At 39.9% G+C, this 288358-nt stretch overlaps 3 protein-coding genes and 1 non-coding gene across 13 annotated transcripts; 1 reads left to right on the top strand and 3 right to left on the bottom strand.

The window, feature by feature from the left end:
• The first annotated feature begins 46404 nt into the window (after positions 1 to 46404).
• BRAF (B-Raf proto-oncogene, serine/threonine kinase) lies at positions 46405 to 246967 on the top strand. 9 transcript variants are annotated; one of them, XM_073009407.1, is made up of 20 exons: positions 46405 to 46743; positions 123208 to 123309; positions 138814 to 139077; positions 164322 to 164425; positions 165270 to 165372; positions 172094 to 172242; positions 173183 to 173302; positions 179546 to 179705; positions 186632 to 186668; positions 190736 to 190872; positions 191543 to 191660; positions 194998 to 195082; positions 195985 to 196161; positions 213172 to 213218; positions 214009 to 214127; positions 217846 to 217977; positions 226310 to 226444; positions 231549 to 231702; positions 232055 to 232112; positions 239436 to 246967. In XM_073009407.1, exons 1-20 carry the CDS (start codon positions 46618 to 46620, stop codon positions 239491 to 239493), a joined length of 2385 nt encoding a protein of 794 aa, XP_072865508.1. In that variant the 5' UTR covers positions 46405 to 46617; the 3' UTR covers positions 239494 to 246967. The 9 variants fall into 9 exon arrangements, with proteins under 9 accessions (XP_072865508.1, XP_037847105.1, XP_072865509.1 ...); XM_037991177.2 differs by lacking the exon at positions 232055 to 232112 and adding an exon at positions 188087 to 188206 and having other exon boundaries at positions 239436 to 239564; XM_073009410.1 differs by lacking the exon at positions 46405 to 46743 and adding an exon at positions 79754 to 80486.
• Positions 88743 to 88849, bottom strand: LOC119621623 (U6 spliceosomal RNA). Its single transcript, XR_005238171.1, has one exon. It is a non-coding gene; the product is annotated as a U6 spliceosomal RNA (small nuclear RNA).
• Positions 246968 to 252847: 5880 nt separating the features above from the next.
• Positions 252848 to 262275, bottom strand: NDUFB2 (NADH:ubiquinone oxidoreductase subunit B2). Its single transcript, XM_007983169.3, has 4 exons — positions 262115 to 262275; positions 256080 to 256224; positions 254441 to 254543; positions 252848 to 252925 (listed from the first exon to the last, which is right to left on the bottom strand). The coding sequence occupies exons 1-3, from the start codon at positions 262210 to 262212 to the stop codon at positions 254469 to 254471; spliced, it is 318 nt and encodes a 105-aa protein (XP_007981360.1). The 5' UTR covers positions 262213 to 262275; the 3' UTR covers positions 252848 to 252925; positions 254441 to 254468.
• Positions 262276 to 265001: 2726 nt separating this feature from the next.
• ADCK2 (aarF domain containing kinase 2) lies at positions 265002 to 287634 on the bottom strand. 2 transcript variants are annotated; one of them, XM_007983159.3, is made up of 8 exons: positions 286307 to 287632; positions 285810 to 285956; positions 281295 to 281423; positions 279358 to 279453; positions 273560 to 273811; positions 271210 to 271338; positions 270117 to 270170; positions 265002 to 265452 (listed from the first exon to the last, which is right to left on the bottom strand). In XM_007983159.3, exons 1-8 carry the CDS (start codon positions 287237 to 287239, stop codon positions 265312 to 265314), a joined length of 1881 nt encoding a protein of 626 aa, XP_007981350.1. In that variant the 5' UTR covers positions 287240 to 287632; the 3' UTR covers positions 265002 to 265311. The 2 variants fall into 2 exon arrangements, with proteins under 2 accessions (XP_007981350.1, XP_007981354.1); XM_007983163.3 differs by lacking the exon at positions 273560 to 273811 and having other exon boundaries at positions 286307 to 287634.
• Between the last annotated feature and the right edge of the window lie 724 nt (positions 287635 to 288358).

The following is a 288358-nucleotide window of genomic DNA, read 5'->3' as shown; positions in this document are numbered from 1 at the left end:
TGGGAGGCTGAGGCATGAGAATCGCTTGAACCCAGGAGGCAGAGGTTGCAGTGAGTCAAGATCCGGCCACTGCACTCCAGCCTGGGAGACAGAGTAAGACTCCATCTCAAAAAAAAAAAAAAAGAAAAATCTTTCTATATTCATCATGTATTACTTTTCTAATTAGAATAAAAGAGAAATTAAAATAAGGACTGAAAGGAAAAAAGCCAAAGAACAAAATATGTATTAATGAAACTACTGTGATTTCCCCATCTTTCTGAAAAAATAAATTCAAGACCCTACAAAGCCACCCTCTAGGTAGTCCTCGTTACCCTGATGTTTACAGAGAGGTGTTGGTTTATTGCAATATTAATGTGGTAAATTGAGACATGCCCTAGTTCCTGCCACATGACTTTATAGGGTGCTGAGTTCTCTGCAATAACATGCATAATAATCTTTTTAGCAATCCCTGCAATTAGGGGGTTGCCAAACTGGAAATGTTACTTTATTTGAGACAGGTACACACACATATGCACGCACGCACAATACTGGAGACACAGAAACAACTACCCCCTTGAAGAAAAACAATATAATTAGATCTCCTTTAGATGAAAAGATATTCTTCAACAACCTAAATATAAAAAGATTTCATACTTATTTTTCCTTCTAAAAATACAGATCACCAATTTCTACCACATATTAGTGAGAGGTCAGGGAGATGACATCACATCTCAGTGATATCATAGGTGCTTTGGATCTTAGGACGAAAAATTAAATTGGTGACTTGTAACAAGACACAGAGACCCACTCAAGCTTTGAAGGTAAAGAAGCCATGAAGGAAGTTCTCAGGTTGCACCGTGAGAACCAATTTTCTCAAGCAGAACTTAATTACAACTGTACAACTATGAAAACATTTATGGAGAATGCTAACCCTACACCCACTACTGGGCTTCTATTAAGCTGATTTCTTTGAACTGAATTGTTCCCATCCAGTGTGCACATGTGTGTATGTGAGAGAAACAGAGAGAGAGAGAAAGTGACTTGGAATATCTACTGTTTCTGCTCAGTATCAGCAATTTCCCTCCCCTCATCTCATTTATAAAGCAGAATATTTTCTCTTTGCCTGTCAAGAATTCAAACAGAATAATATCTTAGGACCTAGTACTATTTACCTACCCCCGTCTTGTTTATAAAGCAGAATATTTTCCCTTTGCCTGTCAAGAATTCAAACCGAGTAATATCTTAGCACCCAGTACAAGTCCAACTCTTGCTTTAAATATAAGAAAACCACATTTGGCCAGGCGCAGTGACTCACACCTGTAATTCCAGCACTCTGGGAGGCCAAGGCGGGCAGATCATAAGGTCAGGAGTTTGAGACCAGCGTGGTTAACATGGTGAAACCCTGTCTCTACTAAAAATACAACAAAATTAGCCGGGTGTGGTGGCGCACACCTGTAATCCCAGTTACTCAGGAGGATGAGGCAGGAGAATCGCTTGAACTGGGGAGGCGGAGGTTGCAGTGAGCAGAGATCATACCACTGCACTTCAGGCTGGGTGACAGAGTGAGACTTCATCTAGGAAAAAAAAAAAAAAAAGAAAGAAACACACACATTTTCTAAAGTTATACAGCTAATTAGTGATAGTGGTTTTACTGGAACCCAGTTGTATTCCATTGTTCCATTGCCTTAGCTGTGTGGTACACTTCCTTGCTTTTCTCAACGAGAAAACTAAGATATGAATATTTAGATTGTGTCTTCGAACGCAAAGAAAAATAGAAAAGTAAGACAGTGAACTAAATGATTCTGTATGGGGAAAAAATAGCCATTTGTGATGTGAAGGACTCTCGCCCTTCTGGGGAGAACTTGGGGCTGATTCAGAGATGGTCTCTGCACCAAAGATGGTGATCCATGCAAATGAGAAGGTCACACCCACACAGGGACGGGAAAGAAAAGGAGTCATGACCAGGTAGATACCAGCATCAAGGACAATCAGATGATTTGGGAGAATGGATGGGAATGGAGCAGACAGGAGTTAAACATTCTATTTCAGCCTATTACTTGAAAATAGGGTGGTAGGTCTTTGGAAGAACCATGGGAAGTGAATAAGCACCAGTTGACCTTTTCAGCCTAACACACACACACGCACACACACAAACAAACACAAGTACACATCCCCAGGGCACCTCTTAGACTCGCTGCCTATGAACAGTACTGATACACAAACACGTCCTTTAGCCTCTTTCCTTTTGAACATGCAATTGCTTCTACTTTACTCCTCTGAGCAGGATAATTTTTACTTGTCCTCAAACACTTAATTCAAGTCACACTCCTCCTGGACACTGTCTCTGAGCTCCCTCATCCCCCCTTGCTTTCACCCAGGCTAGATTACAGACTTCTCTTCTGTGTTCCTGAAACAACTTGGACATATCTTACTAAAGTGCTTTTCACACTGCATGGCAATTGTCAGTTCATTGGTCCATCAGCCATGAAGGGACCAGAAGCTGTTGGAGAGGCAGGGACCTTGTCTTTCCTCTTTATATCCCAGTACAGAACGCTGGGCTTGTCACATATTATTGAGTAAATGACTCCATTCATTCAACCTGTGACCATGGAGCATCTACTCTTCTAGGCCCTGGGGATACAGCAGCGGCAAGATACAAATGGTCCCTGCCCTTAAGAATCTTCTGTTCTGTTAAGGGACACTGGCCCACTCCAAAAGCTTCCCTGAAAAAATTGTTTAGCCTAATGGATGAATGTCAGATCAGCCTGACATAGAAATAAATAAATGTTTATTCTGCAGCACTGTCCTACTTCAATTGTGAAAATAGACCTGAGGAGTAGCATTTACCGTGACTTGGGTTTTCTTAGATAAACTGAATCTTAAAAGGCGTGCTCACAGAGACAGGGCACAGATAAATTGGTCTGAGGCTGAATATTAATCTTTCACAGCAACGCCTCACAAGACTAGCACTCGATACATACAGCAGAATAAAGACAGTCACTGCCAAACCTTATTTTATTGAATTCTGCTAATTTTGCATTTTTAAATTACTCACTTAGAAACTTGGCTGACCTGTACTTTGACACTGCATATAGAGAATATGGTTTTCAGAGAAATTTAATAATAAAAATGAATCCTTAAATAGCTCTTGCAAGTTTGTCTTTCATATATTTTATTTTATTTGATAATGAGACTGCAACTACTGCCACCTTGGGAATCTTGACCTGTGAGTTTTAGCTCTTCTCAATAGGAGGTACTGAAGAAAATGAAGTTTGATGAACGATTGTCCTCTCTGAACTGAGTGATTGGCCATCACTTGGGAAGGGCACTCAGTTCAGGTGATGATCCCAGTATTGACTTCATCCTCACACCATTCCCAAGGATCCCAGGGGTTTCAGTTTGAAATATTATGGTTTTTTATTGATTTACTTATTTATTTGTATTTATTTATTTTGAGGCCAAGCGTCACTCTGTTGCCCAGGCTGGAGTGCAGTGGTGCGATCTCAGCTCACTGCAACCTCTGCCTCCCTGGTTTAAGCAATGCTCCTGCCTCAGCCCCCTGAGTAGCTGGGATTACAGGTGTGCACCAGCATGCCCGGCTCACTGTTGTGTTTTTAGTAGAGATGGGGTTTCACCGTGTTGCCCAGCCTGGTCTCAAACGCCTGGGCTCAAGCGATCCACCCACCTCGGCCTCCCAAAGTGCTAGGATTACAGATGTGAGCCACAGCACCCAGTCTGTCTTTTTTTTAGAAAAAAGGCAGGCTCATGCCTCTAAGAATAGAGCTAAAGAATCTTAATTGACTAATTCTTTTCTTTCACCATATTCAAATATTTAGAGAAACGTGAAACGTAGCAAAGTGTTTAAATGGAATTTTCAGTTGAGACCCCAGGGCTCTAGATATTAGATACCAAAATGAGTTTTGAGACAAACCATCCTAAAGGAGTCTTAAAGTAGATACTGAAAACTGGTAACGTGGCTTGTAACAAACCTTGACCTATACTGAGAGCATAAAGGAAGCAAACTGTTTTAAAAAGGAGAAGAATTTGTGGTACATGTACCTGTAGAATATAATTCTGTGACTGTCTCTCCGCACACCTCAGGGAAGTGGTGGAGGGTCCTTCTCCCTTTACATCAAGTGAGTGGATTGGTGCCTGACTCCCACCTGGAAAGTCCTGAAGCCAGAGAAGGGCTGGAACTAGATGCAGAAGCAGGATAAAGACAAGGTAGACAAGGGCAGGTGGCCTGTGCTCCTACAGCGTCAGAGCAAAGGATGTGTGAGTGTTTTTAAGGCTCACTGAGCCCTCTCAGTAGAGAGCCAGACTGCCATTTTAAATCCTGCCCCAGGGAACCACAAGAAAGAATGAGGGGACATCAGAAGACAAGAGTCTATGGCGCAAACTACTGAAAAACCAGAGAGAGAATTGATCGACCTGTCCAATCACTACTTTCACCCACATCATAGGAAATGCAGCCAAATGTTCCAGGGACAGCTTCTAGAGAACCATCCGAGAAGAGTCCCAGGAAAGAAAAAGTCAGCTTTAAACCCCTGCCAGACCCTGAGTTGTGAAGCCATTTTCCAAGTATACCAGGAAAATAAGAACTTTCCTGCAGTACCATGCCAAGCCCTATTGGAGCCTGAGGCCACAGGGGAATCTATGCCCCTATATATGCACTTACCAAAATACCCTCCCATATTGTGAACCAAGTGGAAAAGCTAATAAAGGCTCTCCAATCAAAAACCGTGATTGCACATAATGTCCCAGCTTGCCCAGTCTGTTCACATGCCATTGTAAATCTTCATAAACCCACCCATCAAGGGACACCAAGGCCCTATAGCCCGTGAACCTCAGGCTGACCAGAAACACTGTTCCCATTGAGCAATAACTCAAGGTCACAGAACAAACAAAAACAGCCTTTCTTTGTTTACATTTTTGGTATTCGGTTCATCCTGGATGCTTTGCATTTGGACTTAAAGAAAAATATTGCAGGGCCAGGAGCAGTGGCTCATTCCAGTAATACCAGCACTTTGGGAGACCAAGGGGGCTGATCGCTTGAGCCGAGGAATTCGAGACCAGCCTGAGCAACATAGTGAAACCCTACCTCCACCAAAAAAAAAAAAAAAAAAAAAAAAAAAAAAAAAAAAAAAAAATTTAGCTGGGCTTGCTGTTGCATGCCTGTAATCCCAGCTACTCAGGAGGCTGCCCTGGGAGGATTGCTTGAGCCTGAGAGGTTGAGACTACAGTGAGCAGTGATTGTGTCACTGCCCTCCAGCCTGGGTGACAGAGGGAGACCCTGTCTCAAAAAAATACTGCATTAATCTTTATCTTGATTCTGAGACCCCTTAGATTTTGCACAAGGTGAATGCTTTACTGCTGGCCCTACTTTCCTGGTGTTTTCCTTCTTTATTCATCATCTTCAAGCTCACAGAACCCAGGAACTGTGCTTAACAAGGAGGAAAATGGAATCTAAAATAGACAAACTCACAGAAGCAGAAAGTAGAATGGTGGTTGCCTGCAACTGGGGGAGGGGAAATGGGGAGATATTGATCAAGGGGTACAAAGTTTCACTTATGCAGGATGAATACACTCTGTAGACCTAATGCACAGCAATGTGACTATAGTTAACACACTATCTTATATACTCGAAATTGGCTAAGAAGGGAGATTTTTAAGTGTTCTCACCGCACACACACACAAATAAAATAGTAACTGTGTGAGATGATATGTATTAATACCCACATGCCGTGGCAGTCAGTTTTATAGGTACCCTGAAACACAGCATGACTCAGATGCCTTTAGGATGGGCAGGCTCTGCACAAGCTAAAGGATATCCACAAGAGAAAGCCAAATCCAAATGCTTCAGGTTAGCTAGTGTTTCTCACCTGCTGAGCATTCTCTGTCTTTTCATCACCTGACCCTCTCCATGAGAGGCAGCTTGGACCCAAAGCACCTTGAGGACCATTCTCTAGATTTTATATGCTTTCTGCTGGGAAGTGTAAGATCAAAGAAGACTCCAGTGTCATATGCCTAAGAGATACAAGCTTGCATATTTTACCATGCTCTTAAAAACACCAGAAACTTGGCTGGGTGCGGTGGCTCATGCCTGTAATCCCAGCACTTTGGGAGGCCGATGTGGGCAGATCACTTGAAGTCAAGAGTTTGAGACCAGCCTAGCCAACATGGTGAAACCCCATCTCTACTAAAAATACAAAAATTTGCTGGGCATGGTGGTACTCACTTGTAATCCCAGCTACTTGGGAGGCTGAGACAGGAGAATCACTTGAACCCAGGAAGTAGAGGTTGCAGTGAGCTGAGATCACACCACTGCACTCCAACCTGGGTGACAGAGTAAGATTCTGTTTCAAAAAAAAAAAAAAAAAAAGATGGGGGGAGCTTGGAGGACAGCCATAGTAACTTCATTGGTTTGATGGGCAATAAGACACTCTAGTTAAGTACTGTATAAACAGAAAAGTGCTATAGAATGTTGACAATGATCATCCTCGTTGTGCTGTCCTTGCTGTTGTTCTGTTTCTGCAGGCCAAGCATCAAGGCTGCCAAGGGCGTTCATGTTGGTTACTCTCTCCACACCATGGTGTGCCTTTAATATTGTAGTATTTGTGAATGGTGGCCCCCGGAATTGGGCAACCAAAGATAGTCTCACTGCCAACATTTTATTTCAAGGACAACCAATAAACCTTAAAAGTTTCTAGTGTGTTGTGTTTTTTGTTTGTTTGTTTGTTTTTTTGAGACAGAGTCTTGCTCTGTTACCCAGGCTGGAGTATAGTGGCGTGATCTCGGCTCACTGCAACCTCTGCCTCCCAGGTTCAAGTGATTCTCCTGCCTCAGCCTCCTGAGTAGCTGGAATTACAGGCGCCCACCACCACGCCAAGCTAATTTTTGTATTTTTAGTAGAGATGGGGTTTCACCATGTTGGTCAGGCTGGTCTCGAACTCCTGACCTCAAGTGATCTGCCCACATCGGCCTCCCAAAGTGCTGGGATTACAGGCATGAGCCGCTGCGCCCAGCCACGTTTCCGGTGTTTTTGAGAACATGTTAAAATATGCAAGCTTGTATCTCTTAGGCATATGACACTGGAGTCTTCTTTGATCTTACACTTCCCAGCAGAAAGCATATAAAATCTAGAGAATGGTCCTCAAGGTGCTTTGGGTCCAAGCTGCCTCTCATGGAGAGGGTCAGGTGATGAAAAGACAGAGAATGCTCAGCAGGTGAGAAACACTAGTTAACCTGAAGCATTTGGATTTGGCTTTCTCTTGTGGATATCCTTTAGCTTGTGCAGAGCCTGCCCATCCTAAAGGCATCTGAGTCATGCTGTGTTTCAGGGTACCTATAAAACTGACTGCCACGGCATGTGGGTATGGCCTGCTTAAAGGTAATTGCCAACCCAGACGATTATTGATAGGATCTGGAATGTTCACATTATCCTCATCGGACCTTCTCTTCTCCACCAAATATAATTGTCCAGAAATGAAAGACAGTGCCTAAGAAAGAACTTCAGTGCAATTTCTTCCAGGCCAGCATCATGGGAGGGACCTTGTTTTACAGGGAAACAATTGATCTTCCTCAGATAATCATGGTAAGCCCAAATATGAAAAAAAATGTTCAAATAGTCATTACTAAAACTATAAAAACTTCTGTAAGGTACGGTAAGAAATCTTAAAATATAGAAAATGTGAGGTACACCATGATTATAAATGGATAAAAATATATGTGTACTTGGTTAAGGTTTAAAAGGAACGCCAAGCTAAAAAACTTGTACCTGGTCAAGTGTGGTGGCACCTGCCTATAGTCCCAACTACTCAGGAGGTTGAGGTAGGAAGAACACTTGAGCCCAGGAGTTTGAGGCCAGCCTGGACAACATAGTGAGACCCCATCTCAATCAATCAATCAACAGAATTAAAATAATTGTATTAGGCTGCTAATGGGTATGGAGTTCCTTTTGTGGTGATGAAAATATTCTAAAATTAGATCATGCTGATAATGGTACAACTCTGTGAATATACTAGAAAATTGATTCATACATTTTAAATCGGAAAATTTTATGGTACGTGGATCGTTTCTCAATAAAGTACTTGCACATAAAAAAAATTTTGTCAGGGTAGTAGGATTGTGGATCTTCACCCACCACCTCCCTACTTCCACAGCTTCATCCTCCAAAAAAAAAAAATAAATAAATAAGTGGCTTTTTGAGCCTCGGGTTCAAAAGGATGAGTGGAACATGGGAAGATGCTGGAGTCACACCAACAGGAATAACAAGTGACTAAGAGCAAGTCACTCTCTTTTCTCCAGGTTTGCATTCTACTTCTAGGATTCCCCATTGGCAGAGCCTGACATGGGAGCCAGATGGCGCAGGACAAACGTGGTTCGCAAAGACCTAACCCTAGCATAAGAGGGCAGACAAAAGAAGGGTGGATTTTGAACTAAAAGACAATAACTTCTTTTTCGAGATGGAGTCTCACTCGCTCTGTCAGCCAGGCTGGAGTGCAGTGGCATGATCTTGGCTCACTGCAACCTCCACCTCCCCAGTTCAAGTGATTTTCCTGCCTCAGCCTCCCAAGTAAGTGGCATTACAGGCATGTGCCACCACACCCCGCTAAGTTTTGTATTTTTAGTAGAGACGGGGTTTCACCATGTTTGTCAGGAATACTTTTGAACTCCTGACCTTAAGTAATCTGCCTAACTCAGCCTCCCAAAGTGCTGGGATTACAGGCGTGATCAACCACACCTTCCTGGCCTAAAAGACAATAACTTAAAAATCACCACAGATGCCCTTAAGCAAAAAGTAGGGGACCATTGCAAGGAAGTCATGGAATCAATAAATAATGGAAATCCCAGAAATGAATAAACATTTTTTTAAAGTCAATAAATTTGGCTGGGCACAGTGGCTCACATCTGTAATTCCAACACTTTTGGAAGTCAAGCTGGAAAAACCACTTGAGGCCAGGAGTTTAAGACAAGCCTGGGCAAAATAGCAAGCCTGGGTCTCTACAAAAAAAATGTAAAAATTAGCCAAACATGGTGGTGCATGCCTGTAATCCCAGCTGCTTCGGAAGCTGAGGTGGGAGACTTGCTTGAGCCCAAGAGTTAAAGGCTGCAGCGAGCTACTATTGTACCACTACACTCCAGCTTGGGCAACAGAGCAAGATACCATCTCAAAAAAAAAAAAAAAAAAAAAAAAAAAGTCAAAGTATTTATTTATTATTTTATTGCATTTGAGACAGAGTTTCACTCTTGTTGCCCAGGCTGGAGTGCAATGGCACAATCTCAGTTCACTGCATCCTCCACCTCTTAGATTCAAGCAGTTATCCAGCCTTGCCTCCTGAGTAGCTGGAATCACAGGCGTGCGCCACCAGACCCAGCTAATTTTGTATTTTTAGTAGAGATAGGGTCTCTCACCATGTTGGCCAGGCTGGTTACGAACTCCTGACCTCAGATGAGCCACCGGCCTCTACCTCCCAAAATGCTAGGATTACAGTTATGAGCCACTGCACCCGCTAACAGTCAGTAAATTTAAATAATGACTAACCGTAATTTTTAAATAACTAATTTCTTTGAGTTTAAAAGAGATAATGCAAAGCTATTCAAAAATTAAAAGATGGAAGAGGAAGATTATAGTTAGAATACAGAAGATCTATATTGTTTTGAGAGAAGAATAGGAATACTGAATAATTTTAGACATATACGACAAAGGCAAACATATATATATTAAAATAAAATATATTAAACACACGTGTTTAAGTATGTGGTACTGGCATCAAGACAGATACATAGACCAATGCAATAGAAAAGATATTCCAGAAATAAACCCTTACATATATGGTCAAATGATTTTTGATAATGCTGCCAAGACCATTCAATAGGGGAAAAGATGGTCTTTTCGACAAATAATGTTGGGAAAATTGAGTATTCACATGAGAAAGGATAAACGTATACTCTTATCTTATACTAAATATAAAAATTAACTCAAAATTGATCAAAGACCTAAATAGAAGAACTAAAATCATAAAATTCTTAGAAGAAACCATAGGAGAAAAGCTTCTTACTGAATTTGGCAGTGATCTTTTGGGTATGATGCCAAAAGCACAAGCAACATAAGTAAAAATAGATAAATTGGATGACATCAAGGTCTAAAACTCCTGTGCATTAAAGGACACCACCAACAGAGTGAAAAGTCAATTCACTGAATGGGACAAAATATTTGCAAATCATATATCTGGTAAGTGGTTATATCCAAAATATATAAGGAACTCCTACAACTCAACAACGAAAAAACAAACAACCTGATTTAAAAAATAGAAAAAGGCCTTGAGTAGACATTTCTCCAAAGAAGATATACAAATGACTAGTAAATACATGATAAAATGTTCAACATCAGTATCATCAGAGAAATACAAATCAAAGCAATGAGATACCACTTTACAACCATTAGGATGACTACTATCAAAAAAAAAAAAAAAAAAGCAGAAAATAACAAGTGGTTGATGAGGATGCTGAGAAATTGTTATCCTCGTGTACTCTTGGTAGGAATGTAAAATGGTGCAGTCAGTATGGAAAACAGCAAGCTGGTTGCTCAAAAAAATTAAAAAGAGAATTACCATATGATTTAACAATTCCACTGGGTATATACTCAGAAGAGTGGAAAGCAGGGTCTTGAAGAGATATTTGTACACCGATGTTCATGGGAGCATTATTCACAATGACCAAAAGACGAAAGCAACCCACGTGTCATTAACAGATAAATGAATAAACAAAACGTGGTATATACATACAGTAGAATAGTATTTTTTTTTTTTTTGAGATGGAGTCTCACTCTGTCGCCCAGCCTGGAGTGCAGTGGAGCCATCTCAGTTAACTGCAGCCTCTGCCTCCTGGGTTCCAGCAATTCTCCTGCCTCAGCCTCCCAGGTAGCTGGGATTACAAGTACATGCCACCACATATGGCTAATTTTGTATTTTTGGTAGAGATGGGGTTTCTCCATGTTGGTCAGGCTGGTCTTGAACTCTCAACCTCAGGTGATCTGCCCGCCTCAGCCTCTCGAAGTGCTAGGATTACAGGTGTGAGCCACCACCGCACCTGGCCAATAGCTCTATTTAATTGGCTTTAATAATAATAATAATAAGCTCTCGGCCGGGCACGGTGGCTCAGGCCTGTAATCCCAGCACTTTGGGAGGCCAAGGCAGGTAGATCACGAGGTCAGGAGATCGAGACCATCCTGGTTAACACAGTGAAACCTCGTCTCCACTAAAAATACAAAAAATCAGTCAAGTGTGGTGGCGGGCACCTGTAGTCCCAGCTACTCGGGAGGCTGAGGCAGGAGAATGGCATGAACTCGGGAGGCAGAGCTTGCAGTGAGCCGAGATCATGCCACTGCACTCCAGCCTGGTTGACAGCGAGACTCCATCTCAAAAATAATAATAATAATAATAATAATAATAATAATAATAATAAAACTCTTATATAAATTAAATATCCCTAAAACTCCTAGGAAAATAGAAAATGACCCATATACTTTTTAAGCTCATGTGACTTGGGAAAACTTCGGTAAACAAAAATATTGTTGGTTTAGAAAAAAACTTAAAAAACACCAGACATGTTTTCAGAGTAATCAGCATTAAGTGTAATACAGGCACACAACTTCTACCTAGTTTTACTAGTTAAAAAAAAAAAAAAAAAAGGTTGTCTTTATGCTACAAAACTTATCAGCAAGAAAAATAACTTAAAATGATGCTAGTTATTTAATATTGCATAAAATTTTCATAAGCAATCCAAACATAATTGTTAAAAATGAGTGAATTAAATAGTCATATATAAAATTAAAGCTTGTAAATAAACTTTAAGAAATAGTTACAGAAATCTCTTTGGTAACTTACACCTTGCAGTTATAATAAGTTAAATATAATGATGGATAGTCATTGAATATTTAGATCATTTCCAAATAGGATAAAATCCTGAAATATTAATTGCTGAGCATGTTTATTTACTGTTAGCATTGAAAGAATTTGGAACACACCACCCCAAATATTCCACTCTGGCATTTTGACTATTTTGAGTTAAAAGCACTTGAAAAACGGGAGATGCTGGGCCGGGCGCGGTGGCTCAAGCCTGTAATCCCAGCACTTTGGGAGGCCGAGACGGGCGGATCACGAGGTCAGGAGATCGAGATCATCCTGGCTAACACAGTGAAACCCCGTCTCTACTAAAAAATACAAAAAACTAGCCAGGCGAGGTGGCGGGCGCCTGTAGTGCCAGCTACTCGGGAGGCTGAGGCAGGAGAATGGCGGGAACCCGGGAGGCGGAGCTTGCAGTGAGCTGAGATCTGGCCACTGCACTCCAGCCTGGGCAACAGAGCGAGACTCTGTCTCCAAAAAAAAAAAAAAAAGAAAGAAAAATGGGAGACGCAAAAAAACAAAAACAAAACAACAACAAACTCTACATTTCCATCTTTTTCTTAAAAGCTAACATGAAAATTTTTATTTAAAAATATATTTTTGAAAAAATATGTATATTACAAAAATTGACTCAAGAAGATATAGGAAATTATTCTCCATCAACAGACACCATGCACAAAAGTTTTACAAGAGAATGTTACCTAAACGCCAGGGAATCTCTATCTTATACAAACTGTTTCAGAGAATTAAAAAAGCCTGGACCTGGAGAATGCATTGTATCAGATCTGGACTCCCTACCTATCCTCAAACGTCTTGTGGCTTGAGACAAATAATGCTCTGTTTAACAGTCACATTGAAGTTTTTTATTACTTGTGGCTGAAAATATTTCCTACTGATTATGAATTTTGTCAGAAATGACCAGCTGCAAGAAAAAATAAACTAAATTGGGGAATTAGCTAAGAAAAAGTAGGCCAGAGGGTACCAAGAAACAAATCATTTAAGGCTGAAGAGCTGGCGAAATTTGGTGTATGCTGATGAAACATTTGAGCAGATTGTCACCAGCCATAGCTTGGAATATATACCATATGCTTACTAGGGCTTCTGACTGTTAGTGAATAGTAAGAAAATTTCAGAATGTTGACACACGCAGTATTTTTTCTTTTTAAGTTCACATTTGAGTTTCTACTATGTGCTGCTACTACCACATACCAGGCATTGTTCTAGAAACTCCAGATACAGCAGTGAATAAAAGTGACCAAGGCCCCTGCTCTCACGGAGTGCAGTGGCATGATCCCGGCTCACTGCAATCTCCATCTCCCAGGTTCAAGCGATTCTCCTGCCTCAGCCTCCCGAGTAGCTGGGATTACAGGCCCTCACCAGCACACCCTGGTAATTATTTTATTTATTTTATTTTTTAGCAGAGACAGGGTTTTACCATGTTGGCCATGCTGGTCTCAAACTCCTGACCCCAAATTATCTGCCTGCCTTGGCCTTCCAAAGTGCTGAGATTACAGGCGTGAACCACTGTGTACGGCCTCATGAGGTTTCTGTTCTAGTGGGGGAAACAGGTAATAAACAAATACACATATGATGTATAATCTAAACCTAAGAAGTGCTATGGGAAAACAAATTCACAGAGTAAGAGAGATAGGTAGTTCCCAAGATAGGATTGCTATTTTATATGAGGAGTCAGAACTCCGATAATTTGCCAGGTAAACAGATACTTGAAGTATGTGAGAGAGGGAGCCAGGAGGAGACCTGGGTGCACTGGCTAAGCAGGGAAAATAGCAGGAGTGTCCTTGTAGTATTCATGAAAGAACATGGAGACAAACAGAAGGATAGCAAAAAGTGATGCAGAGGGGTGTGTCCTGGGGGAGGGGAATGAGATCTGGAAAGACTGTGGCTTTTCCTCCAAGTGTGCTGGGAAGCTGTATTTATTGCTACGTTCAACAAATGAAGACCTCCAAAAGAGGAGCAAACTGAGACTCAAGCCAGCTGGAATTTGAGCAGAGAGGAAAGGGAAGATGGAGGACCGCACGGTCAAGAGGGGCTCACTCTGCAGACTCTCCAGCTCTGAGATAGGGAGACTCGTGAAACTGAAAAAGCCTAATGCTGAGCACCTCACCCTGAGGTCCCACCAGTGGAGCTTTGCAGCAGCAGACCTGGCAGGATCGATGCCCAGGAGCCCAGAACTTTATCCAATGCCTTCATTTTAAGAATGCTTTGCCCGGCAAAGAGGCAGCGCCAGCTGAAGAAGATAGGATGAAGGATGTTGTCCTCCTGACATTCGTAAGAATGCCTCAAGGCAGTGGCCATTAAATTCTGGGGGTAGGGGATTGGCAGAGCACTAAGGCCAGCCTAAGAGCCAAACATTCTCAGGCCTGAAGTCTGTCTAGAAAATATCTTGGCTTCGGTTACTTGCATGTAAAATTAATTGGAAATAGACCGTCCAAAAATCTACTGAGTTTGAGAGAGAACTGTACTGATTAAAACACAAAAAACACTGAAGCTTGTAATCTGGTCTTAAAAAAAACAAACGAACACCCAAATCTGATAATAGTCTGTGGCTGTTGAGCCCTAAGGAAATCTATGGGCCCTCAATAGTACCAGCAGGTGGAGAAGGGCATTATCTACAATGCAATGAGGGATAATGGGGACAGGGGGAAGACTGGGGCTGCCAGATTGGCTAAGCAAGGAACTTATTTCACAACCAGGGCAGACAGTCCTCACAGATCTTGTCCAGCAGGACTTAGTAATTGCCCAGCAGCATTCGATACTTCATCAAGATTGGTAATTGCTGTAGTTTCCCATTCTCCCCTTTTCTCTGAGCAGGAGTTTTTGTTGCAGTTGTCTTCGTTTTCCTCACCATTGTATATCAGGTGTCCTGGACATTGGCAATTTGTCTTTAAGCCTAGGGGTTGCAGGACTATGGGAAGCCAGGTTCACACCTGATGGAAAGGATGGCACTCCATCCAGAGATCCCAAATGTCGACCTGGACACGCTCCATGGATATGTTTTTGCTCCATAAGAGAAGAAGTATCTGTACAGGAAAACATGAGGTAGCAATTGGAGGTGGTCTGACCCAGGCTCTAGCCTCTTTATCTCTTGACTGCTGAACCATACAGGCTGTAAAGCTATTTCTACTGTTAAAAATTAAACTTTAGACAAATGTAACAGTTTGAACAAAGAACAACTCATGACTCAGGTAGCACTCAAAACTGGAAAACAGAGACAAGCATGTTTATTGCAGGATTGTTTCTAATATAAGAAAAAAGGGAAAGGGAAGACTTCAATATCTATCAAGAAAAAGATTAATAGATAAATGCTGCTATTACTCATTAAATAGTAAATGTTATTATATTCAATTAAAGTAGTAAGTATATTATTATATCATTTATATAAATTTTTAAAACTTGCAAAGTCATTCTATATCCTGTTTATGGATATTTGTATACATGAAGTGCAAGTGTAAAAAATGCATGAGAAGACTAAACACGAAAGTTAGTACAGTAGTTGCCTCTGGAGAAGGAACGGGGTAATGTCATAAGGGTTTCAACTATATCTCTTGTTATTATTTTTTAAACATAAATTTGAAGCAAATAGGTAAATTAGTAATCACTGATATAGGTTGGTCATGGGTGACATGGTGATTTATTATTCTCTCTCTTTTTCTCTGTGTTGGTAAAATTTCATAATTTAAAAAGGAAAAGAAAAGAAAAAGGATTTAAGGCAAATACTAGAGCAGAAGCAAGGTAACCTCAAAAAGAAAAATAAACACAGAAATATTATCTAATGGAGAAAAACGTACTGATTAGAAAAAATGAGAATCATAGGTTTCAGATGCTCCTGCTTCAAATATTTAAGTGCTGCAAGCCACTCTCTGCCTTCCAATTAATTCACCAAGTCTCTTTCTGTGATTTGCTAGATCAGAAGGAAGAATAAAAGTCTTTTGATGCCAAGTTTATTTGAGCCCCAGGATACTTGAGGCATGAACACACCAGGGGAAGTTTTTAGATGGACTTCTTTGCTCAATAAACTTGGTAATTACTAACATTTATTTTGCACTTACTATTTTACAGGTACTGTGTGAAGAACTTTGTATATATTATTTCATTCCATCTTCACAATAACCCCATTTGGTAGGTAGGATTATTATCTTTATTTGACGAATGAGGAAATCAAGGCTAGTCACTGGCTGGTAGGTGGTGAAGCTCTTGATACAAACTGAGCAGTTTCCCTCCAGGGGGCTTCATTCTTTTTTTTTTTTTTTTTTTTTCCTGAGACGGAGTCTCGCTCTGTTGCCCAGGCTGGAGTGCAGTGGCCAGATCTCGGCTCACTGCAAGCTCTGCCTCCTGGGTTTACGCCATTCTCCTGCCTCAGCCTCCTGAGTAGCTGGGACTACAGGTGCCCGCCACCTCGCCCGGCTAGTTTTTTGTATTTTTTAGTAGAGATGGGGTTTCACCGTGTTAGCCAGGATGCTCTCGATCTCCTGACCTCGTGATCCGCCCGTCTCGGCGTCCCAAAGTGCTGGGATTACAGGCTTGAGCCACCGCGCCCGGCCTGGGGGCTTCATTCTTAACCACCTTGCAATGTGCCATGCGCTCAGGTGCCGAGGGGCCAAAACTTCATAGAGTTGCATGCACAAAACAATTTTATTAATTTGTTCAATTTTATGTCACAGAGTCCTGCTTGTTCAGTGGAATAATTACACAAAGATTTTTTTATGTCCCTCCTTCCCTTTTTTCAGTCTTATTATAGACTCAGGGATCTAAGATACTTCTAAAAACATGATGTTTGAAGACAGTGTGAAATTGGAACAGAGCAATGGAACAGAATTAAGAGCCTAGGCCATAACATAACCAGCATTAGTAAGATTTGAAAAGATCAATAAATGTGACTATATATATCTATATATGTTTTTTATTTTTGAGACAGAGTCTCACTCTGTTGCCCAGGCTGGAGTGCAGTGGTATGATCTCAGCTCACTGCAACCTCCACCCCCTGGGTTCAAGCAATTCTCCTGCCTCAGCCTCCCGAGTAGCTGGGATTACAGGCACCCGTCACCACACCTGGTTAATTTTTGTATTTTTAGTAGGCATGAGGTTTCACCATGTTGGCCAAGCTGGTCTTGAACTCCTGACCTCAGGTAATCCACCCACCTCAGCCTCCCAAAGTGCTGGGATTACAGGTGTGAGCCACCTTAACCAACCAATGTCACTATATTTTTTAAAAATAAAATAAAGAAGCAAAACTCTGTTGTTTGGAAGATGACTTTAAGAAAATAAAAAGGTGGCCAGGTGTGGTGGCTCACATCTGTAATCCCAGCACTTTGGGAGACTGAGGTGGGCGGATCACGAGATCAGGAGATTGAGACCATGTTGGCTAACACGGTGTAACCCCGTCGCTACTAAAAAAATACAACAAATTAGCCAGGCATGGTGGCGGGCGCCTGTAGTCCCAGCTACTCCAGAGGCTGAGGCAGGAGAATGGCATGAACCCGGGAGGCGGAGGTTGCAGTGAGCCGAGATCGCGCCACTGCACTCCAGCCTGGGTGACAAAGCGAGACTCCGTCTCTAAATTAATTAATTAATTAATTAAAAAAAAAAAAGAAAAGAAAAAGGCCAGAGTGGGAGAGGATATTTTCAACACATATAACTGACAATGAGCTTGTATCCAAAATAAAAATACTCCTACAAATTAGTAAGAGCCAGACAACACAGAGTAACATGGGCCAGAGAGTTGAACAAGCACTTCACCAAAAAAGGTTATTCCAATGGCTGATGGACATAGGAAAAGGTATTCTCAACCTCATTAGTAATCAGGAAAATTTAAACTATTGTGATAATGATTTAAAATGTAAACAATAGATTTAAGGGGTACATGGCTGGACGCGGTGGCTCACGCCTGTAATCTCAGCACTTTGGGAGGCTGAGGCAGGCAGATCATGAAGTCAAGAGATCAAGCCCATCCTGGTCAACATAGTGAAACTCTGTCTCTACTAAAAACACAAAAATTAGCTGAGCGTGGTGGTGCATGCCTGTAGTCCCAGCTACTTGGGAGGCTGAGGCAAGAGAATCACTTTAACCCAGCGGGGGGAGGTTGCAGTGAGCTGAGATCATGCCACTGCACTCCAGCCTGGTGACAGAGTGAGACTTCGTCTCAAAAAAAAAAAAAAAAAAAAAAAAAAAAAAATGATTGAGGGAGTACCAAGTGCATTAGCACTCGGTACTTGTACGATTAAAAATTTTTAGCCAGGTGCAGTGGCTCATGCCTGTAATCCCAGCACTTTGGGAGGCCAAGGTGGGTGGATCACCTGGGGTCAGGAGTTTGCAGCCAGCCTGGCCAACATGGTGAAACCTCATCTCTACTAAAAACACAAAAAGTTAGCCGGGCATGGTAGCACACCCCTGTAGTCCCAGCTAATCAGGAGGCTGAGGCAGGAGAATGGCTTGAGACCGGGAAGCGGAGGTGGCCATGAGCCAAGATTGCACGCCACTGTCTGCTAGCCTGGGCAATGAAGCAAGACTCTGTCTCAAAAAAAAAAAAAAAAAAAAATACATACACACACACACACACACACACACACATATGTATATATAATCTTAAGAAGTTTATGGAACATCGACTGAAAACTCTCCTACACTGATAATGGCATTGTAAGTCAGTAAAGAAGTTTAGAAAACAGCTTGTGTTATTTAACAAGTTTGAACATACCCAATCTTCTGACCCCAAAGTTAACATTCCTACATATATACGCAAGAGAAAAGATGTTTTCTTTTCTTTTCTTTTTTTTTTTTGAGACAGAGTTTTTTCAAGCGATTCTTCTGCCTCAGCCTCCCAAGTAGCTGGGATTACAGGCATGCACCACCATGCCCGGCTAATTTTGTATTTTTAGTAGAGACAGGGTTTCTCCACGTTGCTCGGGCTGGTCTTGAACTCCTGACCTCAGGTGATCCGCCCACATTGGCCTCCCAAAGTACTGGGATTACAGGCGTGAGCCACCATGTCCAGCTGAGAAATGTTTTCATAGGCACAGAATGTTAATTATAGCACCTAATCGCCAAAAACTGGAAATAATCCCAAAGTCTATTATCAACAGTAGATTTTTTTGTTCAGAATATGTCACTTGTGGTATACCCATGCAATGGACTACTGTGCAGTGATGACAATGAACTGTGGATATATTTTTTTTAAAAAAAGGATAAATTTGACAAACAGTATTGAGCAAAAGCAATATTCAAAAGAATATATACTCTAGTTTATTTACGTAATGTGAAAGACAGATTGGGCCAGGCACTGTGACTCATGCCTGTAATCCCAGCATTTTTGGAGGCTAAGGAAGGAGGATTATTTGAGTCCAGGAGTTCAAGACCAGCCTAAACAACATAGTGAGACTCCATCTCTACAAAATAGTAACACTAATATGATAGACAGATAAATAGACAGATAGAGGATAGATAGATGACAGGCCAGTCCACAGCGTTAGAACAGTGTGAAATTTGAAGGGATGAAGGTGCACACAGGAGGCTTTGGGGGAGCTTCTATTGTTCTGTCAAGGTTTTATTTTTGTCTGAGGAGCTATTAGGCAGCAGAAATACCTGTGCAAGAAGCAACAAGAGCCACATGAGTAGTAGGAGGAAGAACCATGACCTGCAGCAGGGGTGTGGGTGCGAGTCTAAAATTTTACATATATATTTTGTTTATTTTTATTTTATTCATTTATTTTTTTGAGACAGAGTCTCACTCTGTCGCCCAGGCTGGAGTGCAGTGACGCCATCTCGGCTCACTGCCTCAGCCTCCCGAGTAGCTGGGATTACAGGTGCCTGCCACCATACTTGGCTAATTTTTGTGTTTTTAGTAGAGACTGGGTTTCGCCATGTTGGCCAGGGTAGTCTGAACTCCTCCTGACCTTAAGTGATCCACCCATCTCTGCCTCCCAAAGTCCTGGGATTACAGGCATGACCCACGGCGCCCGGCCGAGTCTAAAATTTTAAGTACCATACAATACCATAATACTTAACAATGTATATATAGTAATAGAACAAATAAATGCAATGAGTGAACTTTATTTAAGATAAACTTTTTTCTCTCCCTCAGGTGATAGATGGTAGTGGGAAAAGATAATCCTGGTTGACTTCTGTTTCTCCACTTTCTCCTTCTTTTTGCTCCCTAATCAACTAGACATGGTTTCTGCCCCTCCAAATTCAGGGCAAAATAAAGGAAGGGAAAACTGGGTGTGGTGGCTCTCGCCTGTAATCCCAGCACTTTGGGGGGCCAAGGCAGGTGGATCACGAGATCAGGAGTTCGAGACCAGCCTGGCCAAGATGGTGAAACCCCGTCTCTAATAAAAATACAAAAGTTACTAGGTGCAGTGGTGGGCAGCTGTAATCCAGCTACTTGGGAGGCTGAGGCAGGAGAACTGCTTGAACCCGGAAGGCAGAGGTTGTAGTAAGCACCACTGCACTCCAGGCCTAGGCGACAGAGCAAGATGAAAGAAAGAAAGAAAGAAAGAAAGAAAGAAAGAAAGAAAGAAAGAAAGAAGGAAGGAAGGAAGGAAGGAAGGAAGGAAGGAAGGAAGGAAGGAAGGAAGGAAGGAAGGGAAAGAGAAAGAAAGAAAGAAAGAAAGAAAGAAAGAAAGAAAGAAAGAAAGAAAGAAAGAAAGAAAGAAAGAAAGAAAGAAAAGAAAGAAAGAAAGAAAGAAAATAAAAAGAAAGAAGGAAAGAAAGAAAGAAAAAGAAAGAGAAAGAAAGAAAGAAAGGAAGGAAGGAAGGAAGAGAGGGAGGGAAGAAAGGGAAGGAAGGGAAGGGAAGAAAGGGAAGGGAAGGAAGGGAAGGAAGGAAGGAAGGAAAGAAGGAAGAAAGGAAAAGGGAAAAGTGGTAAAAGACAGGAAAGATTTTATTTAGTTTGTAATTAGCATCTTAATTTATAATACTCTAGTTTGGATTAGTAGCAACTTAATTTTAATAGTCTACAAAAACTTATTTCTGTAAACTGCATTCTCCCCATACTCCTTTGTGCTGTTACTGTCATACCGTATACAGTGCACATGCATCAGTGCAGATTCATAATTCTTGCTTTATGCAAGTGTGTTTAAATCAAATAGGAGAAATAAAGTTATAAACAAAACATGCATTTACATTGTCTTTTATATTTACCTATCCATCGCCAGGTGCAGTGGCTCACACCTGTAATCCCAACACTGAGAGGCCGAGGCAGGTGGATCACTTAAGGTCAGGAGTTTGAAACCAGCCTGGCCAACATGGCAACACCCCATCTCTACTAAAAATACAAAAATTAGCTGAGCCTGGTGGCACATGCCTGTAATCCTAGCTACTTGGGAGGCTGAGGCAGGAGCATTGCTTGAACCTGGAAGACAGAGGATGCAGTGAGCCAAGATCGCGCCACTGCACTCCAGCCTGGGCAACAGAGTGAGACTCTGTCTAAAATAAATAAATAAACAAATAAATAAATCAAAAGATAAATATTTACCTATGCAGTTACCCTTACCAGTACTCCTTATTTTTTCATGTGGATTCAAGTTCCTGTATAATGTCCTTTTAGTTCAGCCTGAAAGATTCCTTTTAGTGTTTCTTATAGGGTAGTTCTGCTGCCAACAAATTTTCTCAGTTGTTGTTTATATAGAAATGTCTTATTTTTTCTTTACCTCTAAAATACATTTTTTTGACATATAGAACTCTTGTGACAGTATCTTCCTTTAGCATTTTGAGTATGTGATCCCAGGGTCTTTAGGTTTTCTGGTAAGAAATCAGATGATATTTTTATTTAGGCTCCCTTGAATGGGATGAGTTACTTCTCTCTTGTTGTTTCAAGATTCTCTCTTTGCCTTTGCTTTTTGAGTTTGATTGTGATGTGTCTAGGTCTGACACTCTTTTAGTTTATCCTACTTGAATTTCATTTAGCTTCCTAAATGCGTAGATTGATGTTTCTCATCAAATTTTGGGAAGTTTTTGGCCATTATTTCTTCAAATATTCTTTCTGCCCTTTCTCTCTCTCTTCTCTTTCTTGGCTTCCCATTATACATATGTTAGTGTATTATACTTCACGGGGTCCTAGAGGTCTTTGGGGGCTCTGTTCATTTTTCTTCATTCTTTTTCCTTTTTCTTTCTTTTCTTCACACTGGGTAATTTTAATTGAGCTATGTTTGTTTATTTATTTAGTTAGTTAGTTTCACTCTGTCTCCCAGGCTGGAGTGCAGTGGTGCAATCATAGCTCACTGCAACCTCGAACTCCTGGGTTCAGGCAATCCTCCCTGCCTTAGCCTCCTCAGTGGCTCAGTCTACAGATACACACCACCACCATGTCGACCAATTTAAAAAACATTTTTCTTTTGAGACAGGTACACACCATCACCATGCCGAGCAATTAAAAAAAAAATTTTTTTTTTTTTTTTCTTTTTTTTGAGACAGGGTTTCACTGTGACCAAGGCTGGAATACACACAGTAGTGTGATCATGGCTCACTGCAGCCTCGATCTCCCAGGCTCAGCAATCCTTTCACCTCATCCTCCCTAGTAGCTGGGACCACAGGCATGTGCCACCAGGCCCTGCTAATTTTCGTATTTTTTTGTAGAGATGGGGTTTTGCCAAGTTTCCCAGACTGGTCTGAAACTCCTGGATTCAAGTGATCTGCCCACCTTAGCCTCCCAACGTGCTGGGATTATAGGGATAAGCCATCATGTCCGACCAATTTTTTTGTAGAGATGGTGTCTCATTATGCTGTCCAGGCTGGTCTTGGACTCCTGGCTCCAAGCAATCCTCCAGCCTCCCAAAGTGCTGGAATTGCAGGCATTAGCCACCTTGCCGAGCCTTAACTGAGCTATCTTTAAAGATCACTGATTCTTCCTTCTGTCTGCACAACAGTACTGTTGAGCTCTTCAAGTGAAATTTTCATTTCAGTTAGTTTACTTTGCAACTCCAGCATTTCTAGTTGTTTCTCTTTTATTATTTCTATCACTTTATTGATATTCTATATTTGGTGAGACATTATTCTCATACTTTCTCTAAGGTCTTTAGTCAGGATTTTTTTTAGTTCTTTGAACATATTTTATTTTATTATTTTTGTTTTTAGATGGAGTCTCAATCTGTGTCCCAGTCTGGAATGTAGTGGCATGATCTCGGCTCACTGCAGCCTCCGCCTCCCAGGTTCAAGTGACTCTCTACCTCAGCCTCCCTAGTAGCTGTGATTACAGGCATGCGCCATGATGCCTGGCTAATTTTTGTACTTTTAGTAAAGACAGAGTTTCATCATGTTGGCCAGGCTGGTCTCGAACTCCTGGCCTCAAGTTATCCACCTGCCTCAGCCTCCCAAAGTGCTGGGATTAAAGGCGTGAGCCACCACGCCTGGCCAAACATATTTTAAATTAGCTGAAAAGTGTTTGTCTAGTAAGTCCAACATATGGGCATCCCCAAGAAGAGTTTCTATTAAATGTTCTTTTTCCTCTGTATGGGCTACACTTTCTTGTTTCTCTGAATGTCTCATAATCTTTTGGTTGTAAAACTGGACATTGAGATAATAAAATGTGTCAACTCTGGAAATGAAATACACCACTCCCTTCCCTGGGCTTGTTTTAATTGTTGTTAATATTGTTTATCTAGTGACTTTTCTGAACTACTTCTATACAATCTGTATGCTTTGTCATGCGTGGCACTGAATTCACTTCTCACTTAATTTAGTTTTTAGTGACTGAATGTAGATTTATTTTTAATGCTTGGAACCATTAAGTCTCCCAGTATTTGCTGAGGGGCTCTGTTTAAGGGTTGGGGCATGACTTCACCACTCAGTGAGGCCGTTCACAACTCTTCGTTTGCCTTCAATTCATGTTTGCACAGAGCCCAAGTTTAGCCCAAGAGTAGAGCCTAAGGATTCTCAAGTCATTCCTGAACATACACACATCCTAGGGCATGTGCATAGCCCTACACATATCTGACTTCCTCCCATGAATCAGAAATGTTCTTAATGGTATCTAGAACGGTGAATCCTTCCCAAAACGTTTTCAATTTACTTTGCCCAGTTTCATCAGAATTATCACTATCTATCGCAGCAATAGCCTTACAAAACGTATTTCTTAAATAATAAGACTTGGAAGTCAAATCACCCCTTGATCTGTGAGCTTCAGAATGGATATTGTATTAGCAGGCATAAAAACAACATTCATCTCCTCCGTAAATCTCCATCAGAGCTCTTGTGTGATGAGGTGCTTTGTAAATGAGCAGTAAGATTTTGAAAGAAATCTGGTTTTGAGCAGTAGGTCTCAACAGTGGGCTTAAAATATTTAGCCAACCATGCTGTAAAAGGATGTGCTGTCATCCAGGCTTTGTTAGAGTAGTCAGAGTAGAGTAGATTTTGTGTCATTCTTAAGGACCCTAGGATTTCTGGAATGATAAATGATCGTTGGCTTCCATTTAAAATCACCAGCTGCATTGGCTTCTATCAAAAGAGTGAGCCTGTCCTTTGAAGCTTTGAAGCCAGGCATTGCCTTCTCCTCTCTAGCTATGAAAGTCCTACATGGCATCTTCTTCCAATAGAAGGCTTTTTAAATCTACATTGAAAAATCTGTTGACTGTAGCCACCTTCATCAATGATCTTAACTAGATCTTTTGGATTACCTGCTGCAGCTTCTCCCTCAGCACTTGCCGCTTCATCTTGAACTTTTATGTTATGCAGATGACTTTTTCCCTTAAATCTTATGAACCTCTGCCAGCCTGCAACTTTTCTTCTTCAGCATCCTCACCTCTGTCAGCCTTCATAGAATCAAAGGGAGTTAGGGCCTTTTCCCAGATTAGGCTTTGGCTTAAGAGAATGTTGTGCCTGATTTGATCTTCTGTCTAGACTACTAAATCTTTCTCCCTATCAACAATAAGGCTGTTTTGCTTTCTAAACATTCGTGTGTTCACTGGAGTCACATTTTTAATTTCTTTCAAGAACTTTTCCTTCATATTCACATTTTGGCGAAGTGTTTGGCACAAGAGGCCTGGCTTTCTGCCTGTCTCAACTTTTAACTTGCCTTCCTCTCTAAGCTTAATCATTTCTAGCTCTTGATTTAAAGTGACATATGCGTGACTCTTCCTTTTACTTAAACACTAAGAGGCCATTGTAGGGTTATTTTACGGTGGGGTTATTAATTGGCCTAATTTCAAAATCTTTATGTCTCAGGAAATAGGAAATCCCAAGAAGAAGGAGACAGACAGGGGAACAGCCAGCTGGTGGAGCGGTCAGAACACACACATTTATCAGTTAAGTTCATCATCTTACATGAGCGCGGTTCATGGCACTCCAAAACAATTATAATGATGATGTCAAAGGTCACTGATCACAGATCACCATGACATACATCGTAATAACACAGAAGTTTGAAATAGTGTGAAAATTGACAAAATGTGACGGGGAGACACAAAGAGAGAACATGCTATTGGAAAAACGGCACCAACAGAGTTGCTCGATGCAGGCTTGCCACAAACCTTTGATGTGAAAACAGCACTGTCTGTGGAGCACACTAAAGAAAAGTGCAATAAAATGAGGTATGCCTGATACAAAACAGATGAAGATAAAATGACGGAAAATAAATATTCTAGCGAAATATTAACCGGAAGTAACCTAAGTGTCACAGCAAACAAAATAGATATTAAGGCAAAAACCAAAAAAACATTGTCAAGGATGGAAGGTTCAGTATGCTTTCTTGTCTTGGCACCCCTGACATTACACTCATTTAGTTTTCTACTGATTTATTCTTTCCTGTTTCTCAGTGCTTTTTATGAATACTTTTTGTTGCTGTGACTTCTAAATGTTAGAGTGTTTCAGTCCTTAGAACTTGACTCCCTTTTCTTAACCATCTTTAGTCTCTCTCTCACTAGTTTCATCCAGATCCAAGACTTTATAAGAAGCTGTCAGACCCTTTTCCATAAATGTTATTTCATTTTACACATCAACCAACAATACATGAGAATTCAAGTTGCAGTTGTTCAAATCCTTGCCAACATTTGGTGGTGCTGTTCTTCTCAAAATTAGCTATTTTGGTGGAAGTATAGTAGTATTTCATTGTGACTTTATATTACATTTTCCTCATGACTAGTTATGATGAAGACTTTCATGTACTTATTAATAACTTTCTTGTAAAGTCTCTGTTCAAATTTTTTGCCTGTTTAAAAAATTGAATCATTTGTCTTTTTATCATCAAGTTGTAGAAATTCTTTATTTCCTAGGTACCAGTCCTGTCAGGAAATGATTTTATGTCTCTCTCTCTCTCTCTCTCTCTATATATATATATATATACACACACACACACACACATATACTATGTTTTGTTTTTCAGACAGGGTCTCACTCTGTTGCTCAGGCTGGAATGCAGTGGTGCAACCTCTGCTCACTGCAACCTCCACTTCCCGGGTTCAAGCAATTCTCCTGCCTCAGCCTCCTGAGTAGCTGGGATTACAGGCAAGCACCACCACGCCCAGCTAATTTTTTGCATTTTTAGCAGAAATGGAGTTTTGCTATGTTGGGTAGGCTGGTCTTGAACTCCTGGTCTCAGGTGATCCACCTGCCTTGGCTTCCCAAAGTGCTGGGTGGGATTACAGGTGTGAGCCACTGCGCCCAGCCCTATGACTGTATTCTTCCAGTGTGTGACCTGCTTATTTATTTTCTTAAGAGTCTTTTGATGAGAAGTTTTAAATTTTTATTAAGTCTAGTTCACCAGTCTATTCTTTTATGGCAAGATAGTTCTGTGTTCTGCAAACCTTGCCTACAAGTCATGAAGATATTCTCCTATATTTTCTTTTATATGTTTTGTAGTTTTCACCTTTACATTGAGGTCTTTAATCAATTTAGAATTAATTTTTGTGTATAGTGTGAGATAGGTCTTAAGGTTCGTTTTTTTCCATAGTAATATTTAATTGTTCTAACATTTTATTTATTTATTTATTCATTCATTCATTTTATTTATTATTTATTTATTTTTTGAGATGGAGTTTCACTCTTGTTGCCCAGGCTGGAGTGCAATATTGCAATCTTGGCTCACTGCAACGTCCGCCTCCTGGATTCAAGCGATTCTCCTGCCTCAGCCTCCCGAGTAGCTGGGATTACAGGCATGCACCACCATGCCCGGCTAATTTTGTATTTTTAGTAGAGACAGGGTTTCTCCATGTTGGTCAGACTGGTCTCGAACTCCTGACCTCCGATGATCCGCCCGCCTCAGCTTCCCAAAGTGCTGGGATTACAGGCATGAGCCACCGCACCCGGCCTGATTTTTACTTTTTATAAAGACAGGGTCCGTTGTTGTCCAGGCTGGTTTCAAATTCCTGGGCTCAAGCGATCCTCCTACCTCAGCCTCCCAAAGTGTTGGGATTATATATGTGAGCCACCTCACCCAGCCCATAATTTGTTGCAAGATTTTCCTTTCTTCATTGTATTGCTTTGGCGTCTTTGTTGAAAATCAAACGATGATATGTGTGATTCTGTTTCTCAGATTTCTCCTCAGTTCGTCACCTTTTTGTTGATCCTTATAGCCGTACCACAAAGCCTTACTTTAAACTTATAGTAAATATTGAATCAAGTAATGTTAGTCCTCCAACTTTGTTTTTCTTTTAAAAAATTCCTTTGGATATTCTAGGTCCTTTTATGCTTCCACACAAATTTTAGAGTGAGGCTTTTAATCAAAGAAAAAAAAGCCTAGTGGGATATGATGGAGATTGCACTGAATCTGTAGATGTATTTGGAGGAAAACTGACATCTTAACAATATCGACTCAGCCAAACCACAAATATGGTATTATCTCTTCATTTAGGTTTTCTTTAATTTATCTCAGCCATGTTTTATAATTTTCAGTATAGAGATTTTACATATATTTTGCTTAATTCTTTTCTAAGTATGTTATATGCTTTTTATTATTATTATAAATGGAGTGCTTTTTTAAATTTTCCTTTCCAATTGTTTGATACAGTATACAAATACACAACTGACCTTTTGTATGACCTTATTATATCCAGGGACCTTGCTAAATTCACTTACTTGTTCTAGCAGTTGCTTTATGGAGGTCATAGAATTTTCTTCACATTCAATCATATTATCAACAAATACAGGGCAGACTCAGCATTTTATATACCATCAATATTTCAATCACCCCTAAATCTCTATTTCTATTGTGGCCTCTTCCCTGGGCTGCTGACTTGTATACATACTAAATTCTTGACATTTTCCCTAGGCATTTTTTTTATTTGAATTTTTAAGATAAAATTTACATAACTTTATCATTTTAACCATTTCAAAGTGTACAACTGAATGAATGGTTTTTAGCATATTCCCAAAGCTAAGCAACCATCACCGCTGTCTAACTCCAGAACATTTTCATCACCCCAGAAAGATATCCTGTCCTCATTAGTGATCATTTTCTATTCCCTCTTCCCCTCAACCTCTGGCAACCACGAATCTACTTTCTGTCTCTACGTATTTGCCAATTCTGCACATTTTATACAAATGGAATCATAAAATATGTAGCCTTTTGTGTCTGACTTCTTTCATTTATTTTTCTAGGTTCATCTAGGTTGTAGTATGTATCAGCACTTCCTTCCTTTTTATGACTGAATAATATTCCATTATATGGATGTATGACATTCATCAGCTGATGGACATTTGGGTTGGTTTTTCTTTTTTGCTCTTATGAATAATACTGCTATGAACATTCAAGTACAGGTTTTTGTGTGAGCACATATTTTCAGTTCTCTTGGGTATATACTTAGGCTTGGAATTGCTGGGTCATATGAAAACTTCATACTTTGCATTTTTAGGAATGGCCAAATTGTTTTCCACAGTGGCTGTACCATTTTACATCACCACCAGCAAGGTATGAGGGCTCCATTTTCTTCACATCCTTGCCAAAACTTGTTATTTTCTGGATTTTATTCTTGTTTTAACTGCAGTCATCCTAGTTGGTATGAGTTAGGATGTCATTGCTGTTTTAATTTGCATTTTTCCAAATGGTTTGTGATGCTGCGCACCTTTTCATGTGTTTACTGGTCATTTGTTTATCTTCTCTAGAGAAATATCTGTTCAAATCCTTTGCTCATTTTAAGATTGTGTTGTTTGGGGTTTTTTCCTTTCTTTCTTTCTTTCTTTCTGTCTTTCTTTCTTTCTTTCTTTCTTTCTTTCTTTTCTTTCTTTCTTTCTTTTTTTTTTTTTTGGGACAGAGTCTCACTCTATCACCCAGGCTAGAGTACAACAGTGGTGTGAACATAACTGTAACCTTGAATTCCTGGGCTCATGTCGTCCTCCTGACACAGCCTTCAGAGTAGCTAGGACCACAGGTGTGTGCCACCATGCCTAGCTATTTTAAAAATATATATATTTTTTGTAGTGCTGAGATCTTGCTATGTTGCCCAGGTTGGTCTTGAACTCCTGGCCTCAAGTGATGCTCCTGCCTCAGCCTCCTGAGTCATTGAGATTACAGGTATGAGCCACCATACCTGACCCTGATTACCTATTTTTTCTTTAGTTGCTTGTATTTTTGGTGTCGTATTTAAGAAACTATTGCCTAATCTAAGGTCATAAAGATTTACACCTTTGTTTCCTTCTAAGATTTATAGTTTTACATTTACCTTTAGGTCTTTGATACATTTTGAGTTACTTTTGAATATGGTGTGAAGTAGGGGGTCCAAATTCATTCTTTTGCATGTGAATATACAGTTGTCCCAGGACCATTTGTTGAAAATACTATTCTTTTCCTATTGAATAATCTTGACACCTTTGTCCAAAGTTAATTGATCAGAGATGTATGGGTTTTCCCCAGGCTTTTAATAGGTCAAGCGTCCAAAGAAGAACTTCTGTTTTGCCCCTCTGTAATAAATATATACAGCTCATCTTCATTAGATGGTACACAAATCATAAAGCTCACACACATATTAGCATAAGCAAGAAAGTAACATGGGGGTGAGGCGCAGTGGCTCTTGCCTGTAATCCCAGCACTTTGGGAAGCCGAGGCAGGTGGATCACGAGGTCAAGAGTTTGAGACCATCCTGGCCAACATGGTGAAATTCCGTCTCTACTAAAAATACAAAAATTAGCCGGGTGTGGTGGTGTGTGCCTGTAATCCCAGCTACTCAGGAGGCTGAGGCAGGAGAATTGCTTGAACCCGGGAGGCAGAGGTTGCAGTGAGCCGAGATCGCACCACTGCACTCCAGCATGGGTGACAGAGCAAGACTCCATCTAAAAAAAACAAAAAAAAAAGAAAAAAAAAAAAAAGTAAGACGGAAGAAAAACAAACTGTGAAGAAAATACACCAGATAATTGGTTGGAAGGTGAGACAAGCAAGAAAGGTCTGGTTCATATGGGGTCTTTTAGTCCAGGGTATGCAGTATGGGTTTTATTCTAAACGCAGTAGGAAGCCATTGGATAGGGTTGTTGTTTTTTAAAAACATTATTGGCCGGGCGCGGTGGCTCACGCCTGTAATCCCAGCACTTTGGGAGGCCGAGACGGGGGGATCACGAGGTCAGGAGATAGAGACCATCCTGGCTCACACGGTGAAACCCCGTCTCTACTAAAAAATACAAAAAACTAGCCAGGCGAGGTGGCGGGCGCCTGTAGTCCCAGCTACTCGGGAGGTTGAGGCAGGAGAATGGCATAAACTCAGGAGGCGGAGCTTGCAGTGATCTGAGATCTGGCCACTGCACTCCAGCCTGGGCGACAGAGCGAGACTCCGTCTCAAAAAAAAAAACCAAAAACATTATTTATTTATTTATTTATTTATTTATTATGTATTTTTTTGTAGAGATGGACTCTTGCTCTGTGGCTCAGGCTGGTCTCAAACTCCTGGCCTCAAGTGATCTTCCTATCTCAGCCTCCCACAAAGTGCTGGGATTACAGGTGTGAGCCACCACACCCAGTCCATTGGATAATTTTGAGTGGGAAAGTAAGATAAAAAGATTGATATTTTTAGAAAACCATCTGGCTGCCAGGTGAATTCTGGAGCATAAAGTGACAAGGGTGAAAGCAAGGAGACCATTAAGATGTTATCGTAGTATCTAGGTAAGAGACGATGGTCCTTTAGATAATGTGGCAGTAGTGACAGGAGGGAGAAGTAGAAAGATTCAGGATATGTTTTAGGGGTAAAGATTTGGAGTGGTGGTGGCTTATGCCTATAATCCCAGCACTTTGGGAGGCCAAGGTGGGGGGATTGCTTGAGGTCAGGTGTTCCAGATCAGCCTGGCCAAAATGGCGAAACCCCATCTCTACTAAAAATACAAAAATTACCTGGGTGTGGTGACGTGCTCCTGTAATCCCAAAATCCCAACTACTCAGGAGGCTGAGGCATGAAAATCTCTTGAACCCGGGAGGCGGAGGTCGCAGTGAGCCAAGAGATTGCACCACTGCACTCCAGCCTGGGCAACAAGTGAGACTATATCAAAAAAAAAAAAAAAAAAAAAAGATTTGGAGGTAGACATAATGGATGGGGTGCTGTGGAGAGTGAGAAAGAGGACTCAAGAGTGCTTTTTAAGTTTATGGCTTGAATACCTGGGTAGGTGACTGCTCAGTTGCTTCACTTTGTTTGCCTGAATGTGTAAAACTAGAGGAGAGGAACCAGTCTGGGGGGTTGGGCAATCTGGGAATTCATGTAGAGGACAGGCCTGGACCCTGAACTCTGCAAGAGCAGTCAACACAGGGAAATTAAGTTGCATGTGCGCAGATGGGTCTTGTATGTTGATAAACATCCTATGTGACTCTCACACTGAGAAGATAAATAAAAGGTGACTTCAAGGATGTGATAACAAATTCTGAGAATGACAGGAGAGGAGGAGGTGGGGGAGGAGGGGAGAGGAAGGGACTGAGGGGGAAGGAGGATGTGTTGAAGGTAGAGGGGGTGGTATTGGTATGTGGATATGTGTAGAAAGGATTATGTACTTTTCTCAATTCTGCATTAGGGTTACTAGAAAAGCCCGCTGCTGCATTGTATCATCAAGCTAGTCTTTAGGAACAAATTATATTATATTTTGTGTTTCTTTGTGGGGTTTTTCTTTGTTTGTTTTTTTGAGACAGAGTCTTGCTCTGTCACCCAGGCTGCAGTGAAATAGCTCACTACAACCTCCGCCTCCAGGGTTCAAGTCATTCTCCTGCCTCAGTCTCCCAAGTAGCTGGGACTACAGGTATGTGTCACCACACCCGGCTAATTTTTGTATTTTTAGTAGAGTCGAGGTTTCACCATGTTGGCCAGGCTGGTTTTGAACTCCTGACCTCAAGTGATCCAACCACCTTGGCCTCCCAAAGTGCTGGGATTACAGGCATGAGCCACCACAGCCGGCCTTGTTTTGTTTTATGAGACAGGGTCTCACTCTGTCACCCAGGCTGGAGTGCAGTGGCATGATCTAGGTTCACTGCAGCCTTGACCTCCCTAGCTCAGGTAATCCTCCCACCTCAGCCTCCTATGCAGCTGGGACCACAGAAGTATGCCACAATGCCTAGCTAATTTTTTGTATTTTTGTAAAGATGGGGTTTCACCATGTTTCCCAGGCTGGTCTTGAACTCCTAAGCTCAAGTGATCTCCCTACTTTTGCCTCCCAAAGTGCTGGGATTACAGGTGCCACCGTGTCCAGCCAAATTATATATTTGGAATGTGAATGGACACTAAACTAGAACCACTAATTCACTGAAACTCATACTTGAGAAATGCTATAGGTATTATTATTATTATTATTATTATTATTGAGACAGGTTTTTGCTGCTGTGTTCCCCAGGTTAGGGTGCAGTGGTGTGATCATAGCTCACTGCAACCTCAATCTCCTGAGTAGCTGGGACTAGAGCACATCATCACCCTCAGCTGATTTATTATTATTATTATTATTATTATTATTATTATTCGTAGAAGAGGGGAGGTCTCGCTTTGTTGCCTAGGCTGGTCTTGAACACCTGGGCTCAAGGCATTCTCCCACCTTGGCCTCCCAAACTGCTGGGATTACAGGCATGAGACACCACGCCCAGATATGTAGGTATTCTGATCAATAATATAAATAAATTTGGGGCAAGATATGTAATAATACTTGTTTACAGTATTGTTCAGAAGATTAAGATTATGATTTCTTTTACTGCCTGGCAGATAGTAACCTCCTAATAAGTGATAACTATTATTGTTAAATGTAAAAAATAAAAGATCAGAATCAGCAGAAATTGGTGGTAATGATAGCAGTATGTTAAACGGTGTATTTAATTAATGTGGGGTTCTTTTATTATAGATCCTCTCTATGAAATTCATGGTTTCTATATTTTAAAAATAGTTTTGTTTTTAATGTATGTATGTGTGATTGTTTTTCTTGAGATTTTACCTCTCTTTTGTAAGGTTGCAACAACAAAGAATGCCAGATTTCTTAAATTCTAGCAGCTTGTAGTGTTGTTTGCAATAAAACCATAAATAGTTAATGAGGCTGGGCATGGTGGCTCACTCCTGTAATCCCAGCACTTTGGGAGGCCAAGTCAGGTGGATTACCTTAAGTCAGGAGTTTGAGACTAGCCTGGCCAACATGGTGAAACCCCATCTCTACTAAAAATATCAAAATTAGCCAGGCACAGTGGTGGGCTGTAATCCCAGTACTTGGGAGGCTGAGGCATGAGAATCACTTAAACCTGGGAGGCGGAGGTTGCAGTGAGCTAAGATTGCACCACTGCACCCAGCCTGGGCAACAGAGGGAGACTCTATCTCACAAAAAAAAAACAAACAAAAAAGTTAATGAAATGGAATGATTTTAATGATACTTAAATTTCAGTATATCAAACATGATTGTTTTATAAATGATCACACATAATAATTTTTAATACTTTTAAATTAACAAAGAGACTACATATATACACAGAGAGAGAGGCTGCGCACATGCGTGCACACACACACACACCCCCTAAGCATTGCCTATGTGTGAATATGTGTGAATTACTCCTGGTTTCCATTTTCTCCATATTCTTGCTACTTTTTGGTCAACAATGTTTTCAAACTTATTAGAAACTTTATGGGTTTATTATTTAATTTAATTTAGAACAAAGGTGTTAGTAAATGCAATCTACTTATCTGCTGATGGTAAAGATTAATTTTAGAACATCCTTTGACTACAAAATAAGAACTGAACACTGTTCCACACAATACTCTTAGACAAGATAGTTTGATAACTGAGGAAACATTTTCTTTCTCAGTACAGGTTTGACTCCATTTCTCCCCCACAGTAGTGTGCTCTTGGTGCATCGTCTAGGCTTATGTGAACATGTCTGTTTGCTAAAGGCATGGCATTTATTTGAAAGTTCTTATTTTGAGTTCATAATTGACAATGAAGACTGAATTAAACATAACATATTTATTTCTTGTCTTTCACCCCATTATTTTCTGCCTGGCATATAATTGCTTTCCTTGCATATTCTGTGGCTTTTTAAAGATGTTTCTTTGATATTTCTTATGATGTCCTTCTTCATCATCAGAGACAATTCAGACATATATGATGCCTTGTAGCTTCAATTGTCCACTCTTAATAACATAAAACACATGTTCTTTGAAAATACAAATAATATTTTTAAACTCTTACAGGTCTAACTATGGAGAAATAAAGAGAATAAACATATATAGGATTAGGAATGAGAAAAGAGACATACCAGAGATAAAGTGATTAAAAGAATTATAAGGGATACCACATATACATATATACTTTTGTGTCAATAAATTTGAAAACAGGAGGATGAAGAGATGATTTCCTATATAAACAAAACTCACCCAAGAAAGACACTAAACCTAAATAGAACGATAACGGTTAATGAAATTGAAAAAGTGTTAAACTCTGACATTGCAAAAATCACCAGAGACAGATGGGTTCCCAGCTGAGTTTTATCTATTCTTTAAAGAGCATAAAATCTCAATGTGATTTATACTATTCCAGGCTGTTCAAAAAAAGATAAAAAGCCCATCAATTTATTTTAAGAAGTCAGCAAACTGTAAATCTAAACCCAATAAAGACAATACAAACAAAACCAAACCAAACCAAACAGGAAACTGTAGCTCAGCCTCATTCATGTGTACAGATGCACATTTCTAAGTTTATGGATACATATGCATGATTCCACACAATTACACTGAATTCAGAAATGTAATCAAGATTTTTTAAAGGTGGTTGACTAACAGAAAACCTGTCAATATAATCCAATATATCAACAGATTTAAGAAGAAAACTATATGATCATGTCAAGTTACATGATATCTATGATCATGAAAATATAATTGATATAACTCAATAGGCATTCCTAACAAAAAATTCTACATAAATTAGATATAGAAGAAAATTATTAATATAATAGACTACCAAAACCCAACAGGAAATGTCCTAAATAGTAAAATACCAAAAATTGTTTAATTAAAATCAATAACTAGTTGATTTTAATAACTACAACAGCATGCTATACTAGCAGTGTTATTACTTAACACTGTCTTGAACAGTCTAGTACCTTCAGTAAGAGAGGAAAAACAGTATAAATATTAGTGGCACGAGCCAAGATCACGCCACTTCACTCCAGCCTGGGCAACAGAGCAAGACTCTGTATCAAAAAAGGAGAAAGGAAGGAAGGAAGGAAGGAAGGAAGGAAGGAAGGAAGGAAGGAAGGAAGGAAGGAAGGAAGGAAGGAAGGAAGGGAGGGAGGGAGGGAGGGAGGGAGGGAGGGAGGGAGGGAGGAGAAAGAGAAGAAAGAAAAGAAAGAAAAGAAAGAAAAGAAAGAAAAGAAGGAAGGAAGGTTGGCCGGGCGCGGTGGTTCACGCCTGTAATCCCAGCACTTTGGGAGGCTGAGGCAGGTGGATCACGAGGTCAGGAGATCGAGACCATCCTGGCTGACATGGTGAAACCCCTGTCTCTACTAAAACTACAAAAAAATTAGCCGGGCGTGGTGGCTGGCGCCTATAGTCCCAGTTACTTGGGAGGCTGAGGCAGGAGAATGGCGTGAACCCAGGAGGCACAGCTTGCAATGAGCCACTGCAAAATGAGATTGAGCCACTGCACTCCAGCCTGGGTGACAGAGCGAGACTCTGTCTCAAAAAAAAAAAAAAAGAAAGGAAGAAAGGGGAAAAAAGAAAAGAAGGAAGGAAGGAAGGAAAGAAAGAAAGAAGGAAAGAAAGAAAGGAAAGAAAGAAAGAAGAAATAAAGAGAGGGAAAGCATTCACGTGCTTGGATGAGAAGACTACTATTAAAACATGGGAGAGGAACTGAGGAGATATAGATCAGAAGATACAAAGCAGTGGATATGCAGGATGAACAAGTTTCAAGATTTAATGTACATGAAGACTAAAGTTAATAAAATTGGTCAGGCACAGTGGCTCATGCCTGTAGTCCCAGCACGTTGAGGGGCCGAGGTGGGTGGATCATTTGAGGTCGGGAGTTCAAGACCAGCCTGGACAACATGGTAAAATCCCACCTCTACTAAAAATACCAAAAAAAAAAAAAAAAAAAAAAAAAAATTAGCCAGGTGTGGTGGCAGGCACCTGTAATCCCAATTACTCAGGAGGCTAAGGCAGGAGAATTGCTAGAACCTGGGAGGTGGAGGTTACAGTGAGCCGAGATTGTGCCACTGCACAACAGCCTGGGCGACAGAGTAAGACACCAACTCAAAAAAACAAAAACAAAAAACAAATAAAGTTAATAAAATTGTATTAGGGATGTTTGTTTAAAACAACAAAGTAGACTTTAGCTGCTCTTGTCACCGAGAAAGAAACTATGTGACATTATAGATGTTAATCTGCTTCACTTTAGTAACCATTTTACTGTCCATTTGTACCCTATAACATCATGTTTAAACCTGAAATAGGTTATTAACAATAACATCTATTTGTAAAGACATCTATTTGTAAAAACTAGATAAGTCAATTTTCCCAAAATGATGTATAAATGTAGTTAAATTGTAATTAGTACTCAAATAGGCAGTGAGTGATCTGGATTAAATATCTTTAAGAGTTACACGGACAGGCTGGGCACAGTGGCTCATGCCTGTAATCCTAGCACTTTGGGAGGCCGAAGCGGGTGGATCACTTGAGATCAGGATTCAAAAGCAGCCTGGCCAACATGGTAAAAACCCGCATCTACTAAAAATACAAAAAAGGTAGCCGGGTGTGGTGGCAGACACCTGTAATCCCAGCTACTCAGGAGACTGAGGCAGGAGAATTGCTTGAACCTGGGAGGTGGAGGTTCAATTTTTTGAAGGAGGAGCTAATTTTTTGTATTTTTAGCAGAGATGGGGTTTCACCGTGTTGGCCAGGCTGGTCTCAAACTCCTGACCTACACTGACCCTCCCATCTTGGCCTCCCAAAATGCTGGGATTACAGACTTGAGCCACCACACCCAGCCTACATTCATGAAGAGAAATTCTTACATGAACAGTACCATCTATAAAACCACACTAATTCTGAATAATGTAACAGAGATACATACATATATATATATATATATGCATCTCTGAATAATTAGAATATTTGCCTCCCAAGCCATTAGGTTACTTTAATGTATAAAATATATAAACTGTGATTAGCATATATACTAGCAATCTAAATAATATATATCTATAAAATATTAAATTAATATTTGGCCTAAATCATCTAATAATGAGCTATTAAAATAAAAGTGTAAGGAAATGATGAAGGCAGATGTTGAAACCAGAACTTCAAACCCAGGAGTAACTGAGATAGCCAGAGAAGTATCAAAGTAATAAATAAAAGGGAAACATTCATATTTTCCTTCAGTAGAGGACACCTGATGTTGAAAGATGTGAAAGTGAAGACATATACATTTACCAATCTGCTGTTGAAAAACTTCTGAAGTAGCTGAACTCAATTACTAAAAATGAGTACATGGATTCACTGAAATATTTATATTATATCTGCAATAGAGAATAAAGGATAGAATTAGTATTTGTCTTTAAATAATAAAGTCAAAAGGTGGTAACTAACTGAGATTTTTAAAAATTACAGGTTGAGTAGCTGATGAAGCAGAAAGCAGGAATCGTAGAGCTCAGTTTGGGACTTGCCAGTTTGGCAGTGTTTGTGATATATTCAGGTGCAGACAACTAGTAGGTAGTTGGATACAACAGATTGAGGCCGGGGGAAACGTTATTGTAAATAAAACCCATGGAATGGGTAACAGGGTAGAAGGAGTTCTGCAATGGACCAAATGTTTGTGTTCCCCCCAACAAGTTCATACGCTAACATCATAATCCCCAATATTAGGAGGCAAGAGCTTTGGAGGGTCATGAGGATGAAGCCCTCAGGAATGGGACTAGTGACCTTATAAAAAGGGGCCCCAGAGAGCTCTCACGTCCTCTTTTTGCCATGTGAGAACACAATAAGAAGACGGCAGAGTGTAACACAGAAGAGGGCCCTCACCAGAACCTGGCCATGCTGGCACCATGATCTCAGACTTCTATCCTCAAGAACTGTGAGAAATAATTTTTGTCGTTTTGAAGCCACCCAGCCTGTAGTACTTTGCTATAGTGGCCTGAACTGACTGAGACAAGTTCTATAAGAAAAGAAATAGGCAAAGAATGGAGCCCTGTGTTACACCAAAAGTTAAACTGCAGATGGTCAAAACTGATCCCATTACGGAAACCAAGAAAGAACTGGCCTTCAAGAAAAGAAGCAGGAGTATGTAGCATCATGACATCTAAAGCAACAGATGTTTTCAAGAAAAAGGAAACAGTCAAAAACATCAAATGCAAAAAGAGGAGCAACACTTCATATTGTGAGGCAGGAAAGGAGGTAAGAATGAACAAAAATGCATACAAGTTTATAGTTGTAATTTGAAGCTACACAGTTCATATCTTAGAGCCTATATTTTCTCTGTGCAGTGGGAAGCAAGATCTCATAAAAACATATCTATACCTAAGGATCAAACACAAGAGCAAAGCACAGATTTGAAAATTGGCATCAGAGATATTAAACACACAAAAACAGGCCAGGCGCGGTGGCTCACGCCTATAATCCTAGCACTTTGGGAGGTCGAGGAGGGCGGATCACGAGGTCAAGAGTTCGAGACTAGCCTGACCAACATGGTGAAACCCTGTCTCCACTAAAAATACAAAAATCAGCTGGGCATGGTGGTATGTACCTGTAATCCCAGTTACTCAGGAGGCTGAGGCAGGAGAATCGCTTGAACCCGGGAGGCAGAGGTTGCAGTGAGCCAAGATCACGCCACTGCACTCCAGCCTTGGCGACAGAGGGAGACTCCATCTCAAAAAACAAACAAAAAAAACAACACACACACACACACACACACACACACACACACACACAGAGAAATTCTGGTATCTATAAAAGTGGGGGTACTATTAGATATGTACTCTTTAACAGTGTACTGTATTTAAAGCTATCCTACAGTAATGATAAATGTTAAAACAAACAAAAAAAATCAAAGACTGTCATTGTTCAGATTATATAAACAGCCTAGCACAGTGGCTGGCACACGGTAGTTATGCAATAAATATTTGTTGAATAACTGAAGAAATTAAAAAATGGAACTAGGGGACACCATAAAAATATTTTAAGAAACCAGGAAAGGTTTTGCTGTAAATGTTTACAACAAAAAATGTGTATTCCAAATAAACACTTAGAATAATATACCTATATTTAATATATGAGAAAATTCCTACTCGATAGGTAGAGATACATTACAAGGTCTTACTAAAACTTGATCTAAACCCATAAAAAAATGTTGTCTTGGCTGGGCGTGGTGGCTCACACCTGTAATCCCAGCACTTTGGGAGGCTGAGGCAGGCGGATCACCTGATGTCGGGAGTTCAAGACCAGCCCGACCAACATGGAGAAACCCCATCTCTACTAAAAATACGAAATTAGCCTGGCGTAGTGGTGCATACCTGTAATACCAGCTACTTGGGAGGCTGAGGCAGGAGAATTGCTTGAACCTGGGAGGCAGAGGTTGCAGTGAGCTGAGATAGCGCCATTGCACTCCAGCCTGGGCAATAAGAGCGAAACTCCATCTCAAAAAAAAAAAAAAAGGTTGTCCCGCAGACTCTTATTGTCTATGAATCATGATGCAAAATGGTTTAATTCCAAAGTATCAGAAAACAAAAAGCATCTACAAAATAATTTATCAGGAATAGAGTTTAGGCAGATAATGCAAGAAGAAGGTAACAATACAATAGTAACAGTAATAGATACCTAACATGTTGTTAATTGTCTGCAAGAAACATTCCTTTAGAAACTCATTACAACATTTTATTACCTTAAATGTATATTATTTTTATGTTACAAAAGAAAAATTTCTTTCAGTTTTTTTTTGAGAAAATTTCAAATGTACAGAAAACTTTAAAAATAGTATTACAGGGCCAGATGTAGTGGCTTGTGCCTATAATCCTAGCACTTCAGGAGGCTGAGGCAGGAGGATTGCTTGAGGCCAGGAGTTTGAGACGAGCTAGGGCAACACAGTGAAACCTTGTCTCTACAAAACGTTTTCAAAATTTAAAAAAGAATAGCATTACAATTACTATATCCTTCGTCTAGATTAATCAATTGTTTTTCTTCCCCAATTGTTAATATTTATCACATTTTCTTTATTTCTCTCTTTTTCTGAACTACTTAAAAATTGAAGACATGATATTTCATCCCTAAACACTACTTCCTCATAAAATAAGGAAAGAACATTAATTAAATTAATTACCATTAACTCAAAATTATAACTTGGTATACAGCCCATATTTAAATTTTCCCAATTGCCCCAAAAATATCCTTGTAGTTTATTTTCTTATTCAGGATTCAGTTGTTTCATGCATTGTATCTGGTTCTTACATCTCCTTAATCTCTTTTAATCTAGAATAATCCCCCCTGCTTGACTTTTTTGTTCCTCATAATATTGAATTTTTGAAGAGTTAAAGTGATTTGTCTTGTCCCACAATCTGGATTTGACTATTTCTTTATGATTATATTCAGGTTAAGCACCTTTTTGGCCCAAATACCCACACTACATAGGTGACACTTTGCACAAGCACTTACATAATGTTGAATTGTATCCCTGTTTGTGATGCTAAATTTGTTAGCTTGAGGTGACTGCCACATCTCTCCATTTTAAAGGTAGTATCTCCCTTTGCAATTGATAAGATCTGTGTGATGGTACTATGAAGTCATGAGACTGTCCTAGACCTCAAAAATCCTTCACCCAGTAATACTTTTAGCAACTCTTGATGGTTCTGACCTGGAGTAGTTTTTATATTGGTGGTCGCAAAATAGTGACTTTTCTAAATCTGTCATTCATTTTCTCTATAGTAACTAGAATTCGTCCTTAAAAGAAACTTCACTTCCTACCTTTCTTTCAACACTTTTCTTTCACACACTCTTTCTCTCTTTCATTATTATGGACTTACGGATTTAAAAAAATTAAATATATTGCAACTCATTCCTGTCATTATTATTTCTTATCTTTCTATTGTTCTATTTTGTACCAATGGGGGTCTTGTAGTTGGCTCCTTTTGACACGACCTAGTAGTCTTTAATAAAGTCATTGATCTCAAGCATACCAAGGCTTGTCATATGCAAGCTCAATTTATGAAGTTCCTGCCCTAGATCTGGAATCAGCCATTTCTCAAAGGAGCCCTGTTACTTTTAGTGGAGAACAGCATTTCAAAATCAAGATGCAGGTACCAGGTATACTTATTGTTACTCCTAAGCACCCCTTTCAGTGGGCAGAGCTAAAAATACATGAATACACACACACACACACACACACACACACACACACTCCTATGTTCATATTGCTACCTCAAATTCAAATACAACACCAAAGGGTTCTTCTTCAATTTCCCTTGTTCTATATTTGTTTCTCACTTTTTCCACAGTAAAAACCCTGATTCCCAACTTTAACATACGTACTTATTCGGTTCTATCACACAATAAGCACAACATTGTTTCAGAATTACAAACCAATGTTGCTATCAATAATAAACCTTCTAAATAAAGTTAAAAGTTTACTTGTAGTTTGTTTTGTCCAAATTTGGTTGCAAGAAACCAAATTTGCAAGGACCAAATTTGGAACAGTATTCAATGTATGGGTCTATGTTTTAAGAAGAACATTGAAAAGAGTACACAGCAAGAAGAGAAAATGCTTGGAAGAGAAAATGCTGAAGGAAACAGTTTCCCTCAAATACTTAAAAGAAGTTACATAGAATAAGAAATAGGCTCATCCTGTGTTCCTCTAGAAGGCAAAACTCAGACCAGAATAGAGATGTCATAAAGAGGAGGATTTCAATTCAACTTCAGAAACTGTTAGAGTTGAATGTACTGTATTAGTAAGGTCCCCATCACTAAAGTATTTAGACAGAGTCTGGAATTCCACACAGGGGTTTCTGAGCCTTTCTCAGTGGGAGAGTTGTGCTGAATCAACTCTAGAATTCTATTTTCTGTTCACACCTAAGCAGCTTCTGGAAGCAGACCTCCATTAAACAATATAGGAAGTGTTGTTATTCATAATAATGACCTTGATTCATAAAGAAATATTGAACTATGATCAGTTATACATCATTGAATCTGGTTGGCACTGCAGAAGCTTCCTAGAGGCTGCTTGCTTGTTTTCCAGTAGTTGATCATATCAGTGTGGGATCAGAGCTGGCTGGGCAGGCCTGGCTGGCTGGTGGGACTCTCCAGCATCTATTATAATAGAATGCAGGATTCGAGATAGAAATGCTGGTAGGAAATAAACTTGCGTCCGGGGAAGAAAGGGTCAGACCTGGCAGTAAAGCTCTGAACAGTGTCTCAGTCATCAGCTGAAGCAATGCTCTGAGCTGTGCCTCTCACCTAGATTTGTTTTCCAACTTCCTGTGAATACATGAATGCCTTAGGGCGAAAGGGGATTTTGAATAAAACCTAAAAGAGCTGTGTTGATTTAAATGTCTCTAAGACTTTAGAATGCAAGATAATGTTGCTTTGATGCCTATATGGCACACTACAACACAAAAGGGAAAGTTTTGGCTCAGAACACGCACTGGTTTAGCTTATTATGGGCTATGGGCTGCAGGAACACTGTTTTGTGCAGAGGGTTTCAACACATCAACACTGCCTATGACAGCACTGGGGGTTTGGGGGAGGTGCTCAGAAGACAGGCTGTGTCCAATGGCAAAGGACTTGTATCTATTTTTGCATGCAGTGGAGGCCTCAGAAGCCGAAAAAAGAAGGTAAGGGCTTGTTCATTAGCATACTATATTAGTCCATTTTCATGCTGCTGATAAAGACATACCCCAGACTGGGCAATTTACAAAAGAAAGAGGTTTAATTGGACTTACAGTTCCACATGGCTGTGGCTGGGGAAGCTGCACAATCATTGCAGAAGGCAAGGAGGAGCAAGTCAACGTATTACATGGATGGTAGCAGGCAAAGAGAGAGTTTGTGCATGGAAACTCCCATTTTTAAAACCATCAGATCTTGTGAGACTCATTCACTATCATGAGAACAGCGCAGGGAAGACCTACTCCCTTAATTCAATCAGCTCCCACCGGGTCCCTCCCACAACACATGGGAATTCAAGATGAGATTTGGGTGGGGACACAACCAAATACTGAGATGTATCTTGGTGATTACTAGTAATAAAGAGGAGAGAAAGTTGACTGGTGTAGAACCCTTTGGAAGAAGGTGTGTATGTGGCTACAGAGTAGCCAGTTTATTATTCTAAACACGACCTGTGGTGGTTGTAAATTATTTGACACTTCATTGAGAAGTGGGCTCTATATCCCTTCTCCTTGAATTTCAGCCCGACTTAGTGACTCACTCATAATATACAAGGATGGAGCAGAAGTCATGCTGTGTGGCTTTGGAGGCTAGATCATAAAATGCAATTCAGCTTTAACCTTGTTTACTGAAACACTAGCATCTGAAGCCCTGAACTGCTTCGTAAGAAGTCTGACTACTCTGAGGCAGCCATGCTAGGAGGAAACTCAGGCCGCATGAAGAGTAGGTTTAGGTATTCTGGCTGACTGCCCTACCTGAGGTCCCAGCTTCAACCACCAGCCATGTCAGAAAATATGCTCCCAAAGGATTTCAGTCTTCCACCATTGAGACACTCCCAGGCATTGAGTCTTCCCAGATGAAGCCCCAGACATCATGGAGCAGAGATAAGCCATCTTTGCTGTGCCTTGTCTGAATTCTGACTGAGAGGGTAATTTTATATTTTTCAGAGGGCAAAAGTATAATGTTTGATCCTCACAATGATACAGTTAGGCAGGTTGGACTAGCATTATTATAACCCTCATTTTATAGATTAAAAAACAAAATAACAGGGATTTAAGCTTACCTGTTTTGCGACTATATAGCTAAGGTGTGGAGTGCTGACACTAAAATCCTGATCTTTGGACTCCAAAGCTTATGCTTTCTCTCTTGTTTCCCACTTGGACACTGTAGGACTTTAGAATGGCCTAAGGAAGTAAAATAGGATATATCCAGAATTTTAAGACAAGGTCAGAAAATGTCAAATGAGTAGAACGCTAAGAAGAATCAATATTAAATGGATGAGACCAGTCATCCTATGGAGAAATAATCATGGAAAATCTGAACTACAGATTGATGCTGACAAGACTAGAATTCAAAATGGAACCAATGTGAGGAAAAAAAAACCCTTAAGACTTTTAATGTTATAAGGAAGTGTTATAATGATATAACATTTTTAGCAGTTAATTTTTTAAAAATGAAATAGGACAGTTAGAGAATTAAAAAAAACTCTTGCCAGTTGTGTTTCTGGTGAAAGGGTGATGAAAGGGAAAAGGTGTCATGACTGGCTATTTCAGTCTGCTTCTAAGTATGTCCTTATAGTAAAGGGTGCTTCAGATTAGTTTAGCTTGATTACATCATCCCTTATGATCATTTACTCTACATTTGCCAAGCCACTTTTTGATTTAAATTTATTTCCTCATGGAAACTTTCCTACTTGGAGGAGAATGTACAATGAAGTTAACAAAGCATATCATGTTCGTGTTTTTTTTTTTTTTTTTTGGAGAGAGTCTGGCTCTGTTGCCCATGCTGGAGTTCAGTGGTGCAATCTCGGCTCATTGCAACCTCCGCCTCCCAGGTTCAAGTGATTCTCCTGCCTCAGGCTCCTAAGTAGCTGGGATTACAAGTGTGGACCATCACAACAGGCTAATTTTTTGTACTTTTAATAGAGATGAGGTTTCACCATGTTGGCCAGGCTGGTCTCAAACTCCTGGCCTCAGGTGATCCACCCACGTTGGTCTCCCAAAGTGTTGGGATTACAGGCGTGAGCCACTGCGCCCAGCCTACAATGTTCATCTTATAGGTTATATTTTTTCAATGCAGAAGAATGTTAGTATTCCGATTCATCAAGCAGCCTCACACACCATCCTTCACCTGAGAGTAAGCATCAGCTCCCAGGCTTATTATGGTGACCCTAATCAATATGAAGACACCCTGTTTCAGAAGTCAGTAGGACACCTTTCTATTTCTTGAATCATCCAAAATACAGTAAGGAGGTCGTTCGTGACTTCCCCCATGATGGGAAGTACTAAAAGGCAGAATCCACCTAGCTTTTCATGACTTCATGTTTAGGTTACTTTGGTGATTCACTCCAGGCCACTGGGAGCCCACAGTAATTGTTTCTCGTTCCCGTTTCTCTCTTCCTTAAACATTTCTTTTCCAATTACTTATTTTTATTAGATACATGCATTTTTAATAATGAATTTAATTTCATTCTGTAATTGGGCTTCTCAAAGATAACTGACCTCTTCTTTCCCAATTGTTTTCATGCGTATTTTGCAGAGAATGCTTGGAATATTCCGTTCACGAAAGGCACAAAGTACATAAAATATTTTGAGTGATTCTTTTCAAAATAAAAATTAGTTTTGATGCTTCAGTTGTCTAGAATGCTATGTGCCTTGCACAGGCCCTATGGCATGGAAAGTGCTCAATTGATATTTGTTAAATGAATGAATCTGGAAAACGAAAAATACACGAAACATTTTATTCCTCAACAATGAAGAAAAAGCTTTTAGACTTCCATTTAGACTCATTTTAACTAGCTGAATTCTTCAATGAAAAGAAAACAAGCCTCGCACTGCTAATTTAGCTGTTCCTAAATATATTTCCATCAAATTCTGCTTGGCTGTTTCAACCTTGGGGTTGAGGTCCTTATTTTTATGACACAGAGACGTTCATTGCAGTGGAAATAGCAAATAGTATTGGCTTCCCCGCCTTTCTCCCTCTAGGATTTCAACTTCTCCTCGAACACCAGCCCTGCTCTTCTAGTAAATCCCACATTACAGAACAGGCTGAGGATGGACGAGACGAAAGGAAAGTAGGAAATCGGAGCCATGGAAACGGCGGAGCGGAGGCAAAGTGTGAGAGCGCGGGTGGTTAGAGGGTAAGGAACCCTCCTCTGACGACGGCGCGAGGGCGCTCCACAGATTACGTCACGCACCGGGGTGACGTCACGACAGTGACACGCGGGTGACGCCGTTGCCGCGGCGACTTCTCGTCGTCTCCGCCCCCTTCCCCCGCTCCCCCCCCCACACCCCCGCCTTGCGTCCTTCCCCCAATCCCCTCAGGCTCGGCTGCGCCCGGGGCCGCGGGCCGGTACCTGAGGTGGCCCAGGCGCCCTCCGCCTGCGGCGCTGCCCGGGCCGCTCCTCCCCGCGCCCCCCGTGCCTCCGCCTCCGCCTCCCCCAGCTCTCCGCCTCCCTTCCCCCTCCCCGCCCGGCAGCGGCCGCTCGGGCCCCGGCTTTCGGTTATAAGATGGCGGCGCTGAGCGGTGGCGGTGGTGGCGGCGCGGAGCTGGGCCAGGCTCTGTTCAACGGGGACATGGAGCCCGAGGCCGGCGCCGCGGCCTCTTCGGCTGCGGACCCTGCCATTCCGGAGGAGGTGAGTGCCGGCGCCACCCTGCCGCCCTCCCGACTCCGGGCTCGGCGGCTGGCTGGTGTTTATTTTGGAAAGAGGCAGCGGTGGGGGCTTGGTGCCCTCAGCCACCTTCTCGGGCCGGCTCCGCTAGCTGGGAGGTGGGCATCGCCCCCGCGTCCCTCTCCGTCATGCAGCGCCTTCCTACGTAAACACACACAATGGCCCGGGGGGTTTCCCTGGCCCCCACCCCAGATGTGGGGATTGGGGCAGCGGTAGTTGAGCAGGAGGTTATCAATAGGGGGCGAAACTCAGGGTTGGTCCGAGAAGGTCACGACTGGCTGAAGTATCGAGCTCTGCATCTCTTCGATGTTTTCATTATTTGGGGGGTGGGGGCGGCGGCGGCGGCGGCCTCGAGGTGGAGGATATAGGTTAGTAGCTGGGGCTGGGACCACAACCCGAGTTACTGTCGCGTGCAATTCTTACATGGTCGTGAGGGTGATGGGGCTCATCATTTCCTCTCTCTCCTCTCCCGGACTGCCCTCCTTCTCAGGCCGCTGCCCTTTTTCACGTTTCTATTTGGGGGGTTTCTCTTCACCTGTTTTACCCAGCAAATGATTTTGATTTAGTCTTTACTTTTTCAATCCTGAATCGCAGTTTCCTATGCCTTTTCTGGTGTCTGGTCCTCTATTCCTAATGTTTGTCGTGCTCTGTCGCTGACTGGTAACCCCCATTCTATTCCCATCTACCGCCGGCTCATTTTCCAGTTGTCGGACCTGCCTGTCTTCTAACCCCACTCCCACTTAAGAGCATTTTTGCACTTCTCTTACCCTGGTCCTCTTGAGGCTCTATACTTCGTCTCACCACTCCCTAACGTTGTTGTCTGTTGTTATCTTCACAAATCCTCCTGGACACTTTGGAGCTACTTATTTTCTGAGCCCAGAAGCTGTCAAGATTCCATCAGGTTTCACTTGGCTCTTTTCGCCCTTGCACTACTGGCACTTTTTGGCTAGTCTTCCATTGTGCATTCACACCTCTTTATTCCTACCCGTTTTTATAGTTCTGATTGATTTCTTAGTGTTGTCCTCCTTTTTGTCCTATTTTTTTTTTCCTTTTACTTTTTCCTCTCCAGTCCTTGCTTCTCTTAGCCTGTTTTTTCATTAGCCTCTTAGCACTGTGTCAAATTATTTACGTTTTGTTTTTTATTACATAAAATTTATTACAAATATTTGGTATTTTATTACATAAAATAATGCACTTTATTATGCTTTACGAATAAGCTATGGTATAGTAATTGTGTTTGCAGTTATTGATTAGGCAATGTGACTTACTCTGTTGACTTTGCTCAAAGTTCTCTTTTCTACCTACTGTTGACGTCTGATTTCTCAATTCTCATAACGTCCCATTCTTCTCTCTGCAATTCTTTTTTTTTTTTTTTTTTTTGCATCGTTCTCTTTGAAAATTCATCCAATATGCTTACTTTATTCAGCATCAGCTTGTTTATGATGTTTGTTTTCTACTCTTTTATATCATCTTTATCTACACGCCTAAAATGTGCTCTGTATCATCATTTGATCTGTTCTAAAATTTCTCATTTTTAAGTTTCTTAAAATCATTCCACTTTTCAGTTTTTATTTTTGCTTAGATCGGTTTCCTCTCATATCTGTTCCTTTCCCTCAGCTTCTTCGTTTCTAAGGAGAAAGCTTTTCTCTACTTCAATTTCCTAGTTTATTCTGTTTCCCTCGTCTCCAGTTACCATTCATTTTGCCTTGTTTCCTGTCTTTTGGTACTTAACTTTCTGAAGCTTCCTCTTTTCTTCTCCACACCTCCACGTTCCTTCTTATTTATAAACATCTTTGTTTCCGTTGACATGGAAATTTATTTTTAGGATACATTGTTTTTAATGGATAAATACTAGGGGTCACATCTGCTGTCTGTTTTCTTCAGGAATCGGATATGCCTTTGTCTTAACCAGGCACAGGTGCCTCTGGGCTTTATTTTACTCTGTAATAGATGTGTAGTTTTGTTGAATTGTATATTGTTTGAAGACTACTACAGAGTGGAACATTGAGTAAAGTAATGGGTAGGGGTTATGAAATTGTAATTCTCTGATTATAAAATTGTTTATATTGGGAACTTTGTTGCAGAGTTATTGGAACAGTTTGCAATTCTGTAAAGAAGGCTTTTGTGAAGTAAAATCTCTACCCTTCTATTTTATTTGAAAGGGCCAGATTGTTTGGAACGGTACCCTCTGAAGAGTCTGATTTAATAAGTGAGAGCGAAGGCAATGGATTTCTGTATTTGGCACGTCTTGAGCAGTTCCCATGTACCAACCTTGAGAACCTCTAGGCTAGCTGAATTTAAGTATAAATTGCCAGTAATTGGAAAGCACATTTACATCTTCTGAAACTATAAGGATACTCTAATTTTATTTGGTTGAAAGAAAATTGTTTCCCACTGTCCCCTCTACCCAGGTTTTAATGTTTAATGGTGAAAGTAGTTTTTCTTCTACATTTTCTTCTGAACTGATAATAAATGTATTTGGCTGGGAGGGTGACATATGATTAAAAAATGTATGTCTTGAATGTAGATATCAGTATTACAGATGATAAAATAAATTCCTCCAAGAAATAATTTTAAATTTGAAGTTGATATTCGGTGGAAACTGAAATGTGCTGTGGTCTTTTATTTGAAGTCTCTCTTATATACACTTAAAGGCATCTCTTACTGTAAATTACATGGAAAGAATGAAAAGGTTTGCTTGTGTGTAATGACACATTTTATTCTGAAGATTTATTTTACCTAACAGTAAAATGTAGGTTGTTTTTTTTTTTTTTAAATAAAAGTTTCCCAGGGGAAAATTTCAGCTAAATAAAAGGTCTAATTTCAAAGGGAAAGCAAGTTCATTGTCAAAAATTAGAAAAATATAAGTACAAAAAGTAAAAAATCATCAGTAATTTTGCCACTAAGATATTATTACTATAGACATTTTGGTGTATTCCATCTGTTCTTTTTTTAATGCTTGTATAACACTATGTAGTTTTGTATTTTTAAAAAACTTAAAGCAAAACTTTCTGTGTATTATTAGATACACTGTGATTTATTTAACCCATCTTCGTTTTGGGGTTTTAGGTTGTTTTTAATTTTTTACTGCTATCAAACATCTTGAACATAGGATGTAGATTTTAGTCTTTAAAATATGTTGGGGAATGAACAAATTTCATGTCCTGTATTTGTAGTATTAATACTTTGTAGGTGCTCAAAATGGAATATTCTGGTAAATGACAGGTGCTTATTAAATATTTATCAAATGAATGTACTTATACTTTTGGCATTAAACATTTACATCTGACCATTTATATTTACCTGATGTTTTTTTCTATGACCATGTGGTATGATATAGTATATGGTATAAAATACCCATATGGTGTAATAAATACTTTTTTTTAAGTGTGATACCAGAGTAATATTTGTTAACTATTTTTCTTGTGCTGTTTCTGTAGAAGGGAGCTTCTTACAATTGCATTACAGTTATTATTTTATTACGTTCTGTTTTCAAGATCTCTGATCATCAATCTTAAACTGTTTAATTATCATAATGTATTGACTAGGGAATATTCTGGGATGGAATCTCCTTTATAATGAGGTCCACTGCATTAAAAATACATCTTTGTGAACCACACCAGGTTGGATTGCATCATAACCCTGAAAAGTGATATTCTCATTAATGTAGGTGTTGTGCAGTTTTGGCTATTGCTGTTAAGACTTATCCAGATACATTCACAGGTGCCCTTTTGGCAAAAATCATAAAATAGTTGTTTGTCTTTCGTATTTCTAGTGTTCCCTTTCTGTATTCTTTTCTCTCTCATTATTTACTGAACTGCCTTCTTTAGGCATCCACTCCTTTTTCTGTTTAGAATATTATCTGTCAGTCATTTTGTATGTTGGCCATTAAAGGAATCAATTGTCAGTAAACAGCTAAGAAAGGAATGTTGGACTGGGTGCTTGAATCCTTGAATGTAGTAAATGTGAGTGAGTGCAAACTTGATTTAATTGTACATATATTTGGGTAATAGGCCAGAAAAATTACATTAGGTTAACAGGCTAGAACAGTCTGACTTTTCTTGTTTTTCTATCCCTTACTTTCTTGATTAGGATGAATGGAAGGTGGATCTGGATATAGCACCTGGAAACCTATGTTCCATGAGTGATGGGGAAGAGAGGGAGGGAATAGGTTCCTTTGTTTTTTGGCATTTTCTAAGACCTGATGCCCACCTTGTCAGAGAATGCGATTACTACTTTTGTGTTCTTCCTTTTCCCCCCTTCTCCCAACTATGAAATTGTTTTCTCTTTCAGAACTGCAGAAGTACGTTTTGTTTCTTTGACACTTTGATATTGTTAATTTAGCTGAATACCTAGTGAACATTCTGTGTCATACTCCCCTTGTTTTATGAAATCCAGTATGGTCTAATCTTTACATTTCTGCCTCATATTGTCCTTAAGATAAGCCTTTTTTTGTCAGTAGCTCTTACTAGATTTTGTCTTCATCAGAAGTTAAATTGTTTTAAGTCCTTTACTCATTCTTTTTGTCTATTTTAATGTACTTTGGTTATTCTGTAAAGTCAGATGTGGCAGTAGGGCTGAGTGTGGTGGCTCACACCTGTAGTCCCAGCTACTTGGGAAGCTGAGATGGGAGGACCACTTGAGCCCCGAAGTTCGAGGCTGCAGTGAGCCATGATCGTGCCACTGCACTCTAGCCTGGCAACAGAGTGAGACGCTGCCTCAACAACAACAACAACAACAACACCAAAAAAAGCTTGATTGTAGAACTTCTGAATTCAAAATAGGTGGGCCTATTTGGGAACTTTTCTGTTTTTAAGGTGTTAAGTAGTGCTTTTTAAAATCATAGGGTTATAGATAACTTAATGTTAGTATAAGAAGAAAAATATAGCCTCATTTGTTCCATTTCTTTCTTAAATTTTTTGTTTTTATTGCCATGTTTTTATTTTTCAATTTCAATTTTTCTGACCTAAATCACTAACATGCTTAATTAGCATGGTAATCAGAAGAAACTCTTTAATACAGTCTCTACCCGAACATTAAGCAATTTTTTTTCCCCCTCTACCCTCTGAGATTACTTTTGTGTCCATGTTTTCTCTTGGGCCTAAAAAACAAACAAACAAACAAAAAAACTATTATTCTTATTCGTTCCCGTATCAAGACTATACATATAGAGGGAATCTGATGCCCAGTACTACTTTTTCTGGGCCTTGGTGATATAGAATATAAAAATTGATACAGAATATAAAAATTGCTTTGAACTCAATTAACTTTATATCTTCTGGAAGCTCTGTAACATCAAATAAAACATCGTTTTCATTCTTGTAATGTAGCTGCAGTTTCTGACAGCACTTTTGGGACAAATGTACTATGGGACGGTGGTTTTCAAATTACGCCAGAGCTCTATGAGAAATTTTCAAAAGCAGTCTATCGCTGTAAAGAATAATTTTTTTTTTTTTTTTGAGACGGTGTCTCGCTCTGTCACCCAGGCTGCAGTGCAGTGGCGCTATCTCGGCTCACTGCAAAGCTCTGCCTCCCGGGTTCACGCCATTCTCCTGCCTAGCTTAGAGTACAGGCGCCTGCCACCACGCCCGGCTAATTTTTTGTATTTTTAGTAGAGATGGGGTTTCACCGTGTTAGCCAGGATGGTCTTGATCTCCTGACCTCGTGATCTGCCTGCCTCCGCCTCCCAAAGTGCTGGGATTACAGGCATGAGCCGCTGCGCCCAGCGAGAATAAAAATTTTAAATTGCACTAATACATATGTGAAACTGTTGTTGTCTGTTTTGTACTTTCTACATCTTCATCTATAATAGTACCTGGCACATAGGTACTAAAATATTTGGTGAAAGAATTAGTGAATAAAGCCTTACTAGACATGAGGTGATCTGATTTTCTATAATGTTCTATTCTTTTTTTGTGCCAGCCATAAAATCAGCTTATTAAATTGACAACCAAATTGGCTGCAACAGGCAGTTTGAAAAACACTGTTTTGGGGTTTCAAGGACCTTCTTCAGAGGTTACCCCAGGGCTCTGTTTAGTGCCTCTATACCAGGGGTCCCCAACCCCTGGGCCACAGCCAGTCCGTGACCTGTTAGGAACCTGACTACACAGCAGGAGGTAAGTGGCAGGCAAGTGAGCATTACACCTCCTGTCAGATCAGCAGCAGGAGCGTGAACCCTATCAAACTGTGCATGTGAGGGATCTAGGTTGTGTGCTCCTTATGAGAATCTAGTTGTGTGCTCCTTATGAGAATCTAATGCCTGATGATCTGAGATGGAACAGTGTCATCCTGAAACCCCCTGTGCCCCCGTCCATGGAAAAATTGTCTTCCATGAAACTGGTCACTGGTCCCAAAAAGGTTGGGGAGTGCTGCTCTATACCATAACTATTGAAGTTCTTCATTTATCTGCTTTACATGTTAGTTTCCTTGAAAAAAGAGTTTTATGGCTGTAAAAATTTTAGAGCTACTATGTATGGAAGAGAGGTTTGTGCTGGCATAAATCTTCTCGGGTATCATCTGTGTAGAAAATTTCAACAACTTGTATCTAAGGCAGAGGTCAGCAATCTTAAGGGCCACATGGCAAATATTTTAGACATTGTGGGACATACAGTCCCTCTCACAATTCTTCAACAATGCTGTTGTAGCTCAGAAGTAGCTAATAGACAATATTTAAACAAATGAGTTTGAGTGGGTTCCAGTAGTCATTTTCAGGACACTGAAATTTGAATTTTATATCATTTTCTTGTGTCATGAAAATCTTCTTTTGATTTTTTTTCAACCACTTAAACATGTAGAAATTATTCTCAGCTTGTGAACTATACAAAAGCAGATAGTTGGCCAGTTCATGGGCTGAACTGTTCTGACTCCTGGTCTAAGGAAGACTACATATATTATATTTGAAGTTCTGAAAGTAAGTTGTAGGTTAGAGGTCTACAGAAAGTTCATAATTGCTACACAAAATTTATTTATTTGAGAGAGAGAGAGTGGTGGAGTTTCATTGTATTGCCCAGGCTGGACTTGAACTCTGGGCTCAAGCAATCTTCCATACTCAGCCTCCCAAGTAGCTAGGACTACAGACATGCACCAAGCCCAGCTCCTAGTTCCTCTTTGCACTCAATTTCATCTTCTACCCTCAGCCCCTGGCAAACACTGGTCTGATCTCTAGTTGTGCCCTTTCCAGAAAGTCTTATACATGGAGTCATATAAAAGTCAAATCAGTGGTTCGGGGCACGGTGCTCAAGCCTGTAATCTCAGCACTTTGGGCCGAGGAGGGCAGATCACCTGGGGTCAGGAGTTCGAGACTGGCCTGGCCAACATGGTGAAACCCCCTCTCTACTAAAAATATAAAAATTAGCTGAGCATGGTGGTGGGCACCTGCAATCCCAGCTACTCGGGAGGCTGAGGCAGGAGAATCACTTGAACCCATGAGAGGGAGGTTATAGTGAGCTGAGATCGCGCCATTGCACTCCAGCAATTGTGAAGCAGTGGGTAAGGTTCATTCATTATTTTACATATGGATGTCCAATTGTTTCACATTTATCAGAAAGACTAACCTTTTTCTTTTGAATTATCTTGGCACTTTTATTGAAATCAATTGCTTATGCTTGTGAGTTTTGGATTCTACTGTTTTATTGATCTGTATGTGTTTTCTTAGGCTAATACCCTACTACCTTAATTACCATAGCTTTATAGTTAAATTTAAAATTAGGTAGGTCCAGTTGAGAAGATTTTTAGAACTTTGACTTTTTAATTTCTTGCATTATCATACTTTTGGAAGGAGAAGACCCATAATTTTAATCAGATTTTCAAAGGTGTCTTCTACCCCAAAATACTTAAGACTTCAGTATATAGTTAATATATCTGTATCTTGAATTATGTGATGGTGAGGTTCATGAAAAGTGGCAGGTAAAAGTTGCAACCAAAATTAATTTCCTTATAAGAAATAAAGGAGATATTCTAGTAGGTTGCACAGAAAAGTCAATCACATCCTTTTTACCGTGTTGCAAAATTATGAGATGTAATCAAAATGTGTATAGGGGAAAGTGAATATGTTAAGATGTTTATTCACCAAAAAAAGTCACCGGAAGTGTCAATTAGGCCGTGAAAGATACTAGTTTACAATGTGTTATTCTCCATCTTCTTTAGAAGAGTTCTTTCATTTGAAACCTATGTCATGTTCTGTGATGTTTCAGAATTAGTATCTTTATTAATCTTGGAGGCATCATTAAATCATTATGCTTCTGCTAAGGAAAGGCATATGGAATAGTTGGTCATATTTCTACCTTTTTCAGTGGGGCCCATAGGGCCCCTTTACTTTGTTTTAAATTGCACTGATAATAGTTTTTTACTGGTTAGCCCAGGGAATGTCCGTACAGTGTAAAATGATGTTTCTCATCATGATTTTCATTTAATAATTTATAAACAAAGTATCAGGAAACACATGTTTCTAGAGGAGAAGTGTGGAATACCTGACCAGTAGAGGGTCAGGTGACAATTGGGAAGGTAGAAACTGACCAAGCTTTTGATCATGATGCAAGGAGTATCATTCCAGTTTGATTGGGTCACCCTGCAGAGTTTTTTTTTTTTTTTTTTGAGACAGAGTCTCGCTCTGTCGCCCAGGCTGAAGTGCAGTGGCCGGATCTCAGCTCACTGCAAGCTCCGCCTCCCAGGTTTACGCCATTCTCCTGCCTCAGCCTCCCGAGTAGCTGGGACTACAGGCACCCGACACCTAGCCCGGCTAGTTTTTTTGTATTTTTTAGTAGAGACGGGGTTTCACCGTGTTAGCCAGGATGGTCTCAATCTCCTGACCTCGTGATCCCCGTCTCGGCCTCCCAAAGTGCTGGGATTACAGGCTTGAGCCACCGCGCCCGGCCCGAGTTTTTTAAAAAAAATCCTTGGGTTTTTTTTTTTTTTCTTTGGAAGAGATGCTGTGTTGCTCAGGCTGGTCTTGAACTCCTGGGCTCAAGCGATCCTTCAGGCCCAGCTTCCCAAAGGGCTGGGATTACAGGCATGAGTCACCGCACCCAGCCTCACCTTGCCGATTTTGAAACTGCACTTCCAGGGAGAGTAATACAATATCTTGGCAGACTATTTTTAACTATTGTTCCAAAATTAATGTGTTTTTAAAAAGTAAAAAAGTGCGGATATCTTTAAAAGATACTTTAAGTAGGCCGGGTATGGTGGCTCACGCCTGTAATCCCACACTTTGGGAGGCCAGTACGGGCGGATCACCTGAGGTCGGGAGTTCAAGACCAATCTGACCAACATGGAGAAACCCCCATCTCTACTAAAAATGCAAAAAATTAGCCGGGCATGGTGGCGCATGTCTGTAATCCCAGCTACGTGGGAGGCTTGAGGCAGGAGAATCGCTTGAACCTGGTAGGTAGAGGTTACAGTGAGCTGAGATCGCGCCATTGCACTCCACCCTGGGCAGCAAGAGCAAGCGAAACCCCGTCTCAAAAAACAAAAAACAAAAAAACCTTTAATTATATTTAAATTGGGGAATACTTTTGTTTTATGTGTTTTCTTGCACTAAATATATAACCTTTAAGTTAATAACACCAGAAAATTTTTACTTTATAGTTTTAGAACTGCTTAATTAAAATAAAATGTTAGGATACTTTGAATTAGTCACTTACTTTCAAGTATTTTAAACAGTTTAATGTACTGCTTGGTGGTGTTTCTCAATTGACTTGATATTTTTAAACTGTATTTTGTACCTTGTACTATTTATTTTGCAAAATAAATTTCTGTTTGGGCTTATAGATGTGCTTTTAATATTAAAGGGGATTATTAGTGTCAGCTGTAAAATTTTAATTAAGTCTTAAGTAGGTATTTTTTTTTTTTCTTTTGAGATGGAGTCTTGCTCTGTCGTCCATGCTGGAGTGCAGTGGCGTGATCTCGGCTCACTGCAACCTCCGCCCCACCCTGGGTTCAAGCGATTCTCCTGCCTCAGCCTCCCAAGTAGCTGGCACTACAGGCACATGCTACCATGTCCGGCTAATTTTTTGTATTTTTGGTAGAGACGGGATTTCACCGTGTTAGCCAGGATGGTCTCGATCTCCTGACCTTGTGATTTGTCCACCTCAGCCTCCCAAAGTGCTGGGATTACAGGTGTGAGCCACCGTGCCTGGCTGATTATTTTTATAGAGCTCTTGTTAGCCTAATTTCTGGTAATGTTTTATGAAGGTGACTTAATTCCCATCATGAAAATTTCCCATCTTTTCTGTGACTAGCAAGCAGTTATTGCCTTCATAACTTTTTTTTTTACTGTAAAAAGATAAAGTGCTATTGATAATTACTCCTAAATAACTCAGAACATTTTTTGTTTTACACACATTAATATATACTTCCATGGGAATAGTGTCAGAGAACATCAAATAGGGAAGAGATTATGATTCAGAGTAGTCTTTCTATTCCTATTCTAGAGCCACAGAAAATGTTCATCTTCCTTTAGTTTTTACAAGATTGCCTCTAACATGGATTCTATTCCACTGATATTCTTCCTGCACATGCCTTCTCATGCTAACAGTAAGTCACATATCGCAAGTAAGTTTCATTATACTTGAGAACTCAGTTGAATGCTTGCCTTTCACTGGCATCTCTTGATCCTCCTCCCCCTCCTTGTGGTGTGCACTGAACTTCTGGTAGGCCACATGTGTTAAGTAGGTCATAAGAGTGGTATGAAAATAAAGTGAAATAATGAAAATGTAAAAGCCTTCACAAAATTATAGTGTTTTCTGTTGATTTTTAAGACAAAAGATAAATACTATATATGTAAAAATTTCCTTTTTGAAGTCTTTGTTCTTTTTTTTAGAATGTACAATAATATGCTTAGCACAGGGCTGTAGTTAACATTTTTGGCAGTTCTTAATGTCGGACTGATGATTGTCCTAGAACTGTTTCAGTGTTAACTACATTCTATTAATGTTACTTTAAAACATAATTAAAGAAACATGGAGTGGCAACATATTGATTCATGTATTCAGTAAGCAATTCATGGGAAAGAGGTAAACTTTCTTTTTTTTTTTTTTTTTTCTTTTGAGACAGAGTCTCGCTCTGTCGCCCAGGCTGGAGTGTGGTGGCCGGATCTCAGCTCACTGCAAGCTCCGCCTCCCGGGTTTATGCCATTCTCCTGCCTCAGCCTCCCGAGTAGCTGGGACTACAGGCTCTTGCCACCTCGCCCGGCTAGTTTTTTTGTATTTTTTTAGTGGAGACAGGGTTTCACCGTGTTAGCCAGGATGGTCTCGATCTCCTGACCTCGTGATCCGCCCACCTTGGCCTCCCAAAGTGCTGGGATTACAGGCTTCAGCCACCGCGCCCGGCTGTAAACTTTCTTAATAACAGTAGGAAGACCTTTCCATTTATATGAAAACTGGTAATTATGACTTGTGTTTTGGTATTTTAAAGCTGTGGTTGGCTGTGCACAGTGGCTCATGCCTGTAATCCCAGCACTTTGGGAGGCTGAGGCGGGTGGATCATGAGGTCAGGAGATAGAGATCATCCTGGCCAACATGGTGAAAACCCCGTCTCTACTAAAAATACAAAAAATTAGCTGGTCGTGGTGGCGCATGCCTGTAGTCCCAGCTACTCTGGAGGCTGAGGCAGGAGAATCGCTTGAACCAAGGAGTCGGAGGTTGCAGTGAACCAAGATCGCGCCACTGCACTCCATCCTGGTGACAGAGCGAGACTGTCTCAAAAAAAAAAAAAAAAAAGAAAGCTGTAATTAACATTTGTTTTGTCATTCATCCAAAACTACATTGGTGACTTTTGTATTGAGTCATTTCATAGGACAACAGGTATTCATGTATTCAGTAAATATTTGACTGCCTACTATATGCCAGGTAGTGATCTAGGTGCTTGGTAGTACACTTGAAAACAAAACAAAGGTGTCTACCCTTACGTAGCTACTGTCCAGTGGAGGTGTGTGTGTGTGTATATTGGGGGATGGGACTGAGAAAGACGTACAGAAAGGAAATTATATAGTATGTTCAAAGGTAATAAGTACTATGGAGCAATGAAAGTTAAACAGGTTAGGGCTGGGATGGGGGTAGGTAGCAATTTAAATAGAGAGGTCAGGGTAGGCCTCACCTGAGAAGGGGGCATTTGAACAAAAACTTGAGAAAGGAGGAGGAGGTATTTCAGATAAACCAATTAGTTCAAAGGTTCTGTGTCAGGAATGTGCCTTGCCTATTTAAGAAATAGCAGGAGGCCAAAGTTGCTGGGGCAAGGTAGAAACTAGGAGATCAGGGAAGGATCTCTTTCGGTTATCTAGGCCGTATTGGTGAGAGCAGAAATAATGAGAAGTAGTCAGATTTTGGATGTTTTGAAAGTAGATTCGTCTGGGCGCAGTGGCTCACGCCTGTAATCCCAGCACTTTGGGAGCCAAGGTGGGCAGATTACCCAAGGTGAGGAGTACGAGACCAACCTGGCCAACATGGTGAAACCTTGTCTCTACTAAAAATACAAAAATTAGCCAGGTGTGGTGGCAGGCACCTGTAATTCCAGCTACTCAGGAGGCTGAGGCAGTAGAATCACTTGAACCTGGGAGGCAGAGGTTGCAGTGAGCCGAGATTGTGCCACTGTACTCCAGCATGGACGACAGAGCAAGACTCCTCAAAAAAAAAAAAAAAAAAAAGAGAAAGTAGATTCAACAGGATTTGTTGATAGAGTGGATGTGAGATATGCAAGAAAATGGTGTGAAGGGGGATGGGAAGGGTGCATATCAGGAATTAAGTTTTGGGCATTCTAAGTTTGAGATATCTATTAGCTGTTTAAGATATTGAGTAAGTAGTTGGATGGATGAGTCAGTAGTTTGGGAGTGAGGCCTTGTGGCAGAGACTCTTCACAGTAATACATGTCTCATTTTCTTTAGATACACATCTAGACACCATTTTCCCTTGCGTTAGGTGTGGTCATGTGATTGAGTGGAATGCGAGCTCATGGAATATGGGCACAAGTGATGTGTGCTAGTACTAGGTCTGGCCCGTGCAAACATCATCCTGTTTTCTCCTTCTGTCAGGCTGGCATCTGGAACTGAGATGATTACTGAAGTATGCTGGAAGCCATGTGTCCAAAAACTCAGCCTAGATTCCTGAATGATCGTGTACATAAGGACCACCCTGTTAACCTGTTCAGCTACCTAGTACTGTTAGATAACTAAGAAATACACTTTGTCATGTTTGAATCCTTTTACCTTTTGCGTGTTATAACCATTAGCCAGCCTTAAATTTGGGCATTTAGATGGTACTTAAAGCTGTGAAGCTAATGTGTGCTCATCAAGGGAATGAATGTGGATAGGAAAAAGAAAAGATCCAAAGTTGGATAAAAGAGGAAGAACCTGAGAGGGAGCAACCAGTGAGGGAAGAAATAAAATGAAGAAAGTTTATTAATAGAGGGTGGTCAGTTGTATAAAATGCTACTGCTAGGTCAAGTAAGGTGAAAACTAAGAATTTATCGTTGGAGTTAACAAAGTGGAGGTCCTGGGATTTAGATAAGAGTGGAGCATTGAGGTGAAATGTTGAAGGAGATGTTTTGATTGAAGTGATTTTAAGAGAGAAGAGGAGGGGAAGTAAGGATGGTGAGGAATTATCCTGTAAAGAGGAACAGAGAAATGGGGTCAGAGCTAGTGAGGAGAGTGGGGTCAATAAATTTTTAATGATAAGAAAAATAAGGGCATATGATGATAGGAATAAGCCATTAGAGAGTAAAACATTTCAGGAGGGAGAGATAAGAATTGCTGAAGCACTGTCTTAGAAGAGGCAAGAGGGAAAGGGATTTAGTGTATAAATAGGAAGGATTGGCTTTCTGTAGGAGCGTCTATACTTTATGATAATAGGCCATAAAGCAGAGTATGTGGATACAAATGCTGCTAGGAAGGTTGATGTGATTGGTGGAGTCTGTACTCCACCAAAGCAACTCTTCCGGTTGCTTTGGGTTTTTTCAGTGAGGTAAGACTTGAGGTTATCAGTCGAGAATGAGGACTGGGGATATGTGAAAGTAGCTCCGCAGAAGTATGGGCGCATAAATGAACTGGAAACAAATAGTAAAATTAATGGGCAATTTTTTTTCTTTTAAGAGACCGGGGTCTCACTCTGCTACCCAGGCTGGAGTGCAGTGGAGTGCAGTGGCACAGTCATAGCTCACTGCAGCCTCCAACTCCTGGACTCAAGTGATTTTCTCACCTCAGCTTCCCGAGTAGCCAGGACTACAGGCTAATGGCAATATTAAGTTATTTTATGAGTTGTCTAGACAGCATTATGGGTCTCCTAACTTTCTGGTACTGATCTTCAGATCAGAGTTAAATGTAACTTGCCCAGGCAGTTTAAACGCTCAATGTGAGTCATTTTCATTTGGACTCAAACATGGAATCATTGGGAAATAGAATATTAATTATTACTCCTTCATGAAGTACCTGCCACTATCCTGCCATGAATGTAAGCTAAATTTGGAGCGGTCTGGTAACTACTTTTCTTTTAAAAACATTTTCTTTTTAAAGATACTAAGTATCGAATACTTACTGGTTTTTCTATGTAGAATAACATAATCTCAACATTACTTTCTTTCACTCTCCAAATTTGAATTGTCTTTGTTCATGTTTTTCCTACCACCTGAAATACAGATTTCCTCCCCCTTCCCACCCTCCAAACCTTCCAGACTTAGCTGACCTACTGTTTATTGTAGGAAGTTTTTCTTAACCTCTTTCCAAGCCCTAGTTGATGCCTCTGCTTTGTGCTTTTGTAGAAGCCCAGGGTTTACCTTGTTTTGCTCACTGTATTGTATTGTGGTTTTTTTTGTTGATAGGTATTTGTTTTTCCTCTAGACCTGGACTGTTCAGTCATACTTTCTGTGATGATGGAAATGTTCAGTATCGTCTTAAAATGTGGCTACTGTGCACTTAAAATTTGCATAGTAGGACTGAGGAACTAAATTTTATTTCATTTTAATTAATTTAAAATTAACTAGTCTCATGGCTAGTGACTGCTTTGATCAGTGCAGTTCCAGACCCCTTCAAAGTCAAAAGTGTGTGGGATTCATACTTATTTTATCATTGCTTAACAATAGTACAGTCTACTATTTAAATGACCAAATTCTTTTTCAGTACTCTTGGCCTGCATAGTTATAACTCACCTGGAATATGGCAGTTTTCTTCTCTAAATTTCTGTCTTTAACCATAGCTTTTCAGTTTGTTTTCAAGATTATGTTGATTTACACAGCACTGAGTTCTTCAGTGCTTCCTGAAGAACTTCCTGTGAAGTTAGCATTTTGGTTGGATGTGGTGGCTGGTGTCTGTAATCCCAGCAATTTGGGAGGCTGAGGCTGGAGAATTGCTTGAAGCCAGAAGTTTGAGATCAGCCTGGGCAACATAGCGAGCCCCTGTCTCTACAAAAAATTAGCTGAGTGTGGTGGCATCCACATGTAGTCCCAGCTACTTGGGAGGCTGAGGGTGGGAGGATTGCTTGGGCACAGTTCACGGCTGCAGTGAGCTATGATCGCACCACTGCACTCCTGCCCGAGTGACAGAATGAGACCCTCTCAATGAAAAAAAGGTTATTTTTTTTCCCCTTTAGGACTGAAAAATTGGGTGTTGCAAGATTACCTCAAGGACTGATCTGAGAACTGGGCATGGTAAGGAAGAAACTCAAGTGGTCAGGCTCTGGTTTGTGGGGGTAGGTGGGCAATTTCTGTTTCAGCCAAAGCAGTTCTACTTCATAAATTAATATATTGGAATTGTGCTTGGGATCTCATTTGGAGGGGAAAAAAGCCTTATAAACAATAACACTCTTAATTGAAGAGACAAATCATGCATATGGCAGCACATGATTAAGCACCAAATTGGATGACAGATCAAGAAGATGTGGGAGGTTGTTATGGGCTAGTGAGGTCTTGATGGAAGTTAAGGTTTAGTTTAGGTAGGTAGAAGGAAGACAAAAGGATGTAATAGGCAGTGGGAATAGAATTTGCAAAGAATTGGAGTTGGAAATACATATGTTAGTTTTGATTAAGAAACAGAATGAGCTGTTTATAGTTGAGCCAATTGTATGAAATAAAATTTGGTGAAATTAGATGGGACTAGCTTGTAGAAAATGATAGACTGACAAAAAAATGCACTTTATATTGTATGCAATGGGATGAAATCCTTGGAGGTATTTTGGTTGTTACAAAGATGGAGGAAGAGGACACTATTAGCATTTGATGAGAAAGGATCAGGGAAGTCAGCCATGCCACAATGTTCAGGACAGTTTGCATGTTTAAGAATTGTTCCACGTCACCACATGACCTAGAATGACTTGCTGGACTTTGATGATGTAGGTTTAAAAAAAAAAAAGTGATCATATTGATCTGAGCATAGACGGTAACTCCATTTTATGTATGAGGCACTTTGTTGTTGTTGTTGTTGTTGTTGTTGTTGTTGTTGTTTTGAGATGGAGTTTCGCTCTTGTTGCCCAGGCTGGAGTGCAGTGGCACTCGGTTCACTGTAACTGAGGCACCTTTAATATACACTAAGATTTTCAGGAATTCAGTTACCACAATATTGGAGGAATGTTGAAGTTTTTGTTCAGAACTTTATTGGGGTACTCCACTGCTTTAGAAAATCACATAATTGATGGCAGTGTCACTTGTGCAGTATTGGTGACCCAAATACTCTTCAGTCTGCAGTTGTAACTGCCACAGTCACAGTGCTTGTTACATATATGTATAAACAACCCTCAATATGTTATTTATTATAGTAATTGCCTGAATATTATAAAATTGCACTAAGGTAGATTATCTCTGAATTATATTTATTTATTTATTTATTTATTTTTTGTTTATGAGACAGAGTTTTGCTCTTGTTGCCCAGGGTGAAGTACAATGGCACAATCTTGGCTCACCAAAACCTCCGCCTCCCAGGTTCAAGCGATTCTCCTGCCTCAACCTCCCAAGCAGCTGGGATTACAGGCATGCACCACCGTGCCAGCTAATTTTGTATTTTTAGTAGAGACGGGGGTTTTACATGTTGGTCAGGCTTGTCTCGAACTCCCGACCTTAGGTGATCTGCCCGCCTTGGCCTCCCAAAGTGCTGGGATTACAGGCGTAAACCACTGTGCCCAGCCTCTGAATTACATTTAAGGATAGTATGGAGAATGTACAAAATAGTTGTTGTAAAAAGGAGAAATTGATTTCTGTTTTCAGTATTGGAGAACTGGGTTATTCAGATGAATCCTTTTGATGAAAACAACTAAAATTCTTGGAAACAGTATTAAAAAAAAGAAAGAAAGAAAACTTAGAGCAATTACAGAGCTGAAAAGATAGTGGGGAGCTGCCAGGCCAAATTGTAGGAATAAACAATAATCCAAATAAATAAGTGGGTTAAGTAGCTTTTGCCCTAAGGGCAGTTGCGAATCTGTATAAGTTGGGCTTTGGTTTTGGTGGACCATTGGGGTGAAGAGGACAGAAATCAAGGCCTAGAGTTCATCTGAAGTGACAGTCAAAAAGAATAACCTCAGTTTTAGATGGGATTCCAATGACTCTATCGTTAGGTTAAGGATGAAACAACTAAACTATCTACACGCTCCCATATCCAGGTGATTGTAGGAAAGGTTGAATGGAGCAGGAAGAGGAAAAGGAAGTTAAGAAAAATAAACCTTTCAAGTTGTGACCACAGTTTTTGTCTTCACAGTGATTTACCTTACAGGTTTGCTGTGTCTGGGTGGTCCAGGGACCCTCCATGATAAATGACCCTCCAGCCATTTATCATGGTTACTGATTTCAGACTAGTATTACTTCCATGGCCTGGCAGATGGAAAGGCAAATCATCTGTGGAGAAAGGCCCTTCATTCCAGGAAATTGCTACCAGTAATTTTTCAAGGACAGTGAACAGTACATTGTCGCAAGTAATCAAACATAGTAAAAATAAAAAAATTAGCAAGCAAAATTACCTGAGATATATATAATATGTAATATATGTGTAGAATTCAGGAATGTAATTAAAATTTGTGTAGGTTTCTTTATGTACATATACCTAAAAGTAAGTTTTTAAAGTGGAAAAATAATAACCAAGCGTGCATCCAGTTGGCACTGTGAATAAAAAGAGAGCGGAAATAGATCTATAAAATCTTCAAATGTTGCAAATATCAGATGGATTTAAAACAATCACTGTTAAATTTAAAGAATTGGAGACAAACTTGAAGAATAAAAGACTCTTATAAAGTGACTTAGGGCCGGGTGCGGTGGCTCACGCCTGTAATCCCAGCACTTTGGGTGGCCAAGGCAGGTGGATTACCTGAGGTCAGGAGTTCAAGACCAGCCTGGCTAACATGGTGAAACCTCGTCTCTACTAAAAATATAAACATTAACGATGTGTGGTGACACATGCCTGTAATCCCAGCTGCTCAGGAGGCTGAGGCAGGAGAATCACTTGAACCTGGGAGGCGGAGGTTGCAGTGAGCCGAGATGGCACCATTGCACTCCAGCCTGGGCTACAAGAGTGAAACTCTGTCTCAAAAAAAAGAGAAGTGACTTTGGTTCATGCCTGTAATCTCAGTACTTTGGGAGACTGAGGTAGGAGGGTCCCTTGAGGCCAGGAATTTGGGACCAGCTTGAGCCCAGGAGTTTGAGGCTGCAGTGACCTATGATTGTGCCACACTGCACTCCAGCCTAGGCAACAGTATGAGAAACTGTCTCAAAAAAAAGGAAAAAAAAGGTCGGGCACAGTGGCTTACGCCTGTAATCCCAGCACTTTGGGAGGCCAAGGCAGATGGATCACGAGGTCAGGAGATCAAGACCATCCTGGCTAACACGGGGACACCCCATCTCTACTAAAAGTACAAAAAATTAGCCGGGCGTGGAGGCAGGCACCTGTAGTCCCAGCTACTCGGGAGACTGAGGCAGGAGAATGGCATGAACCTGGGAGGCGGAGCTTGTAATGAGCTGAGATCGTGCCACTGCACTCCAGCCTGGGTGACAGTGCAAGACTCTGTCTCAAGAAAAAAAAGGGGGGGTAAAAAATCCAACTTAATAGATTTTCTAAAAACCAAATAGAAATTCCAGAAGTGAACACTTTACCAAATATACCTAAGAGAAAGGTTTAACAGGTTATACCTAGCTGAAGAAAGAGTTCATTACCTGGAAGACAAGGCAGAAGAAACTGTTTAGAATGTGGCACAGAATAAAAAAGACAGAAAATATTGACGAAAGGTAAAGAGACATGGAAGACAGAGTGAGATCTAATTTCTTTAATCAGAGCTCTGGAAAGAGAGGAGAAAGACAATGGTACAGAAGTAATATTTCAAAAGACATTTCTGGCTGAAAATTTTGTAGATCCAGTGAGAAACCAGTTGATTGATTTAAGAAGCTTAATGAATTTCTAGCAATATAAATAGAAATCTACACCCAGACAAATCATAAGAAAACTGCATAAACCCAGATACAAGGAGAAAAGTCTTAAAAAAGATGTTTTTCAAAGAAGCAACTATGGACTGATGGTTGACTTGTCAACAGAAAATCATATATATTCTCAAAATAACTCCCAATCTAGAATTCTATAATTAGCAAAAAATTATCCCTCAAGAATGAGGGTAAAATACTTAGTTGAACAAACCATCAGCTCTTTCTAAAGGAAATTACAAAGTATACATTAATACTTAAGGTGAAAGATTCCAGATAAAAGTCTGAGGTATAAAATGGAATGAAGAGCAAAGAGAGTGGCAAATATGTGGATGTACTGAAAGAAACATTGGCTGTATAAAGTACTAGTAAGACCTTAATTAAAATACGTGACAAGAAGCTGGGCATGGTACTTTGAGAGGCTGAGGTGGGCAGATTGCTTGAGCCCAGGAGTTTGAGACCAGCCTGGGCAACATAGTGAAATCCCATCTCTACAAATAATACAAAAATTAGCTGGGTTTGGTGGTGCATGCCCATAGCCCCTGCTGCTCAGGTGACTGAGGTGAGAAGATCGCTTGAGCCCAGGAGGTTGAGGCTGCAGTGATCCTTGGTCATGCCACTGCACACCAGCCTGGGCGACAGAGTGAGACCCTGTCTCAAAATAATAAAATACGTGAGACAAGTGAAGGCAGTGTTCTAAGACCTTTGTATTGTCAGAGAGAAAGGTAGAAAGTATTAATTGACTTGCCCTTGGCAAATTATATGTTTTAATTTCTAGTTTATCGTCTAAAAATGTAGAAACCAGACTTTTACCTTCTAAACCAACAGAAGAGAACAAATGATTAATAAAATTAATCCCGAAGAAGTGAAGAAAAGAAAGAACCAGTAGGACAAATAGCACAAAGTAAGATGGGTAGATTTAAATTTAAACATATCACCGGCAACATTAAATACAAAATGGATTAAATTATTCGGTTAAAAGACAAAGATCGTTACATTGCATTTCCAAAAAAATTCAATTATATGGTGTTTATAAGAAATACATCTGAAACCTAAGAATAAAGATCAAACGTAATTATTGCAATAAGAAATGCCATGCATATTCTAAGAGACAGTATGGTACAGTTAATATCAAAAGTGGACAGTAAGGCAGAAAACATTGGCAGAAGTGTCACTTCAAATGATAAAACGACCGATTCACTGTGAAGATTTAATAGCCTTAGTAATACAGTATAACCTGAAATATAGCCTCAGAATATTTATAGCAAAAGTTAACGAAACTACAAGAAATAGACAAATTCACAGTCTTGTGAATGGGGTGTTTTTAAATAGCTCTCTAACTGATATAAGAAGCAGACAGGTTAGTTAGGATATAGAATACTTGTATAACGCAATGAACAAGTTTAACCCAGTGGGTGTGTAGAACCCATTCTGCCCAGCAGTGTGGCAGGCTACACATTGTTTTCAAGCATGTAGGACTTTGCGGGGGGGAAATTGACTGAGTAAGATGTTGTAAAACGAGTTTCAACAAGGCATTTTTTTCTGTCCATAATGCATTTTCATTAAAGATCTCTATCAGGGTAATTTTTAAAGCTTCATATGTTAGAAATTGAGCAACTGTTAATACTTTGAAATAATCTGGTCGGGCGCAGTGGCTCACACGTGTAATCCCAGCACTTTGGGAGGCCGAGGTGGGCGAATCACGAGGTCTGGAGTTTAAGACCAGCCTGGCCAACATGGTGAAACCCTGTCTCTACTGAAAATACAAAAAGTAGCTGGGCGTGGTGGTGCATGCCTGTAGTCCCAGCTACTTGGGAGGCTGAGACAGAAGAATCACTTGAACCCAGGAGGCAGAGGTTGCAGTGAGCCGAGATCATGCCATTGCACTCCAGTCCGAGAGAGCAAGACACCATCTAAAACATAGTAATCCATGCATTAAAGAAGAAATCACAATGGAAGTTGGAAAATACCTTGAACTGGATGATTAAAAATTTTTGATTGATCAAATTCCACAACTTAATATATCTTAGACCATTGAAAGTGAGAGAATCAAATGTTACGTCTTTAGATATGAAGGTTCTTGACACCCCTCCCCCACCCCCCCAAAAAAGAAGTACCTACCACCTATGAAAGATTCTTGATTGAAAAAAAAAAATAACTGAATAACTGAGTTGGAGTTTCATTAAACTTCTAGATCTACTGGGAAATTCACAATCATTTGTTCACTCAATGAGTCATAATTGTTTTGCTGTGGATGGTCTTGCCTCAATGTTGATGGCTGCTGGTTCATCCCTGGTGGTTACTGAAGGATAGGATGGCAATGCCAATTTCTTAAGACAACAGTGAGGTTTGTGGCATCAATTGACTTCTTTGCACAAAAGATTTCTCTGTACCAGGTGATGCTGTCTGGTAGCATTTGAACCACAGTAGAACTACTTTTAAAATTGAAGTCAGTGCTCTCAAATCTGCCAGTGCTTCATCAGCTAATTCTATGTAATATTCTAAATCCTTTGCTGTCGTTTTAACAGTGCTTGCTCATAGCATCTTCAGCAAGAGTAGAGTTCATGTCAAGAAACCACTTTTTTTACTCATCCATAAGAAGTAACTTCCCATTTGTTCAAATTTCATCATGTTATTATAGCAATTCAGTCACATCTTTAGGTTCCACTACTAATTGTAGTTCTCTTGCTGCTTCTACCATACCTGCAGTTCCTTCCTCCATTGAAGTTTTGAACTCAAAGTCGTCCATGAGGGTTAGAATCAACTTCTTCCAAACTCCTGTTAATGTTGCCAGTTTGACCTCCTCCCATGAATTACAGATGTTCTTAATGGCATCGAGAAAGGTGAATTCTTTGCAGAAGGCTTTCAATTAATGTTACCCAGATCCATCAGAGTAATAACAATACCTATGGCAGCTATAGCCTAATGAAGGCACTTCTTAAATGAAGTGTGGAAAGTCAGAATTACTTCTTGATCCATGGGTTGCAAGATTTATGTGTTAGCAGGTGAGAAAACATTAATCTTCCTGTACCTCTCCATCAGAGCTCTTGGGTGACCAGGTACATTGTCAGTGAGTAGTAATGTGTTAGAAGGAATCTTTTCTTCTGAGCAGTGGGTCTCAACAGTGGGCTTAAAATATTCAGCAAGCTATGCTGTAAAAGAATGTGCTGTCATCCAGGCTTCATTGTTCCACTTACAGAGCACAGACAGTAAATTTTGCAGAATTCCGAAGGGCCCTAGGATTTTTGGAATGATAAATGAGCATTGGCTTCAACTTAAAGTCACCAGCTGCATTAGCCTCTAACAAGAGTCATCCTGTCCTTTGAAGCTTTGAAGCCAAGCATTGACTTAGGGAAATGTTGTGGCTGGTTTGATCTTCTATCCAGATCACTAAAACTTTCTTTATATTAGCAATTAGGTTATTTTGCTTGCTTAAACTATTTTTCTTTTAATTCTTAGAGGGTCTCACTGTGTTGGCTAGGCTGGTCTCAAACTCCTGGCCTCAAGCAATCCTCCCACCTTGGCCACTGAAAGTGCTGGGATTACAAGCATGAGCCGTAGTGCCTGGCCTGTTCTGCTTTCTTATCATTCATGTATTCACTGGGGTAGTACTTGCAGTTTTCTCCAAAAACTCTGCCTTTGCATTTACAATCTGGCTGTTTGGTACAAGAGGCCTACCTTTCAACATGCCTTCTTCACTAAGCTTAATCATTTCTAGCTTTTGATCTCAAGAGAGACATGTGACTCTTGGTTTCACTTGAACACTTAGAAGTCATTGTAGGGTTTTTAATTGGCCTAGTTTCAATATTGTGTCTCAGGGAATAGGAGGCCCAAGAAGGGGTAGGACAATAGCTGGTCAGTGGAGCAGTGAGAACACACACAACATTCATTGAATAAGTTCACTGCCTTATACGGGTGTGATTTGTGGCACCCCAAAACAATTACAATAGTAACATCGCAGGTCATAAAACACCAAAATAGACATCATAATGTTGCAAAAGTTTGAAATACTGTGAGAATTACTGAAATGTGACAGAGACGTGAAGTGAGCATATGCTGTTGGAAAAATGGTGCCAACAGACTTGCTCGATGCTGGGTTGCCACCAACCTTCAGTTTGTAAAAAACAAACAAAAACCATTATCTGCTCAGAGCAGTAAAGCAAAGCACAATAAAATGAAGCATGCCTATACAGTTTATACTTTACAGTCATTGGTTAAATTTACTCATTCCTTTTAAGCATAAAAAATAATTATTTAGCACCTTTGTGCTGAGTTGTATGCTAGGCACTGGGATATAGAAATGAATGATAGTCTGTCTTCAAGGAGCTTACAGTTTAGTGGTAGAAGCAGATAAATAAATAAAGAATTAAGGACCATGTACTGTGATGAAAGTGTGCCCCAGATGCAGAAGAGTCACAGAAAAGGAGCACAATTCAATATGCGTTTAGGGGATGGAAGACAGATTTCCTAGGAAAGGAGATACTTAAACTAAATTTTAAATACTTAAGATGTACAAAATCTTTATAAAGAAGAGTAATGAAACCTTATTTAGAGACAGACCACCTAAATAAATAGTACACACCATGTACTGAGTGTGGATTGAAAGACTGAGTATGTTAAAAATGTTAATATTTCTCAAATTGATAGTGGATTTATTGAAATCCAAATGCACATTCCTGTAGGTTTTTCTATGGAACCTAACAACCTGATTCAGCAATTTCCATGGAAGTTTTAAAGAGGCAAGAATAGCCAAAATATACTTTAAAAACAGTAAGGTAGAAAGACTTCTTTAATTCCTTTTTCTATTTGGCAAATTTTGAATGCTATATGGTAGGCACTGCTCATCTTGGTTATTACCTTGGTGAATGTGAGATCTGGCTCCCACCCAAAGCTCGCATTCAGATCCACTTGTAGTGATATCTAGGGTTTTGAATAGAACGCTTCCTGAAATACAGGTAAGTACTGGGACTACCAACAAACAAACTTACAACACTAATTTTATTATATGATATTTGTATTTAAAATTTTTCTTGATCATATTTTTTCATGCAAACTTTTGTTAATTGCTATTAATTTCTTTTGATATAGGAAGCTTAGAAATAGGCTTTGCTTATAATCTTTAATATTTGTGTCAGTTGGACTATGGCTTTGTTAGAAAGGTAGAGGAGAATCTACTGCTGAGTGCTGTCCATAGAGCAGTTACCTGACTGAGGAGAGAGGGAGGATGACCTTGAGGGTCTGACAGGCATGGGTTTTTAGGCCCAGCCTGTGGAGTGTCTGAGGGACTTATAAAAAGAAAAGGGACCCAGGCGCAGTGGCTCATGCCTGTAATCTCAGCACTTTGGGAGGCCAAGGTGGGTGGGTCACTTGAGGCCAGGAGTTTGAGACCAGCCTGGCCAACATGGTGAAACCCCGTCTCTACTAAAACTACCAAAATTAGTTGGCTGTGGTGGTGCACGCCTGTAATCCCAGGTACTCAGGAGGTTGAGGCCCAAAAATCACTTGAATCCGAGAGGTGAAGGTTGCAGTGAGCCGAGATTGTGCCATTGCCGTCTAGCCTGGGCGACAGAGCGAGACTCAGTCTTAAAAACAAACAAGCAAACAAAAAACAGCAACAAAAAGAGGAGCTGAATAACAAAATGGCAGGTAATACTAAATAATGTAGATGAATTTTATATTCTTACATAGGGGTAGGTGGATGGACACCTACCTGCTCTATGGCAGATTAGTTGAGAAAGGATACACTTGCTGGAACAATGCCTACCATATTAAATAAATGAAGCTACACTTCCCCATCTGTTATGCATAAAAATCAATTTCTTGTAGATTAAAGATTAAATACAAAAGGGGCAACCTTGAAAGCTTTTAGAAAAATAAAGGGCCATTATTTAAGGCAGAGAAGGATTTCTTAAAACTCAAAACACTAGCCATAAAAAATGGACAAATTTGACTACATTGAAAATAGAAACTTCTATTCATTAAGCGCCATTAAGACACTGAAAAGACAAGGCAAGGAATAGAAGATATTTATAACACACACTATTAGTTATCTATTGTTGTGTGATTACCTAAGACTTAGCAGTATGCAATAACATTTATCTCACAGTTCTGTGGGTCAGGAATCTGAGAGTGGCTTAGTTGGATGGTTCTGGCTTAGGGCCTTGAGGCTGTAATCAGTCAATGGCTGCAGTCATTTGAAGGCTTGACTGCTTAGTGCTCCATCATGTGAATGTAGCAGGCCTCAGAAAATCCACTTTCAAATTTATTCACATGGGCCTCTTCATAGGGTCACCTCACAGCCGGTAGCTTTCTAGAAGAGAGTAAGAGAGAACACCCAAGATGGAAACCACAGTATTTCAGTCTTGGAAGTGGCACCCCATCACTTCTGCCATATTCTTTTTGTTAGAAGCAAGGCAGTTAACTCCAGCTCACATTCATGGGGAGTTTGTACAAGGCACAAATACCAGGAGGTGAGGATCATTGGGAGCCATTTTAGAGGCTACCTACTACAACATATAAAGAATGAACTGGTATGAAAAATATGCATAAAGAATTCCTATGGATTACTAAGACAAAGAACACCAAATTGAAAAAAGGGTAAAAAATCCTGAGCTGGCATTTGAATTAAAAAAAAAAAAATTAAATGATTGATAAACATATGAAATGATCCTTAATCTTGTTAACAATTAGGAGAATAGAAATTAAAACTATAGTGAGAGACCATGCCATATAAAGTAGATTGGCAGAAATGAAAACATCTGACAATATTAAGCATTGGTGAGGCTATGGAGCAGTCTGAACTTTCTTCCACTGATGGATGGGAACGTAAATTGGGGGAAAATCCTTTGGAAAGTAATAGGATATCCTGTAACCAGCAGTACCACTCACTCTTAGGCGTTTACCCAGGACTAATGGTTCTTGAGTGTGCATCAGAGTCATCTGGAAGACTTGTTAAACCCAACTGTTGGGGCCACCCTTAGAGTTTCTGATTAAGTAGGAATGGGGTGGAGCCTGATAGTTTGCATTGCATTTTTAACAAGTTACCGCAGGGAGTGGGCTGGAGAATGGGGGAGGGTGGTCGGGATGTTGGTGCTGCTTGTCCAGAAATCATACTTTGAGAGTCAGCCATTGCCTTAGACATAGAGAAATGTGTGAATATGTGAAGTAGGAAGCATGTATATAAGAATGCTCAGAACAGCATTATTCATATTAACCCCAAGATAGAAAAAAAGTTCAAGTATCCTCAGTAGTGCAGTAGATACCATTGTGTGTTTACTTATGAAACAAAAAACTAATTCAAATAGCTGAGAAAAAAAAACCACCCTACAGACAGCTCCTGCATCAATATGTATGAATCTCACAAATATATTAGTCATACCTTAGAACCAAGTCACAAAAGATTACATGCAACATGATTCTATTCATAAACAGTTTAAAAAACAAATGTAGTTAACTGTATTGTTTAGGAACACAAATATAGGTACTAGAATTGTAAGTAGAGATACTAGAATTATAAGAAAAATTAAGGGAATCATGATGACAAGAGTGAGTGATAGTGACTACTTCAGGGAGGATAGAAAGTGGATGTGATAGAGGAAGGACAAAAGGGAGACTTTTAAGATAATTGGCAATGCTGTTTCTTACCTTGGGTTGTGGGGTTTGCTTTACAGTTATGCTTTAATGGAACGATGTTTTGCAAATGCTTCTCTACGTAGTTTTATAATAAAAAAGGGAAAGTTTATCTCATTTTAATTTTCATCTCTGATTACTAGTGAGGTTGAGTATATTTTCGTGTGTTAGCCTTTGGGTTTTTTCTTAAATTGTTTGTAGACATGCCATTTGTAGATTATGCTATTTGTTTTAAACTTATTTTTAGGTGTTCTGTTATGGATAGTCTTCTTTGTCCATCATATGTCAAATACTTCCTTCTAGTCCTTTTTTATTTTTATTTTTATTTTTATTTATTTATTTATTTATTTAAGAGGCAGGCTTCCCACTCTGTTGAGGCCCAGGCTGGAGTGCAGTAGTGTGATCATAGCTCACTGCAGCCTCCTGGGCTCAAGTAGTCTTCCAGCCTTAGCCTCCTAAGTAACTGGGACAAATGCACACCACTGTGCTCAACTAATCTGAAAAAAAAAAAATTTTTTTTGTAGAGATGGAGTCTCACTATGTTGCCCAGGCAGGTCTCGAACTCCTGGCTTCAAGTGATCCTCCTGCCTTAGCCTCCCAAAGTGTGGGATTACAGACTTGAGACACTGTTCCTGCCCTAGCCTTTCCTTACAAAGAAGTTTGTTGTTGTTACTGTTTATGTGGTCAGATTTAGCAGTCTTTTCATTTATTTGTTTATTTATTTATGAAATCTTTCCTGGCCGGGGGCAGTGGCTCACGCCTGTAATCCCAGCACTTTGGGAGGCCAACATGGGCAGATTACGAGGTCAAGAGATTGAGACCATCCTGGCCAACATGGTGAAACCCCGTCTCTACTAAAAATACAAAAAGTAGCTGGACGTGGTGATGTGCGCCTGTAGTCCCAGCTACTCGTTAGACTGAGACAGGAGAATTGCTTGAACCTGAGAAGCGGAGGTTGCAGTGAGCCAAGATAGTGTCACTGCACTCCAGCCTGGCGACAGAGTGAGACTCTGCCTCAAAAAAAAAAAAAAAGAAATCTTTCTTATTCAGAGTTAAAAGCATATTCTCTATATTGTCTTCTCATAAATTTAAAAAATTTTGTTTAGGTATTTAAGCAGTCTAGTATTTGTTACATGAAGATATCTTGGGGGAAATTATTTTCCCAACACCATTTGTACGTATGTACACTGTCTTTTTCTCACTTATTTGTAAAGCAACCTCTCATTTCTACCAGATTCCCATGAACCAATTTCTGGACTATTTCTTAACCTGCTTGTCTATAACTGTTTGTCCACATTACTACTTTATATCTTTGGTTTTGGTAATGCCAGTCTCTTTTGTTTATTTGGTGCAAACATATGCTCATTCACTCTTCCATGTGACCATTAGAAGAATTAGATTGTCAGTGTCCTTGAAGTCTCGGTATTTGGTTAAAAAATAGAATTTGGTTGTCAAATTCTGTAAAAAGTAGTATTGGGATTTTCATTGTGATTGCATTAAGTTTATATGTTACTATAGGGACATGTATATTAGAGATTTATAATCACAATGTTGAGTTTTCCAGTTCATGAACATGGTTTTTATCTTAAATTTGTCTAGGTCTCTTTTTTTTCCTTTTTTTTTTTTTTTTAAGATGGACTCTCGCTCTGTCACCCAAGCTGGAGTGCAGTGGCACAATCTTGGCTTCTTGCAACCTCTGCCTCCCAGGTTCAAGCGGTTCTCCTGTCAGCCTCCCTAGTAGCTGGGGCTATAGGTGCACACCACCATGCCTGGCTTATTTTTGTATTTTTAGTAGAGATGAAGTTTCACCATATTGGTCAGGCTAGTCTCAAACTCCTGACCTCAGGTGATCCACCCGCCTCGGCCTCCCAAAGTGCTGGGATTACAGGAGTGAGCCACCGCACCTGGCCCACGTGTTTGTATTTTTAGTAGAGACAGGATTTCACCATGTTCGCCAGGCTGGTCTCAAACTTCTGACCTCAGGTGATCTGCCTGCCTTAGCCTCCCAACGTGTTGGGATTATAGGCATGAGCCCCCACTCCCAGCTCTGTTTTTTTTTCCTTAAAAAAGGTTTGTAGTTTTCTACATAATGTTTTCATCCTTTTGGATGTAGAGGGTTGGTTTTATTTGTGAGAATCTTTTAGTGCTATTGTGAATGAGATGTTTAGAAACATATATATTTTTTTACTGGATATTCATATACAGAAGAATGAAACTGGAACCCCACCTCTCACCCTATACAAAAATCAACTCAAAATGGATCAAAGACCTACCTGTAAGACCCAAAAGTACAAGATGAAACCACAGTGTGGTATCATCTGGCCCCAGTTAGGATGGCTGCTATAAAACTGTTAGAGGAAAACTTGGGGGAATGCAAATCAAAACCACAATGAGGTATCTTCTCACCCCAGTTAGAATGGCTGTTATATAAAAGACAAAAAATTAAAAATGCTGGTGAAGATACAGAGGAAAGAGAACTCTTGCACGCTCTTTTTCTGGGAATGTAAACTAGTACAGCCACTATGGAGAACAGTATGGAGGTTCCTCAGAAAACTACAAATATTAGAGTCAGTTACCTGTGATCCAGCAATCCCACTACTGGCCATTTACCCAAAGAAAAGGAAGTCAGTACATTGAAGAGACATCTGCATTGCCATGTCTATTGCAGTGCACTATTCACAGTAGCCAAGATGTGGAATCAGCTTAGGTGTTCAGCAACAGAAGAGTGGGTAAAGAAAATGTGGTTATTTATCCAAGGGAATGCTATTTGGCCATAAAAAGGAAAAATCCTGTCATTTGCAGCAACATGATTGAAACTGGAGGACATCATGTTAAGTGAAATAAGCCAGCAAGAGAAAGTTAAACCCTGCATGTTCTCAGTCTTATGTGGAAGCTAAAAAGAGTTGATTTCTTTTTTTTTTTGAAACGGAGTCTCGCTCTGTCGCCCAGGCTGGAGTGCAGTGGCCGGATCTCAGCTCACTGCAAGCTCCGCCTCCCGGGTTTACGCCATTCTCCTGCCTCAGCCTCCCGAGTAGCTGGGACTACAGGTGCCCGCCACCTCGCCTGGCTAGTTTTTTGTATTTTTTAGTAGAGACGGGGTTTCACCGTGTTCGCCAGGATGGTCTCGATCTCCTGACCTCGTGATCCGCCCGTCTCGGCCTCCCAAAGTGCTGGGATTACAGGCTTGAGCCACCGCGCCTGGCCTAAAAGAGTTGATTTCATAGAAGTGAAAAGCAGAACAGAGGATACTCGGGCTGGGAATAGTAGGGGTAGAGTGGAAGCTCTGGGAAGATTTATTTATTGATACAAAATTACAACTAGATAGGAGGAATAAGTTCTAGTGTTCTGTAGTAGCATAGGATAACTATAGTTAATAATACATAGTTTCATATAGCTAGGAGGAGGATATTGAATGTTCCCAACACAAAGAAATGACAAATGTTTGAGATGATGGATATGTTAGTTACTGTGTATTACACATCAGTATGTGTACTCTGTAAATATGTACACTTATCAATTAAAATTTAAATTTTCTTATTGGTGGTGGTATATGGGAAATCTGTTGACTCTTTAGTACATGGATGTTATATCTGATTGTTAACAGAACATTTATTACTTAAGTTTGATTGTCCTGGATTGTTAAGTAACACTCATAAGTACAAATAATGATTGTTTTATCTTTTTATTTTCCTATCTTCATTTGTCTTCCCCCCACCCCTTATTCTAAAGCACTGGCTAGGGCCTCCCATGTAAGATTTGATAATTGTAATGATAACAGACATCTTTATTTCTCTTGTCCTCTGTGTTTATAAGTGAGCTTAGTCTATAGCTCTCTGAGCTGTTCCATAGTTTTGGTATCAAGAGCTGCTTCGTTTTCTAGAGTTTTCTGTGATTTTGGCCAGTTTTTATATCAGACCAAAGAAAGTGTTTCTTGAACGTAAGTTCGTTAGGCTTTAAGTAACCTCTGGGCCCATCTTTTTATTTTCAACTTTTCTGAGTGAGTTTTAGATGTAGGTGTTATATACAACATTTGTTCAGGGCTTTGGTTTGTGAGCCAAGTGTCTCTTTAAATTTTTTTAGATAGATGAGCTTATCTCATTTATATTTTGTTGATAAGGCAGTTCTTCCACATTATTGATTATATTTTTCTTTGGGGGCTTTGTCTCTTATGGATATGTGTGTGTTTCCCATCTGATAGTTTTTGATGGTTCATAAATCTTATTCTCTTACTACCTTCATAGATTTAATATCCATTTCTTGATTTGTGAAAATACTCAGGATTATTTTAACTCCTTGCTAATAAAGATAAGAAAACCAGTGCACTTATACCTCCCTTTCCCCAGCTACCATTAACAAAAATTTTTTTCCATCCCTTCATGTGGGATATAAACCTTGTCAATGAAACAAATGCATTATTTTTTACTTTATCCTTAAGTCTCAGAGTTACATGTTTCAATGGGATTAATATTCACCTGTAATTCTTTAAAACCATGACTTCTTGATTTCTGATTCCGCTCTTTTATTGTTTTCATCAGCTCGATTTTTCTGTCAAGTAGTTCTGTTGTTTCTGAAGAATGGCTTCCTTTTTTCTTCTTCAGCCATTTCTTTCTGTTTCCACTGTGGCCTTCATTTCTGAAGTGGTCTTTTTATTACCTTCCATTTTTTTCTTGAACCCTGCTAGCTGACTTTTCATTTCCTCTTTTTTTTGAGACAGAGTCTGGGTCTGTCACCCAGGCTGGAGTGCAGTGTTGTGATCTTGGCTCACTGCAACCTCTGCCTCCTGGGCTTAAGCCATCCTCCCATCTCGGCCTCTCGGTTAGCTGGGACTACAGGCATGTGCTACCACACCTGGCTAATTTTTTGTATTTTTTTTGTAGAGGCAGGGTTTCATCATGTTGGCCAGACTGGTGTCAAATTCACCTTGGCCTCCCAAAGCGCTGGGATTACGGGAGTGAGCCACTGCCTCCTGCCTCATCTCCCATTTCATCTGTTCTTCAATTTAGTTTTTTCAGTCATTTTTTCCCCCCTAAAATGCATTTGTTAGTGATAGATGGGAATATATCAGACAGTTCTTTTGTTTCCTTGACTGACTTTTGGTGTTTATCTGTCTTTGCCTATTATATTTTTTCTGTCATCCCTGCTCCGTTTTATTGGTGGTGTGGAGGGGTGGGATTGTTAACATTTCTCCTCATAGGCCCTTTGCTGGGTTGTTTCTTTTTATTAGTCATCCTTGTTGTCTTTGAGCAGAGTACTTCTATTTGAGGTTGCTCTTTGCTTAAGAATGCTATGGGGGTCGGGCGTAGTGGCTCACGCCTGTAATCCCAGCACTTTGGGAGGCCAAGGTGGGCAGATCACGAGGTCAGGAGGTCGTGACCATCCTGGCTAACATGGTGAAACCCCGTCTCTACTAAAAATACAAAAAATTAGCTGGGCGCGGTGGTGGACGCCTGTAGTCCCAGCTACTCAGGAGGCTGAGGCAGGAGAACGGCATGAACCCTGGAGGCAGAGCTTGCGGTGAGCCGAGATCGCGCCACTGCCCTCCAGCCTGGGTGACAGAGCAAGAATCCGTCTCAAAAAAAAAAAAAAAAAAGTTATGGGGAACAGCAGGGAGAATAAGCCCAAGCAGGCATAACCTTTTCTCAGACATCTTGTCTCAGAAAGCTTGTTCACCAAATCTGTTGTGTTCTCTACCCTGGGAATACATCACTCCTCCATTTTTAATGTCTTTTTTCCCCTTCCTGCCATTTTGGGCCAAGCCCATCATTCAGTCAGGATGAAGACTCCATCCAGGCAGGAGATGGGTAAGGTTTATAGTGAAGTTGGACATCAGATAAATTCCTGTTTGATGATTTGATTTTTAACTTATTCTGCTCAGCTGCCTTTAGCTTTTAACCTTTTATATCTTATGTTCAATAGTTATTCTCAAAAAGGAACTGGTTCCCAACATAAATTTAAAATTAAAAATTATCAGTTCTCTCCTCTAGCAAAGTGTAACCGCTTTTATTTTATGTCATGTGATCTCATGTATTGTTTTGTTCCCTTGATCATTTGGGGGTGGGGAAGTAAAGACAGGGAGGTCTGTGTTTCACTTTAAAAACAAAATCTAAACCAGAAAAGAACTCGTAAAATGTCGTATTTCACGTCCTCTGTGATCTTGCCCTTTCCTACCTCTCTGCCCCTACCCACGTCTATCAACCATCCTTGCTGTGTACTAAATGCTCTAGCACAGTATTTCCTAAAGTTTATATTGTGGATACTGAATATTCAAAGTGTTCTCCCAAAGATGGTTTCCATAGTTTACAATTTTGGGAAATTTTAAATGTTCCTCCTTGTCTAACCTGTTGAGTTTCTAAGCTCAAATGAGGGGGGATACTGTGTTATCTAAATCTTGTTTGATTTCTGTATTTCACATGTTAAAGGATTCATCTAAAAAGTATCTGAATTGATTTGGCAAGCAGGTGATACCCTGTACTATATTATATAGGTCTCCTTTTGGGATTTCATAGTTGGATATTAGCATAGTAATAGTTGAGAAGAACTGTAGTAAAGAAACTTACCTTCGTTTGTTTGTTTGTTTGTTTATTTCACACAGAGTCTTGCTCTGTCATCTAGGCTGGAGTGCAGTGGAACAATCTCGGCTCACTGCAACCTCCACCTCCTGGGCTCAAGCAATTCTCTTGCCTCAGCCTTCCAAGTAGTTGGGATTACAGGTGCGTGCCATCACACCCGACTAATTGTTTTAAAATATTTTTAGTAGAGATGGGGTTTCACCTTGTTGGACAGGCTGGTCTTGAACTCCTGACCTCAAATGATCCACCTGCCTTGGCCTCCGAAAGTGCTGGGATTACAGCATGAGCCGCTGCACCTGGCCTTAACTTTGTCTAAATTAGAATTGTATAAACTTCCTTGGCTATGGAACATTGCTTGTGTGTGGTATATGCTAATATTCTTTGAAACATTTTAGGGAAATGCTGTTTAATACTAATCAAACCCTTGCGTTTTTCAGGATTTTTCCTGTTGTTTTCTGGCCCTTTGTCCTAGAATGCTCTCTTCCTTCATCTTCTCCCCACCACCCAATTTTTTTTTTCCATTGGTTTCTGAGGTGATTGATAACTTGCCCTGCCGAGAGGCATCTGGAAATATTTTGATTGTCATGACTGGAGGATGCTATTTGGGATTTAATGCCCACAGATCAAGGAACACAATGCACTAAAAGTGCTACACAGCAAAGAATTGCCCCACTCTAAATGCCACTTTTACAGTGGCCCTCCATATCTGCAAGTTCTGCATCCTAGAATTCACACAACTGTGGATCAAAAGTATTAGGAAAACAGTAAAAAGTAATACAAATACAAGATAATACAGTATAACAACTATTTATATAACATTTACATTGTATTCATCATTATAAGTAATCTAGAGATGATTAAAGTATATGGAGAGTAAGTTATATACAAATCCCTCCCTTTTTATATAAGAGACTTCAGTATCCAAGGATCATTGTATTGTAGGGGAGAGTCCTGGAACCGATCCCTTGTGGATATGGAGGGATGGCTGTATACTCCTTTGGAGAAAACTGAACTCATCAACTTTTACTCATCCTTTAGAATTTAGTCCTGGTTATCTTTTCCAGAAGCTTTCTCTGAGTACTTTTGTTTTCCCCTCTACCCTACACCCTCTCATTTTCTATGCGTGGTACTCTCATAATATTTTAGGCACATCTTGATTATTTGAAGTAACCACTTTGTAGTGTAGGAGTCTATAACTGTATACCTCCACTGTACTGCGAGTTCAAATCTTTGAGGACAAAGACATTTTGTATCCTTGGTACATGATATATAATTAGTCTTTTAAAAAAATGCATGTTACATGAATACATTAATAAATTAAGTTGTACTTTTAAATCAGAATTGTGGTATGACTCTTAAAAAACTGTTGCTTAGATTGCATTAATAATCTTGTGCAATTGTGGGAAATAATCTCATTTTACTCCCATAATAGAAAAGTAAAATATGCTTCCTTTTGTTTAGATATGGATGACAGATGTTAAAGTAGTGTTTTATTTGGGTTTTGACCTTGCCTGCACATCAGAAGTACCTGGAGAACTTCAGAAGGTACAGATGGCTGGGGCCCTTCCTCAGAGGTTCTGGTTTTTGAGAGTGAGGCCTTGGCATCTGGATTTTTAAAAGCTTCCAAGGTGATTTTTAATCTGAAGTCAAGATTGAAATGTCATTTAGTGAGACACTGATATGTAGCATTTTGGGAAGTCAGTAAACTTAAGAGTGAGAAGTTACTAAGTCATTGAAGAACAGTGAAAGAAGTAGGGATTTTTAGCTTAGGAAAAAAAATGGAGTATGTGAGTTCTCTGAGGGCTATAGGAATGTGTCAGTCTCGCTCACCACTGTATCCTCAACTCTTGGTATGAACCTGAGCACGTAGTAGAGATTTGGTAAATATTTATTGGCTGACAGAAGAATATCTATCATTAGGTATTTAAAAGATAGTCATTGTAGAACTACAGAGATTATCCCCAAAAAAGTTTTATAGTAATATTGTGCCACTTAATTTTATGATTAAAAATAATGAACTGGATATTTAATTCATTTATTATTTCAGTTTATTATTTACTTTGTGCTAGGCACTGAGGATTCCATTTGATTCTCTGGTCAAATCCATGAAGTTTGTATCATTCAAATAATAGGGATATGTCAAGAAACTGACGCTTGGGGGTTAAGTAATTTGCCTAAGGTTACAAAGCTAAGTGACAAGAGCTGGAATTCTTTTTTTTTTTTTGAGACAGAGTCTCGCTTTGTCGCCCAGGCTGGAGTGCAGTGGCACCGTCTTGGCTCACTGCAAGCTCTGCCTCCTGGGTTCACGCCATTCTCCTGCCTCAGCCTCCGAGTAGCTGGGACTACAGGCATGCACCACCACGCCCGGCTAATTTTTTGTATTTTTAGTAGAGACGGGGTTTCACCGTGTTAGCCAGTATGGTCTCGATCTCCTGACCTCGTGATCCGCCCGTCTCGGCCTCCCAAAGTGCTGGGATTACAGGCTTGAGCCACCGCGCCCGGCCAAGAGCTGGAATTCTTAAAGTCTATACTCTTAACTATTATGCCTGACCATAAATCTTCACCACAACCCTAAGAGTTAGATACTGTAATTCCCATTTTGTAGTGGAAATAGGTTTAGAAAGGTTATGCAGCTTGCCTAAGGGCACATTGCTTGAGTGGAAGATTTGGGACTTGGACTCAGACATTGTGACTCTAGAGTCCATGCTGTTAACTACTATGCTGTTAGAGCCCTCTGCTTCCTATCGTATAACGTCCAACCTTGTATTTTCATGAGATTATTAACCACAGTTGACAGCTCATGTTGCTCTCCTTATACCTTTTGGCAGTCCTCACTGACTTTTGACTGATGGTTTGAATTTGGATTACTGTCTTGAATCTCCTTAGTACCCTGGGCTGTGGTAGTCCTAGAAAATAAAACATTTCTTTACTAGGTTCTTTTTCTTGTTCATTTCTTTTTTCTTTTAGTTAGGATTTTAAATTAGAATTTTCATAAACTTGCTTGTATTAATACACTGGTATCTATTAGCTTCAGTTATTTGAGTCAGTAGTCTCCAGACTTAAAAATTTTGTGCTGTATCATTAAAAAAAAAAATTGACCACATTACCCCGGTACATATCTGTTTTATTTACACTATATGTGTACCACTGAAGAAAATGGTAATACTTTATAAAATATGAACTTGTTAAATGAATTTTTTTAACGCTAAGCTAAAAATTATACTAGTTTAAAATTAAGAAGGATGTTTTGGTCTTTAGCTAGTGTTTCAACTTATAACATACCATTAGGCCAAGCTTCATTATAATAGTGTATACAAATTCATATTTTAAGTAACCTGGACAATTTTTTAAAAATAGCCAGTTTCTTGTCAGAGGTTAAGTAACCTGGATAATTTTTTAAAAGCCAGTTTCTTGTCAGAGATTATTAGATTAGGGTTTCTCAACATTGGTGCTGTTGATGTTTTGCAATGGATATGATTCTTGCTTGTGGGGTTTTGATCTGCAGTTGGGTGAATCCTAGGATACAGAACTTGCAGGTATGGAGGGCCACTGTAAAAGTGGCATTTTGGGTGGGGCAATAATACTATGCATGGTAGGAAGTTTAGCAGCTTCCCTGGCCTCTGCTCACAAGATGCCAGTAGTACCCCCCAGTAGAAACATCAAAAATGCCATGAGACATTTCCAAATGTCTTGAGGGGCAAAATTGCTTCTGGTTAAGAACCACTAGATTAGATCATTGTTTTTGTTTTTGTTTTGTTTTGTTTTGTTTTAAAGACAGAGTTTCGCTCTTATTGCCCAGGCTAGAGTGCAATGGCGCAATCTTGGCTCTCTGCAACCTCCACCTCCCGAGTTCAAGCGATTCTCCTGCCACAGCCCCCTGAGTAGCTGAAATTACAGGTGCCCACCACCACACCCTGCTAATTTTGTACTTTTAGTAGAGACAGGGTTTCTCTATGTTCGTCAAGCTGGTCTCAAACTCCCGACCTCAGGTGATCTGCCCACCTGAGCCTCCCAGAGTGCTGGGATTACAGGTGTGAGCCACCGTGCCCGCTAGATCATTGTTTTTATCCTGTATTATGGATGACTAACAGCTTGTACTAGAGTAGGGTAAGTGTTAACTTTGATTTTTTTCGCCTCTAGCAGCAATAATGTTTTCTTCAGTACGAAGTTTAAGTTCTGTTTGTAGGAATTCTTTTAAGTCACTTATCCATTATACAAGGTTTAGTTTAAACTTGGTAACATAATCCATACATTTACTTAAATCAATATATGGGAGTCATAGTATGTCACAATGAGATAAATGCAAGAGGAGAGCCCCTGTCAAGTGTTCTGCCATATGGAATGCCCAGTCTTCAGCAGACCTCTTGACTACATGTGTCACATCTCTGATACTAACCCTAAGTTAGGGTGCCTATGTAAATATTCAATGCCGAGGCCAGGCACAGTGGCTCATGGCTGTCATCCCAGCACTTTGGGAGGCTGAGGTGGATGGATCACAAGGTCAGGAGATCGAGACCATCCTGGCTAAACACAGTGAAACACCATCTCTACTAAAAATATAAAAAATTAGCCAGGCGTGGTGGCATGCGCCTGTAGTCTCAGCTACTTGGGAGGCTGAGGCAGGAGAATCGCTTGAACCCAGGAGGTTACAGTGAGCCGAGATCATGCCACAGCACCGTAGCCTGGGTGACACAGCGAGACTCTGTCTCAAAAAAAAAAAAAAAAAAAAAAAAAAATTAAACAAGCATGGTGGCATGCATCTGTAGTCCCAGCTACTTGGGAGGCCAAGGTGGGAGGATTGCTTGAGCCCAAAAGTTTGAGCCTGTAATGAGCTGTGATCACACCACTGCACTCCAGCCTGGGTACAGAGTGAAACCTTACATCTCAAAAAATAAATATTAAATGCTGACTTTTTCTAATTTTCTAGATGAACACGTTAACTAAAAATGTAGCCTACCTATATCCCCAACAAAGAATTTTCCTATGGGCCTTCAAGTGTATGTGCATACCTATTTTGTAAATGACTTCTTTGGCCATCACCTTGTAACTTACTGTTCAATTTGTGTCACTGCAGCCATATTACTGAAAAGGGAAAAGTAATTTTAGCTCTCTGAACTGACCTCCACCTAACCAAGTCATCAGGTTAACTGATGTTCTCCATTTCAAAAAATATTTGTGGTCAGATTAGGTGTGAATCATATTTAAAGGAAGACTGTTGGTCCTCTATCAAAGATTAGAGAATGAATGTTCATTTTACAGTTTTAAGTTAAAATGTTTAAGGTCAGTGTTTACCGTTGCTCATGATTCCCTGATTTAACTGACCTTTTCAGTTAATTAGCCACTAGGCATAATTACATTGACTGTAGGGGCTTCTTTTGTGCCACACCAGTGTTGGAATTGTGTTGATTTACTTGTGGAGTTGGAACTACAGATTCTCTCAGCAGCCTGCTTACTTATCTGGTTGTCTCAACTTGTAGCTGAATTATTATACAAAGTTTTCAAACTTTCTGTTTTGAAATGGTCATTTACTCAAAACCGTGGCTTCCTCCTTGCTACCTTACAGGGTTGTTGTGAGAGTATTCCTCAGCAGTAGTTCAGACTCTCATTACTTCTTGCCTATAATTGTAGCATGCTTTTAATGGGATTCCCTGCCTCCAGTACCTCTCTGGCTTGTTGGTTAACATAAACATTATTGCCAGATTAAACATCCTGAAATATAATGTCTAATCAGAACAAAAGCCATTTATAACAATAAAAACTACATTAAAAATTACTTATGTCCTGGGCTTAGATGTGGTCTCTGCAATCAGATGTTCATTAAACAAATTATTTAAAAAAATACATACGTACACACACACACGAATTCTGAATTGTGTTATGTGCCAAAAGAAAAAATACGGGGTGATGTGAGAGCTCAGTGAGGATCAAATATAGATTGGCAGGAGGGTGATGAGGAGAGACTTCTTTGAGAAAGTTAGATTTAAACTATCTGAAGAAGCTGTGCTTAGTTTAGAAAAGTGCTAGGCAGAGAGTGTTCCAGGAAGAAGGAATAGCATGTGTGAAGGCTCTGCTCTGCTTCTGAAATTGTGGAAGCTTATTGAGTATGGCATAGAGTGAATAGTGCCTGATGAGGCCGGAGGTAGGCTGGGATGAGATCTTTTCACATCTTGCACTCTATACTAAGAAGTTGAGGTTTTATTCCGAGTGACTGGGAAGCCATTAAAGGGTTTAAGGAAGGGAAGTGTTGTGAATCAGTTATGTGTTTTACAGATTCTACTCTGACTACAGAATGGATGAGACTAGAATGAGAGTTAGAGCAAAAGAAGTGAGGAAACCAGTTAGAATTCCTTTTTAAGTAGTAGGTCAGAGAGAAAGGATGATAATTTTAACTAGAGTCATGACAGTAAACAAGGTAACACATGAAGTGATTATGTCATAGACTATTACCATTACCCTGTGAAGAAAGTATGAGCAGAATAAGATTTAGAATAAACTTATCTAAGCCCATCTAATAAAGGGTGGTGTGAGGAACTGAAACAATGGGTGTTTAAGGACATTTGGTCCTTGTCTCTAAAATAAAATCCAAACTCTGTTGAAGATTTTTCAGCCTACTCTTATTATCTTTATCCTCTCCCAAACTCTTACTCACCTATGCTATAACCATACCAAACTATTGCAGTGAGTATCATGAACATGCCCTGTACCCTGATGCCACTGATGATTGTTTACTATGACTGGAATACTCTTACTCCCCCACACACTTAACAAAACCCTACTCATTGTTTAGGATCCAGATCAAATATGAATGAAGCCTTCCAAATTTGCCTCCAGATTGATACTGCCCATTTATCTTCTTTTAACCATAGTAGTTCTTATTAATATCACATTATAGTATATTATTCAGTAGATTTCTGCGTAACTGATTATGTGCCATGTACTATGTGTAGACATTATGGACATATCCACATGTAAAAATAGACACAGTTGCCACATTTGTGGAATCTACATTCTAACACAGACCTTGAAAGAAATCTGGGCACAAATATGTAACTAAATGTTAATAAGAGGTATGAAGGGATAGTAAAGGGTGCCTGCAGGTTTCTGAAACCCTAATAAGGCCCTTGAGGTCAAAATTATTTTCATAATCCTACTAAGATACTATTTGCCTTTTCATTTTCGTTCTCGTGAGTATATAGTAGTAATAGGATTTATGATATTGCAACAAATTGAATACAGAAGGTGGGAGAATCCAGATATCTTTTGTTAAGACAGACATTAAAGAAATTGGCAAAAAAAAAAAAAAAAAATTAAAAACAGCCACTTTGGGGCCGGGCACGGTGGCTCACACCTGTAATCCCAGCACTCTGGGAGTCCGAGGTGGACAGATCACTTGAAGTCAGGAGTTCAAGACCAGCCTGGCCAACATGATGAAACCCTGTCTCTACCAAAAATACGGTAGCCAGGTGTGGTGGCACACGCCTGTGATCCCTCCCTGTAATCGGAAGACTCAGAGGCAGGAGAATCGCTAAAACTCAGGAGGTGGAGGTTGGAGTGAGCTGAGATCGTGCCATTGCACTCCAGCCTAGGTGACAAGAGCAAGACTGTGTCTCAAAATAAATAAATAAATAAAAATGAATAGGCCACTTTGCCTTCTCATTGTTTTTTGATGTTTTGGAAAATGTGGTTATTTTTTTCATTAAAAAATAGATCACTTTTGTTAATTAGTTGTCTTGTCATTTTAAAGTGAATTTTAAACATTTCTTGGTTATAATTTTTAATGTGGTAAATACTGATAGCAGTAAACTACATAGATAAAACTTTCTAGGGTCCTCCATAATTTTTAAGAATATAAAAGGGCCAAGTGTGGTGGCTAACACCTGTAATCCCAACACTTTGGGAGGCCAATGCAGGAAGATCCAACATAGCAAGACCCTATCTCTACAAAAAATTTAAAAATTAGCCAGGCATGATGGTGTGTGCCTGTAGTCCTGGTTACTTGGGATGCTGAGGTGAGAGAACCACTTGAGCCCAGCCCAGAGTTTGAGATTGTGGGGAGCCATGGTCATGCACTGCATTCTTGCCTGGGCTACAGAGTGAGACCCTACCTCAAAAAAAAAAAAAAAAAAAATTATGTTTATACACACACACACACACACACATACACACACAAATAGATTGTGAAACCAAAATGAGAATCCCTGTAATGGGGATCTTATTTAAATTGGGGGCTTCTAGAGAAGTGAAAGATATCTTATGTCTCTGTTAAACACTTACATTCTAAAAATTAGGAGTGTGGTTTTCTCCATATTTCCAAAAACTACAATTCTTTTTATATAATGAGTTTGTTGGTTGAATCTGATTTTTTTTAAATTTTAATTTAAAAATTTTTTAATTTTTAAAAATATGGAGTGCTTCATGAATTTACATGTCATCCTTAGGCAAGGGCCATGCTAATCTTCTCTGTATTATTCCAATTTTAGTATATGTGCTGCTGAAGCAAGCACCAGATTTTGTTATCAAAGTCTACTGTAGATGCCCGTTCTTTCTTTAATTTGTGGTTTGGTTGAAACCTTTGTTGGAAATACCGTCTTATTTCTGATTGCTGTAGGAAATAGAACTTGATTCAAATTCCTCTTTGGTATGAAGCTGGGAAGATTACTTATCTTGCTAAACCTTACCATTATTTATGTGTAACATGGAATACATTTTATCTTACTGTGGTGTAATGATTTAATTAACTAATGTATGTGACCTGATTAATAAGTGACCAGAACAGAGACGATCCGTAAAATGGTAATTCTTTTTATATTATATACACAGCACATACATACTCGGGTTAGTTTCAGTTAGTGAGCAGAGAGGTCTGTGGATAAATCAGGATATAACAATCATCATTCAAGGACATATTCACCATTCAGTTTATCAGAAGGCAGAAAGCCAGAATGATCTATTGTATGGTTATTCATCTTTAGAAAAAGGAACAGAAAAGGTGGGCTTAGAATATTTTAAATAAGTAGCTCTATATTACAGTGTAGATGATTTAGGGATGGGGTAGAGTTTTATGTGTCTGGCACTGCAAAAGTGCCTCACATTTACTAAATGAATAATATTAATTAACTAGAGATTCTTGAAAACACATTTTTAGAAGCCTTGAAAAAGATATATACTACAGATTAAAGGCCAAGCCTGAGAAAGCTTACATGGCTAACTGGAAAAAAATATAAAGGTACCATAGAGGAAAAACAAAATTGCCCTGTGGGGAGAACATGTGGTGTCATATGGTGTGACTAAATAGGATCCAGTAAGATAAGTCAAGGTAGAGCATCTTGGGAGTGATTCCATGTTCCAAGGTTGAAAAATATTAACTACATTAAAGATAGTAAGCCAGTGAAAGAATCCTCAAGATCCCAGTGCAGAATGTTTGCCAAGAGATAAGAAGATCAACTGCTGCTTTGGTATTCATAGCAGAAAGCCATAGGAAAATTATCCTTTTGATACTCTTTTTTTGAAGAAGATAGGTCCTTTGGTTTTTTTTTTTTTTTTTTTTTTTTGAGATGGAGTTTTGCTCTTGTTTCCTAGCTGGAGAGCAGTGGCGCAATCTCGGCTTACTGCAGCCTCCACCTCCTGGGTTCAAACAATTCTCCTGCCTCAGCCTCCTGAGTAGCTGGGATTACAGGCATGCACCACCATGCCCGGCTAATTTTGTATTTTTAGTAGAGACAGGGTTTCTCCATGTTGGGCAGGTTGGTCTCGAACTCCTGACCTCAGGTGATCCACCCGCCTCGGACCCCCAAAGTGCTGGGATTACAAGTGTGAGTCACTGTGCCCGGCCAAAGATAGGTCCTTTTTAAAGACAGATACTTAGGGCCAGGTGCTGTGGCTCATGCCTGTAATCCCAGCACTTTGGGAGGCTGAGGCAGGTAGATCACCTAAGGTCTGGAGTTCGAGACCAGCCTAACCAACATGGTGAAACCCAGTCTCTACTAAAAATACAAAAATTAGCTGGGCGTGGTGGCATACGCCTGTAGTCCCAGCTACTCGGGCGACTGAGACAGGGGAATTGCTTGAACCCCTGGGAGGCAGAGGTTGCAGTGAGCTGAGATCACACCTTTGCCCTCCAGCCTGTGCGACAGAGCAAGACTCCATCTCAAAAAAAAAAAGATACTTTGATAAAGAAATAATAGTTATTTCTCATTTTATTTCTCATTTGAGATGATCTCAAAGTTGGCTAAAGCGACTCACAGGTTTGGACCTATAAATTGCTTTCATTTTAAATATTAGGTTGGTGCAAAAGTAATTTTGGTTTTTGCCACCCAATAGAGAGGATTGTAGGCATTTTTTTTCTTTGTATAACAACTGTAAAGCATTGCAGGAATTATATGTAGAATAATAGGCATACTTTGTTTTATTATGTTTCATTTTATTGTACTGTACAGATGTGTTTTTTTGTTTTTAACAAATTGAAGATTGGTGGCAACCCTACATGAAGCAAGTCTGTTAGCACCATTTTTCCAACAGCACATGCTCACTTTGTGTCTCTGTGTCACCTTTTAGTAATTCTTGAAATATTTCAAATTTTATCCGTTTTGGTGTTCTGTGATCTTCCATGATACTATTGTAATTGTTTTGGGGTGCCACAAACCACACCCATGTAAGGCAGTGAACTTAATCAGTAAATGATGTGTGTGTTCTCACTGCTCCACTGACTGGCTGTTTCCCCAACTCTTCTCCAGCCTCCCCATGCCCTGAGACACAACAATGTTGAAGTTAGGCCAATTAATAACCCTACAATGGCCTCTAAGTATTCAAGTAAAACCAAGAGTCACGTGTCTCTTGAAATCAAAAGTTAGAAATGATTAAGCTTAGTGAAGAAGGCGTGTCAAAAAGCTATGCCTTTTGTGCCAAACAGCCAGGTTGTAAATGTAAAGGCAGAGTTTTGCAAGGAAACTACAAGTGCTACTCCAGCAAATACGTGAACGATAAGAAAGCAAAACATGCTCATGCCTGTAATCCCAGCACTTTTTAAGAGGCCAAGGTGGGAGGATCACTTGAAGCTAGGAGTTCGAGACCAGCCTGGCCATCATAAGTGAGACCTCATTTCTGTTAATTTTAAAAAAGCAAGCAAGCAGAACAGCCTAATTGCTGATATGGAGAAAGTTTTAGTGATCTGGATAGAAGATCAAACCAGCCGCAACATTCCCTTGAGTCAATGACTGGCTTTAAAGCTTCAAAGGACAGGCTGACTCTGTTATTAGAGGCTAATGCAGCTAGTGACTTTAAGTTGAAGCCAGTGCTCATTTATCATTCCAAAACTCCTAGGGCCCTTTGGAATTCTGCAAAATTTACTCTGTTTGTGCTCTGTAAATGGAACAGTGAAGCCTGGATGACAGCACATTTTTTTACAGCATGATTTACTGATTATTTTAAGCCCACTATTGAGACCCACTGCTCAGAAGAAAAAAAGATCCCTTCCAACATATTACTACTCATTGACAATGTACCTGGTCACCCAGGTGCACTCTGATGATGTACAAGGAAGATTAATGTTCTCTTTTGTTTTCTATGTGTGTGTGCTTTTTTTGTTTTGAGATAGGGTCTCACTCTGTTGCCCAGGCTGGTGTGCAGTGGTGTGATCATAGCTGTCTGCACCCTTGAACTCCTGAGCTCTAGTAATCCTCCTGCCTCAGCTTCCTGAGTAGGTGGGACCACAGGCACGCACCACAATGCTCAGCTAATTTTTTTTTTTTTTTTTTTTAAGATAGAGACGGAGTCTGACTATGTTTCCCAGGCTAGTTTCACAAACTCCTGGTCTCAAATGATCCTCTTGCCTCAGTAATGTTTTTCCCAACCACTAATATAACATTCATTCTGCAGCCCATGGATCAAGGAATAATTTTGACATTCAATTCTTCTTATTTAAGAAGTATCTTTCATTAGGCTATAGCTGCCATAGATAGTTATTCCTCTGATGGATCTGGGTAACATTAATTGAAAACCTTCTGCAAATTATTCACCTTTCTAGATGCCATTAAGAATGTTTGTGATTCATGAGAGGAGGTCAAAATAGCACCAATAATAGGAGTTTGGAAGACGTTGATTCTGATGCTTGTGGATGACTTTGAGGGGTTCAGAACTTCAGTGGTGGATGGAATTGCAGGTGTGGTAGAAATAGCAAAATAACTAGAATTAGAAGTGGAGCCTAGAGATGTGACCGAATTGCTACAATGTCATGGTAAAACTTGAACAAATGAGAAGTTGCTTCTTACAGATGAGCAAAGAAAATGATTTTTTGAGATGGGATTTACTCCTGCTGAAGATGCTGTGAACACTGATAAAATGACAGCAAAATAAATAGAATTTTACGTAAAATTAGTTGATGAAGCACTAGCACAGTTGAGAGGACTGACTCCAAGTTTGAAAGTAGTTCTGCTGTGGTTCAGATGCTATCAGACCATATTGCCTGGTTCAGATAAATCTTTTATGAAAAGAAGTCAATCGGCACAGCAGACTTCATTGTTGTCTTGTTTTGAGAAATTGCCAGTCGGGCGTGGTGGCTCACGCCTGTAATCCCAGCACTTTGGGAGGCCAAGGCAAGCAGATCACCTGAGGTCAGGAGTTCAACACCAGCCTGACCAACCTGGTGAAACCCCGTCTCTACTAAAAATACAAAAATTAGCCAGACGTGGCAGGCACCTGTAATATCCCAGCTACTCAGGAGGCAGAGGCAGGAGAATTGCTTGAACCCAGGAGGCAGAGATTGCAGTGAGCCAAAATTGCACAACTGCACTTCCAGCCTGGGAGACAGAGCAAGACTCCCATCTTAAAAAAAGAAAAAAAGAAATTACCACAGTCACCCTAACCTTTAGCAACCACTGACTTGATCAGGCAGCAGCCATCGACACTGAGGCAAGACCCTCCACCAACACAAAGATGATGACTCACCCAGGTAATTGTTAGTGGTTTTTAACACTATTTTAAAATGAAGATATGTACTTTCTTTTTTTAGAATAATGCTATTGGACATTACTAGACTACATTATAGTCTACACTTTTTTGTTGTTAATTTAAAAATTGTGGGCCGGATGCAGTGGCTCACATCTGTAATCCCAGCACTTTGGGAGGGTGAGGCAGGCAGATCACAAGGTCAAGAGATCAAGACCATCCTGGCCAACATGGTGAAACCCCATCTCTACTGAGAATACAAAAATTAGCTGGGTGTGGTGGCACATGCCTGTAGTAGCAGCTACTCGTGAGGCTGAGGCGGGAGACTCTCTTGAACCCAGGAGGCGGAGGTTGCGGTGAGCCGAGATTGCGCCACTGCACTCCAGCCTGGCAACAGAGCAAGTCCCTGTCTCCAGAAAAAAAAAAAATTTTTTTTTTGGCCAGATGTGGTATTTCACGCCTGTAATCCTGGCTCTTTGGGAGGCCGAGGCAGGCAGATCACTTGAGGTCAAGAGTTCGAAACTAGCCTGACCAACATGGTGAAACCGCGTCTCTCCTAAAAATACGAAAAAATTAGTTGAACTTGGTGGCGCATGCCTGTAATCCCAACTGCTTGGAATGCTAAGGCAGGAGAATCGCTTGAACCCGGGAGGCAGAGGTTGCAGTGAGCTGAGATCGCACCATTGCACTCCAGCCTGGGCGACAGAGCAAGACTCCATCTCAAAGGGAAGAAAAAATGGATATGTATGGTTTTACGTATTTCTGGGGTACGTGTGATATTTTGATATAGGTATACAGTGCGTGATGCTGAAGTCAAGGTGATTGGGATACCTGTCACCTTAAACATTTATCTTTGTGCTGGGAACATTACCGTTCTTCTTTTCTAGCTATTTTGAAATATACAATAAATTGTTAACTATAATATCCCTACTATATCAAATACTAGAACTTATTCTTTCTGTCCAATTGTATGTTTGTACCCATTAACCAACTTCCCTTTCTTCCCTTCTCCCTCCTTTTCTTCCCAGACTCTGATAACCACTACACTACTGTTTACCTCCATGAGATCCTTTATGTATTTTGGATACAGATCCTAATTAAATCCATGACTTGCAGCTATTTTCTTGCATTCTGTAGGGTTTTTTTTTCACTTTCTTGAGAATATCCATTGCACAAAAGGTTTTAATTTTGTTGAAGTACAATTTGTCATTTTTTTGTTGTTGTTGCTCATACTTTTGGTGTCATATCTAAGAATCCGCTGCTAAATCCAAGGTCATTAAGATTTATCCCTATGTTTTCTTCTAGGAGTTTCATTATTTTAGCTGCTATGTCATGTATTCATTTTGAGGGCTTTTAAAACATGGTGTGAGGTAGAGGTGGACTTTTCTAGCTATAAATTGTCCTCTGAGCATTGCTTTTGCTGTATTCCATCAGTTTTGGTATGTGTGTTTTTTGTTTTCATTTGTCTAAAAGTATTTTCTAATTTCTCTTGTGATTTCTTTTTTGATCTTGTATCTATTCAAGAGGGATATTGTGTATAATTTTTTTGTACAATGTTTCATATTAGTGTAAAGGTGATGCTGGCATCATAAAGTGAGTTGGAAATTATTTACTCCTTTTCTGTTTCATGGAAGACATTTTGTAGAGGTAGTCTTAGATCTTCTTTAAATATTTGATAGAACTTACCACTAGAGATTTATTTTTAGAAAGGTTTTTAACTATGAGTTTAATTTCCTTAATAGTTACAAGATCATTCAGATTATCTGTTTTATCTTGTGAGAGTTTTGTTTTTCTTTTGTTTTTGAGGAATTGGTTCATTTTTTTCTAACATTTTGAATTTATGTAGAGTTTTTCATAGTATTAATCTTTAAATGTCTGTGTGTAGGGGAGTCTGTATTTCATTCTTTTTTTATTACTGATATTGTTAATTTGTGTCTTCCCTTTTTGTCAGTTTTGCTAGAGATTTATACATTGTATTGGTCTATTCAACAAACAAGCTTTTGTTTTCATCATTTTTTTTCTGTTTTCAATCTCATGAATTTCTGCTTTTTATTATTTTTGTGTTGCTTTCTTTGGGTTTATTTTTTGTTCTTCATGTTTCTTAAGATAGATTTGCAACTGTTTTTCTTTGCTGATATAACAGTATCAATTTAAGAGCAGGGCTTAGTGGCCCATGCCTGTAATTCCAGCTATTTGGGAGGCTGAGGTGGTAGCATCATTTGAGCCTAGGAGTTTGAAACTAGACTGTGCAACATACAAGACCCCCCCATCTCTTAAAAAAACTGAAAAAAAAAAATAATGGCATAAGCTTAATGATATTAGTTCACTGTAGCACTACTGTAGTTGCATCCCACAGATTTAGTATGTTGTATTTTCATTCAGTTGAATACTGAACTAGCCTTGTGATCCTGGAATTAATCTTATTGTCATGTTTATTATGCCTTTTATAATTGCTGGATTCAATATGCTAATATTTTGCTAATGATTATGAGGAATGTTAGTATGTAGTTTGGGGCTTCCATTTGACCCAAAGATTATTTAGAAATGTGCTGTTTAATTTTCCAGGGTTTAGAGATTTTCCTATTAGCTTTCTGTTTCTAGTTTAATTCTATTATGGTCAGAGAACAAACATTTGTGTTTTTTTTTAAGCTTGTGAAAGTTTGTCTTATGACTCAGAAGAATATGGTCTGTTTTGGTGAGTGTTCCATGTGCATTTGACAAGAACATGTATTCAACTGTTAAGTAGAATGTTATATAAATATCAATCAGATCAGGTGAGTTGATGATGTTCATTTCTTCTATATTACTAATTTTCTGTCTACTAGTTCTATTAAAGGAGTGCTGAAGTCATCAAATATAATTAAGAATTTGTTTTCCTATTTGTAATGTTCTGTAAGTTTTTATTTCATGTTCTTTGAAGCTCCATTATTAGGTGCATATCCATTAGTTATGCTTTCTATTATGTGAATTATATTTGAAGTGAATTACTCATAGATTACATATAGTTGGGTCATTTTTAAAATTCATTCTAACAATCTTGTCTTTTAATTTGTATCTGTAGACTATTTACATTTAATGTAATTTGGGTATGTTTAGATTTGGGTTTATCAGTTTAGTAATTTGTTTTCTCTTAGCTGCTTCTGTTTTCCATTACTGTGTCTTTCCTGCATTCTTTTAGATTGTTTGAACAATTTTTAGCCATTCTGTTTTAATTTACCTGTTGTGGCTTAAAAATTCTTAACTCTCCATATAGTTTTAGTGATCAATGCAGAGATTACATTATAAAAACTTAACATTTTCACCACCTGCTTTAAAATAAATTCATTTATTTTAAGTGGATTATGGTCCACTTAAAGAAATGTTAAAAATACTTGGGTCTCTTTATCCAGTCTCCTCCTTTTATCTTATTGTTAGCTGTATGTTACATTTCCATTAATTGAAAGCTTCATTGGGCAGTGCTGTTGTTTTTACTTTCAACCATTAAACATATTAAAGGAAACTAAGAGGAGAGGGTTAGTGTATTTTTGTCTGCATGTTTACCATTTTCCTTACTCCTCAACGTACTCTTCCTGGTTACCTCCTGGTATCATTTCCCTTCTGTGTGAGAAATTTCTTTTAGCAATTCTTTTAGAACAGGTCTGCTGGTAGCAAATTCTCTTAGTTCCCATTTATCTGAAAATATCTTTGTTTTATGATCATTCTGAAAGATACTTTAACTGGATATAGAATTTTAGCTTGACAGTTTTCTTCTCTTTCAGCACTTTAAAATGTGTAACTTCCTTCTGGCCTTCATGGTTTCTGCTGAAAAACCTGTTGTTATTTGAAGTGGTGTTGCCCTATATTTTATGGATTGTTTGTCTCTGTTTTCAAGATAATTTCTAGGCTAGGTGCAGTGGCTCACACCTGTAATCCCAGCACTTTGGAAGGCCGAGGCAGGTGGATCACCTGAGGTCGGGAGTTCGAGACCAGCCTGGCCAACATAGTGTAATCCTGTCTGTACTAAAAGTACAAAATTTAGCCAAGCATAGTCACGGGCACCTGTAATCCCAGCTTCTGGGGAGGCTGAGGCAGGAAAATCGCTTGAGCCCGGGAGGCAGAGGTTGCAATGAGCTGAGATAACTTTTGCACTGCAGCCTGGGTGACAGAGTACGATGCTATCTCAAAAAATAATAGTAATTTTTTGTGTTTCATTGTCACCACTTTATGAAGTGTGAGAGTGTGAAATTCTATGTATTTATCCATTTTGGGATTCACTGACCTTTTTGAATCTGTAGTTTTATGTCGTTTGTCAGATTTGGGAAGGCTTTTGATATTATTTCTTCAGATATTTTTAATCATCCTATTATTTGCTTTTATAAGTTCACTGACACAGATGTGAGATCTTTTTGTTACTGTCCCATAGATCCCTGATGTATTACTCTATTCTCGAATTGCTATAAAGAAATGCCTGAGACTAGGTAATTTATAAAGAAAAGAGGTTCAGTTGGCTCATGGTTCTGCAGACTGTACAGGAAACATAGCAGATTCTACTTCTGTGGAGGCCCCAGGAAACTTAAAATCATGGTGAAAGGTGTAAAGGGGAAGCAGGCATATCTCTCATGGCTGGAGCAGAAGCAAGAAATGGGGAGGGTGCCACATACTTTTAAATGACCAGATCTTATAAAAACTCACTATCACAATGACAGCACTAAGGGGGATGGTGTTAAGCCATGAGAAACCACTTCCACGATCCAATTATCTCCCACCAGGCCCCACCTCCAGTATCGGGGATTACATTTGAACATGAGATTTGGGCGGGGACCTAGATTCAAACCATATCACCTTGGTTCTGTTCATTTTATTTTAATCCCCGCAGCTACATCAAGTGGAGACCCTGGTTCTCTCCCCGCTCTTAGAATGTTGGCTCTTTTGAAGATGCTATTGTTGCTGCTGCCACCATGGGGTTACTTGAGGGTTAGGGTGAGAAAAGTGAAGGGAAAAAACTGAGACACTATCTTTGAATGTTATTTCTTTTTTTTTCTTTGAGCTAGAACTGGCGAGCTTCCCCCAGAGCTCTCTGTACCCCAGTGCCCCCTTCTGGGTTGACTGAGAGATACTAGAATTTCTTTTAAAAAAATAAACTTTTTAAACTTTTTTTTCTTTGCCCCTTTTTTTTTTCTTTTTTTTACTTTTTTTTCTTTTAAAAGTGAACCTTTTTTTAGGCCACTCGCAGTGGCTCACGCCTGTAATCCCAGCACTTTGGGAGGCCAAGGTGGGCAGATCACAAGGTCAGGAGATCGAGGCCATCCTGGCTAATATGGTGAAACCCCGTCTTTACTGAAAATACAAAAATTAGCTGGGCATGGTGGCACGTGCCTATAATCCCAGCTACCCAGGAGGCTAAGGCAGGTGAATTGCTTGAACCAGGGAGTTGGAGGTTGCAGTGAGTTGAGATCATGCCACTGCACTGCAGCCTGGCGACAGAGCAAGACTCCGTCTCAAAAAAAAAAAAAAAAAAAGTAAACTCACTGATGGTTTTGTAATGATTGAGATCCTTGTCCTCTATCCCAATCTGTCTACTGCTATTTACTTCCAGCATTCTCGATTAGCTGCTCTGTGTGTTCCCTCCAAGTTTTATAGTTGGACTACATCTTTGAAGTGTGTTCCCACCCCCCATAATGTGTGACTACTAATATTTCTGCCCAATTTGTTTGGGTTTTTTTCCCCTTGTTTTTATTTTTATTCTTGGCTTCCTAGGGGTTGCTCCTGTCTTTCCGTAGCTTAATGTCAAACTAAAGATGTGTCAGAGGTTTTGTTTAAATATTTCAAGGCCAGTAAGGTTTCTGTTCTTTCTTTGTGTGTCTATCTGTGTATCAGGGAGCATATTCAAACTTCAGGCCACCATGTTGCCTCACCTGGCTTTTGTTTTCCTTCAGGCTCCTCTGTGTCTCCTGTGTGCATGAACATGCAGAGGCTCAGTCAGTCAAGGATGTGTGCAGTTGTGGGCCCTGTCCAGACTTTGTAGCACATGCTTGCAGTGTCCATTCAATCAGTGGTGTGTAGAAAGTGCATGAAGCCCCCAACTTGCAGTGGAGGTTATCACTTAAATTCACAGTACTCCAAATCAGTTGACAGCACCTTCACACACACAGTCTGTAGCTGAACACATAGCAACAGAGGGAGAGATTGGCCAGTCATCAGAAGAAGGGCTGGCAGCAGCCTCAAGCAAAAATGCCACAGATGGCTGGGCATGGTGGCTCACACCTCTTATTTCAACACTTTCGGAGTCCAAGGTGGGTGGATCACCTGAGGTCGGGAGTTCGAGACCAGCCTGGCCAACATGGTGAAACCCTGTCTGTACTAAAGATACAAAAATTGCCAGGTATGGTGGCGCATGCCTGTAATCCCAACTACCTGGGAGGCTGAGACAGGAGAATCGCTGGAACCTGGGAGGCGGAGGTTGCAGTTAGCTGAGATCGTACCATTGCACTCCAGCCTGGTCGACAAGAGCAGAACTCCGTCTCAAAAAAAAAAAAAAAAAAAAAAAAAAAGCCACAGACTGTGATGTTCTTACTCAGATTCAGCCTTTCAGCCTTTGGCTGAATTCCAGAGCACTGAAATGGTGGTTTTGACGGTTTTGTTCAGCTTTATAGTTGCTTTTGGGGGAGAGGATTTATCAGCGTACTCATTTCATCATGCCAGAAGTAGTAGTATTGATACGATTTTTTATATATATCTTAGAATTTTGAAGATACTGTTCCCTTATTTTCTAGTATACAACAATCTGATTCTTGTTTTTTATTCCTTAGAATTTTATTAGTACTTTCTTGTTTCCTTTTGAGTTTAATTTACCAAGATTTGTTTAATTTTATATCTCTCCAAGGACCCAGGCTGGAGTGCAGTAGTACAGTCATGGCTCACTGCAGCCTCCACCTCCTGGGCTCAAGTGATTCTCCCTCTTTGGCCTCCTAAATAGCTGGGACTACGACACATGCCACCATACCTGGCTAATTTTTTTTTTTTTTTTTTTGGTAGAGATGAAGTCTCGCTATGTTGCCCAGGTTGGTCTCAAGCTCCTGAGCGCAAGCAGTCCTCCCGCCTCAACCTCCCAAAGTGCTGGGCTTATAGGCCTAAACCACCGTGCCCAGCTCTTATTCTTTCTTTGTTGAAAAAAGGAACTTTGGTTCTGAAGACTCTTATTTGCCTTTTGGCTCAAGGAGAAATTCTTAAATTTTATTTGTTATTTCTTCTTTTTTTTAATTCCCATAAAATTTCTCTTAGATGTATGTAGAATAATTTAATCTGTATTCTGTGATATTAACTTTACTCTCATAATTTTAGCTTTCATTTTACTTCATATTTTTAATTTCTTTTTTACTTTTTGTTAAAGTAGCATTTGGACTTTTGCTTTGTCCATTTTGCTAGTTAACTCCTCTTATAGGTTTATTTCAACAAAGATTTTAAATTTCAAGCTTGTTCTGTGCAATTTATTTATTTTGAGATGGAGTTTCACTCTTGTTGCCCAGGCTGGAGTGCAGTGGTGCGATCTCGTTTCACTGCAGCCTCTGCCTTACAGATTCAAATGATTCTCCTGCTTCAGCCTCCCAAGTAGCTGGGACTACAGGCATGTGCCACCACGACCGGCTAATTTTATACTTTTAGTAGAGATGGGATTCACCATGCTGGTCAGGCTAGTCTCGAACTCCTGACCTCAAGTGATCCACCCTCCGCAGCCTCCCAAAGTGCTAGGATTACAGGCATGAGCCACCGTGCCTGACCTCTGTGCAATTTATTATTTTTGTTTTGTTTAATGAGTGCAGCTCATCCATAATAGGACTAGATACAATATAATTTTCTGTGCTCTTCAGTATATTAGCCAGTAGCTGCATGTGGCTGGGAATATGGCCTATGAGACAGAGAAACTAAATTTTATATTTTATTTAATGTTAGTTTATATAAAATTAAATAGCCATACATGTCTAATGACTACTAGATTGTACAGCACAACTCTGCAATTTAAGAATCCTTATACTTTTTGGCTTCAAAATAATTCTGATGCCTTAGTTTATCTCCTCATTCAATTGCATGTCTGTTTTTTATGCTCTTGGTTTTTTTTTAGGTGTCTAAAGGTTAATAAAGGTTAAAAATTATGAATATTGGAAGTTAGAGTAGGTTTCCTCAATACCTAAGTGAGTTTCTTCTGGAGAAAATTAATATTGAATATAAAAATCCATTAATTTCTAGTTCTACTAAGTGAGCCTAGGCAGTCCTTGCTTTAGAGAATATGAGTACTTCTTCTCAATTTGTGTATGTGTGTAGCCTATGTCCCTGTGGTCGCCAGAATTTACTATAATTCTGTCGCTGGCCATAGTGTCCAGACAGAAATCCCTGTAAACTGATTACCCTTTTCCACCAGGTTTAGACCAGATACAAATATTTGGGGGCAAAGACTGAGTTACTCTTTTATTTTTATTTTTTTGTGCGTGAGACGGAGTCTCGCTCTGTCCCTCAGGCTGGAGTAGTGGCGCGATCTTGGCTCACTGCAAGCTCCGCTTCCAGGGTTCACGCCATTCTCCCGCGTCAGCCTCCCGAGTACCTGGGACTACAGGCGCGTGTCACCGTGACCGCCTATATTTTTTTTTTTTTTTAAGTATTTTTAGTAGAGACGGGATTTCACCATGTTAGCCAGGATGGTCTTGATCTCCTGACCTGTGATCTGCCCACCTCAGCCTCCCAAAGTGTTGGAATTACAGGCATGAGCCACTGCGCCCGGCCAGACTGAGTTACTCTTGAACATGTGATTTGCATGTAAACCAAATTTGTTAAAAGTCTTTTTTTTTTTTTTTTTTTTTTTTTTTTAAGTAAGAAAAGGCAGTGGTTTTGATTTGTGATGTCTCTTGTTAAGAGAAGTAAAAGAAAAAAAATTCTTGAAGAAAAGTGAGCCAGAATTACTGCCTAGGGAGCGATAGTCATATAGGTTCACTATGAAGCTTAGAAATGCTCTTTGTGGTTCTGTTTCCTCTTTTGCTTTAGTGTTCAGGAAACCAAAAACTGACAGTAGACTAGTTGGAAGATAGACTAAGGCTTTTTTTTTTTTCCTGGTTAACCTGTCTTAAGGGCAATATAACTAGAGATTTGGAAGTAAAGAGAGCTACCTGCAAAGACTTGAAGTACTAAGATTACCTAGAACCTGAATGCCCTGTGTTACTCTGCAGGTAGGGCATTTTACTGTTATGAAAAGATAAGAACTATTGTAAATAGTCTAAACTAATAATAATGAGTTAAGTATGGAATTGGCGTTTTTCCTTTAAAGTTTTAGCATTTAATTTTGAAATGTTTTAAAAATATTTTTGAAATCTGTTTCTATTTTTGAATTTCTCTTTTAAAAGTCAATCTAAAATAAGTGTGTATATCTTACATGTAAGGAATTATTAACTTCATTTTTTCATAAAAATAATCAGAGTAAGACTTTCAACAGATGTCAGATTAGCTGAAGTTCTCCATCACTATCATGTTTCCCCTGTGACAGGTTTGTAATTTCTGTTAGGGAATGTCATCTAAGTGCTCTGCACCTTGTATTTTCTCCTGCACTCTCATGACAAGAAAAAAACCTTTGATTATTTCTCTTTTCTCTCTATTCACATGTTCACCACTACCTTCCATGTTCAGATGTGATTTACATGCAATGATGATTACTCTTTCATTCCCTTCCCCCTTGTCCTCTTTTATCCTCTTTCTTTCTTTTCTTTTTTGGTTGACCCTGTTTAAATGGGATCTATCAAATATACCAAGTTTCAGTGAAAGTTACTTCCTTGTGTTAAAAGTCATGACTTTCTCTTTTATTTATATACTTAATAACTTTATTATGTATACTTGAATTTTGTTTTAGTGCAGAATCATTTTGTAATCTTTCTGAAGGTGTTTTAAAGTGGCAGTTAATTCCAACATTTGTAATACCAACAATGCAGATAACTTAGTTGAATGGCAACAGCATGAATAGCCTTGATTAAGTTGTACATGTGCAGACAGCTACTGTGTATATCATCCCTGCCATCTGGACAACAGCGATTTTTTTTTCTTCTTTCTTTCTTTTTTTGTTTGAGACAGAGTCTCACTCTGCTGCCCAGACTGGAGTGCAGTGGCATGATTTTGGCTCACTGCAACCTCTGTCTTCCAGGTATAAGCGATTCTCATGCCTCAGCCTCCTAAGTAGCTGGAATTACAGGTACCCGCCACCATGCCTGACTAAATTTTGTATTTTTAATAGAGATAGGATTTTGCCATGTTGGCCAGGTAGGTCTTGAACTCCTGACCTCAAGTGATCTGCCTGCCTTGGCCTCCCAAAGTGATGGGATTGCAGGCATGAGTCACCGCGCCTGGCCAGAAAACAGTGATTTTTTTAAGATGTCATCAATTGTATGGTAGAATCTGAATTCAAAGATGTTAAGAACAGGATGGGGGGAAGGTGTCTCTTAGAACATATGAAAGACATGTTATTTCTGTCAACTTCCAAACTTTTATCTTCAGCCACATCTTTTACTTGATTCCAGATTTGTATATCCAGCTCCTGTTTTACATTTCCACTCTGATTGTTTAATCCATCTCCCAGGATATTTAAAATATAATTTTTAATTCTGCATCCTGTGCCTTGTCCTCTTAACCTCAGTGATCCTTCTTCATTCTTTTTGATTTTTGGCTCTTACATCCTTTGACTTAGGTTATAAACTGTAGAGTCAAGGATGACTCCCTTTTATGATACCTCAGATCTGTTTACCAGCAAATCCTACTGACTGTACCTTTATAATATATTTAGCATCTGACACATCTTACCATCTCTTCCACTATCAGGCTGATAAAAGCCACCATCGTCTTTCAGTTGGCCATCATTTCCCATCTAGTTTCGTGGCATTTACACTATGGTTCATTTCCAGTATAGCAGCCAGAGTAATACTTTAAAAATATAATTGATCATATTGTTTCCTTTTTTTCAAAAGTAACTTCATTGAGATTGAGTTCACCTACCATACAAATCACTTATATAAAGTGTACAGTGCAGAAGTTTTAGTGTATTCAGTGTGCACAACAACCATCACCAAATTTAATTTTAGAATGTTTTCATTAGCCGTAAAAGAAACCCCACACCCATAGCCATTCTTCACCAATCCTTATATTCCCCCCATTTCTAGGCAATCTAATTTCTGTCTCTGTGGATTTTTCTATTGTGGACCATTTTATATACGTGGAATCATACACTGTGTGGTGTTTTGTGACTGCTTCTTTTACTTAGTGTGTTGTTTCCAAGGTTTGGTCATGTTACAGAATATATCAGCATTTTGTTTCTTTTTATTACCAAATAAAATTCCACTGAATGGATATGCGACATTTAATTTATTCATCAGCTGATGAGTGTTTGGACTGTTTTAACTTTTTGGCTATTGTGAATAATGCTGCTATGAACATAACAGCATTGTTGTGTCTTCTCCTGTTGTGGACTACTGTTTCTCTAACAGAATGTATTAATTTTCTTTTGTATAAAAGCCACTCCAAAGCCTGGTGCTTAAAACAACCACTGCTTGGGTCAGTGAGCATGCTATATTCTGCACTGTGCTAACTTTAGCTGTGCTCATTCGTGTCTGTGACCAGTGGTGGTTTTAGGTAGATGGCTAGTCTAGGACGGTCTTGAGTGTACAACTTGGTTCTAGTAGACTAGTCCAGGCCTGTTCTCATAGAAAGGCACGGGTGAGAGAGTGAGCAAGTTCAATTGTATGAGAGGACAAGACTTGCATACTTGCATTTTAAGACTCTCTTTGGGTCATGTTTGCTAGTACTGCATTGCAGGATGTCACAAGAACAAGGAGAAGCCCAGGGGTCAGAGTGGAAAGGGGATTGCAGTGTTACGGGTAAAAGATGTGCCTACAAAGAAGCCATTAATTGGGGGTCATTAATGTGATGTCTGTTGCACATACCAATTGTGCTTCTACCTTAGTGCTTTTTGCATTTGTTTCCTTTCTGTTTGAACTAGTTTTCTCTTACATGCTTACATGCTAAACTTGTTTCACTTCCTTCCTAACTCTATTCATGTATCATCTTATCAATGAGACCTTCAAGTTTTACCATACTACAAAATGAATAGCCACCCAACCCCATCCTGCTCACAGTCTCTGTTTTTCTCTATAACTTTTTATGACCATCTGACATATTCTTTTTTTTTTTTTAGTGCTTATCTTCCCTCAACTGGAATGTATGCTGTATGAGGTTAGGGACTTGAATTACACTGTCTTCATTGCCTAGAACCCTGGCATTCATTAAATGTTTGTTGAATGAAGAAATGAATCTACATTGATCCACTTTTACCTAAATTTGAATTATCTAAAAGTTCTAACCTGGCTTCATGCCACGGCACGTATGAAGTGTCAGCTTCTCTTGATTAATCGAGTACCTAATGATGGAATATTTCTTCTTATGCAGACATAGGCTATGCAGTATATGAGCAATTCTACCACTTACTTAGCTGTCTGACTTGGGCCAAGTTTTTTTTAACCTCCCTGTTTCCTCATCTGTAAAATAGGGGTAATAATAGTCCCAGCCTCATGGAACCTGGCACAAGGTAGGCACTGTATAAGGTTGGTACAATGTGTATTGCATAATATTTTTTATCACCTACTTGTTATTGGAGTATATGGCACAGGGAAAATGGAATTGAAAGCTGGAACAATCTTGTATTATGGAGAAGTTGCAAAATCTTTGAAAACTCTTTTTTTCAGAAGGGACAAAACACATAAAACAAATGAAATAGGTGATTTTTTTTTTTTTTTTATTGAGTGCTTCATAACATTATATCCTTAAAACACTCTCTTATAAAGTGCTCTCTGAAAAATACTGTTCTTTATTTCAGAGTTTACTAAAAAGTACATAAAACTAGCAAGCATACATCTTAACTCTCTGAGAGTCTTATAAGTACCATCCTAGATGCATGGAGAGAAGATAATTCATTACTTACACTAGGTCATGCCTTAGGTCATTAAGACTTAAGTCTGTCATGGAACCCCAGTTGAGAAAGAACAAAAATATAACATCTTGACTAAGGTGGCTACTGCTTCTCTGATCTTAACTATTATTTCTCTAGCCTCAGGTGAGCCTTCTTGAATGTGATTTCATCAATCTCCTCTAAGCTTACCCAGAATATAGAATTTTTAATATTTTTTATAGCCAGCACTTATAAACTACCTGCTTCATGCTAGGTAGTATACTTAGGTGCTAGGAGTAAAACTGATCAAGGGGGGTAGGTTCCAAATTCACAGAGCTCACAGTCCTAACAGGCTGTCATGCCTCAGTTGTTTATTTGTGGCAATGTTTCCCACAGACTTTTAATTTTGGAATGATAGGATGTGGTGCTCTGGAATGGTGTCCCAGTGTTTTGGAGAACTGAGAGTAACTTGGGAAGGCAGGCTACAGTGAGAGAAAGTTATGACCAGGAGTTGTACCAAAATGCAGGAAACATGATATGTATGTTGTTACAGTACATAAAAATATTTACAGTTAAAAGTCCTGAACCTGTACTGCATCTATTGTTTCACATATTTCCCTTCAATTTAAATCCTGCTCCAAATCCTGAAATTCAGTTCAGTCTGTGTGACAGAAATTTGATCTGTTTCATTGAAAACCCATTTGAATAGTAATTGTGAGCAATTGTTGAATTTGTAAATGTTAAGTAAATTTAGTGGATGACTTTGTGGACAGTTTGACGTTATAGACAGTTATTCATGATACTGTTTTCTCTCCTCTCCCCTGCCATCCCTGAAACTTTAGGGTTTAATCTGCTCTTCATTAGCCAGAAAAGAAATGTTTGATCCTCTTACTCAGTTTTAGATTATTTTAGATGATTTCTAAGTTAAACTCTAAGTTAGAATAGTTTCTGCTTATTGATTTCATGAATATCACTTCTCTATTTCTATTTCTCACCTTCTACCAGGCCAAAGGAATTGTGGAACTATGATTAACAAACTCCTAAATCATCAGCCTTTTCCTTAAACCTTGAAAGGGTTCTGTCTATGTAGACACTTGTCTGGCTCCTGATTACAGTTTTACTATTCTCAAGTGAAACTGTTTCGTCACAACCCACATAATTCAGGGTCGAGATACTATTATGAAATGACTGTAAAAATTACTAGTACCTTTGACTCTCTAATTCTTCTCTGTTTTCATTATATGGGCCTGACAAAATGCCGACTACCTGCCTGCACTTAGGCAGTTGAATGTAGTGTTTTAAATGTATACCAGAATCCTCAACAGGGCATCATCAGTGTCTGGCAGTGCAGCTGCTGCTTCACTTTCCGAATTAAGAATGCATTTGCTGGCTCGGCACAGTGGCTTATGTGTGTAATCCCAGCACTTTGGGAGGCCAAGGCAGGTGGATCCCTTGAGGCCAGGAGTTCAAGACCAGGCTGGCCAACATGGTGAAACCCTGTTTCTACTAAAAATATAAAAATTAGCTGGGTGTGGTAGCACATGCCTGTAATTCCAGCTACTTGGGAGACTGAGGCAGGAGAATCGTTTGAGCCCAGGAAGCAAGAGTCTGCAGTGAGCCAAGATCGCACCACTACACTCTGACCTGGACAACAGAATGAGACTGTCTCGGGAAAAAAAAAAAAATGCATTTCCTCCACTCATTGCAAACCTCTCACAGCTCCCACTCCTATCTGTGGAATTCACTTCAAACTTTTACTGAGAAATTAAATGCAGCTCTTGTCATCTTTTCACCACCAATTCTACAGACTTGTCTGCATTGGTCCTCTTGTTCTTCCTTTCATTTGTTATCAAAGACCACTCCTGACAGTCTGATTTCTCTATTTGTGACTTAGATTTCATCTTTTCTGCATCTCTGTCTTCCGTATCATTTTTCTCCCCTCTATTGAATTCCCTTCAGCCACAAACATGCTCTATTATCTCCTAGCCCCAATACATCTGCAAATGTATGTAAATAGGAATGACCAAGTACGTACAGATACACAGTTCCTACCTTTCCTAATGTCTTCTATCCACTATTATATGTTCCTATTCTTATCTAATAAATTTTCTTCACTTAATATTTTTTCCTTCTACCTCAGAGTCTCTTTCTTTTCAGCCATTTTTGATTTCTCTTGTAAATGTTTATGACACCCAGAGCTGAGCCTTCTTAGCCTATACTCCCTTGTAGGTCTGCCTCCCAGTATGCTAGTGACACCCAAATATATCTTCAACCTCATCTCTCCACCAGGGTTCTACACTTGCATAGCCAGCTGCCTGCTTGATCATTTAGTCAGCCTCTCCTGTTGGTGACATAATACTTGATTTTTCTCCCTCATGGCATCACTGTCCACCCATTGCACACATCAACATTTCAGAATCAGCCTTAATTCTTAGTTTTTTCTCACTCCTCCTCCATGTCTAATCCAGTAGCCCTATCTCCACTGTTTCCCACCTTGCTCTAAGCAATCATCTCTTGCTTAACTATGGTTGCTTAACACAACCATAGTCTCAAGTAGTCTTCCTCCCTGCATTCATTCTTGGTCCACCGTAATCCATTCTCCACTAGAGTGATAATTAGATGTACTATAATATATACTGCTCTAGAGTTACATTGTCTAGAATTAAATCCTGACTCTATCATTTACTAGCTGAGTGGCCTTTAGCAATATATTTAACACTTGTGCCACAATATGCTTATCTATAAAATGGGATGGTATATTTATCTATTCCCTGATTGCTGTAAAGGAATACCTGAGGCTGGGTAATTTATAAAGAAAAGAGGTTTAATTGGCTTACGGTTTCACTGGCTGTACAGGAAGCATGATGCTGACATCTGCTCAGCTTCTGAGGAGGCCTCAGGAAACTTACAGTCATGACAGGAAGGCAAAGCAGGAGCAGGTGCGTCTTACATGGCAGGAGCAAGGGGTAGGGGAAGGTGTTAAACACTTTTAAACAATCAGATCTTTTGAGAACTCACTCATCAAAAGGACAGCATCAAGAGGATGGTGCTAAACCATTCATGAAGAATCCACCCCCATAATCTAGTCACCTCCCACCAGGCCCTACCTCCAACGTTGGGGATTATAGTTTGACATGAGATTGGGTGGGGACACAGATCCAAACCATATCAGAAGTAAATTGTTAGTAATTAAAATATAAATCAGATTATGTCACAGGTACCTGTTTTTGAAACTTTAGATTCTCATTGCTCTTAGAATAAAAATAAAACTCTATTTTCCATGGCTTTCAGGACCCTTCATAACCTGGCATCTTGCCTAATTTTTCTGATATCCATCTTGTTTCTACTCTCCCCTTGCTTACCAGATAGCCACAATCACTATCTTTAACTTTCTAGTTGGAAACATGGCTTTTTGTGGGGTATATTTCCTATTATTTTTTATTGTTTTTGGACCAACTTATTCACGTCAGTTTTGTGTTTGTTTTGTTATATATAAAAATAGTGCCTTAAAAAATCAGTTAATTTTTTTTTTTTTTTACCTGGTGAGTCATTTGTTTTATCTTTATAAATGCTGGGACGAGAGGCCTACTCTTTTTTTCCAATTTTGTGAGGGATTGGTAAAATTCCTAGAAGTTTAATTGATAGGTCAAAAGATAGAAGTGTTTTCAGATGGATGATTCCTATTGAAGTAAATTTTTTGAGAACTTAACATGTCCAAAAAGGTTTTCATTTGCCCTCATGCTTGCCTGGATGTAAAATTCCAGATTCATAGTCATTTTTGCCCAGACAGTGAAGACGTTATTCCACTATCTTTTAAAAAATAACAGTTTTATTGAGGCATAATTCATATATCATACTATGTGCAATTTAGTGGTTTTTAATATATTCACAGAGTTGTATAGCCATCGCCGCAGTCCATTGTAGAATATTATCACTCAAAAACGAAACCCCTGGATTTATTAGCAGTCATTCTCTGTTCCCACCAATTCACCCACTCCCGAACTTGAAGTTAACGAGTAATCTACTTTCCGTCTTCATTGTCTTTTAATGTTGCTGATGAAAACTCTGCTGCCAAATTAATTCTAGTTATACGAAGCTTTTAGAGTTTTGAAATTCTGGAATTTAATTATGTAAACTAGGATTTATGTAGAGTTTTGAAATTCTGGAATTTAATTATGTAAACTAGGATTTATGTAGATATTAGTCTTTTAACTCATCTGACTTAGCCTCACTGAGCCCTTTTACTCAGACCATTGGTGTTTTAACTCCAAATATTTTTAGCATTGTCTTTATTTCTTCTATTTTCTTCATTTAGAACTCTTATTAAATGTGTTTTGAACTTCCCAAGTGTATTCTTTATATCTCTTCAACTTTTTACTTGTATCACCCATTTTTTTCTCTCTCTCTTGTTCTCTCTTTTTTAACCTCTCTACCTTCTGGTACATTTCTTTGTATTACATATCACTACTATGATCTTTATCAATACTACTTCTGTTATTTACCCCTTCTCAAATGTTTTCTTAATAATAATATTTCAGTTTTCTCCTTGCCTGTTTATTCTGTTTGTTCATTGTGATCTTTTTCTTTCCTCCCATTGGATATTCATAGTGTCTCGTGATTCTTGTTTTTGAATAAGGACTAAATTGTTAGAAGAACTTTGCAGTTATATAGGTCTAGGATTCTTTTCTAAATGGGAAATGACTACAAGTGTTGTGTATTCACTGACTGGCTTTCCTCCAGGGTGCAGGGATTTTAAGAGGCAGACTTAAGGCCACCCCAGTTACAAAAGTAAGGACAGCTTTAGTATGTTTATTTCTGGAAGGAGCTAGCTAACTTACTTAGTATCCTCCTCCTTCAGTATCTTCCCTCTTTCCCTCTTTCTTCCCACTTTTCCTTTCTACTTCAAGTATATAGGAAAGTGTAGGGAATAATATAATAACTGTGTACCTATTAACTCAGTTTTGTTGAATTGTCTTATATATGCTTCAGATTTTTAGAAACCAAAAAATTATAGACACAGCTATAGCACCTTACAGGCTTACTTTGATACTTTTCCCTGCCCTTTCTGCCTTTTCAGAAGTAACCATTATCCTGAATTTACTGTTTATCGTGCCTATGCACATTTCAAATACTTTTGCTGTGGGTATATATCCACAAACAATCTAGAACATTGATGGCATGTTTTTGTGAACCCTGAAAGAACCAACCCTTTAATACAGATCCTGAGTGGCTAATAGTCCAAATTCAAAATAGAGCCATGCAGTCATTTGCAGACATGTAGAGATCACATGTGTACTCTGCATTCCTGGAATACCTACACACCCAGTAACTTTAGGACTTTCATAGCTGTCTGTTCCTATTTATGCCACCTGAAACACCAGCTACCAGAAAATACCATTTGGCCTTTTGGACCTAACAGATACACTGTGACCTGCCTCAGCCAATCAGAACTGAACAAGTTTGCACCCCTCATTTGTATAGTGGACCAGAGTGGAAACCTGACTGTGAACTTTCTCTGTAAATGACAACCCCTTTTCTTTGTTCTCTCAGAAGCTGCCTTTATTTTGTACCAAGGTACATCTCCACGGTTTGCAAACTGTTTGCTGGAATAAAGCCTGTTTCCTTTTTTAAAAAGAAAATATTTTTCTGTAGATTGTTGACATTTTAAAGTTGTATGTATCCTGAAACTTGCTTTTTCATCAATACTATGTTTTTGTGATGTATTCATGTGATAAATATAGTGCTAGCTTTTTGTTTTGACTTAATATGTGGTATTTTGTTACACAGACATACCGGTTTGCCATTTTTTCTCTCTTAGGGAATATTTGAGTTGGTTCTAGTTTTTTGCTATTACAAACATTGCTGCAGTGAAAATAGCTTGTACATATGTGAATGTAAGTAGCTACATGATAGGATATGCTTATCCTTAGCTTTACTCTAGATACTGCCAATTTACTCTCTAATATTTATATTATACCCCATGTAGAATATGGTAGTGTTTGTTGCTGCATGTACATGATTACCACTCTTTGTATTATTAGGCCCAATTTTTTTGCAATCTCACTGATTTTTCATATGTATGTATGTATTTTTTTGAGACAAGGTCTTGCTCTGTCACCCAAGTTGGAGTGCAGTAATTCATTCCGGTCTCATTGTAGCCTCAAACTTCTGGGCTCAGGCAATCCTCCCACCTCAGCCTCTCCGCCTCCTGGTAGCTGGGAGTACAGGCATGCAGTACCACATCCAACTAATTTTTAAAAATTTTTTCTAGAGATGCAGTCTTGCTATGTTGCACAGGCTGGTCTTGAACTCCTGGCCTCAAGCAATTCTCCCACTTTGCCCTTCCGAAGTGCTGGGGTTACAGGGATGAGCCATTGTACCAGGCCTGGTCTTTCATTGTATTTCTTTGATTACTAATGAGGTCATTTATTTTATGTGTTTATTAGATATTCTGAATTCCCTATAGTGAACTACCTATTCATAAGTATTTTGCCCATCTTCTTTTGGATTAGTTGACCTTTTCCAAAAGGATGGCCACTTACCCTGGCAATATTTATTATATAGTCCATTCTGTTCCCTACTAAATTATAATGCCAACGTGAACCGTATGCTGTGTAAATAAATACCTGTGCCTCTGTTTCTGAGCCCTCTCTTCTGTCCCTTTGGTCGTTCTGTCTGTATGCTAGTATCATTTCTCTGTAAGTCTTGTTTTCCTGGTAACACCAGTCTTACCCTCCTTATTATTCAGAATAGTCAAAGGCTACTACTATACAGTGCTTCCATAAAAATTTTAGAATCAGGCTGTGCACGGTGGCTCACACCTGTTATCCCAGCACTTTGGGAGGCTGAAGTGGGTGGATCACGAGGTCAAGAGATTGAGACCATCCTGGCCAACATGGTGAAATCCCGTCTGTATTAAAAATACAGAAAATTAGCTGGGCATGGTGGCGTGCACCTGTAGTCCCAGCTTCTTGGGAGGCTGAGGCAGGAGAATCACTTGAACCCAGGAGGCGGAGGTTGCAATAAACCAAGATCGTGTCACTGCACTCCAGCCTGGTGACGAAGCGAGACTCCATCTTAAAAAAAAAAAAAAAATTAGAATCAGTTTTTCAAGTTCCATGGAGGAAAAATTATTTTTGGAATTTTGTTTATTTCACTACACTGAATTTATTTGTGGAAAGTTGACATCATTGTAATATTGAAACTTCCCATAAAGGATATTTGTGTAGGTCTTGGTCAAGTGAAGGGGAACACATCTGCATGCACACATGCATGTCATTTGGTGTAATGTGAAATAAGGTTTAGTGGAGAAAAATAAAGTATTAAGGCACACACAATTCCCTAAGGTCTGTTGTCCCCATAAAGATGTGTGCGTTGACCAGACACAACTAGAACAATGTACTGTGTAAAGGGCTCCTATGTAATAATTGGAGCTTTGAGGTTGATGAAATGGCCTTATGAGGACGGGAAAGCCGTCGGTACTCTGTGGCTGATCAGCCTTTTCTTGCATTAAACAAACTCAGACCTGCTGAGCCAGCTTTTTGATAAGCTACCAAAACAGGGGTGGAAACCTCTAGAGTCAACTGAATCTGTTTCTCTTCTTAGTAGTCTTTTGTGCACCTGCACATTATTTTGTTGTTCCTGTCACAAAAGTCTTGGGAATCTTTTGTTAGATTTTTCTTCTAGATTCTTTATAGTGTTGCTATCATGAGAAGCATCTTTCTTTTTATTGACTCTGGCTAATGTGTTAGAATACCATGTAATTTTATGTCCTTGATTTTATATCCAACAAACCTTGCTAAACTCTTCCCTTAGCTTTTATAGTTAATAGGTATTAGCCCTCATGGTTTGTAGATTCTCTTGGATTTTTCTGTAGATAGCATGTTTCCTACAAGTAAGTTTTTTGTCTCTACATTTCTAATTCTTAGGCCTGTCTCTATATATATTTATATAAACACTTATATAAACACTACCTATACTACCAAGATTCAATGATTGTTAACATTTTACTGTATGTATATCTCCTAAGAAAAAGGAAATCATTTGACCAAAATATCATATCTAGGAAGATTAACAACTCCATCATCTTATATCTGATATGTGTTCAGATTTCCGTGGTTGTCCCAAGAATGTCTCTTACAGCTATCTTCCATCCCTAAACTAAGATCCACTTGTGCATGCACTGAATTATTTGTTGTCTTTTAGTAGTAGTTATCTTTTAGTCTTAAACTGGCCACCTACTGTCTTGTTCTCCCATGAAATGATTTATTAAAGAGTCCAGGACAGTTGTCTTAGAATGTGCCACATTTTGGATTAGTCCAATTGCCAACGCTTTGACTTTCAAAGAGAAGAAAAATGTCTTATAGAATATCCCACAATCTATATTTGATTATTTCATTGTAGTAGTTTTAGCATATTTCTCTATTCCCTGTATTTCTTCTAAACTAAAAGTTAAGTTTAAAGGCTTGATTAGATTCAGTTTAAATGTTTTGCATGTATACTTCATGGGTGATGTCTCATGTTGCATCACATCATGAGGCATATGTTGGTTTGTTCCACTATTAATGGTTCTAAGCCACTTGAAGGTATGTTTTCCCCTTCATCTTTAATATGTGGGAAAATACTTTGGCACTATGTAAGTATCCTGTTCTCAATCAGCTTTCCTCCTAATGATTTTAGCATCCTTTGATCCTTTTCTGAACCAATTATTTTATATTAGCTGGCATTCTTTTGTAAAGAAGCATTTCCCTATATCAAGTGGGAATAACTAATTTTTCCTAAAAAGGCAGGATACATGCATAATTTTTTTCATTTAAAGTTCAGTTTTCTAAGGGTGTAATAGTCATCTACAGTGTGAGCAAATGCTCTCCTACCCTTTTAATTGTTATGGAATTATGAAGTTTTTTTGTTTATTTGTTTGTTTTTGCATACCATCTGTTATGGTCAATTACAGTACTTATTTTTTATTTTTTATTTTTGCTGAAAATCTCCAAATTTGGTCAGTAGGAGTCCCTTCAACCTGGTATCTGGCACAAGATGTTCCTAGATCTCTCTTCTTGAATAATAATAGATAGGTTTTGAAATGCTGTAATGTGGGCCCTTTCCCCCATTCATGTAGTCATTGTTTTGTTACTTTTATGTAAATCTAATATGCTTATTTTGTTAAGACCTAATATGCTTATTAATAAACTTATTAAACCTAAATGCTTATTTAGGTTTGCTTTCATGTGTATTAGTCTCTAGATTCTCCATCTATGTTCATTTTCTATGGCTGCAATAATAAATAACAACAAACTTGGTCACTTACACCACCACAAATGTACTCTCTTACATTTCTGGAGGTCAGAAATCCAGAATGAGTGTTTTACTGGGCAAAAATCAAGGTATCAGCAAGACTTTGCTCTCTCTAGAGGGAATAAGGAAAAATCTGATTTCTTGCCTTTTCCTGCTTCTAGACCTGCACTCCTTGTATTTCTTGGCTCATGGCCACCTCCTCCATCTTCAAGGTCAGCAGTGTAGCATCTTCATATCTTTCTCTGCTGAGTTTTTATATCACCTAACCAACTATAATAAAATTCCCCTTTATTTCCCTCTTATAAGTATGCTTGTAGATTACATTTAGGGCTTACCCAGATTTCCAGAATAATCTCCCTGTTTCACAATACTTAATCATGTCTGCAAAGTTCCTTTTGCACATATGATAACATTTACAAGTTCTTCTGGGTCTTGGTATATGTTTAGTTATCTTGGTGGGGGAGCCACTATTTAGCCCTCTCATGCCGTTCTTTCTTTGATACTACTTCTTGATTCAGTTTCCTTTTTCTAGGTTGTTAGTTATTTTCTTCTTGCATCTTAACATCAGTTCATTGTCTTCTTGCTTCTTTTACTGATGTTGAGAAGTGTGCCACCAATCTAACTGGTCTTTTCTTTCCGGTTGACGTTAAGAACTGAATTTTTTTATTTTCACCTGTTTTGGAAAATTTATGGCCAGCTTCTGTTCAGATATCTCCCCTATTCCCTGTTTACCTCCCAGATTAACTCATTCTGTGCTTCATGTCTTTCATATTTTCCATCCATTTATCTCTGCCTTTTGGCTGATTTTCTGAGTCACCTTCTAGTTCTTTAATTCTCTCTTCAGCAGTAATCTGTTTTACATTACCTGAGGTTTTAATTTGGTGACTGTATGATTCAAAACTCAGGTCTTTATAGTTTCTTCATGCTTCCTTCTTATATGTGTTGTCTTTAAGCTTGCTGTTCTTCCAGAGTTATCTTAGTAGAAATTTACTTTTGTGTTTTGGTCTGCAGTTTATTAGCTTTGATTTCTTTGTCAAACTGATTATATTCATTTTCTATTTTTCAGGAATGTTCTGAATTTTTCCAACTAAATGGTTGATGGTTCTGGCCTCCTTGCTTTCAGTACTGTGATTCTTTCAACCATTTTCTTGAAATTTTGGGACCACTTCTGTCTCTTCCTTCCCTCCCTCTGTTCCTCCCCCTACTCTGTTCCTCCCCCAACCCCACCTTTCATAACAATTATTTGTTTCTTGGAATCTTTTAGGCTGGTCCTGTAGTTTTCCCCTTTGACCTATTAAGTATTATGTTACTGGATTCCTAATTAATTATTATTCTTGCTTTTAATATATATATTTTTATGTATACTGTTGTATATGTTTATATATCATATATATGAATTTAAGAGTTTGATGCCTTTCTTCACAGTTTGGATTATTTTATGTTTTGTTTGTTTGTTTGTTTAGAGATAGTCTTGCTCTGTCACCCAAGCTGGAGTATAGTGGCGTGATCTCAGCTCACTGCAACCTCCGCCTCCCAAGTTCAAGAGATTCTCCTGCCTCAGCCTTCCAAGTAGCTGGGAATACAGGCGCACACCCGCACCCAGCTAATTTTTGTACTTTTAGTAGAGAAAGGATTTTGTCTTGTTGGCCAGGCTGCTCTCGAACTCCTGGCCTCTGCCTCCCAAAGTGCTGGGATTATAGGCATGAGCCACTGCACCCGGCCTGTTTTTTTTGTTTTTTTTTTTGGTTTTTTTTTTTGTTTTTAATGTTATCTTTGTTGAGTTTTAACATCTAGGTTTTGCTAGCTTCTTAATTTAGAAGATATTCATGTATATAAGTATATATATATATAAAATCACCTATTACTAATTGTTATTTTAATTACATTTTCTTTAAGGGATGAGGGGAGCCAATGGCTGTAGGTATTTTTTTGTGCCATAACTCACTCCCCTTTATGTCCTTCCGTAGCAGTTTGTCTGCATTTATATTTTAACATGGGCATCTTCTAGGATTTTTTTTTTTTTTTAATTCTCAGCCTTTTTTTTTGGGAGAAGGAGTTTTGCCATTTGTAAAGTCACTAAAAATGATGAATTATTTACTAAGCTTGCTTGGCTATAATAGCTGTGGCCTACTGAAGAGATTAAAACAGGAGAGGAGATCTTTTAGTAACTTTCTTGAAGTTTTTAGTTTTGTTTTTAATTTTTTCATCTCCCTTTTAGGATTGTGGCAACAGATTTTCCTTTTTTTTCCAAGAAGATGTTTTAACTATGTACCTACTGTTAGCTTTTCAGTATCGTATTCTACTTTTTAATATATCTCTATTCTATAAGAGTCATCAAAGTTCTTTCTGTAACTCCTCTGGAGATTCTGAAAGACTTTTCTCTCCCTCCCAAACTCATTCTTTAAAATTCCAACAAGGGTCACTGTGACTTTTGTTTATTCTTCGGATATAAAATTACTCTTCTTTGGGGAGATAAAAAACCCGACTTCCAGACACTCATGGTCTGGCCTCACTATACCTAACCAATCTTACTTTCTTTTTCTTTTTTTTTCTTTCTTTCTTTTTTTTTTTAGACGGAGTCTTGCTCTTGTCACCCAGGCTGGAGTGCAGTGGCGTGATCTCGGCTCACTGCAACCTCTGCCTCCCGGGTTCCAGTGATTCTCCTGCCTCAGCCTCCTGGGTAGCTGGGATTACAGGTGCACGCCCCCATGCCTGACTAATTTTTGTATTTTTAGTAGAGACGGGGTTTCACCATGTTGGCCATCTGGTCTCGAACTCCTGACCTCAAGTGATCCACCCACCTTGACCTCCCAAAGTGCTGGGATTACAGGTGTGAGCCACCACTGCTGGCCCAATCTTATCATTTTTTTATATCTCAGCAAGAAAATTTTATTCTAATCAACTCATTCTCTTCATTTCTCATCTCTGATTATTTTCCCCCACTTTCTCTCTCCCATCCCTTGGGAGAAATAGTTCTTTATGCTAACTGCATATAAGTTTTTATTGAAAAAAAAAAGGGGGAGTGTGGGTAATATCATCCTGAATTTACTGGACCTAAGAAAGGATCACTGAACTAGGATGACTTGTTTTCTTTCTTACTCTTTTCTGAAACCAGCTTAAATCTTCAGCTTTAATTGAGTACCTATTATGACTAAGACACCAAAATAAGTCATGAGGGGACATAAAAAGAAAATGTTTCTGATCTTAAAGTAGCTAAAGACATGGAAAACATAATCAACTCTGTGTTATCAAATTATGACTTAGAAAACAGTTTTGTCCAGTTGACCAGTGAACACATCATAGAGGGATGCTCTAAGGAAAGATCCATCCTGGGCAATGTGGCAAAACCCCATCTCTACTAAAAATACAAAAATTAGCCAGGTGTGCTGGTGCGCACCTGTAGTCCCAATTACTTGGGAGTCTGGGGTGGAAGGATTGATGCCAGGGAGGCTGAGGCTGCAGTGAACCAAGATTGTGCCACTGCACTCCAGCCTGGGAGACAGAGACGCTGTTTTAAAAATAAATAAAGTATTCATTTGTTTTAAAACAAATATATGTTTGAGTGCTTATTGTATGCTAGGCACTGTTCTAGGCTCTGGGGATAAATCAGAAAAAATAAGACAAAAACCCATACTCTCCTGGACTTTATTCTTTTGGGGAGTGGGGAAGACACACACCACTAACAAAATAAACACATAAAATATATATAGTAAAGTAGTTGCATATTCTATGGAACAAAGAAAATTAACAAAGGGTATAACTGACTCTGTGCCTCTAAGGAATGGGAGGGATAGAGGCTTTCTAAATGAGAAGGTAAGAGAATGCTTCATTGATAAGGTGACACTGGGATAAAGAGATGAATTAACTTGATAAGATAGCAAACCTTATAGAAATCTTAGGGGAAGAGCATTCTAGGCAGAAGGAATAGTAAATTCACAAGTCCTACATTGGGAGTATACATGGCATGTTCAGTGAGGCCAAGTGTGATTGGAGAGGGATGAGTGACGGGAGAACAGTAAGAAATGAAGATAGACAAATAGCAGAGGGCCAGGTCATGGTTTTGGTGATTTTTATTGAGGAAGCCAGTGGAGGGTTTTGAGCAAGAGAATGACATGTGATCTGCAGTTATAGTTCTGTTTTTGAGATGGGGTTCACTCTGTTGCCTAGGTTGGGGTGATGCGATCACGGCTCATTGCAGCCTCAACTTCCCAGGCTCAAGCGATCCTCCCACCTCAGCCTCTGGGACCACAGGCACACACCACCACGTCTGGCTAATTTGTTTTGTTTTGTTTTGTTTTGTTTTGTTTTGTTTTGCTTTGTAGAGACAGGGTCCTACTATGTTGTGATCCTCCTGTCTCAGCCTCCCAAAGTGCTGGGATTGCAGGCATGAGCCACCATGCAGAGCCTGCAGTTATAGTTTTTGAAGAACAGCTACTGTCCCATTCTAGGCATGAAACAGGAGAGGCCATTTCAGAAACTGTTGTAATAAACTAAGAGAGAAATGAAGGTGGCTTAGACCAGGATGGTAGTGGTAGCGAAGGTGACTAATATCTACATATCTTTTGATCTGGAGATGGATTGAGATGGATTGTCAGATGTGAGAAAAGAGTCAAGGATGATGCTGAAGTTTTGGGTTTACTCAAAGAATGGAGCTTATCATTTTTGAGGTAAAGAGACTAGGAAAAACAAGTTTTGTGGGGGTGATGGGGGAGATCAGAAGTTAGTCTTTGAATATGTTAAGTTTGAAATGCTTTTATTAGGTATAATAGTAGACATATTCAGCAGGCAGTTAGGAATCTGGTGTTGAGAGGAAAAGATAGAGTTGGATTTTAAATTTTGGGCATCGTCAGTTCATAGTTGGCATATAAAGATACAAGATTGGATGAGATCACCTAGGGAGTAAGTGTAGCTTGATAAAAGAAGCCATCTAACACTTTTTGGAGATATGAGAAATTAGCAAAGGCATTGTGAAAGAAAATATTGAAATACCTGACTGGAAAAACAATTTGGAACCTCTGTCCTTGCTTCTCAGACTTTAATATGCATATGAATCATTTTGTTAAAGTTCCGTAGATCTGAGATGGAGCTTGAGCTTCGGCTGGGTTTTTTTGTTTTTTTGTTTTTGTTTTTTTTTTGGCAGGTTGTGGGGCGGCGGTAGAAACTGAATCTCACTCTGTTGCCCAGGCTGAAGTGTAGTGGTGCAGTCACGGCTCCCTGCAGCCTCAACCTCCTGGGCTCAGGTAATCCTCCCACATCAGCCTTCTGAGTAGCTGGGACTACAGGCTGGTACCACCATGCCCAGCTAGGGTTTTGCTATGTTGCCCAGGCTGGTTGTGAACTCCTGGGCTCAAGTGATCCGCCTGCCCCGGCCTCCCAAAGTGTTGGGATTACAGATGTGAGCCACTGTGCCAGGCCAGCTTCTGCTGTTCTCACAATCTTTCAGAAGATGCTGCTGCTTCTGGTCTATGGACCACACTTTGAGTAGCAAGACTTTATATGACAAGAGTCATGAAAAACAATTGAAAGACCTTAACATTTGTAGAAGAATAAAGATTAATATCCAGAATAAAGACTATCTATAAATGAATATGGAAAAAAACAACTCAATAGAATAAAAGGGAGTACAGTATAGGAAATTTTCCAAAATCTCAAATGGCCAGTAAGTATAAAAAATGCTCAACTTTGTAAGAAATACAAATTAAAACATGATTGCCTTTTCCCTTTCAGATTGGCAAAAGTTTAGAAGTGTGATTATGCTGGGTGTTGGTGAGATTGTGGGGAAAGGAGTGGACTTATACCCTGCAGATGGGGACTTGACTTGATACATTTCTTCTTTTGGAAGACCATTTGGCATATATATTAAATTTTAAAATAGGTATATCCTTCAATCCTGGAATCCTGTACCTAGATACCAAAAAATAAAACTTGCACCTTTACTCTGAAAAGCAGTTCAGAACTATTTTTTTTTTTTTTTTTTTTTTTTTTTTTTTTTTTTTTTTTTTTTTTGAGGCGGAGTGTAGCTCTGTCGCCCAGGCTGGAGTGCAGTGGCCGGATCTCAGCTCACTGCAAGCTCCGCCTCCCGGGTTCACGCCATTCTCCGGCCTCAGCCTCCCGAGTAGCTGGGACTACAGGCGCCCGCCACCTCGCCCGGCTGGTTTTTTGTATTTTTTAGTAGAGACGGGGTTTCACCGTGTGAACCAGGATGGTCTCGATCTCCTGACCTCGTGATCCGCCCGTCTCGGCCTCCCAAAGTGCTGGGATTACAGGCTTGAGCCACCGCGCCCGGCCCAGAACTATTTTTTGAAGTATTGTTTGATGTTGAGGAAATTGAATAATCTAAATGTCCGTTAGTAAGGAAATTATTAAATAAACCAAGAGATTTGGAACTCTTTTTTTTTTCATTTATTTCCCTGTACATTTAAAAATTGATATCTCACATTTTTTCATTATAACTTTGAATAGTTCAAAAGGCCATAATTTCTACTGTGTATTACTTTGAATAGTTTAAAAGGTCATAATTTCTGCTGTGCATTATATTTATGTTAAATGCATTTTTTGGACAAGCCTTTATGCTGCAGATTTAGATCATTCAACTTAGAAATAGAATCTGCCACATAACCTGATAGCCAGTTCTCACTATCAAACCAGACAAATTGGACTGTTTTTCTTTTTTATCAAGAAAGAAAAAAACCTGATGACTTATTTATCTTAAAACAAATATGCTAATATGTACCTTTTAATAACCACTAAACTTCTGGATTCTAGTCTGGCTGGCTGGATAGATGGGTAAGGCTTGGAGCCTTGCCAGAGATTTGTTTCATTGATAAAATATGGTCCTGCTCTTAATTTTTCCCCCTTTTCTCTCAAGGAATTTCCCCCTTTTAATTGTCTATTTGTTAGGTACTTTGGAATTTTTACATCTCAGAATGATGCATCTCAGTAGTATTTGAGGTGGAAAAGAACTTTGCCTTTTTTTTTATAAAGTGGAAAATAATTATTTTAAAAGAGGAAGTAGGGAAGGAGAACCAGTTCTTAAGCAGATCAATCAGGGAACATACAGATAAAACTTGAGGATCTGCAAATTCTCTTAAAATTGTCTATGCCCACCTAACCCCTGGATACCACTGAAGTTTAGAGACTGTTGAAATAAGCAGTGCAATGCTATGAAATGGATGCTATATAACCATTAGGGGGTAAAATATATGCATATTGATGTGGAGAGACTTCTGAGGCATTATTATTCTGTGAAAAAAGCAAGTGTTAAAAGTATTTTATGTATGGTATTTAATTATATTTGTACATTTCATATACATATGTCTTTATGTTTTTTCCATGAGTAAAGGGAAGACATGGTTTGGTTGCTCACCAAACCATAAACAGAACTTAACCTTTTTGAAAGGGGGCCTGAGAATGTGAGGAAGATGAAGAGAGATTTCGTGGTTTATTCTGAATATTCGTGTATTATTTGAATCTTTTATAGTTGAGAATACGTTGTATTACTAGTGTAGAAAAAAATTTAAAGAAGTTTAATAATAAAAGAAAAACCACTATATTAAATGATCTCGAAGCTCAAAATTTGAGGAACACTGGCAGTTACTGTGATGTAGTTGTCTACGTTAAAATATTTCTAATTCATATCCTAAGTGATTTTTATTTAAATTCTTTTAAAATATTTTTTAGGTGTGGAATATCAAACAAATGATTAAGTTGACACAGGAACATATAGAGGCCCTATTGGACAAATTTGGTGGGGAGCATAATCCACCATCAATATATCTGGAGGTAAGCTTTTGAGTATCATATCTGTAGTAATTTTGAAAAGAAAAAAATGAACTTGTAAAAACATTTGTACTGATAATCTTGATTATTTTGGGGGTGGGATTAGGAATAGATTTGGGAAGAGAGAATTAGCTTTGCCTGTATTATACTTCTTAATCTTGTTTTGTGTCACTTGTTATAATAAACATGTATTTTATAATTTAGAAAACATCAGAACTAAGGGGGAAGTCATATAAATTTCAAGGTATTACTCTGAATTAAATTTTTTTTTTTTTTTTTTTTTTTTGAGACAGAGTCTCGCTCTGTCGCCCAGGCTGGAGTGTAGTGGCACAGTCTCGGCTCACTGCAACCTCCACCTCCCAGCTTCAGGCGATTGTCCTGCCTCAGCTTCCTGAGCAGCTGGGACTACAGGTGCGCACTACCAGGCCCGCCTAATTTTTGTATTTTTAGTAGAGACGGGGTTTTACCATATTGGCCAGGCTGCTGTTGAACTCCTGACTTTGTGATCCACCCACCTCGGCCTCCCAAAGTGCTAGGATTACAGGTGTGAACCACTGTGCCCAGCCAATTTTTTTTTTTTTTTTTTTTTTTTTTTTTTTAAAGAGAAAGCACACAGTTTTGGAGCTCAGCAAACCAGTTACCATATTGGAAAATGGAGCAATTTTGTAAAATATTTTTTCCAGAATGAGTCTCCCCAAAATTGGTTTCTGCTTCCTTATAGGTAAAATTTATAATTTTTAAATAGCTCAACATTGTTTAGGTTTACTGTTTAATAGTGCCTTGAGGTTTGTGTCAAGCCTTGAGCATAATTGTAAATTTATATTCATTAATCCTATGAGTTAGTAGGTGCTGTTGTAATCACAGATGAGCTTTATTAGCATTAGTTTTCTTATGTAGTCAGACTCCACAGCCAACAAGGTGTTACAGAATCTAGGTGGTAAGGCTCTAGAGCCCATACTGCTCACCACTACCCTACACCCCCTTTGTCTATAAAAGCTGGCTCAGCTATCATCACTAGTGATGCAAGGAGATGGAGAACTCTAAATTAGAAATGATCAGGTTGCCATTTGACTCCAAATACCAGAGGTTTTTAAGCACAGATTGAAAGACTTCTAAACTAAATTTCTAACTTAGTTATTTAATTACTTTTTGAAGGGCAAGTTAAGTCTTAAGTATTTTATGAGAAAGTAAGTTTATATTTCTAAAGTAAACTTGGAAGTTGGGAAATAACAGCTAATATGCTGTTTTTTTCTCCTCCTCTTCATATGGCTTATCCCAGATCACACTCCTAGTTAATATCAAAGCTAGGACTAGAATTCTTATTTCTCATTACCAATTAGTGTACTTCCTAATATCCTGTGCTGTCTTCTATACATATATTATTAGGAGGCTGATCAAAGGTGTCATAAGGAAGCAAGTACTCCTAATGAGAATGGCAATTTTTTATTAACCAGAATTAGACAATATAACCAGCAAATTTTCTTCCAACCATTTCTGTGTCTTGGAGACTTTGAACCCATGCTGAGATGTAATTCATTTGCATCAATAACTAGGTCCCACTATATCAGTGAGTCACCGCCCCCTCCTCACATATCTCTTCAGGCTTTTTACTATTTGAAGACTGATCACTAACAACAACAAACCTTAGAGCTTCTTATTCTGTGCCCAGTACTGTGTTAAATGCATTTTATTACTTAATTCATTTTTTATAGTTACTTTGAGCAGGATACTAGGTACTAGATATTTTTGTTATTCCCATTTTACAAGTGAAAAAACAGAGAGAGGTTGAGTAACTTGATTCAGGTGACACTGCTAGTTAGGGGAAGAAGGCAGATGTAAGTCAGAAATCTGTGCTCTCGATCTCTATCTTATTCTACCTTTATCTTGACGTTGTCCCGTCTTCCCCCACCCTCACCTCCCAGACAGCTTTTCTTATTTGGGCTAAATATTTGTATTCCCTTCAGCCATAGCCATTCTTTGTAACATAATTTATGGACCTTTTATTAGATATAGTCTTTTCGGTTGGTTCTTTTAGAATTAGACACACAAAATTGAACTACTTATTAAAATTAAATATGACTAGGACAACATACATCAGAGCATAACTCACAGGTTATATTATTAGCTTGTGGTAAAATAGATTTTTATTCTTGGGGACTTGTGCTATATAGTGTGTGTGTATTATGTGTATGTAGTATGCAAATGTATGCATATATGCGCGTACATACACACACACTGAAGTCGGCAGTATAATATAATGATTACGATGAGCCATGGAGTCATACAGACTCCCATGTTTGAATCCCAACTGTGGCTTAGTTTCTGTACTCAAGATATCCAGCCTTCTTATATCCCACCTCATTAGTAAAGTGGGAATAATATTACACCTTGGGTAATTTAAGGATTAATTGAGTTTATAATTATGAAATAACGTAATTCCTGATACAAATATTAAGAATTCTATAAATAGTTGATTCATCTTGTACTGTTCTAGGCCTTGGGGAATAGCAATTTTCTTTCTTTTTTTCCCCCCCGCCGAGATGGAGTCTCACTGTCTCCCAGGCTGGAGTGCAGTGGCACGATCTCAGCTCACTGCAACCTCCACCTCCTAGGTTCAAGCAATTTTCCTACCTCAGCCTCCCAAATAGCTGGGATTACAGGCATGCACCACCATACCCAGCTAATTTTTGTGTTTTTAATAGAGATGGGATTTCATCATGTTGGCCAGTCTGGTCTCAAACTCCTGACCTCAGGTGATCTGCCCGCCTTGGCCTCTCACAGTGCTGGGATTACAGGCGTGAGCCACCGCGCCTGGCCGGGAATAGCAATTTTTTAAAAAATGGCCAACAATCTCCACCTTTTTAAGCTTGTGTTTTATTGAGGGGAGGGAGATATAGACAATGAACATATAAATGATTTTTAGAACATTGCACTTATCACCATTTTAATTTTTTTATTTTTTGTTGAGATGGAGTCCTTTTGCCCAGGCTGGAGTGCAGTAGCACAATTTCAGCTCACTGAGCCTTCTGTCCTGGGTTCAAGCGATTCTCCTGCCTCAGCCTCCTAAGTAGCTGGGATTACAAGTGTGCGCCATGACTCCTGACTAATTTTTGTATTTTTAGTGGAGACAGGTTTTGGCATGTTGGTCAGACTTGTCTCAAACTCCCGAACTGAAGTCATACACCTGCCTCAGCCTCCCTAAGTGCTAGGATTACAGGCGTGAGCCACTGTGCCTGGCCATCACTATTTCATATACTATGAATGGACTCTCACCAGCCCAAGAGAAAAGACCTGTACATACTGATATTTGAAGGCCCATCAGTGAAGAGCCAGATCTACTCATTACTCACTGAGACTCACCGTTCTGCAGGTTTCTAATCTGCCATTTAAGATTCCTTAACACTTTTTATTTTTTCATTGGGGTAAAATATGCCTAACAAAATTTACCATTTTAACCATTTTTAAGTATATGGTTCTATGGCATTAAGTCCATTCATGTTTTTGTGTAACCTTCACCACCATCCATCTCTAGAAATTTTATCCAAAACTGAAACTCTCTAGCCATTAAACACTAAATCTCTATTTCCTTCTTTCCCTAGTTCCTAACAACCACCATTCTACTTTCTGTCTCTGATCTATGAATTAGACTACTCTGGGAACTTCATATTAATGGAATCATATATTTGTCCTTTTGTGACTGGCTTATTTCATTTAGCTTAATGTCTTTGAGGTTTATCCATGTTGCAACAAGGAAAATGCATATAGCAAATTTTTTTTCCTTTTTAAGGCTGGATAATAATCCATTGTATGTATTTACCACATTTTGATTATCCATTCATCCATCATTGGACACTTGGGTTGCTTCCACGTTTTGGCTATTATCAATAATGCTGTGAACATGGGTGTACGAGTATCTGTTTGAGTTCCTTTTACTTCTTTGGGGTATATACCCAGGAGTAGAATTGCAGGATCACATGTTGATTTTTTGATTATTTTTTCTGGAGTTGCCACACCTTTTTCTGTAGCACCTATCGTATTTTATATTCCTACTGGCATCGCACGGGGTTCTAATTTTTTACATCCTTACCAACACTTACTGTTTTCGGTTAATTAAAAACATAGCCTAGGCCAAGCACGTTGGCTCATACCTGTAATCCCAGCACTTTGGGAGGCCGAGGTGGGTGGATCACAAGGTCAGGAGTTTGAGACCAGCCTGACCAACATGATGAAATCCTGTCTCTACTAAAATATACAAAAATTACAGGTGTGTGTAGTGGTACGTGCCTGTAATCCCAGCAATTCAGGAGGCTGAGGCAGGAGGATCGCTTGAACCCGGGAGAAGAGGTTGCAGTGAGCCAAGATCATGCCACTACACTCCAACCTGGGGGACAGAATGAGACTGCGTCTCAAACAAAACAAAACAAAAAAAAAACATAGCCTAATGTGTGTGAAGTGATACCTTATTATGGTGCTGATTTGCATTTTCCTGATGACTAACAATGTTGAGCCTTTTATTATGTGCTTATTGGCCATTTGTATATCTTTTTTGAGAAATGTCTGATTTAAGTTCTCTGTCCATTTTTTAATTGGATTGTTTGTTTTGTTGTTATTGAGCATAGTTCTTTATATATTCTAAATATCAGTTCTTATTGGATATTTAATTTGCAAACTTTTTCCCATTTTGTGGGTTCACTTTTTGCTCTGCTTATAATTTTTAAGTCCAAATTATCTGTTTTTCTTTTTGTTGCTCGTGCCTTTAATATCATATCCAAGAAATCATCACCAAATCCAGTGTCATGACATTCTTCTCCCAAATACTCTTGCATTTGGGTCTTTGATCCATTTTGAGTTAATTTTTATATATGATGTAAGGTAAGGGTCCAACTTCATTCTTTTGCATATGGATACCCAGTTTTCTCAGCATCATTTGTTGAAAAGACTGAATGGCCTTAGCACCCTTGTCGAAAACCATTTGACTGTATATGCAAGAGTTTATTTTTGTGCTCTCTGTTCCATTGGTCTGTTGTCTGTCTTTATGCTGTCATCTTACTGTTTTGATTATACTACCTTTGTAGTAAGTTTTGAAATCAGGAAATGTGAGTTCTCCAACTTTGTTCTTTTTCAAAATTGTTTTGGCTATTCAGGATCCCTTGAGATTCCATGTGTGTGGTTTTTGTTTTGTTTTGTTTTTTTGAGACGGAGTCTTGCTTTGTCACTTAGGCTGAGTGCAGTGGCATGATATTGGCTCACTGTGACCTCCACCTCCCAGGTTCAAGCAATTCTCCTGCCTCAGCCTACTGAGTAGCTGGGATTACAGGCACCTGCCACCATGCCTAGCTTTTGTATTTTTAGTGGAGATGGGGTTTCACCTTATTGACCAGGCCAGTCTCAAACTCCTGACCTCAAGTGATCCATCTGCCTTCGCTTCCCAAAGTGGTGGGATTACAGGTACAAGCCACTGTGCTCGGCCTCCATGTGAATTTTAAAAAGGATGTTTCTGTTTTTACAAATAGGTCATCAGGATTTTGATAGGGATTGCATTGAATCTGGAGATTGCTTTGGTTGATACTGACATCTTAAGACCTCTTTTTTTTTTTTTTTTTTTTTTTTTTTTTGAGACGGAGTCTCGCTCTGTCACCTAGGCTGGAGTGCAGTGGCCGGATCTCAGCTCACTGCAAGCTCCGCCTCCCAGGTTTACGCCATTCTCCTGCCTCAGCCTCCCAAGTAGCTGGGACTACAGGCGCCCACCACCTCGCCTGGCTAGTTTTTTGTATTTTTTAGTAGAGACGGGGTTTCACCGTGTTCGCCAGGATGATCTCGATCTCCTGACCTCGTGTTCCGCCCGTCTCAGCCTCCCAAAGTACTGGGATTACAAGCTTGAGCCACTGTGCCCGGCCCATCTTAAGACTTCTTAACTCTGAAATATGAATGGACAGTTAAGAATAACCAGATATTTAAAGAAAGCTTTCAACAAGAAAGACAACAGCAGAAATGGTCAACAGAAACTCAGAAATAGTGCAGAAAACAGAAGAAAACTTAAAAATAACTATAATTAACATCAGAGATAAGATCCATTAGTCCAGTCTTGCTTCATAGCAGTACTAAAGAAGCAAAAGTAACAGAGAACAAGAAAGACCTCTTAGAAATTAAAAATACAATAACCAGAAATTTATTTTTATTTTTATTTTTTAAATTTTTAATTCTCAGCCAGGCAAGTTACTTCTGTAGAAGGGTGCACCCTTACAGATGGAGCAATGGTGAGCGCACACTTGGACAAAGGAAGGGAAGGGGTTCTTATCCCTGACGCATGTGGCCCCTGTTGCTGTGTCGTTCCCCTGTTGGCTAGTGTTAGAGCGCACAGGCTAAACTAATTCCGATTAGTAGCCAGAATTTTTTGTTTGTTTGTTTTGACAGAGTCTAGCTCTGTCGCCCAGGCTGGAGTGCAGTGGCATGATCTCAGCTCACTTCAAGCTCAGCCTCCCGGGTTCACACCATTCTCCTGCCTCAGCCTCCCTAGTAGCTGGGACTACAGGCGCCTGCCACCACACCCGGCTAATTTTGTTTTTGTATTTTTAGTAGAGATGGGGTTTCACCATGTTAGCCAGGATGGTCTCGATCCCCTGACCTCGTGATCCGCCCGCCTTGGCCTCCCACAGTGCTGGGATTACAGGTGTGAGCACGGTGGTGCCCGGCCCAGAAATTTTTAAAAATATATGTATATACAGACATATAGGTATGTATATGTGTATATATGAATGTGTTGTGTGTATATAAATAAATGTTGAAAAATAAATATTGGAAGATAAATGTTCTAGAAAGCAGAGTAAAAGCAGAGAGATGGGAAATTTTAGAGGAAACACAAGAAAAATGAAGGAATAAATCCGGTTCCATAAAAATTATAAATGCTTTTAACTGCAAGAAACAGAACCCTTCAAGAATAAGTTTCTGGAACAAATAGGGATTTTCATTTCCTTTCACATAGTAAGAAGCATAGAGGTAAGTTATTGTAAGACTAGTTCTACAGCTCAGTTGTAGGTACTTGGTGGAATCTGTATAGTCCCTTTGGCTTTTCTGTCAAGACCACAGCAGAGTTTTAAGATCTTTCCCTTATACAACTCCTCAAAGCAGAAAGCAGAAAACAGAGAACTTCTCTTATATACTAAGCTCTTGCTAGGAGGAAAATCTTTCTCAAAAATCCTCTATAGCTTCTCCTTTTATCTCATTGACTAGAATGAGGTCACTTATCACCCCTAGATCAGTGACTATGCTTACACTTCCTGAAATAAGAGTCTAATAAGTCAAAAATTTCCAGTGTTCACAATTTTCCCTCAGATTAGTTTGTATGCTGTCAAGTAGAAGTTGTACTATGATTATTTTATTCTATAATGTTTCAACAGAATCCCCCTTTATGTTTCTATAGGAAGATAAATCTTCAATTATTCTTGCTGCTTCTCTTCATTGTAGCAAAACAGAGATATTGGTTACACCACCATCAGAAATCCTCTTGATTTTCTTTTTCCCACTCACTATTTTATTTAAAAGCCATCTTTTCAGTTCTGGATGTTCTGCTGGCAGATAACAGTCAACATTCTGTTGATTCCCTTTATGATAACTACAGTGAAATATGAGATGCAGTACTCTATAAAGAATTTCAAATTTGTCTTCTCAGTCGAGCTTTGGTTCCCTTTTTTCTACCATCATCCAAAGGAAGAAAAATAAGTTTACCCTGAAAAGTTGTTCCCCAGAGTTTCTTCATTTGCTCTCTGTTTCTGTATTCATTTATCCAACAAATTATTGGAATGCCTTCTCTGTGTAAGATGTAATGCTAGATGCTTCTCTAGTAGTAGATTCTTTTTTCTCCTTGATTTATTGGAGCCCAGAGGTGAAGGGATATTGTCTCTGTAATCGCCCTACAGCTGAGTCCTAACTACTTCAGAATTTATGGTTGAATCCTAGAGTCCCCTGTAGACTGATGAAGACAGTAACAGCTCCTGACATTTACTGAGTACTTACTATATATATCAGGTACTAATCATATATTAGTTCATTTAATCTTCAACCTACCCTTTGTGTTACACTTAGGTATTCTCATTTTCATTTTATAAATGAAACAATTCAGGCACAGAGGGGTTTAATAATGTGGCCAAGGTTACACAACTTGTAAATGGTAGCCAAGGTTTGAATCCCAGACATTCTGAATTTACAGCCCATGCATTTAATCACTGTATCATTCTGACAGCCTTTCTGATTTTTAGTCTATGTAGAACCTAGAATAATACAGAGGCATTTTATCAAACCCTGCAGTGAAATGAATACTGGAAGCTGGATGCTTCCTGTGGAATGCAGAACAGTCGATTTATGGGCAGTTTGTAAGATTTCATTGTATCTTGTGAGTAAGAATAATTAGACTAAATTTAATTAACTAAATGATAAAAAATAAATTTTTTATTTCACTGCTTTTTCTCGTTACATTGAAATTAAATAGATCCTTAGATTTTTCCCTTCTATTTTAATTGAGAATAATTCATATACTATATGATTAACTTTTCAAAACTGTGTGATTCAGTGGTTTTTACTATATTCACCATATCTTATTCCAAAACATTTTTATCACTCCCCAGAAGAAACCCTTTATGCATTAGTAGTCATTCCCTGCCTACCCTGAGAACCAGTGATCTACTTTTTGCCTTTATGGATTTGCTGGTTGAAATATTTCATATAAATAGAATTACATTATGTGGCCTTTTGTGACTGGCTGCTTTTACTTAATGTAATGTTTCCAAAGTTTATTTATGTAGTATTATGTCTCAGTACTTCATTTCTTGTTATGGCGGAATATTTCATACACATGTACCACGTTTTGTTTATCCGTTCGTCAACTGATGAACATTTGGACTACTTATATGTTTTGGCTATTATGAATAATGCCACCATGAACTTTCAAGTGCAAGTTTTTATGTAGATACATTTTCAGTTTTCCTGGCTGTATGCCTAGGAGTGGAATTGCTGAGTCTTTTGGTAACTCTGTTTTACACTTTGAGGAACTGCCAGACGGTTTTTCAAAGTTTCTGCACTATTTTATATTCCTAACAGCAATGTATGAGGGTTACAGTTTCTCTCCATCCTCATCAACACTTGTTATTATACATTTGTTTTTTAATTAAAGCCATCTTAGTAGGTGTGAATTGGTATTTCATTTGGTTTTGATTTGCAGTTTCCTAATGACTAATAATATAGAGCATCTTTTCATGTTCTTGTTCGCCATTTGTATATCTTCTTTGGAGAAATGTCTATTCAAATCCTTTGCCCACTTAAAAAAACTGGGTTTGTCTTTTTATTACTGAGTTGTAAGAGTTCTTTAGGCCAGACGTGGTGGCTCACACCTGTAATCCCAGCACTTTGGGAGGCCGAGGCGGGCGGATCGCTTGAGTCCAGGAGTTTGAGACGAGCCTGGGCAACATGGCAAAACCCCGTCTCTACAAAAAATATGAAAATTATCTGGGCATAGTGGTGGATGCCTGTAGCCCCAGCTGCCTGGGAGGCTGAGGTAGGAGGATCACTTGAACCTGGGAGGCAGAGGTTACAGTGAACCGAGATGGCAGAGTCACCCAGGCTGGAATGCAACCTCCGCCTCCCAGGCTCAAGCCATCCTCCCACCTCAGCCTCCCGGGCAACTGGGACTACAGGCGTGCGTCACCATGCCCAGATAGTTTTTGTGTGTTTTGTAGAGATGGGATTTTGCCGTGTTGCCCAGGCTGGTCTCAAACACCTGGACTCAAGCAATCCGCCCACCTCGCCTCCCAAAGTGCTGGGATTACAGGTGTGAGCCACTGCACCTGACTAGGAGTTCTTTATATTTTTTAGATAGTAGATCCATGACTTGCAAATACTTTCTCCCATTCTGTGGTATTTTTTCCCACTCTTTCATTTTTGTCTTTTGAAGTACAAAAGTTTAAATGTGGATGGAATTCCAATTTATCTATTTTCTGTGGTTACTGTGCTTTTGGTGTATCATATATGAGAGATCATTGCCTAATCAAAGGTCAGGATAATTTACTCCTGTGTTTTTTCTTAAGAGTTTTATAATATTGGTTATATAGCCAAAACAGGTTTAGTTGCTTGCTGCCTGCAGAGTCCAATTAATAAGAGCAAAGTCTAGTATAAAGTGACTTTTTTATTCCAATGTTAGCTTAAGGAAAGAAGTACAGGCTTCCTGCCTTAAAGGTACTGCTTCCCTGTTGGAGCAGAAAGTGGGCGCTTTTAAAGAAGGTGCCTACACGGGAGCAGAAATGAGCAGGTGGAAGATCCACATATACCCTTTGGTGCCTTCTCTCTCAGGCAGTCACGTTGGTGGCTTCATGGGCAAAAATACCTCACAGAGGTGGCTGAAAACTCTAGCAGACATACTTTTGGTTGTAGATTAACTGTTACCTCTTGAGGCAACCTCCTGGTGGGTGAGAGTTCCACTCTGGATTGTCTAAGCACATAGTTAGATCAGATCAGCTTGCCCTGTAGGGATTGTCTGGTGAAAAGGAGATAAAAGGTCATAATTGCATTTCTTTTATTCCTTTATGTTTTTCTTTTTTTTCTTTTCTTTTCTTTTCTTTCTTTTTTTTTTTTTTTTGAAACAGAGTCTCATTCTGTCACTCAGATTGGAGTGTAGTGGCATGATCTTGGCTCATTGCAGCCTCTACCTCCTGGGCTCAGGCAATCTTCCCACCTCAGCCTCCTGGGTAGCTGGGACTGTATGTGCATGCCACCATGCCCAGACAAGTTTTTGTATTTTTTGTAGAGATGGAGTTTTACCATGTTGCCCAGGCTAGCCTCAAACTCCTGGGCTCAAGTGATCTGCCTGCCTTGGCTTCCCAAAGTGCTGGGATTACTGGTGTAAGCTACCACCCCTGGTGTATAATTGCATTTCTAAAGAGCTAAGTAGGAAGTGGGGGGGAGGAGGAAAGAAAAAAATAATTTAACTATTTCTTAGAAAAATGGGGGTGCACAATTATGTAATAGGTATATGACCCATTTTGTTTTATTTTTAATTTTTGTGAAGATGGAGTCTATGTTGCCCAGTCAGGTCTTGAACTCCTGGCCTCGAAAAGTGATCCTCCTGCCTTGGATTCCCAAAGTGCTGGGATTACAGGCATGAGCCAACATGCCTGGCCTATTTCGAGTTAGTTTTTGGGTATGTTGTGAGGTAGTAGCCCAACTTCATTCTTCTGCATGTGGATATTCAGTTGTATCGGCACCAGTTGTTGAAAAGACCATTCTTTCTTCATTGAATTGTCTTGCCGACATTGTAAAAAAAAAAATCAATTGACTGTAAATGTTAGATTTTATTTCTTGTTCTACTGAGAAATAATTCACATACTGTATGATTCACTTTTTAAAAGTGTGTAATTCAGTGATTCTTAGTGTATTTACACAATGGGCAACTGTCACCACTATCTGATTCTAAAATATTTTTATCACTCCCAAAAAGAAACCGTTTATGCATTGGAAGTCATTCCCTCCAGCCCCTGACAACCACTGATCTACTTTTTGCCTTTATGGATTTACTAGTTGCACCTTGTTCTGTCCTGTTCTATGTGTGTCCTTATTCCAATATTATTACACTGTCTTGATTACTACAGTTTTATAGTAAATTTTGGAATCAGGAAGTATAAGTCCTCCAACTTCTTTCTTCTTTTATAAGATTATTTTGATAATTTCAAGTCCGTTGTATTTCCATATGAATTTTAAGATCAGCTTGTCAGTTTCTACAAAAAAAAAAAAAAAATTGAGATTTTAATAAGGATTACATTGAATCTGTAGATCAACTTGGGAAGTGTTGTCATTTTATGATATTAAGTCTTCTTAGATTCTTTTTTTTTTTTTTTTTGAGATGGAGTCTTGCTCTTGTTGCCAGGCTGGAGTGCAGTGGTGTGATCTTGACTCACTGCAACCTCTGCCTCCCAGGTTATCAGTTATTACTAATACAAATATTTACTGGATTTTTGCTATGTGATAGTCTCTACAATAATTTGTTTTACTTGTATTATCTCATTTAATCCTCACAAAATTATTTTGAAGTTGAGAAAAATTTGCCATATAAAGAAGAGTATGATAACATATTCTAAAGGAAATAAAGAGAAAGGATACCTCTTCTGGATTTTAGCAAAGAGAGCTTAGAATTAGACTTTTTGAAAAATAAGTAGAGTTTTGATGAGAAGGAATAGGGTTTTTGGAAAATTGTCTCCTGAAGAAGTGGTATCTGGTATCTGCAGCGTCTTGAATAACCAAAAGAATTTTGGTGGTGGTGGTTGTGGTTGAGGTTTGCACATATGTTGGAGTGGCTTGCTCATATTAATAGAGTGAGAAAACAGAGGGAAAGGGAAAAGTAGATGATATGAGAGAAAACTGACGGAATGGTAGACTAAGGCCCTAAACACCCAATGTTAGCCTGAAGTGAGAGTAGAAGAAGAATGGGGAAAGATGTGGAGAATTATGTAGATAAAGAAGTAAACTTTTCGTTTGATGATGTTGATCTTCAGAGTGGATTTGAAGGTAATGTGATTTTCAGAGTGAATTAAAAGTTGAGGGATGAAGTTAAGATCCAGAGAAGAATTCGGAAGGTTAGAATAACTGTTGTGACTATAATATGATGTTAAAAACAAGCATGATTTTCTTGTTTGAAAAACTAGATAGTGTGAAGTAGTGTGAAGGACCAGGCAAATCTAAGTTCCATGAATTGGTCATGGAATCAATTACACTAGTTTTGTTATTTTCTCCACCAGTGTGTGGTAACCTGACAGGAAAAATGGAATAATTGAATGATCAGATTTACCCAAAATTTGTATCTGGCAAACTAGTTGATAAAATAGCAAGAATTAGCCAGAAAATCTAAGACATCACCAATGGCATTGTTGCAATTTTGAGCCACAAAGTATGTGAAGGAAGACAACAGTGGCCAAATCTTAGCAACTGTTTGAGAGATTAATGTTGTTTGAGCAGATTAATATAGTGAGATAGACATTTAAGAAGCTGGGATAAGTATGTGTGCCTCTGGGGTGTGTGAGGTTCTAAATTGAGATCTTTTCATCATTTTTATTTCTTTTGTAAAGACTGTGATGCTTCTTTGGGTCTTGAAGATAGAATGGAAATAAATGCTTTTAGAGGTGAGAGGTTAAGAGAAATCTATGGCAGAGTGTTAAAAGAGTAATTGAAGTTCATACTGAATGTAGCAAGGGTAGTAGATAAAATGAGCCAGAGGCCTTGGTAGATTGCAGCTTTGAGGATGGGGAGAGATGGAATAAGTAGATGTCTTGTACTTAACCAAAGGAAAAGCTATTGATAAATGTGGTGAAGTGATAGTTTATAATCTGTCATGGAGGAATCAGTATACTTTCAAAAATTAAGGCTAACATTTTGGTAAGGAAATATGTTTGGAAAATTGTTCTATTCATTACTTTTCCTAAGGTTTATTTTATATAGTAACTGTACTTGCTCAGGTGACAGTAAATAAGAATATTTTATCCATGCAGGAGGAACCTTTGTGTTCCAGACTGCATTTATGTGATCTTCAAAGAGTAAGAACTGTGTTTGTCTTATTTGTGGTTATAGTCTGAGCCCTAACAGTGCCAAGCACATGTATTAGTATATATTTACTTAATGATTGAAGGCTCAATAAATAGATTGTATTGAGAGAAGTATGCTTAAGTAATTAGGCCTTGGTACTGAAAGCTAAACCAAACTGCAGCTCAGAAAATTTGGAATCTATTTGTTTATAATGCCCTGATCTGCTATGAAACAGTCTAGGTAGGGCAACTAGCAGGCTGTAAACAAAGAAGACCTTTTGATGAAGTTTAAATCTCTTACCTCAACAGCTCTTGTTACTATTCCCTGCCCCCCTTATTTTCTTTGAAATTATGTGGTAAGATGCAGCATAGCAGGGTCCTGTGTCCTTTATTGAAATGAAATTTCTCTTTCATTCTCCTCTACATTTTATAATTCTCTCTTGCTCCCTTATGTTCAGACTTCATAGCATGGCGTTTATACTTTCTACAGTCTAATCCCTTTCACCTTTTCAGCCTTATTGTTTCTCTACCTGTTTTTCATTTAAATTTCTCTTTCTTTTTTTAAGAAAACAAGGATGCTGCTAAAGCTTCATTTAAATTTCACAAACATATATCGATCCTTTGCTATGTCCCAGGTATTATATGACATTGAGCTATACCAATCTAGTTTTTCCTGTGTCTTAAACTTTCTCGCCTGTGTTTCAGAAAAAACAAACTCTTTGTTACAGAATTTTTCCTATATATAGGACTCCCTCCTCCGTACTTTCCTCATCCATCTAAATGCCAACCTTTCAAGGCCGTCCTCCTTCCTCATTATTACCTTGTGTCAAGAATCTTGTTTATTTCTCATGTACAGCAGTTACACAAATAAAAATACAACTATCTCCTACTCCACTGCCCAACGGTAAACTCCTTAAGAGGCGGGAAGGCCATTTTAAAATCTTTCTTCTCCCTTTCATAAATGTTTATAGTATTGCATCTATTTGAGATGATAGGTAGAAATAGTAGAGCATGGTGTGAGTGAGGGGATTACCAATGCCTAAAAGAACTATGGACTTGTATATTCCAATTCGTTCGATGTCATTCTGTCCTTTTAAAATTTGATATCTTGTATGGTTGCTTGACTTTGTAGCCTTTGTCAAATGAAACTTCTAGGAAGATACCTTAATGGATAGTAGCCCCAGAATTTCTTGGCTATAGGGTATAATCCACATTTTCAAATACAATTCTGTTTTTGTTTTTTCACAAGGCTTATGGCTTTGCATACAAGTTCCAATCTCTAAGCAGCATTTGTTGGGGAAAGAAGTCATCGAAGAGCCATACTGAGAAGAATAAACTATTTTAACTGGTAGCTATTTCAGAAAGAATGTGGCAGTTACACATTTTCTAAACTGTATTGAGGAGGTTTTGGTGCTAACAGTGAGATCTGGCTGGTACTGTGTCCTAAATTTTGGGGGTTTTTTGGACAGATCTTCTTTAATACTGAGGTATTATATTATATATACTTTTCAACTTCTTTTTCTGTTGAGAGAGAGAACAAATGGAATTTATATGCCTACAACTTTTCTGGGACAAAATAATTTTTTTAATGGGAGAAACACTTATCCTTGATACAGTGTTTTATGTTAGACGTGGTTTGGAAGGTAAATATAAGTGGACCAGAAAATTGGAAATACTGTGCTTTTTTATTATTCATGGACCGTCTAGATATCCCATATGCATAGGTCACATTTATCAGGTGTAATATAGTGTAGTGTGTAATAACAAAGAATTTATCCATTTAAAGATGAAAGTATTCATTTATAGTATTTCTGGCACTTATTTTGTAATTTGAAACTTAAAACCCTATCAGCTGGTAAAGAGATTATAAGCAAAGGCTAAAATTTTATATTATCTTTTGTTAATGTCAGGGCAAAGTCCAGATTGAATATAAGTCTACTTTATTTTATAGGCCTATGAAGAATACACCAGCAAGCTAGATGCACTCCAACAAAGAGAACAACAGTTATTGGAATCTCTGGGGAACGGAACTGATTTTTCTGTTTCTAGCTCTGCATCAATGGACACCGTTACATCTTCTTCCTCTTCTAGCCTTTCAGTGCTACCTTCATCTCTTTCAGTTTTTCAAAATCCCACAGATGTGTCACGGAGCAACCCCAAGTCACCACAAAAACCTATCGTTAGAGTCTTCCTACCCAACAAACAGAGGACAGTGGTGAGTCAATTTTAATATCACCATTTTGCTGTTTCTTTGTATTTTTCAGACAGATCAGTTGTTGAAAATTAATATATTATTAATACTCAGAGGTCATGCAAATAGAGGCATCCATGTCATGCAGGAATGAAAAAGACATAATTATTTGGTGGCAAAGTCCATATTCCTTAACTGAAATAAATTGTATTGTCTCTGGTGTTGGATTTGACATTTAAACCTGTCTGCCAAACTTGAACCACAGTCGTGTCTAAGCACTAGTTTAAAATAAATCAGAATTTTAAGACTTGAGCTTGTTCGTTATCTAATTTGTGTCAGGTAAGATTCATTCTTCACCCTTGAGAAATCTCCTTTCTGAGTTATATTATCGGATGTTGAACTCTCAGTGTGATTGATATGTTTCCCCTCATCTACTTAACTTTTGGTTGTTGAAAATTAGTATTACCATTGGAACAGCGTACCCTGTAAGTAACATTTAAAGCATTTAAAGAGAATCTGTGGAATTATTGTGGATGGTCTATAATCCTTAAGTGCAACAAATATTGTCAGTAGACTTAATAAGTAACCCATCTGTATACATCACTACTTTTTAAATGTCTGTGGTTACTTTTGACAATTAAAAAAATTTCATTTCCAAATACAACTGAAGTCAACGTTTTTCATTTTTTTCTCTGACATCAGAAATTAAAAGTGCAATTGGTCATTGTTTAATGTTCCAAAAATTCCTTTCTGACTTAAGAAAAAAATGTTATTATAAAGGCATTTTACTCTCAGAAGTTAAGAATTCCTGCATATGAGTTTAGAAAACTAATGGAGTTATAAGTTATCAGCCTGTAAATTTTTATCTTAGGAAATATGGCTTTCTAAAGGCATCGTTTATTGTCAGGGAATAACATGCCTTTTTTCCATGTACAGACAAAAGTTGGTTGTAAAAAATGGACTCTAATTTTTCATTGTACAGAATTACAAATCAATTTATAAAACAAATCCAGTTCTCCTACCCTTTCTCTTCTGTTGGGTAGAATGAAATTAAAATTATTTTTCCCACATTAAGATGGGGAATTACTAAGCATATCTTTCCAGGGATGCCCCATTTAAAGGGGAATGTCAACATATGAATTATCTGTGAATAGATATTCTATCTTTGAAGTAGCCTAACAAAACTGTGGCAAATATCCTATCCCCAGTAGATCTTAAATTAATTCTTCATTGTCTGTATTCATGAGCAGAAAGTAGGAAATGTGTTCTTCAGTCCTAGGCATTTCCCTTCTCTTCATCATGGTATTCTTGTTCCTTCCAGGTTCCACTAAACTTAGTAATTGTGTGAGTTTCTGTATACAGATGTAAAATTGGGGTTGTTGGAGCCCTTTCAAATTTCTCAGCCTAATGATTAAGTTTAACTAGCCTCCGGCCGGGCGCTGTAGCTTATGCCTGTAATCCCAGCATTTTGGGAGGCCGAGGCAGGCGGATCACGAGGTCAGGAGATGAGACTATCCTGGTTAACACATGGTGAAACCCTGTCTCCACTAAAAATACAAAAAAATTAGCCAGACATAGTGGCGGGCTCCTGTGGTCCCAGCTATTTGGGAGGCTGAGGCAGGATAATGCCGTGAACCTGGGAGGCGGAGCTTGCAGTGAGCCGAGATTGCACCACTGCACTCCGTCCTGGGCGACAGAGCGAAACTCTGTCTCAAAAAAAAAAAAAAAAAAAAGTTTAACTAGCCTCCTCGTATTTATGAGGGAGGACAAGAGAAATTTACAAGTATCCCTAAAGCTTATAATTTCCGTTTTAAAAAGAAATGAAAACAACTGAGACTCTTCAAAGATGTAAAATGATCGTAAATGAATAACTATTGGGCAATTGACTAGGCTTACCTTCATTATTCTGGCTAGGCTTAGCTTAAATAAGTAACTTGTTCCTGTCCATCATACTCCCAGTTTAACAATTCATATTCAATACTCAGAAAAACTGTATATCGTGAACTTAAAAGGTCTTATGAATTGTCAATAAATGGGTTTGTGGTAGTAAACTCTTTCAAGAACATTATTTTGCCATTCTCTCTTTTATCTGAATCTGTTAACCCTTTACTTAACTACCTCTTTTCCTCTCCTTTTCTCCCCTCAATTTTTATTAACATTAACAGTTACTGTTTGAGCATTTGCCATGCTGTGTTCCAAGTTCTGTGCTAAGGACTTTACATATATATTCTCAGCCAAGATAATTCACATTCTAAGTAAAATTGTTTGTGGTAGTGAATGACCACTCCTCCATCAAAATACATACGCTTCTGTTTGTCCTGAACACTCAGGAACAAAGGTTAGTAGAACCTACTAGCAGCAAATGAAATCAAGTATGAAGAATGAGATTATATTTTTTAAAGTGGACTTAGATTTGTAGACCAAGATAGCACACTAAACACTTGCCTTTATATCTTTATTCCTCTCCAGAAATTTCATTGAAATGATAGTAAAGATATGTAAAAAGAATAATAGGATAGGATTTTGTCAGAGAACTAGAAATGTTTAAGAATTCCTGGACGATGGAAACTATATGAGTGGTTACATAAATAAGCCAAAATAGAAAACCAAACAAAATACTAGGAGCTAGAGTCTTACATGAAGGGAGCCATTCTTAGCAAAATCCTGATGACGCAGATAGCATAGTCAGCAGATTACAAAGAAGTGGATTTGCCTGTTGGATAGTCATCAGACTAATTAGTCAAAGGTCTTGCTCTGGAAGGAAGACAAAGTCATGTGTCTTCATAAATCAAGCAGGTGATGTAAATACGAATATTTTGAAGGTGTGTATTAGTTGTGAGTCCTGTGGAGAACCAAAACAAACCAGATTCAACTAAAAACACTGAAATTCTGAATTAAAAAAAATTTTTAAAGGTCCTGGCCTGATATTTTGAGACATCTGATAATGGGTTGCTGAGTCCTGAGTCCCCGATATAGCCTTACATTGCACATGTCCATAGAGATGTGAATGTTGCCTCCTGGAATTGTACAACAAGGGGATCCTGTTAGTTCCTCTTCTGTATATATGGAACAAATAATTTATAGCATTTATTCCATGAAAAAAGCTCTAAAAGTCATTTTCTGAACAAAATTTCTGCCTGGAGAGTTCTGTGTCACTGCTGTGTGTGTTTAAATGGTGGAACTGAACATCAGATGTCTCTGAACCTCAGAGAAATCCAGTGGGGTAAAAAGTAAAGGTTAATCTACCCAGGAGTAAAATAATACTCTGCTTCCGTCTGGAATATACCAGACTTCTCACCTCTGTACCCATTAGTAATCTGTTTGGAAAACAAACTGCTTTCTCCTACTACACAACACATTTTTGTGACTAGATGTGTGGGGGTGTTTACCCCACCAAGCAATCTCCAGTTCTCTGTAGGTAATCAGCTGGGTGTCTCTACCCAGTTGTCTACAATTGTTGTTAAGTCGCCTTCAATTTAACTCAGTTCTGACACTATCTACCCAGGGATAGCATAGACCCCACAGGTTAAGAGCTCAGTCCCACAAGACTGTGCCCTCTTGAGATGCTAGTCACAAGTTCCAGGTTGTGACTTATACTTCTCACCAGCTGGCTATAAATCAAGGATTCCCACATCTTCTAATCTTTTACCATTTGCTAGAATAGCTCAAAAAACTTCGAGAAACACTTACGTTTACTGGTTTGCTATAAAGGATGTTACAAGAGGTAAAAAACAAACAGCCAGATGGAAGAAATGCATAGGGAAAGGTATGTGGGAAGGGATGCAGAGCTTCTGTGCTCTCTTTAGGAGCATCACCTTCCACTGCCTCCAAATGTTCGGCACCCTGGAAGCTCTAGGAACCTTGCATTTCAGTGATTTTTATGGAAGGTTCATCATATAGGTGTGATATTTACTAGGCCAATCTCCAGGACCTCCCACCTTCTCAGAGGTTGGTGGATGGGGCTGAAAGTTCCAGACTTCACATCATGGCTTGGCCTTTCTTTTGACCACCTTCCATTCAGGAACCCACCAAAAGTTACCTCATTAGAACAAAAGATACTCCTATCACTTAGGAAATTCCAAGGGATTCAGAGCTCTGTGTCAAGAGCCAAGGTCGAAGACCAAATATGAGAACAAAAGATGCACCTGGCACCCTGATCACTCAGGAAATTACAAGTTTTAGGAGCTCTGTGCCTGGAACTTGGGTTGAAGGCCAAAGGGTTGAAGACCAAAATATATATTATTATAAACCACAATATCAGAGTTTGTCAACGTAACAAACCACTTGCCATTTGTTGGACCTCTACAACTGTGCAGGAGAAAGTCCCCACCAAATCAATCTACTTTTTATTTTATGAATATGACTGGAACACCAACAGCAACAGAGAAAACTCAAGAAATAAAGCAACTAGAAGATGTAAAAATATTATAGCTCAGGATGTACTTCATTCTCGAAGCCAAATCAATTTGATATGGAAATTGAGTCAGAGGACCACAGAGTTTGAAAATTGAAAGTATGATTGTTGACTTTTGTTAAACAGAAAGGCCAAGTATTAGGATAGCTAGAGTTAATAAGTATTTTGGAAAGTAAAGCTAAAGACATACCTTTTAAGATACACAATAAGGGGGCAAATATGAGAGAAAAGAGACGTGAAGAGAGCAAACGTTCCAACTTCTGTTTAATAAACAAAGAAGCAAACAAAAATAGAGGGAAGATGTATTCACAGACATAATACAAGACAATTTTCCTGTGTTGAACAAAAACCAGCCTTCAGATAGATAGGGGCAACTGACTGTCAACAGGAAAACAAAAACAGAAATTGACCTGGATACTTGCTGTATAATTCGAAAGTTGAAAGAGAACATCTTAAGCCCTTTCAGAAAGATAAACTGGCAATCTACAGAAGAATGAAAATTGGATAGTTTTCTCATTGGCAAACTGAGGGCTAGAAGGCAGTGGATCAGGGCCATTAAAGATCTAATGAAAGTTGATAGCCAAGCTAATATTAAAAGTAAGACACTTTGGGTATCTGGGGACTGAAAATTATTTCAGTAGAATATAATAGGTATCTAGAAATAGATCCCAGATTTTCAGAAAATGTTATTTGAAAAAATGCTTCAATCAGTAAGAAGACAGTACATTATTTAATTTTTGGTGCTGGCATATCTAGAAGAAAACAAAATTGGGCCCACATCTTAGACTGCTTACAAAAGTAAATTCTGTCAGAATCAAGAGATTAAATACAAAAAAAAAAAAAAAATGTAAATCTTTCAAGAAAAATCTAGTAGGCTGAGTAGGCTGCATGTAAAATCTAGGAGTTGAGATCACTATCTTAATCAAAACTTAATTAGCTCAAAAGCTGTAAGAGACAGATTGATTAAATACAACTTCAAAATTATGTATGCTCCCCCACAAAAAAAAAAAAAAATCCTTGACAAAGTCAATAGTCTGTATAAATTTGGAAACAGCATTGGTGCCCAGATAACAACAAGTAAATAGTCTTTTGTATATTCAAAGAACACTTCAAAATTGACAAGAAAAAGACAAAACCCGGTAGAAAAATAGGGAAAAGATATAAATAGGCAGTTCATATAAGATTAAATCCAAATGAACAGTAAAGCACATGAGCACTGTTCAGATGCAGTCAGTTGTGAGTGTGCAAATTAAAACTATGAGATCATTTAATCTGTCTGGCGAAATAGAATTTATTATTGGCAGGGATTTAGTGAGAAAACTCCCTTAGTTAAGGATAGAAATGTGAAGTATCACAGTTTATTGGAAGGCACTTTGATAGTATCTGTCAAAATTTACAAGAGCTGTATCTTCCAAGCCAGTACTCCAACTATTGGGAATTTAGCACACAAAAGCACCAATATATAGGGACGTTTATACAAGGATATTTGTTAAATCATTGTAATGAGAAAAAAATATAGAATGTCATCAGTAGAGAAATGATTGTATAAATCATGGTACAGACACACCATGTAGTACAAAGCAGCCTGTAAAAAGACTTGTACTTGAAGGTTTTTCTGAGAGGTATTATAATTGAGAAAAGGAAAGATGTAGGAAACTGTGACATTACTTACTTATTCTTTATGTGTACCACATTGCGGTATTCTAGTAGGTCTAGAAATATCTCTCTCAACTAGCAATGCTGAATAAAATATGTTTGTTTAAGTGTATAGCTGAGCTTAATAGAAAGAAAAACCTTTAGAGGGTGAAAACAAAAGGGAGTTGAAAAAACCAAAGAAGCATGGGGGCTGATCTGTTAAGGTATTGCTGAACTATAGCCTTCAACAAATGTAACCCACAGTCTGTTTTTATATAGCCTGCAAACTAAGAATGGATTTTACAGTTTTAAATGCTTGAAAAAAATTAAAGGAATAATAGTATTTCATAATCTATGAAAATTACATGAAATTCAAATTTTGGACAGGTACAGTGGCTCATGCCTGTAATCCTAGCACGGGAGGCTGAGGGGAGTGGATCACCTGAGGTCAGGAGTTCTAGATCAGCCTAGCCAACATGGCGAAACCCCCGTCTCTACTAAAAATACAAAATTAGCCGGGTATGGTACCTCATGCCTATAACCCAGCTACTTGGGAGGCTGAGGCAGGTGAATCGCTTGAACCTGGGAGGTGGAGGTTGCAGTGGGCCGAGATTGTGCCATTGCACTCCAGCCTGGGCAACAAAAGCGAAACTCCGTCTCAAAAAAAAAAATTAAAATTAAAATTTCAGTGTCCATAGGTAAAATGTTACTGGAACACAACAATGCTAATCTGTTTACATGTTGTCTGTGGCTGGTTTCATGCTTTAGCAGTGGTGTTGAGCAGTTGTACATCACGCTGTAATCTACAAAACCTCTGGTTCTTTACGGAAGAAGTTTGCTGACCTCTGCTATAGTGACCTCAAGGCCAGTTTGTCACTCTGTAATAAAGGACGTGAATATCAGTGTGTGGGGATACAACACTGGGCCTTCAGCCTGTGTCACAAAGGTAATTGGAACCCAGATTCTCACATAAAACTGACCCTTTGAAGGACATTACCTTCAGTGAAAGGATGAAATCTATTCACCAGAATACATAAAGGTAACAATAAACTTGACTGTCTTTGACAGTACTCTAAAGTTTCTCCTGTGACTTCTTAACTATGGACCTATTCTAATCATTGTGTGGGATTCAAATTTATACTACCTACATTGTCTAGGAACCCTCAAGCCATGAAGTGGGCATAACAACTGGTCTTGAGTGGTAATAGCACTCAGGCACTGCACAGAAGCAATGCAAACCGTCCCTTGGCCCATCTAGGTCTCGTAGAATTCACAGAGATAATGCTTTACTGACGATCTGAAGATCTCAAGTTATAAGACATGCAAGGAAACAGTCTACCATCAGTGAGTTAGCAGACTTAAAAACAGCAGGGTTAGACTCCTAAGAAAGAACCAAGTAGAGCTTTTAGGTAGTCTTGATTTAAACCTCATCATCTATGAAGTATTCTTGCTTGGATTAGGACTTTCTCCTGTGCCCCTTCCAATTCACTAAAAGTAACCACTATTTCATTTCTATCTTTGTCAGTTACTTTGAAACTTCAAATTGTGTGATGGAAATCAACATACAGAGAAAGAGAAAAAGCAAATATGAAAAGATAATCTTAGAATCTAAGAAAGAATTTGGATGTTAATTGTACCATTTGTTCAGATTTTTCCGTCTGAAATTTTTTTATAATAAGAGTTGGAAAACTTGACATAGAAAAAAAGAAATGTAGAAAGTTCAAAAGAAACAGTTGTCTCTAGGAAAAAAGAGTGAACATACTGATATTCATTTGAGGATGTAGCAAGATAACACTTTAAGTTAAATTTCAGTGTATCAAGTTCGTTACAGCAAATTACAGAGGAAATGTTTAAATGTTATATAGAAATTCAAATATTTATTTAAAAAACTCAGTGAACAAGGTAAAGCTAGATTAAACCCAACCAAAGAATGAGTTAGTGAACTCTGGAAAGCAAAGAGAGCTATAGAAAATATAAAAGAGAGGTTAAGCGATATGAAAAATGGAATGAGCATTATATGTCTCAAAGGAGTTCCAAAAGGTAAGAATAGAAATAAATGAGTAGAGAAAAATTCAAATAAATTAGGGCTAACATTTACAAGTGACATAAATCTAATGATTTAGGAAGCATGCTCTCTGAGTTGGACAAACAATTTGAATCTGATGTAGCCATAATAAATCCAAAGAATATTTTTTTAAAAGCACTCAGGGAAAAAATTATGTGGAAAATAATTATAATTAGTCTGGGAAATTTTTTTTGTGGCAGCCGTAGAAATTAGAAGACACTAGAATAATATACTCAAAGTACTGAGAGGTACCTGTAAATCTCTCAGCTAAGCTAAGCTATAAATCATAAAGTCCTTTCCAGAGAAAGAGTTTACTTTTCATAGGCTCTGCTTGAAGGAATTGTCCAAGAAGGTTTACTGTATAAAGGAAATTGAACTCAGAAGGAATGAAAAGTAAAAATTAAACCTAAAATTTGCAGAAGAAAACACGACAGAAAACTTTTGTGACCTGGGGTTTGGCAAAGATTTCTTAAATATGACACCAGAAGCACAATCTATAATGAACATATTTATTGGATTAATCAAAATGTAAAACTTCTGCTCTTCAAAAGACAGTGTTAAGAGAATAAAAAGAAAAACCATAGATTGATAATCTTTGCAAGCCATATATCTGATCAAGGACATGTAAAATATATAAAGAACTCTGAAAACTCAATAATAAGAAAACAAATGGCCAGGTGTGGAGACTCACTTCTGTAATACCAGCACTTTGGGAGGCTGAGGCAGGTGGATCACGAGGTCAGGAGTTCAAGACCAGCCTGGCCAAGATAGTGAATCCCCGTCTCTACTAAAAATACAAAAATTAGCTGGGCATGCTGGCAGGTGCCTGTAACCCCAGCTGCTCGGGAGGCTGAGGCAGAAAATTGCTTGAACTCGGGAGGCAGAGGTTGCAGTGAGCCGAGATTGTGCCACTGCACTCCTGCCTGGGCAACAGAGCGAGACTCCGTCTCAAAAAAGAAAAGAAAAGAAAAAACAACCCAATTAAAACTGGACAAAGGATTTGAACAATTTCATCAAAGAGATATATGGATGGTAATAAACACATGAGAAGATGATCAACATTAGTCATTAGGAAAATGCAAATTAAATAGGCACATAATACCCTTACATGCCTGCTAGAATGGCTGAAATTAGAGTGGCCACACCAAGTGTTAGTGGGGATGTTAAAGAACTAGAATTTCCACGCACTGCTGATAGGAATGTTTAATTGGTACAACCACTTTGGAATAAAATTTGGCAGTTTTATTTAATGAAACTTTTTCAAAATCCGAACAGTGTTTTTTTTGTTTGTTTGTTTGTTTTCCAGAAATAGAAAATCCTTCCTAAAATTCATACAGTATCTCAAGGAATCCCATATAGCCAAAACAGTCTCCAAATGAAAGTACAAAGTTGGGGGCATCATGTTTCCTGATCTCAAAACTTACTACAAAGTTACAGTAATCAAAACTAAGTGGTACTGGCATACAGACAGATGAGAGTCCTGAGCTAAATCTTCACATTTATGGTCAAATGATCTTTGACAAGGTTCCCAAGACCACTTCATGAAGTAAGGAGAATCTCTTCAGCAAATGGTGTTGGAAACTGAATATCCACATGCAAAAGAAGGAACTAGGACCCTTCCCTTATACCATGTACAAAAAGAATAACCCAAAATGAATCAAAGACTTGAACATAACAGTTAAAGTCATAAAACTTTTACAAGAAAACATAGGAGAAAAGCATCATAGCTTTGGATTTGTCAATGATTATTGGCCGCAATGCCAAAAGCCCAGGGAACATAAGAAAAAATGGAAAAATTGTACTATTATCAGAATTTAAAACTTGTGATCATCAAATGATATAATCAACAGAGTGAAAAGCCAACCTGGAATGGGAGAAATATTTGCAAATCATGTATCTGATAAGGAGTTAATATCCAAAATATAAAGAACTCCTATAGTAGCATACAACCCTGTTTAAAAATGGGCAGAAGACTTGAACAGACATTTCTTTAATGAAGATATCTGGATGGCCACCAGCATATGAAAAGATGCCCAACATTGCTAATTATTAGGAACACGCAAATCAAAACCACAATGAGATACCACCTGACACCCATTAGGATGTCGGCTATCAGACAAAAGAGAAGATAGCAAGAGTTGGCAAGGGTGTGGAGAAATTGTACCCCTGATGCACTCTTGGTGGAAATGTAAAATGGAGGAACTGCTATGGAAAACATACAGAGGTTCCTCAAAAAACTGAAAATAGAATTACCATATAATCCAGCAATTCTCCTTCTGTGTATATACCCAAAATAATTGAAAGCAGGATCTCAAAGAGATATTCGTACACTCATGTTCATAGCAGCATTATTCACTATAGTAGCCAAAGGCAGAAGCAACCCAGATTTCTGCTGATGGAGGAATGGATGAACAAAATATGGTATGTATATACATTGGAATATTCAGCCTTAAAACAGGACATTCTAACACATACTGCAACATGAGTAGATCTCAAGGACATTATGTTAAGTGAAATGAGCCAGTCATAAAATGACAAGTACTGTATGATTCCACTTACTGAAGTACCTAGAGTGTTCAGACTCATAGAGACACAGAGTAGAATGGTGCTTGCCAGGAGCTGGGGGAAGGGGTGCTGGAGAGTTGTTTAATGGTTATAGAGTTTTAGTTTTGCAGGATGAAAAGAGTTCTGGAGATTGGTTGTACAACATTGTGAATGTGCTTAACACTACTAAATTGTACACTTAAAAATGGTTGAAATGTTAAACTTTATGTTAGGTATATTTTACCATAGTTTTGTGAAATAATAATATGGTAGTTATGTAAAACATTAGGCTGGACATGGTGGCTGACACCTGTAATCCCAGTGCTTTGGGAGGTCAAGGCGAGAGAAGCACTTGAGACCAGGAGTTCCATACCAGCCAGGGCAACATAGTGAGACCCCATGTCTACAAAAATTAGCCAGGTGTGGTGGTGTACATCTGTAGTCCTAGCTACCTGGGAGGCTAAGACAGGAGGATCACTTGTGCCCAGGAGTTAAAAGCTACATTGTGCTATGTGCACCATTGCACTCAGCCTGGGTGAAAGAGCAAGACCCTGTCCACCCCCACAAAAAATCAAACGTACATTTAGTATATCACCCAGCCCTTCTACTCCTCCATATTTACCCAAGAGAAAAGTGAGCATATGTTCATTCAAAGATTTGCATACAAATGTTCTTAGTTGCTTTGTCATAGCCCCAAACTGGAAATAACCCAAATGTCCATAAACAGGTGAATGGTTAAATTGTGGTATGTTTATAAAAGGGAATACTACTCAGTAGAAAGGAATGAACTGCTAATGCACACAACATAGATGAAGCTCAAAATAATTATGCTGAGTGAAAGAAGTCAGACAAAAATTGATTACATGTTTAAAAATTCAATTTACATAAAATTCTAGAAAATGCAAACTCTTCTATAGTGACAACAGATTCTTATTTGCCTGGGCACAGTGTTACGGCAGGATGGAAGGTTTACATAGGAGCACAAGGAACCTTTCAGAAAGTGATGGGTATGTTCATTATCTTGAATGTGATGATGGTTGCATGGGCATATATATAATCTCAAAATATATCAAATTGTGTACTCTAAATCATTGCAGTTTATTATATGTCGGTTGTACCTCGATAAATCTGTTTGTTTTTTTTAGTAGCCTTTAAGAAAGCTGATAGTACTGTGGAAATATTATATGAAATAGACGTTGGGAGAAATAATTATTAAATTTTTTTTTCAACTTTTATTTTAGATTCAGGAGGTACATGCGCAGCTTTGTTATCTGGGTATATTGCAAGATGCTGAGGTTTGATCCCATCATCCAAGTACTGAGCATAGTACCCAGTAGGTTTTCAACCTTTACCCTCCCCCCTCTAGTAGCCTCCAGTTTTTGTTATTGCCGTCTTTATGTCCATGAGTACCCAAACTTTAGCTCCTACTTAGAAATGAGAACATTTGGTATTTGGTTTTCTCTTCCTGTGTTAATTTGCTTAGGATAATGGCTTCCAGCTACATCCAGGTTGCTGCAAAGGACATGATTTCATTCATTTTTATGGCTGCATAGTATTTCATGGTGTATATATACATTTTCTTTATGCAAACCACCATTGATGGGCAACCAGATTGATTCCATACCTTTGGTATTGTGAATAGTGCTATATTAAATATGTGATTTTTTTGTAGAATGATTCACTTTGTTTTGGTTGTATACCCAGCAATGAGATTGCTAGATCGAATGGTAGTTCTATTTTAAGTTCTTTGAGAAATTTCCAAACTGCTTTCCACAGTGCCTAATTTGCATTCGCACCAACAGTGTGTAAACTTTCCCTTTTCTCTGCAGCTTTGCCAGCATCTGTTGTTTTTTGCGAGCACTTTGGGAGGTCGAGGTGGGAGGATCACTTGAGGTCAGGAGTTTGAGACCAGCCTGACCAACATGGCGAAACCTCATCTCTACTAAAAATACAAAAAGAGAAATTAGCCAGGCATGGTGGCATGCACCTGTAATCCCAGTTACTCAGGAGGCTGAGGCAGGAGAATTACTTGAACCTGGGAGACAGAGGCTGCAATGAACTGAGATCCCGCCACTGTACTCCAGCCTGGGTGACAGAGCAAGACTCTGTCTAAAAAAAAAAACAAAAAATTCAGAGGCTGGGTGTAGTGGCTTGCGCCTGTAATCCCAACACTTTGGGTGGCCCAGGCAGAAGGATTCCTTGAGCCCAGGAGTTCAAGACCAGGCTGGGCAATGTAACCAGACCCTGTCTCTACAGAAAACTAGCCAGGTGTGCTAGCATGAGTTTGTAGTCCCAGGTACTTGGGAGGCTGAGGCGGGAGAATCCAGGATTTTGAGGCTTCAGTAAGGTATGATTGTGCTGCTGCACTCCAGCCTGAGCAGCTGAGTGAGTCCCTGTCTTAAAAGGAAAAAAGATTTTCTAGATCCTGGAATATATGCAATAACTAAAAATAATAAACATATATGTCCTTTGAGATTTTTATTTTTAATTTTATTTTTTGAGAATGAGTCTTGCCCTGTTGCCCACAGTGGAGTGCAGTGGTGTAATCACAGCTAACTGCAGTCTTGACTTCCCAGGCTCAGGTGATCCTCCCATCTCAGCCCTCAAGTAGCTGAGACCACAGGCATGTGCCGTGCCTAATGTTTAAATTTTTTTGTAGAGATAGGGCCTTGCTGTGTTGCCCAGGCTGATCTCAAACTCTTGGGCTCAAGCAATCCTCCCTCTGTGGCCTCCCAAAGTGCTGGGATTATAGGCATGAACCACTGCACCTGGCCCTGAGATATATTTGAATAAATTGTAAAAGTCTGTTAATTGTGGTTATCAGAGGGATGGGGATATTCCCTGGGACAAGAAAAAGGGACTGACCTTTTACTTTATACTTGATACCCTTATTTCGCATAATGCTAGGATGTCTGTTTTTTATGATTGTTCAGGATAATTATATATTTATTCATGTATTATTGTTTAGGATGGTTATATCTCATTTAGCTGTTTCTTTCTTGATAGATAATTGGGTAATGTTGCAGTATATATTTAAATACATATATCCTGAAACACCATGGGAATATTTTTACTGGGGAAGATAAATACCTTGAAATAATTATTGGGTCATAGAATATAAACACTGAAAACTTTGCGATAACTTAATATAAGAAAAGATTTTGATTCTCAGCAAGTGTATGAGACTTCCTTTTCCCACAAGATCCTGGCCAACATAGAATGTTAACAGAATTTTTAAAGCATTACCAATCTAATAACACTTAAAGTATATTTGACTTGAGTCCTGTGTATATTGTTTGTCTGTATGAAAGTTGTGTTATATGACAAAAAATTAACCAAGAAATATTAGACTCACCTGATTACCCCCAAAGATGGCTTGTGTTCTAAGCCTGTTTAGGTTTATAAGTCAAAATAAAATTTCTTTAAAAAAATTTTGCTTGATGGTTTATTGAGATATAATTCAAAAGCCATACAATTTACCCATTTAAAGTATAAAATGATTTTTGTATATTCACAAAGTTCTGCGGCCGTGATAATCCATTTAAAAATATTTTTTCACCCCAAAAAGAAACACTAAACCCGTTAGCAGTCACTTCCCATTCCTCTCATCCCTATGTAACCACCCATTTGCTCTCCGTCTCTATAGATTTGCCTATTCTCTGGCATTTCATATAAATGAAATCATACAATATGTGTTTGTGACTGACTTCTTTTCCTTAGCATAATGTTTCCAGACTCTATCCACATTGTACCCTGTGTCAGTCCTTCATGCCTTCTTATGGCTCAATAATATTTCATTGGATGTATATACCACATTTTGTTTACACATTTATCAGCTGATGGACATTTGTGGTGTTTCTACTTGTTAGCTATTATGAACATTGCTGCTGTGAACATTCATGTTCAAGGTTTTGTGTGGACATATGATTTCATTTATGCCTCTAGTAACCTTTTAAGAGACTGGCAGAATGTTTTTCAAAATGGCTACACCATTGCACTTTCCCTTGAGCATGAGGGTCCTGTTTTTTTCACATCGCTGCCAAACTTGTTTATTATTTGGCTTTTTTATTATAGCCATCCTAATGGGTATGAAATGGTGTCTCATTTTGGGTTTTATTTGCATTTCCCTTCTATCCTAGGAACGTGAAGCATCTTTGTGTGTGATTGTTGGCTTTTATATATCTTTGTGGAGAAAGGGTTTGCTTTTATAAATAGTTTTACATACAATTCATAGTTAAATACCAATGACCTGAGACAAGAAAAATTACAAAGATTTTTGAACAATGCTCTAATAATAGAAATCGGACAGAAAAGAGAAAGTAGCCAAGATTATTTCCTCTAGAGATGGGAAGATGTACAAGTTCTCCAAGGATCTATGACACTACAGGAGAAAGAAGTGGAGATAACAAGAATAAAACTGAATGCTCTAGGGACACAAAAGGGAAATATTGAAGATAGGTAAGCTATCTTCAGTATCTTCTTTGTTTCTAACTTTATTCCTAGGTAAGCTATCTTCAGTATAAGATAGACTACGTAAGATAGGTAAGCTGTCTTCAGTATAAGGTAGCCTAGGTAAGCTATCTTCAAAATAAGGTAGACTAAATGAAAGGATTGTAATATCAAGAAGTGTGATAGTAGCAAGTCCCTGGATGTGGCCTTTTATATCACTAAATGAAAACCATACTTATAAGTTGTATATAGTGTTGTAAAGAAAGTTGCCTGTTTTAGGTATTTCAAAATTGGTAACTTTGGTTTAACATTTAGAAAATATTGTTCATAAGGTTTTTTAACTTTTTGTTTAGAAAATTTAAAATACTTGGCCGGTGCCGATGTGTTGGCTCATGCCTATAATCCTAGCACTTTGGGAGGCCAAGGCGGGCGGATCACCTGAGGTCAGGAGTTTGAGACCAGCCTGTCCAACATGGTGAAACCCTGTTTCTACTAAAAATATAAAAATTAGCCAGACGTTGTGGTGCACACCTGTAATCCCGCTACTCGGGAGAGTGAAGCAAGAGAATTGCTTGAACCTGGGAGGCAGAGGTTGCAGTGAGCCAAGATCATGCCACTGCACTCCAGGCTGGGCAACAGAGCAAGACTTCATCTCAAAAAAAAAAAAAAATTAAAATACTTATATGGAAAAGTATAAAGGACAATATATTAAACAGCTGTGTTTAGTTACCTACAATGAACAAATACTATTTTTTTGTTATATTTGCTTCATATTATACATAGAAGTACAAATTTAGGTTCCTCTGCCAGTCCCATTCCTCTGCTGAACACCCCTCATCCCATCTTGTCCCCAAAGGGGCAGTCACTATGATAAATGTGAGGTACCTTCAATCATATTTTTATATTTTATTATATATATGTGTTCCATAAGCCAGTGTTTTTGTTTTTTTAATTTGTAAGGTGATATGATACTATATGTATGTAATGGTCAGCATCTCGTCCTTTTTATTCAAAATTATGATTTCAAGGTGTATGTATTTATATGTTGATACATACAGATCTATTTCATTCAATGCTGTTATCAAGTATTCCAGCTTCTTAATATACCACCGTTTATCTTTTTCTCCATTGATGAACATTTAGGTTATATTTGGATTTTTTTGTTATGACAAACAGTGATGTAATAACATTCTTGTGTTAGTCTCTTTGTACACATATAACAAGATGTCACAAACCTGAAAGTGGAATTCCTGGGACAGGGAGTATCATTTGAAGAGACTGTCCTTTCCCCAGTGTATGTTCTTGGCACCTTTGTCAAAAATGAGTTAACTGTAGAAGTATGGAATTATTTCATTGTTCTTTATTCTGTTTCATTGGTCTGTATGTCTGTTTTTATTCCAGTACCATGCTGTTTTGGTTACTATAGCTTTGTAGTATAATTTGAAGTGAGGTAATGTGATTCTTCCAGTTTTGTTCACTTTGCTTAGAATGGCTTTGGCTATTCTGGGCCTTCGGTAGTTCCATATAAATTTTAGGATTATTTTTCTATTTCTGTGAGGAATGTCTTTGGTATTTTCATAGGGATTGCATTGAATGTGTAGATTGCTTTGGGTAGTATGGACATTTTAGCATATTGATTCTTCCAGTGTCTTTCCATTTTTTCATGTGTTCTCTCCAATTTCTTCCATCAGTGTTTTATAGTTTTCATTGTAGAAATCTTTCACTTCTTTGTTTTTAAGTTTAATCCTAGGTATTTTATTTGTAGCTATTGTAAATGGAGTTACTTTCTTGATTTTTGTTTTGGATTGTTTGCTGTTGGCATGTAGAAATGCTGCTGACTTTTTTATATTATTTTTGTATCCTGCAACTTTACTGAATTTGTCAGTTATAATTTTTTTTTGGTAGTCTTTAGACTTTTTCAAATATAGGATCATATTATCCACAAACAAGGATAATTTGACTTATTCTTTCCAATTTGGATGCTCTTTATTTTTTTCTCTTATCCAGTTCCTCTAGCTAGGACTTTCAGTAGTATGTCGAATAACATTGGTGAAAGTGGGCATCCTTGTCTTGTTCCAGGTCTTAGAAGAAAGACTTTCAGGTTTTTTTCATTAATTATGATGCTAGCTGTGGGTCTGTTGTCTGACTGATGAAAAGTCTGAAACAGTACCTAAAACTACTAAATAAATTTTAACATCTATGGGATGATTTTAGTTCTGTGAGAACAGCTTATCTATTTTGGTTTACTCAGTGAGTAGAATAGTGTCTAATACTGAGTAAATGTACTGTAAGTGTTTTTGAAAGAATGAGTCTTTGGGTTTACCATACCCTGGGGTTTGTAAACAAATGTCTGTTGATTGGCATTAATCCTGATGGCATCCAAGGTAAAGGAATGGCAAAGGGAAAAAATAGGGCAATACTGACTGATGCTTCAAAATCATGCCCTAGTTGTGCTATAATCAAGCAAGAAATGTTTATGGAATGGAAAGATTAAGGAAAAGGTATGTTCTTATTTTAGCCAGTTTAGGAATAAAACTAATACCAGAAACTTTAACTTTCACCAGTACAAATAAATAGTTTCAATGGAATATGTCAAAAGTAAAGGGACATCACTAGAGTAAATGCTAGACCTTCCCTCCCCTTTTATTTTTAGCAACAGCAAAGCAGAACTAAGTTCTACAAGTGATAAAAGAGGGTGATCCATTCAATTTCTGTGTAGACAAGAAGAATAATACTTTTTACATATTGGTACAGTTTGTAAAAACACTTTCACTTACTCTCATTTCATCTTCATAGCAACTTGATGAGGATGAATACTATAGGAAGCAGTATTAGCTCAGGTTGATACTTAAATTACTATGTTTAAATTTCAATAAAACAGCTATGGAATCGAGGACATTCTTGGCTCCTAATAAATTATATTCTTTGCCAACAGTGAAAGTGCTTCTCTGTTGCCTGGTAGGTTTTTTCCCCTTAGAATACTAATAAGGTAATTGATTAACTTTCATTTTTATTTTGATTTGATTGGGACAGCAGTTTCGCAGTAAAAGATGTCACCTTTATAAATCCTGTGGTTTCTGGTTCTTGGCCAGTTAAATTCAGCCTGACCAGGAGGCGTGCTTAATTCTAAAATTGCTTTTACCTTCTGAAGTTTTTGTGGTATAGACATCCTTCTTTTTCTACTTTAATGAAAACATGGTATAAGCAGATCATAGCTATCTTTTTTCTTTAAAACAATATTGTAATTAGGCCAGGTGCAGTGACTCATGCCTGTAATCCCAGCACTTTGGGAGGCTGAGGCACACGGATCACTTGAGGTGAGGAGTTTGAGACCAGCCTGATGAACATAGTAAAAGCCCGTCTTTACTAACAGTACAAAAAAATTAGCTGGGCGTGCTGACACATGCCTGTAATCCCAGCTACTCTGGAAGCTGAGGCATGAGAATCACTTGAACCTGTGAAGCGGAGTTTGCAGTGATCCTAGGTCGCATCATTGCACCAGCCTGTGTGATAGAGGGAGACCCTGTCTCAAACAAAAAAAAAGGCTGGGCACAGTGGCTCACGCCTGTAATCCCAGCACTTTGGGAGGTGGAGGCGGGCGGATCATGAGGTCAGGAGATCGAGACCATCCTGGCTAACATGGTGAAACCCCGTCTCTACTAAAAATACAAAAAAAAAAAAAAAAATTAGTCGGGCGTGGTGGCAGACGCCTATAGTCCCAGTTACTTGGGAGTCTGAGGCAGGAGAATGGCATGAACCTGGGAGGTGGAGCTTGCAGTGAGCCTAGAGATTGCGCCACTGCACTCCAGCCTGGGCAACAGAGCGAGACTCCATCTCAAAAAATATATATATATATATAATTGAATTAATAGTGCCAAAAAAGAACTTGGCGTTAAGTTAAATCATAACATCAGAAAGTTATATATTTAAATTTGTATTCAGAATCTGTATATTGGCATGTGTATTCTGTGCCAGTTTATTTAAGATGTTACTGTATCATGAAATTTACTCAAAGCATGTAATAGTCTGCACTGTAAAACAAATTACCAAATTAATGTACTAGCTCAAAGAATTAAACGTATAACAATTTCGATGACCACCTAAATTTTAGAACTATTTTTTTTAACTTTTTAACTATGGAAAATTTTATATATTTATATATATATATTTATATATATATATATTTTTTTCCCTTTGAGATGGAGTGTCATTCTGTCACCCAGGCTGGAGTGCAGTGGCACAGTCTTGGCTCACTACAACCTCTGCCTCCTGGGTTCAAGTGGTTCTCCTGCCTCAGGCTCCCTAGTAGCCAGGATGATAGGAGCCTGCCACCATGCCTGGCTAATTTTTATATTAATAGAGATGGGGTTTCACCATGTTGGCCAGGCTGGTCTCGAACTCCAGACCTCAGGTGATCTGCCTGCCTTGGCCTCCCAAAATGCTGGGATTACAGGCATGAGCCACCATGTCCGGCCAACTATGGAAAAGTTTAGACATACACAAAAGTAGAATAGTATGTGAATCATCGTGAGCTCATTAACAAAAGATAATTTCAATTCACTTTAAAAATTGACGTGAAAGTTTGGACTCATGAATTTTGTTTTGGTCTAAAGTTTCCTTGGCAAATATTCCATGATTCCATTTACTCTGGCTCCTTTTTAAGGTAGGATGCTTTTTTATTTTTTTAAGAGAAAAATTATTGCTCTGACGAGCTAATCAAAGATACTTAATTTTAGATTTTGGAGGAAAGGCATAAACCTAGTTTATTACAAAAATACCTCTTTTAGTTTTCCTCACCTTAAAAGATGAGACAACGTTCCTCCTTTACACAGGTTATACTTTCATATGGTATTTACGTAAAGAAATCTTGTTTTCACCCCAGCCTAAATATACGTCCAATTTTCTCTGCACCTTTCAGCTAACTCTTTTTTAAGGAGGGGTGTGTGTATGTGTGTGTGTGTGTGTGTGCCCGCGCGCGTGCACGCACACACATATACCTGCGTGTATGAATTTTCATGGTTTTTTTTTTTTTTTTTTTTTTTTTTTTTGAGACGGAGTCTCGCTCTGTCGCCCAGGCTGGAGTGCTGTGGCCGGATCTCAGTTCACTGCAAGCTCCGCCTCCCGGGTTTACGCCATTCTCCTGCCTCAGCCTCCCGAGTAGCTGGGACTACAGGCGCCCGCCACCTCGCCCGGCTAGTTTTTTGTATTTTTTAGTAGAGACGGGGTTTCACCGTGTTAGCCAGGATGGTCTCGATCTCCTGACCTCGTGATCCGCCCGTCTCGGCCTCCCAAAGTGCTGGGATTACAGGCTTGAGCCACCGCGCCCGGCCTTCATGGTTTTAAAAATATAGACATAAATACAAATACATTTATTTCCCCACTCTTCATACATAAGATATACTGTATATATCATTCTGTATTTTGTTTTTAATGTTTATGTAGGCCATTGTGGAAATTTTGTTTCCTTACATAATTTTTTTTTTGTATGTGTAACTAGTTCCATTGTATAGATGTACTATAGTTTATTTAACCAGTGATGTGTTTATGGACATTCAGGTTCTTTCTGGACTTTTAATGTACAATTAGTACTGTAGTGAATAATGTTGCAAATACATTATTCTTATATATTGCAGGCATATCTGTAAGATAGATTCCCAGAAGTACGCTTGACTAGGTCAAAGAGAAATTTGCATTTGTGACTTTGATAGATACAAATTTTGCTTTATGGGTCTTGCTTAATTATGAGATGTCTGTTTACCTATAGCTTCGTACTAGTAGAATATGTTATCAAATTTTTGGATTTTTGCCAATCTGATAAATGAAAAATATCTTCACAAATTTGGATTTGCTTTCCTCTGAGTGAGAGTGAATACATTTTCATATGTATGAAAGCCATTTCTGCTTCTCTTTCTGTGACCTGTTTCTCATATCTTTTTCCCTTTTTCTCTTGGTGGTCTTCATCTCAATTTTTCAGGAGCTCTTTGTGTATCAGGAAGCTAACATACCTGCTAAATGAGTTGCAAATATATTTTTCACCATTTGTACGCTTTTTACTTCACTTTTAATATGTTTGTTTTGCCATCCGAAAGGTTTTTTTTAGTTTTATATAGGTGAATTTAATATTTTTTTCCTTTATGACTTGTAGATTTTGCATCAGAGTTGTAAAAGCCTTTGTCATTTGAAGATTTGAAGGTGCCTTGCTTTCTTCTAGTTCTTTTATGGTTTGTTTCACTCTCCTACCCTTCCTCCTTCCAGCATTTAAATATTTGATCCATTTGTAGTTTATTCTGGTATACAATATGAAGTATGGATGAACCTTTTTCTCTAGATTAGTTCCAGTTGTCCCAGCATCAGTTATTTAAAAGTTCATCTTTACCCCATTTCAGATGTTGCCTTTATCTTATTCACACTTCCTTTATGTGTTAGGGTCTATTTTGGTCTTTCTGTTTTGTTCCGTTGATGTCTTCATCTGTTGCACAGGTACTATCATGAAAGAACAAATAGTGTAAAAATTAAGCCTACAAAAGTGGAATTAAGAAGGACTGATAGATGGCTTGCCTTGGTAATAGAGCAGAAAACCAAATTTTTGCCTGTTGATGAAACATATATACAACTTAGGATCAGCATATGTAGAGAAGCATGAGGGAGCATAGCCATATTTGAAGTGCATTCCTGGAGTGCCTGAGGGAAATTACCAAAGAGGCTGAAGGATAGATAACTCTAAGTCATTGGTGGCCTTTTATGAAACATTATGGAATTTGAATTTTGTCTCATAAATAATGGGAAAATTTTAAGCAGACTAGTGAAATGTAAGAGTATATTTTAGAATGGGTTAAATGCTGAGTTCAGTGAACTCAGCGTGGGCTTCAGATTGCACAAACCCTATGAAATTTTGTTTCAGAGAGCACATTTGAGGCTTTCATTAGATTCTCAGAAGTCTTTCTCCTCCTCCCACCCTCTCTCTCACACACACACACACACGGGTGTGTGCATGCACATACATGCACAAAAGTTAAAAATCCCTTCTTAAAAGTAAATTAAAAACAAAGATAAAAAAGAAAAAGAAAAAAAGAATGTCTTCTTTAGAAAGATTTCTGTGGTAACATAGGATAGGATATATTGGATGGGGTTTAAAACTAAAAATCAGTCACCAGTCAGGAAATTTTGGCATTAGGCAGAAGATGAGTGGCACAGGGAAAAGTGAGCTTTCACTTCAGTTCATTATTTCTGAAAGATTACAACCAGTTCTCATTGTTTATAGTAGTTATGTTCTATAAATTCACTACAAACAATTAGTGAACACTGAACCTTGCTCCTAGGGGAAATACAAGGATTATTATTATTTAAATGAGCCAAAAAAAAAAACAAAAAAAACACCCTCTGTATATTGGCCTCTAGGTTGTTTCTTCCATTACAAAAGGTTGAGACCTATTGGCTTAAAAGTGTGCTTGCAGCAAACTAAATTTTTTATACGTCTAATTGTTTTAAACATAATCCTGATAAGCAGATTTTTAGCCACTGAGAGCCTGCCTACTTTGCAGTTCCCACAAAACTACTTTGCAGTCCCCACAAAACTATTTTGTACTCAACATCTATTAGGTATAGATAAGATCAAATCCCAGGGCTGTAAAGATTCCAAGCTGCCGTTGCCCTTTGGAGCTCTTCGATACATAGACTCCCTCCTGGGTTGTCTAGCATTGTCAGCTAGACATATAAGCTCCCTCTCCTATTCCCCTCTCCCCTGAGAGTCCCCTACCCCTCCTCTTCTGGATGATAGCCACTCCGCCTCAGCTTCTGGCCAGTCCTGTTTGGGTAGTGGCCACTCTGCCTTAGCCTCTGGACAGTATGCTTTAAGGACATCCTCTACATGCAGACCTGTCAGTGTCACCCATTAAAGCTATGCATGCTACTGCCACCTCGTGGTCATATCTTTTTCCTTGATCAGACCCCAAATCCCTCAAATTTAAAATGCAGTTAGGTTCCTACCAGCCTCTAGTCACATTTTCATCAATCAGTCAATACATAACCTTGTTTTGTGTGTGTTTCTGTTTAAAGATATATTGCTGATTCATTAACATTGAACTCATGGCTGACATTACTATAACTCATGCCCGAAGGAAGCTGGCCTAACACATGTACTTAGTCTGCCAGGGACGTTACAGCCTTCTTATGCTTACCAGCCCTAAACAGCACTTGAGCACTATGCTTAGAGATTATTTTAAACAGTAGAATCATCAACAAAAAGCACAAAAGTGAGAAAAAAGTGGCACCAAATAGGCTCTGCCCAGGATACTTGTTTATAGTATGAAAATTGAAACAAGAAGGCGAGAGAGAGCTTCACTGTTCGACCTCAGTTGGAGAGGTGCATGCGTTAGATGACTCAAATATCTCACTGCTCTGTGCATGCCTATGAAAGCACTGCAAGTATTGACTTTAGAGTTATAAATAAATTTTAGCAAGTAGAGAGATTTGCAAGTATGGTCTCCACAAGCAGTGAGGATCAACTGTACCAATCCAGTCTCCTCTTTAATACTTACAATGATAAGCCCACTCCCTCGTGACAAACTTTTACCTTGCTGGATAGGTAAAAGTTTAGGTTTTGTTTGTTTGTGGTAATGTCTCACTCTGTCACCCAGGGTGGAATGCAGTGGTATGATTTGGCTCGCCGCAACTTCCACCTCCTGGGTTCAAGTGATTATCGTGCCTCAGCCACCTGAGTAGCTGGGATTATAGGCACCCGCCACTACACCTCGCTACTTTTTGTGTTTTTTTGTAGAGATAATGTTTCACCATGTTGGCCAAGCTGGTCTCGAACTCCTGACCTCAAATGATCCGCTCACCTCAGCCTCGCAAAGTGTTGGGATTGCAGGTGTCAGCCACCGCACCCAACCTGGATAGTTTTAATGGTTATATTGCACTACCTGCTGCATCCTGTTATTTCTGGTCATAGATCCTAATTAGACTTTCTGGACTCTTCCCCTTTCAATATATTATTTGAATTCAGCTGTCTTATATTTACCTTTACCCCCATTTTTTCCCCTCTAGCATAAATATTCCCAGTTTCTTTGGAAGCTTTTGGTTTGCTAAGAACCTTAATTTAAACGAATGGAACTTATTGTTACAAACTAACACTTCCCCTACTTCTTACACCTCCTCCCAATAAAAACTGTATCCTCTGTACTTACACTGCCTCACTTTAATCTACACCTTCAGTTCCAACTTACTCAGATTTGCCTGTGGGGGATGAGGCAAGGCAAAGGCTAGAGATATGGATAACTTTAAATATACAGAAAGATCGCTTTCTTTTTCCCTTTCCCTTTCCCTCCGCCCCCCCCTTCCCATGTAATCTCTGCTTCTTCATATGTTAGCTTCATTCTGTAACAGATTTTCTCAATGTGTGGAGAGTATGTCCACTGAGGGCTCCAGATTTGTATCTTCTACAAATCTACAAAACTACAGTAGAAACAAGGACTTTTCTCATTCAGTGCCCATGTATCAATTTAGGGAAGAACTCAGCTGCTGTTTGGGTCATATATATAGCCCTGGACCAGTTGCTCTTGCCAGGGGTATGGGAAACTGATTAGCCAGCTTCTGTCATCTGTAGTGACATAAAAGTTGTGACCCTTGATTGATAGCTTTTCTAGTACTCTGTGGATTTCTAGAGAAGGGAATATTCCCAGAGGAAACAGGGGCACCAAACAACAAATATCAAGTATACACATTAAATTTTTTTCTTCCCGCTATGTTTAGGGCCAGTAAGATGTCTCTTAAGGACAGTCAGTGTGATTGAAGGGTTATACAGTTTTCAGTTCTGAACAATATTGGATCAAAATTGATTTTGCTTTTAATATTGACATCTATTATTTCGCAGTGATGGATGTACTGTGTTGGTGGGTATATTGTAGCAGATACTGTTACTTTTTATGTGTTTAAAATATTTCATAATTTTAATGAAAATTAATTTTGCTTTAAGTTGGTGAATAATAACACATATTTGCGTTATAATTTTCCTTTAGTATTAAGTTAGCTGTAGAAATGGTGTTGTGTCTGACCTAGTGACCCATTTGACTTTTTAAAGGTGAACTACTAAATTTTTTTAATGATACGAAAAAATGTAATTTGCTCCCTTTACCTCTTATCAATATATTTATGATACCATAGGTACCTGCAAGGTGTGGAGTTACAGTCCGAGACAGTCTAAAGAAAGCACTGATGATGAGAGGTCTAATCCCAGAATGCTGTGCTGTTTACAGAATTCAGGATGGGTATGGTTTGTATGTGACGTGAAATTTTGTTTAAAAAGAAAATCACCCATTAAATTTTGAAGTTTTCTTAGGATCTTTACCCAAACCTAGGGAATTGAAAGTCTACTTTAAGAAAAAGTATTAAATTAATACTAAGCCTGAAGAAATTTTGTAGGCCATATGAGGAGTTAAATTAAATAATTTTATATGACTGTAGTGTTTGTTACTTTGATCAAATGATTTTATTTGGAATTTGAGATTCTTACAATTTTTGAACCATTCAGAGTGTGATTTATTTGGATAATAGACTCTTACCCCCCTCCTTTGTATTTTTAATACAAATTCATAGTTTCACAAAAGGTATATCAAAATTAACATTTTATATTGACCTACTTTTCTTTCAGAAAGTGTCTAACATTGTTCCAAGACCCTCACATTTTGAATCCTCTTTTTAGAAAAAAAAAAAAAAAAGAAAGAAATCATTTTGGGGGCATGTCGTCCCTGTCTCTTGAGTACTCTTTTTCCGTGAATGGATAAATAAGTCCGTACCTGTGATTTTTTTTTTTTTTTTTTTTTGGACCCCAGGAACAATCCATTTTCTGCTGTTGTAGGTCTTTTCTGGAGCTGACTTGAAGAAAAGAGTACATCTCTTTACCCTGCTGTTTGTCCAAGAGTGATACATTTATTTGGGGTAAACTTAAAATTAATTTATTGCCATTTAAATTTCTAACGATGGAATACTAGGGAGCCAAACCTCCCTCACTGTTACTAGCCCCTCGATAACCAATTTTCATATCTTCAGCATGAGGTATATGAATATTTTTAGGTGTAATAACCAAGAAAGGCTTGTGTCTACATTTTTCAGAGAGAAGAAACCAATTGGCTGGGACACTGATATTTCCTGGCTTACTGGAGAAGAATTGCATGTGGAAGTGTTGGAGAATGTTCCACTTACAACACACAACTTTGTATGTATCTTTACATTTTTTTTTGAAATGTCAGAAATGTTCAAATTTTATTGAATGAATTTTTATTTAAGGAATGTGAAATATGGATGAGTAATTTTGGAATTGACATTTTACCTGAGTTGAAATCAGTTGTTTTCTTTAAAAACTTATATTTAAACAAGAGTTTAATTTTAATCTTTATACTCTTTTTAATTTAAAAAAGTAATATGTATGCATTGTTAAAAGAAAATTTTGAATAGTGCAAAAAGTATGTCAAGTAAAAAAAGTGAAAATACCCTCCTAGAGGCCAACATTTGTTTAGATTAACAGATTATTGTTCTGTCTTCCAGACTTTTTTCTGTGTATATAAACATGTGCTTGTACCTGTAAGCCCAAAGTTTTTTCCTTTCTTTTTTTCTCCCTTTCCTTCATTACTTTCTTTTCTTTTCCCTTTCTTAAATCAAAAATGGAGCCATACTATGTGATATTCTTTGCTTTTTTTTTAATTCAACAGGATGTCATGGACATCTTTTCATGTCAGTATACCTAGCTTTATTTTAGTATGGTTATGTAATAATTCATAAGAATAGGAATTCAGTATATTTAACCATTTCTCTATTGATAGACACTTAAGTTTTTGTATTTTAAAAAATCTGTTACATACAGGGCTAAACAGGGTCTTTCTGCATATATCTTGACACACTTGTACACATCCTTGTGTTTCTGAAGGATAGGTTAATGGAAATAGAATGGCTGGGTATTAAACTCTCCTTGAGGCTTCTTTCTTTGTCTGGTTTTTGCATATGCTAGAACCTAGCATAAGCGTAAGTGTCACCAGCATAAGACCCAGAATGTGGGACTTTTCATCTTAGAGATGAAGATCTACATAGAACTTGAGAACCTAGCCTCTAAAATGGCAGGCAGAAGCCAAAAGTTGCCTGTGAGTCAGGAATACATTTCTTTCTTTTCTCTATGTATGGAATTTTGGCCAGAGTTTTTTCTAGGTGGATAGTTACTGCTACCCTTTAGGCGTCAAGTATTTTCCCATGTGTCTTGGTGATTAATCCAGCTGGGCTCTGAAAGCAGATGATTGATTAGATTATTTCATTTGGGGTTTATGCTTTCAAGCCTCCATTAGTAGTGAATAATCAAATCAGATTTGTGTTTCTGTAAGGCATTTTTTTTGGACAAGTGTAAGCTACACCTAATGTCAATCAAACTTTACTGTGCAGCAAATAATTTTAACATGTTGAATTTTAAGTGGATAAATTTTAAGATTTTTATTTAAGTTCTTAAGAATACAAATACAGTTGAGCATACATTTCATAGTGATTACTACTCTGTTTCTTAATAATTCTTCTTAGCTAGCAATTGGATATGAGGAGATAAAAGAAGACCTAAGTTGCTAAGCATGAGAAAATAGCATTAAAGTGATGCCTCAGGAAGGTCTTTGCCACAGAAGGATAGTGAAAGCAAACTGCAGATTGATTCCAGAGTATGGAAGTTGTCACCACCTAGTTGGATACTTGCCAGTAAATTTTTATTGAGAACTTTCCATTTGCCAATACCATATCTTACCTAGGGATATGACAAATGAATAAGATAGTGTCATTGCCTTAGAGTAGAGAGAAGATTTAATAAATTTTCATAAACATTCATAATTACTATGTTTGTATAAAGTTCTGTAGATGCACAGAGATTCCTAACCTGGCTTTTGAGGAGTCAGGAAGGTTTCTCAGAGACAGAAATATCTAAGCTTAGGCCTGATGGATGAGGAAATAAGTATCAAGTAAAGAGTACCCTAAACAGAGGGAACAGCAAGAAAGCATGTTACCTTTGAAAGTTTTGAAAGAAGTTCAGAATGGATGATACAAGGTTGAAGAATGGGTCGTTAACAGTACTGTGGGTAGAATAAGAGTTGTGGGTAGAATAAGCAGAGTCCAGCTCATGAAAATCCTTGTAAGCCGTATTAAAGATTTGGACTTTTCTGTAAAATAATTAGAAATGTAATAGTTGTAAGCATGGGGAGAAATGTGATTAGATTTGTGTGTTAGAATGATTGCTTTGAGTGCCATATAGAGGCAAGAGTAAAAAAGCTGTGTTCCACTTAGAAAGGAAAAGTGTTCTTGGCTGTCTTAGGTTTTGCTTGGCTATTCAAGGAGTACTGCTTATGCCTCATGGTTTCACAGTCAGTTATAAAAGAATCCCTTCAAGATTTCTCTATATCCCAAGAGTCCTTGGGAACTGGGAAGGGAGGAAACAAGATTTGAAACATATATTATGTATCCAGCCCTTCTCCTTTTTCTACAGACACTCAGTGTCTTCCTTCACACAGCCCCACACCTTACAAATTAATGCATGCAAATTGCCAGGACTGTGCCTCTCACTAATTTGCCATACATATTTATGTATACTCAGATACTAGATTAAGTGTAAGTTATGACCCAAAAGAAAGATGTATCTTCCAGTGCTCATCTTTATTGACAAAGGTATACTTACAGATATAGGCTTATATTGCTTAAAATTTATGATCAAATGCATATCCACATGTTTTCTTTCCTTCAGATGTTTTGATCACCTCCTACTTGGTTTGGTAAATAATGGCCACATAAAAAATTTTAAAGATTTTAAAATTTCTTGTATATTCAAAGACAAATGGAAAAATAACACAACTAGAAATAGGCACTTACTTGTTTTATATCCCCTGGAAAGTGATACATAGGAAAAAAGGTGAAGAAAATAAGAGCCACTTTTAAAACTAAATGTCCTCAAAAAGCCAGAATGTATTATGTATCAGGATGAATTTTTTTTTTTTTTTTTTTTTTTTTTTTTTGGAGACAGTGTCTCCGCTCTGTCGCCCAGGCTGGAGTGCAGTGGCGTGATCTCAGCTCACTGCAAGCTCCGCCTCCCAGATTCACGCCATTCTCCTGCCTCAGCCTCCCGAGTAGCTGGGACTACAGGTGTCTGCCACCACGCCGGGTTAATTTTTTGTATTTTTTTTAGTAGAGACGGGGTTTCCCCGTGTTGGCCAGGATGGTCTCTATCTCCTGACCTCGTGATCCGCCCGTCTCAGCCTCCCAAAGTGCTGGGATTACAGGTGTGAGCCACTGCGCCAGGCCAGGATGTAATTTTCTTGAAATATTTTCAATAACTTTCTTTTCTTAATGGAACAGAATGTGTAAATAAGTGTGTATTGAAAATGGAGTTCTGGCTGGGCACAGTGGCTCATGCCTCTAATCCTTTGAGAGGCTGAGGCAGGCAGATCTCTTGAGCCCAAGAGTTCAAGACCAGCCTGGGTAACATGGCAAAACCTCAACTCTACAAAAAAATACAAAAATTAGGTGAGCGTGGTAGTGTGTGCCAATAACCTTGGCTATGCAGCCTGAAGTGTGAGGATAACTTGAGCCTGGGAGGCAGACTTTGCAGTGAGTCATGATTGTGCTACCATACTCCAGCCTGGGCAAAACAGCAAGACCCTATCAAAAATAAATAAAATAAAATGAAAAATAGAATTTTGATGTTGAAATCTATTTAATATATCATTAAAAAATTACATGTAGCAGAATAGATTAGAAAGTTCTAATTCATGTTGTATATAGTAAGGGTAAGTATTGTATGAATACAGTTATATATGGGATCATAATGTAAAATATATTTCTCACTATTGCTTGTGATTAAAACTCTGAAAAACTGGCCGGGCACAGTGGCTCATACCTGTAATCCCAGCACTTTGGGAGGCTAAGGTGGTCAGCTCACAAAGTCAGGGGTTCAAGACCAGCCTGGTCACCATGATAAAATCCTGTCTCATTTGAAAATCTTGTGAGTTGTAACTGGTTTTATACAAAATATCGAATAGTGGAAGTTGTATAATTATAATCATGTAGTTAAAAGTATTAACCCCCCCAAATGAAAAAACCTCTCTCTACTAAAAATACAAAAATAAGCCGGGTGTGGTGATGTGTGCCTGTAGTCCTAGCTACTTGGGAGGCTGAGGCAGGAGAATCACTTGAATCCAGGAGGTGGAGGTTGTAGTGAGTCGAGATTGTGCCACTGCACTCCAGCCTAGGTGACAGCGAGACTCTGTCTCAAAAAAAAAAATCTTTGAAAAACTGAAATGAATTAAGAATATAGAGGCTGAGTGTGTTGGCTCATGTCTGTAACACTCTGGGAGGACAAGGCGGGTGAATCACTTGAGGTCAGGAGTTCGAGACCAGCCTGGCCAACATGGTGAAACTCCATCTCCACCAAAAAGTACAAAAGTTAGCCAGGCATGGTGGTGCATGCCTGTAGTCCCCAGCTACTTGGGAGGCTGAGGCAGGAGAATCACTTGAAACCAGGAGGCAGAGGTTGCAGTGGGCCGAGATCCTGCCACTGTACTCCAACCTGAGCGACAGCGAGACTCCATCTCAAGAATATATAGCAAAGAATAAATAATGAAATAGAAGTCACCCATGCTCTCGCCACTCTGAAATAACTACTGTTAACATTTTAATATTTATTCTTATGTTTTCTTATTATTATATACACTAAATAAATATATTTTAAGCAATTTCTGGCTTTAGTAGGATAGATTCTCCCTAGCGCAGTTCTGTTATGTGACTGATGTTCTACATCATTGCCTTTGACATGGAATTCTTACATGTTGCCTTCTAAGTTTCACCTAGAGAAGTGTTCACAAATAAGTTTATGTGGCCCAAACATTCTGATCCTCTAAGAAATTGCTCATTTGTTAGAAAAAATAGATTTTATTGTCTTTTAGGTGATTTTTCTGTTCATTATTTTTTTTAGTAAGATTAGGAAGAGCTATTTCGATTTTCATATGATTGCTTACTAGTTTTATCTTTTATAAATAATTGTTTGTACATTTTTATCCAAAGTTAACCGTTATGTTTTTGGACCGTAGATCGGGGGTTCTGATTCTGTCAGCTATTTTGTTTTTGTTTTAGCTATTATGTAGATTATAGTCTCTCCCTCCCACCCCCAATTCCACTCTAGAGGAAATCACTGTTAATTTTTAATGGTTTTTGTTTTAAGCTCTTTGGTGGTTATTTTCATCTAAATAAATACAGTTACACATTGCCTAACGACTGGGATATGTTCTGAGAAATGCATCAATGGTGATTTTGTTATGCACTTACACAAGCCTACATGGTATAGCCTAACTGTGCAACTAGGCAATATGGTAGAGCCTGTTGCTTCTAGGTTAATAACCCGTACAGAATGTTACTGTACTGAATGCTATAGGTAACCTTAACGCAATGGCAAGTTTGTGTATCTAAATATAGAAAAGGTACAGTAAAAATACAGTATAAAAGATAAAAAATGGTGTATCTGTGTAGGATACCTACCATGAACAGAGCTTTTAGGACTGGAAATTGCTCTGGTGAGTGAGTGGTGAGTGAATGTGAAGGCGTAGGACATTACTATCTGTTACTGTAGACTTTATGGTAAACATTGTACGCTTAGGCTACACTACAGTTAAAAAAAATTTTCTTTTTAGTAAGTTTATAAAGTAAAAAATCTACAGTAAACTAAGATTTAATTTTTTTAACTTTTTGACTCTTTTGAAATAACAATTTCAAAATATTTAGAAAACATATAGCTATACAAAAATATTTTCCTTATGTGCTTGTTCTATAAGCTTTCTTCTCTTTTTAAAATTTTTAATTTTTCTTTATTACTTTTTAAACTTTTTTGTTAAAAATGAAGACACAACCTGCACACGGTGGCTTATGTTCGTAATCCGAGCACTTTGGGAGGCCTAGGCAGACGTATCACCTGAGGTCAGGAGTTCGAGACCAGCCTGGCCAACTTGGTGCAACCCTTTCTCTACTTAAAAAAAAAAAAGGGAAAATTAGCCAGGCGTGGTGGCACGTGCCTGTGGTCCCAGCTGCTCGGGAGGCTGAGGCAGGAGAATCACTTGAACCCAAGAGGTGGAGGTTGCAGTGAGCCAAGATTGTGCCACAGCACTCCAGCCTGGGCAACAGAGCCAGACTCTGTCACACACAAAAGAAGAAGTCACAAACATACACATTAGCCTAGATCTACACGGGGTCAGGATCTTCAAGGTGTCACTAGGCAATAGGAATTATTCAACTCCATCATAATCTTGTGGGACTACTGTGGTATAAAGTCCATGATTAACTGAAGTGTCATGTGGCACATATGCCATAATTTTAGCCATAATTTCTTGCTTTATTAACTTTAGATATCATATACTGATTACTGATCCTATAAGGAATTAGCTCATTTTTAGTTCTTCCTCTTCCTCCTCTCCCCCAGTGTTTTTATTAGTAGTAGTTTTTTGGTTCTTCTATGGGATGCCTTTGTAACTTTAATATACACCTTTCTTGTTCCATCAACACCAGTCAGCATTTCTTAACCTCCCTCTTTGTATGATAATTAAAGTATACCCTTCTTCTTTTCACCTCTGTTTCCTCCTCCTTTTCATCTCTACTTTTACTTTTATGTTGTCAAGCTTGAAATCAGTTGCCAGCCTTTTACTCATTTCTCATTTTTTAACTTCTGAGTTTTTAAATTAGATACTGGGATGGGAAATAAATATGTGTAGTCCATCTACTATCTTGAACCCCCTGGTTTTCATTTTGTAATAGTATTTTAGTGTGTGAATTTCATGATATAAATATATTACAATTTTATTTTAAACAAGAAAGTAGATATGTCAGTTTCTAGAAAGTTTTCTTGTGAGTTTTTGAAATCTGTATGATTTTTTACCTTGCAGGTACGAAAAACATTTTTCACCTTAGCATTTTGTGACTTTTGTCGAAAGCTGCTTTTCCAAGGTTTCCGCTGTCAAACATGTGGTTATAAATTTCACCAGCGTTGTAGTACAGAGGTTCCACTGATGTGTGTTAATTATGACCAACTTGAGTAAGTAATCCAAAAATATCTCTTCTACCTACCATTTTACACTTAAATTTTTTTAACGTGAAGCTATGATGTTTAAAGTCTGTGAGGGTTTTTTCTTCCGTACAGTTGTTACAGAGAATTTTTTTTTAAGTGTAGTTAGAGAATAATACATAGAATGACCAGTATTTCTCTCCAAAATTGTAATTCTGGTTCAGCTATACAGTTAATTTATATTTTATATTATTATTTAATTAATCAAGACCCCTAACCCATAGAAACCATTTTTGGATAGTTTCTAGGAGGAGAGGGAGAGTTGTTTCAATTAAATTAAGCATTATGATTTTGTACCACAGATCAGGTGGTCTGATTCTGTTAGCTGTTTTGTAAATTATGTTTATATTCTTCCTCTCTCATTCATCCGCATTCAATTCCCTTCCCCCAATTTATTTAAGATGTAAAATTTTTGTATCCAGTACATATCCCTTTCTAAAATTTCTCTTTGCTGTATGCCAGTTTTTCTAATAGATTAGACTGAGTCTATTATCTCTTTTTGTGTCATTGTTGCTGCTGCTGTTAAAGTCTTATTTTTCTTGATCACCTGAGCAAATAAAACTTAACTCTGTACTTTAAGTAAATTTAATGTCACCTAATTTACAGTAGATACTTCTTCTTCTTTAACCATAAAGCATGACTCTTTAACCATAAAGCATGATTTTCATCTTGTAGTATGTAGAAATTTGCTGAATAGAATGATTAGCTTTTGGTTATAAGCATGCCTTTGAAAGCGCAGTATAATTTTTTTTTTAAAAAAAAGCCTTTAGACAAAAATACAACTAATTGAATTTTAACAGTTGTTTCTGAGAAATGAATTTGATCTCAGGTTTTTTTGTTAACTATGTATTTTGGTCTATGAAGCTTCTGGGTTTTGCACAAGTTAGGTTTGTTTTGTTTTGCCTCACAGTTTGCTGTTTGTCTCCAAGTTCTTTGAACACCACCCAATACCACAGGAAGAGGCCTCCTTAGCAGAGACTGCCCTAACATCTGGATCATCCCCTTCCGCACCCACCTCAGACTCTCTTGGGTATGATTTGACTTCTGCTCTTTAGCGACATGCTACTTGAACCACTTCCTTTTGGATCTCCTGTTTAATTAGAAACCTTTCCAATATTTAAATGGTTAAATTAAGGATTTTTTTCCCCCAAATAACTTATCATACCACTCAGATATTTACATGCATTTGGTACAAATAAATGGGATTAAAGCTGACATAGACTACTTCAGAATCAGTCCTGAAAATATCAATATTGGGTATGATTTGACTTCTGCTCTTCGGTGACATACTTCTTGAACTGCTTTCTTTTGGATCTCTTGGTTAATTAGAAACATTTCCAAAATTTAAATGGTTAAACTAAGGATTTTTTCCCCAAATAATTTATTTTATCACACCAGTCAGATATTTACATGCATTTGGTACAAATAAATGGGATTAAAGTTGACATAGACTATTTCAGAATCAGTCCTGCTAAAACCATGCAACAGATCATTTTGAGTCTACAACTTGAGTTCATCTTTTATTAGGTATAGAAGTATATGACTTCCACTTACGAAGAAGCATTGATATATGAGACAATGGCAAACAATGTAAAAAATAGTATATAATTATAATCTACAATTTATGATGGAGTATATTAAACTATGTGATGAGGACATAAATGTTTTCATGTTTACAGAAGGAAGAATAGTGAGAGGAAAACTTAATGAAGAAGGTGGGATTTGAACTAGACTTTAAACAATTACTACAGTCTGAATGGGCCTAGGGAATAGAAGCATGGTGAGAGGGGAATGGAGAAACAACAGACATAAAGGGAATGAGGATGTTAGGTTTAGGAGCTAGTGAAGAAAGGTTTATCTAACTTAAGAAGTACCATGTGTAAAACCAGATTATGGAGAGTCTTGGAATTGAGGCCAGAATTTAGACTTACAGGTCTTTAAGCAGATTACTAACTTGATGAAAATGGCTTTAAAGAAAAAATCAATTAGCAGTGAAATACAGATGGATTGACAGAAAATTTAGGGTGAGGAAGGCCAACCTAGGATATTGTTGGTAGTGAAGACTGAGAGAGGCAATGAAGACAAGTTCAGGTGCTAGAAGTGTGGAAAAGGGATAGATATTCATAAAGCATAAAAGAAAAAAATTAATAGTATTATTAATCAGTTGTGGAGGATAAAGCTGAGAAGTGACTTTAAAAAGAGTGCAAAGGCAACCGGGCGCAGTGGTTCATGCATGTAATCCCAGCACTTTGGGAGGCTGAGGTGGGCAGATCACGAGGTCAGGAGTTTGAGACCAGCCTGGCCAACATGGTGAAACCCTGTCTCTACTAAAGATACAAAAAAAAAAAAAAAAAAAATTAGCTGGGCATGATGGCACACACCTGTAATCCCAGCCACTCAGGAGGCTGAGGCAGGAGAATCACTTGAACCTGGGAGGTGGAGGTTGCAGTGAGCCGAGATCACACCAGTGCACTCCAGCCTGGGTGACAGGGCGAGAGTCCATCTCAAAAAAAGAAAAATAATGCAAAGGCATCGTATATTTAAGCTTCATAACAGGAAATAAAAAGGAAGACAATAAAGATGAGTTAAGTGGGTATCAGTTTACTTTGCAACATTTCTCGAACTCCTGGCCTCAGGTGATCTTCCTGCCTCAGCCTTCCAAAATGCTAGAATTACAGGTGTGAGACAGTGCACCTAACTAGCTTTGGAACATCTCTGACACAGGTCTGTGCACTCTTTCACATTGAATTTGGCGCAGCGTTATTTAGGCTGCATCTGGAAGCAAATGCTTTTAAAAAAAAAAAAAAAAAAAGGCCGGGCGTGGTGGCTCACGCCTGTAATCCCAGCACTTTGGGAGGCCAAGGCGGGCAGATCACGAGGTCAGGAGATCAAGACCACCCTGGCTAACACGGTGAAACCCCCGTCTGTACTAAAAATACAAAAACAAAAATAGCCGGGCATGGTGGCGGGCTCCTGTAGTCCCAACTGCTCCAGAGGCTGAGGCAGGAGAATATGAATCCAGGAGGCGGAGCTTGCAGCAAGCCGAGATCGCGCCGCTGCATTCCAGCCTCAGCAACAGAGCGACACTCCGTCTCAGAAAAAAGAAAAAGTCCCCATACAGCATTCTGTTCTAGAATATTCTTGAGATGTTAGGATTAGAAATATTTATTGTCAGTTTTAACCCTGCTTCCTCCCACTCTTCACAATGTAATGTTATTTCTTTAGACTTCTACCTAGAGAAATCTTTTCAAAATCAGTTGACATTTTCAGTACAATTTTGTAATTTTTACAAAACCAGCCTTTTTAGTGATCTCATAGGTTAGAAAATTTTGCAAAAGAATTTTGTGTTAAGCAGTGGCTATACTTACCTATTTGGAACACTGGAAAATGCAGCCATTGTGTTCTCTTGTCAGGTTGTAGCAGTTATCTACTCTAGTGGAGTCGTTTTATTCTTGTTGGCTCTATCATTACTTGTGTGCAGCTGTGTGTTTTTTAGATGGTCAAATCAAAATGTTCCTATTGTTTGGTTGGTTTTTAATTAATCTTTTGGTTATAACATTTTCTCCTGACAGATTCTATAGACCATGATGCCTTTCTAATGCCAGGTCCCAGTTCTGTGAACAGTCACAAAACACCATAATGAAATTAGCTTGGCCTCTCTGAAGGTTTATAATGGTAATGATCCAGGACATTTGCCTTGCAGTGAAGGAATGCTATCTTAAAATTAAGAAACCATTTGCCTGTGCCATGAGTTTTTTATTGGTAACTGAACTGAAATAGATTCTGATCTTGAGCAAATGATAAGAAAGATGTTCAAACTTGTCTATGAGTCATTTTTCTGATGTTTTTATGACATAACTCTATATGGTTGTCTCTGTAAAGATAGAAGGCAATCTTGTTCAGTATCAAAACTCTTTTGCAGTTTGTTACTAGTCCTGATAACAATAATAATGGTCATGAAACAAGTGTAATAATGGATGTAATCAAGAAATACTGGAGAAGTGATACATTGCCCAGTTTTGAGTACAAAGTGAGAGATACCTCCTTTTCTACTTTTTAAAAATGCTGTAGAATGTATAAATTTATGAGAGATCAACATTTAAAATGTACATATCACCAAACCAAAGTTTTCAAAACTTTTTAATATTCTAGATTAAGAATGAGATCTAAACTAACTAGTAATTTGCTGAAGGGTATTTGAATTAAAATTCCTGTTATCCTTAATTTGGTACTGCTTTAATTTGGTACTGTCTTTAATTTGGTACTGCAAGATAGGTACAGGTATCATTGGGAGAAAGCCAGTTTGCTGACTGCCAAGATACTTCATAGGGTATAAGTTACCTTGGTTAGTGGAAAGATTTCCCAGTATGGTAATGTAATTTTATTGATTCCCAGAAATGATGAGATTAGGAGTTATACTGGTTTATATTAACCGAAATCAGAAAAAAAATTGAATCAGGATACCAGGTAACATTTATCAGTGAAAAATATACCTGTTATGTAAATTAGACTTCTTGTATTGTGTGCACCAGCACTCACTCTTCTTTTGGAAGAGATTTATGGGAAATCAAATTATAATCAGAAGACTGTTTTCGTTAAGCATAGAATTAGAACATGGCTCAGATATTCAATGACATCGGAGTATGATCAAGTGTTCCCCTGTACTTGCCCTCAAAGCTAGAGAAGTTGACTTAGTGGACCAAGGCACAACTATTAGATACTAACTACCAAATTGAGTTTCTCTGATTTTGTATAATATGCAGATGTCTTCATTTTTTAATATATGCATTATTTAGATGTGATAGTGAAGTCTCTTAGATTAAATCTAGTTTTTGTTTTTCTTCTGGACCAATGTCCTTTGCATAGTTATTTCTGATTTGTTATCTACTACATGTTTGTCATATTCCTAACTTGGTGAGTTTCAGAAGTGACTTACTGCCATCTCTGCCTATACCAGATGAATTATTACAATAGACTGTCGTATACAATTCTAGTTAATTCATACTTTTCCCAATTTTAAGCCCTGGTTTTGTTTTTTTGGGTTTTTTTTTTTTTTTTTTTTTAAGATGGAGTCTCACTTTGTCACCCAGGTGAGTGCAGAGACGTGATCTTGGCTCACTGCATTCTCTGCCTCCCAGGTTCAAGTGATTCTTGTGCCTCAGCCTTCTGAGTAGCTGGGATTACAGGCCCTTAACACCACACCCAGCTAATTTTTATATTTTTGGTAGAGATGGGGTTTCACCATGTTGGCCAGGTTGGTCTTTAACTCCTTATCCACCTGCTTCGCCCTCCAAAAGTGCTGGGATTACAGGCATGAGCGACCGCACCCAGCCTGCCTTGAGACTTTAAATCAGCCTGTAAATAGTTGCCTTGACAGTCAGTGCCCTTTCTAAAATTTTATTGACTAATGTCATTTTTGCATTCCTTTTCCTGATCCTAAAATTTTCTAGCTATGGACATATATTTGGCTGCCTAAAGCAAAAATAAAGACAGCTCTGTCACAAACCAAAAATTTCTCAATAATCAGAAAAAAGAAAAAGGACCTAGGTGGAACATGCTAGTTTTCCTAAAGGCTTTTTCTTACCTATAATTCTCATTGGGCTGATACCAATTTTTTTTTAAAGTACATAGTATTTTATTATTTGCATATCAATTCTAAGTGGATTCATTTCGTTAATATAAACACATGAAGGCAAAACTTCTTTCCCTATCTTTAATAATGTGCTTCAAAGAAGTAAAATTGTGAACTGGTGTGGTTCAGATTCTGACATGTTTTATTCAGAGGCTGACTTTCACTGTTAGGCTTCCTTTGCTCTTCAAACCTTTATCCCCGGGCACAGTGGCTCAAGCCTGTAATCCCAGCACTTTGGGAGGCCGAGATGGGCGGATCACGAGGTCAGGAGATCGAGACTATCCTGGCTAATACGGTGAAACCCCGTCTCTACTAAAAAATACAAAAAAACTAGCCGGGCAAGGTGGCGGGCGCTGTAGTCCCAGCTACTCGGGAGGCTGAGGCAGGAGAATGGCGTAAACCCGGGAGACGGAGCTTGCAGTGAGCTGAGATCCGGCCACTGCACTCCAGCCTGGGTGACAGAGCGAGACTCCGTCTCAAAAAAAACAAACAAACAAACAAAAAAACCTTTATCCATTCCTTTCCTACTATATATTTTTTCCCATTCCTCATGTCTCATGAAAGTGTCTTTTTATTCCCTCAACATTGTCCTTGTAGCTGTGTCTTAGTAACCAATAAATAATGCTATATATAATAATAATTAATTTGCATAAAATAGGGTGGAATGATTACCAATATGTGAAGAGAGCTTATTGGCACTTAGCCATTCATTGGTCCTGGTGGAGTTAAGTGAGATAGCTTACCTCATCTATCAAGTGACACTCATTTCCCCACTCCTAGGATAACCTTTCTGAGGGGCTAGATCCTTCCAAGTGTTTACAATCTAGGCTCAAAACTTTAGTATTCTCTGTGAGTGCCAGGTTCATTTTAGGGTGAGATATCATAGATTATGTTATTTCGCTACCATACCAAAAAAGGTATGTAACATATTTTGGTGGTTTTCCAAGTAGCATACAAGTGTAACATTTTGGTGGTTTTCCAAATAGCAGTTTTAAAAAATATTTGCTTTAATGGTTAATATATGATTCTCTTGTGTCTTTGTTACCAATAATGGGCATGATAAAAAATCCAGAATATGAGAGATATTGGCATTCTGAGGACCATCTTCTGAATTTGGAAAGGATTTTTCAATATTGTTCTGGATTTTCATTCAACTCCCGTAAAGGAACAAGTACATCATTCAGGTCCTGAAATATGCATGTGTATTCTCAAAATATTTATAATTTCTTAATATGTAAAATTTTCATTTTAGTAAATTCAGATGTCAAGACAAAGTTAGAAAAAAATGGCAAGTTATATTCAGTTATTCTCAGAGCATTTTTATATAACTTTAAAGGTTGAACTTCTTCAGTTGATGGCCACAGGTAATTTCTAGCCATTTGTAAATTTCCCTAGTGTTTTCTGGATAAGAATCAGTGTTCTTATCATTGATAGTTCCTGGAGGGCCTGCTTCAGCAAAGCAGCTTTGGCAGTATTGGATTTTTAAATTAATGCTTTCAAAAGTCATTACTGCTAGGTTTTTAATGCTTTAATGGTTTTGAGAATATAAAAACAAGAAAATCCTTTTATCTTCCTTTTTAAATATTATTATCTTTATATAGTTACTCTGAATCTTATCTTCCAATGACTTCATTTTTCCAGGCCCCAAATTCTCACCAGTCCGTCTCCTTCAAAATCCATTCCAATTCCACAGCCCTTCCGACCAGCAGATGAAGATCATCGAAATCAATTTGGGCAACGAGACCGGTCCTCATCAGCTCCCAATGTGCACATAAACACAATAGAACCTGTCAATATTGATGTAAGTATCCAGCGTTGCTAGAACTAAAAAAAATCAAGTATATATCTTTACCTTTCTGCTGTAATTACAACTTAGATCAGAAATAAGTGCGCTTTTTGTGAATCACAAATCAGAAAAGCCTCTGGTTTCTCTCTGGTGGTATTAAATACTTCACTGACACCAAGTTATACAGTCACTCTGATTTTTTTCCCTTATGATACCATCTCTGTAAAAGTCATCTTCAAATGAAAATGGTTTAAATATCAAAGGACTGATAGAAACCCTTGGCAGAATTGATTAAGTTCTTTAAAACTTTTATAAAAATGATTATGATTGTGCTATAAGAGGTGAATATGAAATTGAGAATTTCAGGCCAGGCATGGTGGCTCATGCCTGTAATCCCAAAACTTTGGGAGGCCAAGATGGGAGGAGTGCTTGACCCAGAAGTTAGAGACCGGCCTGGGCAACATAGTGAGACCCCCATCTCTACCAGAAAGAAAACAAATTAGCCATGCGTGGTGAGGTCTCAGCTGTAGTCTCAGCTACTCAGGAGTCTGAGGTGGGAGGATTGCTTGAGCCCAGGAGGTCAAGGCTGCAGTGAGCTATGATTGCACCCCTGCACTCCAGCCTGAGCAACAGAGTGAGACCCTGTCTCAAAATAAAATAATTTCAATTTGTGCTATTGTAAGCTTGGCATTATGACCAACAAAAAATTCTGTTTTTATTTTTAAATTAGCATATAGTTGGAACTATAAATTTTATTAAATGTTAATATAAAAGAAAAACTATTATAAATTTTTATTTTGTTATTTTAGATAAATTTGCAAATCATACTTTCTTCCCACTTTTTACTAAGAAACTTTTCTCTATTTTTATTGGATTCATTTTAAGTGACTTTTTTCTAGTATTAGTTTTCCTTAATTAGTAAGGTTCACCTCTATCTAGCAAGACCTAAAAACAAAGGAAGAAAGGGGAAAAGGAGAATGTGATATAAGAAATCAAACCATATGTCTAGGTTAGGGTTGTTCTCAGTCTGTCCAAAATTGCAACCACCTTCTCTACTTTGAAAACTACCATCCTTTTAGACTATTTGCTTTTTCTCTGATTGTTACCACTGTTCCCTGGTCTGTTGGGCTTCATTTAGAGTGTCATCTTTATATCTTGCCTTTCATCCTCTCTTATAAGCAGTCAAAAGGTGTCACCTTTTAATGTGCATCACAAACTGGTTTTTACTTATTACTGCTGCCATTTCGGCCCATATTTTTTCACTTGAATTGTATGCTACATTAATCTCCTAAATAGATTTTCTGCCATTGATTCTTCTCTATCCATTTCCATTCTTTCTGCAACTGTCAGAATAATTTTTTTACACCTCTAGCATCATCTGTTCTCTTGTTCCAAAACTTTTAGTGACTTAACATTGATTACAAGATAAAGTGCAAACTCTTTAGCATTTTTATCCATGCTCTATCACTGATGATTCCATTAAAACAATTTACTAATAACTGTGGGCTATGCATTGTGTTAGGCATTGGGAATTATTTTTGAATTAGCACATGGTCTTTGCCCTTAAGGAAGTCACAGGCTAATGGGTGAATCAAACATTTAAATAGATAATTACAAAACATATAATAGTAGTTTAGAGAAGGGGGTTATAAACTCCATCTGGTTGGATCTAGGAGTATTGAGCAGAGAAGGAATAATATTTAAGCCAGATTATGATGAATAAGTAGGAGTACAGTGCATAGGGGGATTTGGAAAGTCATTTGTTAAGGAAATGAAAGGCATAGAAGTGCCTTTACATGGAATGTAATTACTAGTTGATATTTAAGTTTAGGGTCCAGGAGAAGGCTTGGGGAATGGTGGAAGGTGAAACTAGGTAGGTAAAATCTACAGGGAAAAAGCTTTGTATATTACTCTAAAATCTAAAGTAGTCCTAGGGAATCTGAAGAATTTTGAGTGTGAGAGGAAGTGATCAGCTCTATATTGTAGAAAAATCTTTGATGGTAGTGTGGAGGATAGATGAAATGGGAAAAACATAGAGGCAGCACTGTCAATAATGTGGCTTTTGCAGTATTTCAGACAGAAATGATATTTAAACTCAAGTAATAGCATTGGTGATGTGAAAGAGTGTGTTGTGGTGAGGGAGACTATGAATTAGTGAATCAGTGTTGAGTCTTAGGAATCATGTTGAAGATGGCTACTATTTATGAATACTTATATATCAGGTACTATGCTAAGTGCTTTACATAGACTTGCTTATTTCATCCACATAAAAACTCATAGGTTGTGTACCATTATTATCTTTATTTTACTGTTAAGATTTACAGAGGTTAAGAAACATACCCAAGATAACGCCGCTGATAAATTATTGAAGTGGGTTCAAACCTGGCCTTTCCCTCTTATACTTAACCACTATACAGTTTTGTAGTAGAGGAGAGGAGCGAAAAATATGAGAAGTAGAGGATAATGCCAGGTTTCTGGCTTATAGATACTTAGCTTATAGACCGAGTTTCTGGTAAATAGCACCATTTGCTAAATATCAGAGAAAAACAAGGTTTGCAGCAAAAATTTTAGCTTTTTGGAGGGATTTATTGACTTTAAGATGCCTATGGGACTTTCAGATTTAGAAATCCGGTAGCAGTTGGATATAACGACCTTGAGTAGAGATACAGATTTAGGAGTAATTAGCATATTTGTGTCAGTTAAAGCCATGGATGTAAATTACTCAAAGAGCATATGTAAATTGAAAAGGGGAGAAAATGTAACCCTGATAAACATTAACATTGTAGGTGCAGGCAGAGACTCTCTGTCTCCTTTATGGGCTGTCTCTTCCTAAGTCTAGCTCCAGATAACTAAGAAAAAGTGTTGCAGAAGCCAAAGGAAGAAAAGCGATTTCAAGAACACTGAAGTAGTTGGTGTCAGTTGCCATTAAGATTCAAATAAGATAAAGACTGAAATGACTTATCAATTTTGGCAATTGAAATGTCATCTTTACTTCATTGAGTTGTTTTAGAGGGCCAGTAAGAGGAGAAGGCAGCAGGTGAGGAAGTAGGATTAAGTGTTAATTTTGAGAAGCTTGGCTGTGAAGGAATGACAAAAGAGGATAGCTTGATTCAGGGTTGAGGGACAATTTTTTGTTTGTTTTTGGTTGGGTTTTTTTGTTTGTTTTTTGTGTTTTGAGTGGAGTCTCGCTCTGTCACCCAGGCTGGAGTGCAGTCGTGTGATCTCTGCTCACTGCAGCTTCCACCTCCCAGGTTCAAGCAATTCTTCTACCTTAGCCTCTCAAGTAGCTGCGATGCCCAGCTAATTTTTGTATTTTTAGTGGGGTTTCGCCATGTTGACCAGACTGGTCCTGAACTCCTGACCTCAAGTGATCCGCCCACCTCAGTCTCCCAAACTGTTGGGATTACAGGCGTGAGCGACTGCGCCCAGCCAGGAGACAATTGTTTTTAATGTAAGAGACGTTAGTATATTTGTAACTGGAGAAGAAGCAGCCAGTGAAGAGAAATTGAAGATAACAAGAGAGAGAATAATTGATGTAATAAAATTCCTTGAACTTGGAAATTATGTCTCTCAGAGACTATGAAGAATTAAAGATGGACCTAGCCAGCTCTGTAATTCTTTACAGACTGTGTGATGTTGGGCAAATTATTTAATCCTGGAGCCAGTAGTGTTTACCTTCTATAGGGGTTTGAATTGCTTATTATGCCTGGTACATAATAATTCAGAAATTATACCTAATATTAATATGCAAATAGTTATAGATATTAGAGCAGAAAAGTTGTTTGATGGCTTTTGTTTTCTCTATTATGATGAAGGGAAGGGATGTAAGTAAGAGAAGGAACTACAAAAGAGTGGGAAAAAAGTTGAAATATCCAGTTTTCAAATGCTAGAAGAACCTTTGAAACCTAGAATGAGTAGAAAAGATTGTCAAGGAGCTTTAAGAACACATTCGGAATTAAAGAATCTAAGTTTATGTTGTTACTAGCAGTAACTTGTAAGAGCGGAGAAAGCAAAATTTGGTTAATCCATAGTTGTGGGGAGTTTCAGAGCTGATGCAACAAAAGAAGAAAAGGATATGGCCTTTGTCTTGTTTCTTCCATCTAAAAGACTCTTTGCTCTTCTACATGCTTCTCTATCTCTGAAACCCTAACTCAGAGTAAATTCCTTGACTGCTTTACCAGTGACCAAGTCCTATAGTTATCATACATAGCACTAAAAATCTTATTGGCCGCGTGCAGTGGCTCACACCTGTAATCCCAGTACTTTGGGAGGCTGAGGCAGGCGGATCGCCTGAGATCAGGAGTTCAAGACCAGCCTGGCCAACATGATGAAACCCCATCTCTACCAAAAATAAAAAATTAGCCGGGCATAGTGGCAGGCACCTGTAATCCTAGCTACTCGGGAGGCTGAGGCAGGAGAATCGCTTGAACCCAGGAGGTGGAGGTTGCAGTGAGCTAAGATCGTGCCATTGCACTCCAGCCTGGGTGACAAGAGCGAGACTTAATCTCAAAAAAAAAATCTTATCACGCATATCACTTAGTTGGCAATCAACTAAGCAACAAACTTTGGCATCTCTTTTATTATATTCTTACACAATTATTATTAAATTATTTGATTTTCACTTACTTCCATCTTATTTCCAATGTGTGCATCTTACTTCTAATGAGATTGTAAGCTCTCAAGAATGGAAAGTTAATGACATCACTAGGATTTTTATATTTTTTGGTAGCCACATAACTCCTATCACCTTGTTTTCAGGTATGTATTTGATTATTCTGTAGAAAATGTTGAAGGCTTTTTATGATACATTAAACATAATAGAAATACATCTTTAAAGAATTTGTTTTAGCCTCTAAACAAAAAGTTGTCTATTTGCAGAGACTATTTAGAGATATTTGGGGCCATTCAATCCCTCATATTTAAGTTAAACTAAATAAACAGACTAATGGAAGTTCTACCTATCAAGGCCCAAATTGCATTACCCGTAGCGACTGTCCCCACTACCAATGTTGTTATAAAGAGCTATATATATATATACGTTTTTGTTTTTTGTTTTTTCTGTGACAGAGTCTCACTCTGTCACCCGGGCTGGAGTGCAGTGGCATAATCTCAGCTCACTGCAACCTTCACCTCCCAGATTCAAGCAATTCTCCTGCTTCCGCCTCCTGAGTATCCTCGATTACAGGCATGTGCCACCATGCCCAGCTAATTTTTGTATTTTTAGTAGAGATGGTGTTTCACCATGTTGTCCAGGCTGGTTTCGAATTCCTAACCTCGTGATCCACCTGCCTTGATCTCTGAAAGTGCAGGTATTACAGGCTTGAGCCACTGCGCCCGGCACATAAAGAGCTATATTTTAATAATAAAGACAAATTTTAGCCACCAAGCGTGGTGACTCATGCCTGTAATCCCAGCACTTTGGGACACTGAGGTGGACGGATCACCTGAGGTCGGGAGTTCAAGACCAGCCTGGCCAACATGGTGAACCTGTCTCTACTAAAAATACAAAAATTAGCCGGACATGGTGGCGCACGCCTGTAGTCCCAGGTACTCAAGAGGCTGAGGCAGGAGGATCACTTGAACCCAGGAGGCAGAGGTTGCAATGAGCCAAGATCACACCACTGCACGTCATCCTGGGCGAGAAAGCAACTCAGTCTCAAAAAAAAGGGCAAATTTTAGCAAAACCTTTCTTTTTTTTTTTTGAGACAGAGTCTCGCTCTGTCACCCAGGCTGGACTGCAGTGGCGCGATCTCAGCTCACTGCAACCTCCGCCTCCCGGGCTCACACCGTTCTCCTGCCTCAGCCTCCCCAGCAGCTGGGACTAGAGGCACCCACCACTACGCCCGGCTAGTTTTTTTGTATTTTTAGCACAGACAGAGTTTCACTGTGTTTGCCAGGATGGTCTTAATCTCCTGACCTCGTGATCCACCCGCCTCGGCCTCCCAAAGAGCAAAACCTTTCTATGAGCCATTTTGTTTCTTCCCTCTTCTAGTGTGCCCTTATCCATCCGTATTTTTATGATTGTAATCTGTGTACTTTTAATTTTGTATTTTTAAATTACACTGTAAACATGTTTCGTGATTCAAGCTTCATAATTATTTTGATAGCTGCATAATACTTCATTAAATTGATACACCAAAATTTTCTTAACCAAAGTGTGTCAAAATGCCTATAATAGAGAAATAATTATTTCTAACTTTTTAATATGATAGATAATGTTGCACTAAACATCTTTGTGCATATCACTTTTTCTTCTGAATTATTTCCTTAAGAAAAGTTCCCAGAAGTGGAATTACAGGATCAAAGACTATGAACATTTTTATCGCTCTTAATATGCGCCAGTATAATTTTTTTTAAGGATTGATGAAGCCATTTTTTAAAAAATTTATTTATTTCCAAAGTTCAGGGGTACACGTGCAGGATGTGCCGGTTTGTTACATAGCTCAACATGTGCCACAGCGGTTTGCACACAGATTATTCCATTACCTAGGTATGAAGCACAGCATCCGTTAGTTATTCTTTCTGATGCTCTCCCTCTTTTTACCACCCACCCTCCGACAGGCCCCAGTGTGTGTTATTTCCCCCATGTGTCCACTTGTTCTCTTGATTCAGCTCCCACTTACAAGTGAGAAAACGCAGTTTTCTGCTCCTGCATTGGATTGTTGAGGATAATGGAAGCCATTGGTTTTGAATGGCCTGAAATGGATTTCAGCATTTGATTAGGACTAATAATTCTTTCTTTATAGGCTTACATTGACAAGTACTTCAAAATTTAGATTTTATTATGTTCGCTAGATAATTCCAGATTGTTTTGTGTAATAGTTATATATTGTTTTAATTAATAAAATAATTCTTTTAATGGTAGTGGAAAAATCAGTGTTATCACTACTTTCTGATTATATGCTTGCTTGGAATAAATATACATTACTGTTTATTTGTAGGACTTGATTAGAGACCAAGGATTTCGTGGTGATGGAGGTAAGTAGTGATTTCAGTTTTTTTGAAAAATTCGAGGAAACTGCAGTTGCTTTGCTGCTTATCTCCTTTATACTTGCCTCTTACATGAAACAGACACAGAGAAAAATGTGTAGAGAAACCCAAAATTTTTTTGTTTTTCTATAGTATTTGTCATTTATCTCTAATAAAATGTTAACTAATTTATAACATGAGTAGAAAAGATGACTGGACATAAAAGGAAGTCTTAAAATGTACTATCTACATTTTTAAAATATCTTCTGAGATCAGACAAGATCGGACACATTCAGGATGGTATGGCCGTAGACTACAGTTTTAAAATATCTTACCAAGGAAAGATCCTTAATTATTATACCCGCTTTATTAATTTCTAACGGTCTTGAAAGCTATTGTTGATAAATTTCCTTTGTGGGTCTTCACTGATACTTAAAGATTGACCTTAGATAAAACTTTACTTTGCTAAATCATTCTGAAGAGGGGGTTTGTCAGACATTATCAGCCACTTCCCTTCAACTTTCTACAAGTATTTTAAATGTACATTTTAATAGAACAGACCCATAATAGCGAAGCCCATTTTTCCTCTTCTTAGTTCATTAAATACACAAATGAGAAACTGAATTGAGATTTCTAACTGAATTTTCATCTAGTATTCACTCTAGCACATAAGACAACATTACTTAAGAAAATACTTTTTGTAAGCATTACCCTATATGTTTTATAAGAGGTGACATTCGAGACTATCTTGAAGTTTTCTTCCAGGTGGTCCTTTACACTTACCTTCCGTGCTGTCTTCTGTCTAGTAAGGAAGACCTGTAATAACTGCATATCTTGCTTAGAGTTGACCTCTTCACTGTGACCTTCTTTATCTTCAAAATATCTAAGCCCAGACTCAACAATATTTTACATTGAGTAAACATTGTTATAAACCTTCTTTTGTTATGTTTCTGTATACCCGTGAAGCAACCAAAATAATAATAAGCCTGCATTCTATACTCTGGACTTGGTATTGATGATAGCACATAGTTACACAAGCATTTTTTTTTTCCTGTTTGTTATTTCATGAACCTGCCAATTAATGTTGCTGCCAGTTTGACTTTCATATGTCTTAATAGCTGTGGCTTTTGATAATTTTGCCTAATACATCCAGCATTTAAATGTTGCCATCATGTTAGCATCACAAAATTAACTTAGTCATAAACACAGCCTGCTTAGTACCTAAAATCAAATGGCATTTCTTGTCCTTTTCATGAGTCACTTTTTAAAAAATCATTGGGATTATATGAAAATGAGCAGATTTTTGGTCCAGAATTATTTTATGAAGCAGGCTTCGATTCATCTTATTTATTCCCCATGACTTCTTTCATTTCTTCTGTGTGTCTGTCTTCCTGTGTTTGCCTGCCCCTCTCTTTCTCTTCTAACAGCCCCTTTGAACCAGCTGATGCGCTGTCTTCGGAAATACCAATCCCGGACTCCCAGTCCCCTCCTACATTCTGTCCCCAGTGAAATAGTGTTTGATTTTGAGCCTGGCCCAGTGTTCAGAGGTAGTTGGGCTCTTCTTTCTTGTTTTCACCCAAAGCAAACTAAATATAAAACTACAGATGCTGTTTGTGCCTCACCCTCACAGCGTGTGTTTGTAAGCGTGAAAGTTTTCAGTACTAAATTTCTGCTTGGGCTGGCGGGAATGCTCTGAATGTGCTTCTCACACATACTCACTGCCACAAGCTTTCTGTATGCTGTCTGTCATAAATTTTTAAAAGCAAGAAAATCCTGACCTGAGATTTCCATCTTGTTTTTTGTTATTTTATTACTTCCTGGTCTTGATAATTTGTTAAACTTAGTGGGTGGGAATAAATAAGGTGGGTGGGGAAGAGCTTACTGGATTCCTTTGATTTTAATGCATTTAAGTGATTATTCTTGATGGTTTATATTTGTTAATAATTTTTGTGGTTTTTAAGAAAATTGAAGTGTCAGTGGAAACTTCTATTATGAGATTTTATTAGGCTTTTGGCCTTTTTTCAGATTCTGTAATACTAGCTGTATTTTTTGGGTTTTTCTTTCCTCCAATATGGGATGTGTATATTTTTGTCAAAGGTAGGGAGCTGTTAAAAAAGAAAAAAAAAAAAGATTTATAACATATTTTAGATATTTCAGTGTACTTCAGAAATTTGAGGATTTATCCTTTTAATTATGTCCTAATAGAAGAAAGTTTACGGTATAATTTCATTCTCCCATTTCATCTTGCTGTTTTATTTAGTGGTTAAACTGATTTGTAAAAACTTAAGTTGGGCTAGGCGCGGTGGCTCACGCCTGTAGTTCCAGCACTTTGGAAGACCAAGGTGGATGGATCACCTGAGGTCAGGAGTTCGAGACCAGCCTGGTCAATATGGTAAAAACCCGTCTCTACAAAAATACCAAAAAAATTAGCCGGGCATGATGGCGGGTGCCTGTAATCCCAGCTACTTGGGAGGCTGAGGCTGGAGAATCACTTGAACCCAGGAGGCGGAGGTTACAGTGAGCCAAGATTGTACCATTGTACTCCAGGCTGGGCGACAGAGTGAGACTCCATCTGAAAAAAAAAAAAAAGAAAGTCAAAGCTGGGACAGATGTCTTGCTATAAATATTTTTAAAGATTTGTATTTACTGACTCTTGCTAGTTAGTATCTGTTACATATTCTGAATGTAGTAATGGTGCTTTAGATATTTGCTCTCTCAGCCCTGCTGTTTCTCAGAAAATCCATAGAATGGGATGGAAGTCATACAGTAGTGAGTAATACAATTAAGTGATACAATAAAACTACTTAGTAGATCATAACTGTGAAGCCTGGTCAAGCAGTTAAGGCTTTATAATGTTGAAAATTATCAATGGGAGGTAGAAAATGGATTGTGCTCTACTTAATAGACATTCTGGACACCATTTTATTTTAGAAAATTGCATATGAGATCATGAAAATTCTACATGGTGATATAATATGATGTAATAATAGTAAATATTTTCTACAGATTTAACATTTAAATGTGGTTATTGGTATCCTTGTTATCTGAAAGATAGTGACTCTTTTTTTCCTTAAGAGTAGCAGTCATTTTTTAAAAAGAATCTATTTTCTTGAGGTCATTTTGTTGTTCTGTATATAGAACTATTACCTGGACATCTGAGTTCTACTCAGCCGTATTCAGGCCCCAGTAAGATTCACTGCCCTGATCCCTTCTGAACCAGGTGCTACTGTACCTTATCTCAGGATGTTTGCCATGAGAAAGGTATGACCCTGCCAACGGAGATCACTTCCAAAGAGTATACTCCTCAGGCTCACTTGACCTATAGAATATTTGTATTTATAGTAACTCAGCGGAGAGGCCATAGCGCTTACTTACAAAGCTCTCACTTACAAAGGCAGAGATTTTTCAGAAAGTCTTGAGAAATATGCCTGGCTTTATTTATATTAACTTTGTTTTGCAGGTAACAAATAATCTTTGTTTAATAATGTAAGCCTCTAGGAACCAATGATACTGACCAATATCTCTTAAATAGTAGAGCATGTAGTTTAGGATTGTATTTGAGTTTAGTGATTAATATGAATAAGTAGATATTTTCAACATTATGGCCATTATTAGAAAATGTTTCCATTTGGGGATTTCCTTTTTTTTTTATATTGATTGGCTGTTGAGGTAGTATTAAATAATTAATTAAAAGTGTATTTGTTATATAGGCATTTACATTGGTTTTGCTTTTTGATTTTTTCCCATCAAAGAAACAGAAACTTGGGAGTATTTTTAGTATTTCTATCTTGTTTTAGAGAGATTGTTTTTCTCCTAGATTTTGTACCAGTAAACAAAGTATGTATCTATCATCAGATATCTTAAAGGTCTTAAATTGGCCAGAAAACTAAAAGAAATTATAGTTGTAATCACCAAATGAGGCCCCTTTTTTTTTGGCCCATCCTTTCCAAAAGGTCTATATTTAAATATGCACTACATTTTAAAATTAAGTCTAAATATCCCCCAACCTTCTACCCCTGATAAATTAACATACTTGCTCCTCCTTAATGTATACATTTTTCTTATCACTAATTTAGGATCAACCACAGGTTTGTCTGCCACCCCCCCTGCCTCATTACCTGGCTCACTCACTAACGTGAAAGCCTTACAGAAATCTCCAGGACCTCAGCGAGAAAGGAAGTCATCTTCATCCTCAGAAGACAGGAATCGAATGGTAAGAGTATATAATATCTTTTTTTCTCTGTCTTTCTTCTTAGAAGTCATAGCCAAATATAATATTATCCTTTAGATGTATTATGTCCATATGTGACACAGAACTCCCATAATTAAATAAATTTCAGAGCTGATAGTTTTTTGCTTAAAGCTTATTTCCACAGCACTGCTTTTTGCTGTCATCTGTAATATAATTTAGTAGAAGGCAGTTTTGGAAAAGTAATAGTGTTCTGCTTCTAAAATAAGGAAAAAGAGAGAAAACTAGTATTAGAAGGCATGAAAAGGCTGGTCCAGAATTCAGATATCTACCAAAGGACATTCTTCACTATTTAAAAAATAACTTTCTTCTGCAAAATGAATCCACCATGGCACATGTATACCTATGTAACAAACCTGCACATTCTGCACATGTATCCCAGAACTTAAAGTAAAATTTAAAAATAAAATAAAAAACTAATACTTTTTAGCCATAGTATTGTTACTAATTGTTGAATAAGTGGATCTTTTACTCTACCAAAGTACTTTTATATGTTGATTTTTTTTTTTTTTTTTGGAAAGACTGAATTAGATATGATACATAAAGAAATTTAGCACCAATTAAAAAAGAGTAAAACATAAGGTTTTCTTTTATTTGTTTGGTTTGACTTGACTTTTGTACTATTTTTATCAAGAAAACACTTGGTAGACGGGACTCGAGTGATGATTGGGAGATTCCTGATGGGCAGATTACAGTGGGACAAAGAATTGGATCTGGGTCATTTGGAACAGTCTACAAGGGAAAGTGGCATGGTAAGTATGTAATGTGGTGACATTGTGACAAGTCATAATAGGATATGTTTAACAACTTTTATTTTGTAAAAACAATCATCAAAGGAAATATTCACTCTTTGCATCAGTAAACTATATTAGTTTCAGGACTCCTCCAGGAGTTTCTAACAAAAATTATGGGAAATAAAAACCGTTCACAGCAATCAGGACTCCTGTCATTATATTATAGTAGTAATTTTTAAAGGAGAATTCCTCCAGGTTAACTAGTCCTCAAAAGGATTTTTTTTTCTTTTAGAGTCTTTCAGCTGATAATTTTATTTGTATTATAAGTCACAAGTAAACATATTAAAAATGTACTTACTGACTGGGCACAGTGGCTTACGCCTGTAATTCCAGCTCTTTGGGAGGCCGAGGCTGGCAGATCACGAGGTCAGGAGATCAAGACCTTACTGGCCATGGTGAAACCCCATCTCTACTAAAAATACAAAAATTAGCTGGGTATGGTAGTGCGTGCCTGTAGTCTCAGCTACTCGGGAGGCTGAGGCAGGAAAATCACTTGAACCCAGGAGGCAGAGGTTGCAGTGAGCTGAGATCGCACCACTGCACTCTAGCCTGACAACTGTGAGACTTCGTCTCAAAAAAAAAAAAAAATTAACAAAGAAATATAAGTGGCCAGTAAACATATACAAAATGTTTGGCCTCACTAGTTATCAAAGAATTGCACATTCAAAAATAGAAATCATTATTTGCCTCTTAGTTGGACAAAATATTTTTAAATTGGATTATATTTAGAGTAGTGGGTGTATTTTTATCAAAGGTTTAATATTAATGAAAAATGAAAATGAACATGTATCCAACTATTAGAGAACTGGATAAATTTGTACCTTCATATATGATTATATAGGAGTTAAAATGGCATAGTAGAGCTATATTTATTGATACAGAAAGGTGTCTTTGGCATATGAAATTTTACAAAGCAGTATGTATAATATACCATATTATGGAGCTCATGGAAATATATAACATAATTTTTTATATGACAGTATTTTAGGCCACACACAGTGGCTCACACCTGTAATCCCAGCATTTTGGGAGGCCAAGGCAGGTGGATCACCTAAGGTCAGGAGTTCGAGACCAGCCTGGCCAACATGGTGAAACCTCGTCTCTACTAAAAATACAAAAAATTAGCCAGGCTTGGTGGCAGATACCTGTAATCTCAGCTACTCAGGAGGCTGAGGCAGGAGAATTGCTTGAACCTGGGAGGTGGAGGTTGCAGTGAGCCAAGATCCCGCCATTGCACTCCAGTCTGGGTCACAGAGCGAGACTCTGTCTAAAAAAAAAAAGACTGTATTTTAGTATATATCGCCTTAAGCCATCTTTTCACAGGTGTTCATATTCACACTACATTCATGTAAAAGCCTAGTAACATATGTCACTTTTGAGTGACATAATTAAAGGAATTTTTTTATACCTTCAAAATGTCTTTAAACATTTTTTTAAGTGCTATGCAGTATTTTATGATATGAACAATAGAATAAGCACTGTATTACTTTGATAATTGAGAAAAATCAATGTTGATTTAACTTATTAAAATATACATACAGGTTGAGTATCTTTATGTATTTATTTTTGTTTGTTTTGTTTTATTTTGTTTTGTTTTGAGACAAGGTCTCACTCTGTTGCCCAGGCTGGAGTGCAGTGGCACAATCTCGGCTCACTACAATGTCTGCCTCCCAGATTCAAGCAATTCTTCTACCTCAGCCTCCTGAGTAGCTAGGATTACAGGCGCGTACCACCACACCTGGCTAATTTTTGTATTTTGAGTAGAGACAAGGTTTTGCCATGTTGGCCAGGCTGTTCTCAAACTCCTGACCTCAAGTGAGCCACCCACTTTGGCCTTCCAAAGTGCTGGGATTACAGGTGTGAACCAGCGCACCCAGTCAGGTTGGGTATCTTTAATCCAAAATCCAGAACCCAAAGTGCTCCAAAATCTAAGACTTTCTGAGCGCTGACATGATGCTCAAAGGAACTGCTTATTGGAGGATTTCAGATGTTTAGCTTAGGGATGCTAAACTGGTAAGTATAATCAAAGTATTCCAAAATCAGAAAAAAATTGAAATTTGAGACACTTCTGGTTCAAGGCATTTCAGATAAGGGATACTCAGCCTGCGTATAAAAGTACCCATAAATTAGCCAGGCATGGTGGCACGTGCCTGTACTCCCAGCTATTGAGGAGGCTGACGTGGGAGAATGGCTTGAGCCCAGGAGTTCAAGGCTGCAGTGAGCCATGATCATACCACTGCACTCCATCCAGCCTGGGTGACAGAGCAAGACTCTGTCTCTAAAAAAGTGAAATAAGCAGAACATTAATTAGCACTCTAGAAACACACCCCCACAACTATGTCCTCTTCCAGCCAATCACCTCTCTCCCAAGGGTAACCACCATTGTGATCACAACAGGAAGTGCATAGTGTGTGCTCTTTTGTGTCGGCCCCTTTCACTCAACATTGTTTATAAGATTCATCTATATTGTTGTGTGTAGTTGGAGGTCATTCATTCTCTTTATAGTATTTCATTGTGTGACTATAACATGATTTCTTTCATCTATTGCAATTGGATCATTTCTAGTTTGGGGCTTTGATTGATGCTGGTGCTGTAAACATTTTTAGTATATGTCTTTTGGTGAACAGAATTGTGAGACCACAGGGTATGCATATGTCCAGTTGTAGCAATGCTGCCAACAGTGTTACAAAGTAGTTGTACCAATTTCAACACCTACTGGCAGTGTTGAGAGTTACAGCTGTTTCACATAAAGTTTTTTTTTAATTTTAGTGACAATGTTAGTCATTTTACTAATTGAAGTATCATAAGTAATCCATAAATTTGAAAAAAATGTTAACTACTCTGATAAACTTTTATAGTTTCCTACTTTTAAGCAAAATTCCATAGGGCCTGTTAATTGTAGTTTCAACATTACTTGTAGTTTCAATTAGTAAATAAATATTAAGCCTAGTAATATTTAATAATATTATAATAGTAGTAAGTATAATTTAATATTGTCAAATAATTTGGAAAATACCATGGATACTTAATTGATTTCACCAAATTTCCATGGAACAAACAAGGTTGGCTATTTTTTGGATTGATGTTTTGAAATACTAGTACAGGAATATCATTGTTAGTTGAGTGTTTAGCCTTAGAAAACAAATGGAGTTTAGATAGCTAAAGTATAATTTATCTGTGATTTAATAATGGTGTGGAGTTAGGGCTATGATAATTAGTGAAAACACCCAAGAATGTTCTATACTTTTAAATTTTAAAAATTGAAATGACACTTGGAATAACAATTGCCTTTTAGGTGATGTGGCAGTGAAAATGTTGAATGTGACAGCACCTACACCTCAGCAGTTACAAGCCTTCAAAAATGAAGTAGGAGTACTCAGGTGAGCTTGTGTGGATTACCATTTTCCAGAGAAAGAAGTTATTTTTATTAGCTCCTGGTTCCCAGTGGTAGCGACTATTAGCTTTACAGATTTACTCAAAATGGATAAATTTGTAGAAACAGAGTATGTCTGAGTACATTCTTGTCTTTAACCACATTCTTTTAAGTAGTATGCAATGTTATATGGTACAGTTGATAGAATACTTAATCCTAGACAGAATTAATGGAAATATAGTATTCTGATAATATAAATAATAGTTCTGCTTATGAAAATAATGCTCTCCAATGTTTAAGCTTATCAGAATACATTTCAAGATGGTATTTAGTCCTGGGCTCTGGAATTTTAGAAACATTGACAAACTAGAATATGTCCAGTGAGGACCACCTAAATAGGGAAGATTCTAGAGGTGTAACGGGGGAAAATAATCAACAGAACTGAGGATATTTAGTTCAGAGAAGGCTGTTATGTTCAAGAGAGTGCACGGTTATTCCAGAGTGCAGGAAAAAAGTTATTCCAGAGAGCAGACCAGGGAAGCAAGCCAGAGGTGAAAGTTGTAGGAAAATGATTTTGTCTCAACACTTGGAAACTTTATAATACCAGAACCACTTAAATAAAAATAAGAGAGTCAGCTACATACTGAGTGATGAACTTCCCATAGTTGAAGGTATTTAAGCAACCTCTGGTTGCCTGTCAGATATGTTTAAAAAGATATTTTTGCATAAAGTAGGAGGTTAGACTTGGCAATTCCCAGTCTCTTCTAAATTTATCCTTTTGTTGCCTTTTAAAAAAAACAGCTTTTTCTGACAACATTTTACCGATAGGTAGACTACTTTGGTTCTCTTTTGTAAGAATTGCTACAGTTTGTCAACATTTAATATTTACTGTCACGTTTCTTTGTACAGGAAAACACGACACGTGAATATCCTACTCTTCATGGGCTATTCCACAAAGCCACAACTGGCTATTGTTACCCAGTGGTGCGAGGGCTCCAGCTTGTATCACCATCTCCATATCATTGAGACCAAATTTGAGATGATCAAACTTATAGATATTGCACGACAGACTGCACAGGGCATGGAGTAAGTTCCATTCTGTTAAATGTCTTATAAATTATTTTTGAAGACCATTGAGGATGCTTTAAAGGTTGTGGCTGCTATTCTTTTGGATTGCATTTTAAATTACTGTCCAGGAACATAATATAGATGCTAACTAATGGCTAGTAAATAATATGATACTAAAAAAATAAATGTCTTTGTCTAGTGCAGCCTTCAGAACATATATCAAGTATTTGATAATAAATACATGACTGCAAACTTAGGCTCAGCACTCAGTGATTGAGCTAAGCAAGAGAGGTTCAGAAGATAGAAACAGCAAAAACCTACTAAAAAGTTGTTAACGGTTGTTGAAATAAACAGAATGGTTGTTAATTAGTTACTTTTTCAGGTCATTTTCTCTGAGTGCCCATATTTTTTTGTTGCAAAATGGTCAGTTAATAAAGTGAAAAATCTGCATTCTGACCCTTTTTGAGGATTTCAAAGTGAGTTCATATCTGTTGAATTTTGCTATGCAATTTAAAAAGTTATTTTATAAAGTTTATCATAAGCTAATATGGGGAACTGACTTTGAAGGATAAATTTTAAATTTTGTATGCAACTCTTAAGTGCAAATGAATACATAAATTAAAAAGTAAAATTAAATTTTGAAAGCGCTTAGATAAAAATTATAAACTCAGTAAAATATGAATTTGAAAGCTCTGTGAAAAGTTTAAAAATAGATGTGATCTTAATTATTTTGTTTTTTACATATTGCTTTCACTTACATAAATTATTATGTCATTTAATCTTTATAATGTTATGAAGTAGATCTTTTTTCTTTTTACAGATAAGGAAATTGAGGCTTTTAAGTGCCTTGTCTAAGGGCACACATTTAATAAGTGGCACCAAAGATGTTTAACTCAGGATTTCTGACTCCCAATCCAGTATTCTTTCCCTATAACCACTAAGCTACTTTTACATTATAAAATTAGAATAAAAGAGTAAAAGGGTATATATGTACTAACACCTACAACTCTGAGTATTACTCCTAGCAAGTGAGTGTAGAGCCAAGACTCAAAACCAGATCTGGCTCTTAGATCTTCCAACTGTACCACCTTCTCTTTCTCAAAACTTGGCAACATATCTATAATTTAGATTGTTTGCAAGCCTATATTCAGCCAAAATACTTATTACAGCAAATTATTACCTTATTCAGTAACACTCCCACTTGCCCCTAGACTTGAAACAATCTCAACCTTTCAGATAAGTTAGAATCTCTGAATCTGTTCGAATCTAAAGGCTTTTAAAGAATTAAAGTCTTGGCCAGGCATGGTGGCTCACACCTGTAATCCCAGCACTATGGAAGGCCGAGGCAGGCAGATCACCTGAGGCTGGGAGTTCAAGACCAGCCTGACCAACATGGAGAAACCCCGTCTCTACTAAAAATACAAAATTAGCCAGGCTTGGTGGCACATGCCCGTAATCCCAGCTACTTGGGAGGCTAAGGCAGGAGAATTACTTGAACCCGGGAGGCGGAGGTTGCGGTCAGCCAAGAGCACACCATTGCACTCCAGCCTGGGCAACAAGAGCGAAATTCCATCTCAAAAAAAAAAAAAATAGAATTTAAAGTCTTGTGAAGAGCAAGCCATGGGCACAAATTGTAAACATTCAGTGAGAAACAAAACTTATGCTCTTCCCACACCACTGGTCTCTTTGCAGTTTCTTCAGCAGGCCAAGCATGTTCCTTCTTTAGGACCTTTATGTTTGTTACATTCTCTTTAGGATACACATGCCACAAATATCCTTATGTCTCTGTTCATACGTCCCCTTTTAATTGAAACCCTTGCTCACCTTATATAACTAACATGTCCCCACATCACTCTGTCACTCTCTATACCCATAGGCTTGATTTTCTTTATAACGCACAGCTCCATCTGACTTGTTTGTTGTCTTTCATCCCCACTAGAATGCAGGCTGTATGAGAGCAGGGGCTTTTTTTTTCTTCTTCTTCATTATTTTATGCCTAATGCCTAGAATGGGACCTGGCATACTCAGTACATAACTGTCAAATGAAAATGATTACACACAACTGCATATTATTGATAGATTTACCTTTCAGAAGAAAGAGATGCCAAATCCTTCTCACATTGCAACTGAGAAATGTGGCTGGGCATATTGGCTCACACCTATAATCCCAGCACTTTAGAAGGCCAAGGTAGGATGATTGCTTGAGCCTAAGAGTTCAAGACCAGCCAGGAAACATAGGGAGACCCTTGTCTGTAAAAAATAAGAAATTTAGCCAGGTGTGGTGGCACTTGCCTGTAGTCCTAGCTACTCAGTAGGCTGAGGTGGGAGGATCACTTGAGCGCAGGAGTGTGAGGATGCAAGGAGTCGTGATTGTGCCACTGCACTCCAACCTGGGCAACAGAGCAAGACCCTGTCCCGAAACAAACAGGCTGGGTGTAGTGGCTCATTCCTGTAAACCCAGCACTTTGGGAGGCCGAGGTGAGTGGATTAAGACAAGAAGTGACAGTAAAGAAGTACATTATCAAATTGGAATAGTGCTGCAGTCTGAAGAACAGTCAGTGAAGAGGTGATATATTTTGAAAATATCACTTTACAGTTTGAGATTATCAGTGTAAATTTTACAGTCATCTACTCCGAAACACTTTGTGTTTTTAAATAGATCTCACAGTTTAACATGATGCAATGAGTGTACGATAGTATGAACATAGATCATTCCATTCAGTTTATCCTAGATTTTAGTAACTGAAAAAGTATTAATTCCAAGTTTTAAGCCCTCCAGCAGAGTATACTTTTTAGTACCGGTTTAAAATTAACGAAGGAAGATATAGTTTCTTTTCCCTTTTAGTTTTGTCTTGTAAGATGATCAGTTGGCAGTGGGGAAATTAAAGCCAACCTGGTTTATACCATAGAATCCTCAATTCTCAGGAATTGGCAATATCACTGTCTCAGGGGATGAAAGGGTTAAAATGAAAGGCCTGTTTGAAAAGCTGTTATTTCTCTAAATCTGTTCTCTTACTCACCAGGTAACTGCTCCATCCCTATCCTAGCAGTAGACTGGAAGTTAGAGGGGAAAGTAAACATCTCTGGACTGGGAGACCCTAATCTATGTCTAGGACGTGGATATCTTTCCCAAAACATGGGGATTTGATGACTATGTGCTTACTAAATGATGAAGGAAGATTTCCCCAGCCCTCTCTTTTTATTTGATTCCAACATGCTAGCAGCCAAACCTTACTCTTCCTGCAGGAGATTCGAGGAGTCTTGGGTGAATTTGACCAGCTCAAGAGGAAAGACCCAAAGAAAGTGACATCAGAGATTCCACCTAGATTACTGTACAGTTCAAAAGTAGCAAACAAATCTGTATGTTCAAAGCCTCCAAGCAGCTTGTAAGTCCCTCACTTAGTCTGCATAAGAGTATCGCTGGATAACTAGATATTGGTGGGGAAGTCTTACGCAAATAAGGAGACTGTAAAACACATAGAGAAAAATAGGCACTGGGAGAAACACATACAATGCAAGATTCTCTCTCCCCCACCTCATCCCACCTCCAAAAAACCTATGGGTTTTCTCAGAGGGAGAGAAGATAACTTTATATCCATTAAACAGAAACAGAGGTTTTCTAAGGAACATTCATATAACAGCAACAAAATGCTAAAATGTTGACATTTACAGTACACTGGAAATTATATCCTTTGCAGTTATTTAAACATAACTTTCAAATGTTAATTTAAAAGGAGTTATGTAGTTTCTCAGAATCTTTTAAGGGGTGTTTAGCAAAAAAAGTTTTAAAACTATTATTTTAAACACTATATGGTTTAATATTAAATTTCTATATTATGCAACATAATTTAGAAGGGACACTTAGGTAAACTTTTTATAAACCAAGTTACATAAAATGTGTATAATTAATTGGAACACATAACCAGATTGCATCAATGAGTCTTGAAGTGGGTATTCCTGTTTTCTTCTCTACTGTCAATGACTAAAGCACACTATTTTCACTACTTTTTTAAAATTTTGAGACAGAGTCTCCCTCCTCTGTCACCCAGGCTGGACAGGCTGGAGTACAGCGACACAATCTCAGCTCACTGCAACCTCTGCCTCAAGTGATCCTCCCACTTCAGTCTCCCTAGTAGCTGGGACTACAAGGGTGCACCATCATACCCGGCTCATGTTTTTGTATTTTTTGTAGAGACGGAGTTTCACCATGTTGCCCAGGCTGGTCTCAAACTCCTGGGCTCAAGAGAGCCACTGCTTCCACCTCCCACAGTGCTGGGACTACAGATGTAAGCCACCAGGCCTAGCCTATTTTCAGTACATTTGATTGAACTTTGTTGTTGTTGTTGTAGAACAGTCTGTTCTAAGGTATCAGGCTGACAGATGTTAGAACAAACAGAATGGTCCTAGGGGTCATGAACTGGTTCTTCAAGTCCTAACTGTTGCTGCTGATTTTGTAACAGATTTTAACGTATCTTTTGACTTCTGGTCTCCCATTTCAGCCTTATGTTTGGTTCTCTGTTTTAATTTCCCCCTGTATATTCCCATGGATCAAATGACACAGATGGAATTCCTTACATACCTCATTTTTCCTCCCTATTTCCAATATTTGTTCATCTAGAATGCCAACCATAGTTTCATCCTGAGGGCTTTGTTTTGGAATTATCCCAGAAGTTACTCCGAGTTAGAAGCCTGCTTGAATAATTAATATTGCTTCTTAGCTCCCTCCAGCTCTCTTTCTTCCTGTCCCCTGGCTCTACCCTGAGCACAGATGATAATTCTCTGTGGCCATCACAGCCACCTTCTTACTGTGTCTCCTTTCAACTCTTCATGTCTATATCCTCTTCCCTGACCAGCATCATCTCACAAAGGACTGACCAAGCCAGATACAGTCTATAGCTAGACAATAAAGCTATAGGGTATTTAAATAGCCTCTTAATAATGTACTTTTGCAAAGCCTTTATTTCAGAATAGCCTGCCCTGTGTTGAAAGTGATCTTTTCTGACTACTCACCAAAATTAATTCTAAAGTCTCTGGATATAAGCAGAATAGGAACAAACAGATTCATTTTATAAAGTGGTAGGGTTGCAGTTAACTCACAATATAAAACCTTTAATAATTAGAAAAGTTAGGCCAGGCGCGGTGTCTCAAGCCTGTAATCCCAGCACTTTCGGAGGCCGAGACGGGCAGATCACAAGGTCAGGAGATCGAGACTATCCTGGCTAACACGGTGAAACCCCGTCTCTACTAAAAAATACAAAAAAAAACCTAGCCGGGCGAGGTGGCGGGCGCCTGTAGTCCCAGCTACTCGGGAGGCTGAGGCAGGAGAATGGTGTGAACCCGGCAGGCGGAGCTTGCAGTGAGCCGAGATCGCACCACTGCATTCCAGCCTGGGCGACAGAGCGAGACTCCGTCTCAAGAAATAATAATAATAATAATAATAATAATAATAATAATAATAAATAATTAGAAAAGTTAGTCTGGGCACCGTGTCTCACACCTGTAATCCCAGCACTTTGTGAAGCCAAGGCAGGAGTATTGCCTGAGTCCAGGAGTTCAAGACCAGCCTGGATAACACGACAAAACCCTGTCTTAACACAAAATACAAAAATTAGCGGGATGTGGTGGTGTGTGCCTGTGTTCTCAGCTACTTGGGAGGCTGAGGTGGGGGGATCACTTGAGCCCAGGAAGTCGAGGCTGCAGTGAGCCATGATCATGCCACTACACTCCACCCTGGATGACAGAGCAAGACCCTGTCTCAAAAATAAATAAGAATACTTAGAAAATTTGAATCATTAGGACTTTCAAATGTGTCACCTTTATTGGATTACAGAATATATGCAAAAAATGGATAGGTAACATTTTTCCTGTGTGGTTCTGTCTTCCATTTGTACCTCAGTGAAAAACTATTTCTGATTCCTAGGTTTACCTGAAAAGGAGCAGAGCTATTCTAATGGTAGATAATTATAAACTCACTCTGAGGAATAAGGGTTGGTAAAGTATGTTTCATCATCATCTTGTTTTTTGTTTTTTTTGAGATGGAGTCTCACTCTGTCACCCAGGCTGCAGTGCAATGGCACAGTCTTGGCTCACTGAAACCTCCACCTCCCAGGTTCAAGCAATTCTCCTGCCTCAGCCTCCCGAGTACAACTGGGATTACAGACGCCCACCAGCATGCCCTGCTCAATTTGTATTTTTAGTAAACGGGGTTTCACCATGTTGGCCAGGCTGGTTCAGGAGTTCAAGTGATCCGCCTGCCTCGACCTCCCAAAGTGCTGGGATTATAGGTGTGAGTCACTGCACCTGGCCTGTTTTATCATCTTTTCACCTGCCAGTCATTGATTCATCCCAAGGACCCAGGTATCTTAAGAATACTGTTACTAAAGAAATTCCAGGAATGGTCAGTACATCATGCCTTTTTTTTTCTTTCTTTTTTTTTTTTTTTTGCAGGCCTTATAATTTCAGTATAATATTCATGGTATAATTTTGAATTTAACTTTATCAGAAAATTAAGTATTAAATCAAAGAGGCACATAGAAAAAGTTGCAGCCTATTGATATATTTACAGAAGCATTATATTCTCAAAATAAGATGATTAAAAATAATTTGGAGATAAATCCTTACCAATTTACTTTGTTTTAAATAATGATGAGCATGCACCTTTTACTCATAAATGAACCCAGTTGAAGACAGAAGGATTAATTAAAGCTGAAAAAATGGTGAACATGTATTAGTGATTGATAATAATTCTAAGTGACCAAAGAATATTTAATTATAGTGAACATAATTTTCTGGTGGGTAAAAATAATAATAGGGTGCTGATAATAATAATAATCAGAAAATGCAAGGTAAAACAAAAAAGTACCACTTTCCACCCACTGGAATTGGCAAAATGCCTGAGTTCTGATAAGATCAAATGTTCATAGGATTAGAGGAATTGCTTCCCGGGACATTTCTGATGCAACCAACCACCTTAAGGGCGTTCTGGAAGTATCTGTTAAAATAGAAAAATGCTTGTTCTAACCCCAAGAAATATTAGCTTTTGTTCCAAGTCACGTATACGGAAAGAGGTGTATTATAGGAAACCATATAATAGTGAAAAATTGGTCTGGATGCAGTGGCTTATGCATCTAATCCCAGCACTTTGGAAGACTAGGGTAATAGGATCACTTGAGACCAGGAGTTTGAGACCAGCCTGGATGACACTATGAGAGTCTGACTCTACATAAAACTTAAAACATTATTTTAAGGGAATTTTTTTAAAACAGAAAAAGTTATTGCAAAATTGGAAACATGTTCATCAGGAGAAGAATTGATAAATAACATATTGGCACTTATGTGCAGTAGAATCATATATAGTAGTAAAAAATGGATTATATAGGTATCAACATAAAGCTTTAAAATATTGATGTTAAGTGAGAAAAGCAAGCTGCAGCATGAGACCACTTAAAAATTTTTAAGCAGAACATTTTTTATATTTGGGCTTTAAAAAGTGGTATATATGTATGTATGTAAAAGTACTGAAATAAGGATTAGAAAGCAAAGATCAAGTAACATAGTGTTTATCTCCAGGAATCAAGTATAAACTTTGAAAAAAGACTGGAGGTGGCCAAGCGCAGTGGCTCACGCCTGTAATTCCAACACCTTGGGAAGCCGAGGCGAGTGGATCACTTGAGGTCAGGAGTTCGAGACCAGCCTGGCCAACATGGTGAAACACCATCTCTACTAAAAATACAAAAAATTAGCTGGGCGTGGTGGCAGGTGCCTGTAATCCCAGTTACTCTGGAGGCTGAGGCAGCAGTATTGCTTGAACCCGGGAGGCGGAGGTTGCAGTGAGCCAAGGTGGCACCACTGCACTCCAGCCTGGGTGACAGAGGAAGATTCTGTCTCAAAAAAAAAAAAGACTGGAAGTGTTTTAGTCCATTTTCTGTTGCTATAACAATACCTGAGGCTGGGTAATTTATTCTTTTCTGCAAAAAGAAACTTATTTCTCATAGTCCTAGAGGCTGGGAAGTCCAAGGGCATTGGTGCTAACATCTGCTGGGCTTCTGGTGAGGGCTTTCCTACTGCATGGTAACATAGTGGAGAAGCAGAAGGGGAAGTGGGCACATGCAAAAGGGGCAGAACACAAGGGAGGACCTCTCTCTATAACAACCCCCTCTCACAGTAACTGTAGAAGTCATTCCTGGCCAGATGTGGTGGCTCATGCCTGTAATACTAGCATATTGGCAGGCTGAGGAGGGAGGATTGCTTGAGCCCAGGAGTTTGAGACCAGCCTGGGCAACATGGTAAGACCTCATCTCTACAAAAAAAAGTTTTTTAATTAGCCAGGCATGGTAGCACACTCCTGTAGCCCCAGATACTCTGGAGGCTGAGGCAGGAGGATCACTTGAGCCCAGAATTTTGAGGCTACAGTGAGCTGTGGTTGAGTCCACTGCACTCCAACCTGGGTGACAGAGTGAGACCCTGACTCAAAGAAGAAAAGAAGTCAGTGACTCCGGCTTTCAGGAGAGCATCCCTCATGACCCAGACCCAAATGCCTCTTGAAGGTCCCACCAACTCTCAACACCATTACACTGGGGCCAAGCCTCCACATGAGTTTGTGGGGACAAAGCATATTCAAACTGTAGCAGGAGACAAATGTATAAAAGTTGTAATGGGTCTGATTATGGTAAGAATATGAGTGACATTATCCTTTGCTACTGCAGTTTTTTAATATTTCAAAATAAAACATGTTACAAGGAAATATGTAATCATTATAGGAAATTCAGAAAATATTAACATAAATGAAAAGCACCAGTAATCCACCATCAAGAGATAACTGCCATTAATATTTTGATGTGTATTGTGTATCCTTTCAGAGTGATGTGTTTTAATACTATACACAATGGTTTCTTGTTGTTTTAAATCATACTGGGTTTGCTTTTTTTGCTCTTAAATATCTCTACTGGTCAATAAATATTCTGATACCAGCTTTGCTACATACTGTTAACTCACTGTCTCCCCCTTTCCTTTATACCAACTGTGTTCTGTGGGGTTTTTTAAAAATATACTCTAATGTATTTAGCAATGATATGCACTTACTATGTGTCAGACATTCTGTGTACTTTATATACATTACCTCATTTACTCCTCAACAACCCTGTGAAATAGCAGCTTTTATTATATCCTTGTTTTACAGATGAAGAAACCTGGTTGTGGAAGGGGCAAGTAACTTGCCCCAGGTACTTCGGCTCCAGAGTGTATTCCTTTAACCATTAAAGCATGTTGCTTCCCCAACTTATTCAGTCCCTTTGAAAACTCAAGTAGACCCTTAATGTTATAGAGCAGTTATACTTTCAGTTTCCTAGTTCATTCACTGTCGTCTTTTAGACACTGGCATACCTCCTCAAAACCTCATATCCTTAAGCCTCTAAAACCTCTTCTTCAAGAAGTCAGCGATGACATTGCTTGCCATCTCTTTCAGAAAGTTGGAAGTAACCGTTATGACATCTACCCACCTGCCTGCATTCATACCGGTTCTTCTGCCTTATCGCTAGTAAAAGGCAATCCCTCCATTTGTACACTAGATTCCATCCCCTTACCCCTAACCCACAGACATCTTTTGAGTAAATCTCCTATCTTGTTCATCATCAGTTTTTCCTTTCCTACTGAATTGTCTCCTATTTTAAAACATATTTTGGCTGGGTGTGGTGGTTCACACCTGTAATCCCAATACTTTGAGAAGCTGAGGCGGGTGGATTGCTGGAGCTCAGGAGTTCAGGATCAGCCTGGGCAACATAGTGGAACCCATCTCTACCAAAAAATACAAAAATTAGCCAGACGTGGTGGTCTGTGCCTGTGGTCCCAGCTACTGTGGAGGCTGACACAGGAGGATCTCTAGAACCTAGGAAGACAAGGCTGCAGAGAGTTAAGATCATGCCACTGCATTCCAGCTTGGGTGACAGAACAAGACTCTGTCTCAAAAATAAATAAATAAAACATCTTTCACCGAGTGCAGTGGTTCACGCCTGTAATCCCAGCACTTTGGGAACCTGAGGTGGGAAGATCACTTGAGCCCAGGAGTTGGAGACCAGCCTGGGTAACAGAGTGAGTCCTTGTCTCAAAAAACTGAAGTAAAATTTAAAAATAGGCCAGGTGTGGTGGCTCACGCTCGTAATCCAAGCACTTTAGGAGACTGAGGCGGGTGGATCACTTGAGCCCAGGAGTTCGAGACCACCCTAGGCAACATGGCAAAACCCTGTCTCTACAAAAAATACAAGAATTATCCAGATGTGGTGGTGTATGTCGGTGGTCCCAGCTACTTGGGAGGCTGAGGTTGCAATGAGCAGAGATTGTACCACTGCACTACAGCCTGGGCGACAGAGTGAAACCCTGTCTCAAAAAAATAATAATAATAATAATAATAAAACATCTTTCTTATGCACATTTGACAGAATGTTGACAGTTGTGGAATCTACGTGGAAGATGTATGGGTATTCTTTCAGTTTTTCTATATGTTTATTATTTTCATTAAAAAAACTTGTGGGGTCCCTCCCTTAATCCTGCTTCCCTCTTCAGTTATTACTTCCTTCCTCCTCTTCCTTCGACAGTAAAACTTCTCAAAAGACTTATTGGTATTCACTCTCTAATTGCTCTCCTTCCTTTTTGTCTTGGACCCCACTTAAGCCAGGCTTTTGCCCCTGCTGCTCCAGGAAACATCTTTTTTTTTTTTTCCCCTCAAGACAGAGTTTCAGTCTGTCGCTCAGGCTGGAGTACAATGGTGTGATCTTGGCTCACTACAACCTCTGCCTCCCGGGTTCAAGTGATTCTCCTGCCTTAGTCTCCCAAGTAGCTGGGATTATATAGGTGCACACCACCACACATAGCTAATTTTTGTATGTTTAGTAGAGACAGGGTTTCACTATGTTGGCCAGGCTGGTCTGGAACTCCTGACCTCAAGTGGTCTGCCCAATCTCGTCATCCCAAAGTGGATCATGGTTGCCTAGCCAGGAAACAGCATCTTAATACGATAGTTACTGATGGCCTCCATGTTGCTAGATGCAGCAGTAAAATTCTCAGTCCACAGTTTATTTGACCTGTCAGAAACATCTGATACAGTTGATCACTCTTCTTCATGAAACAGGTTCTTAATGCCTTGTTTGTGTTCTTAGTTTCTTGCTGCTCAGAATGTGGTCTGAGTAGCATCTGGACCACCTGGAAGCCTTTTAGAAATGCTAAGTTTTAGATACCACCCTAGACCTGAATCAAAGACTGCATTTTAACAAGATCCCCAAATGATTTGTGTCCAATTAAAGTGTGAGAAACACTGCTTTCAAGCATATTCTCCTGATAACCCTTCTACTCACTCTCTACTCCTCAGCTGGTTCCTCCTCTACTTTGGCGTTTCATGGTTTGACAAGTCATTTAAAATACCTATAATCAGGGCCGGGTGCGGTGGCTCACGCCTCTAATCCCAGCAGTTTGGGAGCCAAGGCAGATGGATCACTTGAGGTCAGGAGTTCAAGACCAGCCTGACCAAAATGGTGAAGCCTCATCTCTACTAAAAATACAAAATTAGCCGGGTGTGGTGGTACATGCCTGTAATCCCAGCTACTTGGGAGGCTGAGGCAGGAGAATCACAGAGGTTGCAGTGAGCCAAGATTGTACCATTGCATTCTAGCCTGGGCGACAAGGGCAAAACTCCGTCTTAAATAAATAAAAAAATAAATAATCTATAATCAGAACCAGCAATACAAAGTATTTTCAAGGATGAAGAACAACTGGAACTCTCATACATTGCTGGTAAAGATTTTAAATGATACAGCCATTTTGGGGATCAGGTTGGCAGTTTCTTTTAAAGTTAAATTTACCATTTGTGCAATTCTAATCCTACCTAATTACCCAAAAGAAATGAAACCATCAGTCACCAACAAAGACTTGTATATGAATACAGCATCTTCTTCATATTTGCCACAAACTAGGAACAACACAATGTCCAATAAGTAAATAGATAGGTTGTGATATACCCATACCCTGTAACACTGCATGCAGCCAGTGTGTGAATCTCAGAATTGTTATGCTGAGCAAAAGAAGCCAGATGATTCTGTTTATGTGAAATTTGAGAAAAGGCAAAATTAATCTGTAGTGACAGAAGTCATTATCAATGGTTGCCGAAGCCTAAGGGGATGTTATTAATTGCAAAAATGTATGAAGAAACTTTCTGGGGTGATGGATATTTTTTATGTTGATTGTGACTGGTCATTACACAAGTGTATGTGTGTGTTGAAACTTTTAAAACTGTTCATGTAAAATGGGTGCATCTTGTATGTAAATTGTACCTCAGTAAATTTCAGTTTTTAAAAGTGAAAAATACCTGATGGCTTACACCTGTAATTCCATCACTTTAGGAGGCCAAGGTGGGAGGATGGCTTGAGCCCAGGAGTTCAAGACCAGCCTGGGCAACATAGTGAGACCCATCTATACAAAACAGTTTTTTAATTATCCAGGCATGGTGGTGCCCACCTGTAGTCCCAGCTACACAAGATGCTGAGTTGGGTAGATCTCTTGAGCCCAGGAGGTTGAGGCTGCAGTGAGCTGTGATGATGCCACTGTACTCCTACCTGGGCAGGAGAGCAACACCCTGTCTCAAAAAAAAAAAAGAAGGAAACTAAGAAATCAGGGTAAAAATAGAATTTAGGCCACTACGGAGCACAACTTTAAAATATGTGAACTTTACCTATTGGAGATGTTAATTATTTTTAAATTGATAAATGATTACTGACTACAGAGAAGTAACAGAATGCCGTTCTCATTAATCTTACTTTCCAGGGTTGTAATAAGGGAGCAGAGGGCATCAAAGTATAAGGAAGACTGTAATTTGACACTGTCAGCACTATCACACCTACCAGTCCAGGTGGTCACCTAAGGAGAGACTCACCTTGCTGCCTAAAGTCTGATGAACCTTTGTAAAATTGTGCAGTATTAGGTGAAAGAGGGCTGACATGCAAATCTCTAAGTAGGTCAGTTCTGTGTTTTACCAATAGTTTAAAATACTTGAAAATAGCAGCAAACTTAAGTGAGAGACACTGGTGGCTTTTACAAATAAGCTAAGCTGATAAATTAGCCAAATGGCATAGCAATATTATCAATAGGCCTTTTAATGATAATCTCCTGTGGTTTTCTAAAGGATAAGATCAAGAGATGTAACATGAATGATAGGATTTGACTGGGTTCATACTGGATGGATGACCATACCTGAAGACAGCAAACTAGAACGAGATTCCTATCCTCAGTCCTCTCTTGAATATAATTACATATTTAGAAGTAACTTATGTGAAGAATTATTAGCATGCTGATCTTTAAAAATCTCCCTTTTTTCAGCTCTCACATAAGACTCTTGAAACAAGAAAATAAAAATAACCTGTGTTTTATTAAAGAAAAATGAAGCAGCCAAGAAAAAACTGATTTTTTTAGTGAAAGCTAAAGTTTTAGTCTGAAATTATAGACCATGTCTACAAAATTAAAAATCCTAAGGCCGGGCATGGTGGCTCAAGCCTGTAATCCCAGCACTTTGGGAGGCTGATGCAGGCAGATCACGAGGTCAAGAGATCAAGCCCATCCTAGCCAACATGGTGAAACTCCATCTCTACTAAAAATACAAAAATTAGCTGGGCATGGTGGCGAGCGCCTGTAGTCCCAGCTAAAGTATAAGATAAGGAAAATATTTTATAGGAGCAATTCAAGGATTTGCTTGAATTGCTGGGATTGTAATTGAATATAATTCTTTTTGTGCCCCCCTTTTTTTTAAATTCTATTTATTGTCATAAATTTTGACCCATTCGCAGGAAGCATGTAATTGAATATATTTTAATTGGACTCGGTAGCATGACTTTGGCTGCCACAACAATCACAATAATGTCTGATTTAATGTTATATGCCCACCATGAGGGAGATTAAGACGAGGATCTCACCATAGTTTGTGTTGGTTAGATCCAATCTGAAGTATTGCTTTTAATTTGGGGCACCACGTTATGCTCTGTAAGAATGTGGAAAAGCTGAATCTTGGATAAGAACTTGAAGTAGTGTGAGAAGAAATTTTACCAGATGATTTTGTAGCTCTAAGATTAAGTGGTTCTGTAGCTGGACACTTTTTCTTCAAGGAATGAGACTGTTAAGAGAAACCTATCAAGAGAATGTGTTGTTCCTTTGGTTGATAGCATGTTTGTTCTTTCCTAGTACTTTTGTAAACCTGTAATGCTCTCCTTAACATCTTACCAAGGAAAGAGGGAGGTCCAATCTAATTATCTTAATTAAGGGATTGAATTCTGTGTCATCTATGGCAAAGTAAAGTTGATATATTCTTGTTCCCTTCCTTACCCCACAAACAGTTATGTGAGATTTTTGTTTTCTGTGTGTTTTTTGTTTGTTTGTTTGTTTGTTTGGCATTTTCCATTGAACTGGGTGGTGCTTAGGAAATTATGTTTTAGTGTCTGCCTCTTTAGAATTATCTGGGGTAGTGATTACTGTGAAACATTACCTTATGTAGGGATTGAGTTGTCTCATCCCATTTCTCTAGCTGGAGAATTAGACTCCCTTTTCCTTCCAGCCTTTCATTCTGCAGACCTGGACTTCTACTCTTTGCTGCTTTTGTTACAGAAGGATTACAGAAAGAGAATTAGTCAATGAGATAAAAATTAAGAAAGCAGTTTATAAGTTATAAAGGATTACACAGGTATAAAGTGGTGTTATTTCAGGTTGTATTTTTATGCAACTTGGCCTATAACAGGTTTATTCTCTACAACTTCTATGCTGGTTATATCACTAGTTCCCCAATTACATTTGTATCTTGTTAATTATCCAGTACTTTCATGGTCAGAAAGTTTCTCTCCTCACTCTCCCCAGTTACATTTCTATCTACTTTATTCTTGCTATATTCCTTCGCATTATATTTGTTGAAAGGATTAACACCATCCCATGGAGAACACCTTTATCTTCCCCTCTTTTAACTTCAGCATGCCTCTCTGTTTTCATATAGTTGAAGCCCATTTGTTTTTGTTTTTAAGTCTTGCAGGAAAAAGAACCTCCTTTCAAAGACCAACACCTTTGCTGTATACTAGATCCCAGGTCTCTCTGAGTGCAGGACCTAGCTCTGCCAACCAACACCATCATCGTTTATCCCCCTTTCTTTCTAATGGAGATAAGATCTCACCATCTTAAAGCTTTGATTGAGGCCCATTTATTTCCACCAGTTTTTAACTTTGTATGTCACTGCAGAATTTTGTAAGCAGTGAGACCTGTAACTGACATCACATTTTCTTTCAATGAAAGAGTGACAATGTGATATAGAATACTGAGCCTAAAGTCCTGACGAGATAATTTTTTTTTTTTTTTTTTTTTTGAGAGGGAGTCTCGCTCTGTCGCCCAGGCTGGAGTGCAGTGGCGCGATCTCGGCTCACTGCAAGCTCCGCCTCCCGGGTTCACGCCATTCTCCTGCCTCAGCCTCCTGAGTAGCTGGGACTACAGGCGCCCGCCGCCGCGCCTGGCTAATTTTTTGTATTTTTAGAGATGGGGTTTCACCGTGGTCTCGATCTCCTGACCTAGTGATCCACCCGCCTCGGCCTCCCAAAGTGCTGGGATTACAGGCGTGAGCCACCGCGCCCGGCTGATAATTTTCAATTGTAGTAAATGCTATGAAGAACATAAACTGTGATATGAAATAGTAATTGGAGAAGGGATTACTTTAGATAAATAGTAATTTGAAATGAAAATTTTATCTAGAAAATACTCTTAAAATTTTGATGTTGGAAGAATGAGGAAGTTTAAATGAAGATGAGAAAGCATAAATAATTGTGGTTATTTGCAAATCTTCCATTTTTAACAGTGTTCATTGCATGATTTTGATTATACCATTTGGATTTTAAATTCTCATTTTAAGGTAAAACTGTCTAATGATCGTTGTCAGATTTCAGAAGTGTCATATATCTGTTCTCTCCAGTATTCAATTAAGAAAAATAACCTTGACTAGCGCATTATATGCATCTTGTTGTAGTTGATTCAATAGACATGTATTGAATACTTACCACACATACCAGGCACTGTTCTAGGCACTGGGTATACAAAGAAATAAACAAGACACAGCCCTTCTGAGACAGGAGGATTGATTGAGCCCAGGAGGTGGAGGTTGCAGTGAGCCAAGGTCATGCCACTACACTCCAGCCTGGGTGATACAGCAAGACTTTGTCTCCAAAAGAAAAAACAAAACGACAACAACACTGCCTTTTACTTCAATGAATGTAGCTAAAGCAGTTTTTAGGGGTAACATAGATGATTTTAAAGTTATCATTGACTCTAAAACAGACCCACTATGGCCATTTTAGAGAAAGTTCGCTCCTCACTAGTTTTAAGAAGATTAAGAGTATATGACAACTACCTTTAAAAATAGTTTTAATTACCAAACTGCATGTTCTAGTTCTAGTAGTTTACATTCCAAATAGAAGTGAACATAGGCACATTGAAAAAACACGTGAATGAAGCCATTATTATGATAATTACTGTATAAGGTGAACAGTGAAAGATCACTTTCAGTTGGGTTAGTCATGGGAAAGCTTCACTCAGGAGTTAGAATTTGTATTCAGTTTTAAAGGATGGATATGAATAGGTGGAAAATAGAACGAAAGCTAACTTGGAGGGTTGGGTGTAGGAGGGGAGCACTGAACGCAGTGGTGGAATTAAGTGTCAAGGTATATTTAAGGGACATGGATAAATAGGCTTGACTGGAGTGAAAGGTTTGTATTGGTAACCAGTAAAAGATAAAGCAAAGTCTTCTAATAGAAAACAAGATTTCGACTGTACCATTATAGTGATATGTTTCCATAATCTTAAATTCATTTATAGTCTATTTTGATATTCTGTGAAGGGTTTATCACAATGTACAGTTTTCAATTGTATCATGATTCTAAATAAGTCTTTACACCCCTAAGTATGTTCTATAGATTTTGAGGCCAGAGTCCTTTAGCCCTACTCAGGTTAAAATGATGTTTTGTTTTTCAGTTACTTACACGCCAAGTCAATCATCCACAGAGACCTCAAGAGTAATAGTATCCTTCCTGAAATTTGTCTGCGAAGTTTGAAAGCATCCTGACTTTTTCTTCTGCACTTTGTCTTCACATTATGTAAAAACAGTTTTCATGCTAAGTTCGATATACTGTAAAGAGAATTAACAAAGAATTATGCATGCGTGTATACGAGAGCAGGGTACCACAGCCTGCTTTTGGTTTCTCGACAACTGAACATTACAAGAAAATCTGTCAGAAGTCTTTACAATAGTAGGATTTTTTTATTGCTTGCTTACATTTTATCAGCACTATAAAACTGATAGTTTTATAACTGTTAGTCCCTTTCAGACCTCTGACCTTGTTCAGTGGTAGTTGAGATATAACTGAAGGCTCTAAATTATATAACAATGAGGTGAGAAAAACATAGTATTTCTTCTTCCCTAAGTGCAGACTAAGATACTGTCTGCAGCATCTTCATTCCAACGAAGAGCCTGTACAGCTTGCCCAGGAGTGCCAAGAGAATATCTGGTCCTACATTGCTAAACTCTAATGGGAAAGTTTCAGGTTCTCCCGTAAACTTAGGAAAGCATCTCACCTCATCCTAGCACATTTCAAGCCCCCAAAATCTTAAAAGCAGGTTGTATAGGCTAAATAGAACTAATCATTGTTTTAGACATACTTACTAACTTTAAGAGGAAAGATGAAGTACTGTGTTTTAAAGAATATTATATTATAGAATTATAGAAATTAGATCTCTTACCTAAAATCTTCATAATGCTTGCTCTGATAGGAAAATGAGATCTACTGTTTTCCTTTACTTACTGCACCTCAGATATATTTCTTCATGAAGACCTCACAGTAAAAATAGGTGATTTTGGTCTAGCTACAGTGAAATCTCGATGGAGTGGGTCCCATCAGTTTGAACAGTTGTCTGGATCCATTTTGTGGATGGTAAGAATTGAGGCTATTTTTCCACTGATTAAATTTTTGGCCCTGAGATGCTGCTGAGTTACTAGAGAGTCATTGAAGGTTTCAACTATAGTATTTTCATAGTCCCCAGTATTCACAGAAATCAATGTTCTTATTTTTCATGTAAATAGATTTTTTAACTTTTTTCTTTACCCTTAAAAAGAGTATTTTGAAACCAATTTCAGTGTATCTCAAACAAAAATATATGTCTTATAAACAGTGTTTCATATTTTATTCAAAATTGTTTAAAGTATTTTGTGTTCAAAATGTTCTGTGTATCCTGTTGAAAAAAAACAGGTATGCAATTTAAGGCAGGTGTGATCTACAGCCGTTATTATGGTTTTGCTAAGAAAACTACTCCTTTTAACAGTGAAGCTGTTTCACAATCTTATTTAAGCTTAATTTGGAAAGTTACTTCCTTTAGACTAGAAAGAGTCTCATAATTATGGGGCAGCTGGAAGAGGAAAGACCAAAAAAAAAAAGAGGTAGATTAACAGCCTTGTGCTGTCTTGCATAGCTCTTTCTTTCTCTTTCTTTCTCCCTGTTTTTTGCTTTGTGAAAAAGAAGAAAGAAAAGTTCTAAAAGAAGGGAACTAAAACTTCTGTGCAGTTGCAGCAAGCTGTGGAAAGCTCAGTCATATGAATCATTCCCTAAAACAGCATTCTTAAAAGGGTCCCTCACAGCATTTTAGAGGGCCCACAAGATCTTCCCTTTGTGAGACAAGATTGTCTTTATATCATTCAGCCAAAACAACACATCGCAACAGATTGAGTGCAAAAGCAAATAGGAGAATCCAGCTGGCTTCTGTTAAGTCAGACATTGAAGAGAATCACAGGCCAGGCATGGTGGCTCAAGCCCATAGTTCCAGCTATTTGGGAGGCTGGGGCAGGAGGATCATTTGATCCTAGAAGTTGACTGGCCTGCTCAACATAGTGAGACCCAATCTCTAAACCATAAAAGGAGGATCATTGTACTACTATTCTTACTAAACTTTTTTTTTGTTTTTGATAATAGTTATTTTTCATTTAAAATGAATGATCTGTGTTAACATCTGCTTGTTATTATTTTAGTAGTTAAATGAATTAATAGTTTAATTTCTCCATTAAATTTTAATAATAAATATCCACAGATACAATCCACATAAAGAAAAGTGCTTTAGTGTCCTCAGTAATTTTTAAGAGTGAAAAAGAGTCCTGAGACCAAAAAGTTTGAAAACCACAGCTCTAAGCTGAATACAGGCTTTCCCAAAAGTCTTAGTGTAATTCTAAGCTTTAAATAACTTAATCTGCACTAAGACTCTCGGGCACCCTACTGGAAACAGAAAAGTTGTAAAGGCTTTCAAAGCCGCAAACTGTATGTAGCAGTCTCCAAAAAGGGAAGTCCAAGGCAGGACTCCCAAGTTTGTCCGAATAAACCTAGAGTTAAATTGAGCTATGATTTCTTATGACAGTAAGTAGAATTAGGGCAAGTGGCAAGGTGGAAGAGTATTCTAGTACCCTAACCTCCTCTAAGTCTCTTGATCTGAAATGTTGAGTTGGACTAGTAGATTTCCAGTGCCCCTTCTGTTTCTAAGATTCAGTGATTAGAGTTAGCTAGATTTTTTTCATCATTTAACATGTTTAACTGTTTTAATTTATAATTGTAAGTGATAGAAAAATTAATAACTATAATCTGATGTCAGGCACCTTTATTAAGGCATACACACCTTGTGAAAACGATGGCATTGTATCCTAAAAGGATGAGGGAAAACAGATTTTAAGTACTGAAATTGCAAAACCTAAAACTATAAACAATAGTCACGTGCTTCTAAAGTATGTTAATTTTTAACTATGTGGGAGAGTTAGGCTCAATCAAGTCTCTAGTTTTGTCCTTACTTTTTCAAAAACCTTAGTTAATACAGTTTGTAGATTATTATACATAAAGTTTTATATTTTCTTACAATTAATTTTTTGTTGATACCTGTATTCTTCCATGCTGAGTTTTAAGACAAGAGAATAATAGCCAACAGCACCCTTCATTGTTAAACCAATCCTGGGTTGATACTGCCCTCAGAAATAAGGAACATTCATATCATAGGAGAGAAGAATTTGGTTATAACTAAGGCTGTGTGGTCCTCTGAATTATATACAATGTTCTTCTCAACTTTGTTTTATTTATATCTTAGGAGAGAGAGAAACCTTTGTGAGAGTTTTTACAAATTAAATCACTAAATTGAAGATTCGTCAGGCATTTCTTAAAATAGGTGACATGCAACTTGTCATCAAACTATCTACCACCAACAGTGTGAGATAAAACTAAATTAAAAGAAAAAAGCAGTTCATCTGATTTCTACTTCATCTCTCACAAAAATTGGTTCAGGCTTTGAAAATTATACCTTTGCCATACCAGCCTCTCAGTATTCTGGCTTGCTCATTACATCACAGTTATATGTGGTTTATTTTGTACTGTATTACTAAAAGCAACTATGAACAAAATGTATGACAAAGCGAAGTAGATCAACTTTCTCCTTCACTTCCATCCTCTCGTGCTCTTCAAGACATCCCACAGATCTTCCATCAGTGGTTCTCAACTTTGGTTGGACATTAGAATCATCTGGGGAGCTTTAAAGACTAATTAATGTTTGGGTCCCACCACCAGATTCTGATATGTTCTGTGATTGGACTGGAGTGTAGTCTGGACGTTGAGGGGTTTAAGGCTCCACGGGTCATTCTCATTTGCAGCTGTTGCTGAGTGCCATTATTGCCTCTCCTTGTGAGATGCCTGCCTTACCCAGACCAATAACCAGGAATTTTGTCCCAGGTCTTTCAGCCATTTTTGCAGAGTTAGTACCACTTTTGCTGTCAAATTGACATTGTCATAAACTTTTCATTAATATACTGCCATTTCGATTCCTTCCAAATGAAACAATACAGAAGACAAGGTGAAAGAATAACTCTTTTAAGCTCATATTTAACCAACTGTTTATTGTATTTCATGTAAATAAGAAACCTAATTGTGCAATACAATGACTGAAATGTGTAAAAATGTAGCAAATAGGATTGTTTCATTGCCCAAGAAGCAGCAGCCAAGAAAAGATTCTTTATACCATCTTTTACTAAATCTACCCGCTGTCTTGCTTTTGTTAATAAAGCATCCATGGCATGTTTATACCATATGCTGATTCCATAGTTTGAAAGGGGATTTGAGTTTATCAGTCTTGAAATTCTACCATTATTTTCTAAGGTGTCCTTAGATGAGAAAAGTTGTTTGTACCAATGGGGAAACTTAAATTCTAGGACAGTTACTACAGTAGTTGTGCTGCTCCTAAGCATCTTATAACCACAAGTCTAGTATTTATTTGCTGAATCAGGAATGGGAAGTGGGAACTGATTCTAATAGGGTAAATCATGGGAAGAATTCAAATGGCAGTGATGGTATTTTGTGCAGAAAGAGATTGCCTAAATAATTATTGAATTATAAAATCTTAGTAATGCAATAACAAAATCTCTGCTAATACTGTCTCTTTCTGAGTTTATAGAGCAGAGGTTTTTTTCTTCATCTTAGTTTTATTTCTTTGACTATTAAGAGAATTGATTACATATTAGACAGATGTTTTAACGGTAAAAGCATTACCCTAGGAATTATAATAGCTTGTTTTTCAGTCTTTGGTCAGTTGAAGTGAAGAATTAACTAGAATATTTTTCTTTGTATATTCTAACAGGCACCAGAAGTCATCAGAATGCAAGATAAAAATCCATACAGCTTTCAGTCAGATGTATATGCATTTGGGATTGTTCTGTATGAATTGATGACTGGACAGTTACCTTATTCAAATATCAATAACAGGGACCAGGTAAATATTTACCACCTCTTGGTGTTTATTTTACCATCTGTATACAAGGCTCCAGGTAGTTGTAGAAAATAAGTGTTAACTTCTGGGTAAGCATGAAGGATAGAACTCTTGATTTTTGTTACCAGTTTTAGAAATCGTTTGTATACTTTTGGCAGTAATAACAACACGTAAGTCCTTTCCTTAGAATATCAGTCATAAATGTTACAATGGAATAAAATTCCTGATTTTCTGACTAGAAACTACAGATACAACAATGGATATTTCTTGACCATAGCACAGTTAGAAGAATGAGCTCTGCTACTGTGGCATCTGGGCATTATACTGTTCACTGTATCACAGTTGTGCTGTCAGAACAGGCACTCAGCTATGAGCTTCTTTATATTAAATTCTTTTAGAATTACTAAGGTTTCTTGAAATCTTTAATTTTTAAAACTAGGTAAATGGAAGGAATCACGCTTTGATTTTTCTATAATGAGAATTCTAGTAGGAGGGTAATTTTTTACTTTTTTCCTTCCTCAGCTCCTGTTCCCTGTCCCTTACCTTCCAAAAGGTACTAACATAGCCTCATGGAGCTCTTAGCCTTTTCTATCTCTGCCTCAGTAAGCTCGCTTAGACTTTTAAAATTGGCCAAGAAAAGTGAATTGTCTTTACTAAAATTACCTTGAATAACTACATTTTAAAAGGTTTGTGAATGTGTGTATAGAGAGATTACAACAGTTACCCTGTTAATATATTAAAAACACTAGTTGACCACATAAACTCTAATTAAAGAATATTTATCCTTTATGCTGTGATTTGCCTCAGAACCACCTGGGAATTTTGTTTAAAAATGGGGATACTGGTGCAGATTCTAATTAAATGGGGAGGAGCCAATCACCTGCATTTTTTTCTGTTTCCCAGGTGATTCCAATACAGACCAAAGTTGAGAATCACCAGTCTAAATAATTTTTTTAAAAAGAGCGCAAACTTTTTAGGTATTTCATCATAACTTCCCAACCTAATGAGATGGTAGTTCTTGTATATAAATGTTACTGCTTCATTTAAGTGATTTGGTCTGTTTTGTCAAGAGCTCAACTCTCTCTTTTTGGTGCTAACTCTGAGTAGCTTTCTCACTTCACCTATTGTGATATCGGAGAAATAATCTCTTAAGTTACCATGTACTTTGTGTGTGTACTTATTGAATCACCATATGCCCCTTACACAACAGTGGTCTTGACTGTGTTTGATGGTTTTTAAAAATGGCTACATTTCTACCCAGTTCATTATAAAACTAAATTTTAGTTGATGTTGGCCTTTCTAACTACTTCATAGCTTTAGAATGTTGAGTCTTAGTTTTGAGTGTGAAACAACATGAGTTTGGATCTGATGTTTTAAGCCTGCATGAAACTTAGATTCAGGATGGACTGAAATTTCAGCTAAAGAACATAATTGAAACATTGTTCTTATTGTACTTGTGATAGATCTGTATCACTGAAATGGTTGATTTGACAGTGGCAGTCGGGGTAGCGAAATGGTCTCTAATTTACAAGCTTTATGTCCTCTGCCTTTTATAGTCTTATTAATTCGATCATACAGCATAACATCCTGCACCATGTTCACTTTTCCTGTACATAATATTTTTCTGGAGGAATTATGGATTTTTAGTTTAGTTTCAGTTGATTTATCATATAGACTACAAATTAATAAAAATTTATGAACCTAAGATCTGGATGAAATTCATTTGTCAGTGAATACGTTTATCTTAATACAGTAATAAAATTGTAATATAGAAACAAGTATTATCTCCAAAATACGGATAAAAGCATCCCAGAGTTCTGCACTCATCCACTTCTTGGCATTTTAGGTGCTTTGTCCTCCATGGGAGTATAATAAATGATGTGGCAAGGGCTTACTCTCCATGAGAGGAATGTGTGACCAACAGAAGGGTAAGGCCTTTACTAGTTAATTCTTTCTAATAGTATAGTTAGAACCTTCTGGAGTTTACTAGTCTGAAACCAAGTTAAGTATTTAATGGAGAAGAAGGAGGTAAAAGAATGATGTCCTCTTACAACTACCCCCATTCTGCTTCATTACCCTCTAGTCTACTTTCATCAAATAGTACTTTCTATGAAACGCCACATTTTGAAGAGTTAACTCTGGCCATCCTCAATGAAGTTGCCCTAGGTATTGTTCCATTCATCCTTTGATTTTTCTTTTGCTGTCTGTAATACTTGGATCTCCATGGCTCTCAGATTAGACTTCTGTTTAAGAATCCAGGAATATTCTTTACTATGCAATGTGAATACCATTCCCCTAGACTCTCATGCCCATAGTCTGAGGTGGCAGATTTTGCCTGTAAATTCAGAGCACAGCTGGTAAAGCAGTGTGATGTAATGGCAGGTCTTGGACTCAGGTAGGTAGACTGGTCTACCTACCTCTCTGGGTATCTTTTTTTTCCTTTTTTCTTTTTTCTTTCTTTCTTTTTTTTCTTTTTCCCCCAAGACGGAGTCTCGCTCTGTTGCCCAGGCTGGAATGCAGTGGCCTGATCTCAGCTCACTGCAACCTCTGCCTCCTGGGTTCAGCGATTCTTCTGTCTCATCCTCCCGAGTAGCTGGGATTACAGGCGTGCACCACTATGCCCAACTAATTTTTTTGTATTTTTGGTAGAGACGGAGGTTTCACCATGCTGGTCAGGCTGGTCTCGAACTCCCGACCTGATGATCTGCCCGCGTTGGCCTCCCAGAGTGCTGGGATTACAGGTGTGAGCCACTGCACCTGGCCTTTTTTCTTTTTTCAGTTACCCCCAAAATAAGGGAATTCAGCTAAAGAATTTCTTCCAGCTTCAAAAATCAGATTCTTTTCTAAAATAGGTATCTTAGCTCTTTGCAAAGTAGTATGCCTTTTTACCTTTATTCACCCTAGTACTAAAAGTCTGGGAGATCACTTTGTCATCCCCCAACTCTTCTTTATCATTCCAACATTCTTCTCTCTAATCACCCTGTTCTTCCCTCCTTCAGTGCATTTTCTCTTGTAAGTTGGGATTTAATAATGTGCTCACTTAAGCTAGGTATATTGACTATACCTTTATGGCTTTCTTTTCTTGGAGCAGAAGTGCTGTGTCTTCTTTGAAGAATAGATAGCATATATCCATTATTTCAAGTGTATTCCAGTTATAATTGCTGCATAACAAACCACCCAGAATGTAGTAGCTTAAAATATGAATCTGTAGGTTGGGCTGTTCTCAGTGAGGAAGGTTCTTACCAGTTTCACACCGTATTGACTAGAGTAGATATACTGGGTGTTAAAAGGATCTACTCGAAAGTGGCTCATTCACATATCTGGCAAGTTGGTGCTAGCTAGAAGCCAGAAGCTCAGTTATTCTCCACATGAGCCTTTCCTTGTGGACCTCTTTTTAGGTCTTCGAGGACCTCTTCATTGGTCTTCCTCACAGCATGGTGGCTAGGTTCTAAGCACAAGATCTGAAGAAACAGGAACTAAGTACTAGTCTCTTATCAACAGGCAAATTATTTTAATAGAAAATGTTTTCAATACCAACTATATACAAAGCACTGTGGAATATAGAAAGATTCAAAATGAATAAAAGAAAACACAGGCTCTGGTCTCTCAATGGCATGTGCAGTCCTGTTGAGGCTGTGCTGGGGGTGATACTGAAAATGAGCAGGCATGAGCTCCAGTAATACCATGGAGTGAATGACAGGGTCGAGACACCAGGAGTACTGAGTGTGGATTGAAAGTATGAAGAATCCGTCCCAGAATTTCAAGCCAAAGTATTGGTTTCGTTGTGTATGTGCCACATGAATCTTCTGTCCATGAATAACATCCAGGAAGAACTTTCCCTTTTTTCTTCTTTCTGTTTCTTCATCAGTCAGCCTCTGCACCCCACCCCAGCAGATACTGAAAGTTGCCTGCTTTGTGCTCTGCACTAACTAAATTCTGTGGGATGTATAAAAACATGAGAATTGTCTTTGATTTTTTTTTTCTCACATTCCTCCTGAAAGACTCTTGAAAAACTATGTATCTCCTTGTATATTTTTTAAGTTGGCATCTAAAAGTTTTTATCTTAAGTTTAAATAATTGCAAAGAATATAATTTCCAGTATATTCTATTAACATTTTAAAATAAGACTACTATCTTAGAGAGAGAGATATATACATATATATATATATCCCTCTTTTTGAAATATGTGCATCAGAATCTAAAAACCATACTGATTTTATGCCTATTAAAAAATACTGAAGCTCTTCATTAATTTCTGGAAGTTTTACATGGTTCCTTTTTTCTCTTCAAACTATTTGTATTGTTTCTTACAGAAGTTCATCCTAATGTAACATTTGTATGTTTTAAAGCCTTTTATTGACTACCTAAGTTACATCTCTGCAATAAAAATATGTATATAAGTTTAAATTTAGAATTTTACAAAATTGTGACTTCAAGCTCTGATTAGTAATTTTTTAAATTCTGAATTACGTCTTTGTTGCAAGTAATATATAACTGATGAAAGTAGCATATAAGTTTTGATATATGGAAACATAGAAGGTAAAATTATATTGGAAATATGTATCTTAATGACATGGGGCTTTTCTTTTCCCTTCAATTAATGTATGTATCTGTGGATAAATACAGCTTTTTTGCTAGGACACTAGATACTAAGACTTAGTATTTATTCTTTCCATATTTCATTTTTAAAGAGGTAAATACTGAGAAATTTTATCTAAATTATAAGAAGATGACAAAGGCAGGAGTTTTGTTGTAACCACATGCAGAGTTTAGTGGTCCCCAAGACCAGCTTCAGGTTTGTTAAAAGGACTCACTGAAAACTCACTGAAAGCTCACTGAAAGCTGCTCAAGACTCACTGACAACTGTTAAATTCACAGTTACAGTTTATTACAATGAAAGAATACAGATTAAAATTAACAAGGGAAGAGACCATAGGACAGAATTCAGGAGCGTTCTTGTTGGAGCTTCCTGTCACCCTCTCCCAATGGAGTTGTGGACAGATCTTCCAGTAGCAATGTATGACAACACACATGGATTGTTGCCAACCAGGGAAGCTCAGCTGAGCCTTGGAGTCTAGAGTTTTTATTGGGATTCAGTCACATAGATATGATTAATCACCTGCGGGGCTGACCTTAGTTTCCAGCTCCTGCAGAGGTCAAGCTGATGCCACATGACCCAGAGCCCTCTATAAATCACATTGTTAGCATAGACTATCTGGCATGGCCCATGGCCCCCAAATAAACAGACACTCTTATCAGGCAGGACATTTTAAGGGCTTAGTGATTACCTCCCAGGAGCCAGGAGCAAAGACTAGCTCTCTCTTTGAGCAGGGTTAATTCTTTACCACATACTATATCACTCAATCATTTGAGCTCATTCCTATAATGTACCAAAATTTACTTAGTAACTTGTCATTAAAAAGGTTTTAAAAGCTCAGCTGACATTTCAATTAATATTTTTGAAAGTAAAGAGTTGAAAACCAACAGACTTGTTTCCCATTCGTTGGAGCCCAGTTCGACACCAGTATTTAGAAATGTCTCTTTGTTGCCCCAGAGGTTTTTACACCCTGGGACAATGTATACTATAGTTAGGTTACATATGCGTAAAAGGTGTGCCTTTTGTAAAGTGGTAGAAGGGCAGTTATAACAGGGAAAATGAGAAAGGAAGATAAGTGTTATGCTTCCACTTGAGTGGTTCTCTGGCAAATCACTTTTTTCAAAGGGGATGCCAGTAAGTTGATAGTTGTAGAAATTAATTCCCTTAAAACGACCATGTTGGCTGGGCATGGTGGCTCATGCCAGTAACCGCAACACTCTGGGAGGCTGAGGCAGGTGGATCACATAAGGTCTGGAGTTCAAGACTAGCCTGGCCAACATGGTGAAACCCCATCTCTACTAAAAAAATACAAACATTAGCTGGGCATGGTGATGTGCACCTATAATCCAGCTACTGGGGAGGCTGAGGCAGGAGAATCTCTTGAACCCAGGAGGGAGAGGTTGCAGTGAGCTGCAATCATACCACTGCACTCCAGCCTGGGCAACAGAGCAAGACTCTGTCTCAAATTAAAAAAAAAAAAAAAAAAAACCGCACCGTGTATATACGTTTGGCAAAGCCTTCCTGTAACCCCAGGGATACTTGACCCTAATTTAAAGACTACGGACATATGACATGGCTAATCAACTAGCAAAAAGTTATCACTCACCTTAATGAATAGTTAACTTAAACATTGAAAACCTCCTGTGTCCACAAGGTTATGTTAAATACTGGAGGTAGTGGTGTTATAGATATTTTTTAAGTTTTTTTTTTTTTTTTTTTGAGACAGTCTCGCTCTGTTGCCCAGGCTGGAGTGCAGTGGCACAATCTCGGCTCACTGCAACCTCTGCCTCTTGGGTTCAAGCAGTTCCTGGCCTCAGCCTCCCACATAGCTGGGACTACAGGCACACGCTGCCACGCCCAGCTAATTTTTATATTTTTAGTAGAGACAGGGTTTCATCATCTTGGCCAGGCTGGTCTTGAACTCCTAGACCTCATGATCCACCCTCCTCGGCCTCCCAAAGTGCTGGGATTACAGGCGTGAGCCACCAAGCCTGGCTTCTTTAAGAATTTTTTTAAAACACATATGTATGAGTCACAGTCTCTCTGCCTGAGCACCTATAGTCTCATTGGAGAACTTAGATAAGAAACATACCACAAAAAGATTAATAACCACACAAGGTAGTAAATGATCATCACAGCTAGTAGTGGGAAGGAGGACCATTATTACTTCTAGGTGTATAAAGAAAGGTGTGATAAGCATGGTTACCTTTCAGTTAGGCCTTGCTTCATCTGGATTTCAGGTAGCTGGCGAAGGGGTGAGGGAGGGCATTACAAGCACAGTAGGAGCAGCGGCAATAAAAAAGTTAAAAGTGGCGTCGTGTTGGGATAGTCTTCTCTACAAATCCTGTTACTTACTTAACTATATTATCTCAGGCAAGTTACTTAATTTATTTGAGCTTTGGATTCCTTATCTGTAAAACGGGGTCAACACCACCCTTGTAGAATTCTTTTTTGAGTATTAAATTAGATGATATCTAGAATCCAAGTGTCCCAAAGTTTTTTGGCCTTTCGGGGCTATCTTTTCCATTGATAGCCAGGTAAGAATACCTGAATTGCTGTCCATACTATATGACTATAGGCACTCCAGATCCTTTCTCTCAACTTTGAAGACCCCTATTCGAAGTGCTTTACATTCTCCTGGCTGTTGCTTATCACCTGTTGCTCCAAGGTATTATTCCAGGTTACTCCCAGGATTCTAAGACTGCTGTCTTCCATTAAAATGATGATGTTTTGATGGCGTAGCTTCAGTAGGGGGCATTGTGAAAGAAAACTGTACTCCCCTCAATTCAGTATCTCTTTCCAAGGTTCATCCTTTAACCTCTACTATATAGAGACCACATTGCAATCAAAGCTTTACTAATGCCTGGCAGTTAAACAAGGGTCATTACAACACCAAACAGGAAATAACACAATATATCAAGCTTGACCGTTTCTAAAATTCATCAGCTCTGCCCTGTAGCGGGGATCTCTTACGGGCTTTCAATCCACTTTACGCTCTACTCTCCACCTGTTGCACCTATGCCCTCTAAGACCAAAAGCCCTTCTCTCAGGCTGTCCTCCCTGAGTCCCAAGACTCCTAATATCTATCCCTGCCTGCCCTCAAAAGAGGCAAAATATTAGGAAATTAAGAAATTAGAAAAAATTATAAATCTCCGAATCCAGAGAAGACAAGCCTTTTTATTTCATTAAACAGATTTTAGCTCCTACTGGCTTCCCCTTCTCTCCTCTGGGGGAGGCTCTGGTTTGTATAACCAGGTGGTCCATTAGCATTTCCACAATAAAAGGGCTTAAGATGCAGATGCCAAAAAAACTGCTAAAATGTTAGCCTTTTTGGTTTTCCCTACACATATGTAAAGGACTTACCACAATATCCAACAACAAGATGTGCTGAATAATTTTTTTTCTTTTTTAAAGTAAAAAAGAGACACTGTCAGATCTGTTTTAGATGGTTACCCTGTGATTGGGAAAATAGACTAGATAAGGAGAGACCAAAAGCAGGGGAGCAATTAGAGAACCTTTGCCACAGTCCAGCAATCGTGAAGATTTGAGCTTGCAACTCCTTTTGTGGGTTCCCTACAATCTATGATGTAGCATTGGTTTTTTAAAATTTTTTATTGAGGTGTAGTACATACATCATAAGCTGTAAATGTACAGCTTATTGTGTTTTCAGTGAATATGAAGTATATTTTTCAGCGTATCTACAAGGTTGAATTATTTCCCTTTTTTTTCTCTCTCCAGATAATTTTTATGGTGGGACGAGGATACCTATCTCCAGATCTCAGTAAGGTACGGAGTAACTGTCCAAAAGCCATGAAGAGATTAATGGCAGAGTGCCTCAAAAAGAAAAGAGATGAAAGACCACTCTTTCCCCAAGTAAGAAAAAGCTTCATGCTATCCAAAAGAACAGACTAACGTTCATAGACAGATTTCTGAGCACTTTTTTGGGCACACAGTCTGTATTTCGTGAGTTTGGATTCTATGTGCAGACTCCAGACAAGTAAACATATTAAGATGGTTTCATGAGGGTTGAGCAGTGGTACACCTAAAAATTTCAGGTCCCAATACAAAATATTCAGAAAGACACTGCATTTGTCCATCAGTTCTCAGACTTCTCGGTCTTTGAATTCTTTTACATGTTTAAAAATTATCGAAGACTGCCCCCGCCCCCGCAAAGAGCTTTTGTTTATGTAAGTTTTAATTACCTTATTACAAATTAAAACTATGTTTTTAAAAATTTATGAATTAAACATAATAAACCAATATCTTAAAAAATATTTAGGAAAAAACAGTTCTATTATCTAAGAGAAAAAAATTAGTGAGGAGTTGCATTGTTTTACTTTTTTTGCAAATCCCTTTGCAAAAAGAAGACAGCTGGATTCTCAGCTTTTGCACTCACATTGCAATATCTCACATCATGTCATCCATAAAAACTCTACTTAACACTTGTAAAACAATGGCAGTAAAAAAGGCAAATGATATCTTACTGTTATTACAAAAATAGTTTTGACCTCATGGATCCGCTGGTGGTCCACAGACCACATTTTGTGAACCACTGCTTTATTTCTTCTTGGTGGTAAACAGATTCAAGCTTTCCTTTAATACTAGGTCTTTTTGAGGGGCATTTCTGCCTGGTGCAGAAAAAAGAAAAGGCAATAAGACAGTTGTCAGCTCAGCCTGCCTTCACCTAATTCTTGATAACTCATTGCTTTTTTTTGTTGTCTTTTTTTCCATGTTGGATAAAGCCTTAAGTTAATAAGTCTTAGAAAGAACTGTAACTAAGGCCAGGCCTGGTGACTCATGCCTGTAATCCCAACATTTTGGGAGGCCAAGGCAGGCAGATCACTTGAGGTCAGGAGTTCGAGACCAGCCTGACCAACATGGCAAAACCCCGTCTCTACTAAAAATACAAAAATTAGCTGGGGATGGTGGCAGGAGCCTGTAATCCCAGCCACTCAGGAGGCTGAGGCATGAGAGTCACCTGAACCCAGGAGGTGGAGATTGCAGTGAGCTAAGGTGACACCACTGCACTCCAGCCAGGGTAACAGAATGAGACTGTCTCAAAAAAAAAAAATCTAAATACCTCAACTAGCTTACAGAGTTTAGCTGTAGTAGATATTGTAATATAAATGCAATGTTTTCTGATACTTAGGGAGCTCCTGATAACACTGGATAAATATGCCTTCATGAATCAGTACAGTTTCAAGTGGGAAGTGCTGTTTCCCATAGTAACCCTGCTACCCTAATTACTGGAGTGTTCATTTATGAACTCTTAGGCCTTCAAATGCACAATCCTAGCTGGGTAACTCAAACAGAAGTCACTGTTACTGGAATGAGATTCACTCATCCTTTATTTTTAAATCTAAAAAACATTCTTCTCTAAAGAATGAAAGAAGGTAAAATTGACAGTTTTTAACAAGTCTCTCAGGGTGTTGCCTAAGAAAAGAAAGGGAAAGCTAAGTGGTTCAGTGGGTAGATATAAGTTTCATTTTTCAGGGTTCAAAGTTACTGTTCCTTTGAGGAAGAGTTTTTATTTTTTTATTTGTTTCTCTAAGTCAGGAAACCTCTGAGTTGAGACTGTCCTGGTGAGAGACCAGTGCTGCTGACCAGCTTCAGCATGACCATCTCCCGTGTTCCCTTTTCACATCATGGTGCTCGGGTTTCTTACTTAGCATGGTTGATTGACATTAATAATGCAAAGTACATCCTTAGGCCTACTTTTAAAATGATATTAAAAGGGGCAAAATGCTTAGCTCATACTTCTAAATATAACATTTCATTAATTACATGGTTTCAAAAACTGAAGTACATATGTGAACTTTCCAGATTATTGGAGGCTGTCCCTTTTAAGTGTTATTTTAAAATTTTTGTTACAGGATATCTTTTCACACCATATTGTTATGTGCCACATAAATTTTAGATGGCTAAAGATCTATATATTTTTAAAAATATAAAATATGAAATCATTTTTATAGTTTTGAGGTAGGAAAGCCTTCCTTAATAGACAAAATTCAGAAGGAAAAAATTAGCAGATGTGAGTACATTAAAAATGTTTAAATTTCTATATAGAAAAATAACATTGAAAGATAGAATAATTGTAGCATATATAACAAAAAGTAAATGTTTATAATATACAAAGGATTCCTTCAAATCAGTAAGTAAAAAACAATAGAAAATGGGCAAAGGGAATATGAACAGGTGATTCACATAATAAATACAAATGGTGAATGAATTTAGGGAAAGGTGTAAAGATGTCCATGGCAGTCAGTAAAATGCAAAGACACACAACAGTGAAATATATTTTAATTTTGCCTCTCAGGTTGGTAATATCCAGCACTGGGAACAATGTTGGGAAGTGAGGAGAAGAGCATTCTTTCTAAAATTTTAAAGGTTTGGTGGGAGGCATCATTTTGGAAGAACTTGGTAGAATCCATAAATTCAAAGTACTTCTAAAAATCTGTGCTATGTAACCTATTTCATAAGTATTGAGATCTATATAAGAATGTTTACTGTAATAAGAAAAAGACACTAAGATTAAGTTAGTTTTGTATTGATGACATAGATATTGGTGAGAGAAAAAGAAAACCAAGACAGAAAACAAAATGTAGTATGATACTCTTTTTTTTTTTTTTTTTTTTTTTAAATAGGCAGAGCCTGTTCTGTTGCCCAGGCTGGAGTGCAGTAATACGATCATAGCCCACTGCAGCCTCAAACTCCTGGGCTCAAGCGATCCTCTCACCTCAGCCTCCTAAGTAGGTGGGACTGCAAGTGCCCATCACCACACCCAGCTAATTTCTTGTGGTGGTGGTGGTGGTGGTGGTGGTTGTAGAGATAGACTCTGACTATGTCGCCCAGGCTGGTCTTGAACTCCTGGGCTCAAGCGATCCTCTGGCCTCAGCCTCCCAAAGTGCTGGCATTACAGGCATGAGCCCCAGTGCCCAGGCTGATAACCACTTTAAAAGGTTGTACAGAGGCCAGGCGCGGTGGCTCACACCTGTAATCCCAGCACTTTGGGAGGCCAAAGCAGGCGGATCACTTGAGGTTGGGAGTTCGAGACCAGCCTGACCAACATGGAGAAACCCTGACTCTATTAAGAATACAAAATTAGCCAGGCATGGTGGCACATGCCTGTGATTCCAGCTACTCGGGAGGCTGGGGTAGGAAAATCGTTTGAACCCAGAAGGTGGAGGTTTTGGTGAGCCGATATTGTGCCATTGCACTCCAGCCTGGGCAACGAGAGTGAAATTCTGTCTCAAAAAAAAAAAAATGTTGTACAGGTGGGCTCTGTTTTCATAGATGTATTTTTATACATAAAAAAGGTACTGAAGAGGCCAGGCGCAGTGACTCACACCTGTAATCCCAGCACTTTGGGAGGCCAAGGTGGGTGGATCACTTGAGGTCAGGAGTTCAAGACCAGCCTGGGCAACATAGTGAAACCTGTCTCTACTAAAAATAAAAATTAGCCGGGCTTGGTGGCACATGCCTGTGATCCCAGCTACTCGGGAGGCTGAGACAGGAGAATCACTTAAACCTGGGAGGCAGAGGTTGTGGTGAGCTGAGATTGTGCCACTGCACTCCAGCCTGGACAATAGAGTGAGACTCAGTCTCAAAAAAAAAACAAAAAAAAACGATACAGAGGAAAGTGTAGACTCCAACAGTAGTTATCCCTGGAGAGCAGGATTTGAGAGCCTTATACTCTTTATACATTTCTTTAGTATTTTAATTCTTATTTGCATGTTATACTTGGAATTTAAAATTTTTTGCAACTGCTTCTTTTTCTTATATTAATCATCATAAAGATTATTTTTTTAAAAATAAAAGTTTAACTTTTAAAAACAATTTTCAGCCAGGTGTGATGGCTGGTGTCTGTAATCCCAGCCCTTTGGGAGGCTGAGGCAGGCAGATCACCTGAGATCAGGAGTTTGAGACCAGCCTGGCCAACTTGGTGAAACCCTGTCTCTACCAGAAATACAAAAATGTAGCTGGGCATAGTGGTGGGCACCTGTAATCCCAGCTACTCGGGAGGCGGAGGCAGGAGAATCGCTTGAACCCAGGAGGCGGAGGTTGCAGTGAGCCGAGACTGTGCCACTGCACTGTAGCCTGGGCAACAAGAGCGAGACTCCCTCTCAAAAAAAAAGAAAAAAAAATTGATATCTCAGGACAATAACAAAAGTAATAATAATAGCTGCTAAAGTTTTACTGAGTGCTTATTATAGGCCAGACATTATGCCAAGCCCTTTAAACACATATTTTGTGATTATGAACATGCATTATCATGCTGTATGCCTTCAAGGATTATAACCTGTTTCTTTGTATCTTAAAATTGTGAATTTCTGCATTTTATGTATTGGGGTCTATTTGTCAAGTTCTCCTCTCTTTGCTCTTGGGTTGTCACCTGTCATTTCTCATGTGCTACTAGCACTCTGGGTCCATGGGGTTCTGCTTTTCATTAGGTGTATGTAAAACATTTCCCATTGCTAGGTTCCTTTAAAGGGCAAGTAGCTGTGATAGTTCTGTTAGGAGACAGTCATATAGTGCTTTACTTATTTATACTCCATCTTCTTCCCAACAGAGACTTGTGGTCTATAACAAAAAGGTGTAAAATTGGTTTTAAATTTCTATTATTTACTGTTTCAAGACTAACAAATGATCTAAAATATAAATAAAAGCTGACTAAGAATTATTCTCCCCATTTAATTTACAGAGATAGTTTCTTCTTAAGAAAAAATACCAGTTCTTTACAAATATTTTCCCAAGCATTTATGACAATACTGAAAACAATGTAAGATTTCAGGTGCTTTCTTGTAAAGTGTGATGGGACTCTTAAAGATTTATACCACACAGATTTTCATTCTTCTTTCTGTTTTTTCTTTTTCTTTTTTTCTTTCTTTTTTTTTTTCTTTTTTCTTTTTTTTTTTTTTCTTTTCTTTTCTTTTTTTTTTTTCTTTTTTTTTCTTTTTTTTTTTTTTTTTTTTTGTAGATTCTCGCCTCTATTGAGCTGCTGGCCCGCTCATTGCCAAAAATTCACCGCAGTGCATCAGAACCCTCCTTGAATCGGGCTGGTTTCCAAACAGAGGATTTTAGTCTATATGCTTGTGCTTCTCCAAAAACACCCATCCAGGCAGGGGGATATGGTGCGTTTCCTGTCCACTGAAATAAATGAATGAGAGAGTTCAGGAGAGTAGCAACAAAAGGAAAATAAATGAACATATGTTTGCTTATATGTTAAATTGAATAAAACATTCTTTTTTTTTTTAAGGTGAACCAAAGAACACTTGTGTGGTTAAAGACTAGATATAATTTTTCCCCAAACTAAAATTTATACTTAACATTGGATTTTTAACATCCAAGGGTTAAAATATATAGACATTGCTAAAAATTGGCAGAGCCTCTTCTAGAGGCTTTACTTTCTGTTCTGGGTTTGTTTCGTTCACTTGGTTATTTTAAGTATTAAACTTCAGTTTCTCATACAACTTTTGTTACCAGCTATCACATGTCCACTAGGGACTCCAGAAGAAGACCGTACCAGTGCCTGTGTTTGCAGGTGAGAAGTTGGCAGTCGGTTAGCCTAGGTTAGATAAGGCAAACTGAGCAGATCTAATTTAGGAAGTCAGTAGAATTTAATAATTATTATTATTAATACTTTTTCTATAACTGTTTCTTTTTATAACAATTTGGAAAATGTGGATGTCCTTTATTTCCTTGAAGCAATAAACTAAGTTTCTTTTTATAAATTTTGAGTGCAGGTGACCAAAAATATTGCTAAGGAGTGGCATGTTTGACATGAGTAAAATGTCTTAACTTTGGATTTTTAGCAGGAAAATGTTATAAATTGGAGTTTCTTTTAAATAGCTTTTTTAAAAAATACATTAAGGATGTCTTGCTCACGTAGAAGTCAAATTTCATTGCAAATGCATTGCTCCCTTCATACCCAATCCCTCCCCTACAAAAAATCTTCACAGAATTCTGTGAGAACTTTTAGGTGTGTTTTTCTTTGAGATACCTCTGGTTGCCAAACACCAGGTAATAGATTTTTTTAAGTTGTTATTAGATTATTCTTACCTCTCATGATGCGTATTTTAGCAATCACTTTATCATTGTGTCTCATGTTCTGTCCTCCTTATATTCTTTGCCCAGCAAGATTCTACTTATGATGAATGAATGCTCTTCTCCTTTTTGCATTCCATGGTATGAAGTATTTGTTAGGGTTCTTTAATACTTATAGATTGTTGTGTAGAAAATGACTGTAATGTGGTGGTCAGTGTATTCTTACTGTGATTCAGAGGGAATCCTTTGTAGAAAGCAACAGCACGTGGTCCTGTCAAAGATCTGGCCATCTCTACTTACTGTCAGCCTCTTAACTATATCTTCACTTACTCAATTTGGTTTTGTCATGATTTTTAAATGTAGCCAATAGTTCAAGGTCCTTCCAGTGAACAGACATCTGTATGAATGCCTCCTTGAGGTCAATAAAGAAGTAAATTGAGAAGACTTTAAATTAATGATAATTTAGTTTTTAAGTGCCCATAAATAAATTTTTGAAACATTTTCTTTGTTTGAATAGTTAGATGTCATCCAGGAAACCACTCAATAATAATTATAGCAAACCTTTAGCCCCTCATTTGGGTAGTTTAAGATAAGTAATGCCATTATGATTTCAGAATTGATTCATGACTTTAGTTAAGAAAATGAAAAGAAACGTTTCTCATATTTAAAAAAAAATGATACTAAGGAATAAAGAAATGTAACTATTGGAAAATATCTAAGTATCTGATTTTTAAGTCCTCCAGTGGCACTAAAAATATGATTATTAGTAATTGTAAAATAGGGTTTTATTCATTCACAAATAGAAGACTACAAGCATGTAACTAACCAAGTTTTTATAAAATTGACTTTATGGAATGCTCCAAAGGTTTGGCCATTTTGAGGCACAAGGTCAAGGGATCTCTTTATTGATAGAGCTCCTTCTAGAATTTCCCAGCATACCTGCCTCACTGTTCTTCCTTTCATTCTTCACTCTCTTTTTCTTCTCGGTGCCATCCTGCCTAGGCTCCCATCGTCTGCATCTGACGCCTTTCCTTTCTTTCTTTACTAGTCTCCTTTGCAATGGGGCATGGCTAAGCTCTGTAGAACCACTCAGAAACTCATTGTTCCATTCTGTAGCCAGTAAAACATGCCTCCAAAGTAACACAGAGTAATTCTACTCTGTCTTTTAAATTAGGTCCACCAGAAATGTTAGTGAAAGGACATTAAAAATGTGACAGGTGACATGTTTAGCTAATACGGATATGGAGAAATAGGAAACAGTGGAATTAAATGTTTCCCTTTCAGGTTTAATTGTATTTGTTCTTGGGTTTTGTTTTATACTGAGTTTTAAATATATTCTCCAAATAAAAACATTATTTTTTCTAACCATATGTAGAGTTAATCTCTTTGACTAAGTAGTTGAAACAAAAGAACATTTGTTCTTTTGTGACTGCTTTTTTCCTAAAACCTGAGCCCTCATATTTTTTTTTAATTAAAGTTGATTTCCTTCTTCAGTAAGGAAACCTTTTTATAAAATTTGTTTTACCTTTTACAAGTTTTACTAATCAGTAATAGGGAAAAAGATTTGTCTTCTTGATTTTAAGTAGTTTCAGGATCACAGGATGTAATCAAATGCTTCCTGTGTAATCAAATGCTTCCTGTGAATAAATAAATTTATTTATTTTCAGGCATTATACTAGCCATTTAATCTTTTTTATTTATTTTCTTCCTGCCTCTTGGTTGGCATATATTAGCCATTTAGATACTAAACTCTAATAGTTAAGCCAATAGTTAAAATTGTCCTCTCTAAAACATTGGCTATTTAATATACCAGCTTAAATGACCTTTCTCGCAAGTGAGTCACTCTTAGTTTAAGAACATTATGTGCCTTTTTAAAAAATACTATGAAATGGTGCTTCATGACAGAAACATTTTATCAGTTATAGTCTTATTTGATTGAAAATTTTTGAGCATTTCTGTAGAACTTTTTACTTTACTAAATATTTCATCTCTCCTGTGACTGTTTTTTCAAAGAATTTAAAAGACCCAATGTGTCTATGCCAGAATGTTTCCCATCCTTTTGAAACTGCCTGGGCCAGGCGTGGTGGCTCATGCTGCAATCCCAGCACTTTTGGAGGCCAAGGTGGGCAGATCGCATGAGCCCAGGAGTTTGAAACAGCCTGGACAACATGGCAAAACTCCATCTCTACAAAAAAATTTAAAAATTAGCCAAGCATAGTGGTGCACGACTGTAGCCCCAGCCACTTGGGAGGCTGACGTAGGAGGATCGCTTGAACCTGGGAGGCGGAGGCTGCTGTGAGCCTTCATCATGCCACTGCACTCCAGCCTGGGCAACAAAGCAAAACCCTGTCTCAAAAAAAGAAAAGAAAAAAAGAAACTGCTTGAAAGTCATGACAAAGAGTGTCAGGAGGGGATTTACTCTGGCTGCAGTTGACTTTCTCCTTAAATGTCAAGTAGTGATTAATTTGGGTAAGAAGTAACCTGTTACATTTTTTATAACATACTTTAAGGAATTTATCAAATTCTGTGTATAATGCCCATTAAAATGTACTCCATTCTGGAATAAAGGGTAATGAGTAATATTTTTAAACTAGTTAATAAAGTCTTTAGCTTTCACATAAACCATGACATTTGAGGTGTCTGAAATCACAGGGTCTTTTTTTATTTTTTCAGTCTTCCCAGTTGTTCTCTGCTGTATTCCTAAATAAAGTTAAATTGAAAATGCATGGCTGGTTGTGGTGGCTCACACCTGTAATCCCAGCACTTTGGGAGGCTGAGGCAGGTAGATCACTTGAGGCCAGTTCGAGACCAGCCTGGCCAACATGGTGAAACCCCGTCTCTACTAAAAATACAAAAAGCTGGGCGTGGTGGTGTGCACCTGTAATCTAGCTGCTTGGGAGGCTAAAGCACAAGAATTGCTTGAACCCAGGAGGCGGAGGTTGCAGTGAGCCAAGACTACACCACTGCACTCCAGCCTGGGTAATAGAGCAAGACTCTCTCAAAAAAAGAAATTGAAAATGCAGCTTAAGTTATCCTCAGCCTGAAAGAAGGGGAAAGAAAATGCTTCAGTTTGGCCCCAAATTGATTTTTTTTATTTATTAATATACCAAGATATTTTTTAAGACACAGAGTATCGAAGTATTTCACTTCAAATAACTTTACACAACCAGACTTGGCTCTTCAAATAAAATCGGGTAGGAAGTAGAATAGTAGAGATTTCCAGATCGGCAAGAAGGAATCATTAAGAAGAGATACTTTTTCTGAAAGCAGATTCATCACCTGTTACTGCCATGTTTTCCTTAAATTCTCCATGATTTTAGGGACATTTTAAGAGTCTTATTTTATTGATTCCTAAACTATGGATTCTTTTCTTTTTTTCCCCTCAATCCCAAGTGTGACTATAAAAAGGACTGCATTCTGTTGGAAGCAGTAGACTTTCGATAGAGTGATAGTGTTTACTTTGTTCTTTGTGCGGTTGTTTGGTTTTAATTTTTTTTTGGAGACAGAGTCTCACTCTGTCATTCAGTCTGGAGTGTAGTGGTGCAGTACCACCACGCCCTGGTAATTTTTGTTTTTGTTTTTGAGACAGAGTCTCATTCTGTTGCCCAGACTGGAGTGCAGTGGTGTGATCTCAGCTAACTGCAGCCTCTGCCTCCCGGGTTCAAGTGATTCTCCTGCCTCAGCCTCCTGAGTAGCTGGAATTGCAGGTATGTGGCACCACACCTGACTATTTTTTTTTTTTTTTTTTTTCCCCAGTAGAAACAGAGTTTCACCATGTTGGCCAGGCTGGTCTTGAACTCCTGACCTCAGGTGATCCACCTTGGCCTCCCAAAGTGCTGAGATTACAGGCATGAGCCACCTTGCCGGCCTAGTTTTTATTTTTAAGACTAATATTTAAGTTTGTGGAGTATGACACTTCAACAAAATGAAATTTCTAATTATTATAATGAATAGGAAACATTATCTGAAGTTGTGTGTGTGTGTGTGTGTGTGTGTTTTGTTTTGTTTTGTTTTCGAGACAGGGTTTTGTTACTCAGGCTGGAGTGCAGTGGTACAATCCTGGCTCACTGCAGCCTCAACCTGCTGGTCTCAAGTGATCCTCCCACTTCAGCCTCCTAGGTAGCTGGGACTACATGCATTTGCCACCACATCCAACTAATTTTTTTTTAATTTTATTTATTTATTTATTTATTTATTTATTTATTTATTTATTTATTTATTTATTTTTTGTAGAGACAGAGTCTCACTGTGTTGCCCTACCTGGTCTCAAAGTCCTGGGCTCAAGCAGTCCTCCTGCCTCGGCCTCCTGAAGTGCTGGGATTACAGGCGTGAACCACCATGCCCAACCTTAGCTGAAGATTTTTTTAAGTATTTTTTAATGTGGTATATTAAGATTTGGCTTAGATATTATCATTTTCTGATTTTTTTTTATTTAGTAGATTAATTCTAGGCATTTTTATAAAGATTTCTTTTCTGTAAATCTTATGTTTACATTGACCTTGATGAGATTTGGATTCGGCTAGATACATGATTACTCATAAGAATGTTGCAAGTCACTTTAAAGGAACATTAAAACACTAAAAATAGCAGCCTTAAAATTATAAGTACTCAAACTGTAAGCAACAATAGTAAGAATGTTTGTATATTTCTGGAGTGTGTTACCATAATAGCCTCCTATGATTATACTCCAAATGTTTTACTCTAAGGTCTTCGTAATTTAATTTAGCCTTTAAAAAAAAAAAAAAATCAGTGCCAGATTCCCCAAACCTTTTAACTTTAAATATGAGGCAATAATTATTTTACCCCTTCTTGATCTTTGGACTCACAATACCTTAGTTAATTGCTTGTTAAAAGGAATCCATGCATAGAAAGAGGTAGTATGACTATCTACAGTTCATTAGTAGTGGTATTCAGATTGGGAAACTAAGTGTTAATTGTTGAAAGTTGTTTAGGGACTGCTGGGTCTTGGAGTCAGCACCTGGGTTTGCATTCCATCTCTGTAATTTTTTGCATATGATCTCAGGCAAGTTACTTGACCACTCTAAACCCTGGCTTCCTCGTCTATATAATATAGATAATAGCATCTGCCTCACAGTGTTATTATGAGGATTGGATGCAGATGTGTAAGTTTTCAGTGAGGCATCAGGCACTCAGTCAGTCACTAGTACCATCAGCTTACAAAGCTGAGGATTCAGTCATCCAGTCATTAGCAATCTGTTGTTTGTTGGGATGTGCCAACGTTATCTAGCAACCAGTTGGAATCTGATAGCAATCAGAAATTAGACAGGTTATTCCTGGATTACTTAAACGGTATGTTCGTATAAGTGATTGCTTGGATCCTCACCAGAAGCTGCTATTGAAAAATAGTGGTATGGCTGGCCAGGCGCGGTGGCTCACACTTGTAATCCCAGCCCTGTGGGAGGCCGAGGCAGGCGGATCACGAGGTCGGGAGATCAAGACCATCCTGGCTAACACGGTGAAACCCCGTCTCTACTAAAAATACAAAAAAATTAGCCGGGCGTGGTGGCGGGCACCTGTAGTCCCAGCTGCTGGGGAAGCTGAGGCAGGAGAATGGCGTGAACCCGGGAGGAGGAGCTTGCAGTGAGCCGAGATCGCGCCACTGCACTCCAGCCTGGGAGAGAGAGAGAGACTCCGTCTAAAAAAAAAAAAAAGAAAAGAAAAATAGTGGTATGGCTGACTGAATTTTGATAATTGTCAGTTATTAACTCATCCCCAGAAATTATCTATAGTATGTATAACAGGAACTGGCCTTTAGTTACAAGTAGAAACTGTGGACAAAATGGTCAATGAAAAATAATGGCAGCCGGGTGCAGTAACTCACACCTGTAATCCCAACACTTAGGGAGGCCAAGGCAGGCAGATTACCTGGAGTTTGAGACCCAGTCAGGAGTTTGAGACCCAGCCTGGCCAACATGGTGAAACCCCATCTCTACTAAAAATACAAAAATTAGCCAGGCCTGGTGGCGGGTACCTATAATCCCAGCTACTTGGGAGGCTGAGGCAGGAGAATCACTTGAACCCAGGAGGCAAAGGTTGCAGTGAGCCGAGATCGCACCATTGCACTCCAGCCTGGGCAACAAAAGCAAAACTCCATCTCAAAAAAAAAAAAAGAAGAAGAAGAAAGAAAAGAAAAATAATGGCATGAAGCCCCCAAATTCATTAAGCTATAGGAGCATGATATCACAAGGGTACTTTGTGGTTTAAAGAATCCCTTATGCTGATAATTATGTTTGGTGACATGTGCCTGTATTTAATTTTTTGTTAGTTTGAAGGTGAAATTAAATAGAAAATGGGAGGTCTGGATTTTCTCTCTCTGTCAAACGTTTGATGTGAACAAATCATTTGACCTCTTAATTGTATCTTTCGCAAAATGAGGATAACTACTGCCTCTCTTTTCCTAATAGTGGCATTATAATAATATGATAGGTGAAAATGAGTTGATAATTCAGGGGTGGAAGTATTCTACAAATTAACATTACTACTTTACATTCAGTTTCTGAGAAATTTTGTTCATTGGAACTGTTTTCAGCTTGATCAGAACCATGATACATAAAACCCAACTGGGAAACTCTCTGCAGACTTGCTGTTTAATTGATATAGCTGAACCTGTTCCGCATACTATATATGTTGTGTTCTTCCATGGGTTTCAGCCATTTTAGCTTTTAAATTGGCAGTGCTGTTGCTAGACTTGAAATATATAACTAGTCACTTTTCAATGAAGCTCAAATGAGGCTTTTTCTGTGTCTCTAGGTTATTTGAGATGACTTTTTTAAAATTAGCTCTTGTCCTCCCTCTACAGGAGAATTTGCAGCCTTCAAGTAGCCACCATCATGGCAGCATCTGCTCTTATTTCTTAAGTCTTGTGTTCGTACAATTTGTTAACATCAAAACACAGTTCTGTTCCTCAAATCTTTTTTTAAAGATACAAAATTTCCAATGCATAAGCTGATGTGGAACGGAATGGAATTTCCCATCCAACAAAAGAGGAAAGAATGTTTTAGGAACCAGAATTCTCTGCTGCCAATGTTTCTTCAACAAAAATACCACGAGCATACAAGTCTGCCCAGTCCCGGGAAGAAAGAGGAGAGACCCTGAATTCTGACCTTTTGATGGTCAGGCATGATGGAAAGAAACTGCTGCTACAGCTTGGGAGATTTGCTATGGAAAGTCTGCCAGTCAACTTTGCCCTTCTAACCACCAGATCAATTTGTGGCTGATCATCTGATGGGGCAGTTTCAATCACCAAGCATCGTTCTCTTTCCTGTTCTGGAATTTTGTTGTGGAGTTCTTTCTCCTAGTGACCACCAGTTAATTTCTGAGGGATGGAACAAAAATGCAGCTTGCCCTTTCTGTGTGGTGTGTGTTCAGGCCTTGACAAATTTTATCAAAAGGAAACTATTTTATTTAAATGGAGGCTGAGCAGTGAGGAGTAGATGCGTCTTGGTATGGAGGAAAAGGGCATGCTGCATCTTCTTCCTGACCTCCGGGGTCTCTGGCCTTTTGTTTCCTTGCTCACTGAGGTGTCTGCCTAACCAAGCAGGCTAGGTAGTGCTGGCACACATTGCCTTCTTTCTCATTGGGTCCAGCAATGAAGATAAGTGTTTGGGGATTTTTTTTTTTCCTCCACAATGTAGCAAATTCTCAGGAAATACCGTTTATATCTTCCTCCTGTGCTCTTCCAGTCACCAACTACTTATGCGGCTACTTTGTCCAGGGCACAAAATGCCATGGCAGTATCTAACTGAAACCCCACAAAACTGCTTAATAAACAGTTTTGAATGTGAGAAATTTAGATAATTTAAATATAAGGTACAGGTTTTAATTTCTGAGTTTCTTTTATATTTTTATTAAAAAGAAAATAATTTTCAGATTTAATTGAATTGGAAAAAAAATACTTCCCACCAGAATTATATATCCTGAAAATTGTATTTTTGTTATATAAACAACTTTTAAGAAAGATCATTATCCTTTTCTCTACCTAAATATAAGGAATCTTAGCATAATGACAAATATTTATAATTTTTTCAATTAATGGTACTTGCTGGATCCACACTAACATCTTTGCTAATAATCTCATTGTTTCTTCCAACTGATTCCTAACACTACATCCCACATCTTCTTTCTAGTCTTTTATCTAGAATATGCAACAAAATAAAAATGGTGGCGTCTCCATTCATTCTCCTCCTTCCTTTTTTCCCAAGCCTGGTCTTCAAAAGGTTGGGCAGTTTGGCAGCTGAATTCCCAGACAGAGAATAGAGCAATTTTAGGGATATTAGGACTGAGGGAGGGTGTGGAAAACCTGTCATCGGTTGTTTTTATAGAAAGAGCTGGCATTCGTTAAGAACCTAAATCTTTATCTTTGCACAAAGGGAAAATATAACCTAGTTATAGCTTCCATTGGCCTTTGTTAAAGGGTAATATCAATCACAGTCATAGCAAAGAAAGCGGATGTATTAATGGCAAATTAATGGAAAACTTCCCTTATCAGGAATCTAGACTCAGAATTTAGGAACGTAAATCAAATCAGATAGACCAGCCAAGCTATAGCCAAGGACTTGAAAGAAAATAAACAAGACCCCGAATAAATCAAGGAATTAGAAATTGTTATTTAAAATTTTCAGATTGTAACTCCAGGCCCTGCTCTCTGTATTTCAGCCTACTAAAAGCTCACTACCATTAGATTTTTGCTAACATACATGTATTCAGAAGAAAACCTATTGAAATGTTCATTGTCTTGTAAAAGATTGTCCTAGTAAAATGGAAAAGATCCTTAAGTTATTCATCAGTTTGAAAAGCAAATTGTTTTTAAGTTTTACATCAACAAGGCAGTGTCTTACAAAATTCAGAAATTGCAAAGGTGAAAATAATTCACGCTGATTTGAAGAACATCTTCTGTGCATAATAACTGCCTCTCTTGAAAAGCAGTAGCTATTTTTTTCTTTTTAAATATATCTCTAGATGCTTTTAAATGTGGCTGTGTTCCCTTTACCAAGATTGGCTTCAAGTTTCTGCAAGTAGAGAGACCTGGGCTTGAACAAGAGGATGTGTTTCATGTCCTGCCAAGGAGGCAAAACGTGTGCAGCCTGGATCCAGGACTGCCTCCGCGGGACAGGGGCAGTACCATTAGGGAGGAAGCTTAGCATTTCAGTTTCCTAAACAACATTCAGGGTGATACACTTTTTTTCCCTTGCATTTTAGAATAGGCTGGTATCTCATTTGAACAGGGGAGCAGACTTGATCTCAAATGAAGCTGTGCCCAGGAGCCAGGCTCAGTATATTGAGATTTTTATAGAGACCTTTAAAAATAAAATATTTAAACCTCTCTTTTCTTCCTTTTTCTACAAAATAGGTTTTGTCTCTAGTTTACAAATGACATGAAAATAGGTTTTATTTGTGTTTTATCTGCTTTATTTTTTGATGCCTAGACAACAGATAGACTTACTGAGCTCCTAAAAATGAGGAAGAAGTCCTTATTTGTGAAAAGCACTTTATGAGTAATTGTATAGACAGTATGTGGCTGCATCACTGATCATCTTCTAAGGGTGTAACAGTCTGGTCTGTAAAGTGGCTACAGTGCCTTCTGTAGTGTGTTTTATTTTTGGTAGGGAGAGGTAAAGCCTTCTGAAAAATTTGAGAGCAACTATAGAGGACTGTTTGTAACTGTGTAGTATTCCTGATGGACTTTTTTCATCGTTAGAGTCTAGGACCTAGACTTTTGCCACTGAAATAATATTGACCAAAAAAAGTAGTTTATAAAAGGGATTTGTGAATAGAAAATTCAATGTGATCGTTTGTTGTTAATGTGCACCTTAAAAGAAGATTGTGTCTAGCTGTCACATTCTGGTTCCTGAATATCCCACCCCTGACTGTATTTGAGATCTAGTAGGGCATACTGGGGCATTCTAGAAGATAAAATCCCATACAAATGATATGTGCTATATTTATGTTGGTGTTGGAGAAGAAAGAGCAGTATATAAAGAAATAATTCAAGACTGCAGCACTGTCAACCTGAAACTTTGTAAATATTTCGTAGCTTCTGGTTTGGTGCAGTGACAGCACTTTCATCACAGGATGTTACCTTGTATTCGTCAGGTAGAGTGCGAGCTGCTGCACACCCTCCTCAGATCTCACCTGTCCCCACTGTACATCCACCTGCCAGCCGCTTGCAAACCTCATCTCTAGCTTTAGTTTGAAACCACATTGCAGGGTTCAGGTGACCTCTTCAAAAACTACCTCCTCAGAATGAGGTAATGAATAGTTATTTATTTTAAAATATGAAAAGTCAGGAGCTGTAGAACATGACGATGATTTAAGATTTTAACTTTTTTGTGTACTTTATTTGAGCAGTCTCATTTTGTCCTAAAGGGCATTATACATTTAAGCAGTAATACTGTAAAAAAAATGTGTTGCTCAGAATATCTGAATGTTGTTGAAAGTGGTGCCAGAACCAGTTTAGGGGTACGTTTCAGAATCTTAACCTTGAGTCAGTTGCATGAAATTAAATAGCTGTGGTATCACTTCACTAACAGTGATGTAATTTTAATTTTCAGTAGGCTTGGCAAGACAGTACGTCCTCATAATGAGCTTGCTGCAGCTTTGTCACATGCACAGGCATCCATAGAGACTGCCCAGCTGAGAGGGTAGAATGTTACTCTTTTTGCAAGATTCTCTTCTTTGTCCAAGTTGGCATTGTTAGTGCTAGAATACCAGCACCTTGAGACTAGCAGATTCCAGCCATTAGGCTGTACACACCATAGCCAGAGATGGCAGGTTTACTGTGAGTATGAAGAGCAAATAGCTTACAGGTCATGTGTTGAAATGGTGTAAGTGAGGCTCTAGAAAAACACCTTGACAATTTGCCAAATGATCTTACTGTGCCTTCATGATGCAATAAAAAAGCTAAAATTTTAGCAGAAATCAGTGATTTGTGAAGAGAGCAGCCACTCTGGTTTAACTCAGCTGTGTTAATAATTTTTAGAGTGCAATTTAGACTGCATAGGTAAATGCACTAAAGAGTTTATAGCCAAAATCACATTTAACAATGAGAAAACACACAGGTAAATTTTCAGTGAACAAAATTATTTTTTTAAAGCACATAATCCCTAGTATAGTCAGATGTATTTATCACATAGAGCAACTAGGTTGAAAATATAGTTCAGTGACATTTCTAGAGAAACTTTTTCTACTCCCATAGGCTCTTCAAAGCATGGAACTTTTATACAACAGAAATGTTGACAGAAATTTCAAGAAATTGCTGTAGTTTAGGGTTGAAGTACTGTATGATGGGCAGCAATCATGTATTAACTTAGAAGGGGAAATTGAAATACAGGACCGAATTTGGTTTTATCAGTTTCCAGAGTACTGCTGCCAACCTAGACACTGATTTTTCAGAGTTTGAAATGTAAATTTCTTCCCAGGACTTGCTTGCACATGAAGCTGGACTGCCTTAGTCATCCTGTCCCAAAGTGCTGTCAGGGCCAGGGTGGAAGTCTCGAGGCGTCCTTTATGACCTGGCCGTTGGATGTAAAAGAAAACATACTCCATGGTGTGGTTCTTGTATCTTGTTTCATTCCTCACCATTGAAAGAGGAAGTCCATGTATTGTCTCCAGTGCATCCCTGAAATGTTGTACTGGGATGGATTACTGATGCCCATTGGTAGATGAACCCCAGAGGAGGGTTTGTAGCATGTCTGCCCCAGGCAATGATTTGTGGCTTGGCCAGAGGAGAGCGAAGTCACCAGTGTATCTGTGGTCCATGTTGCTAGCTCTAGTAAAATTAAAAATATTGGTAAGATGTTTGTTTTATTAGTACACTAGACAGTAAGCTCTGTTTTGTTGTTTTCAAATAACCTATTTTCACTTTTGTTTAGGCAAAGACATTTAAATTGAAATTCAATTCTAATTTTTGTTAATTGTGGAAAGGGTAATTAACAGTTCCTATCAGGTATTTTTAAGGTAGAAAAGGACAGAAACCCAACACCTAAAATCTTAAATTAAGGTAACAGTGCTTTTAAAAAAAAAAAAAAAGGCATGGGGCAATTAGTCCCCAACTCAATGAGTGATTAAAGTACTTTTATTTAACATCCACAACTTCAACTGTTAGGTTTTATGAATTACTAAATCAGCTTTATTAAAATGTTGACGTTTATGTAGCTGTTTTGAATAATTAGTGACTTGACCAGTTGTGTATGAGGACACAGCCAATGTAAGCCAGTGTATCCATTTTTTAGAGGTGCATTTTTTAAAAATTCTGTAGATGGAAGTGCTCTGAAAACAACTAAAATATGTTTATTCATGTTAGTATCAAAAAATGTTTTGTACAAACCGTCTGCTTCTCCCGGCCGGCCAAGTTCGTTCTCCAGCATCATGACCGCTGGTTCTCACGTACAGCACAGATGCGGGAGAGTTGGCAGAAAATTTATGAAGAGATGCCACAAAGGAAGGGTCTGTTTACAGGGGTGGGATTGGGGGTTTTGATGAAGTTGCTTAGTCCTGGTTTTGTTTTGAAAATTACTGCGTTGCATTTTTGTGTTAAGTTTTTGAACCCACGTGTGTTTTGGTGGAGTATGAGTTGGAAGTAAACAACAAAGCTCACAGAGTAGGCACAGATGTAGAGAACAGAGACCAAAATGGAGTGAGGTGGCAGTAAATCTAGGATAGGGAAAAATTAATGTGAGGGTGGGAAATAAACTGTAATTACCTGAAATCAAATGTAAGAGTGCAATAAGTATGCTTTTTATTCTAAGCTGTGAACGGTTAAGAATCATTCCTTCCTAATACATTTGTGTATGTTCCATAGCTGATTAAAACCAGCTATATCAACATATAATGCCTTTTTATTCATGTTAATGACCAACATAAGTGGCTAGCCTTTATGTCTTATTTATCTTCATGTTATGTTAGTTTACATACAGGGGTGTGTGTGTCTGTGCTGTCCCCTTCTTCCACCTTCGTTTTAAAGTACATCCATGGGTCCTCCATGTTTCCTTTGGCCATGCCACATAGTATAGACTCAGTTTGGCCTTCATGGTATCGCCTGATTTTTGAGGACTGTATCACAGTGATACATATTTGTGGTAATCTCATTTGTTGGTTGTACATCTGATCCTTTCCTCAACACAGCAATTGCTGCTTTTCCTAAGATAGGATCATACAGCTGATCAGGGGAATTGAATTTGATCATTCATCAACATGTGTCTCTCTGAATTTTATTCAGTAGTTGTGATTGCTCTTTGGTTTAGACCAAGAAAAAGGAAATCCCCCCCCTTTTCATGTATTCCTTGGTTTGAGGACATGTCTCCTGTAAGGGAGAGGAAAGGGAGATGCTTCCTGTTTGAACTGCAGTGAATTCACAGTTCCTGTTTCACCACTCCAAACCTTATGGCAACTCACACACACATTCCTCTTTTCTGTTGCTGCCGAAGGTTCGGGTTTAGTACACTTCAGTTCCACTCAAGCATTGAAAAGGTTCTCATGGAGTCTGGGGCGTGCCCAGTGAAAAAATGGGGACTTTTTAATTGTCCACAGACCTCTCTATACCTGCTTTGCAAAAATTACAATGGAGTAACTATTTTTAAAGCTTATTTTTCAATTCATAAAAAAAAAGACATTTATTTTCAGTCAAATGGATGATGTCTCCCTCTTTTTCCCTATTCTCAATGTTCGCTGGAATCTTAGTATTTTTTAATTCTCCCCATACCCACTTACTGATCCTTTGGTTCTCTTTCCTGCTCAGGTCCCTTCATTTGTACTTCGGAGTTTTTCTCATGTAAATTTGTATAACAGAAAATATTGTTCAGTTTGGATAGAAAGCATGGAGAATAAACAAAGATAGCTGAAATTCAGATTGAAGAAATTTATTTCTGTGTAAAGTTATTTAAAAACTCTGTATTATATAAAAGGCAAAAAAAGTTCTATGTACTTGATGTGAATATGCGAATCCTGCTATAATAAAGATTGACTGCATGGAGAAGTCTTCATCAAGACTATTTTTCTAACACGATTACATTCAGTAACAAAAGTAGTCAGCAGTTTTAACAGTTTTTCTAGACAATGGAGAGACGGAGAAATGTACGTTTTGTTTCATACATAATGTTGGTTACTGTTTAGTGGGTAGAAGTTAAAGTAAGTTGTCAAGATTCATGCATGAGACTTTATAGATGCTATACAACTTGTAGTGGCAACAGTCTTGTCAGGTGTTGGTGATGACCCTTAAGTATTTCAGATGTTGTAACCTGATGTATCTTTAGTTCAAATGACTGCTCTCCTCCATGTGATTCAGTTGGAGTATGTGCTGTACTTTAGTAATGTTTAAAGTTTATCTGCAGAAACTCACCTTAGAATTGTATTTTTTCAAACTTTTGACACAGCTTACATTTTCCATAGCAACACAGCACATGCACGCTAACATTTACTTGAAACTATGCACTCACGTTTTCTACTTCATTTTTTTTATGCTGGTTACCTCAGTGAGTTGATTTTGTGCATTTGATTTCATGACCCTCCCCCAAATAAAATTCACTGAAGTCTGAAAAACACCTAGAGTATCTTCAGACAAAATATATCAAATTACTGGGCAAAGTTTCCAGAAAAGAAGTAAACAGTTTTAAAACTCACCTGTGGCCAGACACGGTGGCTCACGCCTGTAATCCCAGCAATTTGGGAGGCCGAGAGGGGTGGATCACCTGAGGTCAGCAGTCAAGACTAGCCTGACCAACATGGTGAAACACTGTCTCTAGTAAAAAAAAAAAAAATACAAAAAACTAGCGGGGTGAGGTGGCGGGCGCCTGTAGTCCCAGCTACTCGGGAGGCTGAGGCAGGAGAATGGCGTAAACCCAGGAGGCGGAGCTTGCAGTGAGCTGAGATCTGGCCACTGCACTCCAGCCTGGGCGACAGAGCGAGACTCCGTCTCAAAAAAAAAAAAAAAAAAAAAGAATATAAAAATTAGACCAGGCACGGTGGCTCATGCCTGTAATCCCAGCACTTTGGGAGGCTGAGGCGGGTGGATCACCTGAGGTCAGGAGTTCCAGACCAGCCTGACCAACATGGAGAAACCCCGTCTCTACTAAAAATACAGAATTATCTGGGCATGGTGGCGCACGCCTGTAATTCCAGCTACTCAGGAGGCTGAGGCAGGAGAATCACTTGAACCCGGGAGGCGGAGGTTGTGGTGAGCCAACCGAAATCATGCCATTGCACTCCAGCCTGGGCAACAAGAGCAAAACTCCATCTAAAAAAAAAAAGAAGAAGAAGCCGGGCATGGTGGCCAGCACCTGTAATCCCAGCTACTCGGGAGGCTGAGGCAGGAGAATCGCTTGAACCTGGGAGGTGGAGGTTGCAGTGAGCCGAGATCGCGCCATTGCACTCCAGCCTGGGCAACAGAGCAAGACTCCATCTCAAAAAAAAAAAAGAAAAAAAACTTCACCTGCAATCCTTATGTCTGAGAATAATATGAAGGAACAGAAAAGCCTCAAGTGGGTTTGTGCCTGAGAAATCTGGTTTCACTCCTCCTCCCAAACAATAAAATGCTATCAAGACTTAAAAGGTTAAGGCAGGAGGATTGCTTGAGCCCGGGAGTTTGAGGCAAGCCAGGGCAATATAACAAGATGCCCACGCTAAAAACAAAAATAAATGTCAAGACTTAATTTCCTATGAACTGCAGTTTTCTCATCTGAAAACTAATTCTATAATATAAACATCGTAGAAATTCATTTTCTAAACCTTCGTGCATGATTACAACAGAGTAGTTGTGGCTTTAAGAACATATTATACCATATATATGAGGTTTTCCTTAAAATTTAGCCCAGAACTGTGGACACTTTGGTTATTAAAAAGTTTTATTTTAAAGAACTCTACCACACTAGCTCTTCTGAAATTTTGTTTTATCAGGGGCTGTGATGATCGGACCTACTGTCTTTTAAAAGAGTTTTATAGTTCTCTTAGACTCAAAATGTTAGGGCAAAAAGTGTTCTTAAAGAACACTGAGTTGGGTTCAGTGGCTCACGCCTACAATCCCAGCACTTTGGGGCTAAAGTGGGAGGATCACTTGAGGCCAGGAGTTCCAGACCAGCCTGGCCAAAAAAAATTTTAATTAGCTGGGCATGGTGGCACGCACCTGTGATCCCAGCTGAGGTGGGAGAAGACTGAGCCTGGGAGGTCAAGGCTGCAGTGAGCTGTGATAGCACCACTGCACTCCAGCCTGGGCGGCAGAGCAACATCCTGTCTCAGAGGGGAAAAAAAAAAACTGGTCCAACTCCTCTCATATCAGTTGCTGAATATGCAGCACTGAATGATAAGACTCTGCTAGGCTTATGTAGCCAGGACCCGAGATCTGTAGCATACATTTTATGTAGGTATATATTACATAGATATAATTTTGTATATTATATCTCGTTATAAGCCATCTCGTTATGATGGCTGTAACAAGATTTGGATAGAAATGAGTGTTGACTCCATGACAGTGAGTTCGTAGCCAGAAATGGATGTTGTGTTAGGCATGCTCCACTTGTCCCTACTGTCGTCATCACCAATCTGGGAAGACACTGCTAGTGTAAACCAAAGGCACCTGCTGAGGCAGGTCCACACACCACCTTAGGGAGCTCCCATTTCCCTGACACTGCACGGTGGTGTCCTGCCATTGCTCCTGGTGAAATGGTTGCAGCAGGTGACAAGGTCAACCTCTTCTATAAAATAGTTCTAGGGGCAATTGGAACCAAGATGACTTCTGTATCTTCCTGTAACATGCATATAACAGCTGTTCCTTCTGTAACACCTCTCGTCTCAGGCGTTATCAGACAGCTAATTGTGGTCCTTTACATTAAAGCTTCCCTAGGAAACTAACAAAGTTACAAAGGTGAGTGCTAAATTTAACACTGACCTCCGTTGCCATTTTAGGCCATACCCTAAAACTAACTTTGAATGTACTCGTAGCTGCCCATCAGGAAGAGAGGAACAGATACCGTAAATGTGTTTGTTTTGCTTCGGCAAATTTTTGACAGAGGGGAGGGGTGGCACTGCCTCTGTTGGAGTATGTTTACAATCTGGCCTATCTGGAAGTTTTTCTATAAAAATCAAACTGGGATTCCAGGGTCACTACACTTAGCTTAGGTCCAATGGTCTAGAAATAACAACTGACTCCATGTAGAGGGTATTTCATTCAGGCCAGGCCTAGTTCTAAGAGCTTTACTTAACTCATTTAACCTTTTTAATCCATTCTACAAATTAGGACATTAAGGTACAGATCAAAGTTAATTTGCCCAAACTCATAGCAAGCAAATGGTAGAACTCCTAGTCAGATGCAGCAAGTCGGACTCCAACAGCCTGAGTTCTGGAAGCATTACGCCAGCTTTTCAAATGTCAGATTGAGACAACGTAGTAGGCTGTAAAATCAGTTAGGAGGTCTCAACTGGCCATTCTTTTAGTATGTAGAATAAAATGAAAATAGTGTGCATAACAGGTAAATACTGTTTTGTGAACTTTTGGTTTAATATGTGTGTACACAAGCCTATTTATACGCTAGGTAACATGAAATTAATTCTTAAACTGTGATCAAAAAGGCTGACCCCATGCTGTGTTGACTCAGATCATCTGACTCTGCCTAGAACAAGATGGCAGGATCTGAATCTCAGGTATGAGCCTGGCAAAGCACCTAACCCATCTATAGCTCAACGTCTTCACCTATAAAGTGGAAATAATAACATGAGGATTTGATAAACTTAAGTGCTAACAACAGTGCCTCACCCATAGTAAGTTTTCACTATTATTTCCTGTAACTGTATATTGCCATCAATCAAATGTTGTACTTAAAATCCTCCTGGGACTCCTCCCACGTATTTTCCCACATGCTATACAGCGGGTGGAAGTCCGTTCCTTTGAGAAGGCTTGGAACAATTCCCTGCATGGCCCACATGTGGAAAAGAAGATTCCAAGATGGCCTCCTTATTCTTTAAACAAAAGAATGCTCTTTTTAGAGTTATCTTTTTAAGTCAAGCAACTGATTTCTAAGGAATGGGGCTAATGAGATTATCCTACTTGAGTTCACTGTTGTAGATTATATTCTTTCCAAAAAAACTTTACTGATATTGGGGAGTGAGCACGTCATGAAGGGTGGGGTGGGGATGAGTGGAGGACAAGAAAAAATGAAACCTAAAAAGTACAAAGAGATCGGATAGTTTTCAAAGTAAAGACCTTAAACATGGCTTCATCAGCTCTGGCAGCTCACACACAGGTGAGTAAACACAAAACCGGGGAAGTGTCCCCAGCACCCCTTGCAACAGGGACACTGAAGCTGTCAGCAGGGGAGGGTGCAACTGTTCCACTTGCTTCAGCTTTTCCTGCCACGGTGCCTGCTCTGTGACATCCAAAGAGAACCAAAGTGGGACTGGAAACCCAGCTACTAGGAAAGCGTATCATACCACACCCCAGCTGAAAAAGCCTGCCAGAGGCTGCTTGCTGCATTCAACCCAAAATCTAAACCTGTGACCCCGATCTGCTCACGAGATCTCGTCCCATCCTCTCCTCACCAGCTGGAGGTGCCCTGGACTTTGTTCCTTAAACACAGGAGTGACTGTGGTCCCATGCGAGACCGTGATTCCTGCCGTTCCTTACTCCCAGAACACTCTTCGCCCTCGTACAACTGATGACTCCTACTTGTTCCATTTTCAGCTCAAATGCCTTCCCTGACCAGTCAGAAGTTCAAGTTGCCTTCTTCACCCATCTCTAGCACCTCACCCAGTGCCATTTCCTCCACAGCATTTAGTAAATCTCACTTGGTTAGTGACTATCCATCTACTCTTTCTAAAATCTGAAGTTCTCTGAGAACAGAACCTTTTCTTCTTTAGTGCCAGATTCTCAATGCCTGGATAGTCAAAAACCTAAACTGTAAAAAAGGGAGTCCATGCACGGTGGCTCACACCTGTAATCTCAGCACTTTGGGAAGCCAAGGCAGGAAGATCACTTGAGGCCTCGAGTTCAAGCAACACAGACTCTCTGTCAACACACACACACATTAGCCACGTGTGGTGGCACACACTTGTAGTCCCAGCTACTGGGGAAGCTGAGGCAGATCACTTGGGCCCAGAGGTCTGAGGCTGCAGTGAGCTAGGATCGCACCACTCCACTCCAGCTGGGGCGACCGAGACAGACCCTGTCTCTACAAAATAGATATATAGATACAGATTTAGACCTGTGGGTAGAGGAGAATTCTGTCCAGTCTCAGAGAGTCGGAAAGTGCTTTGCAACAAATTTTAGAAAAAGTAAAAACTCCTGCTTCACCCTTGTCTTCCGTTCTTCTGGCCCTAAAAACTCCTAGTTAGAAGTATGCCTTAAGAATTGCACAACGGCCCCTCAACACAACTGCCCAGTCCACAGGAGCTACTTCATAAATCGACTGCATTGACCTCTAACCTCTGTCCGCTCAGAGCAAGAATCCACTGCAACGGACAAAGGACAAGAGTTTTCACAGGAACTGCTGACACACAGCGAAGACACCAGCTGAGGCGGCAGCGGCACAGCGTTGCAGCTAAGGGTGAGCTCTGGAGTCCTCACCTGGCTGCCTACCAGCATGTGATACTAAGCAAGTAACTTCATCTCTGAGCCTCGCAGTCTTTATTGAGAAGTGGAGCTAATGCCTATCTATGTCAATGGGGTGCCCAAGAGGATCAGCTGAAAGGCACTAAACCACTTAGCGCAGGAGTTGGAAAAAATAATAATCCATAACGGGTAGTTGCCATTATCAGAAAAATCCAGGCCAGGCGAGGTGGCTCACACTTGTAATCCCAGCACTTTGGGAGGCCGAGGCAGGTCAATCACCGGAGGTCAGGAGTTTGACACCAGCCTGACCAGTATGGTGAAACCCCATCTCTACTAAAAATACAAAAATTAGGCCGGGCGCGGTGGCTCACGCCTATAGTCTCAGCACTTTGGGAGGCCGAGGCGGGCAGATCACTTGAGCTCAGGAGTTCAAGACCAGCCTGGCTAACTCGGTGAAACCCCATCTCTACTAAAAATACCAAAAAATTAGCCGGCCGTGGTGGCGGGCACCTGTAGTCCCAGCTACTCAGGAGGCTGAGGCAGGAGAACGGAGTGAACCCAGGAGGTGGAGGCTGCAGTGAGCCGAGATCGCACCACTGAACTCCAGCGTGACAGAGTGAGACTGTCCCCCGCCCCACTCCCACCACCCCACCTCCCCAAAAAGAAAGATCCATAACTCCATTCTCATTCTTGACCAAGCCACTTTAATTTGTAACTTTGAATATGAAGTCGATAATCCTCGAAATTCTCACCTGGCTCCTGCAGGAAAACGATAGAAAGCTTTAAGTACTTTTATATTCACTAATTCAAATCCATAATTCATTTATTCAGTTATCCAAGTCTTTACTGAGCACTGACCATGCGACAGCCTTGTAGAGGAGAGAAGCAAAATCACCCTTCCTCGCTCGAGGGTTTACAGTTCAGTTATTAAAACAAACTTGCTGGCCAGGCACAGTGGCTCAGGCCTGTAATCCCAAATCACTGGGAGGCTGAGGCAGGTGGATCACTTGAGTCCAGGAGTTTGAGATCAGCCTGGACAACATGGCGAAACCTCATCTCTACAAAATATGCACAAATTAGCCAAGAGTGGTAGTCCCAGCTACTGAGAAGGCTGAGGCGGGAGAATCACTTGAGCTCAGGAGGTTGAGGTCACTGAGCCATGATCACGCCGCTGCACTCTAGCCTGGAGGACAGAATGAGACCCCATCTCACCATAAAATAAAATAATAAAATAAATTAAATTTAAAAAATAAATATAATTAAAATAAAAGCATGTTAAATAAGAACATCTTAACCCCTAGGGGCTTATGGGGAAAGGGAAGTTTCTTAGTACCTCCCTTTTTAAAGAAAAACTCTTGACTTCCTGACCTGGAAAAAGAAAAAGTCATAACCCTTTACTGTTTAAAGAGTTAAATTTTCATATAGTTCTATATAGTAATATTCCCATATGCTGGATCTATTTAAATGTTGAGAGCAGGACACTGTAGTTTTGCAGCTACATACTGTAGGCTCCATCTGTCTTGTTCACCACTGTAGGCCTGTGCTTGGCACAGAATTGGTCTTAATATATCTTTGATCAGTGAATAGATAAATGAAACCCTAAAATTATAACCTAACTTAGGAAAAAAAAAATTTTTTTATTATACAATGGGCCAGGTGTGGTGGCACACGCCTGTAATCCCAGCACTTCGGGAGGCTGAGGCAAGAGAATCATCTGAGCCCAGGAGTTCGAGACCAGCCTGGGCAACATAGTGACACCCGGGTCTCTACGAAATAAAAAATGTAAATAAAATACAACATACAATGAAAAGAAGAAGAGACCAAAGCAAATGTGAAAACTTAAGACAGAAATCAGATACGTGGCCAGGAGCAGTGGCTCACACCTGTAATCCCAGCACTTTGGGAGTCTGAGGCGGGCAGATCACTTGAGGTCAGGAGTTCGAGACCAGCCTGGCCAACGTGGCAAAACCCCGTCTCTACTAAAAATACAAAAATTAGCTGGGTGTGGTGTCGTGTGCCTGTAATCCCAGCTAATCACTTGAACGTGGAAGGCAGAGGTTGCAGTGAGCCAAGATCATGCCACTGCACTACAGCCTGGGCGACAGAGCAACTCTGTCTCCAAAAAAAAAAAAAAAAGCAGATACAGGACCTGGTTATTTCAGCTTCATGCTGTTAGAATATGCAGTTTTTTCAAGTCCATCATAGGCATAAAGTAAAAACTAATGTTTATGAAAAAAGGTAAATATGACATAAAGAAATTTGGAGCACACCCACTTGTACAGAGTGAGTCTAGTCTACATCTTCAGTCTTCATCATCAGGAGGGATACCTAGTTCTTCATCTGTCCACTGGGAAGGATCAGGATACGGAAAGTGACCCTGGTGACAACCATTTAAAAGAAAGAAAAGTCAAGAATTTACATTCCATGCAACTAATTAAATTGTTAAATAAATCTTGGAAAGAAAAAAAAACCAATATGGCTCAGCCGCTGACCACAGGAACAAATTCCACTTCAATTATTCGATGGCCCACCTGTTCTTTAGTTTGTTCATTATATGAGCTCTGACCTGAATTTTAAAAGCCTCCCCATTTGGAGGTACCAGCCTAAGCCAATGGTACGTGTTTGTGATGGAGGGAGGATGGGGGAAGTGGACGCAACAGGTTTCAAAGGTTCCTGACATCCTGGCAGTCCTGGCAAAATATGTTTCCACTTCTCCTAACATGACTGCTGTGAAATGGAGAAGCCTCAGGAGGAGCCTCAGGTGGGCTTTCTCATCTTCAATCCTGATCTAAGGGCTTATCTGGCTGCATCATCATCATCTCAGACCTAACAGCTATATACACTGTACCCACTCTGGACAACTGACCGACAGTGAGGCAGGGGCACCTCAAATATTAAATGTGCTGCTGCCAGTTCACAGACACGCAGGCAGCTCCTTACTGAAGGACAACAGCACAGAGAAGTTCTAAGAGAAATGGGATATGAAGCCACCTGATGCTTCTAAAACTTACATACTGCTTAAGATTTTTTTCCTATCCTGGAAACAAACCCAAATTTACTAAAATTCAAAGTATTCTGGATCAACAAGCACAGATTTCAATGTCTTAAAGGTGTAATTTCCTAAAGAACAATCTGCAAATGTGGTAAAATCTCAGTTGAGGCTAACGATATGTTAGAAAATCACTAACACTAACTTCCCTTCTCAAGACAAATTCACTCATATCCATCCCACCCAAACCTGGCTGCCCTGCGCCTCTGGACAGACTAGAAGACACTCGTCATTTAACGGAATTTAAGTGTGAAATCTAACCTACCAATGAACCGCTAGTTCAGAAGCTAAAAGAATTCATTTCTGGCTGGGCGCGGTGGCTCACCCCTGTGATCCCAACACTTTGGGAGGCCGAGGCAGGTGGATCACTTGAGGTCAGGAGTTTGAGACCAGCCTGGCCAACATGGTGAAACCCTGTCTCTACTAATAACAAAAAAAAATTAGCTGGCGTGGTGGTATACACCTGTAGTCCCAGCTACTCAAGGGACTGAGGTACCAGAGTCACTTGAACCCGGGAGGCAGAGGTTGCAGTGAGCCGAGATTGTGCCACTGCACTCCAGCCTGGTGACAGAGTGAAACTGTCTCAAAAAAAAAGTTAGCTTCTAGTCTCCCTAGGATGGCAACCTAACAGAAACCTTAAGAAATCGACCACCTAAATATATATCCTCGTGTAAAAAAAGGTGAGAAGATAACATGTTTCATTAAGTAACGGGATTCTCACATATACATATGGACAACGTGGTGGCAAAGGGCTATGTCCAGACAGAAGAATGGTCTACAACAGAAAAATAAACCAGTTAAGCTATTAATACATCCTCCCTCCCCCTACCCAAAAAACGACAAGAGCTCTTCTCCTGCACTTACCAGCACGTCTTCTGAGTCATGCCAAAAGCGCCAGAGGATCCAGAACCACATGAATCCACTGTATAACTCGCCCTGGAACACCTGGGATCTGGTCAGCTGGGGGAACTGTCTATACCGGGGCTCGATGTGCACACCCCCACCGGCACTGCAAGACAGAACAACAAGGCTGACAGCGTGCCCGTTCTCAAAGCATTACGTCATCCAGAACTCCTCTGAGTGACATCCTAGAGCCAAAGCTAATGCTTCTCCTCTCCACTGAAATACAGACAGTTAACAATCCCTTGAAATACTCATTTTTTACTACGCTTGCTTCATGTGTAGCAGCAAAAACTGACCAAAACTGACAAGAGGCTCATTTTGGTTTTCAATTAGTGAAGATTCATTATTTTGCACTAGAAATTTGAATGTGTTGATTCTGGGGTGCCAGCCCCAAAGGTTTTAGTTAAGAGACTGTGAACTTGTTAGTAGGTCACTAACTTACTCAGAAAAATAAATTAATTTTGTTTAGCTATCTATCTGAGAGGCAAATTATGTCCTCTGCCTATTACAATCTTTATTAAAAGGCAACCATATGGGAAAGAGGACTCGCAAATCCTATTAAATATGCTAATGGCTCTGAACAAAGAACTTTAAACAGGAAGTTTGATGACGTGTTTCTTTTTACTTCATTTAGACTTCTGACAAGTTGTGGCACAGAGTCCATAAGAGTTATAGTCAATGTATTCAGTTGGAGTATAAATACTACACGTTGCATCTAATTTAAATTATTTGCACCTACTGGGGCTATTCCTAAAACCTATTCAGCAGCCATACATAACGCTAATACACAAAAGTGGATAAAAAATTTTTAAAGAATTCCTATATAAAATATGTTTACCAATTTCATCTAGGTAGGAATCAGCTTATCGACCATATTCTCTTTTGTGCAGCACAGAAATTAGTACCTGTACAAAAAGTGCATTAAAATGTCTTGTCTTCGTAATGCACAGATTCATGAAAAGTACCATGGCAGTGGTTCTTGATACACGATAGCTAGGACTGTTTGTTTTGTTTGTTTGTTTGAGAGAGTCTCACTCTGTCGCCCAGGCTGGAGTGCAGTGGAACAATCTTGGCTCACTGCAACCTCCACCTCCCCGGTTCAAGCAATCCTCCCGCCTCAGCCTCCCATGTAGCTGGGACTACAGGTGTACGCCACCATGCCCAGCTAATTTTAGTATTTTTTAGTAGAGACGGGGTTTTACCATGTTGGCCAGACTGGTCTCGAACTCCTGACCTCAGGTGATCCACCCAGCTTGGCCTCCTGAAGTGCTGGGATTACAAGCGTGAGCCACACTCCCGGCTGTTTTGTTTTTTTAAAGATAGGCTCTGTCGCCCAGGCTAGAGTGCAGTGGCGTGACCTCAGCTCAAGCGATCCTTCTGCTGACTGAGCACCTCCTGGGCTCAAGCAGTCCTCCTGCCTCAGCCTGCCTCCCAAGTAGCTGGGACTACATACCAGTGTACACCCCAGACCTGGCTAATTTTTATGTTTTTTTTAGAGACAGGGTTTCCCTATGTTGCCAGGCTAGTAGACTGTTTTTATCCTCTCCCACTCTAAAAGATAACTGGCAGTTATCGAGTGTTTACCATGTGCCAGATACCACACTAAGCATTTTATAAGTTTTAACTCAGTTTTCATAACCTTACGATAGGGCCTGTAATTATTAATGATTTACCAATGAGGTGCTATGTGATGGCAACGCCCAAGCTCTTGCCCACGAACACACACCATTAACAATTTTCTCCTTTTATTAATCAAAGACATAACTTTTAACTAGAATTCCAGCCAGCATAAAACCAACATTACCACACTGAAATGATAAATTCCATTTTTTTTTCTAAATAGTCATCCAAAATTTAACACTTTTATTTGGAAGCCTCTATTTAGAGTATTGATAACTAGTTATGAATAAGGTGATGTTTTTTTGCAGATGTGTATATATATGTACTTTTTAAGTATCATGTTTAAAAAGGTCCTACCAAATATCACCACTTTACAACTTGAATGACATAGCATACTGTTTCCATAATGTCCTCATATATCAATATTATTTCTTCAGGATCTACCTGTGTATATAGATATTACATTATGTAAATAAACCATGCAGGATCATTCAATGTAGTGTAACATGAGCCTTTTTTTTTTTTTTTTGAGACAGAGTCACGCTCTGCCTCCCAATTCAACCAATTATCCTGCGTCAGCCTCCCAAGTAGCGGGGATTACAGGCATGTGCCACCATGCCCAGCTAATTTTTGTATTTTTAATAGAGACAGGGATTCCTTATGTTGGCCAGGCTGATCTCGAACTCCTGACCTCAGGCCAACAAGATCCTTATTCTTTGATAGCTTTTTGATACAATCTAGGTATAAGTGCCCAGCAGTAAAACTGATTAAAGCAAGATTTGAAGGCCGGGCCCAGTGGCTCACGCCTGAAATCCCAGCACTTTGGGACGCCAAGGCAGGTGGATCACCTGAGGTCGGGAGTTCAAGACCAGCCTGACCAACATGGAGAAACCCTGTCTCTACTAAAAACACAAAATTAGCTGGGCGTGGTGGTACACGCCTGTAATCCCAGCTACTCGGGAGGCTGAAGCAGGAGAATCACCTGAACCTGGGAGGCGGAGATTGCAGTGAGCCGAGATCGTGCCATTGCACTCCAGCCTGGGTAACAAGAGCGAAACTCTGTCTCAAAAAAAAAAAAAAAAAAAAAAAAAGACTTGAGTAATGCCGATGCCAGCATTATAGTTCACACCCATCTCAGAAGCTCCCCACACTTCGTTATTGCTAGAGTGACATGTTGTTTTAATTATAACCTGAAGTAGGGACTGCAAGGTGGAAACCTTTTGGAACAAAGATTTGAAAGACTGCAATTATACCACAGGAACAATGACAACAGTTGCCATGATTAAGGAATGTAAAGACTCAACACCTACTTCACGATGTTATGTTCCAAACCAGGTTGTGAACTGCACTGTGGCAAACTAGATACCCTGAACAACCCTCCAAATTAAACAACTACGCTTCTAGATGAGATTTTTAAGATTTTTACAAACATCACTGACCAGGCACAAAAGGAAGGAATCCACCAAGGGCAAAATCCAAGTAAAAACAAGGCCTGAAAGCTAAGCAATCACTGACGCTGCCTTCACCGGGAGCCCTTGAACCTCCCCCAGCATAGCTACATGAGGTGTGGGGACAAGAGACGCAGCCTGGAGCCCACCAAAGGTGAGAGGGCTAATGATGAGATCGCTGAATAAAGCCGCGGCCCCATATGGTAAAAGGGTGAAGAAGAAATAAACCTTCCATGGACAAGGGAACACGAATTTGTTCTCAGAAGCCAGTCCTCAGGTAGATTTGCACCCAAATTCACACTACCTGCGTTGGGCCTGTGTAGACCAAAAACCCCAAGCCAAGAATTTAATGTGAGCTTGAATTGGGACGGCGCCCTCAAGAGACTAAGAGAAGCAAGATCTCAAAGAAGTTCCAGGGAAAACAAGTTCAAGATCAAAAACCATAAGGGAGTAGGACACTATGTGCAAGTCCTGTAAGAAGGAAAGAGAACAGAGAAGAAACAACATCCAAGGAAATAATGGCTGTTCCAACTTCGAATGTTTGAGAGTCAAGTTTAAAAACAAAAATGCACCATAACTGTTAGTTACATTTTTATTTCTATTTTTTTGAGATGGGGTCTCACTCTGTCACCCAAACTGGAGAGCAGTGGCGCGATCTCGGCTCACTGCAACCTCCGCCTCCTGGGCTCAAGCAATTCTCCTGCCTCAGCCTCCCCAGTAGCTGGAATTACAGGCGCGCACCATCATGCCCAGCTGATTTTTGTGTTTTTAATAGAGATGGGGTTTCACCGTGTTGGCCAGGCTGGTCTGGAACTCCTGACCTCAGGTGATCTGCCTGCCTCAGCCTCCCCAAAGTGCTGGGATTACAGGTGTGAGCCACGGCGCTTGGCCAAAGTTACATTTTTAAAACATAAATCAGACCACATTACTTTCCTGCTTTAAAACTCCAATGGCTCCCCATAATTCTTAGAAGAAAATCCCGAGTCCTCCAAAGCCCTCTCTAATCTGACCCCACACTTGTCCCTGTGACCTGGTCTCTCCCACTCTTCGCCTGCGCTCCACTCCAGCCTGGCCTCCTGCCAACCCTGCAGGCTCCAGCCTCTCCACCTGATGTCTCCTCTGCCCTCTTATGTCCACAGGGCTCTTCCCTTGAGGTCTCTGCATGGTTGACTTCTCATCCCTCAGGTCCCGCTTCAAATCATACTCCCAGGCATCCCCACGCCATCCCCAAATATAATATCCCTTCTCCTCCCACACCACGCACTCTCCACATTAACCCCCAGCTGTATTCTTCTCTTCGTAATCCTTGACAGCACCTAAAAAACGCCCTTCTTTTCTACTTGTGTCTCTCCTGTCCAAAATGTGCGCTTCATTCTCATGTATTCTGCTATATCCTCAGCACCTACACAGGAGCGGGCATAGAGAAGGCGCTCCATAAACACGTACGCACTTAATTATCACCCCTCTGAAATCAGCGTGTGCTACGAACAAGCCAATACCTCAGGGAGGAGCAGCATCCACCCGCCCATCTCCTCACGCAGGACCAAGGGCCGTCGCTCGTGGCTCTCCATCACTGACTTTGCCCAAGTCTCACAGGGCTTTGCCTTCTGCCTACCCGACACCTGCCCCAGCTCCAGATTCTTAATCCATGTGGGACTTCACGCAAGTCACTCCTTTCATTTCCTGGGCCTCAGTTCCTTAATAACAACAGTTGAAGAATACTTGTATGGTCCTTAGCAGGCACCAGCAATTGTTTTAAACACTTTAGTGAGGCCAGGCGCAGGGGCTCACGCCTGTATTCCCAACACTTTGGGAGGCCGAGGCTGGAGGATCACCTGAGCCCAGGAGTTACAGGCTGCAGTGAGCTGGGATCGCGCCACTGCACTCCAGCCTGCGCAACAGTTAGACTCCATCTCTTAAAACAAACACACACACACACACACAACAAAACACGCTTCAGACAACAGTAACTCATTTAGTTCCTTGCAAATGGACGCTAAATGGGTGACAAAACTGTGGCATTAAGAGAATAAGAAACTCTTCCAAGGTTCCGCTGCTGGAGTGTGGCAGAGGTGGGATTTGAACCCAGCCACTGTGGCGCCAGAATCCCGCTTGGAATCACGACCCCACACTGCCTCTTGGTAAAGTGTAGCTGATGATCTAAGGGATCTGGAATCATCCATTACTCTTTTCCAGCCCGGCTCTTACGGAATCTCTGCACACCACTAACTCGGCTTCGGCAGCTGCTCCCGGCCTCGACCCCCAGCCCTCAGCCCTCCGGTCAGCGTCTCGGGACACCGCGCGGGCGGCTCTGCCCGTCACTCTCCTAAACGCCGCAGCTGCCCCAGCGTGGGCTTCCGGCTTTCTTTCCTCTCACCCGACGGCGCTCTCTCTGGGCGGTCGCCTCCACTCCCTGCAGTCGGAGTGATTTTTCAACATTAAAAAGCCGCCACGTGACGTCTCTGATAAAAGGCTGCCGAACCGACTCTACCCTAAATTCCGCAGCCAGGTACCAGGACCCTGGACCGCGCCCTCCCTAGGCCTCACCGCCGCCGCCCTCCGCTTCGCTCCAGCAGCGTCCACAAACGCCGCGCAGGCTGCTTCCTCCGCCTGGACCGCCCGCGCCGGCGCCCACTCGCTCAGCCGGCTCCGCAATCACGCGTGCGTCTCCCGAGGGCAGGCAGCCCCCACGACCAGGACAGCCCCGCACACGGTGTCCCATCTGCCCAACGAAGTCTCTCCCTGTCTCCCTCCGCCCAGCGGGGTCCTTCTCCCCGAGCCGCGGCGTCAGGGGACGGGCGGACTACATGTCCCAGCATGCCTCGGGACGCGGCCTCTCCAGGCGCCCCAGTCAAGGTGAGAGCGTCCCAGAGACCCGCTCTGTCCGCTACAGGCCGGCGAGGCCCCCATCCCCAGCCAGACACTCACTGACGGACTCCACCATCTCCAGCAGTCCGTGCGCGGCCGCTTCTGAAAAGGCGGCCTCCAAAGCGAGCGAAAGACGCCACCCGAGTCAGGGCGGACATGCTCGCCTGCGTCCGCCCCGCAGTCCCCAGCCGCCTCGCCCCCGCCTACTTCACTTCCCCGGCGCCCCGCCTTCCGTGACGTCACGGAGTCGCCCATCTCCAGGAGTGGGGGAGGCGGCAGCTGCTCCCGACCCAAATTAGCTGTGGATCCTTTAGCTGCAGGAAGCCTCTGTCCTGAGAGCAAAGCCCACGCATAGCTTCTGGTTGCTGAGCTGCCCCGTGCCTCCTGAAACAGCTTGTTTGTTGCCCCTCTGATCCTGTAGGGCTCTCCCCCTGTTCTCCTGCCCCTCCTAAAACTGAGTGGTGTATAATTTTTTTTTTTTTTTTTTTTTTTTTTTTTGAGACGAGGCCTTCCTCTGTCGCCCAGGCTGGAATGTAATGACACCATCTCGGCTCACTGCAACCTCTGCCTCCCAGGCTCAAGCGATTCTCTTGCCTCAGCTTCCCGAGTAGCTGGGATTACAGGAGCGCGCCACTGCGCCAGGCTAATTTTTGTATTTTTAGTAGAGATGGGTTTTCACCATGTTTGCCAGGTTGGTCTCGAACTTCTGAGGTTAGGTGATCTGCCCTCCTCAGCCTCCCAAAGTGCTGGGGTTACAGGCGTCAGCCACCGCTCCCGGCGTGAACGTTGTATAAATTAGAGGAGAGCATCCGCTATTTTCTGGATGAAAGTTGACTTTCCAGTCGACATGGAATAGTGTGGCTCTAATACTTAAGCATACTTATTTGTTTTCCAGATATTCGCTAAGAACTCTAAGGGCAAATATCCCTTTCTGCGTTTTGCAGGCCGAATCGTGGCCCTCTTCTGGTTATCAGATGAACACCCTATTTGAACGAATATATTTCAGAAAGTGAGGGAAGGGATGCCAAGCCCTACCACCGAGCGCTCAGCTTCTAAATGCAAATAAGATTCCCATTCAAATTTTAACTAACTGTGAGGACAGACTCTAGGTGACCTAACATACAGCATCTAAGCCCAAATCAAGAAGCTCCTCTGGAGCTGGAAGAAAACAAAGATGAGGAAAAAAGGTTGTTCACAAAATTTTATGTTGACTTAATTCCCTACTCCGAAAGGTTCACTTGATTTCCCCCTCCCTATAGGTTTTGTTGAGACAGAGTCTCACTCTGTCGCCCAGGCCAGAGTTCAGTAGTGCGATCTGGACTCACTGCAACCTCCGCCTCCCGGGTCCAAGCGAGTCTCCTGCCTCAGCCTCCCGATTAGCTGGGGCTACAGGCACCCGCCACCACACCCGGCTAATTTTTGTATTTTTAGTAGAGACAGGGTTTCACCATGTTGGCCAGGCTGGTCTCAAACTCCTGACTTCAGGTAACCTGCCTGCCTCAACCTCCCAAACTGCTGGATAACAGGCATAAGCCACTGCACTGGCCCATGTGCCCCTTTTCTATTGCTGCTGTAACAGCTCCTAGGAACTGAGGCCCTGGGCCCCACACTCCCCAAGCTCACCTGGCATCAGATCCACCCCAGTGAAGCCTGGAGATGCAGCCGCCTTAGGAGAGACCCTGAGCCAGAGGACCCAGCCTACCTGCACCCAGATTTCTGACCCACAGAAACTGGGAGACAATAAATGCTATTGTTTTAAGCCACTATATTTTGGGATGGTTCGTACACAGCAATAGATAATACAGGCCACAAATAGCTTGATTGGATCCACTGGCTTTAAGGCTGTGTTGGCATAGGCTCGGGGAGGAGACTGCTGTCTTTTTGTCCCTCTCCCGCCTCCACACTGTACCTGAATGGGCACTGGCACAAGGGGCTGTGTGACCAGCTGGTGTGCTCTCCCAGCCATCTGGAGCTATCCCAACCCCTCTCTGCCTGCCTTGAACGCCCCCTCAAGAACTGGGAAGGAAAAAATAACATCACCTCCACAGAAAAAACTGCACCAAAGGAATCTCTGTCTACCTAAACCATACTACCCCCTGAAACACAGGAATGAGGAATTTTATCCTGGAGAAGGAAAGAATGGAAGAAACTAGTCCTGTGGTCAGGGCAGGACTTTTGGGGAGCACAAGGGCTTGACTCCATTCGTTGCCTAGTGGTCTCTAAGATGAGCAATATAATCTATGAAGGTGCAGGGATAAAATGTGATTTTACCTTAAAAAAAAAAAAAAGAGAGAGAGAGAGATATTAAGCTTTACAAATATCCCCTCTCCAGGCTGACCCCCAGGCCCCTCCTAGTCTGCCAGCCGGTCACATCAGCTCAGCTCTGAGAAGAAAGCCTGTGGTTGGGCCTGGCGGAGAGGGGCAGGCAGTGGTCACTGCAGGTATGCCCCGGGCACTGCCATGGAGAAGAGGACATACTGGTTATACTAACTCCGTTCCTATTCACCAAAACTAATGCCTGCAAGTGGACAGGCACAGACACTGTGGCAGAGAAACTGTAGTTCCAGACTAGCGTGTGAACCCGGGGCCATGTTAAGGAAGTAACCAAGCTGTTCTGCTCATGTGCCCAGTATGTCAGCCACTTTCATCAGTTTTGTTTTACCTCATAATAAAAGTTAGCAAGGAGTTGGCAAAATCTATTAAAAATTACCAACAAGATAATTTGAAGTACAATGAAATCTGCCCTAAGTGTATATTTATGCTGGCAGGTAGCACCTGCAGGAAATTTATACATAAATTGTGTGTGTGTGTGTGTGTGTGTGTGCGTGCACACACACACTAAGGAGCAATAGGACTTGATGGCATTTTCTAACCTAGATATCAAAGTCTGGGAACTACCAGCAGGACCCACCTGACCAGGGAGTACAGCGGGTCAAGAAAAGAGAAAAACAGGAAAACAAAATAAATTTATTCATCCTCCTACACAGAACATTTTCCCTGAAGGAGAGTGTCCCTGGCACCTGGCCCAGCTTCCACAATGGAATGGATAGGCCCCTTCCCTCCTTTTACTCCCTAATTGGCCCAAAGCTTTTGAACAGACCCTCATACCAAGCGGAGGAAGCCATGATGTGCCTTCTACCACTGGAGGGTCACATTTGAAATTGGTGTCCCAATTTTAAACATCCCAGCTGCCATAGGAGAGGCTCTTGGAAGTGGCCTCCAGCTCTTGACAAGGGCCCACACAGGCCACTGCCCCATCACGGAGGGCACACTGGGCCTGTGAGGAGGAAGGGCCTCGCTGCCTCCAGGATGTCCAGTTTGGGGTCCAGCGAGCGGCCAAGCCCCTCCAACACCATGATGGCAAATACAATGGAGGCAAAGTTGCTCTCAAGCTTTACCTGGAACAGAAAAACAGAACAGTTCATCTCGGAACCTACTGATACAGGGACGTGTGTCCTGGATAATCACCTTGCTGTCCACTCTCAGCCCCCCTCAGACCTGCCCACGGGATGTTTACCATCTACCTGACATTCTGTTCTCTACCGCATCATCTCCCCAACCATCTCATCTACTCGCCCAGCCTCCCATCTACTGGACACACTAAGGAAAAATCTAGGGGTGCAGAATATACTTTTCTAGGTTTGTGTCCATTTGTGCATATGAATGAATGACCAAATGAATCTCTCACACACATCCCAGACACTATACATTTAAATACAAGTCATTCTTCAAAACCTATGGTAACCTGTATGTATGTATGTGTGTATTTTATAGACAGGGTCTCACTGTCACCTAGGCTGGAGTGCACTGGCAAGATCACAGCTCACTGCAGCCTTGAGCCCCTGGACTTAAGGGATCCTTCTGCCTCAGCCTCCTGAGACTGGGACTCTTTTGTAAACAGAGGGTCTTGCAATGTTGACGAGGCTGATCTCGAACTCCTGGCCCCAAGGAATCCTCCCACCTTGGCCGCCCCAAGTGCTGAGATTAGAGGCAGGAGCCACGTCAGCTGGTCTACAATAGCCTTTTTAAGAGACAACACACAGGCTAGGCGCGGTGGCTCATGCCTGTGATCCCAGCACTTTGGGAGGCCAAGGTGAGTGGATCATGAGGTCAGGAGATCGACACCATCCTGGCTAACACAGTGAAACCCTGTCTCTACTAAAAATACAAAAAAATTAGCCAGGCATGGTGGCGGGCACCTGTGGTCCCAGCTACTCAGGAAGCTGAGGCAGGAGAATGGCGTGAACCCAGAAGGTGGAGCTTGCAGTGAGCCGAGATTGCACCACTGCACTCCAGTCTGGGCAAGAGAGTGAAACTGCATCTCAAAAAAATAAAAAACAAATAAGAGACAATACACAATTGACTGCTCAAACAGGGTACAGCTATCCCTTCAGAGCCAGATTAGTAGTAATAGCAATTGACATGGATTATTCAACTGTTCTTCAAAAGTATCATCATTATCCCCATTCTATAGAGAAAGAAGCTGTGGCTCAGAGAGGTTCAATGACTTGCTCAACGCCACTGAGTGAGGAGGAATAGAGCCAGATTTAAACCTAGAAGAACAGGAATCTGCTTTTTAAGTGGACAGAAGGTCAGGAAATGGAAGGTTGAATCATGGGAAATATTCTTTGTTAGAAATTAAAAAGTATTTGTCTCCATTAAGGGCTGGAAGGTTGTCGGGGGTTGGGCTGATCCAGAAGCAGCAGCATGTGGAGCCCAGGAGCAGCTTGTGGAGTTCCAGCCTGGCAGACTGGCCACACAGGCTCCGGTCCGGCTGGGAACCCAGGGCTCCAACACCTCTGGGAATGCTTTCATTCTGAAGCTGGGTGGTGGGTTCTTGGTGTGCATTGGATTCCTTTACCTCTATGTTACTGTCAAATACTTTATTTTTAAAAATTAAGTGCTACCTGAATAGATATGTCTTCTAAGGAAGATATATTATATAAATGGCCAACTGGCATATGTTCAACATCATGAATCAGTAGAGAAATGCAATCAAAACCACAATGAGACATCACCTCACACCCATTAGGATGGCCACGAAAAACAAAACAAAATGACAACTGTTGGTGAGGATGAGAGAAACGACCCCTTCTGGACATATAAAATGGTACAGCTCCTATGGAAGTTCCTCAAAAACTAAAAGCATACCATAGGATCCAGAAAACCCATTTTGGGGTATATGTTTAAAAATTGGAAAGCCAGAATACAATTTATAGACCTTACTGGCTACATTAAACATTTTTAAAACTTTTCTAAAATTTGAAAGTAGGATCTTGGAAAGGTATTTACACATTCATGTTCACTGCAGCATTATTCACTACAACCGAGCAGTGGAAACAACCCAGTGAACATCAACAAAGTAACAGGCCGGGCGCAGCGGCTCACACCTGTCATCCCAGCACTTCGGGAGGCCGAGGCGGGCGCATCACCTGAGGTCAGGAGTTCGAGACCAGCCTGGCCAACATGGCAAAACCCCATCTCTACTAAAAATACAAAAATTAGCTGGGCATGGTGGCGGGTGCCTGTAATCCCAGTTACTTGGGAGGCACGAGAATCGCTTGAACCCAGGAAGCAGAGGTTGCAGTGAGCCAAGATTGCACCACTGCACTCCAGCCTGGGCAAAAGAGTAAGACCCCATCTCAAAAGGAAATCCTGTCACATGTTACAACATAGATGAAACCTGGGGACACTATATTGAGTAAAACAAGCCAATCACAAAAGGACAATATACTGTATAATTCCGCTTATATGAAATATCTAGAGTAGCCAAAATCATGGAAACATAAAATAGCATGGTGGTTCCCAGGCCTGGGTGGAGAGGGGAATGGGGAGCTAGTCAATTTGCACAACACTATACTATGCATCTGGAGAGGGTTGGGGGGTAAATTTTATGTGTTTTTCATCACAATGAAAAATTTGTAAATGTTTTCAAACTTAAGTGCCTAGTGAAGTGCTTAGAATGTAGTAGCTGCCCTAGACCCTCTGTCTGCTCTTCCATCCTAGGAACAGCAGCAGCAAACACTCAAGGCCCCTCACCCACCATGCCCCAAACTATATGGGGAGCAGATGTTCAGAGTGAGCCACGGAGGCAGGAGGACCCAGCAGCAGGCGGGGGCTCGGCCCACGTGGCCACAGGTGAGCTGCTTGGCCTCTCAGCTTTGGTGCCTGCCTCTTGGAACACTGAGGGGATAAATTGGATACTAATAGATGTCATATAGCTAAGCGAGGTACCACAGGGCAAGCAGAGGGGGCCACAGCACAGCCCTGTGAGTACAATCACCACGGCCTCTGTGGGCTGAGAACTGCTGGCACAGGTCAGCGCTGCTGGGTGAAGGGGCTGACGTGAGCCTTTCCGCCCGCTCCAGGCCCCGTGCTCTCAGCTCCCAAGAGTGCACATCCATTCCTGTTCCTCCCTGAGCCACTCGCTAGCAATGGTTGAGGCTCTCCCCTAAGACTAAGGCAACACTTAAGCTGTTTTTACAACAGAACTTTGCCAAAGTTTTAGAAAGCATAAAAAAGTTTTTCACCAGAAACTAAAAACAAATAAAAAACCCCACCAACAAAGCCAACCCACGCTCTGGAGTTAGAGAGACAGGGGTCCAGACTGTGGCTTCGCCATGCACAGGACATGGATAGTTACTTAACCTCTGTCCTCCGTCTCCTGGTGGGGACAAAACCGTGGGGCTCCTACCCGCCTGTGGGACTGAGATTGAGTTGAGGTGTGTGGAAATCACCTGGCCTCTCCCAGATGGTGAGCTTCACACACACACCAGTGGCAGCCCTAACTGCTGCCATCACTCCTGGGGGCCCTAACTGCTCCCGTCAGTCCTGAGGGACCCTTCGGTCTGTATCTCAGTTGAGTCCCAAGCACATGGCTATTGCAGGGCACTGTGGGAGCAGCAGAGCCAGCACCTGGCCTGGGTCCTGGGTCCTATGACAAACCCTGGCTCTGCTGTGAGGTCGACCAGATGAGCTGCCCGCCTGTCCTCCAGCATACCCACTGCAGGATGAAGGGGCCAGAGCAGACACAAAGCTCCTTTCTGGCTCTTACTTCTATGTTATTATTCTTGCCAGCTGCTGCCATTTCCACGTAATGTTTCCTTCTTAGAATGTAGACCCTCAACAGATGCAATGGAAAAGGCCATCTTCCGACAAGGTCCTCCCTTCTCCACCTTCAACACTGCTTGCCCCTGGCCAGCAGCCTTAGTTTAAAGAGTGCCCGAGACTAGGCTCCACGACAAGGCAACAGAGCCAGGGCACAGGCTAAGATGAACCATGAGGCCAGCTCCCTCTAATAGACTGCAGCAGCCAGGCAGGGGCCACAACAGTCCCGCTAGGGTCTCTGAAAGCACCAGGACATGAGGCATGACCCTCCTGAGTGGACCCTGGACCCCAGGACTTCATTCCACCAGGAAAGAGCTAAGCATGACTTACATTAACACAAGCATCAAGAATGTGAACCAAGGAGGGAAAGACATGAAAAGCCAGAGTAGAGGCTGTTTCTACATTTTAAAATACACTTTTCTACATTTAAATGTCACCGATACTTAGACTGCACCGACTTGACAGATACACAGACTAACTGTGCTACAAAGCACTTGTTGCAAATGGCTTGTTACTAAAAATGCCTTCAAAATATATAATAGGCTGGGCGCAGTGGCTCATGCCTGTAATCCCAACACTTTGGGAGGCTGAGAAGGGTGGATCACCTGAGGTCAGGAGTTTGAGACCAGCCTGGCCAACATGGTGAAATCTCGTCTCTACTAAAAATACAAAAATTAGCCAGGCGTGGAGGTGCGTGCCTGTAATCCCAGCTACTCAGGAGACTGAGGCAAGAAACTCACTGGAACCTGGGAAGCAGAGGCTGCAGTCAGCCGAGATTGTGCCACTGCACTCGAGCCTGGGCAACAGAGTGAGACTGTGTCTCAAAAAAAAAAAACAACAACAACAACAACAACAACAACATATAATAGAAGCACTTCCCACTACCCTGTGTCCTCCCCTCCCACCCTGCCCCATCCCACCTTCCCCAGAGACCTCCTCTCTGACTGGCCCTCACCTTGTGAGTCATCAGCAACTTAAAGACACTGGAGAGAAGGCTGGACACATGAAGCTGGAAAAACAAAATAAAGGCTAATGCAGACCACAGAGCCTTCCAGAACCGATTCTTTCCCACCACCCACACACTCTCAGCCCCAGGATCCCACCCCACTCCCCCGCCAGGGCATACATACACCAGTGAGCGCAAAAGGGACCATCTGACAAACTTGGAAAGGACTCCTCCAGCACAAGCCCAACTCCCACCTCAAGACTCGGTCACAGAGGCCTTTGGAGGACAAGCCTTTGAGCCCCACCCACCCCATCCCTGAAGCAACCACAAAAATCACACCTGCCTGTAATCCTAGCACTTTGGGAGGCCAAGGCAGGGGGATCACTTGAGGTCAGGAGTTCGAGACCAGCCTGGCCAACATGGTGAAACCCCATTTCTACTAAAAATATAAAAATTAGCCGGACGTGGTGGCGGATGCCTGTAATCCCAGCTACTCAGGAGCCAGAGGCAGGAGAATTTGCTTGAACCTGGGAGGTGGAGGTTGCAGTGAGCCAAGATCGCACCACTACACTCCAACTTGGGTGACACAGCAAGACACCATCTCAAAAAAATTTAAAAAAAAAATCACACCTGGATAGACTAGATCAGCAGGGCCAGCGTGCCAGTGGCCACTCCTTGTCTGACCCATTCCTATTAATGTGGCCATGAACTTGGGGATAAAACAGTCACATTTGCTAGAACTGTGTGTAAAATACAAAGCAGGCTCTGGCTTGGGTTTAAATAAGGGACATGCGCATTGGGCACATCATTTGGCTGCTTGGAGACCACAGTCCTCCCTCCCTGTGTGCTTGGCTGTCCCCAAATGAACAGTGACCCTGGATGAGGAAGGAGCTGCAGCCTCCTAAGTGGCACTGCGCAAGGAGGCCCCCTTGAGCACCAGGAACTTCATCGGGCCTCCTCATGCCTGGAAGATGTGGGGTGGCTCTTTTTTTGCTTTGACACTCACACCCCTCATAAAGAGGTCTCCCTCAGACCCAGGATCTGCTCTGCCCCAGGCCAGGTATGGACACCCCGGCCCCTGTTCCGCAAGTAACCTGCCCACCTTCTCCAGGGTGATGGTGTTCTTCCTGGCCTGGGTCACCAGCGTGGCCATCTCGGTTTTGAACCCCTCCACGTCCCTGCACTCGCTGGCCCGGGCATGATGCAGGATCAGCTCAGCCACTCTCTGGCCCTGAAAGATGCAACAGAAAAGGGACTTGGAGTGGAGTGAGCATAAAGCTGGATGCGGTGCCCAAGCGTCTCTCTCATCTCAGCAGCTCCACCCTGACTTTTCTGGCATCTTGCTTTTGGCTCTTCCTCCTCGGGCTGTGCCTTTTTCCCTTTGCCCAAACCCACAGGGAGGAATGCCCCCACCCGTGCTGCACTGCACCTCAGTGCTTAACCTTGGCCCAGGGGACACTTTCAAACCAACTTCAGGCCCCAGCTTTGGATTTGCCCTCTCAGAGGCAGGGACTGTCCTGCATTTTGCTGTTTTAATCCCAACATTTAGGGAGGCCGAGGCAGGTGGATCACCTGCGGTCAGGAGTTCAAGGCCAGCCTGACCAACATGGTGAAACCCCATCTCTGCTAAAAATACAAAAATTAGCCAGGCGTGGTGGTAGACGCCTGTAATCCCAGCTACCTGGGAGGCTGAGGCAGGAGAATTACTTGAACCTGAGAGGTAGAGGTTGCAGTGAGCTGAGATTGTGCCACTGCACTCCAGCCCAGGTGACAGAGTGAGATTCCATCTCAAAAAAAAAATTAATTAATTAATTTAAAACAAACAAACAAACAAAAAAAAAAACAGTTCTCTTTTTTCCAGCATTTTTCTTGCTGGAGAGTTCTTTGCCAGCTGGCCAGAGCATCTCCTCACAGTCACCCTCGATGTAGTCCTTTCACTTGACTCTGCAGAGGCCTTGCCGAATGCCTTTTCTCTGAATAATCATTCTCAACCGCTGCAGCCCCTCAGAATTACAGGGGAGGCTGCAAAAACTACTCATGTCCCCACATCGGACGTGCCAGCATGCTGTGCCCCACTTAGAGGCTGTGTTCTCTATGCTGTCGCATCTCACCAGCCTGCCACCTTGAAGCAGGTAGCACACACCAAGGGCAGCCATAATCTGGTCAAGAAGCCAGCATTCCTGGTGACCAGCTGGATGTTTGCTGGAGAAGGACCAGAAATTACTAACACGAAACAGCACTTGTTTATTCCCATGGTCCCAAACCATTTGCCACTCAGAACTGGCCTGATTCGCACCCAACACCTGCTAACAGAAAGCCCCGTAAGGGCAGCCTAGCCTCCTGTCCTCCTGCCTCCCTCCACTCGTTTCCGGCAGGCTGGCAAGTGTGAGCATTGATAAGAATGACTGGGCTAATGAGACCTGTCCTGTGTCAAGACAGAGACATTCCGGCCGGCTGCAGTGGCTCACACCTGTAATCCCAGCACTTTGGGAAGCTGAGGCAGGCGGATCACCTGAGGTCAGGAGTTCGAGATCAGCCTGGCCAACATGGTGAAACCCCATCTCTACTAAAAATACAAAAAGTAGCCAGGCATGGTGGCATGTGCCTGTAATCCCTGCTACTCAGGAGGCATGGCAGGAGAATTGCTTGAATCCAGGAGGTGAAGGTTGCAGTGAGCCGAGATCACGCCACGGCACTCCAGCCTGGGTGACAGAGTGAGACTCTGTCTCAAAAAAAAAAAAAGACAGAGACAGAGGCATTCCCCAGAGTACAAAAGATTTGCCCTCCACCCAGCCTGTAGTCCTAGCTACTCAGGAGGCTGAGATGGGAGGATGGCTTCAGCCCAAGGCAGCCTGCACAATATAGCAAGACCCCATCTCCATTAATTTTTTGAAACTTTAAAATAAAAACAAGGTCTCTCTCTGTCACCCTGGCTGGAGAGCAGTGCAATCCTAGTTCACCACAGCCTTGAACTCCTGAGCGCAAGCGATTCTCTCACCTCAGCCTCCTAAGTAGCTGGGACCACAGGTGCACACCACCAAGCCTGGCTTTTTCTTTTCTTTTTTTTTTTTGAAATGGAGTCTCACTCTTTCACTCCTAAGTAGCTGGGATTACAGGCGCACGCCACCATGCCCGGCTAATTTTGTATTTTTGTAGAGACCATGTTGGCCAGGCCGGACTCGAACTCCTGACCTCAAGTGATCTACCCACCCTGGCCTCCCAAAGTGCTGAGATTACAGGCATGAGCCACTGTGCCTGGCCTATTTTCTTATTTTTTATAGAGACAGGGTCTCACTATGTTGCTCGGGCTGGCCTTGAACTCCTGGGCTCAAGCAATCCTCCCGCCTCAGGCTTCCAAAGTGCTGGGATTACAGGTCTGAGACACCATGCCTCACCAACTTTTTTAATTTAAAAAAATTCACCCCAACTTCTGTGGTCCCAGTGAGTCTCACCTGCCCCATCACCACAGCCATGAAAACTGCCCGGAAATTCCTCAGGTCAGAGGCCTGCAGCTCCGCCACAATGCCAGCATCCAGCAGCACCAGTCGCAGTGGGCACAGGGAAGATGGCACGGCCACCACCAGAGTGTCACAGACGTCCGCCTGCTGCAGCTGCGCCTCCCGACTCGAGGACAGGCTGTCGGCACCCTGGACCAGGATGTTTCCAGGGTGAAGGTCCGCATGCACAAAGTTATCCACAAATATCTGGAAGGAGATCACACTGCTCATGAGTGAGTCACCCCTACAGCACCACCAAGCCATACAGAAAGAAAGTTGCTGGGTGACAATAAATTCCCAGCAATCTATCAGCCACAAAGAGGTGCACGTCCTAAAGACCTTTCTTGTTTAGATGTCAACTCAGAATTTGTACAGGATGAGCTAAGTTAAAGTTTCAAAATAAAAATTATTTTCAAAGCATTTTAAAAAGATTATAAAGGGACTGGTCTCAGTGGCTTTACACCTATAATCCCAGCACTTTGGGAGGCCAATGAAGGAGGGTCACTTGAGCCCAGGAGTTCAAGATTACTCAAGTTCAAGATCACAGCTCAAGAGCTATGATCATGCCACTGCACTCCAGCCTGGGTGACACAGCAGGACCCCATCTTGTAAAAATAAATAAATAAGGCCAGGTGTGTTGGCTCACACCTGTAATCCCAGCACTTTGGGAGGCTGAAGTGGGTGGATCACTTGAGGTCAGGAGTTAAAGACCAGCCTGGCCAACAAGGTGAAACCTTACCTCTACTAAAAATACAAAAATTAGCTGGGCGTGGTGGCTCATGCCTGTAAATCCCAGCTACCAAGTAGAGGCAGGGCAGGAGAATGGCTTGAACCTGGGAGGCAGAGGTTGGAGTGAGCCGAGATCATGCCACTGCACTCCAGTCTGGGCAACAGAGTGAGACTCCATCTCAAAAAATATATAATAAAAATAAATAAAATAAAAAGCCTAAGGCCAAACTGCATTTGAAATGCCTTATTTTTACTTTATGAGTTGAATCATTAATATTCTAACTAAAATAATTAGCTACTTATTAAAGACTTTCGGCCGGGCGCGGTGGCTCATGCCTGTAATCCCAGCACTTTGGGAGGCCGAGGCAGGTGGATCACGAGGTCAGTAGATTGAGACCATCCTGGCTAACATGGTGAAACCCCATCTCTACTAAAAATACAAAAAAAAATTAGCCAGGCACGGTGGCGGGTGCCTGTGGTCCCAGCTACTCGGGAGGCTGAGGCAGGAGAATGTCGTGAACCTGGGAGGCAGAGCTTGCAGTGAGCCAAGATCGCGCCACTGCACTCCAGCCTGGGCGACTGAGCAAGACTCCATCTCAAAAAAAGAAAAAAAAAAATAGATTTTCCCCAAACCTCTATGTTCTTAAAACTCATAGAATTGCATTTCTTTAAAAACAGCTAATAAATCAGACTTTCCCTCCATTACTTCAACCTGTCCACATCAGTGAGGTGTGAGAGCGAGTGCCACTAGCAGCCACATGCACACAGAGCCCTTCTGTGGAGGAGGACACAGTTCTCAGGACATACTGGCATGCAGAATTGGAGGAGCAGGAAGGACACAGCTTTGAACCTGCTAAACTGGACAGCAACCCCCAGGGATTGTGTTGGATTCAGGCATGGCTTGTGGAACAGGAATCAGCCTCCAATAATCAGTCATCTCAGAGGTCAGAGAAACCCCAGCAATCCTTCCACAGGAGATGAGAGGAGAGACCAAGGCAGGAGCAGAACAGCTGCTGGTGGATGGGCTCTCGGGACTGCTTCCAGCTGACACGGGGCCCCAAGCACCGTGGATCCCTCCTCCCTGTAGATCCAGGCCATAGACCCCATCCCTCATGGCGGCAGACCATGAAAGGACTCCTAATCCAGATTGTAGCTTTGGTAGGGACAAGGGAAGCTGCTACCCATGTGAAAATCCTGGGACCTAGGGGGCTGGAACCTGCACACCTGCAGGATATGGTCACCAAAGGCTGGGCTGACCCTCCAGCAAGGCTAGCGCCTCCTAAGTAGGTCACTAATCTTGGCCCTGGTATACTTTTTTTTTCTCTTTCTGAGACTGAGTCTCACTCTGTTGCCCAGGCTAGAGTATAATGGTCTGATCTCAGCTCATTGCAACCTCCACTTCTTGGGTTCAAGCGATTCTCCTGCCTCAGCCTCCCAAGTAGCTGGGACTACAGGCAGGCACCACCACACCTGGCTAATTTTTTGTAGTTTTAGTAGAGACAGGTTTCACCACGTTGGCCAGGCTGGTCTCAACTCCTGACCTCAAGTGATCTGCCCGCCTCAGCCTCCCAAAGTGCTGGGATTACAGGAGTGAGCCATCATGCCTGGCCTGGCCTGGCCTGGTATACTTTTAAAATTTCACTGAGCATAATTTAAGATCTATGCACTTTATAGAACGTTGCTGTAATTCAGTTTGTTTGTTTTTTTTTAAGTTTCTGAATCTTCTGGAACCTTGCCTTCAGCTCCACCCAGGGTCTCATGCCCCGATCCTGACCCCAAAACTGGAGCCCTCTCATCCTCTCTCCTCTCCTGGTGCTGCTTCATGCTGCTTCTCCCCTGGCTACATCCCTCTTGTGCCCCTTGGAGCCCTGTTCCTGTGGACGAAGTCCTCTTGCCACTAGCTTCTAACTGCAACTACTGAATTGAAACCTAGGTGTGCCTCAACAATCCTGCTTCTCCAGGAGCCAGAGGGGTGGGAGCTGCTGACTCCCCATCCCACAGGCCCTGGGATGGAGTGGAGTTGGGGTTGGAGAGGAGTCACCTGAGCCTACCCCTGCAACGGCTCTCAGCCTTCTGCACGTGCGTGCGTGCTGTCAGCCTGCAGGACTCCACCTGTTCTGAGCGACCCTGCTGCAGGGACTCCAAATGTGCCTCCACCCACAGCTCCATCTCTGACTCCTCAATTCATTCTCCAGCTCTCACTACATGCCTGGGTCTTCACTACCATGATTCCTTGCCTCTGAGACCTAGGTATTCTTCCTCCCTATCCAACTCGACCCTGTCGCCCATTCCTGTCATCCATCCCTTCAACCACTGTCCTCCGTCCCAACCACCAGAAAGACCAGACCCCCAACAATCTAAGATCTTCTTCCTTTGGTCCTGCATGGGGGCTGCTAACAATGCTGGGTCACAATTACTACCAATAAAGGCAGCCATAACTAGTGTGGCTTAGGACTCACTATGGCTTCTTAGGAATTTCCACTCCTTTAACCATCATGCAGACCCTATGAGGAAGGCACTTCTTAACCTCTTTTGAAAGATAAGAAGCCTGAGGACAAAGGTTAAGTAACTTGCCCCAGACACTCCTCTCTGCCCCGAGCTAGTAAGCTGGAAGCTGAGATTTGAACTCAAAACAAATCCTGCTCTGGGCTCCCAGCTCCTAACCCCCAGGCTACACTGCAAACAGGCAAAATACCCCTCTGCCTCTCCCACACCAACATGGCTTGCCCCTCCTGACGACCATCCACATTTTCCAAGTAGCTCTTTCTAGTCCCAGGGCAGCAGTTTCAAACCTCTCTATTCTCTTTAAACCTCCTCTCCCACAACCCTCTGCATCCTACTCTCAGCAGAGAACAATGGCCCCTCTTAGTTCACAAGGAAATAGAAAGTTTCCCATGGAAGCACCATCAAATCCTGTCCCTGTGCCTGTAAGTTTCTCCATCCCTCCAGCCCAGGGTTTCTCAGTCTATTGCTGGGGGTGGGGATGGCCGTCCCTGCACTCTGGGGTGATAAGCTCCTGGCTTCTTCCCAACAGGTGCCAGTAGCACCCCTGACCCCCAACTATAACAACCAAGAATGTCTCCAGACATCACCAGGTGTCCCCTGGTAGACAAAACCACCTGTTGTAAACCACGGCTCTGGCCTTTGTGAAACAAAGAATGCCCTCCTGATGCAGCCAGGCCCTTCTTCAGCTGGGGGGCCTTCAGAATCCTCACTGGTAGATACAGGAAAGACAAAACCTACCAAGAGTTCTTAGGAGGTGGAAACACTTGAACATGTTCAAATGTCCAAGAATCAAAATCTACCTTCTGGCTCCCCTGACTCTCGTCTCACCCTCCCGCTCCAACTCCATGAAGCGGACATGAGGTTGTGACATTAGGGCATTCCTCAGCATAAAAACCTCCTATGTCTTTTTATGGTTTTTTGTTTTCGTTTTTGTTTTTTTAGATGGAGCTCTGTCGCCAGGCTGGAGTGCAGTGCCGTGATCTCGGCTCACTGCAATCTCTGCCTCCTGGGTTCAAGCAATTCCCCTGCCTCAGTCTCCCGAGTAGCTGGGACTACCACCACCTCATGGTGGTAGGTTTTGTATTTTTGGTGCTAATTTTTGTATTTTTTTTTTTTTTTTTTTTTTTTTTTTTTGTAGTGACAGGGTTTCGAAATGTTGCTCACGCTGGTCTCAAACCCCTGGGCTCAAGCAATCTCCCCACCTCAGCCTCCTGAAGTGCTGGGATTACAGGCATGAGCCACTGTGCCCAGCCAAAACTCTCCTATGTCCTAATCTGGGCACTGGGATGCTTTGTAAAAATTCACTAAGCATCATTTAAGATCTGAGTACCTTACATTTAAATATTATTGGAACTCAATTTTTTAAAGTTAAGGGCAAAAAGCTTCAAAATGAACTTATCTGCCCTTGGATTAAGTCCAAACTCTTTCATATATTTACTAGACCCTTCGTGATCAGGCCCCTTTCACCTCCTCAGCCTCAGCAATCACTGCTCCTCCTTCAAACTCTCTTGCAAGCCATACTAAGTGCTTTCATCTCTCCAAGGGCATCATGCAGTAGCTCACCCAGGCCTCGGCAAAGGCTGTTCTCTCTGGACAACTCCCTGCCGCCTGTCCTTATGCAGTGACACCTAGACCTTCACACTGCAGCCGAGATGGAGCCACTTCCTGAGTGAATCCCTGGGTTAGCATAAGCCCCTCCAAAATGACCCTTTGGCACCCTGCACCTATCCCTATAAATCAGTGACTTAGTCGTAGCCTGTCTTCCCAAGGAACAGTATGTCATGAGCATTGTAATTGTGTCTATTTTGCTCACTACTGTAATCCCAGCCCTTAATTCAGTGCTTGGCACCTAGCAGGTGCTCAATAAACATGTGCTGAACAAATGAGCAAAGCAGCATTTAAAATATGATATTGTCTCAGCTGTTCGCTAAACTACAGGCAATGCTGGCAGAACTGGGTCATGGTCACCCTTCTGCCCACAGCACACAGAGCCTGAGCCACTGACAAAGTACTTAAGAGGCTGGGCACAGTGGCTCATGCCTGTAATCCCAACACTTTGGGAGGGAGGCCAAGGTGGGAGAATCACTTGAGCCCAGGAGTTCAAGACTCCCCTGGACAACACAGTGAGACCCTGCCCCTACAAAACAATTTTTAAAATTAGCCAGGCTTGGTGGCTCATGTTTGTAGTCCCAGCTACTCAGGAGGCTGAGGAGTGAGGAGGGAGGATCACCTGAGCCCAAGAGGTTGAGGCTGTAGTGCGTGGAGATTTTGCCACTGCACTCCAGCCTGGGCAACAGAACGAGACCCTATCTTAAAAAAGGAAAAAAAAAAGTGCTTCACAGACACCATGGACATATGGCCATTTATGGTAGCCTCCACTCTTTCTAGACCAGACTTTCTCAACCTGGCAGCTTGCTGCTTGGCTCTCCTTCCCACCTAGATAGCCAGAGTCCCAGCCCACTCCCCATCTGCAAGCTGACCACATGCTGGGCCTGAGCCCGCTCCAGCCATGAGCTCACCATCTTCAGGAGCATGTTGATCCCCAGCCGTGCGATCTTCCTCTTCAAGTCCACAGGAATTCCTGCCTGCTGGTAACTGGACACAGGCACACTCTCCTTCAGAAAGACCAGGGAAAGAATAGCTTAATCCCAGCCAGCCTGTGGTGCCGGCTCCTCCTCCCACGTGGCACTACAGCACTGCCTTCTCACTGATTGGGAAGTAACCCAAAGAGTTTTTCCTTTCCTAGAACCCATCTGTCATTCAGCCATGTGCAGTGGCTCACACCTGTAATCCTAGCACCTTGGGAGGCCAACGTGGGTGGATCGCTTGAGCCCGGGGATTCAAGACCAGCCCGGACAACATGGCAAAACCCATCTCTACAAAAAATACAAAAATTAGTCATGCGTGGTGGTGCACAACTGTGGTCCCAGCTACTCAAGAGGCTGAGGTGGAAGAACCACCTCAGCTCGGAAAGTCACAGCTTCAGTGAGCTGAGATTGCGCCACTGCACTCTAGCCTGAGTGACAGGGACTCTGTCTCAAACAAAACAAAACAAAAATCTGTCATCCACACATTGATTTGAACTTCTTTACATTCCCTCCTATAACAGCTATCAGAAGGATGACAAGTCACATAGGTTTACTGGAAAGGAAACTTATCAATCCTGCTACTGAAGATAAGAGATGTGATGTCCTGAAACAATAGGGGCGGGCATCAGAGAATTGGTTTCTGGGCAAGAATCAGCCAGTGGGGATCTGGGCAATATAAGGAGACCCCATCTCTACAAAAAAAAAAAAAAGTAGCCAGGTGTGGTGGCTAACACCTATAATCCTAGCACTTTGGGAAACCAAGGCAGGAGGATCACTTGAACTCGGGAGTTTGAGACCAGCCTAGGCAACGGGGTGAAACCCAGGCTCTACAAAAAAATACAAAAATTAGTCAGACATGGTGGCTCGTGCCTATGGTCCCAGCTACTTGGGAGGCTGAGGTGGAAGGATCACGTGAGCCCAGGAGGTGGAGGCTGCAGTGAGCCGAGATCATGCCACTGTACCACAGCCTGGGCAAGAGAGCAAGACCTTGTCTCAAAAAAAAAAAAATTGTCAAAACAACCCATGGAGATAGATCTTGTTATCCCTAATTAACAAATGAAGGCATCAAAGCCCAGAGAAGTTAAGCAGCTTGCTCAAGTTCACACAGCTAGGAACACTGCGTGGTTCATGTCATGTTCATGAGATTCCCTGAATCTCACATCACCATCTGTAAAGAGGAGGCTGGGCTGGGTGCAGTGGCTCACGCCTGTAATCCCAACACTTTGGGTGGCCAAGGCGGGCAGATCACTTGAGGTCAGGAGTTCAAGACCAGCCTGACCAACGTGGCAAAACTCCATCTCTACTAAAAAATACAAAAATTAGCCAGGTGTGGTGGCACGCACCTGTAATCCCAGCTACTTGGGAGGCTGAGGCACAAGAATCACTTGAACCTGGGAGGCGGAGGTTGCAGTGAACTGAGATCATGCCACTGCACTCTAGCCTGGGCTTCAGAGTGAGACTCTGACTCAAAAAAAAAAAAAGAGAGAGAGAGAGAGAAGGCTGAACTACAGTAGAGGATAGCTAGGGCAAGTGAGATGACACAAGGTTGTTCAGCACTTTCTCTGTGCCCAGCTCCTCATTTTGCATTCAGTGTGTCATTTACTCCTGAGACAATCCTGTAAGGCAGGTCACTAGCTAATAAAACGGGAGAGTAGATTTTCAAATCTAGGAGGTCGGGCCACACCCAGTGCTCTCAGCTACCTCACTACAACACTGCCTCCCTCCTGAGGCCAACACGTCCCAGCTCCTCACAATTTTACCACACAAATCCCATCCTCTCTCCAGACTGAAGCCTTTTTGTGGACTGGAGACGACCCCACTCCAAGTGGCAAGCGAAAGGTATGGCCAGGCAAAGCCACCACTCTTACTTCATACGTTTCCACCAAGACTTCCCTGGTGACAAAGGGGCGCAGAGGGGTGGGGAACTTGACAGCTTTCACATTCTGGAAGTTGACCTGGAAGTGTTCTAGATTCTGAGCTTCATAACGCAGGTCGATCTACAGAGAAATGAACAGAAAGGATAAGGGCTAGTCTGGGCACAGTCACACTGACATCTGCAATGCCAAGGAGCCGGCAAGTCATGAGATCTACCCCACCTTCCCCACCAGCTTGCCCCACAGGACTTGTCCAGAAACTCAGGAGGCAAAATCCATGGGCTACAGCCTGCCCCAACAATCCCAGATCTCTGTGTGAATTCCTGGAGGCTGGAGACAGCAGGTGCCCTGGTGGGCTTTGGGCTGTACGGCTCCTCCGCTACTCTCGCCCTTGCCACCCGTCTGCTTCACACCAGCCCACAGGTCCCTTCTCCGTCTCCCTGGGATCTGGCTTCTCTAGGCCCAGCCCCCAGCCCTCTCTTTCCATGAGGGCCAGCATGCTGTAGCCACTTCCACACAGGGCTCCCCATCTCACAGCAGCTCTCCACCCACCGCATCAACATTGCCACTGCTACTCTCCCCAGCCACCACTCAACAGACCCAAAGGACCAGTTCCAGGTTTATCATCAACCTCTGTGGGCATCCGGGGCTGGTGCTGCTGCTGACCTGGCTCTTCGTGGTGGCTCTTTCTCTGGCACCTGCCCTTCACTCTCCCGGCGTCCCTGCTGCCTCTCACTGTCCTGTCTTGACCGGGTCTCCTGTACCCCCAGGAGCTGATGTCCTTTCTCCTGACTGAAGTCAGCGTGTGTGCCCCCTTGACATCCATCAAGTCCTCAGCCGGTGCCTCCTCTGACAGCACCTTGATCCCCAGGTCAGACCTCAATGCCAGCCTCCAGAGTGACATATCCAATGACACCTGGATGTGGCCCGGTGGGAGCCCAGAGACCCTGAAGCTCAATATCTAAATGGAATTTCCCTTCACCATCCCCACACATTCAGTCACCTTTGAGTCCCCAGATCACGCCTTCTCTCTTCCCGTCCGTGCACAGCAACGGCCCAGTGCCATCAAGTCTGCAGACCTCACCGCCCTCAGATCAGTCCCTCTCCCACAATGCCACTCCCAAGGCACATGCCCTCAGGTCCCGTCACCTGAGCACAAACAGAGGTGCCTCGGGTGTGCTCCTTGACCCATCCTTCCTCTCCGATCCATCACCTGCATGGTGAAGTCTATACTCCTTAGAATGGCATCCAGGTGGGTCATGATTTGGCCCCTACTTCTCTGTCCAAGTCCATCTCTCATGGCACTTTCCCCTTCCTTTTACCACCCAAGACCTGGCCTCACCCAACTCCATAGAGTGCTCGACATCCCAGAGTGGCTAACACCCCCAGCTCTCCTCTGGCTTCTTTACTGCCTCTGATTGGAATGTTATTGCCCCACTTGGTCCAACTGCAAACACCAGTCACCTTTCAATATGCAGCTCAAGCCAAGGACACCAACCACGTCCTCCTCTGAGCCCTGCTGAACCATGCTCAGGTTCAGCCAGGCTCAGGTTCATTGCTTCCAGGGCCTCCCTCAGATACCAGATGGCTCAGTCCCTGACTTAAAATTGCATAGTATTTGCATATAACCTATGCATATCCTCCCACATACTTTACATCATCTCTAGATTATTTATAATACGTAGCACAATCTAAACACTCTGTAAATCATTGTTAAATTGCATTGTTAAGGGAATAATGCAAGAAAAAAAAAGTCTGTACATGTTCAATACAGATGCAACTATCGTATACCTAACTATATTTTTTTATTGAATCCAGGGATACACAACCCATGGACAGAGGGCTAATTGTCTTTCTTTTTTTTTTTAGATGGAGTCTTGCTCTGTTGCCCAGCCTGGAGTGCAAAAGTGTGATCTTGGCTCACTGCAACCTCCGCCTCCTGGGTTCAAGTGATTCTTCTGCCTCAGCCTCTCGAGTAGCTGGGATTACAGGTGTGTGCCACCATGCCTGGCTAATTTTTGTATTTTTAGTAGAGACAGTGTTTCGCCATGTTGGCCAGGCTGGTCTTGAACTCCTGACTTCAAGTGATCCACCTGCCACTGCCTCCCAAAGTGCTAGGATTACAGGTGTGAGCCACTGTGCCTGGCCCTGACTGTCTTTCTTAAGGATAGGAAAGCTCACTTGTTTTCTTTGTTTACCAGCTTCTAATAGAGTTTGGTTTTTGTTTTTTTTTTTAGATGGGGTCTCACTCTGTCACCCAGGCTGGAGTTCAGTGGCGTGATCATGGTTCACTGCAAACTCTGCCTCCCAGATTAAAGCGATTCTCCCACCTCAGCCTCCTGAGTAGCTGGGCTACAGGCAAGCGCCGCCTGGCTAATTTTTTGTATTTTTGGTAGAGATGAGGTTTCACCATGTTGCCCAAACTGGTCTCAAACTCCTAACCTCAAGCAATCCAGGCACCTCAGCCTCCCAAAGTCCTGAGATTATAGGCATGAACCACCGCACCCAGCCCTAACAGAGATTTTAGTCACTATTACATAAACTTATAAATGAATGGAGAGACACTCACACACTATATCCAGACCCACAACTCTAAGGTTTCCAGCCTGGGAATGTGATGGGACTACTGAGAGATGGAGAAAGGCTTAGTAGGAAGAGTTGATTTTTAAGGCAAATGGGGTGTAATTCAGAGACACGAGTTTGAACTGATGTAACGATATGATGTCTGTCAGACTTCTGCAAGGGGAACTAAAACTCCGATGAGTGGAAGGATTGAGAGGAATTAATGCAGAGATGGTTGTTGGAATTGATGCCATTTTCTCTGTTTTAATTTGCTTTTATTATCAAATTACATTGCTCTGTAGCTATGAATGTTTGTGTCCCCCCAAAATTCCTCTGTTGAAATGCTAAGCCCTAAGGTGATGGTATTAGGAGATGGGGTCTTTAGGAGGTGATTAGGTCATGAGAGCAGAGCCTGCATGAATGGATTAGCGCCTTTACACAAGGGACCCAAGACAGACCCCTTACCCCTTCCACCATGTGATGACACAGAAGGTGCCAATTATGAACCAGAAAGTGAGGCCTCACCAGACACCAAATCTGCCGATGCCTTGATCTAGAATTTTCAGCCTCCAGAACCTCGAGAAATACATTTCTGTTGTTTGTAAGCTACTTAGTTTATGGTATTCTGTCCGAACAGACTAAGAGACTTTCTAAACATTAGAATGAATCCCTAGGACTTGAAATCTTAAATCAGAGGCTCTAAACAAAGACTTGGCAGGTTGCTTCTGAAAACCTGCCAATTTCTGCACTACCCAACAAGGAGCCAACAGGTGCCTACGTGGAGCCCCAACTCTCAGTGTGTTTGCTAAGTCTGTATCCTTATACAAATGTCCCAAGGGCCCTGAGCATGAAGGAGGTCCTTGTTGACTCAATTTGCCCTGGAATCAAAGCAGAACAAAGGCACAGTGTGTGACTTTGCTAATTATTTTCTCACTCTGGAGTCAGTGATTATGGCAGAAATAATGCTAGATGCTCTCCACCAGAATCATTTCCTTTTCCTCCCTGGCACAAAGGAAGACTGTGTTTCCCAAGCTCACGGTTAACACTGGGCCCATGCGGTTAAAGCTCTGATCAGTGAACGGGGAAGAAGCGATGTTTGCCACTTCCAGGCCTGGCCACAAAATCTCTTATGTGACCCTGCATGGCCTCTCCCTTCAATCCACACTGACCCCAGATGACACATGTTGAAGGAGGCAGTGCCAAACTTGGGAAGAAATTGAGTCCCCTGAAACTAGGGAGTAGAACTTCCTCTCTTGACCGGGCACGGTGGCTTAGGTCTGTTATCTCAGCACTTTGGAAGGCGGAGGAGGGAGAATGGCTTGAGCCCAGGAGTTCGAGATCAGCCTGGGCAACATGGCAAGACCCTGTCTCTATTTTTAAAATAATAAAATAAAGAGCTCCCTTTCTCTGCCTCAGTTCACCTGCATAGAACTTTGTTTTTTGTTTTTATTTTTCTTTTGAGATGGAGTCTCGCTCTGTCACCCAGGCTGGAGTGCAGTAGCGCGATCTCAGCTCCCTGCAACCTCCATCTCAGGTTCAAGCAATTCTCATGCCTCAGCCTCCTGAGTGGCTGGGATTACAGGCATGCACCACCACGCCCAGCTAATTTTTGTATTTTTAGTAGAGACAGTGTTATACCATATTGGCCAGGTTGATCTCGAACTCCTGGCCTCAAGTGATCAACCCGCCTCAGCCTCCCAAAGTGCTAGGATTACACGCATGAGCCACCACTCTCAGCCAGAACTTTGATATAAGCAAAAAATTAACTCGTTGCATTAAGCCAGTGACATTTGGGTGTTCTCTGTTTTATCAGCTAGTGTTACCAGCTCTAACACATCATATGAGCTATGACATACCGGAAAATAATTCATTCAACATTTACTAAGCAGCAGCTAATGGCAAGAACTATGTTAGGTGCTAGTTACAGCCTAGGGGAGGAGAACTCACCTGTTGGACCATCAGCTTCTCAAATTCCTCCACAATCTCAGGCAAGCTAAGCCACTTGATGCCTGGCAAAAGTCCGAGGACTCGGCTGCCAATCTTCATCAGCAGCAGGTCCATATGCACCTGAGCAAGCAGGCCAGGGTGTAACACCTGTCGGAAAGAGGAACCGTGAGACAGGAGGAGAAATCCGCTGGACACATATTACCCAGCCAGGGCTGGGTCCCACCATCCAAGGAAGAGCCAGGTGGCTTCTCATCAAAGGAAAGAGAATGTGGTCCTGACTTCCAAGCAGCTAGTTCACTCCAGACCCAGTTCATTTTCCTCTATCAGATTATTCACAGCGCCACTTCAAGCCAATAAATGAAACAGCTTGCATGAAATAAGCTCTCAGATATTGGTAAGGCAAATAGAAATAAACGTGGGGGCGATTTGCATGGCGGGTGTTTCTGATCTGAGAAAGCTCAGTGGAGAGGTGAGCTGTGAGCTCTCAGAGCACTTACTTTCACTGCCACGGGGATGAGGTGACCTGGCTCAAGTTGGTGGCCAGGGACCTGAGCCTGAGACACCCCTGCATTTGATCCAACCAGGTCAGCTTTAGGGAGGAGCAGCCTTTCTAGAAACGACTGGTCTGCGAGATTTCCTGGAGGTTTCCGGCCATTTCCAAGGTATCCAAAGAGCTCTCTCAGGCCCCCGACTGCCCCAGCATCTGGGAAGGGCGGCAGACAGGAGGCCCTGCCAAGTCTCTGGACGCTGTCAGTCTCCAGGAAGGCAGTGTTGGCGTATGCTTTGTACACCTGGGCCACGCAGCCTGAGCCCACAGGTTCCCGGTTCTCAAAAGAGAGGATGCTCCCCCAGTCCTCCCCAAAAGCCTGCCGAAGGAAGCGCTCAGTGTGAGCCCACGGGTGGGGGGTCACTCGGACATGCAGCTTGGAAAACTGGGCACAGAAAGCCTCGGAAAACAGATCGCGCCGGGTGCTGGCCCACTGGCCCAGTTTGATGTAGGTTGGGCCTGAGGTCTCCGTGGCTTTCAGAAGCAGGTGGAGCCAGAGGGTGGAGACGCTGGGAGCCAGGTAGGTGAGGGGGTAGAGGAGAAGGAGGGGGAAGAATTTCACCAACAGAGCGCCGGCGCGAAGCCAGAGGCGGAGATGCAGGAAGACGCCGCCCAGAGGTCCCGCTCGGGGGAGGCTCTCACCGAGCCCCGCGCCGGCCGCTGCGCTGCAGCGGACCCTTTGCCGACCCAGGACGTCAGTGGCCCCCTCACCCACGTCCCCGCACACGGAGACGACCTTGGGCAAAGTACCCAGCAGAAGCCAGCAGAGCCTGGCATCGCGAGGGCACTCAGAGGGCCTTAAGAGGCTGAGTCCCTGTCTGAGCTCGAAACACCTCAGGTGCGACAGGCAAACCCTGACGGAGACGCGCCAGGGCGCCACCATCCTCCCGAGGCCCGCGGCCCAAGCAGCCCGCCCTCCACCTCAGGGGCGCCCGCTCAGGCGAGGCTGCGGTGAAGCCGAAGCCCGGCCCTGCACCCGCGGACGGAGCTGCCCATCTGAGCCGGCTCCGCGCCCCGCTCCCGCCCGCACCTCGCCGGGCCTCAGGCCGGAGGCCCGCGCCCCGCCTGACACCCGCCGGCCGCGCCGAGCCGCACGGAAGAGGCTGTCAGACCGCACCAACTGCGGAACGGGAGGAGCCAGGACCCACACGAAGCCAGGCCCCCGGCGCGCGCGACCTGAGCGACGGGGCCGCGCGGGCAGAGGCAGGGGCCGGGCAGCCGCAGGGTCACCGCGCGTCCAGGCGCCAGTGCGAGATAGCTGGGGAGGCGGGCACCAGGCCACGGCGCGGGCGCAGGCGGGGGCCGGGAGGGCGGGGCGCAGCGTTGGGGGCGGAGCGTGGGGGGCGGGAGGCGCGTCGGGGGCGGAGCCTCGGGGGCGGGCGGGGGTGCAGGTGAAGGGAACCGAGGCACCGAGGGCTGTGGTGGAGGGGAGGGGCGCGGGAGATGAGTGGGACGGGTTCGGCCACTGGGTTGAAAGCGCCGTTGCAAAATTACAACAGATGGTGAAAGAGATCTGACCTAACCAACTCCATCTTCCTTCTAACCTCCAAGATGTCCTTGTTCATTCCTGGCCGTAGGCTGAACTAACTTTGGGAGGAACTTAGTTTATACTTTATAGTTTAAAACGAAGACGATAACAGCCCTTTCTTAAAACAAACCTCCTTCTTGCCTGAGGAATAGACTGTCTTTGTAGGACCAACAAATTAACCACAAGATTAGAAAGTATGGTTTAGGAGTCCGGCAGCTGGAGGCTGCAAGATTCTGATCCTCCCTAAACTGCTCATAAGATCAGCGCTCAAGATATTTTGCAGACCCTGCCCTTGATGGATCAACTGACACCTCCCAGATCGATAAACCGGGTCATCTGATCTTGGGCCCCCACTCGGGAACTAACTTAGCGCAAGAGGACAGCTTCCATTCCCTAAGATTTCATCTCTGACCCAACCAGTCAGCACTCTCCACTCATTGGCCTTCCCCCACCCACCAAGTTGTCCTTAAAAAC

The sequence above is a fragment of the Chlorocebus sabaeus genome, chromosome 21, assembly GCF_047675955.1.
Source record: "Chlorocebus sabaeus isolate Y175 chromosome 21, mChlSab1.0.hap1, whole genome shotgun sequence".
NCBI lineage: Eukaryota > Metazoa > Chordata > Mammalia > Primates > Cercopithecidae > Chlorocebus > Chlorocebus sabaeus.
The sequence above is the reverse complement of the archived record's forward strand: the minus strand, read 5'-3'. Positions and strand labels throughout refer to the sequence as shown.

What these genes read in the sequence shown, in the direction of transcription:
- NDUFB2 (XM_007983169.3), bottom strand. Translation starts at nt 262,212, where the DNA reads ATGTCCGCCCTGACTCGGGTGGCGTCTTTCGCTCGCTTTGGAGGCCGC. An exon ending in GGAGATGGTGGAGTCCGTCA is followed by an intron (nt 256,225 to 262,114) that starts GTGAGTGTCTGG and finishes TCTGTCTTGCAG; the next exon opens with TGCCGGTGGGGGTGTGCACA. An exon ending in ATGACTCAGAAGACGTGCTG is followed by an intron (nt 254,544 to 256,079) that starts GTAAGTGCAGGA and finishes GGTTGTCACCAG; the next exon opens with GGTCACTTTCCGTATCCTGA.
- ADCK2 (XM_007983159.3), bottom strand. Translation starts at nt 287,239, where the DNA reads ATGGTGGCGCCCTGGCGCGTCTCCGTCAGGGTTTGCCTGTCGCACCTG. An exon ending in TCATCCCCGTGGCAGTGAAA is followed by an intron (nt 285,957 to 286,306) that starts GTAAGTGCTCTG and finishes TCTTTCCGACAG; the next exon opens with GTGTTACACCCTGGCCTGCT. An exon ending in TGGCTGTGGTGATGGGGCAG is followed by an intron (nt 271,339 to 273,559) that starts GTGAGACTCACT and finishes TGCATCTTTCAG; the next exon opens with GGCCAGAGAGTGGCTGAGCT.
- BRAF (XM_037991177.2), top strand. Translation starts at nt 46,618, where the DNA reads ATGGCGGCGCTGAGCGGTGGCGGTGGTGGCGGCGCGGAGCTGGGCCAG. An exon ending in CACCATCAATATATCTGGAG is followed by an intron (nt 123,310 to 138,813) that starts GTAAGCTTTTGA and finishes TTTATTTTATAG; the next exon opens with GCCTATGAAGAATACACCAG. An exon ending in CAGAGACCTCAAGAGTAATA is followed by an intron (nt 213,219 to 214,008) that starts GTATCCTTCCTG and finishes ACTGCACCTCAG; the next exon opens with ATATATTTCTTCATGAAGAC.